Genomic DNA, 243,793 nt, shown 5'->3' with positions numbered 1-243,793 from the left:
CTTATATTGCCATTCAATTAGCATGACAGTGTTGTTCATCCCTACCCTACCCTGATAGTACATATATCCTGCCCTTTCATTAGCATATTTCAACATTTCAAACCGTGCCCGTATTCTTAAAAAAAAAGTTGTCATGCTCCAACCTCCGTGTTAAAATTGCTTTCGGGCTTGTGTTCAAATCCCGCTTGGAATAGTTACCTGGTTGAGTTTCTTCCCGAGGTTTTTCGCAACTGCAAAGCGAATATCAGGTAATCCCATGGTGAATCCTAGAATTCAACTCTATATTGCGCTAGACAACCTCACAGTTAATACAATGTCGTTAACAGATAAAACAAAATATTACCTTAGAGACGGAAAGGAAAATTAGCATCTAAAATCTCAACAAAGGAAACAAAAGTATAGCGCAATCATCATTAATTTGTTCACTTATAGTATATATTCTCAGAGTGAAGAAAATTAATTTGTGTTGATTAATTGCTAGTGTTACTTCCACTTTCAGCCGAGCATGAGGAAGTGCAGGGGCTCATCAGGTGCTTTGTTATGGCAGGTGGCAGGTCAGTTCAAGCAGTACGGCGCATTAGGATCGATCAGACGCCCCGCTCCGCGACGGCTAGCGTCTGCTCAGTCAGTTGGCCGCATGCATGGAGAAATGGTTGGGTGAGAGACGCCTCTGGCTCTTCGGCAATCATTTGCCACTTCTGCCCCGCAAGTAAGTCCTCTGTGCAATTATCTGCTATTGTTCCTTTGCCACTTAAAGTTGTGTAGTAGCCCGCACTTTCAGCAAAATTACAAATTATTCTCGTGATGTCTGACGCCGTCCTTTGTTCTTAGAGTCGATAGTTACAGTTAAAAGTAGATTTGATTAATTATTGTGTACGTTAATGTCAAAAGGTGTGTTCTTTATTGCTGGATTTAAACAGAAAATCCTAACGATTATGTACTATTGGGGAGATAACAGAATGACGTGACAACTAACAGGGGTTTACATAGAGGATCGTGATATCTTTAAAAAAAGGACATTCTAGTAACTTTCTGAAATACTTAGATACATAAAACTCTGAGTGAAAGTCATGATTACATTTCTCAAAATTCTGATTCAATTTTATTAAAATGTGTTCTCTTAAGTATCAATACAATACATTTGTTCAGTGAAAAGGTGAGATGTGATAGATCCAGTTCCAATTAAATCCAGTTTTGATTAATTATTCTGTACGTTAATTTCAGAAGGTATGTTCTTTATTGCAGCATTTAAACAGAAAATCCTAACGATTATGTAGTAGGCCTATTGGTGAGATAACAGAATGACATGACAACTAACTGAGGTTTACAAAGAGGATCGTGATATCTTAAAAAAAGAAGACATTCTGGTAACTTTCTGAAATTCTTAGACACATAAAACTCTGAGTAAAAATCATAATTACATTTCTCAAAATTCTGATTACATTTTATTAAAATATATTCTTTAAGAACCAATAAAATACATTTATTCAGTAAAAAAGTGAGATGTGATAGATCCAGTTCCAATTAAATGCAGATTCGATTAATTATTGTATACGTTAATTTAACAAGATATGTTCTTTATTGCAGCATTTAAACAGAAAGTCTTAACGATTATGTAGTAGGCCTATTGTTGAGATAACAGAATGACATGACAACTAACTGAGGTTTACAAAGAGGATCGTGATATCTTAAAAAAAAAGAAGACATTCTGGTAACCTGAAATTCTTAGACACATAAAACTCTGAGTGAAAGTCATGATTACATTTCTCAAAATTCTGATTACATTTTAATAAAATATGTTCTTTAAGAAGCAATACAATACATTTATTCAGTGAAAAAGTGAAATGTGATAGATCCAGTTTCAATTAAATGCAGATTCGATTAATTATTGCATACGTTAATTTCACAAGGTATATTCTTTACTGTAGTATTTAAACAGAAAATCCTAACGATTATGTAAGAGGCCTAATGATGAGATAACAGAATGACATGGCATCTAACTGAGGTTTACAAAGAGGATCGTGATATCTTAAAAAAAGAAAAAAAGAAGACATTCTGGTAACTTTCTGAAATATTTAGATAGGTACGTAAAACTCTGAGTGAAGTCGTGATTTCATTTCTCAAAATTCTGATTCAATTTTATTAAAATGTATTCTCTTAAGCATCAATAAAATACATTTGTTCATTGAAAAAGTGACATCTGATAGTTTCAGTTCCAAATTAAATGTAGATTTAATTAATTACTGTGCATTATTTTCGGAAAATATGTTCTTAATTGCTGCATATAAACAGAAAATCCTAACGATTATGTAGTACTAGCTAGATAACGGAATCACGTGACAACTGACAGGGGATTACAAAGAGGTTCGTGATATCTTGGAAAAAAAAAAAGACATTCCGGTAACTTTCTGAAGTTCTTAGATACCGATACATAATACTCTGATTGAAAGTCATAATTTCACTTCTCAAAATTCTGATTCAATTTTATTAAAATGTATTCTCTTAAGTATCAATAAAAGACATTTGTTCAGTGAAAAAGTGAGATCTGGTAGTTCCAGTTCCAATTAAATGTAGATTTGATTAATTACTGTGCATGTTACTTTCGTAAGGTATGTTCTTTATTGCTGGATTTAAACAGAAAATTCTAACGATTATGTACTATTGGGGAGATAACGTGAAAACTAACAGGGGTTTACAAAGAGAATCGTGATGTATTAAAAAAAAAGACATTCTAGTAACTATCTGAAATACTTAGATACATAAAACTCTGTGTGAAAGTCATGATTGTAGTTCTCAAAATTCTGGTTATATTTTATTAAAATGTATTTTCTTTAAGTAGCAATAAAATACATTTATTCAATGAAAAAGTGATACATCCAGTTACAATTAAATGCAGATTTGAATAATTAGTGTGTACCTTAATTTTATAAGTATGTTCTTTACTGTAGCATTTAAACAGAAAATCCTAACGATTAGGTAATATTAGTGAGATAACAAAATGGCATGACGACTAACTGACGTTTACAGAGAGGATCTTGATATCTTAAAAAAGGAAAAAAAAAAGACATTCTGATAACTTTCTGAAATATTTAGATAGGTACATAAGACTCTGACTGAAAGTCATGATTACATTTCTCAAAATTCTGATTCAATTTTATTACAATGTATTCTCTTAAGCATCAATAAAATACATTTGTTCAGTGAAAGTGAGATCTGAATTTGTTCAGTGAAAAAGCGAGATCTGATAGTTCCAGTTCCAATTAAATGTAGATTTGATTAATTACGTACACGTTACTTTCGGAAGGTATGTTTTTAATTGTTGCATTTAAACAGAAAATCCTAATGAATATGTAGTACTGGTGAAAAAAAAAACAAACTTTAGTAACTTTCTCAAAGACATATATAAAACTGTAAGTGAAAGTCATGATTGCATTTCTCAAAATTCTGATTCAATTTCATAAAAATATACTTTCTTAAGTATCAATAAAATACTGTACATTTGTTCAGTGAAAAAGTGAGATCTGATAGTTCCAGTCCCAATTAAATATAGATTTGATTAATTACTGTGCATGTTACTTTCGGAAGGTATGTTTTTAATTGTTGTATTGAAACAGAAAATCCTAAAGACTAGATATAGTATTTGGTGAGATAACAGAATGACGTGACAACTAACGGGTTTACAAAGAGGTTTGTGATGTCTTAAAAAATACATTCTAGTAACTTTCTCAAAGACTTAGATATACAAAACTCTGAGTGAAAGCCATGATTGCATTTCTCAAGATTCTGATTAAATTTTATTAAAGTGTATTCTCTTAAGTACCCATAAAATTACATTTGTTCAGTGAAAGTGAGATATGATAGTTGCAGTCAAATGTAGATTTGGTTAATTACTGTACATGTTACTTTCAGAAGGTATATTTTAATTGCTGCCTTTAAACAGAAAATCCTAAGGATTATGTAGTAGTGGTGAGATAAAAGAATGACGTGACAACTAACAGGGGTTTAGAAAGAAGTTTTTAGAAAGAGGTTCGTGATATTTAATAAAAACATACAAAGACACTATAACAACTTTCTGAAAGACTTAGACGTATAAAATGCTGTGTGAAAATTATGACTGCATTTCTCAAAATTCGGATTAAATGTTATTAAAATGTGCTCCCTTAAGTACCAATAAAATATATTTGTTCCATGAAAAATTGATACCTGATAGTTCCAGTTCTAGTTAAATGTAGGTTTAATTAATTATTGGGCACGTTAATTTCACAAGGTATGTTCTTTACTATAGTATTTAAACAGAAAATCCTAACGATTTGGTGAGATAACAGAATGACGTGACAACTAACAGGGGTTTACAAAGAGTCGTGACCTTTTCTAAAAAATACTCTCGTACCGGTAACTTTCAGAAAGATATAGATTAGAGGATTTCCTAGCACGCGACATTAAAAAGATTTCCTTTTTTGACGAAAGAAGTGGAAAAAAAATGGTCTAATTTTCAGAGGAAAGGTGGTTTGCAATGTGAAGAATTGATACATACCAAAAGCCTAAACTAACCTGATCTAACCTGTTACAGATTTGTATATGCAAGGCATACCAAAAGCCTAAACTAACCTGATCTAACCTGTTACAGATTTGTATATGCAAGGCATACCAAAAGCCTAAACTAATCTGATCTAGCCTGTTACAGATTTGTATATGCAAGGCATACCAAAAGCCTAAACTAACCTGATCTAACCTGTTACAGATTTGTATATGCAAGACATACCAAAAGCCTAAACTAACCTGATCTAACCTGTTACAGATTTGTATATGCAAGGCATACCAAAAGCCTAAACTAACCTGATCTAACCTGTTACAGATTTGTATATGCAAGGCATACCAAAAGCCTAAACTAACCTGATCTAACCTGTTACAGATTTGTATATGCAAGACATACCAAAAGCCTAAACTAACCTGATCTAACCTGTTACAGATTTGTATATGCAAGACATACCAAAAGCCTAAACTAATCTGATCTAGCCTGTTACAGATTTGTATATGCAAGGCATACCAAAAGCCTAAACTAACCTGATCTAGCCTGTTACAGATTTGTATATGCAAGGCATACCAAAAGCCTAAACTAACCTGATCTAACCTGTTACAGATTTGTATATGCAAGACATACCAAAAGCCTAAACTAACCTGATCTAACCTGTTACAGATTTGTATATGCAAGGCATACCAAAAGCCTAAACTAATCTGATCTAGCCTGTTACAGATTTGTATATGCAAGACATACCAAAAGCCTAAACTAACCTGATCTAACCTGTTACAGATTTGTATATGCAAGACATACCAAAAGCCTAAACTAACCTGATCTAACCTGTTACAGATTTGTATATGCAAGGCATACCAAAAGCCTAAACTAATCTGATCTAGCCTGTTACAGATTTGTATATGCAAGGCATACCAAAAGCCTAAACTAACCTGATCTAACCTGTTACAGATTTGTATATGCAAGGCATACCAAAAGCCTAAACTAACCTGATCTAGCCTGTTACAGATTTGTATATGCAAGGCATACCAAAAGCCTAAACTAACCTGATCTAACCTCTTACAGATTTGTATATGCAAGACATACCAAAAGCCTAAACTAACCTGATCTAACCTGTTACAGATTTGTATATGCAAGGCATACCAAAAGCCTAAACTAATCTGATCTAGCCTGTTACAGATTTGTATATGCAAGACATACCAAAAGCCTAAACTAACCTGATCTAACCTGTTACAGATTTGTATATGCAAGACATACCAAAAGCCTAAACTAACCTGATCTAACCTGTTACAGATTTGTATATGCAAGGCATACCAAAAGCCTAAACTAATCTGATCTAGCCTGTTACAGATTTGTATATGCAAGGCATACCAAAAGCCTAAACTAACCTGATCTAACCTGTTACAGATTTGTATATGCAAGACATACCAAAAGCCTAAACTAACCTGATCTAACCTGTTACAGATTTGTATATGCAAGGCATACCAAAAGCCTAAACTAATCTGATCTAGCCTGTTACAGATTTGTATATGCAAGACATACCAAAAGCCTAAACTAACCTGATCTAACCTGTTACAGATTTGTATATGCAAGACATACCAAAAGCCTAAACTAACCTGATCTAACCTGTTACAGATTTGTATATGCAAGGCATACCAAAAGCCTAAACTAATCTGATCTAGCCTGTTACAGATTTGTATATGCAAGGCATACCAAAAGCCTAAACTAACCTGATCTAACCTGTTACAGATTTGTATATGCAAGGCATACCAAAAGCCTAAACTAACCTGATCTAGCCTGTTACAGATTTGTATATGCAAGGCATACCAAAAGCCTAAACTAACCTGATCTAACCTCTTACAGATTTGTATATGCAAGACATACCAAAAGCCTAAACTAACCTGATCTAACCTGTTACAGATTTGTATATGCAAGGCATACCAAAAGCCTAAACTAACCTGATCTAACCTGTTACAGATTTGTATATGCAAGACATACCAAAAGCCTAAACTAACCTGATCTAACCTGTTACAGATTTGTATATGCAAGACATACCAAAAGCCTAAACTAATCTGATCTAGCCTGTTACAGATTTGTATATGCAAGGCATACCAAAAGCCTAAACTAACCTGATCTAACCTGTTACAGATTTGTATATGCAAGGCATACCAAAAGCCTAAACTAACCTGATCTAACCTGTTACAGATTTGTATATGCAAGGCATACCAAAAGCCTAAACTAATCTGATCTAGCCTGTTACAGATTTGTATATGCAAGGCATACCAAAAGCCTAAACTAACCTGATCTAACCTGTTACAGATTTGTATATGCAAGACATACCAAAAGCCTAAACTAACCTGATCTAACCTGTTACAGATTTGTATATGCAAGGCATACCAAAAGCCTAAACTAATCTGATCTAGCCTGTTACAGATTTGTATATGCAAGGCATACCAAAAGCCTAAACTAACCTGATCTAACCTGTTACAGATTTGTATATGCAAGGCATACCAAAAGCCTAAACTAACCTGATCTAGCCTGTTACAGATTTGTATATGCAAGGCATACCAAAAGCCTAAACTAACCTGATCTAACCTCTTACAGATTTGTATATGCAAGACATACCAAAAGCCTAAACTAACCTGATCTAACCTGTTACAGATTTGTATATGCAAGGCATACCAAAAGCCTAAACTAACCTGATCTAACCTGTTACAGATTTGTATATGCAAGACATACCAAAAGCCTAAACTAACCTGATCTAACCTGTTACAGATTTGTATATGCAAGACATACCAAAAGCCTAAACTAATCTGATCTAGCCTGTTACAGATTTGTATATGCAAGGCATACCAAAAGCCTAAACTAACCTGATCTAACCTGTTACAGATTTGTATATGCAAGGCATACCAAAAGCCTAAACTAACCTGATCTAACCTGTTACAGATTTGTATATGCAAGGCATACCAAAAGCCTAAACTAATCTGATCTAGCCTGTTACAGATTTGTATATGCAAGGCATACCAAAAGCCTAAACTAACCTGATCTAACCTGTTACAGATTTGTATATGCAAGGCATACCAAAAGCCTAAACTAATCTGATCTAGCCTGTTACAGATTTGTATATGCAAGGCATACCAAAAGCCTAAACTAACCTGATCTAACCTGTTACAGATTTGTATATGCAAGGCATACCAAAAGCCTAAACTAACCTGATCTAACCTGTTACAGATTTGTATATGCAAGGCATACCAAAAGCCTAAACTAATCTGATCTAGCCTGTTACAGATTTGTATATGCAAGGCATACCAAAAGCCTAAACTAACCTGATCTAACCTGTTACAGATTTGTATATGCAAGGCATACCAAAAGCCTAAACTAACCTGATCTAACCTGTTACAGATTTGTATATGCAAGGCATACCAAAAGCCTAAACTAATCTGATCTAGCCTGTTACAGATTTGTATATGCAAGGCATACCAAAAGCCTAAACTAACCTGATCTAACCTGTTACAGATTTGTATATGCAAGGCATACCAAAAGCCTAAACTAACCTGATCTAACCTGTTACAGATTTGTATATGCAAGGCATACCAAAAGCCTAAACTAATCTGATCTAGCCTGTTACAGATTTGTATATGCAAGGCATACCAAAAGCCTAAACTAATCTGATCTAGCCTGTTACAGATTTGTATATGCAAGGCATACCAAAAGCCTAAACTAACCTGATCTAACCTGTTACAGATTTGTATATGCAAGGCATACCAAAAGCCTAAACTAATCTGATCTAGCCTGTTACAGATTTGTATATGCAAGGCATACCAAAAGCCTAAACTAATCTGATCTAGCCTGTTACAGATTTGTATATGCAAGGCATACCAAAAGCCTAAACTAATCTGATCTAGCCTGTTACAGATTTGTATATGCAAGGCATACCAAAAGCCTAAACTAATCTGATCTAGCCTGTTACAGATTTGTATATGCAAGGCATACCAAAAGCCTAAACTAACCTGATCTAACCTGTTACAGATTTGTATATGCAAGGCATACCAAAAGCCTAAACTAACCTGATCTAACCTGTTACAGATTTGTATATGCAAGGCATACCAAAAGCCTAAACTAATCTGATCTAGCCTGTTACAGATTTGTATATGCAAGGCATACCAAAAGCCTAAACTAATCTGATCTAGCCTGTTACAGATTTGTATATGCAAGGCATACCGAAAGCCTAAACTAACCTGATCTAACCTGTTACAGATTTGTATATGCAAGGCATACCAAAAGCCTAAACTAATCTGATCTAGCCTGTTACAGATTTGTATATGCAAGGCATACCAAAAGCCTAAACTAACCTGATCTAACCTGTTACAGATTTGTATATGCAAGGCATACCAAAAGCCTAAACTAACCTGATCTAACCTGTTACAGATTTGTATATGCAAGGCATACCAAAAGCCTAAACTAATCTGATCTAGCCTGTTACAGATTTGTATATGCAAGGCATACCAAAAGCCTAAACTAATCTGATCTAGCCTGTTACAGATTTGTATATGCAAGGCATACCAAAAGCCTAAACTAATCTGATCTAACCTGTTACAGATTTGTATATGCAAGGCATACCAAAAGCCTAAACTAACCTGATCTAACCTGTTACAGATTTGTATATGCAAGGCATACCAAAAGCCTAAACTAATCTGATCTAGCCTGTTACAGATTTGTATATGCAAGGCATACCAAAAGCCTAAACTAACCTGATCTAACCTGTTACAGATTTGTATATGCAAGGCATACCAAAAGCCTAAACTAACCTGATCTAACCTGTTACAGATTTGTATATGCAAGGCATACCAAAAGCCTAAACTAATCTGATCTAGCCTGTTACAGATTTGTATATGCAAGGCATACCAAAAGCCTAAACTAATCTGATCTAGCCTGTTACAGATTTGTATATGCAAGACATACCAAAAGCCTAAACTAATCTGATCTAGCCTGTTACAGATTTGTATATGCAAGGCATACCAAAAGCCTAAACTAATCTGATCTAGCCTGTTACAGATTTGTATATGCAAGGCATACCAAAAGCCTAAACTAACCTGATCTAACCTGTTACAGATTTGTATATGCAAGGCATACCAAAAGCCTAAACTAATCTGATCTAGCCTGTTACAGATTTGTATATGCAAGGCATACCAAAAGCCTAAACTAACCTGATCTAACCTGTTACAGATTTGTATATGCAAAGCATACCAAAAGCCTAAACTAACCTGATGTAACCTGTTACAGATTTGTATATGCAAGGCATACCAAAAGCCTAAACTAATCTGATCTAGCCTGTTACAGATTTGTATATGCAAGGCATACCAAAAGCCTAAACTAATCTGATCTAGCCTGTTACAGATTTGTATATGCAAGGCATACCAAAAGCCTAAACTAACCTGATCTAACCTGTTACAGATTTGTATATGCAAGGCATACCAAAAGCCTAAACTAATCTGATCTAGCCTGTTACAGATTTGTATATGCAAGGCATACCAAAAGCCTAAACTAACCTGATCTAACCTGTTACAGATTTGTATATGCAAGGCATACCAAAAGCCTAAACTAATCTGATCTAGCCTGTTACAGATTTGTATATGCAAGGCATACCAAAAGCCTAAACTAACCTAATCTAACCTGTCACAAATCCTTATATTCAAAGCATACGAAAAGCATAAACAAACCTAACCTAACCTGTCACAAATCCCGCACTGTAGAACTTAAAAAAAATTCAAGTTAGAAATTTCAGTGTTGCGTGCTATAGGAAAGCCGATTTAGATATTTAGAATTTCGAGTAAAATCGAAGGTTGCATTTCTCAAAATTCTTACTAGAAATGTTATTAGAGTATCTTACCCAAGTGTCAATAAGCACATTTCAGGCCACCTGCGTAGCTCAGGCGGTAGCTAGGCATGCTAACCGTCAGCTCCATAGCGATGACTGTTGGAGTTTATTAAAGTATTGTAAGAGATGATGACATTGATCACTGTGAATATTACCCTATCCTTGGTTTTATGGCAATAATTAACATTGTTTTTTTCGTACAATATTGCATGCAAAAATGGTAGGCCTACTGTTAAATGATCGATGTTAACGTGAAAGCAAGCACGCTACAAAACAAGCAAATAGCCTTAAATCCACTTAAAAAGATGCTATCTTTTCATATGGCGTGTCGTTCGGTATAAAATTCGACCCTGTCCTTAACATAATCGGATCTTTCAATTCGTGATCGCAGCTGAGATAAATTTTCTTCGTCACTGTTTTAATGCGTGTGACTTTGTTGCTCCTCTACTTGCGTGTGACACAAAACATAAACATTAGGAGAAAGGGAGCATTAATAATAATTGAAAGCAATCAAAATTACTGTATGATTTCATAGCTCATCTTGACATCTTAAGCACTTAACGTTCCCCCATTTCAGTCAAGTTTTCATGCCACGTCCAAAACTTCCTATGAAAATCCTTCACTAATTTTTTTAAGCAGCAATGAGTTCATAAAGTGTAAAATTAAGGCAGAGAGAAGGACGTACTTTATTCTATCTTTTACATCAACAAATTTAGCTCAGTCCTTCCAGGGAGTGACACTAGATATCCCGTTATACGGTCACCCTTGTACTATTACTATCATATAATGATATTTCGGCCAGTGTATAGGAACGGTGTATACCTAACATCGTGAAGATTTTAGGGAGCTGCAGTAAGGAGCGAAATCCGGTTTCGAAATAGTAATATGCATTGCAAGAGCGGTATGTTGAAGTTTTCATGTTCGAGGAAAAGTTTGAAAAAGCGAAACGTACTTGAGCTTTTTTTTAATTTCCGAGAATTTAAAGAAAACATACCGCTCGTGTATCGTACATTATTTTGTGCGAAGATCGTTTATTACATTCCTGAAAGAGGAATTTCTAATTAGTTGCAATGAAATCTCCATCTTGGTTTCTGTTCAATGACGGCAAATTTGCAAAACAAAAATATCTATCTTCAACATTGTTGCTTTAAAATGTTTTCTGTGTTTATTCTCCAGCAGGCCGTGATATACGTCTGTATTTCTTTCCCCCCCGTCTATGATGAGTCTGGAATCTTGTTGATTTTTTCACGGCTTCCTTAATGTTACTTGCATCACGAATGCAGTAACTTTAGTGGAGTTGTAGAGTTTACTTAATTTTTGCAAATATTTAAAAACAATAATTAACAGTGCAATTTAGGTGAAATTGCAGTGGTAAGTTTCCAATTTATAATTATTACTATATTGAACGTCTCTAAAAATAATATGTTAAAAGCCTAAAGCAGTAAAATCAATATGTCACTTAGGCGGTAAGAAGAGGGAAATTGTTATGTGTGTTGGGTTGGGAATACTGAATGTGGAATTTTAGACTTTCCGCGGATTGGTTTTGTGCGGAAACCAAGCAAATATGCACGATCTCGCACAAATCACATATAACAGCTCGAGAGGATCATCATTCTGACCACACGATACCCCCGAACTGGTTGAATGATAGTTCACCTCTGCTGAGGCATGTGGACCTTAGTCCAGCAGTCGGCTGGACAGCCCGGCTCCTTCATGGGTTGTCGCGCAACGGAATCGATGTATGTAAGTTGATAAACCGATCTAATAAAGGGTTTGAATAATTATTGTTAATTACTACTTTTCCATCATTGTGAACACAGTATTTCGTCAAACATTCGTGAATACGTCCTTAACAATATTGAACAACAACGTTGAAATAAGTTCATCGTAACTGTTAACATGTCTGATTGTGAAACGAGTGGTCCTGGGTTCAAATCCTGGTCGGGACAAGTTACCTTGTTGAGGTTTTTTCCGGGGTTTTCCCTCAACTCATCAAGAGCAAATGCTGGGTAACTTTCGGCGTTGGACCCCGGACTCATTTCACTGGCATTATCATCTCCACTTCACTGAGACGTTAGATAACTATCGCAATTGATATAGCGTCGTAAAAGAGACCAATTAAAACGTGCTTAACAAGGTTGCCTCTTGCTGAGGGTATTTTCCTTAAAATAGTTAACATTAAGTTATTATTAATCAAATTTAATCCGGCTTTTACAATGAAGCATAACGATTATTCGAAATGAACAAATGATAGCTGCAATTTTTATGTAGGGAGTGGAGATGGAAACACACAAAGAACATAATATATTAACTTGGGTTTTCCGGAGGGGGAATACAGAATAGGATAATGGCTGGTATACGACTTCCCCAGCTATTTGTCAAGCAAAGTAAATCGATGTCTCAAAAATATTAGAATTAGTGACGTCAAGAGAATTACACCGTCGAATACGTCACTCCTTGCCATGCACAGAAACTTCAGAAACTTCATCCCAAGAAAATCGTGTTTTACCAATTCAAACGGTACTGCGAAAGTTTAAATTCTGGCAGGGTTAACGCAATAGACTGTAACAGGTCGCAGTGGCGGGCCATAGTGCCCCCCCACCCGTAAATTCAATTCAATTAAATTCTGGCAAACAGTCCAAGATCACAGAATACACAGATGAGGTTACTAAGAAAAGGTTCTGATAAATCCAAAGAGATTGCATATAAATCATTAGTACGTCCAGTAATGGAATATGGTGCTGCATGTTGGGATCCTTACAGATTAGAACATATTAAGACCCTGGAAAAGATTAAAAAACGGGCTCTTAAGTGTTGTCGGAAAAATTCACCATTAAAATGGGACACACTCACGGACAGGAGAACGCGAATTCGATTAAGCGCACTGTTCAAAACATACAGAGGTGAGCCTGCCTGAAGAGAAATAAAAAATAGGTTGCAGCCGCCAAATTGCTCTTCAAGGAACGACCACTCTTATAAATTGAGGGAAAGAAGACAGAGGACGGACACTGAAAAGTTTTCTTTTCTCAATCGTACTATCAGGGACTGGAATGCTTTACCTGCAGACTTACTAAAGGCTTTACCAACAACCAAAAATGTATTTGAAAATAGGCTTAAGGACCTTACTAATAGACGGTAATTATACACAGTATTTAAAGGGTGTAAATGATATGTTGTTATTGAAGTGTTGTATCAGTGAAGAATTATGTTGTGTCAGTGAAGTGTGTTGTATCAGTGAAGAAGTATGTCGTGTCAGTGAAGTGTGCTGTGTAACGTGTTCCTGTCAGTGAAGCTTTATAGTTTATAGTGGCAGTGCATAGTATTTGAACAGTGAAATGTTTTTGAAGTGTTAGTGAAATCAGGATAGAATCAGTGAAATGTGTCGTAGTTCCAGTGCAGTGAGTGAGTTGACAGCGAAATGAGTGTAATTTGAAAGGTACTTGTGCAGATATGAGCATATCATACTCGTGGGTTTTAGTTCGATCTTAGTTTTAAGATACAAATTAGATTTATTTCAAATGTTATTTTAAGTGATCGTTTCATTTAATTTAGTATATTCCCTGTTGTTGTTGTTGTTGTTATTATTATTAATTATTTTTAGTATTAATTATTAGTATTATTATTAATTGTATTTTAATTAATAAGTTTATTATTGTCATTATTGAGTGTAATTAGTTACCACTGCCACCGGGTATATACCCACTGCAGTGTGAATAAATACATACATTAGAACAATCAGCGGTTTCCCTTCTCAAAACTGTGAAATCTTTACTTCAAAATATAATTGCAAACATCCGAACATGTGAACCTCCTTTAGACTGCGCCCTTTCTGAAACTATAATCAGTTCCAATTTAACAGTGACAATTACTCCATATAACAGTTTCGCAAGTTTTTCATCGTAGGTATCTAGAATCATACTTACTTACTTACTAGCTTTTAAGGAACCCGGATGTTCATTGCCGCCCTCACATAAGCCCGCCATCGGTCCCTATCCTGAGCAAGATTAATCCAGTCCCTACTATCATATCCCACCTCTCTCAAATCCATTTTAATATTATCCTCCCATCTACGTCTCGGCCCCACCAAAGGTCTGTTTCCTCCAGGTGTCAAAGTTAACACTCTAAAAGCATTTCTGAATTCACCCATACGTGCTACATGCCCTACCAATCTCAAACGTCTGGATTTAATGTTCCTAATTATGTCAGGTTAAGAATACAATGCGTGCAGTTCTGTGTTGTGTAACTTTCTCCATTCTCCTGTAACTTCATCCGTCTTAACCCCAAATATTTCCTAAGCACCTTATTGTCGAACACCTCTGTTCCTCTCTCAAAGTGAGAGTCCTAGTTTCACAACCATAAAGAACAACTGGTAATATAACTGTTTTATAAATTCTCACTTTCATTATCCACAACCATATAAAAATACTACTTATAAAAGAACAGATATCTAAGATAAATGGTATCCAAAATACAAAATTATATATCGGGAAGAATTTATTAAGCACATTTTCCGTTTGATCGATAGCAAAGCGAATCTCCCAATAGTTAATCCAAACCTCACTTAAGTCCATGCGCCAGTTGGTATGTTGGTCGACACCAGTAACCATGCCGACACCGCAGGAGAATGCTTTGTGCATAATATGACTAGCCAAGTTAAAGTGTATAAGGCCCGGTTTCTTCAACCTTTGTTAAAATGCACCTAATATAGCGTTAATTAACTGTAAGTTAAAAGTGTGAATTGCTGTTAAAAATATTACGTTTCTTCAACTTTATATTTCACATTTTAACATTCTGTTTGTTAACTCTCTGTTAGGACCAGAGATTCTAGAGTTTAACCATAACTTATAACCAAGTATAGGCTCACTTCTGTTTTCTGAACTCTGACAATTGCGATTCTCGCTTGTTTCCCTTGTCTGATTCAGAGAGGATAGAAGTCTTTCTATTCTCTCAGGTTTGATTTCTGCTTCTTTCCTCGTCTGTATCACAATAGCGTGGAGCGGCGTATTGGTGTTGCCGTTATGAAATGGAAAACACTGGAACAAAAAGAAATCGTGGGACTAATTTCTCTTCGTTCGTAAGAAATCTTCTGCTGGGAATTATTTCGCAGTATAAACCAATTAATGAGAATAAACAAACAAACGGATCTATGTTGACATCGAAAAGTGAGGCTTGGCAGAAAATAGCCTATACCTCTGTATGAACTTCTGTTCTGTCAAATCACAGAAATCATCCCTTATGTTTATGTATTCATGGATATCATTTTCTAAATAATCAAGATATAAAAGTTCAGCATCTAACGCACCAGCCATATTGAATACTTGTTTGCTAACAGAGAGTTAAATGATTTAACTGCATGAAATTGGGCAGCCTGTTAGTACTAACAGTAGTTGAAGAAATGCTTCAACTGTTAAGTTTACAGTTAAAATGGAATAACACACTGTTATAATTTAACAAAGGTTGAAGAAACCGGGCCTCTGTTAAGCATCGATTTAGAACTAAATATGAACGTGAACTTCCAACACGGAAAACATCCGGTTCTGTCAAAACAAACTGACGAATACAAAGATAAAATCACAATGGAAAGAAAAAATACTAATATATTAATTGTCTAATATACAGTACTCGTATTTAGTGATTAAAGGAAGTAATTAAGCGGGAAGTAACTGACTGTACAGATTTCAGGAGAAACCTATCAGTAACAATTTCGAAATATATAGAAGAAAGTTAAAATATCCAGTTTACTTCATTGCACTCTATTCAGTAAGAAGAAGCTTAATAAGTTTGTTTTTGAATACTGTTAAATTCCGACAGTTTCTGGTGTCACTGGACAGGGTATTGTACAATAGCGATAGGGGGATAGTGAATAATGATGAATACGATGATGTTTTATGTGCTGATATGGCTAGTATACGGCTATAGCGGGAGATAAGGTAGGCAGTACAGGTAATAGGCATATTAAAATATATAGTATTGTTTTACTTTAATGTCCTCTGGTTGAAATTTCATTGCAATCAGAACTACACAAAACAAATAAAGTGCATCAAAAAATACATTTAAAATTTAAAACAATTTTTAGCTTATAATGAAGCAGGTAACAATCATTCTTGGAATATGTGTGGTAAGACTTTCCTGTGTTAAATTTCAACGTACCTCGTTTACATGTTTCGACCTATTTATGGGTCATCTTCAGAACTGGTCGTTGTTGGTCTTGGCGCCACTTGTTCTGTTTCGTGTGAGGGTGTGTTCGTGTGGTGTAATGTAGAGTCAAAGAGTATGTGTGTTCTGAAATTGAGTTGTGTGTTGAGAATTTCGTTGGGGTGTGTTTTCGTGTGTTTGTAAATTTCATATTGTTCTAGTGTGTTTAGTTTCTGGCTTTCTGGTTAGATGTGTAGTATTTCCATGTCTGTGTTGATGTTTGTGTGGGTGTGGTTAGCATTTGTGATGTGTTCTGCATATGTGGAGGTGTTTTGTAATTTTGTTATGGCTGTGATGTGTTCTTTGTAACGTGTTTGAAATGATCTGCCTGTCTGTCCTATGTAGTTGTTGGAGGTGTTACATTTGAATTTGTATACGCCTGTGTGGTTGTATTTCTTTGTTTGTGTTGTTTCTGTAACACCTGCAACAACTTCTACATAGGACAGACAGGCAGATCATTTCAAACACGTTACGAAGAACACATAACAGCCATAACAAAATTACAAAACACCTCCACGTATGCAGAACACATCATAAATACTAACCACACACACAGAAACATCAACACAGACATGGAAATACTATATATCCATCCAAAAAGCCAGAAACTAAACACACTAGAACAATATGAAATATACAGACACACGAAAACACACCCCAACGAAATTCTCAACACACAACTCAAGTTCAAAACACACACACTCTTTGACTCTACACTGTACCACAGGAACACACCCTCACAGGAAACAGAACAAGTGGCGCCAAGACCAACAACGACCAGTTCTGAAGATGACCCATAAATATATTTTATTTTATTGGGTTATTTTACGACGCTGTATCAACATCTAGGTTATTTAGCGTCTGAATGAGATGAAGGTGATAATGCCGGTGAAATGAATCCGGGGTTCAGCACCGAAAGTTACCCAGCATTTGCTCGTATTGGGTTGAGGGAAAACCCCGGAAAAAACCTCAACCAGGTAACTTGCCCCGACCGGAATTCGAACCCGGGCCACCAGGTTTCGCAGTCAGACGCACCCATAAATAGGTCGAAACATGTAAACGAGGTACGTTGAAATTTAACACAGGAAAGTCTTACCATACATATTCCGAAGTGATACAGTTTTAAAAGTTGTGTAATCTAGATGTATAATCATTCTTGGTTAATTCAATAGTCCTCTTATCCAGCAAAAAAAAAAATTAAAAAGCAGACACAATCATGAGGATCAAATCTATGGCAATCTCATTTCAGATAATATTTTCTAATTTTTTTATACTCCATAACTGTTTTTCCTTTAGTGTGTACACCACATTGTCATCTGAATACTGAGCATGAGAAGGACATTCCCCCAGGAAAACCGTGATGAGTACGATGAGTCTCTTACGCGAAGGGGAAATCGGAGAGATTGAGTAGATTACGATTGTAGCGTATTAGCATCTCACGTATAACGTCAAAATTAGCACCTGTACACTCATTCAGGGGACGAGACACATGTGCAAGCAGACATGAGATATACAGTACACGATCCTCTCCGAGATATTAAATAAATCACAAAAGATCGCGTGTGCGACACAGCGTCGTGCTCAAAGGGGTTGGCAAACGTATTCCTCCAAGTTGACATACATTTCAAGGCATGCAACCCTCAAGATCGAAAGCCTGTGCATTACATTAACAACGAAATGAACTGGAGTTTGTGAAATGATAGCACAGTTATTTTCTATAGATGTTATTATTCTGTTAGATATCAATTTCATTTAATTTATTAATGCATCTTACTATTTTCTTCGTCTTTCTTTGGTGAACTGCAAGAATCTTTTAACGAGGATGGAAAACTATCCATTGCCAAAAATAACAAAAGAATACAGAACCAGACGACAAAGAAGTACCGAAGGCCTGAAATGCGTTGTATTGAACAATTTCAACTGGAGACAAAACAGGCCAATTATACGTAATACTTGAGATGATGATGATGATGATGATGATGATTATGATGATGATGATGATAATTGAGGCATTGACATGGAAAAGGTCGTAACTGCCAAAAATTCGAATTTTTAGGTTCTTCATTGAGAAGGTAGTAAATAGCCATGCCAATGGCACAGAGAAGGTAGTATGTCCGTATGTAATGAAACGAAGTTGGAAACGTAGTCACTGGATGTTGTAAGTTGTATGTGCACAGCTGTTGGCGCGGAGAAGGTAGCAACTCCTTTTACAACATCAGAGTGTGTCTAGACAAATATGGGCTGATAACTGTGCAGGGCAGATAAGAATCGGATGATTCTAATGGTCCTGATTTACATTATTGCCAAGAAACATTTTGATTCAGTGGACTTGAAATTCCTGGTTTCAGAACATTCCTACATGCCATGTGATAGAGAATTTGGCATCATAGAGAAAAGAAAAAAAATATGCAAAACCATGGTTCCATAAGAGGTAAGGCCTAATAATTAAGAAGGATGAGGATTTCTTCGACTTTTCTGCAGAATGTGACAAGTTTTTGAATACAACTCCTATCAAAATCAGCACCCTCAACTGGATTAGACTCTCAAGAGCTGATTTTCCTCTAATAAAAACAAGACAGTCATTTAATGACCTTGAAATGTGGACAGAGCACAGGATTTTTAAGAAAGGACAGTCATTAACGTCAATCACTAACTTCCAGTGGTTGCAACGCCTTGAAAGAAGACCAGTCGTCCCTGATGCCAAAAAGAGGGACTTGTTATCTATGTTAGACTTCCTTGATGAAAAGTATCATGCATTTTACCGAAAAATTTGTGCATAATGTATAAATAACGTTAATTCTCAGTTTGGCTAAGGAGTGATTTCAATGTTGTATTTTCATAAAATAGGATTTCACAAATAAATCTGTGCCAGACATTTCACATTTCATATGTAACACAAACATGAGTGTATGCCTTTCATTTAAAGCAGTTTCTGTAATAATGTAAGTGAGAAAGTGTTCATATATTTGTTTTTTGCTTCCCCTGAAAAATTTTGTTTTTGGCAGTTACTACCTTTCCCGTGTCAGCGCCTCGTGATCATGATGGTGTTGGTAACAATGACTCTTTAATTGATACACATTTCATTAAATAGTTATTTATGATATAAGTTCGTAAAGGTTTTTTCTGGCCTCGTTTCACAAACTTTTCACTCGTGCAAAAAAGATAACTTTACGAATGTGTACCATACAATGTTTTTCTACGACAGCACAAATTTACATTAAATAAATATTTCAAGTTGGAGAGGTTATAAGATCACGAGTCGACCTGGTTGGCGAGTTGGTATAGCGCTGGCCTTCTATGCCCAAGTTTGCGGGTTCGATCCCGGACCAGTTCGATGGCATTTAAGTGTGCTTAAATGCGACAGGCTCATGTCAGTAGATTTAGTGGCATGTAAAAGAACTCCTGCGGGACATAACTCCGGCACATCCGGCGACGCTGATACAAACTCTGCAGTTGCTAGCGTCGTTAAATAAAAAAAAACATAACATAAAGATCACGATGTCATAGTCGTCTAAACTCAGGCCGTGTCTCAAAGCTACGGTTACAGTTACAGCATATTCCGAATCTCACTGGACATCAATGACGTCACACTGAAGCGAAATAGGAACAAAACTGCTGGAAGTTTGGTTGGCTATCATGGTGGCTGTAAAAGTTGTAGGTGCTACCTAACAAAATTTTTCCAAATTTCCATACTATCACCTCGCTCAATGAAAAAAAGAACATAATTTATTTGTTGAGCCGGTAGTAATAACTGGTCTGTTGACATGTTCGTTCATAATCCAGTAACATGTTTTTTTTACGTTGTGCTCATTGCAAACAATACAGCAGAACACACCGCCATGACACAACAGTGCACGATGTCATTCGTCTGCAAATTCCCGCCCTATACAAGAACCAATCGGATTCACTGATGGCGGCTGATGGATACTGCCACCACCTCTGCAAGCTGATGGAACCAGTGAGCGTATTCCGAATCTCACCGGTGAGCAATCCGATGGCATCACGGTGTTCCGAATTCCACCGATGACGTCATTGATGCTCCACCGGTGTCGCACCGGTGCCATCAACTTGCAGAGGTGGTGGAAGGCTCCATCTGCCGCCATCAGTGAACCTGATTGGTTCTTGTATAGGGCGGGAATTAGCAGACGAATGACATCGTGCACTGTTGTGTCATGGCGGTGTGTTCTGCTTTAGTTCTGCTGTATAGTTTGTAATGAGCACAACGTAAAAACAATATGTTAATGGCTTATGGGCGAACATGTCAACGGACCAGTTATTACTACCGGTTCAAGAAATAAGTTGTTTATGATCTCTTTTATTTGAACGAGATGGCAGTACGGAAATTTCGCAAAATTTTGCTAGCGTAGCACAGATAACCACTTACACAGTCGCCATGACAGCATCGATTCTTCCAGCAGTTTTGTTCCTTATTTTCGTTGCAACGTGACGTCATTGATGCCACCGGACCGGTGAGATTCGGAATACGCTGAGTGTAAGACCGGTGAAGCATCAGTGACGTCATCGTTGAAATTCGGAACACCGTGATGCCATCAGATTGCTTAGCGCAGAAATTCGGAATACGCTCATATACTTGACTAAATAGCTGGATGTGATGTCAGGAGTTATTATCCAAATCTACGTAGTGCATAGCAATTAAGTCCGTACTAGCTAGCAAACGAAAATGCCTGCTTGATTCAGGACTTGTACACTAAACAAACATGGATGCTTCGTCAGCAATTGGGGTTACAAAATCTGAAGATGCATTGGAAATATTATGTTGCATAACACGTGAAATTTCAACAGTGACATTGTTAGTACCGGTAACTAAACACTGCAATATTTTACGCAATTATCTCTTTCACATAACTTGTAATTAAACTGCATTAGGAAACTGCCTTCTTAATTCAGTAATGTACCGTGATATAGTTTTTTTTAGAAAAATAGCCTGTGAAGAAGGCGGTGATGCAAGCATTCATATTCAAAGATCCTAGTGTGGAGTTTACTAGTCAACGTGTAGGATAGACTTGACCTTTGAGACACAGCTTTAGAATCATAAGGAAATAAGTATCCGTGGAATGACAGATTGTTTTATTCATGATCACGATTTCATGGCCGTCTACAACGGTCATAAACAACAAAGAAGTTAAGAAAAGTTCAAAGTTGCAGCGAGTATTACAGATTTAACTTCAGAATAATACGGACTAAAATATAAATATGAATGTTAAATTTATTATTTATTTATGCTACGTGTAATATTTACTTCATGAAAGATCGAAGTAATGCATTAATTTCTTACCGAATGAAGTTTGTACATTGAGTAATGCATTTTCTTTGGTAGTGCTTAAAGTGATTGCTTACTTTTCTTCACGCACTAGTGTCCTAGAGGCTCACTTTAAGCACTGATAACATGGGTAAATGCAACGTTAAGCACTACTGTAGAAAAAATAAATTATTTCCCTATTCTAAGCTTCTCGTACTGAGTTAATTTTTGTAACCTATGTGATTTCGCCTACTAATTTAAAGAAGTGTTTCAAGCTTTCAATTTTTATGCAGAAAATCTAACTTGGACTTTCGCCACTAATAACTTAATTATGTTAGCCATCATCATTACCATTTCCTTTTAGAAGTGGGACATAGGCCACAACAAGTCTTCACCATCAATCTGTCCATTTCACACGTTCTATCCTACTCCATTTCCACATTTCAAATGCTTCTAGTCGCTTCTTTTCACTTCGTCATAATGTTCATGTTTCTACCCCATACAATGTCAAACTCCCCACAAAGCACTTCAATAGTCTTTTCCTTGGTTCTTTTTCCAAAGATCCGCAGAAGATACTCCTTTTTCTATTAAAAGCTTCCTTTACATTGCTACCCTCCTTTTGACTTCCTGGCTGCAGTTCATGTTACTTATTTACTTACTGGCTTTTAAGGAACCCGGAGGTTCATTCCCGCCCTCACATAAGCCCGCTATCGGTCCCTATCCTGAGCTAGATTAATTCATCCTCTATCATCATATTCCACCTCCCTCAAATCCATTTTAATATTATCTTCTCATCTACGTCTCGGTCTCCCTAAAGGTCTTTTTCCCTCCGGCCTCCCAACTAACACTCTATATGCATTTCTGGATTCGCCCATACGTGCTACATGCCCTGCCCATCTCAAACGTCTGGATTTAATGTTTCTAATTATGTCAGGTGAAGAATACAATGCGTGCAGTTCTGCGTTGTGCAACTTTCTCCATTCTCCTGTAACTTCATCCCTCTTAGCCCCAAATGTTTTCCTAACCACCTTATTCTCAAACACCCTTAACCTATGTTCCTCTCTTAAAGTGAGAGTCCAAGTTTCACAACCATACAGAACAACCGGTAATATAACTGTTTTATAAATTCTAACTTTCAGACTTTTTGACAGCAGACTGGATGATAAAAACTTCTCAACCGAATAATAACAGGCATTTCCCATATTTATTCTGTATTTAATTTCCTCCCGAGTATCATTTATATTTGTTACTGTTGCTCCAAGATATTTGAACTTCTCCACATCTTCGAAAGATAAATTTTCAATGTTTATATTTCCATTTAGCACAATATTCTCGTCACGAGACATAATCATATACTTTGTCTTTTCGGGATTTACTTCCAAACCTATCTCTTTACTTGCTTCCAGTAAAATTCCCGTGTTTTCCCTAATAGTTTGTGGATTAATACAACCCCAAGTATTTGAAGCTGTCGACTTGCTCTACTGCCTCATTTAGAATTCGCAAGTTTACCTTCTTTTTTCTTCTTCCTATGACCATGGTCTTCGTCTTGATTGCATTTATCTTCATCACTGCTCACAGCTGTCATTTAGCTCCAGTAGCATATCCCTTAGTATCGTCTCCTCTTCTGTTAACAACACCATATCATCAGCAAATCTTATGCACTTTATTCTTCGCCTTACTATCACTCTTCCTATGTTCTGAAAACAGTTCTTCACTAAATCCTCCAAGTAGATGTTGGAACATGGTAGGTGCTCAGATTGAAGGTGTCTTTGTTTTCGTGACTTTATGACATCACTTATATTTGAATGTTTTTTCGTTTCTAAAACGATATGATCCAGCCATAAAGAAACCAGACACGACAGAAAGCAATTTATTACTTTATCAGTTTTGCAGTGTTCTCAAGTAATATCGTGTCAGGTCCTGCGTTTCTTCTCTACATTACAGCGCTCTTACATAATAACAGATTATTCCATACAATATGCATTCATAGTGGGCCTTTTTCCAGTTTCTGTTGCCTGGATACGAATAATGTCAAAGGATGGTTTATTTTGGTACCATAGACATTTACGTTTTACCTCTTTGTCATTTATTATGACGTCGGTATTCACTTCCGTATTTAACTTTCCGCATTTATTGTTCGCCTCTGAAAATGTTCTCATTTCTTAAAGTGAATCAATAACTGAATCAACAAATACCTATTCTCTTCAGGCTTCTACGGAGAGCCTGTATAGCCTGACAGAATATGGATTTAAAATTTTAAGGAGTGCTTTCCCATTTAATTAAACTTCCGCGTTTTCTGGACTTTTTCCCACACTACGAACCTACTTTACACAACAATTTGTTTGTACATAATTATATCATCAAACATCACAGTTCGTTTAAATTATCCATGTCCATTTTCTTTAATAGCTTTGCTATAGCAGAACATGGAGTTTTGAAGATTTACACGGCGAACTTCAACTCTTGATTCTGAGATTAAATAATTCCGACAAATTGTTATATTTCATATTAGCAACATGTTAAATGAAACCCAAAAGTAATCTGATGACGGAAGCAAAATAATAACATAAATGGCTAGATAAAAAAGTAAAAGTTTGCTCCTTAGAAAAACGTTTAATAGCGATAATAAAATGGTTCTAAAATACCAATGGAATATCCCAAAAAATATCATAAAAATATGAACAAAAAATATAACAAAATAAATGTTGAACCATTACACTCTTACTAATAAAACTCTTATACAGGTGTTTGACTGCCCCATACTTACAATGAATAGCTCGTTTATAAGTCATATGTAATATTATATTCCTTAATCACTATTATATACGTCGTGTATAACAATACAACTGTTATAGAACTACATTATAATTTCATCATTGTTCTATTACGAAATATAATAGAATAACGGAGATTCTTTATTGTATCCGATAATGTGCGCTAGTGTGCCGCGATAACTATCCACAGTACAAAATTTGTAATCTATACTGGTAATTTTCGATTTTCCAAAAATAATTGGTCCAACATATATACTGGTCAAAAAAAGTTAAGCATAATTAGGCATATAACAGTTTTTATTAATTAAAATAAAATAGATAAATTATAACTGGGTTTCTTGGTTCAACAGAATAAACTTAAAAGTAGAAATACACTATTTATTAACAATGGACTCAATATGAAATGAAAAAGTTGCATTGTTTGGAAACAACGGAAAAGATCAGGGAAGTTGAAATTCGTACATCATCAAAGAAAAGGAAATGGTGCTTTCAGTACCCTGTTTAATAACGTGTTGGTCCTCCACGAACCCTGAGGCACTCTTGTATGCGACGGGGCATACTCAGTACCAATGCATCTAAGCTCTCCTGAGGCAAATTGTCCCATTCTTCCAAGGCAGCATTCCTGAGTTCTTGAATCGTTAATGGGTGATGTGGACGATTGGAAATGGCTCTCCTGAGAAAGCTCCAGGCATGCTCTAAGCAGTTCATATCCGGTGAGCATGCTGGCCAATCCATTCTTCGGATCCCATGTTCTACAAGATACCGCTGCACACTATGAGCACGATGAGGCCGAGTATTATCATCCTGTAGAGTGAACCCTTCTCCTACAGTCTCTGCAAAACCACTTACTATGGGTTGGAGGATGTTGTTCTCATACACGGCAGCAGTCATGTTTCCCTCTATTGAAACCAGTGGTGTGCGGCGGCCAAACATGACACCTGCCCAAAACAAGATTGAACCACCAAACTGTTGGTGACGTTCCACGGTCATTGAGGGATGATTTCGTTCCCCTGTTCGTCTCCATACGCGAATAGAGTTGTCAGGGTGTAGGCCCATTCTCACTTCGTCTGAGAATAAAGTTCTGGTCTATTGGTCTCGTGTCCAATTCTCATGTGCTCTAGCCCATCTTGCACGAGCACCCCTGTGATGTGGACGGAGTGCTGGAGTCTTGAGTGGTCTTCGAGCATACAACCCTATGTCATGAAGTCTATTGCGCACAGTTTGGCTACTTACAACAACACCAGTGGCTTCGCGCAGGTCATGGCGCAGAGTTGTAGCTGAGGCTATAGGGTTCCTACGTGCAGATAACCTTACATACCGGTCCTGAACTAGTGTTGTTTTGCGTGGACGGCCCTCGCGAGGTCGATCTGCTATTGACTGGGTTTCCTGGAACTTTCTCCACAGTCTCGAGACAATATTCTGATTCACATGAAGGATGTTAGCAACATCAACTTGTCTCATGTTTTGTTCCATCAAAGTGATGATTTTGATGCGGTCTGCCATTGTAAGGGCGTTCCGAGCCATTGTACTGCACTATGAAGCACTATGACGCAAAAAGGCAATGATTGAACTTTGCTCGAATTACAGGCTTTGTTTACTAGCCGTGATTTGGACGTTACCTAGTGATGCAGAATAAAACAAATGAAAGAGTTTGAATTGGTAAACATAATACGTGCCACATAAAACCAAAAGAAACATAAATATCAGGTATTATTGGGTAAACTGGAAATATGCTTAACTTTTTTTGACCGTCCTGAAACCGAAAATGGCTTTTTTGAAAATGTTTGTTTGTATGTCTGTCTGTCTGGATGTTTGTTACCTTTTCACGCGATAATGGCTAAACCGATTTATATGAAAATTGGAATATAGATTAAGTTCGTTGTAACTTAGATTTTAGGCTATATGGCATTCAAAATATTTTATTTAAAAGGGGGCTATAATGGGGCCTGAATTAAATAAATCGAAATATCTCCCTTATTATTAATGTTCATGAAAAATATTACATAACAAAGGTTTCTTTAAAAATAATTTCCGATAAGTTTTATTCTTTGAAAAAGTTTGATAGGACTGATATTTAATGAGATAAATGGTTTCAAAATTACAATAACACGCCATCTAAGGCGGTGTAATGAAATAAAAAACAAATGACTTCGTCTATAAGGGGCCTTGGACAATAACAATCGAAAGCTATAAAACATACGGTAGCTTACAGAGAATGTTTCTGTGTTTGTATGAAGTAATATCGGAAGCTAAATTAACCGATTTGTATGATTAATTATTATTTCATCATTGGAAAGTGTAGTTTCTCTAGATGGACATAATGCTATAATGTTATCACAGTAACTTGTGAGTGAATCGAGGACAGGTAAGATTAAAATAGCTTCTTATGCACAGAAAACTTGATAGGCATTCGTTTCCTGTATTTCCTAAAATAATTTTTATGACCAAATGAGTGGTCTCTGGATCAAAATGATCGCATTTTAATTTTTAATACAATTTAAATTAAGTAATATAATAAACTATTTATCCTTCTATCAAACACGAATGCTCCCTGGAGCGCACGGGTACGGCTAGTATTTAATATTCCTGATCGATTACCACACTATATTTTGATCAAAGAGTATAGCTACAGTAATATTATTTTAATTATTCTGTGTTCTTTAATTTGTTGTTCTGTGGTTGCAAGATAAGCATCATCATAAAATGACAGTCGATACGAACAGCTGTTCGAGAAGCGGCCATTTTTTCTCTATATACAACGCTTAAACAAGGAGTTGCGTGTATATAACTACTGCAAAGCAATTCCGATGTATAGTTACAGGCTGTTTATACATCCATCACTTATGCATGGTTTATTAGTAACGTTTTCTGTCCCAGCTCTGCATAAGTCTCGTATAAAAATTATGCAGGGTTTATTAGAAAGAATAAATATTGTTTTAAAGGACGATTCACACAAATTCAAGATAAGAACGATACATTTTTTCAAATGTCATATGGCCTAGGGGACCATAGTCTACTTTCGAAGAACTTCTCGTAATCTAATATTATACAATACCAACTCCTTAAACGTAGCGTACCCACAAGACTTCACCTCAGCCTATGTTTACTATTGCAGATGACAGACGAAATGGAGGGGGGGGGGGAGGTGGAGAGTGTTGGTGGAATGATAGAAGGAAATGGAAGTACCCCTAGAAAACCCTCTTTAACGTCTGCTTTGTCTACCAGAAATGCCATCACAATCTCGTCAGGGATCGAACCCGGACCGCCTGAATGAAAGACCAAAGCGCTAGCACTAGACCCACAAACGGGGCCCAGATTCGTGGTGTAGAAATAAATTTCATTAATCATCATCATCATCATCATCATCCTTCACGAATTAGACCTCTGTAGACCTGTTTCGGCCCCATCTAGCAGTCTTCTTAACGGTCTTCCTGGTCGAGATGTCCTCTAGGTTTATATTGCATCATAATTTTTGGGATTCTTGAATTTTCCATTCTTCTTACATGATCTAGCCAATTGAATTTGTATCTGCTGATTTTTTTTCTACTGACTCTACTTCTAATTGTTCTAAAATTTCTTCATTCCTTTTTCGGTCTAAGGGATAGTGACGCGAAACATACAGCCTCTCCTATCCAAATGCCATCCTCACCTTCCCGTGGTCCACCCTGTTTCTACCAACGAGGAAATGGCGACCGAGTCACAGCGGTATAACTGTTTCATCAAATGCAGAGGAAATGCTGCATTACAAGCCTGTCCAGAGGCTAAAAGTGGCAGCCCCACTACTGGACTACCTAACGATAAGGCTAGTAATCTATCTTAGGGAAAACTACATTACTTTCAAGCCTCAAACAAGCAGTATAAATTTCATTAATACCGCTAGGAATCGAACCCATGCTGCCTGGTTAAGAAGTCTCTCACTGATTCACCAAGGAGGGGAAAATATACAATAGGTCTCCAGTATGGGTGGTTAATTTTCAACGTCCAGCTATTTGCATGGTTCTTCTCATCTCATCGTATTTAATTGATATAGGCCTACTGTTTTAATTTGCAGAAATATGTAGGCAGATAATGTTGCGCATTAATTGATGTTTCAATGGGAACGGCTTGTCCCAGTAATGCAGTGGAGACGCGAGTGACGAGATCCGAGACCGGCGGTATGTGTGTACATGAAGTGACGAGTTCCGAGACCGGCGATACGTCCGAACATAAAGTGACGAGTTACAAGACCGGCGATACGTCCGAACATAAAGTGACGAGTTACATGACCGGCGATACGTCCGAACATAAAGTGACGAGTTACAAGACCGGCGATACGTCCAAACATAAAGTAACGAGTTACAAGACCGGCGATACGTCCGAACATAAAGTGACGAGTTCTAAGATCAGTGATACGTCCGTACATAAAGTGACGAGTTCTAAGATCAGTGATACGTCCGTACATAAAGTGACGAATTCAGAGACCGGCGGTATGTCCGTACATAAAGTGACGAGTTCGGAGACCAGCGATATATCCGTACATAAAGTGACGAGTTCTAAGACCAGTGGTACGTCCGTACATAAAGTAACGAGTTCTGAGACCGACGGTATGTCCGTACATAAAGTGACGAATTCAGAGACCGGAGGTATGTCCGTACATAAAGTGACGAGTTCGGAGACCAGCGATATATCCGTACATAAAATGACGAGTTCTAAGACCAGTGGTACGTCCGTACATAAAGTGAGAGTTCCGAGACCAGCGATATGCCTGTACATAAAATGACGAGTTGCAAGACCGACGCAATGTCCGTACGTAAGATTTCTGAATTTCCATAAGCGCCGAATGATAGTTAACTGTGGTACCCTGTGTTGTCTTAGGTAAAACCCCGGAACCGTGTTAATCCGACATCAAGGGAATCTCAAAATGTGTCCAGTGTATAATATTTGAATTGCCAAGGCCAAAAACCAAATCCTTGTAAGGGTAATCTGTGTAAGAAGAGTAGATATGTGTATGTATGAGGTAGATTAATGTTTTTGCTGTCCTTAACATCCCTGGTAAGGGACTGACATTCATAGTGTTTCTACTATTTGAAAACAACACATTTTTCCAGTTAATTTTCATCGTGGGCTTCATTAATGAGATGACAGTTCTGAACATCTTCTCCAAAGCAAAATACGGAATTCAATAGCGCAGTGTTGTTGCTTGACAGAAATAACTAATTGGTTCGTCATTCTAGAATGAGTACAGCACAATGACAATAGCGTAATTAATAGTAGAAAAATAAAACTGTTTGCTCAAAAATTCTTCTCTTTAATCATTAATACATACGTTTTCTTATCCATTAATTCATCCGTTTAGCTATTCACTCATCCGTCTACCCATTCATTTTATACGTTTGTTTGCTCATTCAGTCACCATCCAGATGCTCACTCGTTCATCATCCGTTTATCCATTTATTCATGTCTTTCCGTTCAATCATCCGTTTATCCACTTACCCATTAATTTATTAATATTCATTCATTCCTGCATCCGTTTGTTCACTCATTCATCCGTTTATTCAATCATTCATTCATCCGTTTACTCAATCATTCATTCGTCCGTTTACTCAATCATTCATTCATCCGTTTATTCAATCATTCATTCATCCGTTTACTCAAGCATTCATTCATCCGTTTACTCATTCATTCATCCGTTTACTCAAGCATTCATTCATCCGTTTACTCAATTCATTCATCCGTTTACTCAATCATTCATTCATCCGTTTACTCAATCATTCATTCATCCGTTTACTCATTCATTCATCCGTTTATTTAATTCATTCATCCGTTTACTCAATCATTCATTCATCCGTTTATTCAATTCAATCATCCGTTTATCCACTTACCCATTAATTTATTAATATTCATTCATTCCTGCATCCGTTTGTTCACTCATTCATCCGTTTATTCAATCATTCATTCATCCGTTTACTCAATCATTCATTCATCCGTTTACTCAATCATTCATTCATCCGTTTATTCAATTCATTCATCCGTTTACTCAATCATTCATTCATCCGTTTACTCAATCATTCATTCGTCCGTTTACTCAATCATTCATTCATCCGTTTATTCAATCATTCATTCATCCGTTTACTCAAGCATTCATTCATCCGTTTACTCATTCATTCATCCGTTTACTCATTCATTCATCCGTTTACTCAAGCATTCATTCATCCGTTTACTCAATCATTCATTCATCCGTTTACTCAATCATTCATTCATCCGTTTACTCATTCATTCATCCGTTTATTTAATTCATTCATCCGTTTACTCAATCATTCATTCATCCGTTTATTCAATTCATTCATCCGTTTACTCAATCATTCATTCATCCGTTTACTCAATCATTCATTCATCCGTTTACTCATTCATTCATCAGTTTATTCAATTCATTCATCCGTTTACTCAATCATTTATTCATCCGTTTACTCAATCATTCATTCAACCGTTTATGCATTCATTCATCCGTTTATTCAATCAATCATTCATCCATCAGTTTATAATCATTCATCTATTTAGACATTCATTCAACTATTTGTCCGTTAGTTCATCCATTCATCTGTTTTAATCATTCATTCATTCGTTTACTCATTCATCTACTCTATTTATTCAGAATTGAGACAAAAGACAATAGCTGCAAAAACTGGAGCCCCTTTTAAAGAGAAATAAATGTAAGATTCTAAAACAAATTTTACACTCTAGTAACACAACTGAAAGTCTATTATTTTGTTGTCATAGGAGCTCGAAATCAAGGCATCATGCCTAGAACTCGCATTACGGAATGCGTGCTGATTCGAGTCCCCGTGGAGGAAGAAATTTTCTCATGAGATTTCGGCCAGTGTATGGGACCAGTGCCCACTTAGCATCATGAGGCATTTGAGGAGCTATGATAGGTAGCGAAATCGACTTACGACAACCAGTTATGACGGCTGGGGATATCGTGCTAACCACACGATACCTTCGTTCTGGTTGGATGATCGTTCACCTCTGCGGAAGCAGAGGATATGAGGCCAGCAGTCGGGCTGGTCGGCCCTGGACTTATTTTTTAGGCACTAGAAACCAAAGCCTTCAAAATCAATAGGACAGCTGTTGACCGAAATCCAGAAGGCGTTGCCGTCGTGCACAGTGAATGACGCATTCAGTTCACGTAGAGCTCCAGTGACTGACATGTCCATTATCCAAATTCCCTGTGCAAACTGCGTGCATTATTTCAAGCTAGTTTTATGTAAGGACGCGTGCTCTGAAAGAAATATTGAATGAATGCAAACCTTCGTAGCGTTTTTTTTCCTGTGACAGAAGTTTTTATTTGAGATGAATAGAAGACAGAAATTAATCAGTAATATATTCTCCTACATTATCTATGACTCTCTGCCAATACTCGGGTAGTTTTTCGATTTCGCGTCTGGAGAAATCCCCTTTATAAAGCATCTTCGTTATCAAGGTTCCCTTGAAGATTGTTGGATAGAGAACGGGAAAGGTGAAATTATTAGGGCGCAACATCGGTAGGATATGGGGAATGTGGAATCACCTTCCAACCAAACTCCAAATTTTCAAGGCCTATTAAATAAGTAATTACTTTACAGCTGTCTAATAACCTTAATTTATGTCACCTAATGTAAGAATTTTAGTCCTCAGTCCATAACAATTACAATAATTATTTTGTTGTCTTAAACTTGTCTGTATTACATTCCTCAAAATAACGTTCAAGAAAATCACCATACTTAAACTTCAATCACAACTACATAACATCACCTATAAATGACTGTTATCACCAACATTAGCATGTCTTTTGTGCCGGGTAAATTTCACGGACATTAAGTACACGCGTAGATGAGTAGCGCACGTCATTGATTTCTGTATGGTATCCCTAATGAGCGTACTCACAACGAGGTCACAGGAGTGTCCTAGAGTCACACATTAGTGTATGCTCCTTTCATATGGATCGCAGTCACGAAAACCAACTCTCCGTACAGCCCTTCGTATTTATTTCTTTGTGGTTGCCATATATACTTCCAAATTAACCCTGTAGCCATCAGTATCATTGTAATCAATATTCACGTACATAAAGTTCTCTCCTGACATTTGAAGGTGTGAATTATTGCATCAGTCGTCTAGCATTCTTCTTTCCATTTCCCATGTTCCTTGTGCCATTTATTCTCACAAGTAACATTTGAGCCGTTCAGAGCAGAAGTGGTGTAAGTCAAGAATGGGTAATGAGGGTTGAAGTACACATTGTGTAAAATACGGCTCAAATTAGCAATTACTATTCACTTTATTTAAACTATTAGTAGTCAGTGGATAGCAAGAACGACATATTAATTCCTACTTTGCGCTGTATTTTACAGAATTTTTACATTAAAACTCATTACCCAATTTTGACTTACACCACTTTTCGAAATCGAAAAATCGAAAGAGAATTGGGAGGACAAATTTAAAAGGTACGCAAAACGCGTCCTTGCAAGGGGTTGGGGGTTGTACAAAATTAAATATGTGAGCTCCAAGCCTGTTGGCCACTAGTCCCACTCCGGGTTACGCTGCTCCCCTGAAGGACCTCTAGAACATTTTGAAGGGGAAGCCGAAATTGGACGTAACCTCTTAGGTACCACATACTTTTGCTCTCAACGGCTCATTTATAAGTCAATGTCTGCCGAGTTAGCTCGGTGGTAACGCGTCTGCCTCCAGACTAGCCGGCCCGGGTTCGATTCCCGGGGGGGGGGGGGTCAAATATGTTCATGTAAAATTTCTACCTCGGGACGAGGAGAGATGGCGGTACACAACTTCTAATCACTAGATTGTGCACCGATATGCCTGGGTTAAATCCCAAATCTCTCCGCAGGGAAGGCATATGTCACTGTTGATAGTGATTCGTCCGTCGGATGGCGACATTAAGCCTGGCGGCCCCCTTGGTGCTATTCGACAGGAATAGGCTACTTTCCGGCACCGGGTTTCCCCTTCTCCCTTCCTCACCATCATCATCCTCAGCCATCCCTTACACTATATTTACACGAACACTTACACAAACACTCACCCTAGTACACGACATAACTCTTCACAGACACACATCATGCATAACGTGGCCCGCCGAAGTGGTGTGCAACTTGAAAATGGGTCACAGTCCTGCCATCTATCCGCAGTATGCGGAACCCGAATCACGCAAGTGAAGTAGGTAGACATTACACACACACATTTTTAAGTCATACTCTATTGTACAGGGACATCATTTTATTTTTACTTGCATTTTTATTGTACCTGCATTTCTGAATGTACTTCACTCCCACCCCTTCACTAATGTCCTTGCTCCCGTCAGACACACAAACTTACGGCCGCTATTGCATTCAAAGTCTTCAAGCAGTGAAGTAAACACTGCAGTGTATAGTGTGTTTCATAAATATGGATGCGTTTTCTATAGAAGAAAGAACCTATATTAATAATATCGTACTAAAAAATTATATTCAAGAAACGATAAATTCAATTTCAGAGAATATGCTTCAAAATGTTTTTAATAATAAGCGTACAGAATTGAAGCCTGCATTGTAATGAACGGCAACCATTTTCAGCAACTTGTTTAAAAATTCAGATTAGCTTTTTTTGAATTGAGGTGGCTAGAAGCAAAGGAATGCTAGTGACATTTGTAATAACATGAGTTAAGTGCATCCAGTGTAAGCTAAAGTATCTAAAATTTTAGTGGCAAAGGGATATTTTAATCGCATCACACATTAAAATTTAAATAAAAATTTCACCGATTTTACGAAAGCTTAAATATTTAAACCCCATTTTCTCAAAAGTAACTTAAGTGCACTTACAGCCCTTTACTTATGACCCCCTCAATTTAAATGCACTCTCTATATTGTATGTTAACATCAATAATTAATATGCTAAATAAAGTAGACATTACATAATGAACATAGCCGCCTGAAAAGTTGAGTTTTTGAAAAAAAATGTTACTACTCTACTGTATTTTGACAAATTCCGTAAAAGTGATGATCAAACTGAAAATCGTAATATCGTATTTCCCTACAACATAAATGGATACACTACTTTTCTCTCCTCCTATACCTAGTAAAATGATTTGTTTACATATTGCACTAGTAACATCAAACTCCTGTAATGGAAGGGGGCAACAGTGTTTCCGAGTATAGCCAGGTTAATGTTAAAAATGTTGGTAAAATTAAAGTGATGTCCCTGTATAACAACAATGCGAATTTTACTATATTTTACGAATGATAATAAAGAAAAAGCAATAAACTGGTGACAGGAGAAATAGTATTTCGGTAGAGAAACTTGCCCTAACATCACCTTTGACCTCCATAAATTCCATTTGGATTAACCGCCATTTAAACTCTGTTCTTTGGCGTGAAAACCTAGTCAGTCGATTAAAGATGCACCTGTATAAACAATAATTCGATGTAAACTATAGAGTTCGCCAAAAAATGTATACACTCTTTGTCAGACTGTATCGGGATACTGATATTGTCAATTGATTTGAATTACGAGTATGTTGTAGTATGGTCTTTCTCTCAACATATGTCGGTACTTTCATCACGATAGTGAGAAAACAAAATGGCTGGAGCACGCTTGACGTTCGAGCAGCGCAAATGCATTCTGAAGTGGTTTATGAGGTTTGATAATGCCGTTGAAGTGCAGTGTCAGTGGAGGCGGGAGTAAGAAACAGAACCCCCAACCCGCCTAACAATTAAACGCATTATTGACAAGTTTAAGGCGCATGGAACGATTTGTGATATTCACAAAGGAAGATCGGGAAGACCGCGTACAGCTACAAGTCCTGCTTCGTCGGCTCTCGTGTTGGAAAGGTTTGTTACTGCTCCACAGAAGTCTGCTACGAAATGTGCACGTGAAGTGGGAATTAGCAGTACAAGTGTACGACGAATTCTGAAAGCTGCTAAGTGAAAAGTTTACATCCCACGATTACTGCACGCGATTAATGATGACGATCCTGATCGTCGAATGCAATTTTGCGAATGGTATCAGCGAATGGTAACTGAAGACAAACAATTTTTGACGAAGGTAGTGTGGTCTGATGAGGCCCAGTTTAAACTTAACAGTGAATCGGCATAATTGCGTCTACTGGGCACCAGAAAATCCTCATGTTCATGTGCATAAAGCGGTCAATCTACCAGGGGTTCATGTGTGGTGTGGACTATCATCTAAGGGCTTAGTAGGACCCTTTTTCTTTTATGGTACTGTCACTGGAGAAGTGTACCTCGAAATGTTACGCACATCAATTTTACCAGGTATACGTGCGCTTCATGGAGGTGATGATGAGGTCTTCTACCAACAGGACGGGTCGTCACCACACTAACACCTAGCCGTAGGAGCTTTCCTGGATGACAATCTGCACGGATATTGGATTGGACGAAGAGGGCACATTGAGTTCCCCCCCATGGTCGCCAGATCTAACCCCTATGGATTTTGACTTGTGGAGAACTATGAAAGATCTGTCGACGAAAGTCCCGCACTCTGGAGGACCTTCGCCATGAGATTACAGCGGCATGTGCAGCGATCTGCATTGAAATATTTACCGACGTATCTGCGGCGACCGCTCGTCGTTGCGTTATGTATCTAGCCGCCAACGACGAACATTTGAACATCTAAAGCAGGTATGCTCAAAATTGTAAAAGCACCGATTACATGGATTATGCTGCACTGCATAACACACAGTGTACGGACTGTGCTCCGCAACTACATTGCAGCACCGCCCGTGGCATAGTTTTTACGCTCTTAGAAATACGGATAATAAACTGAATTTGAAAAAGGAAAGAGTATACACTACAATATTCAGTTATTACATTATTTATTATATTTAATACAGTTATGATTAGGGAACGGAATTTGGAGCAGTAAAAGCTAGTATTGGCATCTACACAGCCATTTGTTTACCAAGTCCTCCCCTCCATGACATACTCGCAGATCTCTGCACGTCAACAACAGGTGAACGGGACAGTTGTCGCATAAGAACTTCAACATGCAGGTTGGAGTTCAGAGTAGTGAAGTGCAGGTACAATGCCGAAAGTGAAACCAACTAACTATACAAAATTGAAAGACTATATTTGTAAAAGCTCCAGTTCGAGTATCAAAATTCAGGAAACAATTTCCTAAATTGTCGCTTCCCCCATGTCCAGTTCTTAACAGCTGGGGGTCATGGTTAGAAGCTTGCAATTATTACGCACATCACCTCCAATCTGTGAAGAAAGTGGTCCAGTCTTTCGATCCCGATGACGCTGCTGCGATTCAAATACGCCAGGAACTGCTAAATATAGAACAATCGAGAAAGAAGTGACGGATATTAAGTCAAATTTGTTTATATTTACCGGATGCCATTATTCGATTAGTAAAAGTCAGGAGTAGAACTAGCTCAGCAAATAAATATTATGAGGGTTATTGTAAACTGAGTGCAGTAGAAGGTGAAGTAGGAAACGTGTTGGTGAAAAAATGAACAGAGTTTTGATTAAAAATTATGGTTACAGTATTCTTAGTCGGATTTCAGATATACTAAGAAAGACGTGTCCCAATGACGTCATTCAACATGTGAATTTAATTGACGTATCTTGTTTCAAGTACTTATTCTCCAATTGTCTCTGCAGATGTAGAGCGGAGTTTTTCCAGGTTACAAATTTCTTTCCTTGCAACAGAAAATTTGAAAATGATATTTACAGTTTATTATAACAATGCACAGCAGGAATAATTGTTTCATCAACAAAACATAGCATTAATTGAAAATGCCATTTCGTTTGGTTCTACATATTCAGAGGCGAGTTCCTACAGAAGACAATTGTCTATCAGCCATCACTATTTCTATGCGAGGATGCAGAGATTGATATTTCATTATACTATATGTCATTAAACTATAAAATTTGTTTATTCTGAAATACGTTTACAGCACGTTGCGTTTAAGTTTGTATGAAGTGAACTGTACTCGTCCATGCTCTGTGATGCAGCTCGCTTGACAGTCACTGAGTTACGAATATCTATACTATGTTTCACCATTCTTTATAATACTCCATATCCCTTTCCCTGGTTATGATATAATAATATCATACATAATAACATTTTCATATTCCACCTATTCAACATCTGCATTCTTTTCTGCAAGTAATCGGGAATCTATTTCCAACGAATTTACTGCAATACGCTAAAGATGCTCATCTGTTAATCGGGACCTATGTTTGGATTTAGTAACCTTCATTCTCGAAAATAATTGTTCGCACACATATGTCGAGGCGAAGGTAGCTAACATAGTGGCAACGAATAAGCTCATCTTGTAATATTTAGTTTTGTTCATTTTTTAAATAATTCTATGCTTGTCAAGTCATATTCTCTGCATTTAGTTCTGAATTCTACGTTACTTAGTAAATCAATTAACTCGTCCTGGAACTGCACTCTCACGGATTGTACTAAATTTATGAAAAGATTAACAAAAATACTAATATCACTCTCCATACGTCTAAAATCACTAAATCTATGTTCCGTGAATTCACATCTGAACTGCTGCAGTACAGAGACATAATTAACTATATTTTGTTCAGACACCATACATCTCTTTACAAGTTCACCATCCGTGAAGGGTTTTAGTGCCTTAGCTAATTCCCAACATACTACATAGGTTAACTTGCTCCAAAACATAGACTCTGAATTGTTCGACTCTCTTCAATGTTTGGCCTTTCATGAAGTGCTTTCAATTCTTGAAGCTGTAGTGCACGTTGCACCCCTGAAAAATTATTTCATAAAAATATCACCACAATAATAATAATAATAATAATAATAATAATAATAATAATAATAATAATAATGTTGGTACATGAAAATAGGCTATATTACAGAAAACAGCCTCTCTGTCACTTCGGCATGTTCTGGGTAGCAGAGCCTATAATGTAGTTTTATGTTGCTAAGTAGTATTCCTGACAGTACCTTACAATATAGTAATCACTAGGGAACGGAATTTGGAGTAGTAAAAGCTAGTATTGGCATCTACACAGTCATTTGTTTACAACCCTTTATACCAAGTCCTCCCCTCCATGACATACTCGCAGATCTCTGCATGTCAACAACAGGTGAACGGGACAGTTGTCGCATAAGAACTTCAACGTGAAGGTTTGCAGTTCAGAGTAGTGAAGTGCAGGTACAATGCCGAAAGTGAAACCAACTAACAATACAAAATTGAAAGACTATATTTGTAAAACCTCCAGATCAAGTATCAAAATTCAGGAAACAATTCCCTAAATTGTCGCTTCCCCCATGTCCAGTTCTTAACAGCTGGGGGTCATGGTTAGAAGCTTGCAATTATTACGCACATCACCTCCAATCTGTGAAGAAAGTGGTCCAGTCTTTCGATCCCGATGACGCGGCTGCGATTCAAATACGCCAGGAACTGCTAAATGATGAAACAATCGAGAAAGAAGTCACGGATATTAAGCCCAATTTTGGATATTTACCGGATGCCATTATTCAATTAGGAAAGTCAGGAGTGGAACTAGTTGAGCAAATAAATATTATGAGGACTATTGTAAATAAACTGAGTGCAGTAGAAGGTGAAATAGGAAAACGTGTTGGTGAAAAAATGAACAAAGTTTTGATTAAAAATGATGGGTACGATATTCTTAGTCGGATTTCAGATGTACTAACAAAGACGTGTCCCAATGACGTCATTCAACATGTGAATATAATTGACGTATCTTGTTTCAAGTACTCTCTAATTGTCTCTGCAGATGGAGAGCGGAGTTTTTCCATGTTACAAAATTTCCTTCCTTGCAACAGAGCAAAGTTGTATTTTGAAAATTTGAAAATAATATTTACAATTTATTATAACAAGGCGTAGCATTAATTGAAAATGCCATTTCGTTTAGTTCCACATTTTGTTCAACATTTAATGATACTTTATTAGGCTATATTGTAAATATTGTAGTATATTGCAAATATTGTAGTATACGGTGTATACATATTATCATATTTCATGGCATTGTAAATAAAGGTTTTAATTTAACACGCTCCTGACAGAAAAACACACATATTCAGAGGCGAGTTCCATACAGAAGACAACTATCTATCAACATCAATATGTCCACTGACACGCGAAGATGCAGAGGTTGATATTTAATTATGTATATTTGTAATGTTGTTTATTGGTATCTTGTGCGTTGCCAAGAAAAGCACATGTAGTTCAAAAAGAAATGCAGATTATGTATGTAGGTCACTATATGTCATTAAACTATTCCATTTGTTTATTCTGAAATATATTTACAGACGTTGCGTGTAAGTTTGTATGAAGTGGACTGTACTCTTCCATGCGCCGTGACGCAGCTCGCTTGGCAGTCACTGAGCTACGAATATCTATACTACGTTTCACCATTCTTTATAATACTCCAAATCCCTTTCCCTGGTAATCACTTTCCGTTTTCACCGAACGTACAACAAAAATAGTCTTCCTCCCACACTGTACGGAATGATCGTTTGCTTACAGAAGGTTTTGACTGTCATTGTCCCGCACTGTTCGTGCGTTTACTAAGTACTTGAACTGCCTTCTGCAGCCATCCGTCGAGCTTCGAATGGGGAACAGCACGCTCTACATTCGAAGGTTTTGATTACAGAACGTAATCGGGAGTCAGAGAATGAGCATACTGATCTAAAGTAACCATGTGCTTAACTGAAGACAGTACTACTGTACATGTGTGATCAGTATTTAAATGTAAAACAAACACATAATAAATAGTTTTCGTTCCTTAAAGAGTGTATGCATTTTTTTGGCTGACCCTGTATTTCAAATGTATTTTAATGAAATGAACAAAATGAGATAATCAGCAATGTAACAGTTATGGAACTTGGTGACTCCGCCAGAATTGAAGACGCAAACACCACACCGGGTCCACGCCGCGGTATCAGATATGCTACGTAGATTTTGGAGGGAGCTGGAAAATCGCTTGGAGGCCCATCGGTCACCGCCAGGATCTAGCGTCGATATCTTTGAGAGGTAAAAAGAGAAACTTATTTGGTGAGTTGTTGCATCTTCTGATACGCATCCTCATTGGATCAGAACCAATGCCACTTCAGTTTTGATGAGCCGTACACATGCACTACTTGATGAGTTGTACACGTGGATCACGTCGCTCGATGTTATACATTTGCTGCACAGTTTTCCGACATGTCACAACAGCTTTCTAGCACCGTTTGTACGAGTGAATAATCCCTGTTGCTAATGAGACTGAATCATAACATCAACACACAAATCAATAGAAAACCGATATCCGTCCCAACTTATGTGTGGCTTGAAACAAACACAAAACCTATTCCGACATTTTAACTTGATTACTTCATTTCAAACCCTGCACTGTATGCCACATATCAATCTTCACGAGTTGTTATTTATTCTTTTACTCACTATTTCATACTCATTTTATAACAAAATTTGCATATGTATTTCAAATAATTTAAAACTAGGTACACGATTTTGTCTTGCATATAGTTATACTTAAAATTTAAAAAGTTTGTGTGAAAAGCTTAAATATTTGTTAATTATTTATATTTTTCAACAAAACATATCATTCATTGATGATTTTATTAGCAGATGGTCAGTTAGCACGAGCTACCCATTTTTTTTTCAGTTATTCTCTAAAAGAAGTTATTTTAAATGTGTGATTAAAGAAGTAAAACACGCTCAAATCTATTGTAATCTATTCTCCATTATATTATGACTAATTCCCTATTTGTTATGTTACGTAATAAATAGTCGAAATGTATGACTTGAGGCTTTCCCGGCGTTTGATATAGAATAACTCTTCTCGGGTTTTCAGCCAGGTAAGTTGGAGATTAGCTTCCAAGCTTTCGACGGCTAGCTCTGCCATCTTCTTCAGAGCTAGCCGTCGAAAGCTTGGAAGCTAATCTCCAACTCACCTGGCTGAGAACCCGAGAAGAGTTATTCTAAATTGTCGAAAGTTCAAAACTGGTTTAAGTTTCAGAATTATCAGTGATTCAACATCAGTATATTCATTTATTTGTTTACTTACTTATTTACTGCTTTTCACAAATCAATTTGTTTCAACAATGAATAAGTTTGAATATGTTTCTTCGAATCGAGTGTGATGTACTTCGTCAGATCGACTTTATGACACCATCAATGCTTTCTCTGTGAAAAAAGTGCGAAGGAAATCTTTATAATTCACAAGTAAGATGCATGTATTTTGATTACAGTATTCTATTGTTTTCGTTGACCTGGTTGGCGAGTTGGTATAGCGCTGGCCTTCTATGCCCAAGGTTGCGGGTTCGATCCCGGGCCAGGTCGATGGCACTTAAGTGTGCTTAAATGCGACAGGCTCATGTCAATAGATTTACTGGCATGTAAAAGAACTCCTGCGGGACAAAATTCCGGCACATCCGGCGACGCTGATATAACCTCTGCAGTTGCGAGCGTCGTTAAATAAAACATAACATTAATCTATTGTTTTCTGAATTGTAACATTTCATACAGGGTGATTCACGGGGATTTACCGTCCTCTACGGAGCTTATTTCCGAAGACATTCTGAGCAAAAAAAGTCATATAAACATGAGTCCTATTCTCAGTATTTACAAAGTTACGTTTCGTTATTGGAACGCATTGCTGTGAACGCGTGATCTTGGTCAGCGTGCAGTCAGCAGCCAGCGCGAGCGCTACGGAAATCAAAGATAGCCGTATGCAGTTACGTAGAACGACGAGTGCCGTTCACAAGCGTGCGGCCAAGTGTACTCAAGTGGACGGCGACATTTTTTAAAAATGTGTTGCAAACTCTCCAAGACTGTAAATTAGGATGCAAAATTGAACTTATATAAGTCGGTAAAAGTAGTGTGATTTGTAATAACTGTTGTGATAAGTGCGTAAGAATAATGTAATTTTCTAGTTAAAAAATATAAAAAAATGTCCGTACGAAGCAACTAAGAAGTTCACAGCACATTTTTAGCTTCATAATAATTAATATTTGAGAAGAAAAATTTGCTCCGGCACCGGGGATCGAACTCGGGTCCTTGGTCCTACGTACCAAGCGCTCTCACCACTGAGCTACGCCGAATTCAAACCACAGCATCGGATCGAATTCTCCTCCTTCAATGTTCCCCTTTATGACCTGACTCCAAGTTAGGCATTTATGTTGACGTATATGTCCAATGTCAACTGCCATTATACTAGGAGCGCACTCAGCTGAGTGACTTATTTGGCCGGGATTCCGCAGTTAAGTGTACAGTAATCTGTACAGACATATGCACTATAATGGCAGTTGACATTGGACATATACGTCAACATATATGCCTAACTTGGAGTCAGGCCACAAAGGGGAACATTGAAGGAGGAGAATTCGATCCGGTGCTGTGGATTGAATTCGGCGTAGCTCAGTGGTCAGAGCGTTTGGTACGTAGAACCAAGGACCCGGGTTCGATCCCCGGCGCCGGAGCGAATTTTTCTCCTCAAATATTAATTGAGGCATTGACATGGGAAAGGTCGTAACTGCCAAAAATTCGAATTTTTAGGTTTTTCATTGAGAAGGTAGTAAATAGCCATGCCAATGGCACAGAGAAGGTAGTATGTCCGTATGTAATGAAACGAAGTTGGAAACGTAGTCACTAGATGTTGTAAGTTGTATGTGCACAGGTGTTGGCGCGGAGAAGGCAGTAACTCCTTTTGCAACATCAGAGTGTGTCTAGACAAATGTGGGCTGATAACTGTGCAGGGCAGAATAAGAATCGGATGATTCTAATGGTCCTGATTTACATTATTGCCAAGAAACATTTTGATTCAGTGGACTTGAAATTCCTGGTTTCAGAACATTCCTACATGCCATGTGATAGGGAATTTGGCATCATAGAGAAAAGAAAAAAAAAGATGCAAGACCATGGTTCCAGAAGAGGTAAGGTCTAATAAAGTAATAATGATGAAGGATGAGGATTTCTTCGACTTCTCTGCAGAATGTGGCAAGTTTTTGAATACAACTCCTATCAAAATCAGCACCCTCAACTGGATTAGACTCTCAAGAGCTGATTTTCCTCTAATAAAAACAAGACAGTCATTTAATGACCTAGAAATGTGGAAACAGCACAGGATTTTTAAGAAAGGACAGTCATTAACGCCAATCACTAACTTGCAGTGCTTGCAACGCCTTGAAAGAAGACCAGTCGTGCCTGATGCCGAAAAGAGAGACTTGTTATCTATGTTACACTTCCTTGATGAAAAGTATTTTACCGAAAAAGTTGTGCATAATGTATGAATAACGTTAATTCTCAGTTTGGCTAAGGAGTGATTTCAATGTTGTATTTTCATAAAATAGGATTTCACAGATAAATCTGTGCCAGACTTTTCAAATTTGATATGTAACACAAACATGAGTGCATGCTTTTCATTTAAAGCAGTTTCTGTAATAATGTAAGTGAGAAAGTGTTCATAAATTTGTTTTTTCTTCCCCTGAAAAATTTTGTTTTTGGTAGTTACTACCTTTCCCATGTCAGCGCCTCAATTGTCAATATTACAGATATTATTCTGTATGACAAATTGATAAATCTGTAATATTCATAATACTTGCCAATTAAATAAATTATACTTCTGAATGGTTCATCTCCCATTTGTATTATTCTTTTACCTCCAAACTAAAGGAAAAACGTATTTTACAAACAACTTTAAATTAGTGTACTCTGAAAATATTGAGAATAGGAACTATGTTTATATGACATTTCTTGCTCAAAATGTCTTCAGAAATAAGATCCATAAAGGACGGTAAATCCTCGTGAATCACCCTTTATAAGACTAATAATTTAAACCAAACATGACCTGTATAATAGCTGCTCATAAAGTGTTTGTGGGAGTTGGGGGGCGGCAAATTTTAGGACTGCCTAGGGGCGGCACTATACCTAAATTTGGCCCTGATATCTCTCCTTTAGCAACACAATTGCAAAAGTTACTAAAAGCTAACAATCTGAATAAGCAAATGTCACCTTGAAAAAAACATGCTGATGGATTAAAAAGAGTCTTTTCATGCTATTATGCAACTTAAATGAGAAACCGAGTTAGCGGAACGCGGCCGGTCAGATCGATGACGTGAATAATGGAACAAAAGAAGGCAGAAACGCGACAGCTGCAGTCATCAACGCCGCTGCAGGAGGACGATGAATGATTTAGCAGCTGATGATGACAGTATTCGAGCAGGACTTCGGGGTCCCAAGTTCACTGTCAGTGTTACATAATGAACTAGTTAACATGTGGGTTAAGGGGCCAGTATAACTATATAGGCTAATATTTGTTCAAGGACATTTAAGCCATTGTTTATTTATGTCTCATTTATTTATTCAAAGACTTTTATTATAAGTTTAGCCCGATATAAAGAGATGTAAAACAGCATTAAAACCACATGCAACTCACCGACGTTGATTTGAATTCTGGTAATAACGGTTATATAGATGTTTGATGTGTGTATATATTCTTTGACAGGCCAGAAAATCGACTTCCCACACTGGATACCCGGATTCAAACCGCGGCTTTCGAATGGCATTACAATAATTAAAGACGGTGTTTAGAGCAGGTGTAGCCTCATTTATATTTTCGAAGTCCCATCATTATCCCAACAATCACTGTCATTGTCATTCTATTTTAACGTACAATGAGGGACATAATAGTTAAGCGATTCCAGTATTTTCTAAGTCAAAGAATGCCACATTGCGCATGCTCCGAAACGGAGTAGCCTCTTATGAACCCCGCTACAGATCTTGAAACATTTTTGTCCGCTCAATACTTAAGTCCTTCAAAATACAGACACGGAAATAAAATGTGGGCCGGGTCTTGATAACAGTCCTCCTGAATGTAGGCAACAAACTTCGCAAAACTGTCCACAAGAAGCATACATTTAGGCGCTCTAGTTTACTGCACATGCGCAATGCGTTTTGTCTGGAACTTAGTAAAATTAGGTGGCCCATTTTTTTTTCTGGGTCTGTACACTTCGCGGCAAAAAGAATGGACCGACTCTCGGTCGTTAGAAACGTTCAGTTCTACCGCGCGGTTCACACGTGTAAACGAACTGCACTTAAAGGCCTTGCCGTGATGTTTGTTCAATGAAAGTCATCCGTCTACAATATATAGTCAACCTTACAAGGGAGTGTATGTGCGTGTGCGTGTGTGTGTGGCGTAGGGGTAATGTCTCTGCTCTCCGTATTAGCCTATATGTTGTGAATTCGCCTCCCGGTAGCGTAAAATTATTTTTTATTTTACCGGATAGTTTCAAATGTTATATTTTTTATTTTAGTAGGTTATTTTACGGCGCTTTATCAATTGCTTAGGTTATTTAGCGTCTGAATGAGATTAAGGTGATAATGCCGGTGAAATGAGTCAGGGGTTCAGCACCGAAAGTTACCCAGCATTTGCTCATATTGAGTTGAGGGAAAACCCCGGAAAAAAACCTCAACCAGGTAACTTGCCCCAACCGGGAATCGAACCCGGGCCACCTGGTTTCGCGGTCAGACGCGCTGACCGTTACTCCACAGATGTGGACAAACAAAACAAAGAAAATTAAGCTCATAGGGTGACCCGTTAACAAACAACCGCTCTCAATCAACAGAAATAAAACGTTTCCTGACTCTCCAACAGTGCGCACGGATCATATTATACAGCCCTAATTTTTTTTAATCGTATCAAAATTAAGTCTTTTACATTTCTGTCACAAATCGTCTCACTCAGCCTGTTATTTTGCATGGTGTTCAGAGATTCGTTTTTAAAAATATACATTCATATTTATGAATGCTTCAATTTCGATGTTGTTCCTTATATGACTAAAGCACTATAGGCCTATCTCATTATTTACCAATTTTCTCAAACTACTGTTAGGTCGATTATGTTGTTAAAGAATTTTCAACCATACAAAGGCAACTGAGGAAAGAAAATAATCCAATCGATAAGAACAGACATTGATTTCTGTTTGTCTTTTTTCACAGAAGTCTCGTTGCGTGATAGTTTCGGATGGGGACAGCACGCACAATCCACAGTCTGCTAAACAAAGTGTACATCTATGTCAAAAGTTAAACAGGACATCTAGGACGATTTCTTTCCAACGAAGTCAAGTATCACATCAAAACTGGACTTAATTGTGCTGTTACAAATACATTTAACTAACAATTTTTAGTGAAAAATGTTCTTAACTCCTATAACAAAAAAAAAAGGATATACTGATTCCTTTATTTTGTATAAATACATTTACAAACCTTAAAATCCCTTAACTTAAATTTATTTCTGGATTTTTTGAGAGGTGATAGAGTTCTAGACGAATAAATGTGAGATTTACATCGAGTCAGCACACTGTACGGCATCCACCTAAGAGAACGTAAATGTCACTATTGGCAACGGACATTCGTGTGGGATTGCACAGTGAAATGCCTGTTATTATTCGGTTGAGAAGCATTTGTCATCTAGTCTGTTGTCAAAAAATCTGAAAGTTATAATTTATAAAACAGTTATATTACCGGTTGTTCTGTATGGCTGTGAAACTTGGACTCTCACTTTGAGAGAAAAGAACAGAGATTAAGGATGTTTGAGAATAAAGTTCTTAGGAAAATATTTGGAGCTAAGAGGGATGAAGTTACAGGAGAATGGAGAAAGTTACACAAAGCAGAAATGCACGCATTGTATTCTTCACCTGACATAATTAGGAACATTAAATCCAGACGTTTGAGATGGACAAGGCATGTAGCACGTATGGGTGAGTCCAGAAATGCATACAGAGTGTTAGTTGGGAGATCGGAGGGAAAAAAAGACCTTTGGAGAAACCGAAACGTAGATGGGAGGATAATATTAAAATGAATTTGAGAGAGGTAGGATATGATGACAGAAACTGAATTAATGTTGCTCAGGATAGGGACTGATGGCGGGCTTATGTGAGGGCGGCAATGAACCTCCGGGTTCCTTAAAAGCCGTAAGCAAGTAGTAAGTATGGAAACAATTCTCCAATTTATATCTTTACATATTACTCGTATTTGAAGATACGAACATGGTCTGTTGGTGTTTTGTTCTCATCAGAAATTCTCTTTGGTTTGATAGGTAATCGCGATAACAAGCTGCTTTGTGGTTCTGTAACACAACGCATAATTTAGTGGAGTATCTTACACACGAACACCGCCATGAACTCAATCAATCTTGGCTTCACTTTTACTTCATCTCCCCAAGAGTTTGCACAATACACACCACTTCTGGGCGGGTATTTTACACATATTATCTTTTAATACAGGTATCGCGTGACTTCTTCGAAATGTTCTCGTGCGTTTACAAACAGAAACGTAACACCAAATGCCCACATTTACTGCATCAAAACAAATTATGAAAACCTGAAAATCTAGTTTAATTTAACTTTCCACCAATATGATATAGTTTTTTGTTACATACAACACGAGATATTCGCTTTGAGAATCTGCAAGACTATTTCATATAACTCAATTTACTGTAATCAAAAACTGCATTAAGCGGATTTTGAACAAGGACCCTCTCATATGGTCGCGTTGTCTGATATTGTTTACTATGCTCTGATTGGTCTGTTTCGGCGCAGCACCCTTAAGGCCCATTCACAATGAAACTTAAACATAACAGTAACATAAACACAGATGTTTGCGTCCAGGTTACCAAATGGGATTATTCACAATAATTCACATAAACACTGACATTAACATTGCCGTTAGACGTTACGTGATTTGCACACACAACACAATCGTGGAGCGCTGAAGTATACGACAGAATATGAGGAAATGACGTCGTTGTTATGTTTCCATGGTTACCAAGTATCTTTGTGGTTATGTTTATGTTCCCATCGTGAATGATGGTATGACTTCTTGATTTTACCGTAACGTTTACATTTTTAAGTTAACGCTTACGTTATGTTTAATTTTCATTGTGAATGAGCCTTTAAACCGTATTGTTTATGTTCCCTTCCTCTCGTTATATAACAGTCAACTTCTAGGTTACTTATCTTACTGATAACGAATTATGGTCCTACCACAGGCTAGTCAAAAGAAATTTATTATATCCATTGTTGACGTCGTAACTTCATCGAAACGAATGTTATGATCTATGTAGCTAATGGTTCAATATTACGTTACCAACATAAGCATCTACCAGTGACTTTAAAATTAGGGTCAATTAGAGAATATTTTCATGATGTTTACATACGGAAGTAAATATTATTATGATTATTTTGCCATTCCTTTTCCTCATGTCTTTCAATTTGTTAAAATATGAGTAACAAATCTTTTCAGTTAATATTAAATTATGCCAGCCCTGTCGTAGATGGAGAACCATCTGGTGGAGATTCCAGATAATACACCCGGTTTCTTGACATGCGCACTCAGAATTTGTTCCCACGAAATGACATAGTTGTTCATACTGTATCTTCTTTATACTGTTGGCCTACAGTTCACTATTTCCATTACATTCCCATAAATAGAACCTAGTTCCACTGGATTTATCAGAAACGCTACCCCACTTGACCTACAGAGTAATACGTTTGAACTTTTATAATTCTCAATAATTTGAGCAGATCAGAAATTATAAATCAGAAGTAAATATAAGATCATAAAACTTCACAAAGATGGTATCAGAAGTAAAGTCTACAATCGTCTACACGTTACTGAATGTAATTCGTTTTAATCCCGTTTCCTGATAAGGTATCAAATCCGTAACTTCTCTTATTTATTACTCCGCAATACACTCGCGAATCTGAGTGCATATGAAACCTGTGGGCTCCGCGATATTTATTGCTGAAATTAATACGATGAGGTGGTTGCTGAGTTCCGCTGCGGCGTGGTGGAGCGCACGCAAAGGCCAGGGGTTGCTAGCTCCACGGGCTATTTGCATACACTCCACTATTGCAGATATTCTGAGTGTTGCTATATTAGTAACCAGGACTGGATCATTTTCATTACAATTGCACTGGTAAGAAAATCAATGGAGATACTTGAATCTTACCCACAAGTATGTGTCTCGTATTACACTGAGGGCACAGGCGAATATCGATCGACTCGCTGTTTTTATACAAAGGCCGAGATTCGATCTCAGACATGTTCTACGACATTTGTAATGCCAATATAGCACTGTTTCCCGCTTCCTACTTCGGTCATATATTTCTTGCTTTCCACCCTCCCTTCCTTTCTTCTTCCACCTTTCCTTTTATTCTTTCTTTCTCCCCTTCTTCGTACTCTTTCTTTATTCTTTTCTGTCCTTCATCTTTATTTTTATCTCTACTTTTATTTCCTTTTTCTCCATTGCATGCTTTCTTTTGTTTTTCCTGACTTCCTTTTTTCTCTTCTTATTCCTTCCGTTTTCTTCTTACTTCCCCTACTTTTTCCTTCTTTTTTCTTCATATTATTAATTCATTTATTCATTAATTCTTTCACGCATTCATTCTTACTTCCTTTCTTGTTATGCCAATGGCGGGCATTCCCGCGGCATTGCCGCAGTGATGTCAGACCTCAGCGAAGCATCAAACTTACCCCCTACCTTCCCCTTCCCCCACTCCATTAAAATACTGCGCGTGTACGTGGCGGATTATACTGGATTGCTGTACTTCAGAGCTTCATTAGTGATACAATGTCTTTCCCAGAATCATATGAATCGAGAGGATATCACACTTACAAGAAAGGCGGTTCTTTCATTTCTCATGTTTAGGATCAGTTACAAATATTCAGGACGCAAACTTAAATATGTAGGCTATATTCTTAAAATAGATCATCTGTTATACGAGTTAAGAACACAGATTCAGTGATTTTTTAAAGGATGGAGAAAGATTTCAATATTTTTGCCACTCCTGTTCATGTTTAAATTGAAAATGTTATCCCAGAATTGCTGTTAGAGGTACTGGATTTGCAGAATGATGGCTTCTTGAAAGCAGAATGTGAAGGTCTACTGGGGGCTAAAATTTTTTAAAAGATGTCCAGTACTACATATCCACTGCTTAGACAGTTTGCTTCAAAAATAATGAGTACCGTCATTTCCCACAACTATGGTCCTGGAACATAACTATTGTCCACGATACAACTATTCAAATTTTGTAGTCCATAACGTAGTACCTCGTGTATCTATAAATTTTGCGTTTTGTATTTGATTTCAAGTCACTGCAGCTATCTGCGAACGGTCTATGTTACTTCTACAATGATCTTTGAACGGTTGTATCGTGGACCATATGTATTCATCAACCTACCAGTCCGAACAGCTGTTTTCTAAAATAAAATTTAAGTCCAACCACAGATCCCGCTGAAGCGATGCTCATCTCCTTGCGCAACTGAAAATAGCATGCACAGATATAAATCCCAATTTCGAAGAAATTGCTTTGAAAAATTAATGATTAATTAAATATCACGTGAATGGACTATTCTAATTACATACAGTAGGTAGGAGCGTAGTGGCGCAACTGTCTGTAAATCCGTCACTGCACTGTAGAGTGCAACCCCTCCCACAGTATGTAGTTGCCATTTAAATCCTGTCTTGTGGGTTGCGTTCATTTTTTCCACCACTATGTTATGTCGAGTTTTGAATTAAGTCCATATCTGCATTTTTCGGTACTTTTATTGCCCTTGTAATAGAGAATTACCGAGATGCTACATCCATGGCGGAAGGGAATTAACAGTTTTTTACTTTTCATTTTTTTGGGAGTTTCACGCATTATTTCACAATTTATAATAAAAACTTGGAAATTCCATTAATTAACAAAATTTCTCACTGCGAAAAAAAAACTTATCATCAGTATAAAAAATTTAAATCATGAAAATCTTGAAGAAAGAAGTTCAAATATTCTATTAATTTCATACTTAAATTTATTTTTAAGTAGATTATTTTACGTTCTTTATCAAACATCTTAGGTTATTTAGCGTCTGAAAGAGATGAAGGTGATAATGCCGGTGAAATGAGTCCGGGGTCCAGCACCGAAAGTTACCCAGCATTTGCTCAAATTGGGTTAAGGGAAAACCCCGGAACAAATCTCAACTGGGTAACTTGCCCCAATCGGGATTCGAACCCGGGCCACCTGGTTTCGCGGCCAGACGCATTAACCGTTACTCCACAGGTGTGGACTACTTAAATTTAACTATTACATTAAACTAACTTTAAAAATAAATAAATCTTAGCGTATAGTTATTCTCTCTTCAAGGGAGAGACGGGTGAAATTTTGGTCATTTTCAATAAAGGAAACCGCATTTTCGTTTTTTTTTCTGAAAAATGAAACGGCAATCTCTTATTTATATGTTCAGCAAGTTTCAGTGATTTCCGGAGCTTGGAAGTATATGGCCATGTTTATATGGCTATATGGCTACACTCAATTTGAATTCCACGCAAACTTTACAAAGCTGTTTTCCCGCAATTTTTTCGGGAAATTTCATCGTGTTGAAAGCGTAAAGACTCTCATAATTTTATGCTAGAAGCATGAAGTTTTTACTTCATACTTTTTATCCTTTGAAAATGTGGAAAAATGCAAATACCTTGGAGCAACAGTAACAAATATAAATGACACTTGAGAGGAATAAATACGGGAAATGCTTTTGTGCGAGATCGTGCGTATTTGCTTGTTTTCCGCACAGAACCAATACGCGGTAAGTGTGAAATACCACATTCAGTATTCCCAACGTAACACACATAACAATTTCCCTCTTCTTACCGCTTAAGCGCGACATTCATTTCACTGCTTTAGGCTTTTAACATATTATTTTTAGAGACGTTCAACATAGTAATAATTATAAATTGGAAACTTACCACTGCAATTTCACCTAAATTGCACTGTTAATTATTGTTTTTAAATATTTGCAAAAATTAAGTAAAGTCTACTACTCCACGAAACTTATTGCATTCCTGATACAAGTAACATTAAGGAAGCCGTGAAAAAATCAACAAGATTCCAGATGCCGATGTTATTACTGCAATATGTTATATAAATAATATTGTTAAAATATTAAAATGAAAAATAAATCATTACATAACTTTACCGTTTGTTTTAAGTTCGCATTTATAGACTGGGGGAAAAAAAAGACAGACGTATATCACGGCCTGCTGGAGTATAGTAAACACAGAAAACATTTTATAGCAACAAGATATTTTGGTTTTCCGAAGTTGCCGTCATTAAACAGAAACCCACATGGAGATTTCATTGCAGCTAATTATAAATTCGTCTTTCAGGTATGTAATAAACGATCTTCGCACAAAATAATGTACGATACACGAGCGGTATGTTTGTTTTATGTTCTCGAAAATTAAAAAAGCTCAACTACGTTTCGCTTTTTCAATCTTTTCCTCGACCATGAAAACGTCAACATACCGCTCTTGTAACGTATATTACTATTGTCATCCAGTCTGTTCTCTAAAAACTAAAAGTTAGAATTTATAAAATAGTTATATTACCGATTGTTATGTATGGTTGTGAAACTTGGACTCTCACTTTGAGAAAGGAACAGAGGTTAAGAGTGTTCGAGAATAAGGTGTTTAGGAAAATATTTTGGCTAAGAGCAATGAAGTTACAGGATAATGGAGAAAGTTACACAACGCAGAACTACACGCATTGTATTCTTCACCTGACATAATTAGGAACATTAAACCCAGACGTTTGAGATGGGCAGGGCATGTAGCACGTATGGGCGAATCCAGAAATACATATAGAGTGTTAGTTGGAAGATCTGAGGGGAAAAGACCTTTGGGGAGGCCAAAGCGTTGATGGGAGGATAATATTAAAATCTACTTGAGGTAGGTGGGATATGATGGTAGGGACTGGATTAATCTTGCACAGGAAAGGGACTAATGGCGGTCTTATGTGAGGACGGCAATGAACCTCCGGGTTCTCTAAAAGCCATAAGTATCAGAGATACGAGTATAGCAAAAATAGCCATAGCGTCGCCGGAATGATTAAATCAATAGAAAAAATCAGGACCCTATCGGAAATTGAATCCCTCGGTTTACAAAGCCGCTACCAATGTCTGGAAATACGTACCAGTTCTGACTGGAAAGACCAGAATACACTTCAGAGAATTTATTTATGCCTCGATAATGATAATACTTGTAGCTAATTAGTGAAATGATCCTAGAATAAACGACAGTATTTCGAAAAAAAAACTTGTCGCTATATTATCTTCCTCCACCACAATTTTTTACATATAGACTCGCTGAGGCCTGAATTCGGATCTCCGGTATGAAAAGACGACAGAGAAAGCTAGACAGATCTCAATTTGTCCAGTTTTTTCTGTATGTATAACCACAGGAGTTCACAGTGTACAGTTCAGAGCAAAATGAAACAAAAATAACAGACTTTCTTCACGCAGTTTACCCGACGAGGTCGCTCTCGGAATTCCTCCGTTTTCCCACGTTAAGGCTCATTCACAATGAAAATTAAACATAACGTAAGCGTTAACTTAAGAATATAAACGTTACGGTAAAATCAAGATCATTCACGATGGGAACATAAAATAACAGCAAACATAAATGGTAACCATGGAAACATAACAACGACGCCATTTCCTCATATTCTGTCGTATACTTCAGCGCTCCACGATTGTGTTCTGTTTGCAAATCACGTAAGCATAAGCATGAAAGTTTGGAGTTTGCAAACTTTCATGTTAACGTCTTACGGTAATGTTTATGTCAATGCTTATGTGAATCATTTGGTAGCCTGGGCGCAAACTTCTGTGTTTATTTTATATCGAATAAATCATTATTTTGTTTCAGTCAGTCACTTATCATTTATCAATGGCAGAAAAGATTCTGTTACATCAAAGGTACAATTATTGTTAAAAATCACGAATATTTTCGACTTGCATGGAAGTCATCTTCACTTGATATTTTGGCAAAACAATATTTGAAGACTAGGTGAATATTTAAATACAGTGGATTAATTTTAAAAACATTTAAATGATTTTAATCCAATAATTTAAGCACACTGCTTGTGCCTTAACATATTATATCACAATTATGATTAATGGAAAATCTTCTACTCTGTATGTTATTTTAAAACCATCTATATTATTCCACTAATTTATGTAAAGCACACTTGGTCAGATTAGTTATAAGTGTTTCACTGTATTTAAATATTCACCTAGTCTTCAAATATTGTTTTGCCAAAATATCACCTGAAGATGACTTCCATGAAAGTCGAAAATATTCGTAATTTTTAACAATTGTACCTTTGATGTAACAGAATCTTTTCTGTCATTGATAAATGAAAAGTGACTGACTGAAATAAAATAATGATTTATTCGATATAACTTCACAACACTTATCTGATATCCAACATGACTTTTAAATTCTGTGTTTATGTTATGGTTATGTTTAATTTTCATTGTGAAAGGGCCTTTAGGAAAAATCTGTCCTCCCAGTCATCATTCCATAGCATTCCCCGTTCGCCGATTGGCGACGTACGGAGAGAGCTAGCTAGGGATGAGTGGGATTGGCTACTCGAAACCTAGATTGTATACTCAGCGAACCTTGGTGTAGTCAAATGATGTGGACTGGGAATGCAAATGGAAGCAGCGCTTTCCCCCTTAGACATAATATAAGCAATTCCCTTGAGAAGTCATTGACACACAACACACGCACTCTTGTAAAGAATCAATATTAAGCGACATGAAGTCACAACAATAGTTAAAAGAGACTGTCGTAAAATATTGTATACGGATGTTGCATGAGTCGCCGACCTCTTGTGTATGAATTCATTAACGCTGGTAATGTACTATTCATTTATTCAATATATTTACATACTAATTCTGTTTAAAAATTAATTAAAAACAGTAATACATGAATAACTGTACAATCACAAAGTAATGTAATAATAATCACTCAAAGGCGTAATGGTTATAGTGATTAAACTTCATATAAAGTCTAAAGGCCCATTCACAATGAAAATTAAACATAACCGTAACATAAACACAGAAGTTTGCACCCAAGCTACCAAATGGGATCATTCACAATGATTCACATAAGCATTGACATAAACATTACCGTAAGACGTTAACATGAAAGTTTGCAAACTCCAAACTTTCATGCTTATGCTTACGTGATTTGTAAACAGAACACAATCGTGGAGCGCTGAAGTATACGACAGAATGTGAGGAAATGGCGTCGTTATGTTTCCATGGTTACCAAGTATGTTTGCGGTTATGTTTATGTTCCCATCGTGAATGATGTTATGACTTCTTGATTTTACTGTAAAGGCCCATTCACAATGAAAATTAAACATAACCGTAACATAAACACAGAAGTTTGCGCCCAGGCTACCAAATGGGGTCATTCACAATGATTCACATAAGCATTGACATAAACATTACCGTAAGACGTTAACGTGAAAGTTTGCAAACTCCAAACTTTCATGCTTATGCTTACGTGATTTGCAAACAGAACACAATCGTGGAGCGCTGAAGTATACGACAGAATATGAGGAAATGGCGTCGTTGTCATGTTTTCATGGTTACCAATTATGTTTGCTGTTATGTTTATGTTCCCATCGTGAATGATGGTATGACTTCTTGATTTTACTGTAACGTTAAGTTAACGCTTACGTTATGTTTAATTTTCATTGTGAATGAGCGTTAACGTTTATATTCTTAAGTTAACGCTTATGTTATGCTTAATTTTCATTGTGAATGAGCCTTTAATGTTAAAATACAGAATCCATGCAATAAATGGAAGGCTAAAAGAACATTTGTGCAGAGTAGAAGTATGAAGATAACATAGTTAAAATGGGTAAAAATATTGCAGCAGTCATCACGACAACCTGACATAATTAGGAACATTAAATCCAGACGTTTTAGATGGGCAGATCCTGGGTAACTTTTGGTGCTGGACCCCGGACTCATTTCACCGGCATTATCACCTTCATATCATTCAGACGCTAAGTAACCTAGATGTTGATACAGCGTCGTAAAATAATCCAATAAAAAAAAATGGGCAGGGCATGTAGCATTTTCTAGAACTCCTTCAGTGGAGCAGCGTAACCCGGAGTGAGACAAGTGGCCAACAGGCTTGGAGCTCACATATTTAGTTTCTTACAGCCCCGAACCCCTTGCAAGGACGCGTTTTGCGTACCTTTTAAATTTGTCCTTCCACTTCTCCTCTTTCAATTCAATGTTTAATTATATTTTAGTTCATGCTACAGCCATATTTTTAGGAATGCACTTCATGCATTTTGTAACAATTCGTTCAGACGAGATTTAGGAGTGTACACAGATTCATGAGAAGAAATATTTCACCAATGTCATCACTTCCGCTACAGCAAAGGTGCGTCTTGGCATCTGTTGCAATCCTCTTTCAAGTATCATTTTCTGTTTCCCTTCTCCAGTTTCGAATACCTGTTTTGTTCAAATCGTCCGTTACATAATATAACCATCTTAACTTTGGTCGTTCAGGTTCTTTTTTTTTTTTTTTTTGGCCCCGTGTCTCACTGAACACGTCTTTTGGGAACATAAATTTCGTTTAGCCTCACTTGGTGCCTCAACCATCTAATTCTTAAGGATTTTATAACCCCAACTATAATGTGATAATTTTCCGGATGAGCTTTGCTAATATGGGTTTGGACAGATTGAAAGAACTTGCCACAAAGAAGGCATTTGTCTTTCTGTGGCATACTTGATATAGTTTGCTCAAATCCTCATTTAACATAGCATTATCCAAAACTGTTTAACTTTTATCCATATGCATTTTATTCATATGAATACTTAGACCACGAGCTCCTTTAAAATTCTTATTACAAAAAGGACAAATAGACTATGGACCGATTTCTTCAACCTTTGTTAAATTATAACAGTGTGTTATTCCATTTTAACTGTAAACTTAACAGTTGAAGCATTTCTTCAACTACTGTTAGTACTAACAGGCTGTTAAAACCTATGTTAATTTGACTGCCCAATTTCATGCAGTTAAATCATTTAACTCTCTGTTAGCAAAGAAGTATTCAATAAGGCTGGTGCGTTAGATGCTGAACTTTTATATCTGGATTATTTAGAAAATGATATCCATGAATACATAAACAGAGCGGATGATTTCTGTGATTTGACAGACCAGACGTTCATATAAAGGTATAGGCCATTTTCTGCCAAGCCTCACTTTTCGCTTTCAACTTAGATCCGTTTGTTTATTTATTCTCATTAATTGGTTTATACTGCGAAATAATTTCCAGCAGAAGGTTTCTTTCTAACGAAGAGAAATTAGTCCCACGATTTCTTTTTCCATTTCGTAACAGCAATACCAATACGCCGCTCCACGCTATTGTGATACAGACGAGGAAAGAAGCAGAAATCAAACCTGAGAGAATAGAAAGACTTCTATCCTCTCTGAATCAAACAACGGGAACAAGAGAGAATCGCAATAGTCAGAGTTCAGAAAACAGAAGTGAGCCTATACTTGGTTATAGGTTATGGTTAAACTCTAGAATCTCTGGTCCTAACAGAGAGTTAACAAACAGAATGTTAAAATGTGAAATGTAAAGTTGAAGAAACGCAATATTTTTAACAGCAATTCATACTTTTAACATACAGTTAATTAACGCTATGTTAGGTGCATTTTAACAAAGGTTGAAGAAACCGGGCCTATGTATTTCACAATTACTTGAAGTTAAATTCTCCAATTATGTAGATATGTATATCTTCAATAGTCAATTATGATAAAATTCTTGCGTTACTAAGATAACATAGTTGTAAACAAAATTAATAGACTAAGCCAGGATAAAAAGAATAACTCAAAATTCTTGATAATTTACACGACACTGAACAACACTAATAGGCTATTTGCACCGATGTACCATCCAAAGAATTAAACATAGAAAACAAATCCAGATCATCTAACACACTAAAATGTCAAAAAAAATATAGTAATAATAATAATAAATCACAGAATTCTGTAATACGGTGGATATTTTTAATAAAATGCTAGAGCTAACTTCTTAAGCTCTTATTCTCACGCTCAAAATTATAGTGAAGCTTATAGTGCTATGTAGATAGTCTTCAAAGAAACGTTTCCGTCGTTCTCGATTACTTATTTCAACGGCAAAATGAAAAAAAAAATTCTATGAATATTCTAGACTATTATACTTTTACTACATCATACTACTTTTGGCCAATAAAACGGTACGGAAGGACGTGTTTCAACCAATCATGGCTGTTTATCCTACAATTTTATCGCCTCCCTAGCATTTGTTTGTTTTTATCGGAAATCTTCCCCTTCTTCTCCCCTTCAAGTATTAGGTCAAATGGCCTGTTACGATCTCACAGTTGAATTTTCAATCCAGCGCTTCTTTGGACGACCGAGAGATCTCTTCCCGTTTGGACGATAGTGGAGCATGACTTTTGGGATTCTACCTCTATGCATGCGATGCAGATGATTTACCCAGTTCTGATAATATTTTACGTGATTAATTACAGGTTCTAGTTGTAATTATTGCGTTTGTGATCCCATTTCGTATATCTCGCTGTATATCTCATAAATTTCATTTCATTAGCCGTTATTCTGCTTTCGTCTTTCTTCCTCAATGTCCATGCCTCACTGCCGTAACAAAGTACAGGTCTCGCCAAGGTCTTGTAAAGGCGAATTCGAGTATGCCTTTGTACTAAGGAAGGTTTCATAATGGTGTTAATTATCCCCATTGTTTTGGTGTATTTAGAAATTTTCTGTGAAATGTCTACTTCATCCAAAAAAGATAATGTGTATCCGAGGTATGTAAAATGATTTATCCTTTCTAATATTTTTGAATCTAAACATATTTTGCTAGACACAGGGTATTTTCCGCAGGAGGCCATAATTTTTTCTTTATTGATTTTCATATCATATTTTATCGGAAATAAGCTCCGTAAATGGCGGTAAATCTTCGTGAATCACCCTGTATATTATCAGGTGATAAACAATGAGCTGTTTAAATATGTCTTCTGAAACTTGTCTCATAAAAGCCAAAGGACTCAGTAACTGAAGCAATAACAACTGTGAAATATTGCTCCAAAATACGAAGCCTCATCAAGAACAGTTTTATCACTCAGACTTCACTTCCGGCATGTCGCTTTTGATCCCACTTCCGCGTTCTGTATACGCACGGAAGTCTTAGGTACATAATATCTTGCCACAGGTCAACGATTCAGTAAAATATGCGTAACACATACAGCTACCAAGTGACCAAATGTTATCACGCTCCGAAACATGAATTTCATCTTACTTCACTTTGTTACAGGAATATACACAGCGGGCAAAAAAAAGGCACAAAATTTAAATGGTTATATTAATGATTTCACTTGAAAGTTTATTTCACAGACAAATTTCACAGTCCTTGTAGACCGGGAAAGTACTATAATATTTAATGTTTTACCATTTATTAAATATTATTTTTTATTTTTTGTAAGGCAGTGCAAAATCGATCGTTTATGCCGAACTAAGCATTATGGTTTTACGAGTTCAGCAGGTCAAGCCGTTTGTTGTGCTGTCTTCATTTGTTTTCTTCCGTTTTGAGTTCTCATTTTGTGAATAATGGGTGGCTTAACGAACGAAGACAAGATTTTCATTAAACATTTGCACCAATATGATAATTTATCTGCCCGTCAAATTGTAAAGAACTACGCTCAGCGAGAATGGACTGTTTCAAGTGTACAACGATTGATTAGCAAGATAGGACATGATGACTCTCCTGAGAGATTATTGCGTGAAAGATCGCATTTCTCAGATTCCCTGATGGTTTCCGCTAGAGTTTCAAACGAGATCTTAATCCTATGGACTATTTTGTATGGAGTCAACTACAAAAAGCAGTTTACTACAAAACAATAATTCGTAATACTGAATATTTAAGACAACGCCTTCTTGAATGTTGGGACCGGCTTGATCAAAGACAGATATCCAGTGCTATTGGACAATGGAGAAGACGCCTACAAATGGTTGTGCGGACAAATGGCGGTCACATAGAGCATCATTTTTAATTTTTATTATTTCAAAGATTATTAATTATTATTAATTTTACTAACATTCAGTTTCTGCATTTTGAAGTAATAAATTGTCCTCAAAAACCACATTTTTCGCATCATTGTGTATTGACCTCCATAAGATTTTAATTGAGCCTCAAAAAACAAAATAAAATCCTGCTCATCTTTAAAGTCTACTCTTTCCAATAGTGTATTCATTTATAAATTAATGTTATGTATTTCCGAAAATAGAGTATTTCTAATTCTGTGCCATTTTTTTTTTTTTTTTTTTTTTTTTTTTTTTTTTTTTTTTTTTTTTGCGCACTGTGGACAAAAATCACGATCCTGTTCGCAATAGTTACAGAGTAAGAGGATGTTAAACATTAGGGAAAAAAACATTTTTTTCTAGAAAACTAAAACTTCCACCAATATGGTATTACACTTTTTGTCACATATAACATGAGCTGAAAATCCGCACGATTATTTCACTTCCAAGCTGCATAGTAAACACGCTTAATATCGATGTAGGCCTATATATTTAAATTTTGTCTATCTATACTAATAATAAATCTGTAGCCGAAATTTTTCTGGTAATTTTCGATTTTACAAAAATAATTGGTCCTAACATATATAATTAACTACCCTGAAACCGAAAATCGCTTTTTTGAAATTTTTGTCTGTCTGTCTGTCTGTCTGTATGTTTGTTACCTTTTCACGCGATAATGGCTGAACGGATTTCGATGAAAATTGGAATATATATTAAGTTCGTTGTAACTTAGATTTTAGGCTATATGGCATTCAAAATACATTATTTAAAAGGGGGGTTATAAGGGGGCCTGAATTAAATAAATCGAAATATCTCGCTTATTATTGATTTTTGTGAAAAATGTTACATAACAAAAGTTTCTTTAAAAATAATTTTCGATAAGTTTTATTCCTTGAAAAATTTTAATAGGACTGATATTTAATGAGATAAATGAGTTTTAAAATTAAAATAACTGTCATCTAAGGCCGTGTAATGAATTAAAAAACAAATGACTTCGTCTATAAGGGGCCTTGGACAGCAACAATCGAAAGCTATGAAAGATAGCCTACATAGAATGTTTCTGTGTTTGTATGAAGTAATATCGGAAGCTAAATTAACCGATTTGTATAATTAATTATTATTTCACCACTGGAAAGTGTAGTTTCTCTAGATGGACATAATGCTATAATGTTACTACATTAACTTCTGATATAATATAATATAATATAATATAATATAATATAATATAATATGTAATTTTATATAATATAATTTAAGTTATTTGAAGGGTTCAGAACCATAGTGGGCCAAGCGCCATTTACTGAATACGTAGAAAACAAGGTTTAAAATTAAGTTATTACCATAATTCAATGAAAACCTATAACAAGTAAAATAAAGTATACACATTAAATCTAAATGATGACAATGTTCATTAAACTATGGCTGCATGTAATAAAAATTAATAAACATGTTAAAGGAATTGTCATTGCACCAATGAGTGTCTCTGGACCGAAATGATCGCATTTTAAGTATTTGGATGCAATTTAAATTAAGTAACATATTAAACGATTTATCCTTCTATCAAACACGAATGTTCCCTGGATCAAATGTCCTATTTTAATTATGTAATTACTTTATATTTATTTCTAACGGGTGCAGCGGAGCGCACGGGTACGGCTAGTCATAAAATAAATTATTCATTGAGAAACTTGTCTAGAAAATGAGATCCAATCCTTGAATCCCCGGTTATCACAAAATATCCCTGGTACGACATCCAATGGAGAGCCAAGAGCAGCCAGCCAATTACAGGCCTCACGTCCACATGCCTCAGCAGAGATGTACGATCATCTAGCTAGTACGGCTGTAGTGAATGGTCAGCAGTTGATTCCCCAGCCATTACAGCTGCCTTACGGAGCAAGATTTCACTACTCATTGTAGCTCCTCAAATTCATCATGATGCTGAATGGGCACCGGTCCCATACACTGACCGAAATTTCATGAGAAATCGAACCGGCACTCATTCCGTAACGCAAGTTCAAGACCTGGCGCGGGATACACATTCCTTAAGAAAAAAGTGACCTATCCAACGTTTAGAAGGAAGTTTAAATTGTGAGGAAAATGTGAGTAATGTAAATCCGACGTATGAATTTTTTTTTCTTGGTTTACTTTTCTGCAGTTCAGTTTCTTGGATAGCCAGTATATCGCTGGCAAACGTGCAAAATCCTAAGTCCTGAGGACCAAAACTTTCAGGAATGCAATAAAACTGACTTCTGTTAAATATACTTGACGTATGAACAATAGTATACTTACTTACAAATGGCTTTTAAGGAACCCGAAGGTTCATTCCCGCCCTCACATAAGCCTGCCATCGCTCCTCATCCTGTGCAAGATTAATCCACTCTCTATCATCACCATGAACAATAGTATAATTTATAAAATTATCTCAAAATCATTTCACATAATTTTATATGAATTATACCTACTCCGTTACCTCCTGGCTTAGTTGCCTCATGAGTGATGCCTAATTGGTGTCACTTATGAGGTTCAAATCTACCTCCACACAGTTCACTAAACAACAACTTTTGTGCGAGATCGTGCGTATTTGCTTGTTTTCCGCACAGAACCAATACGCGGTAAGTGTGAAATACCACATTCAGTATTCCCAACGTAACACACATAACAATTTCCCTCGTCTTACCGCTTAAGCGCGACATTCATTTTACTGCTTTAGGCTTTTAACATATTATTTTTAGAGACGTTTAACATAGTAATAATTATAAATCGGAAACTTACCACTGCAATTTCACCTAAATTGCAATGTTAATTATTGTTTTTAAATATTTGCAAAAATTAAGTAAAGTCTACTACTCCACGAAACTTATTGCATTCCTGATACAAGTAACATTAAGGAAGTCGTGAAAAAATCAACAAGATTCCAGATGCCGATGTTATTACTGCAATATGTTATATAAATAATATTGTTAAAATATTAAAATGAAAAATAAATAATTACATAACCTTACAGTTTCTTTTAAGTTCGCATTTATAGACTGGGGGAAAAAAAAGACAGACGTATATCACGGCCTGCTGGAGTATAGTAAACACAGAAAACATTTTATAGCAAAATTGTTGAAGAAAGATATTTGGTTTTCCGAAGTTGCCGTCATTAAACAGAAACCAAGATGGAGATTTCATTGCAACTAATTAGAAATTCGTCTTTCAGGTATGTAATAAACGATCTTCGCACAAAATAATGTACGATACACGAGCGGTATGTTTGTTTTCATGTTCTCGGAAATTAAAAAAGCTCAACTACGTTTCGCTTTTTCAATCTTTTCCTCGACCATGAAAACGTCAACATACCGCTCTTGTAACGTATATTACTATTGTTCATCTGTCAAGCAAATTGAACACAGAAGAGTTTTATTGCATTCCCGACATGTTTAATGTCATGACTTACAAGGTTTTGCACTTTCGCCAGCGATATCAAATAAGTGATGCAAGTATACCTGCATTTATGATATGCACCACTTAAAATAATAAACGAATAAATCTCGAAATCGTAGAGACATCGTATCAATATTCTGTCCACAATTCAGATAAAATTAAGAATTTAAACTTTCAAGAATTCTTAACTTCCATTAACTGAGCTGATTTATTGTTGCATGGGAAATAAAAATTCCGTCACCCAGCAACACTAGATTCGTAATAAAATTATATTACAGTTTTATTCCACTACAGCGGATGGGGTGGGAAGGGCGATATTTAGGGTATACTTATCGGAATGGGGTTCAAGCACGAAATTCAAAACCCTTGTTCTCTTTTAGTAGGTCAAAACAAAATACTTCAAGGTGTAAACACTAAGCAAAATGATTTACTACTACTTGTACATCTGGGAGCTAAAGTTTCAAAATGGTAAGACACTGAAATTATTTCATTTCTAACATTCTTATAATCACGACAAATTTCTTTTTGTATAATCTAGGTTTTACAATAGCCTATTCTAAACATGTGTTTCAGAACGCTTCAGAGAATATTTCGTGGCAATCATTATTCTACCAAATGTGTAATAGTAATATACGTTACAAGAGCGGTATGTTGACGTTTTCATGGTAGAGGAAAAGATTGAAAAAGCGAAACGTAGTTGAGCTTTTTTAATTTCCGAGAACATGAAAACAAACATACCGCTCGTGTATCGTACATTATTTTGTGCGAAGATCGTTTATTACATACCTGAAAGACGAATTTCTAATTAGTTGCAATTAAATCTCCATGTTGGTTTCTGTTTAATGACGCCAACTTCGGAACACCAAAATATCTTTCTTCAACATTGTTGCTATAAAATGTTTTCTGTGTTTACTATACTCCAGCAGGCCGTGATATACGTCTGTCTTCCCACCCCCCAGTCTATAAATGCGAACTTAAAACAAACGGTAAGGTTATGTAATGATTTATTTTTCATTTTAATATTTTAACAATATTATTTATATAACATATTGCAGTAATAACATCGGCATCTGGAATCTTGTTCATTTTTTCACGGCTTCCTTAATGTTACTTGTGTCAGGAATGCAATAAGTTTCGTGGAGTAGTAGACTTTACTTAATTTTTGCAAATATTTAAAAACAATAATTAACATTGCAATTTAGGTGAAATTGCAGTGGCAACTTTCCAATTTATGATTATTACTATGTTAAACGTCTCTAAAAATAACATGTTAAAAGCCTAAAGCAGTAAAATGAATATCGCGCTTAAGCGGTAAGAAGAGGGAAATTGTTATGTGTGTTACGTTGGGAATACTGAATGTGGTATTTCACACTTACCGCGTATTGGTTCTGTGCGGAAAACAAGCAAATACGCACGATCTCGCACAAAATATATAAGTTAATGGTCTTAAGATAGTAACCATAGCAACCCTTATTCATACGCCAGGCCGCTTTCTCCTGCAACAGTTACATTTCGTCAATCTATACTTTCAGCTGTTTTCTTTAATTTTTTCTGGTTAAATTATAGACAAGAAGCTCATGTAACTCCTTCAATTTCAAACCCTCTCTGTTATCCTGAACTTTCCTAATGGCATATTCTAGAGCGAAGTTAAAAAGTAAAGGTGATAGTGCATCTCCCTGCTTTAGCCCGCAGTGAATTGGAAAAGCATCAGATAGAAACTGACCTATATGGACTCTGCTGTACGTTTCACTGAGACACATTTTAATTAATCGAACTAGTTTCTTGGGAATACCAAATTCAATAAGAATAATATATAAAATTCTCTCTTAACCGAGTCATATGCCTTTTTAAATCTATGAATAACTGATGCACTGTACCCTTATACTCCCATTTTTCCTCCAATATCTGTCTCATACAAAAAATCGGATCGATAGTCGATCTATTACGCCTGAAACCGCACTGATGATTCCCAATAATTTCATTTATATATGGAGCTAATCTTCTCAAAAGAATATTGGACAAAATTTTGTACGACATCAACAAAAGTGATATTCCTCGAAAGTTACTGCAGTTATGGCCAGTTTGTTCAAGTAATGTTCAATTTTGCTTAACGAATGTTAAATTAACAGTCTGTTTATTTTTAACGCTTTGTTAATGTATTTTCCATTTGTTCAACATAATTTTGTTTAAGATAACCAACACTTAACTATAACGTCTGTTAGCACTATTTTAACTACTCAACAGCAGTTGGTAATGATTCTACAAATGTAAGACAATTTTTGATTGGCTAAAATTAATCTTTAAATTCTATATTATAGAGTGAGTCATGGAACTTGCATAAAATGACAACCTGTTATAGTAGGCCACGCTCCATAAACAAACAGTTGACAAATGAAAGTTGTAGGTGACGTGCTGAATAATAATTACAAAGTGAGGTTATATTTCCTCATTGCTATTATGGATACGAAATACGAAAGAAATAAAATAACACTGATGTATTTAAACAGTCCAAAGTATTTTTTTAAATGTTATATTACCAGTCATATGCTAAACATTCCCTACAGAGAGACACAAAATATTAATTTCGCAACTTCTGTTCGAACAGCTGTGGAGACATCGGCCATATTTAACTAACTGTTAAATGAGTTAACTGCCCGAAATCCTACATTTAAAATTAACAAACTGTTAACAATCTGTTAAACCAAACTGGTGTTGAAAACATACAATTTTATTAATTAACAAACTGTTTAGAGTTTAACAGTCGTTAAATTTTCTAACAATAGTTGGAAAAACCGGCCATTAGTCTTGTCTCCCTTCTTAAAAATAAGTACATTGTAATAATTCTTTATAATCAATTACACAGCAACAACTTCTACAGGTCAATTTTATTTTACTATATTCATAAACTAAAGAGATATAATGAGTTGCGACGCTGATATAACCTCTGCAGTTGCGAGCGTCGTTAAATAAAACATAACATTTTATTATGAGTTATGAAACTATGTTAGTGTTTCATAATTTAATTTAAAATCTAAAACTTTGAGAGAGATCATATCCACAGTACAATCTAACCTCACTAATCAAACTTGACAAGGTAATCTTAAGGGAATCTTGCAATTGCTAGACTAACAAAACATCACAAGCCACTTATCAACGTACACAGTCTCTCCACTTGCTAAAACAGCTCTCGTCGAGATAAATTACAGTGTTCGCCAGCTACATCATGCTATGTTGGCAGTTAACACGCCCTGTCCCACTTATAACTTAGGGTTGAGGGAACCCAATAGCCCAAAGGCAACGGGTAGGCTACTAGATTACATTCTACTGTTTGTATTTCTGAGTAAGTATCTCAAACATCGAGGAATAACTGAATACAATGGTAATATTAAAATGGATTTGAGGGAGGTGAGATATGATGGTAGGGACTGGATTAAAGGGTTAAATTTTGGAAATATTAAACATTTTTTTCTCCTCCATTACTCTATCTTTTACAATAATTAAAATTACTATGTGTAAAACACAGTCCTTCTGCTTATGAAAAATATATATATATTTTTTTTTACTATTTAAAAAAAACTATTTTCAGTTTTTCTTCAAAATTCAGTTCACTGTGTAGTGATGAAGCATAATTCAAAAACTATCCAACATTTTGTGATGAAATTTTTTGCGTATATTTATGCACGTCATATCTACAATATGATGCAAGATCACTTCTCTACCTTTGATAGATTGTGTGATAAAAATAAATTCATTTGAAAAAATTGTCAAATATCAGTATCTTCTTCTAACACAAAATTAAAAAAATATATATATTATTTATTAAGGAATGTAGTTGAAAGAACATGATATTGTAAACATGAGCTTCAGCAATAAAATAAAAGAGAGAGAACATGAGAAAGTTAACAAGTTAATGAGTTATGAGGGAAACGCTTCATCACTGCATAGTAAACTGCGACCATTTTGAATTTTGAAAAAAATATATAAATAATTGTTTTGAATCGTAATTTTTTTTTTCATATAGCAGACGGGTTTTACACATACCAATTTTCATTATTGTACAAGACATAGTAATAGAGGAAAAAATGTTGAATACTTCAAAAAATTTTACTGCTGTAAGCTGTACTTAACCCTTTAATCTTGTTCAGGATAAGGACCGATGGCAGGCTTATGTGAGGGTGGCAATGAACCTTCGGGTTCCTTAAAAGTTATGAGTAAGTAAGTAATTACAACGTCTGACATGTTTGAGTGGTTTCTCTAAAATCTGTTCGCTAAGTTTAAATTGAAATTATGTGTTACTTTTAAAAACCCCTCCACTTGAAATTTCAAATTTAAAATGTGGAGAATGTGACTTTTGTAATTAAACCCCTTATTCGCGGATGATTGTATGGTATACAGGGAAATAAAAAGTCATGAAGATACTACTCTTCTCCAGAATGACCTCAATAGAATAAACGATTGGGCAATAGCCAACAAAATGAAAATAAATTCTCTAAAGAGCAAAGCCATCAGCTTTACAAGGAAAAGAAATAAAATAGTCGCATCGTATACGTTAGGGGGTGAAACCATTCCGGAAGTTAACAAATGTAAATACCTCGGAATAACATTTAGCAGCGATCTCGGCTGGGAGGAACACGTTACAGACACAGTGGGAAAGGCATGGAGAGCGTTACACTTGGTGATGAGGGTACTAAGAAAAGGTTCTCATAAATCCAAAGAGATTGTATATAAATCACTAGTACGTCCAGTAATGGAATATGGTGCTGCATGTTGGGATCCTTACAGATTAGAATATATTAAGACACTGGAAAAGATTAAAAAAACGGGCTCTTAAGTGTTGTCGGAAAAATTCACCATTAAAATGGGACACACTCACGGACAGGAGAACGCGAATTCGATTATGCGTACTGTTCAAAACATACAGAGGTGAGCCTGCCTGGAGAGAAATAAAAAATAGGTTGCAGCCGCCAAATTACTCTTCAAGGAACGACCACTCATATAAATTGAGGGAAAGAAGGCAGAGGACGGACACCGGAAAGTTTTCTTTTCTCAATCGTACTATCAGGGACTGGAATGTTTTACCTGCAGACTTACTAAAGGCTTTACCAACAACCAAAAATGCATTTAAAAATAGGCTTAAGGATCTTACTAATAGACGGTAATTATACACAGTATTTAAAGGGTATAAATGATATGTTGTTATTGAAGTGTTGTATCAGTGAAGAATTATGTTGTGTCAGTGAAGTGTGTTGTGTAAGTGAAACGTGTTCCTGTCAGTGAAGCTTTATAGTTTATAGTGGCAGTGGAAAGAATTTGAACAGTGAAATGTTTTTGAAGTGTTAGTGAAATCAGGATAGAATCAGTGAAATGTGTCGTAGTTCCAGTGCAGTGAGTGAGTTGACAGCGAAATGAGTGTAATATTGAAAGGTACTCGTGCAGATATGAACATATACTCGTGGGTTTTAGTTCGATCTGAGTTTTAAGATACAAATTAGAATATTTCAAATGTTATTTTAAGTGATCGTTTCATTTAATTTAGTATATTCCCTGTTGTTGTTGTTATTATTATTATTAGTATTAATTATTAGTATTATTATTAATTGTATTTTTAATTAATAAGTTTATTATTGTCATTATTGAGTGTAATTAGTTACCACTGCCACCGGGTATATACCCATTGCAGTGTGAATACATACATACATACATACATACATACATACATACATACATACATACATACATACATACATACATACATACATACATACATACATACATACATACATACATACATACATACATACATACATACATATTGTAGCGAGTCTTTTTCAAAGAAAAATTTAAAATTATTTGTTTCAAGAAAATAAGAATTTATTTACAAGAACAAAATACGACATATATTTTCGTTATTGGCTTTCCATGTCTGTAACATCCAATGGAGAGGGGCAAGCAACTCCAGCACATTGCACGAACCCTCCATATTTCGGTATACCGCAATGTATAAATCTCCCAAGATCTATCATTTTTTTTTACTTGAAAAAGTTTATACTGACGTGACGTTTATCAACAGTTACTCCCTAGAAACGCCCTACATCTTTAGTTGATATCTTGCTAAGAACTAGACATGAGAAGAAAGTCCAATGCCCGCCTGACCCACTGAAACGCGCTTGCACTTCCTGGTAAGAACGCGCAATAAGGGCATTAAGCTGTAAATTCAGGTTCTAATAAATTGACACGCAATTCTTTACCACAGAAGTTTCCGTGCTATGAAAAATTTGTGACCCAAAAGTATTACGAACCATTCTCCCAATTTAATTGAACTTTCAGTTTCATATAGATTATTATTAAAATTGCGATGTGGCCTAAGATTTTATGTAGATCAGGCTGCCGGCATTTCGTACGACCTAAAAACACTGCAAATCCAGTACCGGGCCTACTCTAAATTTTAACAATCTTGTCTACAAGAGTTAATACAAATTGCTACTTACTTACTTAGTTATGGTCTTTAGAGAACTCGGAGGTTCATTGCCACCCTCACATAAGCCCGCCATCGGTCCCTATTCTGAGCAAGATTAATCCAGTCTCTACAATCATATCCCACCTCGCTCAAATCTATTTTAATATTATCTTCCCATCTACGTCTCGGTCTCCTCAAAGGTATTTTTCTTTCAGGTCTTTCAACTAATAATCTACATACATTTCTGGATTCGCCCATACGTGCTACGTGCCCTGTCCATCTCAAACGTTTAGATTTAATGTTCCTAATTATGCCAGGTGAAGAATACAATGCGTGCAGTTCTGTATTGTGTAACTTTCTCCATTCTCCTGTAACTTCATCCCTCTTAACCCCAAATATTTTCCTAAGCACCTTATTCTCAAACACCCTTAATCTTTGTTCCTCTCTCAAAGTTAGAGTCCAAGTTTCACAGCCATGCAGAACAATTGGTGATATAACTGTTCTATAAATTCTATCTTTCAGCTTTTTTGAGAGCAGACTGGATGACAAAAGCTTCTCAACCAAATAATAGCACGCAAATATGATGAAAAATAATATAAAAATGCAAGACATATTCTTAAGAATCCATTTCTCTGTTAGATGAAGGCTTTCAAAAATAATTCGATTATTTCCCTTGTTAAACTCGATTTTTTTTATTTTAGTAGGTTATTTTACGACGCTTTATCAACATCTTTGGTTATTTAGCGTCTGAATGAGATGAAGGTGATAATGCCGGTGAAATGAGTCCGGGATTCAGCACGGATAGTTACTCAGATTTTGCCCAAAGTGGGTTGAGAGAAAACTTCGAAAAAAACCTCAACCAGGTAACTTGCCCCGACCGGGAATCGGACCCGGACCACCTGTTTCGCGGCCAGACGCGCTAACCGTTACTCCACAGGTGTGGACGTCAAACCCAAAATCATTTATTAATGCTAGATGATGATAATGAATTATTATTGATAAAATCGGTCGGAGCTAAAAGGAACTTAAGTCAAAATATGAAGTTTTTTAGTTATGCAACCATTTGAACAACGGATGTCATGCGCATCGAACGGTGGAAGAAGGAACTAAGTCAGACTTTTAAATGTTCTTTGGTCTTCTATAACATAAAAATATTAATATAAAAATAGATACATTTGAGCTATTAGTGGGGTATTTTTTGCTTCTCCTGAAAATTGTGAAAAGTGACTCAGTTCCTTTTAGCTCCGACTGATTTGTATAGTCTTGGACCGAAATTATTGTCAATTATTGGAACCAGGAAATAACAAACAAACACCGCTAATTGAAAAAGCTTGCAAAAGTAAATATAAGTAACTGTGAAATTATGAGTGAGAAGATAAGAAAACAACATTAAATATCAAAGTCAAGAAGTTGTAAAATTTTGAATTTTTATAAAGGAGTGATCATATCTAAACTTCTTTACGGGTCAGGGAACGATAACGAAGCATAGAGGCGGCATAATGCCCCAATAATGGTGCCACCTATTGAGAACTAGCGGAACTAGTTCAAAGTTTTTTTTCAATTTGTTATATCTTTGGTTCTGGCTTATCCTGTGGTTAGAAAGCTCGCTTACACGATCATAAAATGGTAGGTCAGATATCTTTGAACGCCAGTGTAAGTCTAGAAGAATGCTTGGATATGAAAGAGGACCATTTTCAGCATCGAATATGAGGAGATCCTGTTTTACATTGTTCAAGATGTGTTTAACAAATTTCAAGACAAACTTTAAGTAAATGGCAGTTTTATAGACAAAAGTTTGTGGCGTCTAGCGAGGGAATCACGCTGTATTATTACTTTTTGTTGTAGCCTATCCAAAGAATAAGCTGATAAAATCTGTACAAATATATTACTTCCACCCTGTATATGTTACGATACTTATGGCCGGTTTCTTCAAGTATTGTTAGAACATTTAACGAATGTTAAACTCTAAACAGATTGTTAAATATAGTTTTTTCATGTTTTCAACACTAGTTTGTCTGAAGAGATTGTTAAGTTTTTGTTAACTTTAAATGTAGGATTTTAGGCAGTTGACTCATTTGACAAATAGTTAAATATGGCCGATGACACAACAGCTGTTCAAACAGAAGTTGTGAAAATAATGTTTTATGTCTCTCTTTAAGAAATGTTTCGTGAATGACTGATAACATAACATTTAAAAGACGCTTTGGAAAGCTAATATAGGGAACATAATCTTCAAAAGTGAACTGATTATCATATTGGCTGCTTATTTTGATACTGAGCTATTACATCACAATATTGAATATATATAAAATGTGGGATCTCAACGTGACAAGAATTAGGAATGATGATTTATATAGTATGCATGATACTCAATTTGTGACAGTATAGATTTTCAAAACAAGTAGGCCTCAAAATATTACAAGAAATGTAAACCAGATTTGAAATCCTACAAACAGAAACAGACCATTTACTCTAATAAAATTCAGCATCTACTATTTACTCCTGATTCTATGATATCGGCTCTTTTCAACTAACTACAGCCAATGTCAATGTTGTTTCAAAATACACAGTCAATATTATATTATTGGAAAATGTTTCAGCAAAAATGAGAACCTATATGTTAGCATTAGTACTATAACCTTACTTTATAATAAAATTATTTTGTGCGAGATCGTACGTATTTGCTTGTTTTCCGCTCAGAACCAATACGCGGTAAGTGTGAAATACCACATTCAGTATTCCCAACGTAACACACATAACAATTTCCCTCTTCTTACCGCTTAAGCGCGACATTCATTTTACTGCTTTAGACTTTTAACATATTATTTTTAGAGACGTTTAACACAGTAATAATTATAAATTGGAAACTTACCACTGCAATTTCACCTAAATTGCAATGTTAATTATTGTTTTTAAATATTTGCAAAAATTAAGTAAAGTCTATTACTCCACTAAACTTATTGCATTCCTGATACAAGTAACATTAAGGAAGCCGTGAAAAAATTCAACGAGATTCCAGATGCCGATGTTATTACTGCAATATGTTATATAAATAACATTGTTAAAATATTAAAATGAAAAATAAATCATTACATAACCTTACCGTTTGTTTTAAGTTCGCATTTATAGACTGGGGGAAAAAAACAGACGTATATCACGGCTTGCTGGAGTATAGTAAACACAGAAAACATTTTATAGCAACAATGTTGAAAAAAGATATTTTGGGTTTCCGAAGTTGGCGTCATTAAACAGAAACCAACATGGAGATTTCATTGCAACTAATTAGAAATTCGTCTTTCAGGTATGTAATAAACGATCTTCGCACAAAATAATGTACGATACACGAGCGGTATGTTTGTTTTCATGTTCTCGGAAATTAAAAAAGCTCAACTACGTTTCGCATTTTCAATCTTTTCCTCGAACATGAAAACGTCAACATACCGCTCTTGTAACGTATATTACTATTTCAATAGTAGTCTCCTACAACTTTCATTTGTCTTTCTTTATCGATCATGGCCTACTGTACGAGGTTATGATTTTATACACGTTTCATGACTTACTCTACAATACAGAATTTACCAAGTGTTATTGAGTGGTTAAAATAGTGTTAACGAATGTTATAGTTAAGTGTTGGTTGTTTTAAACAAAATGATGTTGAAGAAATGGAAAATACATTAACAAAACGTTAAAAATAAAGACGCTGTTAATTTAACACTAGTTAAGAGAAATTAAACATTTCTTGGAGAAACTGACCATTACGCTATCATAAAGATCTGTTTCTAAATTAAGAAAAAGACACAAAGCACGGGTACACGTATTGAACATGTTCCAGGTCCCGAGCGCCCTCTCGCCTCATGGAGCGCTATGAGAAGCTGGGCAAGCTCGGCGAGGGAAGCTACGGCATGGTGTTCAAGTGCAGGAACCGGGACACGGGGCAGATCGTCGCCATCAAGAAGTTCGTCGAGTCCGAAGACGACCCCCTCATCCGCAAGATCGCCCTCCGAGAGATCCGACTTCTGAAGGCAAGTGTCCCATTACCAACATTACCATTAGTATTACCATTACTATTACTACAGTGTACGGTACAATCACCGTGTCGCAGACTACGGTTCATTTTTACTTTCTAAACTATAAAGTAGGTATCTGCATAGTGCAAATATTTTGTTTTGGTATTTTCGCCGAAAAACACGTCTTCAATATCCCCTCATACAGAAAAAATGGTTTTGCGCTTGTATACAACGATTTCTGTAAACAATTGATCCCATTCTGTTCATTTCCAGTAACTATGAGTCAATTTAACGGAAAATTGTGTGAATAAATTACAATAAGTTTAGTACAATAATAAATTCACCTTCATTTTGTATTTAAAAGTACAATGGCGCTCAACTGAATCACGAGATAATTTTATTTGTAATTTTTACATTATAAATAAACATATAAATGAAACAGGAGAGTTAATATCGCCTGAAAAACATTTTCTTCTTCTTCTTCATTGGCATTTCCCCACTTACGAGTATGTTCGAAGCTTCCACAACAACCGGTCTTCTCAGTCCCCCATTTTTTGTAAATTTCGTTCTAAAAAATTATGCGAATAAATTATAATAAGTTTAGTAAAATAATCAATGAATCTTCATTTTGTAATCAAACGTACAATGGCGCTCAACTTGAATCACAAGATGATTTTCTTTGTAATATTTTATATTATAAATGGCAAACTGATAAATGAAACAGACTAGTTAAGTTAGTATCGTCTGAGAAACATTTTTATTCTTCTTAATTGACATTTTACCCCTTACGGGTATGTTTTATGCTTCCACTCAACCTGTCTTCCCAGTTCCCTATTTGTAAATTTCGTTCTGGAAAATTATGCAAATAAATTACAATAAGTTTAGTAAAATAATCAATAAACCTTTATTTTGTAATCAAATGCACAATGGAGCTCAACTTCAAGAATCACGAGATGATTTTCTTTATAATATTTTATATTATAAACAACAAAATATGAGATGATTTTTTTGTATTTTTTTATATTATAAATAACAAATCACGAGATGATATTCTTTGTAATTTTTTACATTATAAATAACAAATCACGAGATGATATTCTTTGTAATTTTTTTATATTATAAATAACAAATCACGAGATGATATTCTTTGTAATTTTTTATATTATAAATAACAAATCACGAGATGATATTCTTTGTAATTTTTTATATTATAAATAACAAATCACGAGATGATATTCTTTGTAATTTTTATATTATAAATAACAAATCACGAGATGATATTCTTTGTAATTTTTTATATTATAAATAACAAATCACGAGATGATATTCTTTGTAATTTTTTATATTATAAATAACAAATCACGAGATGATATTCTTTGTAATTTTTATATTATAAATAACAAATCACGAGATGATATTCTTTGTAATTTTTTATATTATAAATAACAAATCACGAGATGATATTCTTTGTAATTTTTTATATAATAAATAACAAATCACGAGTTGATACTCTTTGTAATTTTTTATATTATAAATAACAAACAGATAAATGAAACAGACGAGTTAGTATTGCCTGAGAAACATTTTTCTTTTTCTACTTCTTTCTCTTTATTGATATTTTACCCCATAGCAACCGGTCTTCCCAGTCCCCTATTTGTAATTTTCGTTCTGGAGAATTATGCGAAGAAATTACAATAAGTTTAGTAAAATAATCAATTAATCTTTATTTTGTAATCAAACTTTCAATGGCGCTCAACTTCAAGAATCACGAGATGATTATCTTCGCATTTTTTTATATTATAACAAACAGATAAATAAAAATTGTTCTTCTTCATTGGTATTTACCCTCTTTTATGCTTCCACAGCAACCGGTCTTCCCAGTTCCCTATTTGTAAATTTCGTTCATTCCGAACATGATAAAGGAAAAAATTGGGTTTTACTATTATGCAACGCGTAAAATGAACGCAAATATCCAGAGCTGCAGATGCATCTTAGTAAACATCAGTAGCACGCACTACCGCAACACACAAAACAAGGGCCTTCTTTTGCCAAATCAACAAACTCGTCGTTATCTAAGATAACCAATGCGTCCAGGAACCCACAAAATATGGATTTTATTATACCTTTCCGGATATCGATGCGTCCTATCTCTTTAATGTTTTTTTTTACCGTCTGGATTATTGCTTCCTGTCTCATACACTATCTTACAGCACTACTCAATGATAAGCTTGCAGCAAAACTTGCGAATGCCAAGTCTCTGTAAAATGAAGACTGGTGTCAAATATTATTTCTTCAAAATAACTCATTAAAATGGTTTCTAATGCCTTAAATAATTAATATTATACATTATTCTTTTCTTGTCCTTCCTTTTGGCGTTTTGTTCTTATAAGTGACTGCCAGTCGTGTTCTTTGCATTGTATTTATATTCCATGGTATTCGTACATCGCTTCACAGCTGGAATATGGAACATGTAAAAAAATCTTACTAACACTACAAAGTCTTAATTATAGTCACAGTCTAGTTGAAATGTATACAGAAGAGTTTTACAATATACTAGTACAACACAAGGGGTTAGTATCGATAGTTAATACAAAACAGAAATATTCATGCAGTGTTGTTGAATGTCATAAATTCAGCTACAGAATAGAAGGCGTGAGAAATTAGATACCGGTACTTCTTTAATTTGGCCCTAAATAATCTTATGTTTTCAGTTTGATTTTTATATCGATAGGGAGGCTATTAAAAATGTTTACTGCCATATAACGCACTCCTTTTTGATAGCACGATAGACTTGCCGATGGAGTATGAAAGTCATTTTTGACGAGTATTTATGCTAGGAACTGTTGCATTAGTTACAAAGTTTTCACGATTACATACGAGGAAGTTTATTAATGAAAAATATACTGACGAACCATGGGCATTATTTGTAGTTTTCTGAAAATGATCCTACACGATTCCCTGGATTTGGCACCTATCATTATTTTAATTACTCTTTATGTAGTAGCAATATACTGTTGCTATCTGTGGAATTTCCCCAGAATATTATTCCATAACTCATTACCGAGTGGTAGTATGCAAAGTATATTGTTTTTAAGGTATTGATATTTACTTTCTCTTGTATAGATCTAATAGTAAAACATACTGAATTTATTTTGGGGGTAGTTTGGGTCTTGCAGTCACTTCTGCCTCTTGATAGAGAGATGCATAGTGAGTCAGTTGCAATATTTCTAGGTCCGATGACAGGTCTGTCGCGGAAATTGGGTAGATGACATATGGAATTAAGTGACGATGGGTTACAGTATGATGAGGGAAGGGGGTCAAGTTCTTTTACAACAGCTATTATCCAAAAATTCGCTCGGAGAAACTCGGGAAACTCTTGCCTAATAATACAAGTTACATTCAACACGATACATGTGAAAATATAAATTTCAGCGTTACTTCACTATCGTCAAAAGAATATCGTTCAATTTTATTATTTAATATTGAACAATTGACAGACGTAATATAATAAGTAAAAATTATGCATGCTACTAGTGTTGTATATATTTTAATCAGATATGTTCCACAACAGAAACGTTTGGTAATCTCTTCTCTGCACGAAATCGTCTAGCCGAAAGATTTTCTCCGAAAGTAAAAGACATACGTTCAATCTAAGCCACGAATAGAAAACAAGCAACACAGCATGTATAGTTGCATGCCTGTTTTTCATTGGAGGTCAAGGCTGTGGGACATTTCCGTGACTTCTCATCCCTTAGGTTTGGAGTAAATTCATCCACTATTTCAATTAAAATGATACATACATTCCGCTTCGCAAAAGAACAGGCGTTGTTTTCAATATCTATGTATTCTTCTTCCTGTGTTTCGCCCCGAACTTTATCACTTCACTCCAACATCACTGTTAACATGTTGGTTTTTTCCAGTACTGCCAAATGTGGTCCACTTAGAATTTTATTAATTCTGTTAATCTAATAAAACTGAATTCTCATTTCGAGGGCGTATTCATTACTCATTGTGATAGAATGGCGAGAAAGATTAGTAAAAAGAATTCGAAGTTGAGTAAACTGGAATTTTTGCTGAAGGATGGATAGAACGGAGAATTTTTCTCTGTTCTATCCATCCTTCATCATGTGGTAACGCAGAATTACTGCACGGAAATACCATATTTACTTCGGTGCATCATAATAATATGATATGTGATTTAAGACGGTGCTCATTCCGTCGGATCCCGGCCACTTAGTCACTCGTAATGAGTGCACCTCTGTACATACTGTTGGACATTGTGCCACTGTTACATATTCTATGACACAGTACATGAGGGTAGGCCACCAAAGAGAAAACTGAGAGACAGAACTGAAACTGAGGGGATTCGACCCGACATCGAAGCTGGAATCCGGTGTGGCTTAATGGATAAAGCGTCAGCACGTAGAGTCCCGGTACCGGAGAGAATTTTTCTCTGTTCTATCCATCCTTCATCATGTGATAACGCAGAAATCCTGCACGGAAATATCATAAACTTCCGTATATTACTCTTTCGAATTCTGCACACTTCAACACCAAATTACCTTTCGTCTCGTTTCTCTTATCTATACTCTAACCATGACGTAAATACCAGATCACTTATCTGTGGCACGCTAAGTATACCTCTTCATAGAACATCTTGTTATTCATCATCTTTTACAATATCCACCTCGCGTCAATGGAATTCCTTGTCACAAAGTATTAGGGGCTGCAAGACAATAAACACCTTTAAGAACAGCTTAAAAGATAACCTTATTAGCATTTCACTCCAATCATACTGATTTAAACTATCACTGACTACATTGTTACTTTTTTCTTTAGACATCATCCTGATTGTGCTGTATTTTAATTGTCTCGTAATAATCTCTTTCTATTATCTAATATTATTTGAAATATATTAACATTCTATGTATTTTAGTTTAATTCTGCTACACAGTTTATTTCAGTGTTTAATTAATAGTTCATAGTATTTTGTTGTTTAATTTGTAAATAACTTTTGTATACATGTAACTCTCATCTAAATCAAATTGTTCATGCATATGTATATACACTTTTTGCTGGTTGAGTGGAAGAGAAGGCCTTACGGCCTTAACTCTGCCAGCTAAAATAAATCATTATTATTATTATTATTATTATTATTATTATTATTATTATTATATCATAATAATATGGAATTTTTGCGTTATTACATTTTTTAAGCATTCTAAAGTTTTGTATATTCTGTCGAAGTAAATTATATTCAATTAAACATTAACACATTCAATTAAACAGTAACATACAGCGACTCAGTGCCAGTTCTTTAAACTTTCATTCCGACAACCCGGGTTCGATCCCTGCCCTAACGTGATGGAATTTGTGGTGAATAAAGCAGACATAGGTGATTTTCTCGGGATACTCAGTTTCCCCCTTTCATTTCACCAACACTCTCCATCTCTTCAATCTTTACTCCGGGCCCTAGGATGGGACGGCTCACCTGTCAGCGTAGGATTCACGAATATCATTCAATTGCTAGCTGGCGGACTTGAAAAATCATTACAATATAGGGTGCACATGCAACGATATGAATCAAAGTGCATGGACCCAGCACTTATAACCAAAGCAACATGTATACATACCTAATACATACATGGTCGGTTTGATCAACAGAATGTTAAAAATTCCCTAACACGTTGTTACAAAACAACTGTTAAAAAAACTTAACAATACGTTAAGAACCTTGAGTTTCACCAAACTTTATATAAAATGTTGCTATCACTCATGACTCGCGAGAATTACGAACAGAACAGATCTAGAAGGCGGTGTCTGAATCATAATATTTTTTAACGCACTCCGATGTGCTTTTGTCTGGATTCCATTTATTGTATTCCATAGATCTTACATTAGCAATGAAGCTTTAAGATGTGGAACAAGTCAAAATTTTACAATATTACAATTACAATTACAATTTTTACAGTCTTATAATTTTGTAATTTTCTACAATATTTTACAATTTTCTACAAAGATTACCTGGCATTTGCCTTATGGTTGGGGAAAACAGAAGTAACTGAAAAAAAAATGAGCGTGAAATGAACATGAAGAGAGTTATATGCATATTTCTATTGGTATTGTATTCTAACCTCCTTTGTACTGTATTTATTCACCAACTTTCCTGACGACGGTTTTGGACAGTCTGTATCTCCGCAAAAATTCTTCTTCTTCCAACTTTAACGTAATCATTTCGTCGCACAGCACCTCCCCTGACAGAAACATCATTCAAGAGATCCAAATACAGCAATTCTGAGCTAAAAACATTGTTTCCAGTCGCAATTTTATACTGATAACAGTTGTTAAAAGTTTAACAAACAGCAGAGCTGATATTAATTTAACTTCTATTAATTTAACTTCTATTCTATTATTGTTAAGATTAAAATTCGTTGATGCAACAGAATTCTTGATAAATCCAATGTTAACGCAGACTTATGTTTCAACATCCGTTGATGAAACTAGGTAAGAGTCATTAAAATACATATGTACATATCTGCCTGTCTTACATAAGGCATGTGCGCTCTGAGAAATGACACAGTACCGGCCTGTAGTCGCGTTACGCGTTCTCCCCAATCTACCCCCTTGAGTTCTTTCTTCATTTTTTAATTTCCGGATTTATTTTTTTTTTCTTCATTTTTCTTTCTTTCTCCATTTCTTGACTTCCATATTCTCTTTTCCATTATGTTTCCTTCCTTTCTAGATTTTTTATTGCTCTTTTTCTTCTTGTCTTTTTCAATTTCTCCTTTCTGTTTCCATTTCTTGATCGCTGTATTTCTTCGTTCTTTTTTTCACTACCCTTCATTCTCTATTTCCTCAGTTCTCTATTTCTTTTTTGGTGTTTCCTTTGTTACTAAATTTCTTGACTGCTCTCTTTCGTCTTTTCTCACTCATTTTCGCTTTCTTTCTACATTTCGTGATCTCTATTTTTTTTCTTTTTTGGCATTGCCCTTGTTACTTCATTTCCTCATTTCTCTATTCATTCTTTTCCTTTTTAGTGTTTACTTTCTTTCTCCATTTCTTGATTGCTCTATTTTTCTTCTTTCCTCTTTTCATTTTTGCACTCTTTCTACATTTCCTGATTTCTCTAATTATTTTTTTAATCTTTACTTTCTACCTATATATCTTGATTTCTTTATTTCTTATTTTGTTTGTTTTTGCTTACGTTTATTTTATTTATTTCCTTTTCAATTATGTATTTCCTTTTCATACTTTGGTTGAGTGGAAGAGAAGGCCTAACGGCTTTAGCTCTGCCAGAAATAAAACTTTATTATTATTATTATTATTATTATTATTATTATTATTATTATTATTTATGGAGTAGTTTGAATGGCAAAGTATTTCAGAAACTCCGGGCAAAAATTGAGCATGAAACAAGAAGAAAGCCACCGGCGTAGCTCGGTCGGTTAAGGCGCTTGCCTGCAGATCCGGAGTTGCGCTCGGGCGCGGGTTCGGTTCCCGCTTGGGCTGATTACCTGGTTGGGTTTTTTCCGAGGTTTTCCCCAACCATAAGGCAAATGTCAGGTAATCTATGGCGAATCCTCGGCCTCATCTCGCCAAATATCTCGCGATCACCAAATACATCGACGCTAAATAACCTCGTAGTTGATACAGCGTCGTTAAACAACCAAATAAAAAAAATAAAATAAAAAAAAAAAGAAGAATTTCAGTTGATGAACTTAAACGAGTGACAACATATTCTCGCGATATCAAGCTTATATACGACACTTTCATCATCTACTGTAAGGTTTCAATGGGATCTGAAAAGGAAAGGTTATGGAATGCACTTCACTATTCCATACAACCCGGGACACAAATTATAAACCAATACAAACTTCACGCAGACAATCGAAGGAGGTCAGTGGGTCGAAGCTATATGCTTTTGATAAATTTATAATGACAAAACAAACTGAAATTTTTAATAATTTCATGCACTTTTCTTTGTTGTACTTTCAAAGCGTAGGTAACAAAAGCAGCCACCAATAGTCGAGTCAGCAGATCGATATAGAGCTCCGTGCTTTATCTGCACGTGGTCACGCTAGGCATTAAGGCACTGGCCGCAATTCGGTCTGCCTAACCCGCTATTAAACAAAGATAGCGGGGCGCAAAGTGAGTACTGTACTTGTATACAAACACGGGAGTAGTAATCAAAACTGGAACTTGGCTCATTCAATTATCATTCTTGTGGAGGTTATAAAACCAAAATCAGATGATCTCTAGTCAAATTATCAACATGATGCAAGAGAACAAAAGACAACACAAACAAGAAAGGAGGGACATGTACATCCAGTTGCCAAGTAAAGGAGATACATTTCCACATTCTACTGAGTTTCTGCTTACAAAGTTTACTTGTTTATACCTAAGATTTATGAGCCACATAGACAGAACAGGGTAATATTACTGAATGTCAGTGTATTAACATTGTACACCATCACTTTTACTATATGATGAATGGATAGAACAAAGAAAAATTCTCTCCGGCACCGGGAATCGAACTCGGGTTTTCAGCTCTACATACTGACGCTTTATCCACTAAGCCACACCGGATTCCAGTTCCTATGCCGGATCGAATCCCCTCAGTTTAAGTTCTACCTCTCAGTTTTTCCTTTGGTGGCCTACTCTCATGTACTGTGTCACACAATATGTGACAGTGGCACAATGTTCAAATAATAATAATAATACTTACTTACTTACTTACAAATGGCTTTTAAGGAACCCGAAGGTTCATTGCCGCCCTCACATAAGCCCGCCAGCGGTCCCTATCCTATGCAAGATTAATCCAGTCTCTATCATCATACCCCACATCCCTCAAATCCATTTTAATATTATCCTCCCATCTACGTCTCGGCCTCCCTAAAGGTCTTTTTCCCTCCGGTCTCCCAACTAACACTCTATATGCATTTCTGGATTCGCCCATACGTGCTGCATGGCCTGCCCATCTCAAACGTCTCGATTTTATGTTCCTAATTATGTCAGGTGAAGAATACAATGCGTGCAGTTCTGTGTTGTGTAACTTTCTCCATTCTCCTGTAACTTCATCCCTCTTAGCCCCAAATATTTTCCTTAGCACCTTATTCTCAAACACCCTGAACCTATGTTCCTCTCTCAGAGTGAGAGTCCAAGTTTCACAACCATACAGAAGAACCGGTAATATAACTGTTTTATAAATTCTAACTTTCAGATTTTTGGACAGCAGACTGGATGATAAGAGCTTCTCAACCGAATAATAACACGCATTTCCCATATTTATTCCGCGTTTAATTTCCTCCCGAGTGTCATTTATATTTGTTACTGTTGCTCCAAGATATTTGAATTTTTCCACCTCTTCGAAGGATAAATCTACAATTTTTATATTTCCATTTCGTACAATATTCTGGTCACGAGACATAATCATATACTTTGTCTTTTCGGGATTTACTTCCAAACCGATCGCTCTACTTGCTTCAAGTAAAATTTCCGTGTTTTCCCTAATCGTTTGTGTATTTTCTCCTAACATATTCACGTCATCCGCATAGACAAGAAGCTGATGTAACCCGTTCAATTCCAAACCCTGCCTGTTATCCTGAACTTTCCTAATGGCATATTCTAGAGCGAAGTTAAAAAGTAAAGGAATAATAATAATAATAATAATAATAATAATAATAATGACAGTAATACGTATAGTAAATACAAAAACTACTATGATATTGTTTTCATTCCCTGAATTTCAAAGTATGTCATACTAGTGTTTAATCAGCATAAATGTTATTCATGTAATAGAACTACTTTCACTACATTTCAAAACTCACGATTAACTTTAAAACTTTAAGCAATGGAAACATTTCGAAAACAAATTTGAAATCACCGCGATGATTTCTGTGAGAATCCGTAGTTCTAACAAAAAAAAGTTTAGTCACTCTGCATACGCAAGTCCGTCAGGAGAAAATACTCCTTTGTTTAACTCGCCATAACGCGGAAACTAGTGAAGATTTTGAATAGCAACCACTTTTAAAACTAATTTTCATTCTTTCTAAACATTTCACTCGCTTTGACCCCACACCTAAAATGAAAAATAAAAAAGTTTGCCGCTTACTAACTTTTGAGGGTGTCAATGTCTATTTTGAACAGATCATTTCAAAGTTAGCATTTTTTTCTCGTTTTCCAAAAAAGACTGATTTTGATTTTTTTTTCTATGCTTTCCTTAGACATTTATCTATGAATCCTAAAAATTACAGCGCGATTGATTGACTATCATAGCAGCTACGACATGATAATATTTAAAGTTTGGGCAAATAGCGTCCTCAACAGCTACTGACTATTCTACACTGATCGCCCCCACCAGCTATGGCTGCTTTTTCTGCACCATGGTGCATATTCTTATACACTCCTTACCCGATACCCATTTCAACGAGTGTTGACTACCACTGCTCTATAATATCAACAAGGCAAAAGTGACTCAGAAATATGGAATTACTTTACAAAACTGAACAGACCACATGACATCTGTGGCATTGATCTCATTGCAAAAATTTATTTTGGTAGTATCAGACTATGTAAATCCCGAAAAGACTAAGTATATGATTATGTCTCGTGATCAGAATATTGTACCAAATGGAACTATAAAAGTTGGAGATTTATCCTTCGAAGACATGGAAAAATTCAAATATCTTGAAACAACAGTAACAAATGTAAATGACACTCGGGAGGAAATTAAATTCAGAATAAATATGGGAAATGCCTGTTATTATTCAGTTGAGAAGCTTTTGTCATCTAGTCTGCTGTCAAAAAATCTGAAAGTTAGAATTTATAAAACAGTTATATTACCGGTAGTTCTGTATGGCTGTGAAACTTGGACTCTCACTTTGAGAGCGGAACAGAGTTTGAGAGTTTTTGAGAATAAGGTTCTTAGGAAAATATTTGGGGCTAAGAGGGATGAAGTTACAGGAGAATGGAGAAAGTTACACAACGCAGAACTGCACGCATTGTATGTATTCTTCACCTGACATAATTAGGAACATTAAATCCAGACGTTTGAGATGGCAGGGCATGTAGCACGTATGGACGAATCCAGAAATGCATATAGAGTGTTAGTTGGGAGGCCAGAGGGGAAAAGACCTTTGGGGAGGCCGAGACGTAGATGTGAAGATAATATTAAAATGGATTTGAGGGAGGTGGGATATGATGGTAGAGACTGGATTAATCTTGCTCAGGATAGGGACCAATGGCGGGCCTATGTGAGGGCGGCAATGAACCTCCGGGTTCCTTAAAAGCCAGTAAGTAAGTAAATAAGTATCATACTATGACATTGCAGAAATTCAAGGTGACCGCTATCTCAAGAAATGCTGGAAACCAATCAAACTTTTAAGCTTACCGCAAAGGAAAAAAAAATGGAGACAAAGAGCAACTTAACAAGGGCACATTTTACTTAAGTCGTCTGCAAATAAGTGAGGCCAGAGAGGCCAAGGTAGGCCGGCCATGAATATTTGAAGCTGTTTTCGGTCGGCGGGGAAGACCAGTGTGTTAACAGGCACACCCCACATGTCAACGTCGAGGGTCGGTATCGAACGGTCCGCAGTCCGATCACATAGCAACCGCGGACTTATTTATACCATTCCGCCTACCAGGCAGACCTCATGGCTCAGCACTCCATCGATTTGTTACACGTAAACACGCGTGGAGTGACCACCACGACACGGGCAGGCGCACCTTCGCCATGCAAATTGAGAGGCTCGACGACGTCACTGCGCCTCAGAGCTTCCTCCTTAACAAATGAAACACGTCATAAAATATTCTCTCAAAACATGGGAAATAAAAACTCAAGGAACAGATGGATAATGCGAACCCTACAGCAGCGTCGACTAACGACCAGGCCGTACCCGACAAACAAAAGAGAATCGAACTGCTGCTAGAAGAATTCGTGACTGCGTTCTTTAAAAATTCACTGCACTAGTGAAGTGCAAGATTTACAGAGTATAACGGTGGATTTTTTAATGCACTAAAAGAAAATGCACGTTTTCAAAGATGTCATTACTAGGGACTGTATACTAGAGTTGGGTCGATTCGTGAACGAATCGTTCATTCGAACGACTAATAATAAAGAATCGTAAGAATCGATTCGTGGTATCAACGAATCGTCGTTCAAAAGAATAGTAACGAATTGACATGGTATCGTAACCCACGATTCTATTTACTTGTTTGATGTAACCTGTCAACGGACATTTCCGAACAGTGCCGAATGCTTCCGAGCGAGAGTGAAATCAAAATACCAACTCGTTGCAAAATACTGCATTTGTTAAGTATGGAAAATAATGAACACAAACCTGAAATTTGCATAGTTAAATAGAGATGTAATGCAAAAAATGAACTTCATATTAAGGTTCAGTTGATAAATTATAATTTAGAAACACTATCTTGGGTAATTTTGTAGACTAATGCAGGTCATGCTGAATGGTTCCAGCCAATGAGAAAGAGACAATCCAATGTCTCGCCTCTTATGCCATCTATGCGAGAGATGTAGAACATTTTTGTTCTACGCGTGGTTTGCAAAGGAAAGTGCCCTGCGAGTCGTTCTTTGACGATTCAAAAGAATAGTTGGAATCGCAGACTGAGAAGAACCGTGAACGAATCGTTAGAATCGATTCGTAATGTATGATTGAATCGTTAGAATCGACTTCTGAAAAAGAATCGTATTGCCCAACTCTACTGTATACTGGCTCAGGGAGTACGGAAACAAGGTTAGTTGTTCATAGACTACATTGACGTGACGTCATGTTTGGCGCGTGACACAGGTACTATCAAGGAATACTTGCATCTTGTTTGTGATGTAGTTGACGTTCTATTCATGATTCAAAACTAGACCCCACAGGCTGTTCAGGCGAGGGAAGGGGCTGTTTGTTTCCAAATCGACTGTACGGCACTGGGAAGGGTTCTTTCTCGTGAGGTGAACATCATTTCAAAAAATTATCCAAAATAGTTGATTTTTTCATAGACTCGTTACTTATGAAATACCCTGTATTTCTATAGACTTTTTATTGTATATTTCCTTGTTCTTTCTCTTATTTGCTGTCTTGACTTGTTTTTGTTTATATTCTACTCTATATTTCTTGAGTTTTTCTGTCAATATGTATTGTCTTTGTACATCGTTATTTTTCCCGTAAATTACCGGGTTTAAGCCTATTTATAGTTCATAATAAATATTAATTCATTCATATTATTAGTGAACATCGATTTTATTCTGTTATTTAAGGACGCTGTATCAACTACTAGCTTATTAAATTTAGAGTCGATGGAATTGGTGATAGAGAGATGGTATTTAACGAGATGAGGCCGAGAATTCGCCATAGATTACCTGACATTCGCTTTGCAGTTGAGGAAAACTTAAACTCAATCAAGTAATCAGCCCTAGCGAGTATCGAACCACGTCAGAGCGCAGCTCCAGATCAGCAGACAAACGCGTCTACCTCCTCAACTACGCCGGTAGTAGTGTACGCTAATAATTATGTTATTAGTTACCATTATTCCTACCAATTGATTCACAGAGCTCAAAATGTGAGTTTACTGGAAATTTGATGATACTGGTACAAAATTTGCAATCCTCTTTTCTATGACTAATTGTGTGATGTAATTAATTAAGTTGATATGTAATTAATTAAGATGATATGTAATTAAGTTGATATGTAAATAAATTAACGTGATATGTAATTAATTAAGATGATATGTAATTAAGTTGATATGTAATTAATTAAGGTGATATGTAGTTACTTAAATTGGTAATAGTTGGGTGAAATAGGTTACGTTTACTTTTGCTTATTATAGGCGTTATTATAGAATAGTTTTTATTTATAGTCCTAGGTTTATAGTTGGAAGTAAATTTACGTTTATTTTATTTTTTGCTGTAATTACTGCATTATTGTAGCGGTATTATTGTATATTATATATCACTGACACCGGGTGTATACCCAATTGTAGTGTTACTACATACATACATACATACATACATACATACATACATACATTGCATACATGCATACATCCATTACATACACACATACATACATTACATTACAAACATACATACATTACATACATATATGCATATATCCATTACATACATACATACATACATACATACATACATACATACATACATACATACATACATACATACATTACATACATACATGGATATATCCATTACATACATACATACATTTCATACATGCATACATCTATAACATGCATACATCCATTACATACATACATACATCCATTACATACATACATCCCGGTCAGCGCGTCTGGCTGCGAAACCAGGTGGCCCGGGTTCGAATCCCGGTCGGGGCAAGTTACCTGGTTGAGGTTTTTTCCGGGGTTTTCCCTCAACCCAATACGAGCAAATGCTGGGTAACTTTCGGTGCTGGACTCCGGACTCATTTCACCGGCATTATCACCTTCATATCATTCAGACGCTAAATAACCTAGATGTTGATACAGCGTCGTAAAATAACCCAATAAAAAATTACATACATCCATTACATGCATACATACATGCATACATACATGCATACATACATACATACATACATACATACATACATACATACATACATACATACAGTCCACACCTGTGGAGTAACGGTCAGCGCGTCTGGCCGCGAAACCAGGTGGCCCGGGTTCGAATCCCGGTCGGGGCAAGTTACCTGGTTGAGGTTTTTTCCGGAGTTTTCCCTCAACCCAATACGAGCAAATGCTGGATAACTTTCGGTGGTGGACCCCGGCCTCATTTCACCGGAATTATCACCTTCATATCATTCAGACGCTAAATAACCTAGATGTTGATACAGCGTCGTAAAATAACCCAATAAAATAAAAAATACATACATACATACATACATACATACATACATACATACATACATACATACATACATACATACCCCGATTTTAAAATCCGTGTTCCCACAACACGCTAACGAATATTGTTATTTCGACCCCCGGACAAGCGAGTCGTGCTGCAGCGTGCTATTCGCACAGGGCGGCCCTTTTTCTTTAATCACGAGTACAGGAAATTATTCGTGCAGTGGAGTGGGTCCCGTGAGCCTGCTTTATAAGCAACTTGGCCATGCGTCCTTATTATGAGGCAAGGCTTTCGTGATAGCCTAATTATTATTTATTTCCATAACCCATGCTTTGCCTCAAAGTCTAACGAAACAGCGATTGAGGTAGACTAAACTCACAAAACTCGAAACTAATTATCTTGTCTCATTCAGCAAGTTCTGACTGCCATAGACCATCGAGATACTTTGCGTTGTAACATGTTACAGTATTAATTTCTTACTATATTTAACGACAGTTTAATCTTCAGACGTTATTCAGCTCTGGAAAGACAAAAAAAAAAAAAAAAGACTGTGATTTGTAAAACAGCCACTGACTTGGAGGGAGGTGATCGTAACTTATTATAAGTTGTTATAGAAACAATTTCTGGGGCAAATGAGACAAGTTCTTTATCTAACGGTAACGTATGTGTATAATTAAAAAAAAAACTGACAGAAAATTTAAGCAAATCTCAATACTGTAATTACGTAAAAGTCCATATTCGAATTAAAGTAAAGTACAATAATTATGTAGGCCTACTTTCTTTGAATTGAATTGAATTGAATTGAATTGAATTGAATTGAATTGAATTGAATTGAAAGAGAGGGGAAATGGGAGGAGAAATTTAAAAGGCAAGTTACTCGAAAACACGTCCATGCAATGGGTGTGGAGCTGACATGATGTGCACAGGAAGACACACATCTTAAATCGATGTCATTGTCATTCACTGATGATGGAGAGGCAGTGTCCCCGAAACATGTTTGATTAAAGAAGTTTAATAAGAACATTGTGTTCATACAACTGTTACAATTATTTATTACATGTTAAACATATTTTGAGAATTTTAAATTAATGAACATTGTTAAGTAGTGATCGCACTACGTATTTATTGATATAATGGTCACTTAATTTATGAACTTCAAAATAAATTCTGGAACATTTTTCATACGAAAAATCTGTCTGCTATCTTAGCACTTAAGAGGACAGGACATTCTCTTACAATTCTATTACCATAGTCCTAGTTCTTAATAACATTACTAGATTAGTGTACTCTACTCCTTGTCCTCATTAATGGTAAACGACATTTATGATCATTTTCAGCCATAATTTGATCAAAAATACACAAATTTGTTAAAGCTACAATAATATCTTGTTAAAAAAGGTTGCATTTCGTAATAAAATTATTTTAAAATAAACAACTAGAACACAATTATTTATTATTTTAACTGGAAAATGCAGAATTTATCCTAAAAATATACAGTAAAAGCTTAAGATATGTAAAATAATTCCTGAAAAAAGTACACCTAAATAAATGTAAATAATATTTTAAAAAAATATGAATGCAGCTCCTAAAAATATTATTTAATGAATAAACCTCTGAAAAAATTATTGCTTACTGTATACATTAAATTATTTTTAAATTGTTTTATTTTGTGGCAAAGTTTCGTTTAATTATACTTAGTAGTATTAAAATTGGTATTCCGAAGAAACTAGTTCGATTAATTAAAATGTGTCTCTGAAAAGTACAGCAGAGTCCGTATAAGCAGTTTCTATCGGATGATTTCCCAATTCACTGCGGACTAAAGCAAGGAGATGCACTATCACCTTTACTTTTTAACTTCACTCTAGAATATGCCATTAGGAAAGATCAGGATAACAGAGAGGGTTTGTAATTGAATCAGCTTCTTGTCTATGCGGAGACCTGAATATGTCAGGAGAAAATCCACAAACGATTACGGAAAACACGGAAATTTTACTTGAAGCAAGTAAAGAGATAGGTTTGGAAGTAAATCCCGGAAAGACAAAGTATATGATCATGCCTCGTGACCAGAATAGTGTACGAAATGGAAATATAAAAATTTGAAATTTATCCTTTGAAGAGATGGAAAAATTTAAATATCTCTGAGCAACAGTAACAAATATAAATGACACTCGGGAGGAAATTAAACGCAGAATGAATATGGGAGCTGCGTGTTATTATTCGGTTGAGACGCTTTTGTCATCCAGTCTCCTGTCAAAAAATCTGAAAGTTAGAATTTATAAAACAGTTATATTACCGGTTCTTCTGTATGGTTGTGAAACTTGAACTCTCACTTTGAGAGTGGAACAGAGACTAAGGGTGTTTGTGAATAAGGTGCTTAGGAAAATATTTGGGGCTAAGAGGGATGAAGTAATAGGAGAATGGAGAAAGTTACACAACACAGAACTGCACGCATTGTATTCTTCACCTGACATAATTAGGAACATTAAAACCAGACATTTGAGATTGGCAGGTCATGTAGCACGCATGGGCGAATCCAGAAATGCATATGGAGTGTTAGTTGGGGGGGCGGAGCGAAAAAGACCTTTGGGGAGGCCGAGACATAGATGGGAGGATAATATTAAAATGGATTTGAAGGAGGTGGGATATGATGATAGAGACTGGATTAATCTTTTACAGGATAGGGACCGATGGCGGGTTTATGTGAGGGAGGCAATGAACCTCCGGGTTCCTTAAAAGCCATAAGTAAGTTAAGTATTAAAAATACAAAGGTTTAAAATATTCTAATTTATACGTATCCTGACCTCCCAGCGTCCTTAACATTATTCGTATACCTTAGTATTCATCTCGAGTTGAAATGTCCTTTTCACTTTCTCATGACACTGAACAAGATAGAATGATTCAAGAAGCGGAATTTATTATTTCTAAGAATGGAAAGTTTTTGCTTCTTGTATTCGTCTATTCTCAGTTGATTATGCAAACAGCTCGCTTCCTTGAAAACAGTTTAGCAACATTCTTATAAGGTTGTGCTGTATTCCATTTAAGTTACGTTTCACGTGAGCTGCAAGTCACTTTCTGAAATGATATGATAGGTTGATTCTTGTTCTTCTCATCACAAAGTCAGCAAATTGATTTTGTTTCAAGTGGAAATAAATAATCCAGACAGTCACAATGTTGCCCACTCAAAATTTAAAAATATGAAACATGAATTTCCTCAGCAGATCAATTTTATGTCCATTATTGTTTCTAGTTGTCAAAAAAACTGAAAGTAAGAATTTATAAAACAGTTATATTACCGGTTGTTCTGAATGGCTGTGAAACTTGGACTCTCACTTTGAGAGAGGAACAGAGTTTGAGGGTTTTTGAGAATAAGGTTCTTAGGAAAATATTTGGAGCTGAGAGGGATGAAGTTACAGGAGAATGGAGAAAGTTACACAACACAGAACGGCACGCATTGTATTCTTCACGTAACATAATTAGGAACATTCAATCAGACGTTTGAGATGGGCAGGGCATGTAGCACGTATGGGCGAATCCAGAAATGCATATAGAGTGTTAGTTGGGAGACCGGAGGGAAAAAGACCTTTAGGGAGGCCGAGACGTAGATGGGAGGATAATATTAAAATGGATTTGAGGGAGGTGAGATATGATGATAGAGACTGGATTAATCTTGCTCAGGATAGGGACCAATGGCGGGCTTATGTGAGGGCGGCAATGAACCTCCGGGTTCCTTAAAAGCCAGTAAGTAAGTAAGTATTGTTTCTAGTTCATATTAATGATTTAGCCTCAACCAGTAATTTATCTCAGGTAATATTATTTACAGATGATACAAGTGTTATTATCTCAAGTAAACAGTATGATTACTTTATAAACACTTCTAATACAGCATTAAATCTAATTCTGGACCACGAGGGTTCAGAATACAAAAGAATTGTGCAACAATTACATAGTTTTAACAATTATAATAATAAATTAGATATATGAAACTTTCAGTTTCTGAAACAAGATATAGGATAAAGGTTGGTAATATTGTGATACTAATAACATTATGATAGTTCTTTTTGAGAACTTTTTACAATTTTACTGAGCGAGAGGAAGATCAGTTTTTTACGTCAACGTATTAGGGGAATGTTCGTGGACAAGTTTGTGCACAAAACCGGTCCTTCTATCGGTCAGTAAAATTGTAAAAAAAATTCTCTAAAAGTACTCTCATAATATTATTAGTATCACAATATTACCAACCTTTACCCTACAAATTTTGTAACATCTCCTCTGGCTCCAAACAGTAAACCGTATATTTTCCAATTATGTAAAGGGATGTTATATTTTGTTCGTAGGTAGGGGAGACAGTCTTCGTAAATTTCTATTTTGTGCTTAGGTAGGGGAGACAGTCTTCGTGAATTTCTATTTTGTGCTTAGGTAGGTGAGACAGTCTTCGTAAATTTCTATTTTGTGCTTAGGTAGGGGAGACAGTCTTCGTAAATTTCTATTTTGTACTTAGATAGGGGAGACAGTCTTCGTAAATTTCTATTTTGTGCTTAGGTAGGGGAGACAGTCTTCGTAAATTTCTATCTTGTGCTTAGATAGGGGAGACAGTCTTCGTAAATTTCTATTTTGTGCTTAGGTAGGGGAGACAGTCCTTGTAAATTTCTATTTTCTGCTTAGGTAGGGGAGACAGTCTTCGTAAATTTCTGTTTTGTGCTTAGGTAAGGGAGACAGTCTTCGTAAATTTCTATTTTGTGCTTAGGTAGGGGAGACAGTCTTCGTAAATTTCTTTCTTCTCATGATCTATTTCTTCGGCTTGCACTGTTTTTTTAAATCCCATAGTTGGATTAAGAACATAGGCTTTCCGATGTTCTGTATCAAAATGATATTGTGCAAAAAAGTGTTTTTCATTTTTTTTTTTTGTATAGCCTGTATATAATATTATCTGTGAGCATTAATTTTTGTATTTCTGTATTATAATGAAACTACAACCGAGCACGCAATTTGCTGATACGAGTGTTCCTGATTTTTTATACTTTGTATTGAATTTAGTATAAATTTATTTATTTATATATATATTTATTTATTTATTTATTTATTTAAATTTAATTACACAGAATACAGAATATAATTACAAACAAGAGAAATACAAATAAAATAATACAATCAATATAAAAAATAAATATCAAAGATCAAACAGTTTTGTACTTTAAGGTCTTTTCTTCACTAAGGAATTTTTTCCCCAGTCCTCAGGACATGGACTATGTAAAGTTAATTAAAAATTCATAAATTTACACTTACTCCAAGGTTATGTTGGTCGATTCTCCTGAGGTACATAAGAAGATATTATATAAAAAATTGTGAAAGTACAATTTAAAACTAAAATTTCAAATTACCCTCATGCAAATAGATGAATCAACGAAGTTCAAAGTATTAACCTGCAGGAATCACACGATGTCAGTTTTCTTTCCGTGACTTACTCATTGATTTTTCGCTCGTAATTACTCTCATGAATAAAGTCGACTTCATTCAGGAAATAACTCATTACAAGTTCGCTGTCTCCTAGTTCCCCGTATTCCTTCAGACAAGCGTAGAAAGGCGTTTTGAAATCCACCGCAAAGGCTTCCTTGAAAATTATAATTTTTCAAGATTTTCCTCTTCGTTGTCCAAGAGAATTTAGAATACTTTTCCCCAAGGTGACCGCAACTGCTTCCTTTCATGTCCCTCTCATGACTCATACTGCAGTTGTATTTCTAATTTAAAGAATAGTTTCATCACAAATTATAGCTAAATCTTGCTTGCCATCTGTGATCTCTAATTATCACTAAATGAAGTAAGTACAGAAGATTTTAAAATATTCCTTTCTTAGACAAAAAGAAAATGTACTTTAAGGGGAGTTGGTCATTATCGCATGCAAAATAATGGTAAAAATAGCCTATCTTCTAGCAGTCATAAATATAATAGTCTACTATTTATCAGTGGTCTTTCATTTTTGTTAGCTATGTGTGTATACATATTAAGCTTTAAAATGAAAAAGAATGGTGACTCTAGAGTAACTCTGTATCCTTAAATTAATTTTTTTTAATTAAGCACAATTTTTTTTTTATAAATTCACTACATGTCATTCATTCATTCATTCATTTATTTTATTCCATAGATCTTACATGAGCAATGAAGCTTTAAGATGTGGAACATGTCAACATTTTACAATATTACAATTACAATTTTTACAAATTTTTATAGTTTTACAATTTAGTAATTTTCTACAATTTTTACAATTTTGTACAATTTTTTTACATTTTTTTTACATTTTGGCGAGTTGTAGTGAGATGAGATGAGGTCCGAGGATTCGCCAAAATATTACCCGGCATTTGTCTGTGATTAGGTACACTCTATTCACTTATTATAACACATATTGAATTGAAAATTTGACCACTTACTGCTAATAGATACTAAAACATACCCTACTAAAATTATTCATATATCTGTAATATTATGGGCATAGGGCTTATAGTAATCATCACCGTCAGTAAATTTTAAAAAAATTGGAGATTAGTATAAGCCCTATGCCCATAATATTACAGATATTTTAATAATTTTAGTAGGGTATGTTTTAGTATCTGTTAGCAGTAAGTGGCCAAAATTTTAATTCAATGTGTGCTATGATAAGTGAATAGAGTGTACCTAATCACAGATATGTAGTGAATTTATATAAAACATATGTTTAAATTCAAAAATTAATTTAAGGGTAAGATTTACACTAGATTAACCATTCTTTTATCATTTTAAAGTTTAATGTGTATGTATATATATATATATATATATATATATATCACTAAAAAATGAAATAGCTGCGATAAATAGTATTACATTTATGACTGCTTGAAGATAGGCTATTTTTACCATTACTTTGCATGCGATAACGTCCAGTTCCCCTTAAAATAATGAACTGTTATTTTTCAGAACCTCAAGCACCCGAACTTGGTGAACCTTCTGGAAGTATTCCGACGGAAGCGGAAGTTGCACCTAGTGTTCGAGTTCTGCGATCACACGGTGCTTGCAGAACTAGAGAAGTTCCCTCAGGGCTGCCCAGAACTGCTGACCAGGCAGATCACGTGGCAGACCTTGCAAGGGGTGGCGTATTGCCATCAGCACAATTGCATCCACCGGGACGTGAAGCCGGAAAACATCCTACTCACCGCTCAGGGCGTCGTGAAGCTCTGCGACTTCGGATTCGCGCGGATGCTGAGTTAGTTCAAGTTACAACATTGCCTTTCTTTCTACTTTTTAATCGGATTTATTTATAGACTGCATGTCTTATAGCGACTACTGAATAAAATTAAATACAATGAAACTATTATAGCTCTACACTAATGGACAACATAAAGTATATTAATAACAAAGTCCTCCATCCGCTCTGATTTTCGCTTGCTGCATTTCGTAATCATCCAGTGTAATTGATTACATTTTTAAATAGATTAAAAATGGCATAATTCTTCTCAGGTTCTCAGACACGTAATTCAGCGAATATGGATTACAAAGAATGGATACTGAGCGAATTTTCCTGTGTTTTGTTTCTCTGTGCGCGGGCCTTTAGTTTCACTTTCAAGCGCTAGAGGTTAGTGTAATCGAGCACACGCTAAGATAATAATTGAGCATAGAGTTGGGACACAGTCTACTATATACAGTCGCGAAGCTTGAGGTGATTTTTTGCAAATCTCGTGATAAAGCGCTCCAAGCGGTTAGCAACTAGAAACAATAGACTGTCCACGGTCGACTTTGGACTGTGTTGTATTTCCATCGAGTGCTAGCTCGTTTCGTATTTCACATTGATGCTTGTGAAATGTTCGTAATTGGTTGTAATGAAAATGTTAATGGCTAAAATACAATAATTGGAATAATAATATTTTACTAGAGACGTAGAAAAATTAAGTTTGTTTTAACGAAATTTATTGATCAGGTTTTATTTTCAATTCTGGTGGGATTGTTATTGCTTAGGCCTACTTTTTTTTTCAAAGGATATATTTTTAATTATAGCTGTTAATTTTGTTGTTATTTTTATTTGTTACTTTACTAGAGACGTAGAAAAAGTCTGTTACAATAAAATTTATTGATCACGTTTTATTTCCAATTCTGGTGTGATTATTATTGCTTAACCTCATCCCACTTTAACTACGTAAGCCTACACTACAAGTACCGGTACATGTAAGTTACTCCATTAATTCATATTTCCATTATTATTGTTGTAAAGGGAAATGCAAATTAATATTTATTGGTTTCATAGTTAATTATCGCTATAATCTTGAATGAGTGAAGCGGTTATAGTAAATTTCAGTTCGTTTTGCACAAACAAAAATAATATTAACCTATTTCTTGCAGGTATCTTCGAGTTTATGGTGAAATTTAATATACTTCATTAAGATAATAAATTAACTTTATGCATTTAATATTTCAATAATGGAAGGAAGATGTTAATTTTTCCAAAAGAACACAACGAAAGTGTAACATATTTTGTCGTCTACTAGGAGAGAGATCTGCGATGATGAGGCGATAGTAGCGATCCTAGTGGTGGGCAACTACCCATGTTTGCATTTTTAGTACATATTGAGCTTCGCGGCTGTATATAGTAGACTGTGGTTGGGACATCGCCTACCTTATTGCATAATCCAGTAACGCTTTGCTTCAAATAAATTGAAGTTAACAGCTTTTCCTTATTTCTCAGTGACAAACTAATTGTAATAACAGTTTTTTTTTATATTTTATATAATATATATTATAAAATTATGTATCAAATTCGTTTAATATTTGCATACAATATAATCTACGTATATGGTTTTACTTCTCATAGGAGTTTTGTTTTCCCATTTTCACTGCTATCAGATCATTACATATTTTAATTGTTGTTGGGGTCAACGTCTCAACTCTCATTTATAAAGGAACTCTAAGAGTCTAGACATTATAGTTAATGACGGATTTATTATTTCATCGGTCCAATTTATTTTGAGTACATAATGTACCTAGATGTATTAATTGTATGTGTTATATTTCCGCTGTGTCGACTGCTAGCTGGTGTGATGTCATTGAAATCAGTCCTGCTACATCAAAGGCACCGACGCGAAGTGTCCTTACCGTATAATTATCTATACGCTGGGTAAGTTGGATAGTGGTTTCCAAGCTTTCGATGACAAGCTCTACCATCTTCTTCAGGGATTGAAGTGCAGTGGAACCCTGTCTAGCCAGTATATAAGCGGTCAGTAGGGCTCCTGTTGCGGGCCAATCAGGAGCTAGTTCCTATTTCCTACCGCCTGCCGTGTTCTAGTTGGTCGAAGCGTGTTGATTACAGATTTTCATGCTGTACTCAGCTGTAGGCCCTCGTCTTTTCTGAGCCCCTGAAGAAGATGGCAGAGCTATTCATCGAAAACTTAGAAGCAACTATCCAACTCACCTGGCTGAGAACCCGAGAAGAATTATTATTCCATATCCAACGACAAGAAAGCCTCAAATCCTAGATAGACTAAAAATATTTATAAATAAACAATTAACAAAACTGCATCTATTCTCATATAATGTGGATCCTTGTAACTCTCTGTAGTTATAAATACACCGTGTCCATTCGCAATTAGATAAAAAAAAACTTAGGAATCTAACTGTTGCTAAACGAGGAAAACTTAAGGCCCTCTCCCACTTACAAGCAAACGTTATGATGGGGGCAGATAGAAAAGTTTTTTTTTTCTTCCACCATGTTAATAATGTCAAAAGAAGTGCTTATACAAATTTTGGCCACTCGACTGCAATTACGAGGCCGTCCAGAAATGATTTTCCCTGGGGCCGTTTACAGAAAAAAAGCACAATTGCTTGGAAATATTTATTGAAACAGATAGAGCAATTGTTGCGCTATTTGTCAACATATCCCTCATTGGAATTGAGCCATTTGTCATACCATGGGATCAATTTTTGTGTCGTAGAAGTCAGCCGCCTCAGATCGGAACCAGCGTTTAACTGCGTCTGCACCTCTCTCTGTCGATCCCATGATATGAGAAATGTCTCAACTCCGATGGAAAATATGTTGAAAAATAGCTCAACAATTGCTGTGTCTTTCAATAAATTTGTCCAATGAAATTGTGTTTTTTTTTCTGTTAATGACACCTGGCGTACTTATTTTTACAGTCCTCATAATTGCGGTCGAGTGGCCAAAATTTGTGTAAGCACTTCTTTTGACATTGTTAACATTGTGGAAGAACAAAATTTAACTTTTTTATCTGCTCCCATCAGAACGTTTGCTTGTTAGCGGAATCGAACAGAATTTATCTTCACAATGTATTTAAATGGAAGTTAGCAGAAAGCGGCGCGTCGAATCGAACAGAACTCATGAGCTAGAATATTTATTCCACTGACGGAACAGAATTTCTTGTTTCGGCTATGATCGTATGTTCTAAGCCTTCGTGAAAAAACAAATGAGTCATATCATTCTATTTTTTATTTACGCAGTTTCTTTATTGAAAGTTATTGCTGAAATAGTATGTAGGCCTATACAGAAAATTACAATTCAATAATATGAACAAAGAAAAAATAATAAAGCTTGTTCAAAATTATCCGCTATTTTATGACAAAACACAGAAGTACTACCATAATAATTCTGTGGCCGGGAGGAAAAAGGTCTTAAGTCAATTTTTTGTGAAAATGAGATTTTTATATATTCTGAAAGCGGAAACAATTCTCTACAATCTGGTAAACGGTTAAATTCAAATAAGACTCCTGATTGGATTTATAGAGCGTTACCAAATGTCCTAAGTACTTTTTGAATCGAGCACACACAGAATAAAGGATTTATTATATTTAATACTTTATTCCTTACAAATCATCACATGTTTACTTTCCATGCTTCCCTATTAAAAAGGTCAAACTTGTATTTTAGCCATTTTATCACATACTGATGCCCTTTCCTTTTAAAACTTTAAGCACCAGGGTAAACAGTCCTATAATTGCTGAAGATCTATTTTGAATTCCTAATAATTTACATTTCTAATTTATTTTGACATGAAAAAGGTCTTATGTTTAATAATCCCTTCTACTCAGTTTGGGTTCTAGTCTTAAAAGGGCTTAAGTGCGGCTATTTTTGAAATAATCAAGAAAATTGTAAAATGAGCAACATTACCTATTTTAGAAGAAATATAAACAAATAATATCCAGGAAAAACCTCTTAATTAAAAAATCCTATAATTGGCACCAATTTCAATCTTTCTACTGCTTTCCTGAAAAGTATAACACTTTTACTTAAGACCTTTTTCCTCCCGGCCACAGAATTATTCCCGTGATAATGCTTGAAGCGAAATAAGTAAATTACCAGTAACGGAAACATTAGGTAAAAGTTAAAATCCAAAGCAGCGCTAAAAAAAACGGAATTTTGCTTCACCTCTGAGAATATAATCAAATAAAGTGAAAATTCTCCATATATCCAGTATTTGCATTCCTTGTTTTAAATATTTATTTCTTCTCTTTCTGCCTCTTCACATAACTGTGCTAAAGCCATTACGCGATCCATTTTAATCTGTACATGCTTCGATTCGGTTCGATTCCACTAGATGTGTGCGTCGGCAGATGTTTCGTTTCTATTCGGTTCGATTCCTCTAAGTGGGGGCGGGCCTTTACGCTACAGCTAGAAATAATGTTTCATCTCCATGACATCGATTGTTTTAATGTGTTTGTAGACTGGAGAACTTAGCACAGTCTACTATATACAGTCACGAAGCTTGAGTTTTGAGGGTGCTAGAAACAATAGACTGTGACGGTACTATTTTGCATTGCTTGTAATGAGGCGATATTAGCGATTCTAGTGGTGAGCAACTACCTAATGTTTGCATATTTACTACGTATTGAGCTTCGCGACTGTATATACTAGAACTTAGTGTGACTTTTATCACAACGTACACTGCTATTCTGTCTATTCTGAAGTAGCTTCTATTATACTCGTATCTTATGAAATTATCGATCTTCAGGTCCCGGGGAGAACTACACGGACTACGTAGCTACGCGATGGTACCGTGCGCCAGAACTTCTTGTTGGCGATACCCAGTATGGCCCGCCGGTTGACGTTTGGGCTATTGGTGAGTATATAAAAAATGCTAATATAAAAGCGACGAAACCTCTGTCAGTAATTCAATTACTATGATATTCAAAACACAATTCAGGATTCTGATATATCGTAAATTACTTCAGCATGTTTTGCTATTAGATCTGTGCAAAAGATAGTAAATATCAATACCTTAAAAACAATATACTTTGCATACTTTCACTTGGTAATGAGTTTTGGAATTATTCTGGAGAAATTCCATAGATAGTAACAATATATTTCTATTACAAAAAACAAAGAGTAATTAGAATAATAGTAGATCCCAAATTTAGGGAATCTTGTAGGACTATTTAAAAAAAACTACAAATAATACCCATAGCTTGTCAGTATATCTTTTCATTAATTATCTTCCTCTTATGTAATCGTGAGAACTTTGTAACTAATTCGACAATTCATAGCATAAATACACGTCAAAAAATGACTTTCATACTCCATCGGCAAGTCTATCGTGCTAGCAAAAAGGAGTGCGTTATATGGCAATAAAAATTTTTAATAGCCTCCCTATCGATATAAAAAATGAAACTCAAAACATAAAATTATTTAGGGCCAAATTGAAGAAGTACCTAATTTCTAACGCCTTCTATTCTGTAGGTGAATTCATGACATTCAATAACACTTCATGAAATTGATACTAAAACTTTGTGTTGTACTAGTAGACTATATTGTAAATCTCGTCTGTATATATTGCAACTAGACTGTGACTATAAATTAAGACTTTATAATAGTATTAAGTTTTTTGACTTGTTCCATATTCTAGCTGTGGCATGTATGAATACCATGGAATGTTAATAAATACAATACAATACAACTATTATTTAATACTGTTCCATCTATTTTTTATTAAATTAGAATAACTTGCAGAAATAATTGAAAGCCTCCCTGTATTTTAATAATTCAAAGGAGTATAATGAATAATACCTCGTTATTAATGAATATTAATATTACTAAACAGATGGCATGAAACCGGACCAAGTCATTTTTATCTACAAACACCATGATGTCGGTGTGCCAGTAAGACGAAACTTTCCAAGATTTTTCTTGACGCAAACTTCGTTGATTTGTTGAATGTTGACAATGAAATTAATTCCTTGCAGGGTGTGTGTTCGCTGAACTGGTCCAGGGTCAAGCTCTCTGGCCCGGCAAGTCGGATGTGGACCAATTGTACCTCATCAGAAGAAGCCTAGGTGAGCTATCAACATCTGACCAAGTAGTTCGTCATTATCATTGTCATTATCACTACCACCACCATAACCAAGGACCTATTCCACCATTAAACTTTGCAGTTTGCACTTTTCATCGCAGTTTCTGTTCCATTATCTCTTTCTCTTTCTCTGGTTCGCAAAGTGAAAAGTGAAAATTAGCGTAAACTTTTCAAACATATAGGCCTAACTTTTATTCCGCTATTACAATATTTTAAAAAATGCAAAGTTATATTGCGATTTTTATAAAGAACTAAGTCTCTTTCCCATTAAAATTAAATTCAATATATTTAGTATATTTTTCCTTTAGATTAAAAATAATTTAGAGAAGAAATGTGATAAGAAAAGAAAAGTTGCTATAAGTGATTGGTGATGAAGAACCCCCCTCCCCCGAAAAAATAACATGTAATAAAAACAGGATAAATTTCCATAATCAAAGGTTGTCTCAATTTCGTGAATGTTTTAAAATTACGCCATCAGATTATGTTTTTGAAAGAATTCGGTCTATTCTAGAACCAAAAACAAGAAGTAGTTTATTTTTTCATCTAAATAACAATAAATTACTCATATCGTCATTGGCTAGGAAATTGACCTCAACAACATAGAGTTACAGGGCCATATTCATAGACATTCTTAGCGTGGGCTTCCGGTGGATGATTAACGAACTAACGTTTTTCGAATTCATAAACCAGTGTCAGCGATATGATATGAATCCTGTACAAGTAATCAGTCGATAGCCGGGGCTAGTTTAGCACGCTCGTAGAGCAGACTAGCGAAATGTCTATGCATAGCACCCTAAATGATTACCTACTGATATTCAAAGACTTTGCAGATTGAAATGAAAAGAAAGGTAAGGTAAATAAAGAGGATAAGTCCACTTTCTACTAAACAAATCTTTTTTAGATCTTTCGAACAATAGAAACGTAAGCGTTCCGATACATTTATCAGTTTGAGAATTATTTCTAAAAATTTGGACTAAAATAATTAGAATACAAATGCTATTGGGTCCTTTACGTTTAAAATTGTTCTCCTCAAAAATGATTAAAAGTGGACTTATACCCTTTACTCCCCTTACTCTTTAAGTGCAAAGCAGTCTCTAATTCACGGAGGAACAGAAAGACTTTTCACTTTTCAGTTTCTGAAAGGTAAAAAGTTCAGTAGTAACACTAGTAGTAGTAGTAGTAGTAGTAGTAGTAGTAGTAGTAGTAGTAGTAGTAGTAGTAGTAGTAGTAGTAGTAGTAGTAGTAGTAGTAGTAGTAGTAGTAGTAGTAGTAGTAGTAGTAGTAGTAGTAGCAGTAGCAGTAGCAGTAGCAGTAGTAATAACAGCAGTAGTAGTAGTAATAGTAGTAGTAGTAGCTTAGTAATAGCAACAGTAATGTTGATTTCGTCAGTACTTTATTTTTCGCTGTTTGACTTTTTGCTAATTTTGTATTTGTCTCTACTAGGAGACTTAATCCCGAGGCATATGAACATATTCAAATCGAATGAGTTCTTCTACGGCGTAACGTTGCCCCAGCCCGATGTACTGGAGCCTCTGGAGAGCAAGCTGCCAAGGCAGAATAACCCCAACGTCATGGATTTCCTCAAGGTAACAATGGCATTACGAAATAAAATAAGTTTTATTGTCTAATTGTACGTACCACGAATAATAATAATAATAATAATAATAATAATAATATCATCGACGCATTTACACACAAAACTTGCAGTTGTCTCTCCTAATACAGTCTACCCCGATTTTTTTCTCAGAATCAATAGGGTTTAATTACGATGTCATCAGTATCGTGTAATAATATTACTTACTAGCCGTACCCGTGCGCTCCGCTGCACCCATTAGAAATAAATATAAAGTAATTACATAATTAAAATAGGACATTTGATCCAGGGAACAGTTCGTGTTTGATATAAGGATAAATCGTTTATTATGTTACTTAATTTAAATTGTATTTGCATAATTAAAATGCGATCATTTTGATCCAGAGACCACTCATTTGGTCATAAAAATTATTTTAGGAAATACAGGAAACGAATGTACAGAATAGCCTATCAAGTTTTCTCTGCATAAGAAGCTATTTTAATCTTACCTGTCCTCGATTCACTCAGAAGTTACTGTAATAACATTATATCATTATGTCCATCTAGAGAAACTGCACTTTCCAATGGTGAAATAATAATTAATTATACAAATCGGTTAATTTAGCTTCCGATATTACTTCATACAAACACAAACATTCTCTGTAGGCTATCTTTCATAACTTTCGATTGTTGCTGTCCAAGGCCCCTTATAGACGAAGTCATTTGTTTTTTAATTCATTACACGGCGTTAGATGGCAGTTATTTTAATTTTAAAACTCATTTATCTCATTAAATATCAGTCCTATCAAAATTTTTCATGGAATAAAACTTATCGTAAATTATTTTTAAAGAAACTTTTGTTATGTAACATTTTTCACAAAAATCAATAATAAGCGAGATATTTCGATTTATTTAATTCAGGCCCCCTTATAACCCCCTTTTAAATAATTTATTTTGAATGCCATATAGCCTAAAATCTAAGTTACAACGAACTTAATGTATATTCTAATTTTCATCGAAATCCGTTTAGCCATTATCGCGTGAAAAGGTAACAAACATACAGACAGACAGACAAACAAAAATTTCAAAAAAGCGATTTTCGGTTTCAGGGTGATTAATTATATATGTTAGGACCAATTATTTTTGGAAAATCGAAAATTACCAGAAAAATTTCGGCTACAGATTTATTATTAGTATAGATTGTTTAAAATTATTTTTGTAGGCTTTAGAGATGACTTGTTTTCGTACAAAATAGTAGGCCTATGTAACTTAAGAGGTTAGGTACACCTTACATAGTAAAATTTTGGAAACATTCAACATTTTTTTCTTCCATTACTATATCTTGTACAATAATGAAAATTAGTATGTGTAAAACGCTGTCCTTCTGCTATATGAAAAAAATATTTACTTCCCCCCCCCCCAAAATTTAGTTCACTGTGCAGTGATGAAGCTTTTCCCAAATAACTCAAAAACTATCCAACATTCTGTGATGAAATTTTTTGTGTGTGTTTATGCATGTTATATGTACAATATGATGCAAGATCACTTCTCTACCTTTGATAGTTTGTCTGATAAAAAATAAATTCATTTAAAAAATGGTCAAATATCAGTATTTTCTTCTAATACAAAATTTAAAAAAATATTATTTATTAAGGAATGTAGTTGTAAGAGCATGATATTGTAAACACGAGTTTCAGCAATAGAATAAAAGAGAGAGAACATGAAAAAGTTAACAAGTTTATGAGTTATGAGGCAAACGCTTCATCACTGCACAGTGAACTACCACCATTATGAATTTTGAAAAAAAAATATATATATATATTTTTTTACGTAAATATATTTTTTCCATATAGCAGGACAGTGTTTTACACATACCAATTTTCATTATTATACAGGATACAGTAATGGAGGAAAAAAATGTTGAATATTTCCAAACATTTTACAGCTGTAAGCTGTACCTAACCACTTAAGGTTACTTTTTTGGTACAATTAATTTGAAATAAGTGTACAATTTCATTTGAATCCATCTATTTTCACACAAAAATGCATCACAGACTACAAGAGAAAATTATTATGAACAATAAGAAACATAAAATTAAAGAAAAATATACGTTAATAAATATTATATCTCTAGCTTCATAAATATTCTTCTGGAAAACTTGTCATCTCTACTTTTCATCTCTAGTTTCATAAATAATTTTGTTGATATCATGCATTATTTGTTACAGAAATGTGTCGACAAGGATCCTGCTCGCCGGTGGTCTTGTGAACAACTGTTAAGGCATCCCTACTTCGACAATTTCCACTTCAAAATACCGGAATCAGAGTTAGAAGAATTCGAAAAGCTCCGCAGGTTACGAGACAGGTCTAGGGTAAGTGCACAATCAGGCTGATTCCGACAATTATCAAATAAACGCCATGTCTCACCTCTTACATCGCCTTTTACAGAGAAAACGTTCTGTTTTCCAGAATTCCAGTTACAGCAACGGGTCAATGATGCTGCCTCAACTGCCAAGCAACGCTGGAAGTCCGGACTTTCGGACATCCTTCAGCCAACCCAGAGGAAATCAGACTTTTGATCATCTTCCTACCATTTAGTAACAGAATGTGTGATAAACCTGAAATTCTATGCGTTCTGTTTTGAGTTCGTTAAGTCCTAGATCCTCCTTTAAGACTGGGAACGAATTGACTCTTAATTATGCGCTTTGGGAACACGATGGGGGACCAGAAGATATGTCTCAGTGCCTACGACATTTAGAAATGTATAGTAAATTGTACTGGAATGTTCTAATTAAACATATTTTAATTGTTTTCTCTATAAATATACATCTTCGTTCAGTGTACACTCGAAGTTCGACGAACAAGAAAGAAGAAGAAGAAAGTTGTTCCACAAGTTACAATGAGAATAGCATGAACATCAAACTCAGTTTACTTTTGAAAAATTGTGGTAATTTCAAAATGAATCCTTTCGTTAACAATACAATGTCATTAATTGACATAAATAATGGATTGGTGCGTAAGTTCATAGCATTTTTCTGTACTTTCATTCATCTGCTATCCATGTTTCCATAGCAACCAAGTATTTATTTACGCTAAGAACTTATGCATCAATCCAATACTAAAGTAATAAATTCACAAAGCAAACTTGGAGAGTTGAAACAAAACAATGCTCAGAATCGGGTTTGTTTTGTTTGCTTCACCACATCCAATCGGCATAACTTATTAATGTTGTTATATTAAAGCTGGGTTTACATTAACCATGTGAAATAATCAACTTACTTGAATTCATTCGACATGAGCACGAAATGAGCGTCTAAACCCAATAATTCATCCCAGCTGTTCATTTTGAGCTGAATCATATGCGAGATAAAACACGTTTAACTTCTTGCGTTCAACTGTTGTGTTTCAAGTTGGCTATAAGAAGATAGTCAAAGGAACAATCTGTTCAAGTTGTTAGTGTTTATAAAAAGTGTGAATGTTTATGGAACTCACGGTGTAAATAAAACAAAATGTCCGAAAAGCCCGCACCACAGGACTAATAACAGTATGTGAGAAACATCGTTTCAAATTATATTATGTCCGAGAAACGATTTTTTACAGGAATTACTAAAAAACTGAATTACTTGTAAACCGGACAAGTTTAAAAAAAATGATATTACAGTGCTTAAGATGTATCTACAGAAACTTTAAAAAATGAAATCATTTCTTATTTATGTTTCACGACATTAAAGGGAATGTTTTGAATATAATACGTTTTGATCCATACATGATAGATAATTTCATTATCAGAAACTATAATAAGACAAATCCATTCAATAATGCATCATTATTATCAGCAATAAACACAAATATTACCTATTAATATCAGGTGACAGTTAACACTTTTATAATTTTCTTATATAGAATGTTCAAAAATATTTTCAGCTGTCAAAATCTTAGGTTCGTGGAAATCTCAACTTTCTTCAAATTCTACTTAACTCTCTTTCTTTCCTAGCCACTCACAAGCCACCACACCAGTGTTGCATGCGTCAAGTGGGTGTAGAAATGAGAGAAAAATGTTAAGACTAGAATAAAAACAATCCGAATTAGGCTACTACATAATTATTTATGTCTGAATTACGAAAAGCAGAGAAAGCTAAGAAGTCGAGTGCATCAATTGATCTGTACGCACCAACTTTTGCATGTTTTAAAGATGCTGGCAGTTCTCTACGAAACAATGTTTCCCTCCACCCAGTTTTTTCCAGAAGTCACAATCAACAGGAAATGTAAACAGCCAAGGCAATATGGATATTAGTGATGCATCTTGACCCAACTGAAGTAGCAGAAAATGAAGGAAGAACATTAATCTAGTCTAGCCATCAACATAGTAAACTGGAAGGACTGAGAATATAATCGATACAATATCCACTTCACACATTCCTCCAAATCGCTTCAAGAAATGACCGAGATACAACAATAAAAAAATTTGAAACACTCCTAATGAAGCAATGAAAGACGACGTCGACATTTTTGGAAAGCATGTAGCAAGTCAGTTGCGAAATATGTACTGAGGGCAATTTATTTCCAACCGAAATTAATACCGGTACTCTCATTTCTGGAGCAAAAATCCAGAATGTTAAAGAAAGGAAAAATTAAAAATAACTGTCATTTACATCTCTCAACTTCAAACTTATCACAAAGACGATTCTACCTCTTCATTTTGGACAAATACTCCCTTTCATTAGGCGATTCAGCACGTGAGGAATTATCTGCAGAATTACATGCAACAGGAGACATTATTTCTCAGATATTTGATTATTTTTTGGTACAGATGCATTATAGGGGCCAATCTCCTTATTGGTTGAATGGTATGAATGTTACTATCGATATGTATTGTTGTTACAATCGATATAAAATATGTTGCCAACTTCTAAATTAACAGTCAGCTTTATATTGTTGACTTGTAGCCTACTTCAAAATGAAAATAATGATAGTAACAGTAAAATATATTTTCCCTGGACCAAAAATATAATACAAACTGACTAAAATCACATCTAGTAATAAACTATTTAAATCATTTTTTTAATTTGGTAGCATTTAATGCTTATCGAATATCGAATACTAAAAACGATAATCGAGCCATTATTTCCGCTGACCTTTTTTTGCGTATAATGTGTGATGGGTGGCCCCTATAATGCATCTGTTCCTATTTTTTTTTTAGTTATATACATGTGAAACGTTCGAAATCTTAGATCATAACATCTACAATCTCGATTAAACATGTAAACATCTTCATATCAAATGAATTCTAGTGAGTTGATTCAGCTCATATTTATTTCTCAGTCTTACAAAGCGAATTCAGTTTGCAAATGAGAAAATGGTCAAAAACAGCAACCAGTTTGTCCATCTTATTCTTCCACATCTCCAAGTATTATGAATTATTCAACAGTTCATCTGTTATGGATATAACTACAATAATCAGTAAGTTAAAGAAAGAATAGGTACTAAACAATTTATCTCCTCTGCTGATTAAGATTTGTTTTTCCTTCTCCCATATAGGCTAGTTTAAAAAGAGATTTTCGGAGAGCAGAATTCTATTACTTAATTTTGTGGCTAGTCTGGAAACCCAGGTCATTTTATATATTTTATTGACTATCCTCTTTCTCTTTTGTTTTCCGTTGCTACGGATATTCATCCATTCTTTCAATAAAGCTATTTTAGTATTGAGTTAAATCACAGTCTAGTATATACAGTCACGAAGCTTGAGTTGTTGAGAGTACTAGGAACAATAGACTGTGCTGGTACTATTTCGCATTGTCTGTGATGAGGCGATAGTAGCGATCCTAGTGGTTAGCAACTATCTATGGACGCATATTCCCTACGTATTGACTTTCGTGACTGTATATACTAGACTGTGCTTAAATTTATTAAAAACTCATTGCGTACGCACTTCAAGTGGAACAATTTTAAACGCATAATGATGTAAAATTTAATCGTTCAGATATTAATATTCGTATTATGTATCCTACAGATTAAGCTTGAAACAAAACGTTTACCTACAATATGGCTACAAAATATCTGAGAGATCAGAAAGCTGGTATTAAAAGTACTAAAGTAGACTAAATCAGCTATCATTTGTCACAAATATTATTTGAAATGAAAATGAAATTATATGAACATTAGAAACTGACGACCCAATACATTACTCCCTGGCTTAGTTGCCTCATGAGTGGTGTGTATTATTAGCGTCACTTATGAGATTCTAACCAGTGTTCAGACATTTGAGTAAACAACAGTAAACACAAATATTGGTACATTAGTTGTATCCATCACAGACAAACTGTTTTATCTCGAAATGCCAACACAGGAACAAAGAGAAGTAATATTCCAGGTTTGGAAATGATAACGTATGTAAATATAATGTCTAATATGTTATGTATATATCTGTTGTGTAATTGTGTATGTAAATACTGTCCTTCATATTGTCAACCAAATCAGCGGCTCCCAACTTACACATTTCTTTCAAACACGTCCTTTCTGTAAAGAACAGATTCAATTCTTGCAACATTATAAAAACATTTGTCCTTCTTTAAACTCAGAAATGATAATCCTGTCTCAGTTGAATACTTTTCTTTGACCCTTACACGCCTATACACGATAATATTTTAAGAAATATGACGTATATGATGATGGTATAATAATCTGAATTTCAGGTGTGATTCTTTTCCCATTGTTTAGTTCCTAAGATCGTGTCTTCATGTCAACTGTAAGATAATATGTTCTCCCCCCCCTCGCTATTATTTATACTCGCTTTAACATCTCTGGTCATATCGCGAGTTAATCTTTGGTTGAAATCCGAAGGCCTGTGTACTATTGTACTTTGTGAACTAGATGGCGACTGTATATATGTTACTGATTTGTTATGAATATGATTTCGGTGATGAATGAGGCCGGTGATTTTCAGGGATGTTGTGGCCCGAATTTCCTGGCATTTGCCTTACGGTTGAGGAAAAACCCTGAGGTGGTCTATATAATGTTATACGCTAGAAATTCTGTGCTAAATTTCGTTACATCAACCATCTTAAATACAGAAGGATTTCTTTTCGTAAATAAAATTCGTCAGCGTTGGATATGGAATAACTCTTTTCGGGTTCTCAGCGAGGTGAGTTGGATTGTTGCTTCCAAAGCTTTCAATGGCTAGCTCTGCCGTCTTAATCCGAGAAGAGTTATTCGACAGATAAGTTTCATTGACAAATGGATGATAGGAGATAAAACGGGGACTAATAAATATAACATAAAATTACAGATGGGAATAGAAGGAATAAAATGTCATTATTGGTAAGTACAACTCTACAAAGTTTACATGTAACTTATAGAAAAGTACTTCAGAAGCATTAATTATTTTATAAATAAATAGTTAACAGTAATAAGAATGACATTTCATCATTTCCGATCGATATATACACATCCAATGAAATTCTCCTTAAACACTGTTTTCTATGGTTTGTTACAAATGCTTATTTTAATACTAAAGATCATAATATATGATATTCAAAAGTCAGAAATTTTTTTTTAATCGCGATACTTTGTTAAAATAATATTTTTGTATAAAAACAGGAGCAACACTTCACAAAAGTATAGGATTTATTTATGAAAATTATTCATGCAACATACAGATATAACTGTGAATTTATTCTTCAATAATAATAAAGAAGAAAATCCTGCGAAATTTCCTATTCTTTCTTAATAACACAATAACTCTGGTAAGACGAATTTGCATTTGAAGAGAATTTATTATTACGAGGTATAATATTTCACGGAGGAAAAAATAAATAAACAATCCATACAAGAATAGATTTGATGCTTAGCAACCGGAACGAAATAATTGGAAGACATCATGACAAGCTTAATAAATTCTTCTATGAATTAAAACTATGTTTTATGCAATTCTAGCATTAAAACACGCTTATTATGACGCTATAAATCGCGCACAATTGGCCTAATTCTGGCACTGATGCCAGAAGAGGTTACCTAGCAACTAGTATTCCATGACGTCATCACCGCCTTCACAACACAATTTTATACAACGTACCTGTAAGAAAAGCTTCAAAACAACAACAAAATAAAATTGTCTTAGGAACGGTTACTTAGCAACCATGCAACATATTACATCATATCCAGTACTCATGTCTCTACTGCATCATAACATTACATTTTGTAAATTTATGTTATTTTTTTTTTACATATTTTAGTGCTAGAATAGCATGAAACGGTGTATGTAACACGTGTATAATCTTCATTATAAACACTCGTGAAAATTAGCGCACTCGTGCCATAATTACCAAGATTATACACTATATAGTTACATAAATTACTATTATGTTTACTTAAATCTTACTTGAAATAAAGTTTCAGAGATTTCATGTGTTCTGGCTTTTGAATAAAATATTTTCATTCCATATCGAGATTATAACGATCTCAGTGAATTGTGTAAACAAATTATAATTGATATTTTCATTACATTACCACTATATTATTATTATTATTATTATTATTATTATTATTATTATTATTATTATTATTTTTACAATCATCTCAAAATAACTGTTCCATATATTTATAATAAATGTTGCAAATTATTGAAATATCTGTCATAATTTGTTGGGAACCTCTGATACAAATAATCAAAATAAACGTAACAACTATAACAATAAGCGATTGATTGTATGTCTCATAATTTATTGCTTAAGTACCTCTCCATTCGTTTTAGGATTTCTGTTAAATACAGTAGCGTGCAAATTAATCCGAACACGACATATTTTTACATTTTCTGTCATTGTTGGCCTCACAGCTGCTCATACCGCTTTAATTGACATCTGTAGTACGTGTAATTCCATTGTTGAAGGTCTGTCATTATTTTTTTTATAATATATAACATTTTGCTTGCCGTTTTGTACTTATAAGCATTTCAATTGTGTTGAAGACTTAATACTGCAATCCTGTGTACATTCTGTCGTCTTCACAAATGGATACAACTCCACGAAAACGGTCTAAAATTATAACATTAGCAGAGCATTCTTCTATGACACAGAGGAAAATTGCTGCAGAATGTCACATCGGTTTGGCTACTGTTAATTCGATCATAAAACGATACAGGGAGACTGGATACATCACACCCCAGAAAAAAGGAAACTGTGGCCGGAAAAGGAAGACTTCACCTGCAGATGATCGTTTAATTGTCAGGCAAAGTAAATTAAATCCTAGACTAACTGCTGTCGACTTAACCCGCGAGTTAATGGCTACCACTGGGGCGAATATTCACGTCACAACAGTGCGGCGTAGGCTTTTGGAAGCTGGACGAAGGGCTCGTAAGCCTATTAAGAAGCAACTGCGAATCCCTGTTATGTGCAAAAAACCCTTAATGTGGGCAAAATTACATCAACACTGGACAGTGAATGACTGGAAGAATGTACTTTTTTCCGATGAGTCTCATTTCGAGGTCCACGGCCACCGTGTTTCTTACGTACGGAAAGGATCCGAAAAAGTAACAGCAGCTCATCTCCAACAAGCACCCATATACCCCCCTAAAGTAATGTTTTGGGGTTGTTTTACACATGAAGGGCCTGGAGCATTAATACCTATCAAGGGAATGATGAATTCTGACAAATATATTGACTTATTGGAAACCATAATCGTACCCCAGCTGCAAAAATCATTTCCGGGTGGCAGAGGTGTGTTCCAACAAGACCTGGTACCATGCCATAGGTCCCGAAAAACTACAGAATTCTTCAACAAGAAGAATATTCAGGTACTCCCCTGGCCTGGCAACTCACCCGAAATCAACCCCATTGAGAACTTGTGGTCAATTTGCAAAAGAAGAATGCAAAAAATGGATTGTTCTACAAAGGAGAAGATGATTTCTGCCCTCATTGGTGTATGGTTTTGCGATGAAGAAATGAAGAATATTTGTGGGAAATTAGTGGAATCCATGCCAAATCGTCTCAGAGCTGTTATTAGGAACAAGGGAGGCCACATAGATTACTGAGGTATGTCTTAGATGTTTTTTTTATCCCGTTTGAGAACTTTTGTGTAAGTAATTACGTTGTTCGGATTAATTTGCACGCTACTGTAAGAGCTAATGTATATCAGAATATACTTTTCAAATGACTGCTAATAATGAACAAAGACCCAGAATTGTAAGGACAACGAGCCTGCAGAGCTTCAATTCTTCGACTGCATAGGTTTCTTCTATCATTCTCATTGCTCTACAGTATTCATAACGTCATCCTATACAGTAGCCTATTAATAAACAAACCCTGAAATTTTAAGGAAATGCTAATAAATAAAACAAACATGCAAGAATACTGGGATATGAAGAATTCCTGAAAAAGGGTTGCCAGTTGCGAGACCTGGCATATGAGCTGTGCGATAGGGGAAAGAATAAGCTATCAGAGAGTTTCTTTCAGAATGGTTAATATTATACGAATCTAACAACCGAAAGTTTATCTCAGACTAAAATCTATCTTCCCCCTCCATAGCCACGATACGTAAGGTCACAGGACAGGCAAATCCTCGACCTCAATCTCGCCAAATATTACCTCGCTATCACCAATCCCATCGACATTAAATAACCGAATAGTTGATACAGCGTCGTTAAATAACCTACTAAAAAATGTGTAAAAATCTGGTAATGTTATGCTCTTGTAATGGTATCTCGGGCTTGCCAAGAAATGACAGATGTCACCGTTCATACACGATAACATGACCGTAGCTCTAAAGGCTGGTTCACAATAAACCGGGAACGGAAACGACAGCGAGAACGAGAACGGAAATATTATTAAAATAAATGTATTTAAATGCGAGCATTCGCAATTAACTACTGTGAATGGTCACATTTAAATACATTTATTTTAACATTATATCCGTTCTCGTTCTCGTTGTCGTGTCCGTCCCCGGTTTATTGTGAACCAGCCTTAAAGCGGGAGTGTTCGAAAACGGTACTGACTTTCGTATATGGGACTATATTTTCTACTTTTCATTACGATTTTTTCTATATTTTCTACTTTCCACTACGATTTTTTCTGTATTTTCTACTTTCCATTACAATTTTTTTCTATATTTTCTACTTTCCATTACGTTTTTTTCTATATTTTCTACTTTCCATTGCGATTTTTTCTATATTTTCTGCTTTCCACTATGATTTTTTCTATATTTTCTACTTTCCATTATGATTTTTTTTCTATATTTTCTACTTTCCATTACGATTTTTTTCTATATTTTCCACTTTCCATTACGATTTTTTCTATATCTTCTACTTTCCATTACGATTTTTTTCTATATTTTCTACTTCCCATTACGATTTTTTCTATATTTTCTACTTTCCACTACGATTTTTCCTATATTTTCTACTTTCCATTACAATTTTTTCTAAGTCCTGCATGAGCAGATAAAACAAGGCGACCTCCTTAACCCTTACTGATAAGACAATTATTACAGTGGCTATTCCTCCATGAAGGATATGAGGATGATCGTACAGTTTAATTTCGTGCCTCTGAGGATAGAAAACATTTTAATTACAGATTTTGATTTTCAGTGCGTCCCGACGTAATAATTTCCTTTAAGCTTCCACTTTCTGTCGTGAGTTGTTGCCACTGCACAGCACAGAAATAATTTCCGAGGAACCATCCAAATATCTTACAGCAAACGGTTTTTTCTAGCTGTGAAGTTATGGGAGAGGGGAGAGTGCAGAGGAAGGGGTATGGCTTGAGTTTAACCGTGTTTGAGGATATGACCGCACATCCTAATACTACGACCCTGCTTTCTGGGTGATGGAGACCCTCTCAGAGACTGCAATAGGAAGTATACAAGTACCCTTGTAGCCTTCTTAAATTCAGTTCATTGGTCATTTTAAAAGAATAGAATAAATTAAATAATAAATAATTTAAAATGATATAATATAAAAAATAAAACGAATAAAATACAAAATTACATACAAATAAATAAAATATCCTATAATAAACGCAAGAATTAACAGGACTTTCAAATGACAGGACAGCCGAAAGAATATATCTGAAGTTGTATTTGATCATTTAGAAGAATTTAACTGTAGCAAGAAATCAATTGTGCAAACTTACGACGGATCATCGGTAAATATCGGGCAGTACAATGGCTTAGGAGCCATCTTTGTAACTAAAAAGGGGAGGAGAATCGAACTTCACTACAAATAAATTGCCAGTTCCAGAATGGTAAGTCAAAGACTAACATAGCCCTACTTGTATTGATTTTGCCTGCTCTATTATTATTATTATTATTATTATTATTATTATTATTATTATTATTATTATTATTAGTTTCTGTCTTGGTCATCAGTCGTCAATCTCATACCCTACATAGAAAAAATATCACGAGTCGCCACTGGGGTAGTAAAATGATTTGTTATGCATGAGTGGACCACTGAAGCGAGATCTCATAATGATAAGAATCGGCATCTAGAGATTCATATAAACCAACAGCATATTTGAGTACCTATGTCACCCTTAGGTATAGATTATTTATTTATTTATTTATTTATTTATTTATTTATTTATTTACTTATTTATTTACTCTTTATTTATTTTTTATTCATTTATTTATTTCATAGTGAGGCCTACTCTGCAGACCCACGACCTCTATATCTTCGGACATATTTTCGTCTGATCCAAAGAGTTTGTAATACTTATATTACAAACTCTTTGGTCTGATCACAGTAAGAAGGGATACTGTGATCTGACATTCCATAAAGGTGCGTACACACTTAGCGAACGAACAACGAACGAATGATGAAGCAAAACTTCGTTGTTCGTTCGCTGTTTGAAGCGACGTACAAATCATCAGCAAATTGTCAGAAAACATTCACATTCGTTGATTATCCGCTATAAAGGCAGACGAAAATATAATTATAGCAAGTGCAGGCCTGTTTCATAAACACAGTAATAATATTAATTAATAGTATTGCAGTCATGAAAACAATTTTATTAACCGACTAAATTCTGTTTCATAAACGTTTTGCACGAGTCATAAAATACGTACAGTAGCCAGATGATTTGAGGTTAAGGCTGACAAACATAACCAAGTTGGTCTGCACTCTACAGCTATTTATATTATTCTCTCTGTTAACAGTTGTTGAATGAAATAAGTTTTGAAGTACTATCTTTAATAGCAACAACAGAGTAAATCGTAATATGTGTGAAGGTTTGGGAGACAATTTATTTCAGATAAAATTGTAAATCACTGCAACTCGAAGTTATTGTTTCTGTTATTTGATTCAGTTGATTTACGAGTAAAAGAAACAATATGATAAATCTAAAATATTGTGAACAGATATTTATCATTCCTAATTGTTCACGTCTCTGCTGTTGTAAAGTTTGCAATTCCAAAAACAGTGTATCAGTGACAGAAGCGTGTGTGTGCGCGCGCGTGTGTAAAACTTGGACCTCGTTATCTAAAGAAGTACCATATGAAAATGTTAAGCAGTGAAAACTTTTGATGACAATATTGTACCAGCCTTAAGGACAGTGTTAACGACAGGGTTAGTGGACCCTGCAAAGCGTCTTATGTAAGATATTTCAAGTTCCGTTATAATTCGGAATACTGCGCAAGTACTTATATAAAAATACTTAAAAATTATTGGTGCAAGCGTAAATAAATACACATAAAAATTACTCTTTTACCAAAAATAAATAAGTAATGCAATAACGACATAAGTACTTACGCGGTGAAGTCGTTCCTAGAAAATATAGTGTTTGAGTTTGAAGGTGTGGATGTTGTAGAAGATTAATGTTATGACGAAATTAATAAAAATACTGAAATTGTCTTAATGGGTTTTTATTGCTGATTATGTTGTAAGTAGTATTTTCAAGAAGTTACCTGACTATACAAAGTGCAAATACATATGTTCTAATTAGAGATTGTGATGTGGAATTGTGGATACGGTACCTATAAATCTCGTAAGTTAATTTTAGTTTATGCCCTCAATAGGGCTGGTTTAAAGTAGTCCACATATTTTGTAATAGATCTACTTGATATATGTCTGCAAACGATTTTGGCTCACCAAGATCTTCACAATGTTAATTAGTGAAGAGTATATAGATTCAGGTTTCACAAGTATACACTGAAAAAACATTTCAATAGGTACAGAAAATATTAATATTACTGTATTTTGTGATGTAGATGTCCCATAGGCATATATTTCTGAACAATTATTATAATTTAAAAAATGACGAGAAAGGAGGGAAAAACGTTAAGTTCAATCATTCAAATAACATAAAATAATGTAAAATATACAGTAATTACTTTCTAACAGTTCTATACTGTAATTGAATTTAATTTAGGTTTCATCCTTTCAAATTGTTCCTCTTTTACAATTAGATAAGATAGTTTTCAATTTCAGCCTGGTCCACCTACATTGGCGCCTATGACAGTTTGTAAGTATGGAGAGGAACTTTGTTAGTCATTTATTTTGTCTCTTATGCTTCTTAAAATGGGGAAAAGACGTGAAAATAACTTCAAGGAACAGAGTTTTTTGCGAAAAGTTCTCGAATTGAAAGGTCAACTATTTCATTATATACGTAACTTTCTTGCATATGGTTGTAGGATATTCGTTGTCTAAAGACGTATTCCTACGGAAATGATGATGACGACCGGTACTACCGAAATCCAAAGCCAGAGCACTTTTTTATTTAGAAATATACCACTGAGTGAATCCACAAAAATGAGAATGGACTTTTATGCAATCTTCAATACTGCACGAGAACGAAACCACGTGCGTTTGCAAGCATACCAATATTGTAAATTAATATGTTGCATTTTATATTCATAGCAATTCATACTAAAAGTGCCTAGTTTCCTATAACATCGTACCTAAACCGTGTATGTCGATTACTGAAAGATTGTAAACAAACTCTATAATATATTGACTGTTAACAAATATTTTAATATAATGTTTTACCTTCCCCTGACTGCAGAGAAGAAATTTTACGTGTCAATATGGCTGTAGTTCTTAGTTTTGTTTACATTGATTGGTCTGTGGTCTGAAATGAAATCCTTGTGACTAAATTTACTTCATGTTATTTATGGTAAATTAACAAACAGAAATCATGTCTAATAAAGCCGGTGGCTTTTTCCACCGAAATGCCGTTACGATAGTTATGGTACCAGCTATAATATTCATACATTGGGGATGGAGCAAGCTTCAAGATGTAGAAACTTTGGTAAAAAAGGAAGAGAAAAAGGATTTGCCAATTGTTACTGTAAGTCTGAGATTCCCAAAGTCTGTAATAAATTGTTAAAAGTTTTATGGCTTGAATATATGTGTAATGTCCATCTTGTTAATGTGTTAAACTAAAGATATTACATTTCGTAATAAGGTTATAGACTTGATTTATAGGTATGAAAAATATACATATCAGGAAGTTCTTCACATTAGTGGACGACTTTCACAGAGCGTTGATTGTCACTTTATTATCGTTTTTGAGCCTCATGGATCGATATGATGGGAACAGCATTTAAGAATGGTATTAAACTGAACTAACCTAACCTCAAATCACAAACAGTAGGCTATAGATTCGATAAACTCGACTGCTAACATGCAGTTTTCTACAAACTATTAAGAGTACAAATTTCCCAAATTCTTTTTTTCATTGACAGTATATAAGTAGGCCTACAGTCCAATAGAGAATGTAGGCCTTTTCAGACCTTTGAAGATTTTTAGAGTACCGATAGGGCTACCGGTATACCGGATGATTTTATGGCTTTGTTGTAGACTTTTGGGGATGACAGAGGAGATTATTATCAACAAATTTCATATAAGAACCCAACACTCTGGAAACATTTCGTTTAGTAATAATTACAGAAAGTGATGCTTGTTGTCAGAATGCTTCCTCTAACCACAGTTTTTTAGTGTAAGATATCATGGTAAATCATTGTCTTGGTAGGCTTTAATGTTGCCATGGTGATGTTTGTAAACAGTACAAAGTTTATATGAATGCAGAACTGTGTTTATAAAGTAAACTCGAACTCAGGGCCCGTCTCGCTGCAATCTCAGACAGTTTAAACAATTTTTACGAGTACTGGTAGGTATTTGAATTATGATATACTTTAAGTAGTATGTTCGGTATACATACATTTATTGAAAGTTTAGGGCCTGTAATGAAATTGCTTAATGTATGCTTTGATGGGTTATTATTATGCAATGTTATTGACCGATTAGTACACACATCACGTTTCATAATCACCAAACAAAACATTTCCGGACACGAAACTATTCATAATGATCCATTTCTCACACCCCCCCCCCCCTCTTATTGACGCCTGAATGGCTTTACAAAGACAACATCCAATTATCATATAGACTACAGGGTGTTTCGAGTGATGGTCAAAAATTTAGGGATGAAAAGTAAAAATGAAAAGAAGCAAAAAAGTTCCAGTAAACATAGGTCTGCAAATTAACCGTTTATGAGATAATACCATTTTTTGCTGGTTGGGGTCGTCAGTGAATCAAGCATCTGGATACCGTAAAGTGGCAACATTCATGTTTTGTATGTATGCTGCACTCTCCCCATTCCATTTCCTTCTAAGTGTGAGACTATATCTGAAAGACGATATGGTGAATGGTGGATAGGTAGAGGAGGACCTGTACCTAGATCACTGGATTTCAATCCTTTGGATTTTTGTGTTTGCAAAAAGCCTAGTTTAGACTACACAACAGACAACACCACATCTGAAGAATTGCAGCGTCAGATTGTAGATGCTTTCCAGCAAATTAAGTATACCCATGATTGTTCCAGTGTATTCTGGGTCTTTGCGGAGAAGACTAGACAGATGCATTCAAGTGCATGGTCAGCATTTTGAACATCTGCTGTAAAATTCTTCAGCTATCATGTTCAGCTGTACCAGTACTACCTTGTTATCTACAAACTTTACTGTTGTTCAAACAAAAAAAAAAGTTTCTTTTGTGTATGTTTAATCACGTTTCTGTGATGTTGAAGTCAAAATTATGAATTTTACTGTCTCGTGATTGATAAATTAAATAACATTGAATTGGTACTTAGTATTCAGTGGGCCCCAACCAGCACAAAATGACATTATCTTGTAAACAATTAATTTGCGGAGCCATGTTTGCTGGAACTTTTTTGTTTCTCTTCGTTTTTACTTTTCATCTCTGAATTTTTTACTATCACCCTGTATATGGATGTACAATAGTTCTATCCCTATCACATTAATATATTTATTGTGTTTATATTGCAGGGTTTTCAGGTCTTGCAAGAGAAACTGCGTTCACTGGGGGCAAAAAAAGAGTCTCCGGAGGAGTAGTGCTTACGGACTTTGGTTTGATAGTGTAAGAAGTATAAAAGTTATTATTAACAACAATTGACAATTAAGGAAGGACAAGGAGGCCTAATTGTCCATTTTATTCAGTATGCGAGTTGTTGAAGATCGTGCTGATGTAACATTTCAACAAGTATGAGTGTGTGTGGAACAAGTTGAATGGTTCCTACTACTTGTAACTAGATGTGGTAAGTGGTAACTCTCAAAACCACATTCAGCATGTGCATTCTTCTGGCAACACAGCACCAAACTAATTAGCATGGCAGTGTTCTGTTAAGTGCAGTCCTTCCAAATCCAATATCAATCGGTCATTGTTAAAAGGCACTAAATTATTTCTTTCAGTAAATTATTGCGATAAAGAAAACTGTTCTACTACCTTAATAATTTAAAGTTATGTTTCTGTTGTCTTTACAGATCACTCACCAAGGTAATACTAAGCTAGAAAGTATAATTGGTTTGTTTCATCCTCTGTTAAATCCAGAAAAAAACTTAAGAAATCCATCAAAATGTCCATTTCGTCAAGAATTGACTTTGTGTCTTTTAACATTGACCGATTCACATAGGAAATATTTTCGCCAAATCGCCTTGTTACCCAAAAATAAAAATTACATCTCTGAAAAGTACCTAAGCTTATATTACTTCATGAACCAACATACATAAAATGGATGTATGATCAAAATTAGCTTCAATGCTGTTTTCTAGTTTAGTAAAGTAGTCAAACTATGTGTCACTGTGTAGATATGTTGATATTGATATTTATTTATCAGCCAACTTTACAAATTCATAATTATGATGGACCTATGTGTAGATATGTTACAAAGTGTTCTGATGCACAGATAATAAAATATTTTATAAAAATATATATCCAATATTGAAGATTGTAGAAAGAAAACTTCCACTGTTATAAATGTGATTTGTTGTTCATTCAATTGTAAGTTTTTGTAATGTACATAAATTATGAAATGCATTAATAAATAATTATAATGGTGCTTATTAACACCCAGAATTCTTTATGCCACTTCTCCTACACAGTTGAAGTATTACTATGGTTCTGTTACTTTTGATCTCATATTAATTAATATGAAATTTTTGAACAAGTGGAAATATATTAATGTGTTCAGAATTTCTGGTACATTTACTAGTATTAGTCATGCAGTAAACTCCCTCGCCTACTCATAAAACATTCAGTACCAGAAATATATTTAAAAAATATAATTAATTAAATTTGAAGCGTCCACTGCAAGAATGATGGATGTCATTTGGAATACATTTTACAGGAGAAGCAATTGAAAGTTTGAAATGCTTAGCGCTCAAAGCTTAACTGTGATTTTCCGATCATTACTGGACAATGACTATCAGTGTTAATGCCATATAACTCTCTATGTACATTCTATATTCTTAAGCTATGCATTGACAATCTTGGTTCATTTTCGACAGGAAAGTGACATCCATCATTCTTGCAGTGGACTCATTTATTTTAAAATAATGTGAACACAAAGTAGGCATTAACTGTTTGTTTGTTTAGTCAACTGTCTGAACCTCACAAGCGATACCAACAAGGCACCACTAAGATTTATCAATTATATAAAAACATTACAAAAAGTGAACAAAATTGCATTACTCATAACACAAGATTACAGTCCATCCATAACACTCCCACTGGGCATATGTTACTGGTAAATGAATTTTTATAAAAGTTTCTTATTCTCCTTCAAGAAATTGGAGTAAAAAAAAAAAACCTAAGTTCTTATTCGAAATTAACTTTGGTAAATAACAACGCCTTCAATTTTGTTTTATCCAATACCCATATTTTGTTCACTCTGCAAAAACTCTTTCTACAGAAGCATTGCTTCCAGTCAGGGGTAAACTAAATTCTACAATTTTAGCAATGTTTCTAAATGACACTAAATTGTTGATAGGAGAAATGCTAAACATTTCTACCCATTTCATATGAACTTCTTTCTCCTCTCTATTCCAGTGAGTGACTTTGTCTGCACTAGCAAATGCTTCACATAAACGAATTGACTGAACATCGTTTTGTCAACAATGTTGGCATCGCTAGAAATGTTTGTAATATCTATACGCATTTCAACATAATTCCATTTTGGGCATTGTTCGGCAAGATTCTGTTTAGTATTTTCTATCAAAATGGGACTAATAGGCGTCCCAACAGTTCTTGTCTAAAAAATGGGACTGTCACATTCAAAACAGGACGTCTGGCCAAATTAAATATATTCATTAAGTTCAATAATAATTATGGAAGAGCTATTCATCAGACTTCCAAGTCCTATCCTATCGAGTGTCTTGTCTGATTCGGGTATTAGCAAAAAATTCAGACACCCTCATTGACAACTTGTCTCACAGGTTATATTAAACTGTAGAAACTTCTATAGTCCCATCGCTCTTATTTCCGGCAACCAATCGCGTCACAGGTCGGCTACATTTAAACGTGTACGTCTTGTGATTCGCTGATGATGACGTTATGCATTTCCTAAGGCTCGATAAATACTTAATATAATCGCCCGCCATTTTGGCTCTTTCAATGGCGTTCGCTGAAAGCACACGAGGACGTTATTTGCCACTCAATTATTTGCTGAATTACAGTGCGTTTGATTTATTATCATAGAAGCTACGACATGATAATGTTTAACGATATTGGTAAATAAATTCCTCGTCTTGTAGCTCGGCAACGAAAGAACAAAAATGGCGAACGATACTACCTACCTAGACTTTATAGAGCCTTCACTTCCTAAGACGTAAGTAAAGAGGAGGAGTCACGCCGGGAATAACAGCGTCGCGACTATAGTAATGGTATGTTCGGATCAATGATTGACATATAGTTAGTCCACTCTTTCATGTTGCTCTTAATTAAATATATTTCGACAAATAAAGAATCCTGAGAGTAAATTTTCCTTCAGGATTATTTTTTGAGTAACAAATACAAGAATAGTTACTAATGATATTGTTTGAAATTTTTTTTCTCACTATTTGTGAACTTTTAATATTTACGAAGTTTTATTACTATTACTATTGCAGGATTGATGAAATTGGCGATGACATCTCAGAAGGTTTCAATAGCTCTGCAACCATTAGATAGTTCTGAGTTCATCTCTACACTTCGTTCATTCAAAGGCCTGTTGCTGTCTTGTGTCGGGCCAGAAGGTGGAATTAAAATACTCATTTCAGGAGGTGGCTACACAACCTATACTTCATCATCAACTAGATTACTCAATAACATCACGATCTCAAACCCGATATGTCTCTTTATAAGCCAGATAATGAAGTCGCAAATGAATGCATACCACGATCACGGTCTATACACAGGCATCTTAATTACTTCTTTGTTGGAAAGCATTTTATCACATCAAATAGGATTGCCTGTTTCTGCGATCAGTAATGTATTTGAAAATTTAAAAGACATTCTCACTAATTTGTTTGAAATGAACTGTATTAAACTGCAAGTAGATTTCAGCACAGTTCAGCAACTTTTACCATTGGTTCAGTCAATCATTTCATCGAAACCGGCATGTGGGTTAACAAAAACTGCCATACAAAATTTACAACTGAACATTGTGAAAGGATTTCTTCAAACTTTTGACAAAACGATGGGAGATGTACTTGTGGAATGCACTGAATCATCTGAAATAGAAAGCCGTGTTGTTCCAGGTGTACTCTACCACATTAACTACGACGACATATCTAAGATCTTGAATGAGAAGAGTAACAAAGAAGGTACAATGTCTTTGATGCTATTTAACATAATGTTAACAGGTGAAGACGATAAGAAAACTTCAGAAAACAGAAGTATTCGCTTGGAAGGTAATAAAAGAAATGAGACTTTTATGGTCGAGGCACTGAGTCTGTTCCAGCAAATCGAAAAACTGAATGTTGATATTGTGGCCTGTCAAAAAGTGGTACACCCTAGTTTGTGTCTCTATCTACAAAGGAGAGGAATATTGTTATTAGATCGTATGGGTACTGTATTAACACAAGCTGTGGAGAAACTGACTGGAGCTACACCTATCTCAAGTATCAGGCACTGTCCACAAGATACTGATGGTTTGCGGAAGATGTGTGGTGCAGTTGATTCAATTAAACTAGAAAGATGTGGACAAAGAAATTACGTCCTCTTTGAGAAAGCAGGCAGTAAAGTAGCAACATTGATTGTTCCGGCCCCCAATGAAGAGGCAGCTACAGAGCTAAAGGTAAAGAAATAGTCTCATTTTCTATTTTCGATAGATGTATGATTTCGAACTAGGGGATGCCAGTAGAAACCTCTTTGTGGGAAGTCCTGACCTTTATGTATTACAAACAAATTTCTATGATTATTATTTATTCCATGTTGAATCTTTCGTACACTACTTTTAACACTCAAATATAAATAATTGATTAAATGGCCGACTTACTAGTGTTAATTGTGTAAGCATGTGCGGCTTACAGCTGTTTCGGTGTTTCTTCACACCATCCTCAGAGCCTACTAGATCTCGGCGTCATCTCGAACTTCGCTGCCTGTTGTGTGGGTGCGTTCGATTGTTGAAAAGTGTTGAAATGTGGTGTCAAATAGTGTGTGTGTTCTGAAATTGATCTGTGTGTTGAGAATTTGATCAGGGTGTGTTTTGGTGAGTCTGTATATTTCATATTGTTCTAGTGTGTTGAGTTTTTGGGTTGTATGTGTAGGATTTCCAACCACAAACAAATAAATGCAACCACACAGGCATATACAAACTCACATGCAATAGTTGCGACAGTTTCTACATAGGACAAACAGGCAGATTATTCCAAACTCGATATAAACCACCAAAAAAATACTGGTGGTAGAGCATAAATAATTATGTAACTTATAAGACCTCAAAAAAGTTGATAAAAAAATTGTAATTTGTTGCAGAGAAATCAGATAAAAAAATCTTTTACAAATGACAACCTAACATTGATCTCTCTATACAACAAAATAATAATTAGGCAATAACAGATTGCTAAAATTACATTTTAGGAAAGTAAGATCTAACTCTAAAAACTGACAAAAGTACTTCACAAGAAGTTCGGTTCATTTTCAGGAGGAGACATAACTGCAATGTGGTAAAATATATTGTGAATTTAATGCTGCAGGTCGTGATCAAGCAGTCATTGAGCGCTTTGCGTTCTTTAATGATGCATCCAGCTCTGACACCGGGTGCAGGATGTTTGGAAATGTCACTTGCTGTCAGACTACAGCACCAGGTAGTGTCATATCTTATGTCGTAATAAAAATAAACAGTATGCATTAATAATGCACAAAACTTTCGTATTATCTTCATCTGTACAAATACTTGCAACTTCACAGTAACTTATTCCATGAACACAAAGTATAACAATAGACAGTTAAGCTGTATAGTAAATCCTACTTTAGCGTTGCTATAAACACAGTTTGAGACAGGCAGCAAATAAAACACAAATGTTGCTTTTAATTAGTAAATTAATACAGTGTTTTTACTAAGTAATATTTAACTTACTTACTTACAAATGGCTTTTAAGGAACCCGAAGGTTCATTGCCGCCCTCACATAAGCCCGCCATTGGTCCCTATCCTGAGCAAGATTAATCCAGTCTCTACCATCATATCTCACCTCCCTCAAATCCATTTTAATATTATCCTCCCATCTACGTCTCGGCCTCCCCAAAGGTCTTTTTCCCTCCGGTCTCCCAACTAACACTCTATATGCATTTCTGGATTCGCCCATACGTGCTACATGCCCTGCCCATCTCAAACGTATGGATTTAATGTTCCTAATTATGTCAGGTGAAGAATACAATGCGTGCAGTTCTGCGTTGTGTAACTTTCTCCATTCTCCTGTAACTTCATCCCGCTTAGCCCCAAATATTTTCCTAAGCACCTTATTCTCAAACACCCTTAACCTATGTTCCTCTCTCAGAGTGAGAGTCCAAGTTTCACAACCATATAGAACAATCAGTAATATAACTGTTTTATAAATTCTAACTTTCAGATTTTTTGACAGCAGACTAGATGATAAAAACTTCTCAACCGAATAATAACACGCATTTCCCATATTTATTCTGCGTTTAATTTCCTCCCGAGTGGCATTTATATTTGTTACTGTTGCTCCAAGATATTTGAATTTTTCCACCCCTTCGAAGGATAAATCTCCAATTTTTATATTTCCATTTCGTACAATATTCTGGTCACGAGACATAACCATATACTTTGTCTTTTCGGGATTTACTTCCAAACCGATCGCTTTACTTGCTTCTGGTAAAATTCCCGTGTTTTCCCTAATCGTTTGTGGATTTTCTCCTAACATATTCACGTCATCCGCATAGACAAGAAGCTGATGTAACCCGTTCAATTCCAAACCCTGCCTGTTATCCTGAACTTTCCTAATGGCATATTCTAAAGCGAAGTTAAAAAGTAAAGGTGATAGTGCATCTCCCTGCTTTAGCCCGCAGACTTAAAAGAAAAATGTTGAAGTCAAATTGAAAAGTAACTTAATTAATTGAAGCGTTGGCTGGAACAACATTGTAAGTTACAAAATTTTCATTCGGCATGTTTCTGTGTAATAATGTTGTATGTCATGTTACCTTGCTATACTCTTTGGCTTGCAACTGTCCATCAATGCAGTACATGAAATTTGTCCACTCAAAAGTTTGCTACCCTATAAGAACAACGTTGTACGTGTACCCATTTTTGCAGCTCCTGAAAATTTTACCAAATGTAACTTACAACGTTGTTCGAGCCGACGCTTCAATTAATTATGGTTTATTTAACGATGCTCGCAACTGCAGAGATTATATCAGTGTTGCCGATGTGCCAGAATTTTATCCTGCAGGAGTTCTTTTACATGTCAGTAAATCCACTGATATGAGCCTGTCACATTTAAGCATAGGCCTACTTAAATGCCATCGTCCTGGGCCGGGATCGAACCCAAAAGTAACTTAACCAGTTGATCATTTTTTCTTTTGCTAAGAAAATTTTAAATTATGGTTTATTTAATGACATTCGCAACTGCAGAAGTTATATCAGCATCACTGGTGTGCCGGAATTTTGTCCCGCAGGAGTTCTTTTACATGCCAGTAAATCTACTGACATGAGCCTGTCGCATTTAAGCACACTTAAATGTCATCGACCTGGGCCAGGATCGAACCCACAACCTCGAGCACAAAAGGCCAGCGCTATACCGACTACGCTACCGAGGCCTACTTTTGCCAAGAATGATTAAGTGGTTATCAATAGCATTAACTTAGATTTTATCATAAAAATGAGCAAATTAAACTGTTTTGCTTTTAGTGTCTGCAGTGTATAAGGATTCCCTTTTTTAAATCACCTCTGTCCTAATTATTATTTAAAGTTATGAATAAATGTCTTAATGATCTTAAGTATCTACTCCAAGAGAACTCTTCCAAAAATATTTTGTCCTGAGGATGTAACGGGAATCGTATACTGGCCTCTCAGGTGAACGGAGTTGAGCTGATTGAATTACAGTTGAATCTCAATACATATTTCATCATTTTCTATTACCATTCATAATGAGATTCAATATCGCATTATTGGCAGATCGTTCAAGTTATTGCGTGCTGTGATTTCAATATTTCAATCCCCTTGCAGTCATAAAACACATGTGATAATGACATAACATTGAAATAATAATAATAATAATAATAATAATAATGTTAAACACATATTGTGTGTAATTTTCAATTTATTATAAGCTCATAATTTTCCTAAGGTTTTGAAAGAAATTTTTATAGGCTTATTTATACATACTAGGTTCAAAAAGTTCCCGGAATTTGCTAGCATCATAGAAACAACGTACCTTAAACACTATTCTACAGCATTCCCTTCAAAATAGTTGCCTTCCGCAACAACACACTTTTGCCAACGCGTGTAGAGTTCCTGGAAGCAGGCCTGGAAGCCATTTTGTGAAACCCGTCTTAGTGCTCTCGTCGCGTTTGCGATAACCTCTTCAGCATTGAATCTCCGTCCTTTCAGATGACTTTTCAGACGGGGAAACAGAAAGTAATCAGGTGGTGAGAGATCAGGAGAGTATGGTGAGTGATCCAAAGCAGTTATGTTGTGCCTGGCAAGAAAATTCTTTACAATAATTGCGCGATGAGCAGGTGCATTGTCATGCATAAGGAACCAGTTGTTTTCTACCCACTTTTCTGGACGTTTCCTTCTCACTGCGTCCCAGAGGCGACGGAGGGTTTCTACGTACAATTCTTTCGTTACAATACGACCTTCTGGAATGAACTCATGGTGCATGAGACCCTGAGAGTCGAAGAAAACTTCCAAAATAACTTTGCTTTAAGTGTGCTTAAATGCGACAGGCTCATGTCAGTAGATTTACTGGCATATGAAAGAACTCCTGCGTGACAAAATTCCGGCACATCCGGCGATGCTGATATAACCTCTGCAGTTGCGAGCGTCGTTAAATAAAACATAACATTTAAAATAACTTTGCCTTTGGAAGTGTCCCTAGGAAATTTTTGCTTCCGAGGAGATGTTTTCGATTTCCACTCAGATGACTATCGTTTAGGGACTGGGTCGTACAAGTAGCACCAGTTTCATTTTGTTTAAGAAATCACCATCTTCATCAGCCATACTGATCATGTCCCCAGCAAAACACAGAACTTGATGTTTGTACTTTGCTCTGTGGACATAATTACAAAATGCGACGAACAAACAAAACACTATGATAAACAAATGCCTACAACTCAAAACCAATAATTGCCATTATCAACAAACTTTAAGGAAATGACATCATGAATGTTACCAACAAAACAAATGTATAATATCCCTTGTTATATATTAATACGAAAAATGGTAGTAAAATTCCGGGAACTTTTTGAACCTAGTAGTACAATGTCAAGTGTGTAAATTAGTTCTTGGTCTTTCTCACATCATGGTATTATTTCAGGCAATGGGTGACAGTGACAAATACGACTGCACAGTGAGTCAGCTTTCTTCATGCATATCCTGGCTACAAAAGGCCCTTCTTGCAGCTGCAGGCTTGACTGCTGGTTTCTCACTTTTGACAGTGGACTCAGTATTTGGACATCTGTGGAAGGTGGATAAAGAGAGGTGTTGTTGTGGTCTGGTTTTTGCAAATATGGTGTGTGAAAAAAGTGGAAGATGGACAGAAGTGTCTAATAATCAAGGAGCGCTATTCCTTCAGAATACTACATTTTTATCATCTTTGTCTTCAGATCCTCTCACTCTGATAGAGAATGTTGTTGTTGATTTACATAGAAGCAAACAGAATGCTGTAATGGTATCTGTAGAGAGTTGTTTGAACCTACTGGGGATAGGTATGATTGTATATAAATCTGATAATGAATAAATGCCTTATGGAAGAAAATTCTGTCAAGTGCCTTGTCTAATTCTAGATGTTAGCTTAAATGCCATGATTTCCTAAAGTACGGTTTCCAGAAACATCAGAAGAAAATATAGCTCACTAAGTATTGATTTTAAAAATTGGGCTTTGGTGTATATTATCCATTGTGCTTATCCATGTTATCTTTGAACAGATTAAAACAATACATTTAAATCAACTATTTATTTATTTATTAAAACAGTAAAATCTTAAAGAAATTAATATCTAATTATATATACCATAATAATAAAGAGGATATGAACGTGAAAAGAAGCAATATTAGATTATAAAATTCCTCTTTAGAAAATATGCCCACAACATAATAGAATCTCAGGGTGATAAAAACGCATCTAACGCTATATATAACTAAAATGCTCTCTCAATTAATATCACTCAATAAAAGAATTGTATTCCAATGGATACCATCCCATTGTGGAATCCTGGGAAACAAGAATGCGGATGCTTTAGCAAAGAAGGGCAGCACTGCTACTTACAGACCTGTTACTAAATCTACGTATTACCCTGTGAAAAGATTTATTAAATCTACATACTTAGACTTCAACAAACAAAATTTGATAACACAATCCCAAGGGAAAAAATGGAACTCTCTGCATCATAATCCACAGTTAATTCCCGATTTACCGCGAAAATCGTCTGTAGCTGCATTTAGATTGGCAACAGGCCATGATTGTTTGGCCAAACACCTGCATAGAATTGGAATATATCAGTCCCCTAACTGCCCATTGTGCAACTCAAACCAAGAAATGGATTCGGAACACCTCAAAATCTGTGCTTCAGTGGCTGGTCATGATAATATCTTTGAAAAATATTGGAGTGCAAGAGGTCAAATGACTTTATTGTCAAACGCTTGGCATTAGAAAACAACAACATATATACCATAATAGTAATAAAGAGGATATGAAAGTGAAAAGAAGCAATATTAGATTATAAAATTCCTCTTTAGGAAATATGCCCATGACATAATAGAATCTCAGGTTGATAAAAACGCATCTAACGCATGCTTAAATGGTATTACATTTATATAAACAGAAATAGTTACACACAGAATAATAAATTTTATAGGAGAAAGTTCGTCCAAAAGGCTGGACTCGGGAAGAGTACCCAAAACGCTCATTGCATTTCCACGTTGAATTTCAATACTTAAACGTTAAACGTTGACGCAAATAAGTAGTGCAACGACGATCACCAGTAATGGAGATCAAAATTTTGCCGATTTGAGATACCAAAATTTTAACGTGATGACTCCAAGGACCGAAGGTCTCCACAGCAAAGGGGACAAAGATATAATTGTCTAAAAGATGAGCATATTTATTGACCTTCTTCACGGCTAATTCAGCAGCAGATGCTGTGCGTCTGGAGATATTTGGCAAGTGAGATGGAGCTAGATACTATTATTGAAAAATAATGTGCTTAAAGAATAAATTGAACAAAATGAATTAAAAATGCATTCTTCACAAAATAGGTTTACCTGAGAATACACTGTTATAAATCAGAGTCAGTCATACAATACTTTTCTGAAGAATGGATTTCTTGTAACAATTATTTGTTGTGAAGCATTAAGTCATGAAATGTAACACAATTCTCACTGAAAAATGATTTCACAATAAGCATAGATTTTACTGTCTTTATACGCAACTTGTTTTTCCCATGAGTCTACAGTGAATTGTCCACACCTGTGGAGTAACGGTCAGCACGTCTGGCCGCGAAACCAGGTGGCCCGGGTTCGAATCCCAGTCGGGGCAAGTTACCTGGTTGAGGTTTTTTCCGGGGTTTTCCCCCAACCCAATACGAGCAAATGCTGGGTAACTTTCGGTGCTGGACCCCAGACTCATTTCACCGGCATTATTACCTTCATTTCATTCAGACGCTAAATAACCTGAGATGTTGATACAGCATCGTAAAATAACCCAATAAAATAAAATAAAAAATACAGTGAATTCATGTCGGAGAACAGGATTCCAACATTTCCATTTGTACCAATGATACACATAATGAACACTGTCACCGTTTTAAATCTGGGAGATTTTCTCCAACACTTTTGAACACGTCCACCCAGAGATCATCTTAAAGTTTTGATTTAAGAATTTCCTTCAATTCACTATCATCATTGGAATTCAGAACATTTTTACAATCATGATCTGATCTAACAAGTAAGATTCAATAATAATTTATCTGGTAGCAGTTTGCTTCATATATGAACTATTTCAGGAACAATTGTATACATTCAGTGTATACAACTGTGACGGAGACTGATATTTATGATAAGATAGCAACTGATATTCACAGTTTTGTTTCTTCAGTCATAATATTTTAATACAGGACAAAAACATATCCCAAAGACCTCTTTTGGGACAACGGGATGTGTGAGAACCCTATCCTAAAAATATTTCTCATGTTTAAAATTATCCAAGCATATCATCATTAGGGAGCACATTTTATGTGCTAAAAAATTTTAATATATTTATTTTTTATGTGCTAAAAAGTACGAAAATATTTCCTAAAAATAAAAAATTTTTTTTTTAATATGACAAAAATACCTTAGTAAGCTTGAAAAAAAAAAAATTACTAGGTACTCACTATCCACAATTATTGAGTGCTAGTAGTTGGCCGAGAATTGCAGTGAACAACAAAGGTCATCTCCAAATTCTCCATCACAAATGCATGCCGATTATCTCTGGACAACGACTTATACTGTGAAAACGATCTTTCCACATCACAGGACGTCAGACGTGCATATTTAAAGAGAGGAATATCACAAACACAAACACCGTCAATTTCACCTACAGGCACATCCTCCAATACTTGAGCAACTTTACACATTTTTTTATATCCCCTGTTTTTCCCAAACCATTCTGGAATTTGTCCCTTAGTACTTGCACTTCTGAACCTGGTAACAAATCTAGTTTAATTTCCACGGCACGCACCTCCCTGTTTCAGACAACAGGTTTTTGGATGTTTCGAGTTTTTTTTATGGTGTCACACAAAAAGCTTAAATTTGCTAATAGGAAAGCCAAATCGTTTTTTAAACAACCATCTTTCAGTATATCTTGAAGGATATCAATTGACGAAGCCCGATAACAGGGAATCACAACAAGATATATTGCCTTACTTGATAGGCATGAGCGAGAGATTTGTTTAAATTAAATAATATTTATACAGGAGCTTTTATCTGTTGTGTTCCACAAACAAAGCATGGAATGAAATCATCTTCAGCAACAATAAACATTCCTAATTATGTGTTGCAAGATCTCTCCTTGTCCATAGCAGTTCTCAGAACTTGAGGCGATACTATACAACATAATGGATCATGGATACACCACACAGCGCTTAGGAACACGAAGCAATCAAGAATAAAAAGATAACGTACTTCTGAGTGATATAATTGATTTAGTTTTAAAATACCTAAAAGTTCTTGTGAAAAAATTTTTTAAATAAAAAAACTCCAAGATTTATGTGTTTATAACAGATTTCCTGAAAATATGTATGTATACATTTTTTTTGTGAAAATATGTGTTTTTATGTGAAATAAAATTCGGGTTTTAAACTTGAAACTTCATGTTCGAAATTTTTAACTTTGTTAATTGTGTTTTATCACACGCAAAAAGAATATTTAATTACATAGGAATCTGCTCCTTAATCATTATCATCCTCCATACAGGTTTCAGGCCTGGCCTGCTACGATCTCATAATAAGGAGAAATTGTTTCCAACACTTTTTGGGATGTCACAGAGGTCTCTTCCCAAGGGGTTGATAGTGAAGCATAGCTTTTGGGATTCTATCCAAGTGTATCTATTATCATAAAAGTCTCTATTTTTTAGTCCTTAGTCTCTCGTGTCTTCTTCAAAAAATAGATGGCAACCCTAATAAATCCACCGACGTCAAATTATAAAAAATGAACATACACTGTTTTTTCGTTTCACCTGCTCCCCACGTTGAGACACAGGACGTTAGAACAGGACCTGAAACAAAAGAAGCAAATAAAAATACAAAAATTAATTGAAATATATGATCGATTAATTTAATATACAGATGCTATACTTACTATGATTTTCTCTTTTTCCTTGAAATTTCTTCTTAACTTGAACTAATATCTTCATTCTAATAATTCACTTCATTCACTTGCAAATTCTTGTCAAATCAATTTTTCAGAGAAACAAGTGCACAGGTGGTTCTGATGACTTCAGAAGTGAAAATCGTTGAATTTATAAGGGATTTTTTGTGGAGATGCAGCTGATCGTATATACAAGGTGTATAAGCAGAATACGAAGAGAACTACCTCAGCGCTAGTTTAGCCCAACATAATACAATGCAATTTTTGCCCAATAACTACTTAAAATCTATTATGAAATTGAATCGATGTTCAATAGGCGAAAAAGGAAATATTCACGGTTTCAGTTCCCTCATTTATGTAACTTATAAAATATAAACCGAAATTTTCAATCAAAACAGTACTTTATCAAAATGTATATTTCATATTTTGTATGCAAATAATATAATAAAATTTTCGCAAGATATCAGTGTCAAATATGTGATGAAATTCAAATTGATGTCAAATAAACAAAACAGGAAATATTTAAATGAAATCTCCATACTCAAAAGCAATGTTTTTCAAAATGCACACATGTGCAGACACATGATGTAATGAAATTTTCACGACGTATGAGTTTCAAATCTGTGATGAAGTCCAATTCGATGTTCAACAGGCAAAAATAAAAATACAGATATAATGAATTATTAATTTATCTCACTGATGTGAAAAAACGTGAGTGTCTTCTGTCAGTCAAAAGCAACATTTTATCTAAATGTATACTTAATGTGCAAACATATAATTCAATTATCTCGAGTTCCAAATCGATTTCCAATAAACGATACAGGAAACATTCAAACCAAGTCTCTATTCAGACAAAACCAATGTTTTTTTCAGAATGCACACATGTGCAAACATATGATATAATGAAATTTTCACGATATATTAAGTTAATTACAAATCTGTGATGAAATCCAGTTCGATGTTCAACAGACGAAAAAGAAAAAATGTAAGTACAATGAATTATTCATTTCTATCACTGATGTGAAAAACGTGAAGCAGTCTTCTGTCAGTCGAAAGCAACATTTTATCAAAACATATACTTAATGTGCAAACATATAATTCACGAGTTTCAAATCAATAATTAAATTCAAATCAATTTCCAATAAACGAAACAGAAAATATTCGAAGGAAGTCTCAAAAGCAATGATTTTTCTGAATGTATATTTCTCAAAGTTTCATGTGCAGACACACGATATAATGAAATTTTCACGAGACGTCAGTTTCAAATCTGTGATGAAATCCAAATGAATGTTCAATAGACGAAAAATAAAATATTCAGCCATTCAGTCTTCTTAAGGATGAAAACTTGAAAGTAAACTAAAAGCAATATAAATCAGTTCAAAACATATTTCAGGTCTCAAGGAAACCTAACAGTTCTCTAAGAAGCTTAGCAGTTCTCTAAAAGAATTTGTAACAATTACAATTATTCTGTTCAGCATGTTATCTAGTCATAACTGCACATTTTCTCCAACTAGTCGAGTCTCTGAGAGAGAGTTTCAAATGAATTTAGAGTGAATATGCTACTTCTGTTATGCTAAATTTGTCAACTAATTTGCTACGTTGTTATCCTATTCTGAAAGAGAAAATACATACAAATAACTCAAGTAAGATTACTCAAGCTGTGCTGAAAAAAATAAAAACTCAATTGTATTCACAATGTGCTACAAAAAAAAATAAAACTGATACTATCTATTCGAATTAACGTCCATTCTGCCAGTAAAGGCAAATGTGGACACAAAACTAAAATATAAAATTATAGCACTGCCCTTTCTGATGCGATGCTCCAATAATCACGGTCCATTGAACTGCAGACTGCTAATCCACGTGATGTATTTCTTGAATTCACAGAAATTTCTCGCACATGCACACACACGATTGAACTGAATACGTTTTCACGAGTATGAGAACTTAAATCTGCCTGCCTTTCCTACCTATATAACTTCAGCCCTCAGTCTATCTATAAATAATTTACTGTATGCCTTACATTGCAGCGTTTATGATCCAAGAATGAATTTTTTATTTTATTTTAGTAGGTTATTTTACGATGCTTTATCAACATCTTTGGTTATTTAGCGTCTAAATGAGATGAAGGTGATAATGCCGGTGAAATGAGTCTGGGGTCCAGCACCGAAAGTTACCCAGCATTTGCTCATATTGGGTTGAGGGAAAACCCCGGAAAAAACCCCAACCAAATAACTTGCCCCAACCGGGAATCGAACCCGGGCCACCTGGTTTCGCGGCCAGACGCACTGACCATTACTCCACAGGTGTGGACTCCGAGAATGAAATATCAGTATCAAGTTTAATAACAGGAAATTCACATACTGATAATATTTAAATACTCACGTCCTGATTTTCAAGGAATACAGGTATATTTGTTACGCTTTTAAAAGTATAGATATTTCGCACAGAAAAAATATTTCATATTCATCTCTTTTATATTTTATTCAAAGATTCCCAAATTTTGTTACCGGTAATGAAGGTGAACATGGAAAATAAAAATATATATTCTTGACGGTGATGATTGGTATAAGCACTATGCCCATAATATTGCAGATACATTAATAATTTTAGTATCTATTAGCAGTAAATGGCTAAAACTTCAATTTAATGTGTGCTATATAAGTGAATAGAGTGTGCCTAATCACAGGCACATAGTGAATTTATAAAGAAATTATGTTTAAATTCAAAAAATATTTTAAGGTGAAATATTTATTCTAGAGTAACCATTCTTCTTGTATTTTAGAGCTTAATGTGTATACACACATCACTGAAAAATGAAAGAGCTCTGATAAATACTACTATATTTATGGCTACTTGAAGATAGACTATTTTTATTATTATTTTGCATGCGATAACAAGGAACTCTCCTTAACAAATAATTTAAATATTTTAAATGGGCCGAAGCCCACCATAGGAATTGTCCCCACCTCCCTCAAACATGTCACGGCCCTCCCACTTGGCCAATATTTCATATATAAATCCTACAAGGGTAGCTGCCCTTCAGTAAGGGTTGCCAAAAGACACAGCATACTAAACAAATAAAATAAAAATAAACATTTGCGTTATCACTATTTACGATTTTTATTTTCAAATGGAAGCTACCATTGGGAAAGTATTTGTATTCAATAATTATTGGTAATCAAATAGAATATAAGGAAATTCAGGTGTACAGGTGATTACGTAAAATCTGAACAGAATGAATGTTTAATTTCTAAAATTTAAATACAGTGTTACATAACACAGAACTGCACGCATTGTAGTCTTCAACTAACATAATTACTAATTACGAATATTAAATCCAGACGTTTGAGATGGGTAGGGCATGTAGCATATATGGGTGAATCCAGAAATGCATAGAGAGTATTAGTTGGGAGACCTGAGGGAAAAAGACCTTTGGGGATACCGAGACGTAGATGGGAGGATAATATTAAAATGGATTTGAGGGAGATGGGATATGATGGTAGGGACTGGATTAATTTTGCTCAGGATAAGGACCAATGGCGGGTTTATGTAAGGGAGGCAATGAACCTCTGGATTCCCTATAAACCATTTGTAAGTAAGTATAATTAAAATACAGTACTAAGATAATAAGCTAAGGAAATTTTATTACAATGTCCCACAAAGAAAGAAATAACCCTTCAATATTAGCCCACTTCTTAAAAGTTGTTGAAAACGTAAGTTACTACATCAGTAATATATGATTTAAAAGAATTCTGCTTTCATGTACAAAAAGGTTTTGTAAATATTTTATATTCTCCTCTCCCAAAAAAAGATATAGAAATAGGGTTATGCCCTCTCACTCAAGCAGTGTCCGTCCCCCCTATGGGCAGCCTTGATGGCTATCTTTTTCGTAATAAAATTATTAACTGTATCTTTTGCATTGCAGTAGAATCCTTCACCAACGACTGAATTCTACTAATATCACTTCTATACTGATCCAGACTCTCTTGGCTAAGATTAAAAATGCTTTAAATATAATTAAGCTTCCTGTATTGTAGCAGACTCCCTAAGAGTTAACCCAATCATCTGCAAACTTCATCTATTAAAGGTTTAACTATTTCTTTGATAGACTTTCTCTAATGTTGTTAAATTATTTATAGTGTTTATGTAAGTACTGAGTTTTTTTTTTTATGGAGGAGGGACCCGAAGCCTTACTCTGCAGTCTGAGGCATATTGTGCTTACCACTCCTGTTCTGTGAATTATATTTATAGCCGAACTGTATGAATACAGCACACTCCATCATGAACTTAATCTGGGCTGTGGTAATGATGACAATAATATGTGAATAAATTATGGCAAAATGAGTCCGAGGTCCAATGCCGGAAGTTACTTACTTATGTATGTATGTATGTATGTATGTATGTATGTATGTATGTATGTATGTATTTATTCACACTGCAATGGGTATATACCAGGTGGCAGTGGTAACTAATTACACTCAATAATGACAACAATAAACTTATTAATTAAAAATACAGTTAATAATAATACCAATAATTAATACTAACAATAATTAATAATAATAATAATAATAATAATAATAATAATAATAATAATAATAATAATAATAGGGAATATCCTAAATTAAATGAAGCACGATCACTTAACATAACATTTAAAATAAATCTAATATGTATCTTAAATCTAAGTTCAAACTAAAACCCACGAGTATGATACTTACTGGCTTTTAAGGAACCCGGAGGTTCATTGCCGCCCTCACATAAGCCCTCCATTGGCCCCTATCCTGAGCAAGATTAATCCAGTCTCTATCATCATATCCCACCTCCCTCAAATCCATTTTAATATTATCCTCCCATCTACGTCTCGGCCTCCCCAAAGGTCTTTTTCCCTTCAGCCTCCCAACTAACACTCTATATGCATTTTTGGATTCGCCCATACGTGCTACATGTCCTGTCCATCTCAAACGTCTGGATTTAATGTTCCTAATTATGTCAGGTGAAGAATACAATGTGTGCAGTTCTGCATTGTGTAACTTCATCCCTTTTAGCCCCAAATATTTTCCTAAGAACTTTTATGTGGCAAAGTTGACTAACCTAACTCCATTGTCATTACTAGTTACATGTAGGCTCTCTTTTCCAATAGTTGGTTTAAAAATATTCCCCCGTCCTACTTTAGCGTTGAAATCCCACAACAAAATTTTCATGGTATATCTAGATAACTGATCAAAACTGTGTTCCAATTCCTCATAGAAGCTATCCTTTATATTGACGTCTTTCTCTTCTGTAGGGACATGAGCATTTATAACTACGATATCGCACCATCTACCCTTAAGTACTAAATACGATAACCTGTCACTGATAAATTCGACCTTTTTTACTGCTGATTTTATTCTTTTATGAACAAAGAATCCTGTTCCTAATTGGTGATTATTGTTTCCTTCCCCATAATACAACAAGTAATCTTCTATTTTGTGATATGCCATTCTCGTCTGACCTAACCTCTTGTACTCCCACGAATTCTATTCTATACTTAGTGTTTGGTTTCGTAACAAGCTGTTTTTTACGGTGATAGGTTGTTAGCCCTTCGCCCAACCCCCAAGCTGGAGGACCACCCCTTATCGGCTGTCCACGACTGCTTATTCAATATATTAACAGCTACCCTCCATATCTGGAGGCTGTCTCCTCTATCCGCAACCTGAGGACGCGCCATGCCGTGGTGATAGGGATCCACAATACATGACAATGCCGGAGGTTACCCAGCAAATTTACTTCAGTTGATTGAGGAAAACCCCCGAAAAAACCCTAACCACGTAACTTGCCCAACGAGGATTTGAACTCGAGCTCACTTGTTTCACGGTCAGACATGTTAACCATTACTCCATAGTGTTGGACAAGTATTGAGTTAGTTTAGTTAATTAAAACCGTAATTACGCAAGGTATTAAAGGACCAGTTATAGTGTCAACTGTAAACAACGGTAATGTATAGTGAAACCACTTTACTCAGTGATGTAGTTGGAAAAAAAATATTTACAAGAACTCGCCTTACTAATTTAGCAATTGTCAAATGGACTCCTACTAAGTATCATGTTTCAAACATGCATAATTTTTTTATTTTCGGAAATGGTGTTGCGATCCAACTAAACCACGTATTATAGACATATGCCTTCTTGTTTCCTACATTTTTTTTAGAGGTTAATATCTATTTCCTAACAAAATATCTTCGAAGTCGTCTGCTTTCACAGACAGGCCCTTCTATTTCGCGATTTCGCATTTGTAATGGGATTTTCAGTTACTGTAATAACATAAATGGAATGAACGGCTAATTAATACACGTAACACGATCACAATCTGAGTTCTCAATATCAGACAACAGTACCGGTAACAAATTCTGAATTTTGCAAAGAGATTCCTACTTTAACCTAAAATTTACTTACTTTTCCCGCCCCGAAACTGTTCTTTCAAAATTTATAAAACATATTTGCATTTAATTTGTGAACTAGCCTACACGCACATAAACAACTCATTCACTGAAAACGCGGTGACCATTTTATAATAGCCTGAAGATCCTCGTTCGATCCTCGACATTACAGTACCAGATTAAGAGGAAGTGTATGATTTTCTCTCGCAAGCTCCAAGAATAATATGGTTGCCTTAAAATATACCACGACAGGTACCGATAGGCCTATACCCTTTTTTCTATTCGCCAAATCGTAATTAATCGTACCACCTCGCCGATAATGAGCTTAAATGCTGTAAATGAAAATATTGGTATCTTCTGTATGCTTTCCTATAAATAACTCATAAAATAGACTACATTAACATCGCAGTAATTGCACTGAATTACGATTTTCAGTTTACGTCAGCAAATCCTGAAATAAATTATCAATATTAAAATAGTATAAGTTAAGTCCAGGAATAAGACTTAATGGTATTACATAATACAAATATGTATACGTAGCATTTTCTCCACGTATATAGGAGTTCTTAACATCAAATAAACAATATTTTCAAAGTTATTTGCTGCATTTCAAATGTTTCGGAAAGTCTCTCATGCTCTACCGACTGAGCTAGTCGGGCATTAAATATTACGGAGAGAAATTCAGATTTTGTTAGACTAGCCTATTTCCGTATTAAACGTCTGAAATATTATTGGATATAGGCCTAATTATAATTAATCCTTGCGACTTCATCATACAATATTAAGTTATAAAAGGTAAAGTCATCCCCATTATAAGCCATCAAGGTTTACAGGGTAATGGGGGGTTAAAAAGCTTCCACCTGTACAACAATCAGCATTTAATGGCAATAGGGATGCCAGTCACTTTTACCCCCATAGAAATACCCCTGGTAATCATTAATGTTAGAGGCTAAGTAACCCCAGGGCCATAGTCATTAGATCAGGAATCGAACTCGCGATCTTCCAGCATGTAGTGTGACGCAAATTTTAAGCTTTGAACTGAGAATGGAGACGAAGGTATCTCAATTTATATACCGGTATACATTATTTCTTGTATTGTATAAGTTTTATTATTATCTCATAAATAGTTATATTAATAAACGTAACTTGCTACATTAATGGAATACGATTTATTTATGCAAATTAAACATTTATTTTAGAATGTTCTGATTATGTACAAAATTTTACCTGCATGAAAGAATAGACAATAAGGTAGGACGTACATAGCCAATCTTCGACATCTCCTACACCACACGGGACTGACGTATTATAGGCACTTACGGTAAATTCAATGACGAAATATCATCAGACTAAATAAATAAACATTGTAATATCTTAATTGCGAATACAAAACTTCGCATATTATATTAATGTGTAAATTCTTAAGAATAAGAATTTAGAAGTATGGTACTGGTACGTATGGATATTTTAAAATGCACATAAAAATATGTTTACACTGACAAAAGTGAATGCGCTATTTCCAACAGAAAAATAATCAGTTATTATAATAAACATGACGTGTAAAGTTTCATATACTTAAAAAAAAAATATATAATTACGATTAATTTAATTAATTAATTTGTTTTATGTAATTTCAGCAAATACACTTACCGAACTATTTGCCTTGGCGTATTAATTTTAAACAGTTATTCTCCATTCTTTTAGCGGGAAAACTTGAAATCAGAAATTAAAAACACAATACAGTAGAATTTTTATTAGCCATAGCAATGAAAGGGGTGCACTGAACAGTAATCATAATCTGTACCACAAAACATTTTCATAAATTAAGTGCATAATACTTACACCTTGAGTATAAATGACTTCCCTGAAAACAAACCTTATAGGTGCTCGATATGGGCTCCCCTTGTAACCCTGCAGACATCAAGCCGGTAGTCCAATTAGTCCCACACATGGCTAAGTGTATCCATATCGATTGCAGCGGTGGCGTTGATGATGCGAGAGCGTAACTCTGGCAGATTTTCAGGTAATGGAGGTACAAAAACAGAGTCTTTAACATACCCCCACAGGTAGAGTGTGTGTGTGTTATGGTTTATTTAACGACGCTCGCAATTGCAGAGGTTATATCAGCGTCGCCGGGTGTGCCGGAATTTTGTCCCGCAGGAGTTCTTTTACATGCCAGTAAATCTACTGACATGAGCCTGTCGCATTTAAGCACACTTAAATGCCATCGACCTGGCCCGGGATCGAACCCGCAACCTTGGGCATAGAAGGCCAGCGCTATACCAACTCGCCAACCAGGTCGACCCCACAGGTACAAGTCACACGGTGTTAAGTCGGGGGAACGTGGAGGCCAGAACAAGAGCTGCATATCGTCTCTCCCTGCGCGACCAATCCGTTTGGCATTCGGTCTTCAGGAATGCCCGGACTTCGTTGTGGAAGTGAAGTGGAGAGACGACATGCAACTCTTATCCTGGCCTCCACGTTCCCCTGACTTAACACCGTGTGATTTCTATCTGTGAGGGTATGTTAAAGACTCTGTTTTTGTACCTCCATTACCGGAAAGTCTGCCAGAGCTACGCTTCTGCATCATCAACGCCATCACTGCAATCGATATGTCATGTGTGGGATGAATTGAACTACCGGCTTCATGTCTGCAGGGCATATCGAGCACCTATAAGATACGTTTAAAAATTTGGAGAGTTTAACCATACACTCGTATATTTAAAAATTTTCTACATTCAATCGTTTGTCCATAAATAATTTTCGTAATCGGGGAAGTCATTTATACTCACGCTGTAGTTTCGTAATTTAAAGGTCTTGCCATACTGCAGCCACAGCGTCTTCATACCACACTACAATATTATGCTGGTAATAACTAGCATAATGAAGTACAATAAACATAGCCCTTTATCCGTGTTTTTTTATTAAATCGCGCACTCTTGTAACGCCAATCTCGTATTGCAATGCGAGAGGAGTTCTTTTCTTCTTTCACAAACCGCTCAATTATTTGCTCTTTTTTTCAGTACTTAGCACAATACATTTTCTTTTGACAACTGTGAAAAACATTTTGCATAGAAGTTATACAGTACGGCCACCCGAACACTAGATCAGTGGTCATTATTGAATGGTGTATGGGTTTGCAATTGTGTGGAAGTTCTTGGGATCATTTCTTTGAAAGCAGGTTCTAACTACTGTATTTTACCCTCCTAAATAATAATAATAATAATAATAATAATGTTATTCAATGGGCAGATGAAACAATGAGTGGCCACCGGCGTAGCTCAGTCGGCTAAGGTGCTTGTCTGCCGATCCGGAGTTGCGCTCAGGCAAGGGTTCGATTCCCGCTTGGATTGATTACTTGATTGGGTTTTTTCCGAGGTTTTCCCCAACTGTAAGGAAAATGTCAGGTAGTCTATGACGAATTCTTGGTCTCATCTCGCCATCATCAATCCCACTGACGCTAATTAACCTCACCAGTTGATTCACCATTGTTAAAAAAAAAAGGGAGTGGAATAAATGTTTAAGATTCCTTTCAGAGGTGTATGTTAAAATCTTGAGATAATGGAGTGGATGAATGGCTTGGACCAAAGTGATTAGGGGAAGATGTTGATGTTGTTCGATGTTTCACATATTTCCTCCTCTTGTAGGACACTGTTGAAAAGACGACGTCTGATTTTGAACTGTGATGATCAACCCACAACAGAGGTCGGAAGATGGGGATAGTGTATGGAGAGGGGTGTGGAGAGAGAGAGAGAGATAAGCTATACCTTGCACGTTTCTAAAAAAAATCACTTCGATGGCAACTGCGAGCTAAATCGAGGTAACTAATCGAGCTTCCAAAAAAGTAAGAAAGAAAAAACATAACACAGCTTTTGATCGAAATTGACATATTTATGCTTTGAAGCAATACAGTCTGATCCGTTTGGGAACACATAAAATAAAATGACTATAAAATTTATAACGAAGGTGCTGTAGAGTTTATTTCAATTCCAATGTGATACTGAAGTACGGGAGTTTTGTATTATTGTTATCGCATAAGAAACAAAAGAAGTTACTCAGCAACAACCAAACAAAATGCTTCTTGAATAGATGGGCATTTTCTGACGAAGCAACTTTCCATGTCAGTGGACGAGTGAATACCCTTAATGCAATAATATCGGAACATGAAAATAAGCATGTCTCATATGAACTGGAATAAGCTAGTCCTAAAGTTAATGTTTGGTGCATGGTAAGTCACTATAATCTCTATGGGCCATTTATCCTCACAACGGAAACAGTTTCATCAGGACCATACCTGGACATTTTGAAAAACTTCTTCGAACTACAACTGCAACAGGAAAACAATATGAGTATCGTGTTTCAACAGGATGGTGCACCACCTCATTGGGCAACAGACGTCCATAATTATCTGGATGACACATCTGTTAACAACTGGTGTGATCAAGGAGGGCCAATTATGTGGCCTTCAAATTCCCCAGACCTGACACGACCCAGTTTCTTTCTCTGGAGTTTCGTGAAGAATGATGTGTATGTACAGCAATCCATGGATATTCATGATCTCAGAGCAAAGATTTTCTCAATTTTTTGAGAAAGTTACCCCTGAGATGTTAGACCACATATGGGAGAAATTAGTCTCAAGATATGAACTGTGTCATGTTCATAATGGTGGGCACATTGAGGTCTAATTTGGACAAAAACTCCCATTCTTCTAGAATGCATGTACAAATTATTTAACAATAAATAGCAACAGTTCTCATTTTATCACGATTTTATCTTTTATCTTTCCAGTTCCTCAAGGTTCCGTTTTGGGACCACTCCTATCCTTGATTATGGTGAATGATCTTCCAAAAAATGTTAGTTGTGAATCTGTATTATTTGCAGATGACAAAACTCTTTATTCATCACATACTGATATAAAAATTTTGAATTCAATAATGAAAAAATCATATAATAGCCTACTGCAGTAAATTTATTTTGAGTGAATGGTTTGTCTAAATTTAAATAAGTAAAAATACATCAAACGTCAAAGCTCAGTCACAGGTAAAATTGTTAGGACTTGTATTGGATTCTAAACTAGCATGGGATGAACATATTAATTTGTTAAATATTAGGCTATCAAGAGTAATTTATTTATTAAGACATTTAAAACCTTTAATACCAAAATTCTACCTCATAAATTATTATTACGCCTTTTCCAATAGTATATTTATATTTCGAGAAATAGCAAGATTCTCATTAAAAAAAAAAAAAAAAGCTTTACGCATTTTAACAGGCTCTGCATATGACGCTCATTGTAGAACACTGTTTATTCAAGAAAAAATTGTAACTGTCAAATTGATATATAGTCCAATGTCTAATGAAAATTAAGAAAAACCTTAATACTTATCACCCTAAAACAGAAGTTCACCATTATAATAAAAGGTACAATTATTGTCTTTCAGAACCTAGAGTTAGTTTACCGTTAGTTGCCTGATGGTACTTGGAAGTACCGTGATTTATTTTGCTTGGTGGAAGAATTACTGCCAGAAATTACGTGCAACCTGATAAATAAAATCCATCAAGGAGACTGATGGTACTTAGAAGCATCACCTTTGGACGGGGGGGGATTTTTGGAAGCAATATTGTATGTTGAGTATCCTGCGAAATGAGAATGCGGATGCTTTAGCAAAGAAGGGCAGCACTGCTACTTACAGACCTGTTACTAAATCTACGTATTACTCTGTAGATTTATTAAATCTACATACTTAGACTTCAACAAACAAAATTTGATAACTCAATCCCAAGGGAAAAAATGGAACTCTCTGCATCAAAATCCACAGTTAATTCCCGATTTACCACGAAAATCGTCTGTAGCTGCATTTAGATTGGCAACAGGCCATGATTGTTTGGCCAAACACCTGTATAGAATTGGAATATATCAGTCCCCTAACTGCCCATTGTGCAACTCAAACCAAGAAATGGATTCGGAACATCTCAAAATCTGTGCTTCAGTGGCTGGTCATGATAATATCTTTGAAAAATATTGGAGTGCAAGAGGTCAAATGACTTCATTGTCAAACGCCTGGCATTAGAAAACAACAACAACATGTTCAGAATTCATATTCAAATAACATTCAGTACAGAAAACGGATTTATTTTAATTTTTTCTTATATCAGGCAATTAAGGGTTAAGTTCAAAAAATTGTTCACCTTCTATTGCTATAACAATGTTTAATAAGTTACCACAAAAGGCACATGATACAATTTAAATCTGTTTTGTATAATTGGTTAATCAACCATTCATTCTATAGTATTAGTGAATTTCTTGGCACTACTGAAAATGTATTCTAAATTTCTAAGCTGCATTGCTCTGTATTATTACGATCATTATTAGTATTATTATTATTATTATTATTATTACTACTACTAGTATTGTTATTTCATTAGTATGTTTGTATTCATATGTTTTTATATTATGTCAAATATTGCTTTATATCTCTTGTAATTTAGAACATTTTATGTCTATTGAAAGAAACTGTTGCTCATGACATTAATAAACGATTGACTGATTGATTGAAATGGATCATCCCATATTTTTAAAACTTAGCATAGCAAAGCTTACCTTTCCGGTGGATCCACAGCCTAAGAAGTGTCACTCAGGCTTAGGACTGTAAAACAACAAAAGAACTGCAGATCTTATTGGTTGGTGTATAATGCTCCATTATTTGGAAATTAAGCCATTGCAATCTTGCAACACAGTAGTGCTGAACAATGTTACTTGCTTGTCGAAGAGGTTCACAGGACAAGAAGTGGTCCTTTTTACATAACACTCAATTCAATGTATCTACACAAAATTCAATCTTGACCAGGCAACTGCGCTGAATGAAGGGAAAGGAAGAGGCAGAAATTTGCAAATAATACTACATAAGTCTTTTAATAGCTGGGCACCAACAGTTTTAATTTATGAAATTTCACATAAGAAATTTAGGACTTACAAAAATATAAAATTCACTCTTAAACCAAACAATGACATCACTCTACTCTAGCATGTGTTCATTCGCCACTGCACACTCAGAGACAGCGATCCTCTGCAGAGATACGTATACCTCTGAGCTCTTGGTGCCCGATGACTCATTTCTGTCTGAACTCAATCTCGACTTCCTCCAGAAATTTTCGTTTGATAGTTGCAATGCCTCTGGGGCACGAGTTTGGGATACCTGCTACAATCAGCATGTCTAGCTGAGAGTCTGAATTAAATTTTGTTGTCAGAATGTCAGAGTTAGCAAGAATGACGTCAGTTCAAGTAAAATACAAAACAAATTTTTAAACAAAATGCTGAACCACCACTTCCAACGTGTTCATCCATCAATGTCCCCAGAGGCAGATACAACTGGGGTGGAGCTCACCTCTGAGTTCTGAGTACCTGGCAACTCATTTCTCTCTGTGCTCTGTCTCGATTTCCTCCGCACATTGTCTGATGGCTGCAATGGTTTTGGGGCAGGAGCATGAGATACCTAAAATAGAACACAACATGCTAAGTTAGTTTCTTCTATTGTAACTCTTTACAATGCCTAAAGCTATAGGTACTCTCAACACCACTTCAAACTGCTGCAAATATTTTGGTCAGAGATTAAAAAAAAAAAGTCTAACAGTCTTTGTCTTTCATGGTAAATTCTTGATCATATTGTTGTGCCTTATGCTGTGGATTCTCAAGAATTTCTGCAGAGACATCTGTTGTCTCAACTACGACATTTGTGTCTAAGGTAAGGGAACTTGTCAGGTGAGGAACAGCAGAATCCCTTTCCATTACTGGTGGTCAGTTTTTCCAATGTTTGGAATTCCCAACACAGCCTGAGTTCCAATCCTCTTTTCCCAACCATATTTTCCAACTCCATTTGTTCCAATCAACGCTTTCCAAGGAAGTGAAATAGGGAGAGGAGTACATCAAGGATTCTCTTTATCACTTACCCTGTTCAACATCTACTTGGAAGATTTAGTAAAGAACTTTTCAGAAAATGGGAGGAGTGATGGTAGGAGGAAGAAGAATAAAGTGCATAAGATTTGTTGATGATATGGCGTTGTTAGCAGAAGAGGAGACGATACTAAGGGATATGCTACTGGAGCTAAATGACAGCTGTAAGCAGTATGGAATGAAGATAAATGCAAACAAGACGAAGACCACGGTCATAGGAAGAAAAGTAAAGAAGGTAAACTAGCGAATTCTAAATGAGGCAGTAGAGCAAGTGGACAGATTTAAATACTTGGGGTGTACTATAAGCAGTAACATGAGCTGCTGCCAAGAATTCAAAAGGAGGATAGCAATGGCAAAGAAAGCTTTTAATAGAAAAAAAGAGCATATCTAACCAGTTAAAGAACATGGCCTGTTGCCAGTCTGTAGCTGCATTTAGATTGGCAACAGGCCATGATTGTTTGGCCAAACACCTGCATAAAATTGGATTCGGAACACCTCAAAATCTGTGCTTCAGTGGCTGGCCATGATAATATCTTTGAAAAATATTGGAGTGCAAGAGGTCAAATGACTTTATTGTCAAACGTCTGGCATTAGAAAACAACAACAATAACTCAGTTAAAAAGGAATTTTGCCTACTGGGCTCTATTCATTATTGATACAAAATTTCACAGAACTGAATGGACATGGCACTCACAAGTGGACATTTCTTGCAGTATGCCAAGGTAGATCTAAAAAAATTTGCCATGAAAGTGGTAACAATCACTGGAGAGAAGGCAGAACTGTGATAAAGAAAATGATAATCTACACGTACAAATCATCTTTGTTCATCACGCATTTCCTTGGGATTCCTAGATGTCAATTTGGTCCTCCATACACAATGTGATTTTTAAAACATTTGACAACACACCACTCACCTGGCTGGACACCTGTGATGCCGGTTGCTGAGTTGCTTGGATCCCAGGCGTACCATACAGCTTGGGGTTCACAGTTACGGAATGTGTGCAGTTGTAAGTTTTGAAAATGCCCACCAAGCGGTCAGCCAGCTCGAACATGTTGGAGCGAAGGGAGATGATGATAAACTGTGCATTCTTCGTTCTTTCCTGGATGGAAACCTCAGAGTTATTCATCTTATTTCAAACATCAAAACATTTATTTAAGCATCTTCAGTGTCAGGGGGGAGGGGTCGACGAATTTCTATAATTGCGTGGAACGTTTATGCTGTTCGTGACTTATTGTGGCTCAAATGCTAGCACATGGTCTTCCATCTAGGCAGTCCGGGTTCGAATCCCAGCCAGATCATGATGAAATTTGTGATGGATAAAGCAGACATTGCTGAGAGTTTTTCCTTGGGTTACTCCCGTTTTCCTCTATCATTCCACCAACACTCTCCATCTTCCTCTTATTTCATCTATCATCTATAATAGTATAAACAAGGTAGAGCAGTGGTTGCTAAACCGTCGATCGCAATCTACCGAGTAGATCGTGAGGGTCTTTGAAGTTGATTGTGACACGAAACATATATGAATATAAATAGACGACGTTATTTGATTTTTTGGGTGACTAGATTTTACTATTTGGCTGAAGCAATGAGAAGAGTTTAGCGAATACTGTCATAAGGAGAGTGGAGACTATATCTCCTGACGTGATTTCACAACTGAAAAGGGGCTTATAAAACTGTTACTTCTCACTTCATCTTGATGAACGCACAACTAGCAATATTCGTAAGAATGATTCAAATCCAAACAATCATACAACCACCAACCACTTAAACATTCCAAGCGATTATAGGAATTTTATGCAGAAATCTCTTGTTATCGTTTTTTTTTTTTTTAAAAACTGAAGCAGTTTTCGTGTTACTTTCAACAACTAGCATTTCACAGTATTTATTCGTTCCATAATAGCACTTTAATACATAACAAATTGCTTCTTACCTTAATATAATGGCCAACAATTGAAACGTTTTTGAAGTCGAGCGCAGCATCAATTTCGTCCATCACGTAGAGAGGAGTGGGCTTGTAGTAGTGCAAAGCAAACACTAATGCCAGGGAAGACAAGGTCTTCTCCCCACCCGACAGGTTAGAGATGATTTTCCACGTTTTCTTTGGAGGTCGAACACTGAAAAGTAAAACACCTTTCTATAAATTTCAACACAGCCTTTTTCATAATTTCCCACTTATCATACGTGTCTGAAATTTTGCGGTCATTCTTTAAATTGTCTCTTTGAAAGTCATTTTTTAAAATGCCCTTTTAACTTTTCTTTCTTTGCGAGCTCTTAAAACAGACTCAATCAATCGCAGTTTTGACTTAATTCTGGCCACAGTATCATGTTCAGTGTACAAATCATAAATGTGTTATGCAGTTTTCTACATTCCAGTTTTTCATACGAGTCCATAAAACGAGTTATCAAAAGGAAAATAAACAGCAATCACAACACTAATTCTCCAAGTGAACATAAAAATTGAAGATGGAACAATTTACTACAAGATTTATGATACAGCTACATCTACATCGAATCGGCTTATTGGACACACGTACACGGACACAAACAAATATTTTTCCTATTTCTAATTGTTTACTTTGTAAAGAAGATAACACCACAGTCTAGTATATGAGCTATTCCATCTCAAACCGACCGAAATATAGAGAAAATTGACCTTACAATTTCTAAATACAATGAAACTTTTTTTGTATGTAGAGAACTGTGATACAATGCTTTGTGCAAAGTTTGAGGCATCAGAACTTCATAGTGTTTAAATTTAAAATATTTAAATTTATCGTATTTTCATAAAATTAGCAACTTTAAACTGTTGTAGCTCCGAAACCCTTTCACCCAATGATCAAAATCATGGTTTATTTTGATGCTGAGAAATTAAAGTTTATATTGACATATAAACAGATTTTCTTACTTTTTATGAAAATGGAGAAATTTAGATTTCTCCTCATTAAGACGCCTTTGCCTAGGAAAAAATTTTTTTTTTTAATATTTAGTTAGATTCCGTGTTGAAAGTACAAATAAACACATATTTTTTACTGATGGCACATTGATAAGAAAGTATTGAAAATATCAAATGAAAATAAATAGTACGCGTGTGAACTAACCAGCTGACTGTGAGACGGGAGCTAGCCGAGACAAGCAAGGCCAGGAGACAAACACGTGATGTGTCGTCTAGCAGCGCATGGCTGGGCTAGCTTTATCACAAGTTTTCATAAACACAGGAGTAAAATGACGCCCAACGCTCGCTTATCTTCAGCTCTCGGCCAGTGCGTGCGGTACTGCATCGTTCAAGTCTAGGCGTGTGAAAATAATCTATTTAATACCCTCGAAACTTATTGCCGTACCACTAAGCAAACAATGCCGAATCCCTCTTAATAATGCCAGGTTTTTCCCTCAATATTTTTTTTACATTTTTACAAATTGTCAAAAAGCCTAAAAGTAAGTAAAATCAGATTATCTGTCTCTCTGTGTACAATAAAAACAAGGATTACTTCTTAACATAACCTACCAAATGTCAGCTTCAAAATGAGCTCACGTTCAATGTTCTGCAGTAAATGGTTCCAGAGTTCTGAGCGCTGAAAGAGGCTTGTTTTTATAAAATACGCTAAATTTGTCGCTCAATAATACGAAAACCGTTTGACTTTCGATAGTATATTTTTGAAAATGCACTCTCCTCAGCACCTTGTATAAATAGGGAAAAAATTAGAGTATAAAAAAATGCGAGGATTTTTACTGATCGATTTCATATGGAGTAGCCTGTATACATAGTCACGAAGCTTGAGTTGTGAGGGTGCTAGGAACAATAGATTGTGTTGTACTATTTCGCTTTGTCTGTAATGAGGCGATATTAGCGATCCTAGTGGTTAGCAACTATCTATGGATGCATATTTACTAAGTATTGAGCTTCGTGACTGTATATACTAGACTGTGATAACACTATAATGAGTATGACACACCTCAAGAATTGTAAAAATTTAACAGCTATAGATCTCTCATTACGATTCTGGGAAGCAAGAAGGCAAATGGAAGAACTCCAATATGCCAAGCATTAGCAACCAACCAACTATAAATGGAAGAAATCGGACAGAAAGTGAAAATAATAAGGGATGTCGAGGCTAATCCTCAAATAACACTATTGCAAATGGCAGAAAGCACAGTTTGCCAACTGCTTCATTATGGGGAATGATTAAGAAGATAAAAAAATGTTCAAAGCCGAGTTTCAGTGTGGTTCAGGTTCAACCTAACAGAAAAACATGTGTGCCTCACCATTTGAAGGTTGAAAAAACAGTATAATTAGATTTATAGTAAATAATAATTTTAGGCCTAATTAAATGATTATAATGTTTGGCATACAAAACACGTTAGTACTAGTTATATTAGCCTCTCCTTCACATTTTATGTAAACCCCCTTTTAAGGAAATCCCCTATTTAAGGGGAGAGGATGGTATTTTTAAAAACTTTTTTCCTATTTAGTGTAAAATATTAATTTTTTGTATGTAGAGAGCTCATAGCTGTGGCAAACCAACCAAATAAAAATATTTTGAAAAAAAAAAAAAATTATTTGGAGGCTCAAATTTGAAAAAAAATATACCCAATGCAGGACTGTATTAAAACCGATATATCTAAACCGTTTTTAAAGATAGATTCAAACAGTTTTTTGCAATGTATTTGCAAAAGCATGTTCTACAAACTGTCTGTAACAGAATTTTGATATTAGTTCCTACGTTTGTAAAATAAACAATTAAAATTTAATAACAATTTTCTGATTTACTTTCTTGCAAACGGACGGATTTTTAAAATTAAATTAATTAACAAAATTATGTTACAGAGAAAAGTTTCCTAATAGTCTAAAGAATGTGTGTTCTAAATTTCATGCATGTATCTTTAATAGTTCAGAAATTATATTCATTTTTGTCTGGCAATGTAGCAAAAAAAAAATGAAGTTACTGGAAATCGATAAAAGTGGACGTGCGATTTAAAAATCCATAGTGTAGGAAGTTTAAAAATGACGTCTCAACATCCGATAAGGGCACAAATACCCACAAAATGTTATGCAATGCATTCCACACATAACAAAGGGTATTTTAAAGAAAAAATTTTTTTTTTTTTTTTGAAAATTTAATTTACCGGAAACAACAATAAAAGTTGGCGAGTGATTTAAAAATCCATAACGCAGGAAGTTTAAAAATGGCGACTCAACATCCGATAAGGGCACACATACCCACAAAATGTTATGTTATGCATTCCACACATATCACAGAGTATTTTAAAGATTTTTTTTTTTTAAATTACTCATTTTTCACCAAAAAATACCATCCTCTCCCCTTAAGGAAAAGAAAAGTAACTGCTCAGAGATTGGTTAAAAAGGATTCTACCGTAGTCTTCAAATGTTATTTGAGTTACACGTTTTTCTCACACATTTCTTCCATCATATCCCCATAAAAACGAATAAATTAAATTTTACTGTATTTAGAATGAAACAATTGGTAAAATGGAGTTTCAAGAAGTCTAAATGTGAACATTTGCTTTTCGTCAGGATGAAGTCATGTTATGCCAAGCTTCATAAAGAGCCAGCATGTCTGAATTGGTACCTGAAGTTGATTCCCTCGCTGAATGGGTCCAGTGAGTCCACGAGCTCCAGCTCTGCATCTCCACCGAGTGTTATCATTTGGTACATCTCCTTTAATTTGGACGTGATAGTGGAGAAGCCACGCATGAATTCATCGAAGCGGTTCTTGCGCACCATGTCGTAGTTCTTCCTCATCTCGTTTCGTTTCTCTGTGCTCTTCTCCAGCTCTGACACTCGTTGCAGGTACATGGTCTCCTGCACAGAATACATGGAGCTTCAGACTTTGAGAGCAGTTCTTAATACACTGAGGTTTATTTCTGTCAATTTTATTGAGAAATTTATATTTTTCATTTTTAACATTAATGTTCTGGGTTGCCCTTTAAACTTTTCAACTCAATTTTTTCCGTCTGCATTTTTCTTACACACTGCTCCTGTTTTTTTTTCTCTGTGTTAGGGTGGGAGGGGAACATCCCATGCACAGCGACCTGAAGTCTATTGTGCGCCCCTGGGATGAATTGCATGCCCACCGACCTAGCTGCTGATGCCCTGATGACCAGTCCTGCCATCCTTCCAAACCCGTGTAGCATTCTATACCAACAGCCCCCCCACATTTTCCTCCTTAAATGGTCTGAGTTGTAGACCCCCTCTCTCATCTCAACAGTCTGAGGTATAAGCCTCCTCTCCCATCGGGAGGGGAGTGGGTTCCACAGCTGGCCACCAACTACGACAACTTGACATATCCACGGAGACCGGCCGAGAGAGTCAGCAGCTTCGGAGGGCCACTGCAGGCGAGATCTGAAAACTAAGTAGGACAACCAGAAATGAAGAGGAAAGTGGCGAGAATGAATGGGGTTCCATACGCCTGATAAAGTTACCTGATATTCGTTCATAGGAGTGAGGGAAAAACCTCACCCAGGCAACTTGTCCTGAATGGGGAATCAAAATGTTATGGCTTATTTAACGACATTCGCAACCGCAGAGGTTATATCAGCGTCGCCGGATGTGCCGGAATTTTGTCCCACAGGAGTTCTTTTACATGCCAGTAAATCTACTGACATGAGCCTGTCGCATTTAAGCACACTTGCCATCGACCTGGCCCGGGATCAAACACGCAACCTTGGGCATAGAAGGCCAGTGCTATACCAACTTGCCAACAAACTCCAGCCCGCTGGGTTCGGGAGCGAAGACACTATCACAAGACCACAGCGGTGGACTGCTCCTGCTACTCTGAAAATGCTGCTATTTCTCCGAATTTTATATATTGTGTGCATGATTTTTTTTTGTAGATCTTCTTAAAAATATGCTTAACGAAACTTACTATCAGGAATTTTCCTAAAGCTAAAGATTTTTGGAGGAAGTATTTTTTTTCTGCCAGCCATCATAATTTTCACTGGCAGAAAAAAATACTTCCCCCAAAAATCTTTAGGTTTAAGAAAATTCCTGATAGTAAGTTTCATACCACAAAAGAAGTAAATTAATATCATCAGTACCAGTTGCAGAAGACACAACCCTGCAGTATATATTGACTACACCCCAACTCTGGCTACTAGCAACAGGCATCTATAATGAACACCGATCAAAATACCCCTCATTTCTCGTGAAAAACAACAACTGAATAGACTACAGTGGACTATAGTGGCCTTTATGTTGTCAGCAAACAGCTGGATACATTAAGAAGATTGATTGATAATTTTCACCTCTTTTTATATTTCACTATATAAAATAACACCATGTTTTCAGTATGACTGTTCCTAGCAGCTAAATCTACAAGTAAGCCATAATGCGTATTACGAATGCAAACTTGGAGGAATTCTCTACCTACTGAACATTTCTGCTGTGTCTGTCATCGTTATTGTACTATCGACTTCCGAAACTCTGGAGAGACTTATGAATCACCCCATATAAAGTCATGGGCAATACAGGAGAATAAAAGATCAACCACAATATCCAACAAAGTACTTTTGCGTAATTTTGCTCTGTCTTACCTTCTGCCTGTACTCCTTGATGGCAGAGATGTTTGGTTTATTGGCTCTCAGCTTGTCCTCTAGCAGACTCACTTTGTACTGCAGGTCCTTAACATCGACCTCTACAAGTTCTTCTTTTGTCAGTTGCTTCAACTCTCCCACACTCTCCTCGCCAGGAATCTCCTGTAGTTGTAAGTTGTTCAGCTGCAGCAAAGAAACAATCGTCTTAATTCACGTCTTGCAATTAAAATTTATTACAGTATTCTGATGAAAATACTTCAAACTGGTTATCCTGCTTTGCTTTCGATTCTGAACATTCCAAGCTTAAACAGCTCCCAGATTAAGTTCAACCCTAGCCATCGTAATTTTCACTTCTTTTTATATTTCACTATATAAAATAACACCCTATTTAAGAAACTGCATGTTAAATTGAAAAATGGTTTATACAAACATTGTTTATTTCTGTACGAGGAATGAGACTAAAAAATACAAACTGTGGGCTTCCCTACAAACACATTAGAGTAACCTTCAAATGACCCTAAAAGCATCTCCAAATACAACATAAATAATGCAATTTGCTTTTCCTCTTAAAGTCAAATTTATTAAATTTTATTAAAATAATTTATTTCTAAAATCCTTCGTTTTTTAGATCTTTCGCATTATCAACTTAAATGGTCCACTCGGTATACACTAACACAATCTATTCATTTAGTATATTATTCATCTTGCAATAATGCTATTGGGTTGGTAATACCGCGTGTCCATGAATTATCTTTACAAGTTCAGATGTAAATAACTAAATAATAAAATGAGGTATATAAGTTGTTTTTTTTTTTTCATGTGAAAGAGAAACTCTCAAAGTTTTGTTTTTACCACCTCAATGCACTTCTATGTGTGCCCCCCTGTCGTCCTCGGGATATCAAGGAGATAATCAATTTCCTGCCATGTCCGCTGTAGTACCTCCACAGTAACTGATGCGATGGCGTCTTGAATTCTTTGTCGTAGGACTTGAATATTGGGAACTGCATCTGGTACACAATATATCCTTTGCATAATCCCACGAAAAGAAATCCAAGGAGGTTATGTCGGGTGATCGTGGTGGCCAAGGGAGTGGGCCATCCCTTCCAATCTATCGCTTAGGAAAATGGTTATCTAAGGATGTGTGTATCTCCAGAGTCCAGTGAGGTGGTGCACTATCCTGTTGGAAAAAGATACCTGGTTGGAGATGCTCTAGTTGCGGGAAAACAAATTCCTCTAGCATATCCAGGCAAGTATTGATGTTAACAGTCTCTTCAGCGAAGAAAAAGGGACCAATGATTTTATTGTGCATAAAACCGCACCACACATTAACCTTTGGACTATGGCGACTGATTTCTCGAATCTTGCGAGGTTTTTCAAACCCCAAACCCGACAGGATGGATTGGGAGGGATGGCCTACTCCCTTGGCCATCACGATCACCCGACATAACCTCCTTGGATTTCTTTTCGTGGGATTATGCAAAGGATATATTGTGTACCAGATGCAGTTCCCAATATTCAAGTCCTATGATAAACAATTCAAAATGCCATTGCATTAGTTACTGTGGAGGTACTACAGCGGACATGGCAGGAAATCGATTATAGCCTTGATATCCTAAAGGCGACAAGAGGGGCATACATAGAAGTGCATTGAGGTCGTAAAAACAAAACTTTGAGAGATTCTAGATAATTTATGGACATGTGTACTATTTTTTAGCACATAACTTTCACAGTGGGTGATAGCAGTAAAATTTCACCTGTTTTCTTAGAGCAGGAATCTTGGACTTCACATCATTGATGTCTTTATTGACGTGTTCAATCTTCTGATCAACCTCCAACTTTGCAGCTTTCAATTTGTTTTCTTCCTTCTGGATTACAGTCAATTCCTCCTTCAGTGTTGCCAGTTCTTCCTCCTTGGTCATTTGAGTTTCCTGAGACACACATCATCACAACATTGTCTTGGGTATGTCAGTTCGCTTTTCTTTTCTTTCAAATCTTTATTGTAAAATCCAGAAATGATTTATTTGCTGCTAAAATATTCTGGACATGTAAACCAAGAGGAAAAGACGGAGGCAAGAAAATGGGGAAAAAGTAACTAGGGAAAGAAGAGAATATAACAAAGAGGATGGTAAGAGAAGAAAACAAACTGCGTATCCTATAATGATATCCAAAATTATGACTTCCACAATTATCTTTTTTTATTATTATTATTATTAAAACAAAGCAATGAACACCATGTAAACCTTTATAGCAGGCCTGCGCAAGGTTTGCGCTCTCCGAGCCGGCTCACACCTCATGAGCGGAATGCAGATATTAGCTGCGCTCTGTATAAGGGTGGACTGGAAGAAGGGGTGATCTTGTACAAAATATACACAGAAGAAAGTACTATTACGAATGCTTATGAAATGAATTCCCGTTCAGTGTTTGCAAAACTATCTTGGACTATTATTAATTAATATAGAAATATTTATTTTACAGAAATAATAGAAATTCTATAGCTACTTAAACGTATAATATCATTTTGTTATATTTTTATTTATCAGTACATCAAAACGAGGTTTTATGCTGTTGGCAGATGAAAGGAACATTAGCCTACTGATCGTAATGAAACATCAGTTACAGATGTTCGATGTCTGCCTTTATTAAAGTTGATTATAGAAAACAGTTGCTCAAAAATATAAATGCTGAGTCAAGCATAGCAATCATTTTCACAGCCAGCCTGTGTAGTCGTGGATAGTATTGCTAATGTTTAGTCTTGTAAAACTAAACCAGGCTAGTAGTATTATTCAAACGATCTTTAGCCCTTAGGTCACACTGAAGATCAATAAGTTCGAGCTGTAAATCGTTAAATGTTAAATGTTACGTTCCGTCTTTTAGATTCCTCCATACTATACTGTAGCAGTAGGTAAGCAACGTGAAACAGTTACTGAGAATAGGCCTACACACTGCACTCCACTAGATAGCTGAGTGGTCGTTTCCCTCTCCTCTACCTATAGCAAGTCTATGTCATTCTGACGTATCTTCCTCTCAGTTTCGGCGAGCGGTAAACACTGCTCTCCCGCTCCGAAGGAGTTTGTGCAGGTATGCTTTATAGTATATGGCAAGATATAATATCAAAACAAATTTGCCACAATGAAAATGCGAACTTACCGCAATTACTTTCAGTTCATCGACTATGACCTTCCCCTCCTTCTGCTCAATGTTATCCAACTCCTTCTGCATAGCCAGCATCTTTTTCTCGCATTCCTCTATCTCCTGCTCCATATTCGCAGTTCTCTCACTGCTCTTCTTTGCATTTCTGTATAATCAACATAAAACTGATTAAAATTACAAAGAAAATTGTTAGAATTCATTCTGAACAAACTAACATTTTACCATACTATTTTTGCCCTAATGCCCGAATGATTTAGTAAACAGAAAAACCTATTCTGTAAAACACGAATTTTCTCATTCTGCAAAGCATAAAAAGCTAGTAATGTGATCCTACGACAAAGAGGTTTTGGGATTTTCATCATAAAAACATACGTTTTTAGCACATGAATATTGAAAAAATGGTTTCTGGAACACAGTTTGTCTGTGAAGAGAAATTTCTTTTGAACTAATGAATAGGTTTTATTAATACTCTAATACTCAATATGGACTCTAATTCAGTGTACTGAAAAAAACTAACGCAACATTATTTTTTTTCTTTCTCTTATTATTAGCTTTCATTGCTTCTTTATTTGTAATTTTTTTTATTCTGTAAATTGCCATTGTTTGTTTGTTTACTTGTTTACTTTCTTTTCTTACTCTGTTATCTTTCATCATTCATACTGTTTTGTTTGCTTTGTCTAATGGCAGCCTCTAATTTGAGGAAGCACAATAAAATAAAAACAAGTCAATTCAATTGAACTTGGAATGAAGCACATGAAATATATCAACAGCCCAGATCAAAAGGAAAATAACTCAAAATTTAAAATGTTGAGAAACCTGAAATTTAAAGCTTCATATTGCAGTGAAAAATCCAATTAATACACTCTAATTTGAAACTTACAGTATATATTATAAAACATCACTGACAAAATTTGGAGTAATTTTAACGATTATTATAAAACATCACTGACAAAATTTGGAGTAATTTTAATGATTATTATAAAACATCACTGACAAAATTTGGAGTAATTTTAACGATTATTGTAAAACATCACTGACAAAATTTGGAGTAATTTTAACGAATATTATAAAACATCACTGACAAAATTTGGAGTACTTTTAACGATTATTGTAAAAATCACTGACAAAATTTGGAGTAATTTTAACGAATATTATAAAACATCACTGACAAAATTTGGAGTAATTTTAACGATTATTATAAAACATCACTGACAAAATTTGGAGTAATTTTAACGATTATTATAAAACATCACTGACAAAATTTGGAGTTTATTTTAACGATTATTATAAAACATCACTGACAAAATTTGGAGTAATTTTAACGATTATTGTAAAACATCACTGACAAAATTTGGAGTAATTTTAACGATTATTGTAAAACATCACTGACAAAATTTGGAGTAATTTTAACGATTATTGTAAAACATCACTGACAAAATTTGGAGTAATTTTAACGAATATTATAAAACTTCACTGACAAAATTTAGAGTAATTTTAACGATTATTATAAAACATCACTGACAAAATTTGGAGTAATTTTAACGATTATTATAAAACATCACTGACAAAATTTTGAGTACTTTTAACGATTATTGTAAAACATCACTGACAAAATTTGGAGTAATTTTAACGAATATTATAAAACATCACTGACAAAATTTGGAGTAATTTTAACGATTATTATAAAACATCACTGACAAAATTTGGAGTAATTTTAACGATTATTATAAAACATCACTGACAAAATTTGGAGTTTATTTTAACGATTATTATAAAACATCACTGACAAAATTTGGAGTAATTTTAACGATTATTGTAAAACATCACTGACAAAATTTGGAGTAATTTTAACGATTATTATAAAACATCACTGACAAAATTTGGAGTAATTTTAACGATTATTGTAAAACATCACTGACAAAATTTGGAGTAATTTTAACGATTATTGTAAAACATCACTGACAAAATTTGGAGTAATTTTAACGATTATTATAAAACATCACTGACAAAATTTGGAGTAATTTTAACGATTATTATAAAACATCACTGACAAAATTTGGAGTTTATTTTAACGATTATTATAAAACATCACTGACAAAATTTGGAGTAATTTTAACGATTATTGTAAAACATCACTGACAAAATTTGGAGTAATTTTAACGATTATTATAAAACATCACTGACAAAATTTGGAGTAATTTTAACGATTATTGTAAAACATCACTGACAAAATTTGGAGTAATTTTAACGATTATTGTAAAACATCACTGACAAAATTTGGAGTAATTTTAACGAATATTATAAAACATCACTGACAAAATTTGGAGTAATTTTAACGATTATTATAAAACATCACTGACAAAATTTGGAGTAATTTTAACGATTATTGTAAAACATCACTGACAAAATTTGGAGTAATTTTAACGATTATTGTAAAACATCACTGACAAAATTTGGAGTAATTTTAACGAATATTATAAAACATCACTGACAAAATTTGGAGTAATTTTAACGATTATTATAAAACATCACTGACAAAATTTGGAGTAATTTTAACGATTATTGTAAAACATCACTGACAAAATTTGGAGTAATTTTAACGATTATTATAAAACATCACTGACAAAATTTGGAGTAATTTTAACGATTATTATAAAACATCACTGACAAAATTTGGAGTTTATTTTAACGATTATTATAAAACATCACTGACAAAATTTGGAGTAATTTTAACGATTATTGTAAAACATCACTGACAAAATTTGGAGTAATTTTAACGATTATTATAAAACATCACTGACAAAATTTGGAGTAATTTTAACGATTATTGTAAAACATCACTGACAAAATTTGGAGTAATTTTAACGATTATTGTAAAACATCACTGACAAAATTTGGAGTAATTTTAACGATTATTATAAAACATCACTGACAAAATTTGGAGTAATTTTAACGATTATTGTAAAACATCACTGACAAAATTTGGAGTAATTTTAACGATTATTATAAAACATCACTGACAAAATTTGGAGTAATTTTAACGATTATTATAAAACATCACTGACAAAATTTGGAGTAATTTTAACGATTATTATAAAACATCACTGACAAAATTTGGAGTAATTTTAACGATTATTATAAAACATCACTTACAAAATTTGGAGTAATTTTAACGATTATTATAAAACATCACTGACAAATTTTGGAGTAATTTTGACGATCCTTTAGTTTTTCAAAGCAACATAAAGTTGTTTCCCTTTTGAACTGGGTCATCAATATAGTATAATTAAAACAATGAGCAACTTATAGCATTTGAAGGCATCAAAAGATTTCCCTTGCAACATCCCTTCCTCTCTCTTTGCTAGTAAAATGTTACTGCTTTCTCATCCCTTCACTTACTGCATTGTCTATCCAAGCCAAGAACCGTACTAGACCAAAACAATATGATGTCACTGAATGATGTCCAAGGCTGAAGTTATCGGAGATTGGAGAAAGTTACACAACACAGAACTACACGCATTGCATTCTTCACATAATTAGGAGCATTAAATCCAGAGTTTGAGATGAGCAGGGCATGTAGCATGTATGGGTGTATTCAGAAATGAGTATCAGTTGGGAGACCTGAGGGAAAAAGACCTTTGGGGAGGCCGAAACATAGATGGGAGGATAATATTAAAATGGATTTGAGGAAGGTGGGATGTGATGCTAGGGAATGGATTAATTTTGCTCAGGATAAGGACTGATGATGAGCTTGTGTGAGGGCTTACTTTGTAAGGAAGTATTTTGGTAGTTCAGTGCAACCAATTAGCTCAAGATGAACTATAAAGAAGAATATCATTCACAACATTATAAAAGAATTCATTTGTTGAGAAATGCATAAAACGTATTAGAAGATATGTGTGTCTGATATAATTTTCACAACCCACAATAATGAGGCATCCATAAGAAGCAAGATGAGTCACAGCAGTAATGAAAATCAAGTGACATTACAGAAACTAACCTTTGAGAAGTCTTGATGGCGACCTTGAGTCTGGTTATCTCCTGTCTTATTTTATCCAGGTTCTTCGACACATCATCCACCTTTTTCTGGGCAGCCTTCATACGTCCACCAGTGATGGCCATTATCTGTTTGTGCAATTTCTGCACTTTTGAATCGATTTCACCAGCTTTCTCGCATGCAGTGTCGTATGCTACAAACAAAAGTATTTTACGAGACCTTAAAGCAAGAAGGAAGTATAATGATTACAATTAATGCACGAAATTCTTCAAATTCAATTTTGAGAATTGCGGACATATTTACAGAGTCTAAAAATAAGTAAGAGTGACTTGTGGCGCAACAGCCCATGAAGGGCCAGGGCCAACCAGCCGAGACTAGTGGCCTGAAGTTCACATGCCCTGGCATAGAAAAAATAAATTATGGTTTATTTAACGACGCTCACAACTGCAGAGGTTATATCACCATCACCGGTGTAAGGGAAAAAAATGGAACTCTCTGCATCATAATCCACAGTTAATTCCCGATTTACCATTTAGATTGGCAACAGGCCAAACACCTGCATAGAATTGGAATATATCAGTCCCCTAACTGCCCATTGTGCAACTGAAACCAAGAAATGGATTCGGAACACCTCAAAATCTGTGTTTCAGTGGCTGACCATAATAATATCTTTGAAAAATATTGGAGTGCAAGAGGTCAAATGACATTATTGTCAAATGCGTGGCATTAGAAAACAACAACAACATATTTTTTACTTAAACGTGTTTTGCTTGTAAACTAAAGATATTGTCAAAAAATCGAGTACAAGTAACTCTCACTCATAAGCAGATGGGGCACAATGAATGCCAGAGGTCATCTTGCAAGTCACGTAACAGTGAAGGCATTCACGAAGGACCGCAACTCACCGTTCTCTTCAAGGATGCACAGTTGCTTTTTAATGCAACATTCTAAGTATGTTCTTAGGCTGAGATTACGTTTCGTTATAAGTTCGTGGAAGTTTGGCAAATATAAGCTCGATGCATCTCATTATAATCAACATTAGAATGAAAGAATGTAAGATGGCGTTGATTTAACATTGTCAAGGTCTAGCTTCTACAAACACAAAGATACCTAAGTTGAATGTCATCTAATCACAAATCAGAAGCATGTGCCGTGCTTCATTTTCTTTACCTCTTCTTTTGTTATAAAAATGATTGTTGTTTGTATCTATTTAATAAAATAATATTAATTTTAAATTACATCATATGAGGGACATCTTTTGATTGAATATGTCGGGTACCATGAATATATTTTCAATAAAATCACCCTGATTGTAAGAATTTACGCAAAAAGGAAGTTGCCTTGGAAGAAATATTAAATGTTTTGCAATGTAAGTATTTCTGAAATTAACTTCTATTTCTTACGCTTTTCCATATTGCTCTAAGCGAAAAATATATAATGATAATTTGAGTTGGGCAACACGATTCTTTTTCAGAAGTCGATTCCAACGATTCAATCACACATTACGAATCGATTCTAACGATTCGTTCACGATTCTTCTCAGTCTGCGATTCCAACTATTCTTTTGAATCGTCGCAAGACGCTTTCCTTTGCAAACCACGCGTAGAACAAAAACGTTCTACATCTCTCGCATAGATGGCATAAGAGGCGAGAACCATTCAGTATGACCTCCGTTAGTCTACAAAATTACCAAAGATAATGTCTCTAAATTATAATTTATCAACTGAACCTTATTATGAAGTACATTTTTTGCATTACATCTCTATTTAACTATGCAAATTTCAGGTTTGTGTTCATTATTTTCCATACTTAACAAATGCAGTACATATTTTGATTTCACTTTCGCTCGGGAGCATTCGACACAGTTCGGAAATGTCCGTTGACAGGTTACATCAAACAACTAATAGAATTGTGGGTTACGATACCATGCCGATTCCTTACTATTCTTTCGAACGACGATTCGTTACGATTCTTTTGAACAATTCGTTGATACCACGAATCGATTCTTACGATTCTTTATTATTAGTCATTCGAATGAACGATTCGTTCACGAATCGACCCAACTCTAATGATAATGATGAAGCAATAATATTATAACCACACTAGCTGGACCAGTGTGAATTATGGATATATTATTTCTGTAGGAAATCCCCTTTTACTTCAGGTTCAAATAAAATAACGTATCTACAATAATGTAAGTAAATTAAAATCATCATCATCATCATCATCCATAGCGCTACAGCCCGGATCGGGCATCGGCTTCCTTAAGAATTCTTCTCCATCGGTCTCGATCTTTAGCTACCGTCCACCAGTTCTTCACTCCAAGCCTCTTAATGTCGTCCATAACACAGTCCATCCATCGTAGCTTTGGCCTTCCAACTCTTCTTCATCCAGCAATCCCATATTCCATAACCTTCCTAGGTATTTCACACTGGCAAAAACGTATTATGGCGAACGCCAGTAGGGGAAGTTATCCCCACCCGCACTGCTCGGCACCTCGCTTGCATGCTCTCTTTCTCTACTGTCTCTCTCTCTACTATCTGTCCCGCTTCGATGGATCACTGCCTACCACATTGTAAGACGCATTAGACAATACGCATTAGACAACTGTCCACAACCACAATGCAATACGCATTAGACAACTGTCCACAACATGTACTGACACAACACAACACAATGTAATGTGGTTTTCATTAAACAACACTCACCTGTTAACTTAGTCTTTTTTTCCCACAGGTTGGACACTCGTAATGACTAGCAAGTAGTCTATGCTCCTCACAGTACCTTACCATATCTGCCTTCAAATTCTCCCTGGACATTTTCAGGAAGAAGTAGACGTCTTCGGTACGGATCATCACTACACGTGGTTACATCTGTACACGAAGTTGGACACGGACACAATGAAGCTCCGCGCGTTAACACTTATGCCACCCCCGTAGTCAACCCCTACCAAGCGACATTCACAAGCCCACCAGTTTCTACCCACGCTATTCGGTCATTGTCCCCTTCTACAATACGTTATGGCAGTTCCCTTAAACATAAATAGATTCATTTTCCCTTCTACCCCCAACTCGCCTCGGTAGCCGAGAGGTCTAAAGCGTGAACAAAAAGCGTGCGTTTAGGTTTAGTTACGAACTTTCTCGGATCGAATCTCCCCTCCTGCAAAGTCGTAAGAAAAAAAAAAAAAAAAAAAAAAAGAGAAAAGAGAGAGACATGAAGCAAGGAACAGAGAAGGAGAGGCTGGAGAGAGAGAGAGAGAGAGAGAGAGAGAGAGAGAGACTGACAGGACGAAGTTCCTCTTTTGCTTCGTAGATGTCGTTACTCTTTTTGTTCCACTTTCCTACACTAGATGTCACCCCACCCTAAACCCCTATTTCCACTCTTTCCAGCTAGGGTGTGTGGTGAGCTTGTAGGGGAAAAGTGGAAAGGGGACGTGGGCAGAGCTTTGCGTTCGCCGTATTACGTTTTTCCCTTCACATTCATCCATTCTAAGTAAATTAAAATAGAGATAAAAAATAAGCTGCTCTCAGGATCATATACTAACTGCCATAATACAGGCATGTCATTTTGCAACATTCTATTGCAACATGATTTTCTAATATTTTATGATGGCTCTAACAAAGTTACCCTAAATTCTATGTTTATTATAAACAATTGGACTGTCAGGAGTATGCATTTCAATACTCAATATGGCCAGCAGTGTGTTATAGTTGTCACGAACATCGATCATAATACACAACCTCCAAACGTTCGGTAGAAGTTCAATGTATGGATGAAAGCAACGAAAATGAATGTTGGTCATAATCCCAGCCTTATTAGACTGAAAATGTAATTGGAGGTGCAATGTAATTATTTAAGTTGTGTCATGTAATTAATTGAGTTGATATATAATTAATTAAGATGATATGTAATTTAGTTGATATGTAAATAAATTAAGGTGATATGTAATTAATTAAGATATGTAATTAAGTTGATATGTAATTAATTAATGTGATATTTAATTAATTAAGATGATATGTAATTAAGTTGGTATGTAATTAATTAAGATGATATGTAATTTAGTTGATATGTAAATAAATTAAGGTGATGTGTAATTAATTAAGTTGATATGTAATTAATTAAGATGATATGTAATTAATTAAGATATGTAAATAAATTAAGGTGATATGTAATTAATTAAGATGATATGTAATTTAGGTGATATGTAAATAAATTAAGGTGATATGTAATTAAGATGATATGTAATTAATTAAGATGATATGTAATTAAGTTGGTATGTAATTAATTAATGTAATATTTAATTAATTAAGATGATATGTAATTAAGATGATATGTAATTAAGTTGATATGTAATTAAGATGATATGTAATTTAGTTGATATGTAAATAAATTAAGGTGATATGTAATTAATTAAGACGATATGTAATTAAGTTGGTATGTAATTAATTAAGGTGATATGTAATTAAGTTGATATGTAATTAATTAAGATGATACGTAATTTAGTTGATATGTAAATAAATTAAGGTGATATGTAATTAATTAAGATGATATGTAATTTGGTTGATATGTAAATAAATTAAGGTGATATGTAATTAAGATGATATGTAATTAATTAAGATATGTAATTAAGTTGGTATGTAATTAATTAATGTGATATGTAATTTAGTTGATATGTAAATAAATTAAGGTGATATGTAATTAAGATGATATGTAATTAATTAAGACGATATGTAATTAATTAAGGTGATATGTAATTAAGTTGATATGTAATTAATTAAGATGATATGTAATTTAGTTGATATGTAAATAAATTAAGGTGATATGTAATTAATTAAGATGATATGTAATTAATTAAGGTGATATGTAATTAATTAAGGTGATATGTAATTAAGTTGATATGTAATTAATTAAGATGATATGTAATTTAGTTGATATGTAAATAAATTAAGGTGATATGCAATTAATTAAGATGATATGTAATTAAGTTGGTATGTAATTAATTAAGGTGATATGTAATTACTTAAATTGGTAATAGTTGGGTGAAATAAAAGTACTTATAAGTTAGATTTACTTTGCTTATCGTAGGCATTATTATAGAATAGTTTTTATTTATAGTCCTAGGTTTATTGCATCTACTATTTATAGATTTACGTTTATTTTATTTTATTTCATTTACGTGTATTTTATTTTATTTCAAGTAATTGTAATTATTGTCTATTATATATCACTTCCACCGGGTGTATACCCAATTGTAGTGTTAATAAATACATACATACATACCCTTATACTTTCTATGGGCAGATAAATTGTTATATCTGCTGTGGAGATCAGTGTGCGCAATTTGAGGAGAGATGTTAACATAAGCTCCTTGTAAGAGTACACAAGTTGAGAGTCCTTATTAATGTAGAAATGTCACTGTCTCGCAGCTCCTTCGTCATATCATCTTAGAATTCGTTTGTTTTATGAATTTTGGTGTCAAGACTACGTAGATGATGGACATACCTGCTTTTGTCTTGGTGACAACACCCTCCAGCTTCTTGACTTTGACAGGATCTGGGGTTGCTGCCTTCACCTTCTCCTCCTGCTGTGACAGCTGCTTTTTCAAGGTGGGAAGTTGCTCTGCAGAAAACTAAAACCCCCATGAGAACATCAGAAGCATATTTACAGAGCTATGATATTCTTATTGAATTTGGTATGCCCAAGAAACTACTTCGATTAATTAAAATGTGTCTCAGTGAAATGTACAGCAGAGTTCGTATAGGTCAGTTTCTGTCAGATGCGTTTCCAATTCACTGTGGGCTAAAGCAGGGAGATGCACTATCACCTTTACTTTTTAACTTTGCTGTAGAGTATGCCAGTAAGAAAGTCCAGGATAACAGAGAGGGTTTGGAATTGAACGGGTTACATCAGCTTCTTGTCTATGCGGATGACGTGAATATATTAGGAGAAAATCCACAAACGATTAGGGAAAACACAGGAATTTTACTGGAAGCAAGTAAAGAGATAGGTTTGGAAGTAAATCCCGAAAAGACAAAGTATATGATTATGTCTCGTGACCAGAATATTGTACAAAATGGAAATATAAAAATTGGAAATTTATGTTTTGAAGAGGTGGAGAAGTTCAAATATCTTGGAGCAACAGCGACAAATATAAATGATACTCGGGAGGAAATTAAGCAGAGAATAAATATGTGAAATGCCTGTTATTATTCGATTGAGAAACTTTTATCATCCAGTCTGCTGTCAAAAAATCTGTAAGTTAGAATTTATAAAAGTTATATTACCGGTTGTTCTTTATGGTTGTGAATCTTGGACTCTCACTTTGAGAGGAACATAGGTTAAGGGTGTTTGAGAATAAGGTGCTTAGGAAAATATTTGGGACTAAGAGGGATGAAGTTACAGGAGAATGGAGAAAGTTACACAACACAGAACAGCACGCATTGTATTCTTCACCTGACATAATTAGGAACAGACATTTGAGATGGGCAGGGCATGTAGCACATATGGGCTAATCCAGAAATGCAAATAGATTGTTAGTTGGGAGGCCGGAGGGAAAAAGACCTTTAGGGAGGCCGAGACGTAGATGGGAAGATAATATTAAAATGGATTTGAGGGAGGTGGGATATGATGATAGAGAATGGACTAATCTTGCTCAGATAGGGACCAATTGCGGGCTTATGTGAGGGCGGAAATGAACCTCCGGGTTCCTTAAAAGCCAGTAAGTAAGTAAGTATGAAGGGAATAGGTGAAGAAATTAAAAAGTTTAAATGAATTGAAGGCTGCGAGAAGTGAAATGGAAGTGAAAGTGAAGTAAAACATTCAAACTAAGTGCGAAAATAGATTTGTCTTTCATGTTTTATCATGTGGAAAGCAAGACTGTTTAGCTGTGCAAAATAAAAATCTGTGTGTCACGTATGCTCAGTGCTTAGGTCTGTTACACACAATAAGAATAGTAATTTATAGTATGAGAGGGTAAAAAAAAAAGATGTTATTGAAGTTTAGTGTTCAATGCAAAGCTGAGGCTGATAATTTCCACAAGCGCAAGAAATCTGTTTACTCTAGTATGGTATACATTATTCAATCCATTACTGATATCTAAATTTAATTTTAAATTGTATGCCTTTTCTTTGTAATGTGTTGTTAGTGAAGGTGTTATAAATCAATGAATGTATGTGGAGTTCCATCCTTCATGGCTAAAGAGTTCAGCACTACCTTTATCTCCATATTGAATTTGTTGAGGTCCATCCTCATGGTCTGCAGCTGCTGAGTCAGCAAGGCCACGCGATCCTCAAGAGCCACCTGCTGGCTGTGCAACTGGCGGGCACGAGACTCTAGGCTCTTCAGCTTATTCTCCATCTGGTCTAGTTTCTTGGGTGTTGCACCAGTAGAGCTCACCATAACACTCTGCCCCATTCTACCTCTCAACACCTCCCTACCGCCACCGGTCATTGTGCCTGGAGACCAACACACAAATAACGAATGACTGTCCCAGATACAGCTCACAGAAATTTTCTGAACTTTTTTGTTGTTGTGAAAAGTACACACAAAATAAGAAGACATGTTCCGAACTCTCCACAGACACTGGAGTTCTTGGATTTGGAGGGAGGGCGAAAGTGGCCAATTTTTTTTAATTTTGGGCACGTCCAAAATGACATACTTGTCATCAGTAAGCTTGTGGCAGTCACCTGCTAGCCTTGCATTCAAGGTTTGCTTGTTCAAACCTGGCTGAGAATGGTGGATTTTAATGGGCAATAAAATCCCTAGCATGGCTTACAGATCTGTGTCTAAGATTTAAGCTAAGGCCACACAGAACATTACACTATGGGCTATTCCATCTCAAATCGACCGAAATATAGAGAAAATTGACCTTGCAAATTTTAAATACAATGAAACTTTTTCTGTCAGTTGACAACTGCGATACAATGCTTTGTGCAAAGTTTGAGGCATCAGAACTTCATAGTGTTTAAATTTAAAATATTTAAATTTATCGTATTTTTATAAAATTAGCAACTTTAAACTGTTGTAGCTCCGAAACCCTTTCACCCAATGATCAAAATCATGGTTTATTTTGATGCTGAGAAATTAAAGTTTATATTGACATATAAACAAATTTTCTTACTTTTTATGGAAATGGAGAAATTTAGATTTTTCTTCATTAAGTCGCCTTTGACCACGAAAAAATATTTTAAAATATATGGTTAGATTCCGCATTGGAAGTACAAATAAACACATATTTTTTACTGGTGCACCGTTGATAAGAAAGTATTGAAAATATCAAATAAAGAAAATAAATAGTACGCGCATGAAGTAACCAGCTGACTGTGAGGCGGGATTTAGCTGAGGGAAGCAAGGCCAGGAGACAAACACGTGGTTTCGTCTAGTAGCGCATAGCTGGGCTGGCTTTATCACAAGTTTTCATAAACACAGGAGTAAAATGACGCCCAACGCTCGCTTATCTTCATCTTTCGGCCAGTGCGTGCGGTACTGCGCCGTTCAAGTCTAGGTGTGTGAAAATAATTTATTTAATACCCTCGAAACTTATTGCCGAGCCACTAAGTAAACAATGCCGAATCCCTCTTAATAATGCAAGGTTTTTTCTCAATATTTTTTTACATTTTTACAAATGAGCAAAAAGCCTAAAATCAGATTATCTGTCTCTCTGTGTACAATAAAAATAAGGATTACTTCTTAACATAACCTACCAAATGTCAGCTTCAAAATGAACTCCCGTTCAATGTTCTGCAGTAAATGGTTCCAGAGTCCTGAACGCTGAAAGAGGCTTATTTTTATAAAATACGCTGAATTTGTCGCTCAATAGTACGAAAACCGTTTAACTTTCGATAGTATATTTTTGAAAATGCACTGTCCTCAGCACCTTGTATAAATAGGGAAAAAATTAGAATATTAAAAAAATGCGAGGTTTTTTACTGATCAATTTCATATGGAATAGTCCCTATGTATGTTTTGATTCTTTGTGGACTTGTTTGCTACATCTAGTGGTCACACTGAAAGCTATCTTTTTAAAAAACTCTTCAATCTGGTATGAAATTATAGCAAGAAATTTTTGTATTTAACGCATTTTTTAAAATACAATTTTGTAGCAATTATTTTTAGAAACAGTGTTTATTAACTAAAATCTGTTTTGTTATTGCTTGCTGATTACTGCTGGCAACTTGTCGCAGATGTTTCCAAGCTTATCTTATTGGCATAAGTCGTCCAGGAAGAAGTTTTGAAAAGTGAGAAATTTTTCTATATTTTAGCTTACTTTGTTACATAAAATACTAGAAAAATGAATTTGGTTGTTTTGGATAATGTATCATTTGGTCAAGAAGTATGAACTGATTTTAGCAATATCATTGCAAAAACATCTCTAAAAACAAAGTATGAATACACAATGATACTCGAAAAATTGAACACGTCCTCACAAAAAACTGTTAGGTGATAGAGAAAACGGATTTTTGAATTGAAATCAGCATAGCTAATTAACTAAAATAGCATATTTTCATTTTTGTGACTGACAAAAAGTTGAAATTTTTTGTACAGTGTTATTAATAAAACACCTTTGGGTGCACACCCAAGCTTATGTTTCCATCAACCCTGTTTCATCACAAGATGAATCACATAACATTGTCTTCCCAGCCATTCTCAGTCCAACATTACTCCAAGATATTCACGTCACAATTTCATCAGTCCTGAACAGCTTATGGAACTGAAAATGGTAAATAAATAAAGAACTAACTAATCCCTCTTATATAATGCAACGCTTAACAATGTTTCTGGCTGCAGAGGTTATTTTGTATCACTGAGAGGAAGTAAAATTATATTTCACTTTTACCACTAAGATATCTCAGTTGGATGTTTATATGGAACAAAGCAATCATAATGACTAACCTGACAGCTCTATAAGCTGCCCATCCAGTGTAACAACTCTGTACCTCTGTCGTCCATAAGCTATTCTAGTAGCTTGCTCCAATTCATTTGCTACCAGAGTGTCCCGCAAAGCAAAGTAGAAGGCTGGTCGTACACGCTCATCCTCAACACGGATCAGGTCAAATAACCGTGGCACTCCCTCAGGTCTATCAACATGGAAGAATTCAAATTTCAAATTTATTCACAATTTAACATTTGAAATGATACATATGAAATAGATACCCAAAATGAGCATATGCTCGTGCTCAGGTACAGTCCAGTAGTCTACATAAATTTAACAGAGATCAATGATAATTTTGATGATAGAAATAATAGAAGTAATAATAATAATAATGATAATAATAATAATAATAATAATAATAATAATAATAATAATAGTAATAAAACAAAAATATTTACAATAATAAAATAAATACTAGGACGGATAAAATAAAATATAAAACCACTTAGTGAGAGTTAACACAACTTAAATAAGCATATAATAACCAGGAAAAAAATGAACTCGAAAATCAACAGAAAAGTTCGTTGCATCGCAGACAACAGCAACTGCCATATTGTATTATGTATTATTGGTAGTAGGGGGGAGCCGAACGTCTATGTAACTGCCGTTCTCTTCGAATCTTCTCATAAAATCATGGGAAGTTAATGCTGAAAAACAAAATGTCTACGAGTCAAACTGTTTATTATTACCAGGATAAATACAAATAATACTGAAATATATTAATCAAGTTTCAGTTATAGATCTTCCCTTTTGTGCAAGAGGTATATCAAAATATTTTTTGAATGGCGGGAAAATATAAATTTCAAGAACTCTCTAGTGACAGAGATAGTGACAAGCACAATCAAGTGTATCTGTGGCGATGCTAAAAAATCATTTATTGGAGATATACACTGTTATTAATTAAGAAAATGATCTATTTATATTAATTACAATGTTTTAGAAGAAATTAAGTCTCAGTAAAATGTGCACTACACTGAAAATGCTATTCCAATATTACGACATCAGTATTGTTATAGCAAAGCAAATGTGACAATGGCGTTGTTTTGGAGTTCGTATTGACACAGCCTCAAAGATTACACAACTTAAGGCTTCCTTTTGATAAGATGATTCCTAATATTGAATGAATAATACGAGTGCAGCTCCTGAGGCTGAAAGCAAAAGAGCAAAGAACGCAACAATTTGAACAGGTGGAAGATTTTTCAATTTCCTTCTCATATCACTATTAAGATATACAATATAGGGTAACTCACGGACTGATGGGTATTCTGAACTTCTCGCATAAGTGTTCCTGCTTCTCCAGAGCAATGAAGGTGGCCCGTCCAATGTCATTCTTCTTGAGGAACTCTATGCACTGCTTCCCTGTATTCACAGTGTCCACAACTATATTGTCCAGAGGGCCACACGCTGTGGATACAGCCACGTCGTACTTCTTGTCTATAGCTCCCAAATCGCCCTGCATGGAAACAAATGCTGCTTTTACTTCACTTAATGTTACTTATACATATCGGCTTTCATTTCAAAACTTCCTACTCTAAATAACTATTTATTTCAATTAAATTTAGCTTACATATTGAGGGGGAAGTTTAAAACCAGTATTAATTTCATTTTAGGTTTCACCCCCTTTCCTCCCCCCCCCCCCCGCCTATAGAAATTTCAAATGGCATCCCTGTATTACTTACTTAATGGCTTTTAAGGAACCCGCAGGTTCATTGCCGCCCTCACATAAGCTCGCCATTGGTCCCTATCCTGAACAAGATTAATCCAGTCTCTATCATCATATCCCACCTCCCTCATATCTATTTTAATATTATCTTCCCATCTACGTCTCGGCCTCACCAAAGGTCTTTTTCCTGCCGGCCTCCCAACTAACACTCTATATGCATTTCTGGATTCGCCCATATGTGCTACATGCCCTGCCCATCTCAAACGTCTGGATTTAATGTTCCTAACTATGTCAGGTGAAGAATACAATGTGTGCAGTTCTGTGTTGTGTAACTTTCTCCATTCTCCTGTAACTTCATCCCTCTTAGCCCCAAAAATTTTCCTAAGCACCTTCTTCTCAAACACCCTTAACCTCTGTTCCTCTCTCAAAGTGAGAGTCCAAGTTTCACAACCATAAAAAACAACCGGTAATATAACTGTTTTATAAATTCTAACTTTCAGATTTTTTGACAGCAGACTGGATGATAAAAGCTTCTCAACCGAATAATAACAGGCATTTCCCATATTTATTCTGTGTTTAATTTCCTCCAGAGTATCATTTATATTTGTTACTGTTGCTCCAAGATATTTGAACTTCTCCACCTCTTCAAAAGATAAATTTCCAATTTTTATATTTCCACTTCGTACAATATTCTGGTCACGAGACACAATCATATACTTTGTCTTTTCGGGATTTACTTCCAAACCTATCTCTTTATTTGCTTCCAGTAAAATTCCCGTGTTTTCCCTAATCGTTTGTGGATTTTCTCCTAACATATTCACGTCATCCGCATAGACAAGCTGCTGTTGTAACCCGTTCAATCCATCCCTATATTAAGATACTTAAATTTGAAAAAGTATTCAATTAATTGTTTATATACATCTCATTAATTTGTTCTCACATCTTTTGTTTTCCATCGTCGCCTGGCAACATAGATTGTTGTTAGTGTCCGTTGCAGAATGAAAACACAGTTTAGACTAATTTTTTCCTGCTTAATGGTGCTTCATCAAAGGAAAGGTGTAATAAAACTTTAGTTACATTTAACATGTAGAATCACCTCTTAAATTTTGGTGCATTGGTCCCCTTCCACCCTGTGTAAGTGTTGAAAGAGTGTAGCATAAAAAGCATAAAATTACGTATTAATGGTTAGGAACAGTTTAAATCCTAATTTAACCTTTTACTATGCACATTAACACAGTTCGCATATTCGTGGTTCTCCATAAAATCGTGCCTCTACATATCTGAGAATAGCTACGTGATCCTCTGACATACTCACTAGCCTGCCAAAAATACCAGGCAAGTGCCCCAGTCTCTTCTGCTCCATGAGGGAGTCAAGCACACGCCCACGGGAGCGAGTGGCCTGCATGGAAGACCGTGTCTCCTCCACTTGCGCCCTCTGCGCGCGCAGTTCTGCAGACACGGCTGTCTCCTCTTCTTTCACTTTCGCCAGCTCCATCTGAGCATCCAGTAGCTGCTTCTCTGCTTCAGGAATTCCAGTCTTGAGTGCTTCAATCTCACTGTGGGCAAGCAACACCACAACTTCATATGTCTGCCAGAAAAATCGAAATAAATCTCTAGGGAATTAATTATTTTTATTTTAAATATAGGTTTTTCTTACTTAATATAAGCTCATTAGGCCTTTTAACTTTATTATATTTAGTATTATTAATAACAGGTTTATCATAAATTCTCGTTTTTCCTGACATGTCCTCTTTTATTTTTAAGTTGAAGTGTTCAACAGATTTTACGAAAAATGAAGAAATACCCTCTTTTTTGGTTCCAGAGGAAAACTTTCATTTAGAAACACTTGTTGGATATATAGTAATGCAAATGAATACTTTCGCAAGTGGATGGCTCAATTTCAACAGTACAAACCATTGAAATGCATACAACTATGAGGTCGACCTGGTTGGCAAGTTGGTATAGCGCTGGCCTTCTATGGCCCAAGGTTGCGGGTTCGATCCCGGGCCAGGTCGATGGCATTTAAGTGTGCTTAAATGTGACAGGCTCATGTCAGTAGATTTACTGGCATGTAAAAGAACTCCTGCGGGACAAAATTCCGGCACATCCGGCGACGCTGATATAACCACTGCAGTTGCGAGCGTCGTTAAATAAAACATAACATTTAACATTTAACATACAACTATGAAGAATGTCTACATGGGAAGATGCTAAATGATCAGTTGGACGGCATTTAGCTGAAGTTGGAAACAAATAAATACGGATTGGCAGAACATTTCAAAGATTCCCTTCCAAAATTCAGTAAAGTTCAGTTGCTTGATGAATGATATGAGTTAAAACAAGTGTACAAAGACTTATCTTTTGAAACAGTGAGCAAAAATATATAAATTGCACAATGGCCGTCAAAAGCTTATCTTAAACAGAATTCATTTGAACATTTTTGGCTACATAGAGACATCTTTAGACCTAATAACCTTTATGAGTTTTATGAATACATTGATGAAATATAATTAGAAAGAGAACTGGGTGCAAGTATGTGTAAATACAAATGAATGATATTAGACAATGATCAAATATTATAAATAGGTTGACAGTTAAAACATATGGTTTAAAATTTGCATATATAAAATTGTCAAGTTATAAAATAACGTAAAACATATTCAATTCAAGAGTACAAACATAATGTCATGTATGTGATTACATACTAAGAAAAGCATAAAGGGTACAATACATTCATATCAGTACATGACTAATCTTACATGCCTGAGGATTCCACTACCAGTACACCAATATGAAATATAATGAACGCCACACGCTGACATGAATAATAAGAGGAACATTCCAGTTATGAAAACATTGTACCCTTTATGTTTATCTTACTATGTAACCTCATATATGATATTATGTTTGTACTCTTGAATTGAATATGTTTTACGTTATTTTATAACATGACAATTTTATAACTTACGTAAATTTTAAATCGTATGTTTTAACTGTCAACCTATTTATAATATTTGATTGTTGTCTAATATCATTCATTTGTATTTATACATACGTGCACACAGGTCTTTTTCTAATTATATTTCATCAATGTATTCATAAAGCTCATTAAGGTTATTAGAACTGAAGATGGCTCTATGTAGTCGAAAACATTCATCATGTATGTAGTTGAAACAAAATTCTGTTTAAGATAAGCTTTTGACGGCCATTGTGTAATTTATATATTTAGATATCGGCTTATTGGAACACTCAACATGTCATTTATATCCTGAGCAAAAAGGTTATAAGTCAGCCTCAGGATTTCAAGGGGCCTCTAAATATTCCATGCTTATTTGCAAGGCTGCATAAGTGATTAAACGTAAGTACGAAAGGAAATCGTTTCAGAATGACTGATAGCACCCTTGTCTCGTGTAACACTCCTTTCTGAGTTTCTCTCATGGATGGTGTGGAGTACTTACTCTTTACGCCCTGCTACAGTACTGGATGCAGTGTCATAGTTCTTCTTGATCTGCTCCAGTTTCGTGCGTTCCTTCTGCTCACTGCTCACATAAATCTCCAACTCTGCTTTGGCAATGTCATACTGCGTAAAACAATAAAAACTGAAGTTAAGTGTTGGTAATAGTAATATACGTTACAAGAGCGGTATGTTGACGTTTTCATGGTCGAGGAAAAGATTGAAAAAGCGAAACGTAGTTGAGCTTTTTTAATTTCCGAGAACATGAAAACAAACATACCGCTCGTGTATCGTAAAATATTTTTTGCGAAGATCGTTTATTACATACCTGAAAGACGAATTTCTAATTAGTTGCAATGAAATCTCCATGTTGGTTTCTGTTTAATGACGGCAACTTCGGAAAACCAAAATATCTTTCTTCAACATTGTTGCTATAAAATGTTTTCTGTGTTTTCTATACTCCAGCAGGCCGTGATATACGTCTGTCTTTTTTTTCCCCCAGTCTATAAATGCGAACTTAAAACAAACGGTAAGGTTATGTAATGATTTATTTTTCATTTTAATATTTTAACAATATTATTTATATAACATATTGCAGTAATAACATCCGCATCTGGAATCTTGTTGATTTTTTCACGGCTTCCTTAATGTTACTTGTATCAGGAATGCAATAACTTTCGTGGAGTAGTAGACTTTACTTAATTTTTGCAAATATTTAAAAACAATAATTAAGATTGCAATTTAGGTGAAATTGCACTGGTAAGTTTCCAATTTATAATTATTACTATGTTAAAAGTGTCTAAAAATAATATGTTAAAAGCCTAAAGCAGTAAAATGAATGTCGCACTTAAGCGGTAAGAAGAGGGAAATTGTTATGTGTGTTACGTTGGGAATACTGAATGTGGTATTTCACACTTACCGCGTATTGGGTCTGTGCGGAAAACAAGCAAATACGCACGATCTCGCACAAAATATTAATAAGCAATCAATGCCCCAAAATATATCAAAATGTTCACAATGTTATTTTTTCAGAAATGAAAGGTAGAATGCACAGAGTTTCCTTTGGAAAAAAGTAGATGCTAATTTTGAAAAAATAGATGCTAATTTTGATGAAAATAGATTCTTAAAATTCAGGTTCCTAATCACAGGTAGCCTATGTATGTTATCGAAACGAACTTATTTATAGGGTTCACTATTATCCACAGTGTCACATGTCTGTCGTAGATTTTGGAACGTATTCCCCGCAGATATGTGGGGGATTACTGTACAATTAATGAATACTATGCAGATTTTATTACATACTAAAACAAACACAAAAACAATTTGTTACACAATTAATACTGATCATGTACTGTACTTTCATATTATGTAGCACCGTCATGAGCCTTTCTGAATAGCGGACATTTTCATGTTCTCCATAGGTGTCCATTACAGAGAAGTTTTACTCTATTAGAGTCGACGGCAATTTGGAAGGCAGTAGTCTGCTAGCGTTTGCATCGAGAGAGACAGATAGAGAGGGCAAGGCAGCGTACAACATTGCCACATCGTACTTCACGTGCACGTGCGATACAAATAGCGCAGTAGAGAATTTAAATTATCAAAAGACAACAATGAACTTAGCCGTTGATTACTGTAAGCATGACACCAAACAAACCCTCTTTCCTTCACTAACAATATTCTTTGCACGGTTCTCAATCCCACACCACATCCTTCTGCAGTCATTTCTTGCAAGTTGGCAACGTTGCAGCCAGCATCAAAATGGCCGGCAGCCTTCTGCTTGTCAACGTTTTTAAAATAATGATACAACTTAAACAATATTTTCCGCACCTGCCTGTGCAATACTTGTCTTTTTACAGTATTTTCTTCCATTTACAGTAGAACTTGGTTATAACGACATCCAAGGGACCTTGAAAATTATGTTGTTATAAACGAGTGTCGTCGTAACCGAGATTCATATTATCAGTCTAGTGAGGTGGAAAATGAAAAATAATAAACATAATTAGGCTCATTTTATATTTATGCATTCACTTTTAAGCATACCATGAAGAAATAAAATACATGTACAATTATAAATACAGTATTCTGTATTAAAACAGTTTGTTCATTACTCACCAAACTTCTTTACTGAGGAGTGAAGTAATCAGTCATTTTACTCTGTTGTCTCCTACTTGCCCAATATACACTTTCTAAATTAAATTCTATGTTCATTATTTCAGTTGCAATTTCACTGCTCCTTCTCCTAGCTTCATACTCCCTCCTCTAGCTTCATAGAAATGTATGGCTTCTAAAGTGTCACTCACTTCTTTTAGTGGTCATACTGCGTTAAAATGCGTGCACTTAGTGAAAACTTCCTGTCGAAACTGCAGGTACCTTTAATACTGCATGAATTCGGGCAGGTTACAATGGGATGGGGAATCTGCCTGCATTCCAGAGGTCTATGATAGAAGGGAACAGTAAAGGATTTGCCAGATATCAGCAAAATATTTCTTAAAATACTTTGGTTCTTAGAAAATTGTATTCCAAACTGAGGTTGAAAATGACGTTATATGCGAGGTAGAAGCATATGCGTTTGTCGTATTAAGCAAGGTAGAAAAGCATATGTCTTATGGGGAATTAGTTGGGACCACAGAATATTTGACGTTATAGGCGAGGTGTCGCACAAAACGAGGTCACTATAACCAAGTTCTACTGTTTGACTATAATTATTTATTTACTGTGCCACCTTTGCTTATCTTAAAAGTTAATAATTTACATTAACGTTTTCGATACATTTGTATCATCTTCAGATGTAGAGTGTTAAATGTACATTTATGATGAAAACCTTGCCTTATGGTATGGAACTTATTATGATTTTCGGATGTTGCTAAAGTGAATTGCTCTAACTTAACCTAATTTGGTCTATAATACACATGTTACATTAAGTTAAAATCATTTACAGTCCATATAGTACAATTTAAAAGATTTAAAATTATTTAAAAGTGATATAAAACTATAAATATAATCAGAAGAATGTAAAACGTTATAGGACACTTTAAAACACTGTAAGCACTTGTTGGCTGTGTTTGCCAGTTTTTAACATCGTTAGATGGGGCTGCTTCTGTTGATCTTGATTTTAACAACGAACTAAAACGGAGTACTGTTTATATCACTAACATGTCTATAATTATTAACAATGTGTATTATTAAAGAATTTCATTCGATTTTGGTCAATAGATTGATGTGAAAAATCATAGATATATGTTGCTATGTGTCGGTGGTTTGATGTTATTGGTACAAGATGGATGTTATCGAGTCCATGAGTTTAATACAGCCTTGCGTGTGATTTGAATATCATCAAATCACACACTACATCTGAAGATGATACAAATGTATCGAAAACGTTGATGTAAATTATTAACTTTTAAGGTAAGCAAAGGTGGCACAGTAAATAAATAATTATAGTAAAATATTAATAGCTTATCGGCATACCACAATATGAAATTGAAGTTCTACTGTATTTATCTTACACACACATACTGTCTTCGCGCTACGAGTTGGCGCGGGGAGTAGATAGGCGGGACGGGGGAACTTTACGCTACACTCTGACCTGAAAACTTCGTCCACTTACTTGGCTACACGGGAACGGAGTCAGACATAAAAGATTCCGCATCTTCCGTGCTGTCGCTATGACTATCATTATCACATTTTTCAAAATTGCTGGAGTATGATCTGTCCATGATAATCGTCTGTTTATGTTCCAGCCGTGTATATTAATTCGAATCTCTCAACAAAGCCATTAGCCCCACCGCCCCCATCCTGATGAACAACAATGAGTGTTCTGGACACATTTACGGTAGTCAAAACTCCCATAACATTTTTATCGTGCCGGAACTTGGGAAACGTTAAATTGGTAGGCCTATCTATCCGCATTTCGTCCAGATACAAAATCGGTTTTTCCACTTTCCTAAGCTTTCTTACTTGCTGTAGATATCTTCACGTATTGTAATTTACAGTGTTTTCCTCAATTTTTTTTGCTGCACACTTCTTTCACCTGAAATCCTTTTTCTTCAGTATTCGTCTTAATGTTGTCTTTCATTTCAAATCAATTTTCTCTTGTAAAAGGTTAGACGTTTGTTGCAGCTTGGTACTATTTTTTTACTTGTTATTTAACGACACTGTAATAACTACTAGCTTCTTCAGTGTCGATTGAATTGATGATGGCGAGATGTATTTGGCGAAATGAAACCAAGGATTCGCCATAGATTACCTGACATTCGCCTTCCGCTTGGGAAAACCTCGGAAAAAAATCCCAACCAGGTAGTCAGCGCAAACGGGAATCGAAATCACTCCCGAGCACAACTGCAGATCAGCAGGCAAACACGCTACCTCCTGAGCTACGCCGGTGGCCCTCTTTCTTTTTCAAATAAAAATTCTCAATTATATCTTTTTTGTCAATTTCCCGTCGAAGTCATCTACATTTGCGTTTCTGTAGTCTGGACGTTTACATTTTTTTTCTCCCTCAGGTGTCGACAACGCACTTTCTTCTGTGCAGTCTTTCATTTCATTCCTTATACGCTGTATTGTTCTTGTAGATAGATTAGAGTACTTTTCTACCTTTGCTGTAGGTTTCGTAAGAGGAATGGAAAGGCACTGTTGTTGTTTATCTTCATCACAGAATTATTTTGCACATCTAATAATATTCCTTTCTTCGCTATAGATTGTCAATCCTTGTTTCCTCTTTGTCGACATATTTACAATAAACAAAAAACTGCTATAAACCTAAATAATAGTATACAATAACATAAATTCTATTAACTATATTATTATCAACACTATTAACACGAAAAGCAAAGGATAACTAAAGCAATACAAGATTTGTGGTATACTGAAAACAATTATCGTGTTGAAACTAATAAAACACTACAGTAAAAACCCCACTATTATTTTCACAAAGTCGCAAAGATTCATAGACACGAGCAGTAGATGTTTGTGAAACAGGAATATTGCAGTGAACAGCACGGTGCGCATGCGTGACTGTTTCCTCTCTGCCCCGTCTAAGTACTTCAGCCGCCTTCTCCTGGCGTGACAACAGTAGTAAATGTTAGTTTTACTTATTCAGTGTATTGAAACACTCACACGTGAACAAACGAACTCGGGAAGTACTTGTTACAGACTGATTCCGATTGGTTCTACTCTACAAGTTTATGACGCCACATGCCAGAAATGTTACAGTGCATATAGCAGCCGTCTAGCCTAATGAACATTAACTGCGTCTGCACTAGAGCAGAACTGACTCACAGCAGACTTGGTCTCATCAACGGTCTTCTTGAGGTCGATGAGCTGTGTCTGCAGCTGATCCTTGCTGTCCTGCAGCTCCTGCGTCTCTGCCCTCAGCCCGGCCATTGCCTTCTCCATGGCTGCCTTCTCCTTCTCAAGATCAGCACTCAGCTTCTTATCTCGTCCAGTGAGCTCCACAATCTCCTTCTCGTTCCTTTCAGGCACAAGCTCCAGCTCGTTTAGCTGCAAACAGTTAAAAGAAATTGCTTACATGTACAACAAATGACATTAACAGACTTGCATAATTTTCCATGTATAGTCCGGATCAGCTTACTTCATACTCTAAAGGTACTGCGACGTGCAACCCGAAAAGTAGCGGCTGCCGAACCTGCTACCCACTACTTTTTCCATGCTGCACGCAGCTTAAAAGTAGCGACATGTGAACAGGGTTCTCAGGGTTGCAGCCGCAGCATTTTTGATATCGGTTTTGTTGAAACTTTTGCTGCGGCTGCAACCAGTGTTGCCACCCAAATGTGCTAATGATACTTTTATTGTTTGGATATATTTTAATGTTAAACGTGATGAAAATAAATTATTTGTAACAGTTATTAAATACACAACACAGTCTGAGCTAATTGCTGACGATATAATTCATTTTTTAAATTTTCCGTAGCGTAGTTCCAAACAGGAGGGTTGCCAACATTGATTACGTGAATATACTGTTGGTTATCATTTAAGTATATAGGAGTTTTTAAAAGCTTTATAGTAAAAATAATGTCAATTTCTGAATACTAGATACGACAGAAAAGCAAATAATAGATAAGGAAGCTTTCGCATGAGTTTCTTAATAATGCGAACATAACCACAAAATGTATATTGAGAAGTCAACACGGAGATGGAAACCTGCAGCATGACTGCGGCTGCAAAAAGTAGTGCCTTGTGTGTGAACAGACTCGCAACCTCCAGTTGCAACTTTTGCAGCACTTGGGTTGCGCAGCATGAAAAGTAGCGTGGAGCATGCTACTTTTGGCTTACGTGTGAACACGACATGCAACTTTTGCAGCTGCAGTACAAAAGTCGCGCTGCAAAAGTAGTGATGTGTGACCGTACCTTAAGGCTGAAACCTAACCATTTTTCCCCCATTACTACATATGCTAGTGGACTGTGGTGATTTTCTAGTTTGCAGGTTGAATTTTCTTTTGCCAACTTCGTTTCGAAATTCGATACTAACAATACTACAAATGGTAGTGATTTTGTAACTGGTATGTTGGCAGCTGAGACAAATATCGACAATATTTGTCGGTACTGGAGTTCCATGAAATTAAAATTGTACTAGATTTCTGAGCCGGTTACTGGAAGCTAGTGAAATTTGAAGATACTAATAATTAATTAATATCAGTAAAGGTAAAGGTATCCCCGTATCATGCCATGAAGGCATTTGGGGGGCATGGAGGTAGAGCCCCATGCTTTCCATGACCTTGGCACTAGAATGAGGTGGTGTGGTCGGCACCACGCTCTGACCGCCTTTTACCCCCGGGAAAGACCCGGTACTCAGTGACCCGGTACTGAGTGAACCTTGGGGCCGTTCTGAAAGTTTGGCAACGAGAAAAAATCCTGTCAGCATCTGGGATCGAACCCTGGACCTTCCAGTCCGTAGCCAGCTGCTCTACCAACTGAGCTACCCGGCTGCCAATTAATATCAGTATTAATATTAATATATATGTTATTTTATGTGCTGTGTTGTGGTTATAATTCAAGACTATAGTCAGGTAAGTTTTCGGAGTTAGTACTAATAATTTCATGTGGTCAAACAAAATAAATTTTTAGGTTAGGTCTTGTGAGCCAATTGTTTAGTCAAACCAATGAATTTCGTATTTGCCAGACAAAATACTTGACATGTTGATCCCTTTCCCATATAGGTTGCCTATGAAAATATGTTACAAAGTATTGAATTATTTAGAATAATCTTCCAACATTAAGTACGGTTAAGTACTTAAGTCATTTAGTACGTAGGATCATGTGATATCTGGTAACAGTTGGCAACACTGACAAGACGGCAATATTTGCTGTTTAGGAACTGTTCTTATGTGACCCTCACTATACTCAACTACAGTGATACAGGGCCAAAGCACGATGTTGCAATTAACAGCATTCCCCTTCCTTCATCCCGCTGACAGACAGGCAGATAAATGTGGAAGGAAAGTTAGGCAAGATATCCATGTGGCAACATCGTGTCCACTTTGTGTGTAGCACCAGAAAGGAGAGTGACATATCATCATACCTTTGATAAAATCTGTGACAGAGAAGAAAGAAAATGGCGGACATTAAGTACACATGGTCTGTGAAAACAACAAAACTATTAATATCACATTATGAGTCACATGAAATGTTTCATCATCCATTATTACATATTTACTGTAGTATATATAGTCCCGCGCCGTGGCATCGCGGTCTAAGGCATCCCGCCCAGGACTCGCGTTACGGAATATGTGCTGGTTCGAGTCCTCATGGGGGAAGAAATTTTCTCATCAAATTTCGGCCAGTGTATGGGACTGGTGCCCACCCAGCATCGTGATGCACTTGGGGAGCTACGATAAGTAGTGAAAATCCAGTTTCGAAAACCAGCTATAACGGCTGGGGGGATCATCGTGCTAACCACACGATACCTCCATTCTGGTTGGATGATCGTCCACCTCTGCTTCGGCATGTGGACGTGAGGCCAGCAGCTGGCTGGTCGGTTTTAGCCCTTCATGGGATGTAGCTCCACGGATTAAATTTTTTTAATTTTTATTATATATATATATATACAGTGAAACTTGTGTAATTCGAACGTTTTTAATTAGAATTATTCTTTATTTCGAAGTTTTCCTTTGTCCCCTTGAATTTTCTATGGAAACAGTGCATAAACATCGTCTTTTATTCGAACATAATTTTGTTTAATTCGAAGAAAAAATCCAGAATGGACATGAGTTTTACAGTGAAATGTGGCAAAGGCGGAACGAGCCAGTACTGGAACAAATTGACCTGACCATAGGGGTTGGAGGCTGGAACCGGGAATGCATTGTATCTCCTTTTCGGAGAAAGTGGTCCCAGTGCGGGTTGACAACCCTTGGAGTGTCATTCACCTCGAAAGTACAGTTACCGTACTCAGTTAAAACGGTCACTGTGCATTGCTTTTCACAAACCCCGAACCCCGATCTTTCACTTCCGAGAGCTAAGAAGATTCATTGAGGGACACCAAAATGTGCATGGTTCTCTGTTTGATGCATTAAATAAACTGGAGGACTTTACAGTAAAACAGCAAATCAATAAAAAGAAGCAGACTAAAATCACATCCTACTTAACAAAGGCCTAGTAAGGTATGTTTTTTTAACTACTGTATGTGTTGTGCATAAATGTTTACTGATTACTGTACCGTCCTGTATTTATGTAATAGGCCTATCATTATACAGCACTATATTTTCTTGTATTATAATACCCTGTTGTCTTTAAATGTTATAGTAATACATAGTACATACAGTACACCTGTAGTTTGCCTTCTAAAGTACCATTTTTTTAATTCGAATTTTTCCATAATTCGAATTTTTTCTTATGCCCTTCAGATTCGAATTACACAAGTTTCACTGTATATATATATATATATATACTGGGTGTTCAGTTCAAAGTGTGTCATGGCTCGCTGTATGTCGTCATGTGGCTAGCCGATGAGCCTAGAAAATCAATATTCCTACATCTCCGCAAAGGCGTATAACCTATATGCAAGAGAAGTTGCCTACCAAGTACGGCGTTCATTCTGAAGAGTACTTACCGATACGTACGGTAACGCCTGCAGTGGCAGGAATGTGAACTGTTTGGAAACACGTACTGAGGTGAGTTTTTTTTCTTACTGTCGGGATATGGGGAGAGGGTTAAGACGATTACTTACGTACAGTATTTGTTGACATTAACTTAGACGGTCAACATGGACACGGAGCATTTGATTTGTATTGTGGAATGTTGCCGTACGCAACCGATAACAAATACCCTGGGTACGGCTTGCCCGCGCAAAACACAGTTCGAAAGAGGTTATGGTAGCACACAGACCGTACAGACCGCCATCTGTTGCTACGACGTTCAAGTTATACCGTACACGTTCTTAAGTTCAGATTGAACGCCTTGATTAATAGGCAACTTCTCTGACATAAAAGCTGAAACTCGCTTCAAATCGCTGACTCACCAACAGTGACGTCATGACACATTTTGAAATGAACACCCAGTATATATATAGGGTTTCACATCTTCACACTGAAGTTCTCTCAGTAGAGTTTAATGGATTCCTTTTGTATCTTTTCTCCCTACCCAAATCATTGACTTAGAGTTTAAACCTGCTAGCTAACAAAAAAGGAAATTTTATAGGGAAAACAAAAAACTGTCCACACTTGTGGAGTAACAGTTAGTGCATCTGGCTGCGAAACCAGTGGCCTGGGTTCGATTCCCATTCGAGACAAGTTACCTGGTTGAGGTTTTCTCCAGGGTTTTCCCTCAACCCAATATGAGCAAATGCTGGGTAACTTTCGGTGCTGGACCCTGGACTCATTTCATTGAGATTATCACTTTCATCTCATTCAGATATTAAATAACCTGAGATGTTGATACAGCGTCGAAAATAACCTACTAAAAAAAAAACTGAGTATAAATTAACTCTGAAACCTCACCATCTGTACTCTAGATTTGGTCCTACAGTTTCAGAGTTTATTTATACTCAGTTTTTTGTTTCCCCTGTAAAATTTTCTTTCTGTTAACAGGTTTATACTCTAAGCCGACAAAATATGTTTTTTCTTTGATTTCTTCTTTAGTATTAATCAAATAATCATTACTGCATTTACAATTGCAACAAACATAGAACTGTTGTGGATCCATTATTTTTTTTTTAGTACGTTATTTTACAACGCTTTATCAACATCTTTGGTTATTTAACATCTGAATGAGATGAAGGTGATAATGCCGGTGAAATGAGTCCGGGGTCCAGCAACAAAAGTTACCCAGCATTTACTCATATTGGGTTGAGGGAAAACACCGGAAAAAAACCTCAACCAGGTAACTTGCCCCGACCGGGAATCGAACCCAGGCCACCTGGTTTCGTGGCCAGGCGCTGACCGTTACTCCACAGGTGTGGACGGATCCATTATTAGAACAGTGATGAAAGACGTGATAAAAGCTTTGACGTCATATAATATACTCAAAATCTTACATTTGATCAAAAATTTTATCATATTCTGTGGCACAGAAATTTGATAGTGTAATATAGGCCTCACCCTTCCCTGTATCATTAATGTACCTTCAAAATTGTATTAATACAAACAAACTAATAGTTAGTAATATAACAGCTTCAATGGCGTAAGACTAAGATATTTTTGCTTATACTTTGCTAGTACATGCCCTGAGGCTTACAGATTTCTCTGTCTCTCTCTCTCTCTCTTAGAAGTTCCTCGTATTTTCCCAGAGTTAAATGCTCCAAATGTCCCGTATTTGCACTCTGAAAACCTGGCAACTCTATGATGAAGTGACAATATGACAGATAAACTGCAACTCTTCTGATCTATAGCCATACATCGTACCAACTAAGATAATTTATGTCATAGTTTCGAAACGTAGATCACATTTTCATTTTTTAATCTATACTTTTTACTATTGCGATATTGTGACAACTCGTCGTACCTTCTTTTTCTCTTCAACAAGGAGCTCCTTTGTCTTCTTCCTCTTCTTATTGGTCTGTGTCATGTCTGCCTTGATTCCAACATGGCACTGGTTGATTTTGTTGAACTGCTCTGTTAGTGACTCTTTCCTATTCACCAAATCCTCCAAACTTCTACAAAAGTCACAAGACACATTCAGTATGAGGGATTAACCTAAAATTCTCCAATTCCATAAAATTCTCACGTGTATCTACAAATAAGCTTGCTCGTCAATAATACTGAGTGAAGTTTTACATCAACATACGTAAAGTACACATGTTACATACAACACAAATACCTAATCATTTAAAGCAGTGGTTCCCAACCTTTGGAGTGTCATGAACCCCTTGAAGTGCATATTTAATTTTGGTAGACCCTAAAATGTTTTGTATAATTAAGGCTGGTAATAGTATTTCACTCATTGAATCCTTATTAAATTGACAGTGATAGTAAATCTCAGTTTTAGTTTTTGAATATGATCTAAAAATATGAAAATACACAATTATTTTACGTTATATCATATCTATCATATGACTCGGTTAAGAGAGAAGTTTTATATAATATTCTTATTGAATTTGGTATTCCCAAGAAACTAGTTCGATTAATTAAAATGTGTCTTAGTGAAACTTACAGCAGAGTCCGTATAGGCCAGTTTCTATCTGATGCTTTTCCAATTCACTGCGGGCTAAAGCAGGGAGATGCACTTTTACTTTTTAACTTCGCTCTAAAACATGCTATTAGGAAAGTTCAGGATAACAGAGAGGGTTTGGAATCGAATGGGTTACATCAGCTTCTTGTCTATGCGGATGACGTGAATATGTTAGGAGAAAATCCACAAATGATTAGGGAAAACGCGGAAATTCTAGTTGAAGCAAGTAAAGCGATAGGGTTGGAAGTAAATCCCGAAAAGACTAAGTATATGATTATGTCTCGTGACCAGAATATTGTACGAAATGGAACTATAAAAATTGGAGATTTATCCTTCGAAGAGGTGGAAAAATTCAAATATCTTGGAGCAACAGTAACAAATATAAATGACACTGAAGAGGAAATTAAACACAGAATAAATATGGGAAATGCCTGTCATCATTCGGTTGAGAAGCTTTTGTCATCTAGTCTTCTGTCAAAGAATCTGAAAGTTAGAATTTATAAAACAGTTATATTACCGGTTGTTCTGTATGGTTGTGAAACTTGGACTCTCACTTTGAGAGAGGAACATAGGTTAAGGGTGTTTGAGAATAAGGTTCTTAGGAAAGTATTTGGGGCTAAGAGGGATGAAGTTACAGGAGAATGGAGAAAGTTACACAACACAGAACTGCACGCATTGTATTCTTCACCTGACATAATTAGGAACATAAAATCCAGACGTTTGAGATGGGCAGGACATGTAGCACGTATGGGTGAATCCAGAAATGCATATAGAGTGTTAGTTGGGAGGCCGGAGGGAAAAAGACCTTAGGGGAGACCGAGACGTAGATGGGAAGATAATATTAAAATGGATTTGAGGGAGGTGGGATATGATGGTAGAGACTGGATTAATCTTGCTCAGGATAGGGACCAATGGCGGGCTTATGTGAGGGCGGCAATGAACCTGCGGGTTCCTTAAAAGCCAGTAAGTATATCATGTCTATGCTGTGACAAATGAAGTCAGTTTTTTAGACTTTCTCTTGAGTCCTGAAAGTATAATATACTATATTATACTATGATATAAGATGTATAGTGAAACCTCTCATTTACGGACATCAAAGGAATGTAACAATCTGTCCGCATCTGGGAGTTGTCCTTTATTGCATTATGTATCCCTTCACGCTTTAAATGAAATGTATTACTGTAGTTTAATTCTAAATACAGTATATTGTACTACAGTAAATTCTTTGCACCTTTGAACTACAGTAGATAAGACCAAAAAAAGGAAAATACAGTACTGTGCCATGCAATTTTATTCTAGTTCTACAGTTATGCACTACTGTAGTTTACAGTTTTCAACTTAACTTTTATGTTCAGGTGCCATGTCTCTCGAAACAGAACAACTGATTCCACGATTGTGGAAACCTTGGACCCACAAATGCGTTAAATTTAATGATTTTGTTTATCCACCCACTTCCAGCTAACAAGGGGTAGCCGGCTGGGCTAGTGATAGGGTACTAGACCCTTATTGTCTTCTTTCATGTTAAGGAATTTCTGTACAGTTCTCAAAACTAAATTTTCCATTTTTGTAACACATTAGGTCTTGAAATCCAAGTTCTGTCCACAGTCAGGAGGTAAAGCAAGCTTTAGGACTGTGAATTTTTTTTTTTAAGTAGGTTATTTTACGACGCTTTATCAACATTTTGGTTATTTAGCGTCTGAATGAGATGAAGGTGATAATGCTGGTGAAATAAGTCTGGAGTCCAGCACCGAAATTTACCCAGCATCTGCTCAAATTGGGTTGAGGGAAAACCCCAGAAAAAACCTCAACCAGGTAACTTGTCCCGACCGGGAATCGAACCACAGACTGTGAAGTAGCTGTCTGTGTCCATGTTTGAGAGTGTCCGTAAACGAGAGTTAAATTTATCATTATTTCTACATTATTTCAGTTTGGACATAAAAATCTGTCCATATATGAGAAGTGTCCATATCTTGGGGGTGTCCGTAAAGGAGAGGTTTCACTGTATATGCAGAAACCCAAAATGTACTATGATATACCTGCATTTGTGCCCTAACTGTAACCTGCAGAATTTTTTTAGCACTCTCATGCCTGTGGCTTTTTTTTTAAGCGTAGAATTATATTAATCTTCAAAAATAAAACAACAATTTTCCCAGAACTCAGAAGGATAAGATTTTGAGTTGATGTCTTTCCTGTGAAAAATTAAACCAGTTTTTATACTTTCCATGGTCATCAGCGGAATGATTGAATTGGCTTTGTGAAGTCTGGCTCAATTGTAGAAACTCCAAGATGCAAACCTATCTCAACACTAAGTTTAATTCTATATTTCTTCTTCAGGAAGACGAGAGTACAAAATGTACTCCCACACAATATGCTGTTGCAAATTACAACAAGTATTGTATTGCAATTTGGGAAACATTGAGATATATGGGTGATGCATGCAACTGAGATTGCACGAGGGACATTGTAGGAAACACGATTTTCACGAAGAAACTGGAATCATTAGATAATTCTAACAATTCCTCTTCTTTTTTGACAGGTAAACCGTACTTTTTGGGGACATACGTGTATAATTTTTCATGTGTCATTTCATCTTATGCAAGATGAAAATTTTTACAGCCTATTTTGAATAGGCTGTCATTTCGTGTTATTATTTTCAAATAATACTAATAAATCTGTAGCCGAAATTTTTCTGGTAATTTTCGATTTTCCAAAAATAATTGGTCCTAACGTATATAATTAACCACCCTGAAACCGAAAATCACTTTTTTGAAATTTTTGTTTGTATGTCTGTCTGTCTGTATGTTTGTTACCTTTTCACGCGATAATGGCTGAACCGATTTCGATGAAAATTGGAATATAATTAACTTCGTTGTAACTTAGATTTTAGGCTATATGGCATTCAAAATACGTTATTTAAAAGGGGGGTTATAAGGGGGCCTGAATTAAATAAATCGAAATATCTCGCTTATTATTGATTTTTTGTGAAAAATGTTACTTAACAAAAGTGTCTTTAAAAATAATTTGCGATACGTTTTATTCCTTGAACAATTTTGATAGGACTGATATTTAATGAGATAAATGAGTTTTAAAATTAAAATAACTGCCATCTAAGGCCGCATAATGAAATAAAAAACAAATGTCTTCGTCTATAAGGGGCCTTGGACAGCAACAATCGAAAGCTATGAAAGATAGCCTACAGAGAATGTTTCTGTGTTTGTATGAAGTAATATCGGAAGCTAAATTAACCGATTTGTATAATTAATTATTATTTCACCATTGGAAAGTGTAGTTTCTCTAGATGGACATATTGCCATAATGTTATTACAGTAACTTCTGATATAATATAATGTAATGTAATGTAAAGTAAAGTAATATAATATAATATAATATAACATAATATAATATAATATAACATATGTAATGTAATATTATATAATATAATTTAAGTTATTTGAAGGGTTCAGTACCATAGTGGGCCAAATGCCATTTACTGAATACGTAGAAAACAACGGTTAAAATTAAGTTATTACCATAATTCAATGGAAACCTATAACAAGTAAAATAAAGTATACACATTAAATCTAAATGATGTCAATGTTCATTAAACTATGGTTGCATGTAATAAAAATTAGAAACATGTTAAAGGAATTGTCATTGCACCAATGAGTGGTCTCTGGACTAAAATGATCGCATTTTAATTATTTGGATGCAATTTAAATTAAGTAACATATTAAACGATTTATCCTTCTATCAAACACGAATGTTCCCTGGATCAAATGTCCTATTTTAATTATGTAATTAATTTATATTTATTTCTAACGGGTGCAGCGGAGCGCTCGGGTACGGCTAGTTTTCAAATAAAGATGCATTAATTTTAGTAAAAAAAAAAAGATAAGGGAATCTTGGTTCCAGGTTTAATGCTAAATTAATATGTAGATGACGCTCATTAAGGCTGGTTCACAATCAACCGGGAACAAGAACCAAAATGAAAACGAGAAGCAGAGGACGTGAATAAACCGAGAACGTAGACGACTATGCATATCGATATGCATGTCAATTACGATATGTAAAGTCGATATTACGCATTCTGATGTTATTTGTGTATAATTGACCAATGGTGTTCTCTCATGAGTACAAGGCAGCCAACATAAACACAGGTTAACGAACTTCGAAATTTCAACTGAAACATTTCAATAGGTATGGTACTATAAACATGCACATGCATCGTTATTATCAAAACCTATTTTAAGTCTACCATAACATAAAATAATTAGAGAAGAAACATTCGTAATAGAACAAAAATGAACACAACAGTAGTTATTGAATTGAAGCAAGAATATGTAGTGTGCAATACAACCAATACAGTAATAAAACATGATTCACTTACGATCGGTGTTCAAAGATGCAGCTATTGAAAGCCACGTATTCTCCTTCATTTTCTCATCTTTATACAAGGCGTGCCGCTTATCGTAAACGTGAGGATTTTCCTCAACACTCAATATTAGAATCTCATCAAATAAAACTTGCTCCATGATGCACAGCACAGAACAAAATAATGCATAGGTTATGCCACGGTCTTCTTGCTACAAAATATTCGACGACAAAATAGTTTTCAGATGGCAATAGAATGAATCTAGTGGGCTGTGATCGGAAATGTGTACGCCAAAATTGAAACTTGGCCAACTCTCCGTTCCCGATCCTGGGCTCCAGCAAGCCTTTTGTTAATTGTGAATCCTCACATTTAAATGTACACATTTTAACAATTTTACCGTTTTTGTTTTCGTTCCGATTCTCGTTTCCGGTTTATTGTGAACCAGCCTTAAGTCTTACTTTTTCAGTTTGCTATACGGGAAAGTTTCATGAATTTCTAGTTCCTTCATCAACATGTCTGCAACAGCTCCAATAACCTGCAGAGCCAGATCCGCCATTTTTAAAATGATCCGTTCAGCAATATGAGTGTGCTTGTATGAGCTGGCTCATACAAGTGTACTCGTATCATGTCAATGTGGCTTTAAAGACACGATTTTATTAAACTGCTCTGTTAATTTTCATAGATTGGAAGCTCTTACTTGGTACAGTCCTTGATGGCTTTACTCTTCTCTTCCCTTCGCTCACCGATCTCTTTCAGCTCTTGTCTTAGGCCACTACTGCTGTCTTCAATTGCTTGTCTTTTTCCTTCCAGCTCTTCTCTTCGAACCTCATTTTCATGTCTGTAATAACGATAACAAAATAATCAGTACACGTGTATCTATGTAATAATTTGTTTATACCTTATACCACAGATTCTCGGCAGCCAGGTAGCTCAATTGGTAGAGCAACTGGCCATGAACTGAAAGATCCTGGGTTCAATACTGGATAGTAGTGGGATTTTTCTCATTTACAAAATTTCCAGAGACCCAGGATTCAATCATCCTGCTTTAAAATTAAGTATCACTCAGCCTCCATACGTCCCAGGCGCCTTCATGGGATGTATAGAGGATACTTTTACCTTTATCACAGATTCTACTATTCACTGATATCAACAAGACTGTTATACTTAACATGAAACATTTTGGATAACATACATTGTAACAGTGATGGGCACTATCGAATGTTTTTCACTATAAAATACATGCCAGTAGCTGAAATTTACTAGCGAATGAATTAATGTTCAGTAAAGTTACAGTATTGACATAAATTAAGGCACATATTTGTGTCATTACACCATGCATTTGACTTTTATTTTAGTTTTATTAAAGTTAAAGAATTTTACTAATGGCAATATGATAACTAATTGCGGTTCGTTACAGACATTTGTAGGTTACAGTTTTCATTTCTGATTTTATTTAAGCCAAATGTTCTCTTTATAAGAGAATGACTCACAATACAGAGTTGATTCCAAAACTGAGAATCACGGTACATACATGTATCTCTGGCAGAGGACGTTACGGGTCTGTGCCATCTCGTTCTCCACCTTCAAATACACGACAGCCTCTTTCATTGGGCCCTCCAAGTCGTCTTTCTCCTTCTCCACGATCTTCACACGATTTAACTTTTCACTTCGTTCCTCATTCAACTGCTCCACACGTACCATTAGCTTCTCTAGAGGTTCCTGATTGAGAACAACACCATACAGTAAACAAATGCAGTCTAAAAAATAATTCCCAGACATTTTTGATACACTCCATAATTTTTGAAACAGTTAATCAGTTCAAATATCTTGGTGTTTTGATAGACAATTCTAATGACAGAAAATATGAAATACTTAACAGACTACATAATGCAAACAAAACTTTTTATGTTGTTCACAAATTATTATCTTCCCGTTTTTTAACCAGAAATTCAAATCATTTTGTACAAAACATTAACCCAACTGGTACCATTTATTATATGGATTGGAAACATGGAGATTAACTAAACAGGAGAAACACTAATTAATGGTTTTTGAAAACAAAGTGTTTAGGAAAATTTTTGGTCCAATTTTTGACCCAATTGAAAATAGTTGGAAAATTGGACAAAATAATAATATTCACAAACTTTATAATCAACCGTCAATTTTAGATGTACTACGGACCAGAATATTAAATTGGGCAGGACATGTTATACATTAGATTAGATTAGATTAGATTAGATTATTATACAAATACTATGGACATAGTCATAATAAAACAAACAGAGTGAATAAAATTATATTAAAAACATAAGTTATTAACGGAGGACTCAATACTATAAAAGGGATGATTAAACATCCAGCAATTTAAAACATTATTAAAAGTATTATACTTAACAGTGTGTGCAGACTTATGTAATCTATTAAACATAGATACTGCCATGGACATAAATTGTTTTTTAGTTGTTTCCAGTCTAACATTAGATTCAGTCAAGTGAAAATTGTATCTTGTATTGCAATTATGATGATCAGATCTGTGATAATAATTTGCTAAATTTTTCTTTACCTTCAGCAAAGAAGTGAAGATGTACAGATTAATAACAGTCAGAATAGCCTCATTTATGAATAGTGGCTTACAGTGCGCATCATAAGCAGAACCAGTTAAAATATGTAAGGCTTTTTTTTTTTTTTTTTTTTTTTTTTTGTAGAAGGAGAACATTAGATACACTAGAACTATTTCCCCACACAGAAATACCATAGGTTATTATACTATTGAAAAAGGCAAAATAAGCACTTCTTACACATGTTTTAGGCACCAGATTTCAATTTGCTTAATAAATAAATAACCCTTGAGAGCTTAGTACAAACAATCAACATGTGGGGCCCAGGATAATTTGGGATCCAGTACAATTCCTAAAAGTTTAGCAGATGGCTGAGAGTTGTAAATTGTGGAATCACTTAATGTAAGCAACACATGTTGTGTCTTAGTCTGAATTAAATAAAATCCATTAGCCTCAAACCAGGCAGCTGCTTCGTTAAAGGAATTGTCCATAACAAACTTTATATCAATTATGTCATCATTAGTATGATACAAAGTAGTATCATCAGCAAATACAATCGAGTTACTACATATGGTTGATTCCAGCCGTGCAAAATGAATATACATATATGAACACCTTTAACAACAAGGGGCCACTGGGAAGACCTCGAAATAGATGGAAAGATTAAATTCAGAAGGAATGCATAGAAATGGGAATTACCAACTGGGAGGAACTAGCAAAACACAGAACAGAGTGGAAGCGTTTTGTGAAATCTACATGGAGTCGACATAATGTCCTTTGATTCTTTGATTGACTGATCTTTTTCGAAATACCTCAAATTTTACCTTTTCTTTTAATCTATATTTTTTTTTAGTTCAAATTTTCATATGAAGAAGAGCACATGACAGACAATAACTAGTAAAAAAAAATTATGTTTCTATGTTTTATAGTTTCAGCACCAAGCGTATCAAACAGAGAAAAATTGACTTAAATTTCTAAGTCAACAATTTCTACTATTTTTAACATTCACGAAAACATTAAAAAAAAAACATTACTTCCCGATGGAATTCAAAGTTGAAATTACAGAACATTAATTTTGAAATGCCATTCTTCATTTTCACAACTAACATCCCACACATATAGGCCTAGTTTCACATACAATATCCATGCAACTAACCTTGTACCTGGTGGTACCAATGATGTCTTCCAAGAACTCCAGCATGCCTGACTCGTGCTCGCTGGGGGCTTTGGGCTTCATCATGGCAATCTGCTCCACCTCGCCCTGCAGGATCAGGAAGCGATTGTGATCCAGGTCAATCCCATGACCTCTCAGTAGTTTGGCCACTGCCTTGAACTGCACACGACGTTTGTTAACGGTGTAAAATGATGTGTTGTCCTTGAATGCCGTTCTAGCTATCACGAACTTGGAGTTTGGAACCACCTCGAAGTCATCACCACCAGACTTAAGAAACAAAGAATTAGGTCTAAATGAAAACCTGAAGAACACACACCTTCCTATACAGGGTGATTCATGACTAATGATCCACGCTTTACAAATCAGTTCTATGGATCATTTTGAGCATAAAACAACATAAATGAACATGGGTCCGATTATCAACCGTTAAAGAGTTACACCTGATTGAATCCTATGAAAGTAGCAGTGGTTCTCAGCAGAAAAAAGTGTTCTTCACTTAAAATGCGCAGAAATATTAATTAAAAATACTGTATTAATCATAAAATATGAATGACAATAGGGAGGAAATTAAACGCAGAATAAATATGGGTAATGTTTGTTATTATTCGGTTGAGAACCTTTTATCATCCAATCTGCTCTCAAATAAACTACAAGTTAGAATTTATAAAACAGTTATATATTACCAGTTGTTCTGTTGGTTGTGAAACTTGGACTTTCACTTTGAGAGAGGAACAGAGATTAAGGGTCTTTGAGAATAAGGTGCTTAGGAAAATATTTGGGGCTAAGAGAGATGAAGTTACAGGAGAATGGAGAAAGTTATACATTATACAATGCAGAACTGTACACATTCTATTCTTCACCTGACATAATTAGGAACATTAAATCCAGACGTCTGAGATGGGCAGGGCATGTAGCATGTATGGGCGAATCCAGAAATGCATATAGAGTGTTAGTTGGGAGACCGGAGGGAAAAAGACCTTTGGGGAGGCCGAGACGTAGATGGGAGGATAATATTGAAATGGATTTGAGGAAGGTGGGATATGATGATAGAGACTGGATTAATCTTGCTCAGGATAGGGACCGATGGCGGGCTTATGTGAGGGCAGCAATGAACCTGCGGGTTCCTTAAAAGCCAGTAAGTAAGTAAGTATTAATTATAAAATAAACATACCTCAGTTTAGAAGCAAATTTTCAAATATTACTTCTGAAAAAAATGGCATATATTATAATGTTGTTGTTGTTTTCTAATGCCAAGCGTTTGACAATGAAGTCTGTGCTTCAATGGCTGACCATGATAATATCTTTGAAAAATATTGGAGTGCAAGAGGTCAAATGCGTGTTAACATCGACCTATTTACAACACTGGATGTCCGACACTACAGACACTACATAGAAACAAAGGTACGTGTCAAAAATCTCAATTTGTCTATGCTGTATATCCGATAAAAGATTTTTATTTTCGTTTTTGGAAACTCACCTATTTAAATTAATGTGAAGTCAGCACTTGATAGGTTGCAAGAGTTTCTCTATACGTTGCCTTATGATTGACAGGCCAACACGTAAATCATCTTCTGGTGGTTGTTATTATTATTATTATTATTATTATTATTATTGTTATTAATAAAAACAAATAAGTGTGTCGCGATATCGTGGACGTTCAGTAATGTGTGTCGTCAGTCAAAAAAGGTTGGGAATCACTGGATTAGCTAATTGATCAACTTACTTTGTCTATAATCTGTTGGAAATGCACAGCAACAGTACAACTCTGGATGTTCTGATGCTGTGCTGAATTGTGTAACAGCACTGAAATCTTCTTTGAACGGATCTTGCTTGCTCGATAACCAAACACAAACAACATGGAATCGATCACGTTACTCTTGCCACTGCCATTGGGGCCGATAATTGATGTGAAGCACTGAAAAAAAAAGAACACATGTAAATGCAAAGGAAATACATAAGAATTCTAATTTAGTAACAATCAACCTGCCTGTACAAAACAGAGATTTAAAAATATTTCTTTAATCACATGTTCTATTTTCGTTGTCATTATGATTCACTTCATTTCATTTATTGTATTACATAAGTAGATCTTACATTGCCACTAAAGCTTTAAGATGTGGAACAAGTCATGAGTTACACAATTTTTTGGCAAGATGAAGTGAGGCTAAGGATTCGCCATAGATTACCTGACATTCACCTTGCGGTTGCGGAAAACCTCAGAAAAACCCAACCAGGTAATCAGCACAAGCGGGGATCGAACCCGCACCCGACAGACAAGCGCCTTAACCGACTGAGCCACGCCGGTGGCTGATTTAGGTCTTAGAAAAGTAAGAGAACAATCTACCGAACGACCAAATGTCAAATTAAATACGTAGGTTTACCTTATGAAATGGACCAAGAACTTGCTTGCCAGCATAACTTTTAAAGTTCTCGTTTTCTATGTGAGTAATTATAAGTCGTGGCCCTGTGTTTTCACTTGAACACACAGGTTTCGGTGGTGGAGGTATATAAATATCTTCTATCTTCAAACCCTCTTCATCCTCTGATACATCTTCTTCTTCACGTATTTCCGATACATCCAGAGGTCCATTTGTTTCCATTTGAACATTATTTTGTCTCCCTTCTTCTTCGTCATCATTAACACTCTTTCTTTTCGGTGGCATTTTAAACTACTAATATTGACATAGTAATATATTCGTTTAGGTTAGGTTTGATGTGTTATGGAATATAAACAGATTACTTACAGTTATTTTCTTAACAATTTCACTCACATAATTCGTATAACTTGAACCTGATTTTATATTAAACTATAACCATTTATTTTACGAACTACTATAATGCACCTCTTATAATTAAAATTTTTCATCCACAATCAATTTCCCTATAAACAAAATTGGCGGGATTAACATAAAAGTTCATTGCATCTGCATGTCAAAGTTCGAAACGTTGCTTTTGAAACGAGAAACAATTGAAAGTTGAAACGGACGAGTGTACTTACCATAAGATGGCTCTACAATCGATTTCTGGCAGCTTATTGGCCGGTCTGTCTATTTTCGTACATTGACACAGTAATGCCAACATGGCGACCTTGTTGTTATATGCGTGAAGAAACGTTTTTATAGTACTTAGTTTTGATAAGAATTTGGTTTCGTAGTCTTAATGACAAATATAGTGATTTTCATGGCACAAATCTTAAACATATTTATGAATATTTTCGATGATTAAATCGCATAAAACAAACTTATTTTTATGTTATTTTTATTGCATTATTGCTTTGCCGCTTTTTTCCTCTCCTAAGATTCCTTCCTGTCTTGCTGACGTGCTATACAAATCTGAAAATAGAAAGTAAACAAGACTCATGAATCCTTGATACCACAACTGGCAGAGGAGTGGCGGGCGCCTGAATCTGACAGTATATTTTGCTGCAGGCCACTTCTTGTTACTAGCAAATATTCTCTAATAGTAGACGGTGGGAAGGTATAGAAAGGGCCGGGCTTGCGCCACGTAAAGCGCAGTACCAGGAGCGATTTAACAATGCGGCACCAAATAACGCAACAATGTTTGCTTATTTTCAGAGTATGTTTGTAAATTCAGTACGTACTCAGGTCAGTATGACCGGAAATAATGTTCGACAATAAAACCTTTTCCTCTTTTAATAATAATACATATAAGGAGCACTCGAAAGAGTATTAAGTATGACTTTTATATATGTTGATCTTGTATCACACATTAGTCACTGTAGTCTGTTATGGATTTTGTTCTTTTTCCACACATTATAATGTGATAGCGTTCGCACTTTCGGTCGCACAGTGAGCAAATGCAGTCGTCGTCTGGATGGTGGAATCTTTGCGTCCTACATATCTTGTGGTGGAAGCCGTGGATAGCGAGTCTGGTTACCACGTGTCTTTGGTCCTGGCACGTCTCTGTCCACTTCCGGTCCGTCATTGCGGTTGTACAATAGAAGTCCGGGTCGATGTCTTCTTGCTTCCTACGCCGTGTCTCCAGGTGTGCTTGATATGGGCCTGTTGATGGTAGCATTAGTTCCAGCCTGAGGTCCTCTATGAAGAAACTCTCTTTGGCCAGCACGTAGACGATCCTAGTAGAGGACTGCTTTCCTACTCCTAGGACTCTCTTCAGGAACCTTGCCTTCACATTTTCTAACTTTGCAAGGTCGTTGTTCGTCAGTTTCTCCCATATTAATTCTATTCCATAGGAGGCAATCGGTGTTGTGAGAATCATAATTGCAGCATCAATCCCAACACTGAATATACAATATGTCAAACTAATAAACTATCATATAAAAACAAATAAATAGGCATACTTGGTTGTTGGGAAAACATGGTTAGAAGATGGGCGATAATTTCAGTATTGTTTGTTTCGCCGCATACTGTACTAATAATTTATAAATCTTCTCACCATTCGTGAGCTGCCACAAGGGACAAAGAGTACTTAATCATATAAATGTTTACAAGTTCATTGAACCATTGATTTTGTTTTAACAACGAAACTCCTACAAATACATAGTTGCAAATACATTTTGAGATTAGTGGAAATATACCTAGTTTTAGTTTTTATGTGTTGGGTACCGGTACTATACAGTATCTTTATTCTTTAGGATCTTTGGAAGTTAATTTATTATAGATACAGTATGATTTAAACTCTGCATCGTGCATTTCTTCTGAATAATACAGAGTGTAATATGATATTACTTTTCCAGACTTTATGAATAATTCGAAGTCAATTTCATAATCTAGGAAAAATGTAACAAAATTAAAATTTTAGGACCTACATAGGCTAATTAGTTGAAATGCATAAAACGAATAAAAATCAGTTGTATTGCAAATTGAATTCATCAAATGTGTAGTCAACGTTAAGACACAAACGCAGTATTATCACCTGTTCTGGATTCCTGATGAGAGAATCTGGTAACCCTGAGAGCGACACTGTGTAAGCGTTTCAAAATTTAAGCCACTATGATCACAGTACTATCACAGTCTACTATATACAGTCACGAAGCTTGAGTTTTGAGGGTGCTAGAAACAATAGACTGTGACGGTACTATTTTGCATTGCCTGTAATGAGGCGATATTAGCGATCCTAGTGGTGAGCAACTATCTAATGTTTGCATATTTACTACGTATTGAGCTTCGCGACTGTATATACTAGACTGTGGTACTATGATGTTATTAGTAGTCACAAGTATTTTAATATTAAACTAAAAAATTAATATATTATTACTAGTAAATATTATTATTATTATTATTATTATTATTATTATTATTATTATTATTATTATTATTATTATTATTATTATTATTAACAGGGAATTCATAGAATCCTTATAATTGCGTCAAAAGTGGCTGTTCAAGCCACTAGTAATATCTTGAATGTACATTATAGGGACTAATATTACAATGACATTCTAACTTCATTTATTTTACCAATAATGATATGTTGCGGGTTGCATCGGCCTGCTGCACAAAGAATGATATGTTGCAGGTTGCATCGGCGCACTCCCTCTAAAAAGCAAGAGACGCGTGGAGTGTTAAAGAAATGATAACGGACATTTTTGCCGAATACATAGATGTCCAATTAATGCAGAAAACTAAAATTACTGTATATTCCTCAATTTTATTAAAATATTAATAAGATATCTTAATATATACTGAAATATTAAGAATGTGTAACATAAAAAAATGACAATATTAAAAACGTATTGGTGTTATATTGCACTTAGGTTTAAAAGTAAACCCCGAAAAAACAGAGTATGTGATTATGTCTCGTGACCAGAACATAGTTATTTACTTATGACTTTTAGAGAACCAGGAGGCTCATTGACGTCCACACATAAGCCCGCCATCGGCACCTATTATGAGCAAGATTAATCCAGTCTCTACCATCACAACTCACCTCCCTCAAATCCATTTTTATATTATCCTCCAATCTAAATCTCGGCCTCTCCAAAGATCTTTTTCCCTCTGGCTCCCCATGATACTAGGCTATATGCATTTCTGGATTCACCCATACGTGCTACATGCCTTGTCCTTCTCAAACGTCTGGATTTAATAATCCTAATTTTATTATGTCAGGTGAAGAATACAATGCGTCCAGTTCTGCGTTGTGTAACTCTTTCCATTCTCCTATAACTTCATCTCCCTTAGCCAAAAACAATAAACAGTTTGATGGTCACAGAGATGAATTATATAAGGCGTTCGACAAAAATTTCAAGAAGAGAGGAAATAAAAAATACTACGATAAGAGAGAAAATGGATGTTACAAAAGATATTGTTAAATGATATAAGAAATGCAGCTAAGGTGGTAGGACATGTTATGAGAAGAGAAAATAGATTAAATAGAGAAACCCTAATTCGGAAACCGGAAGGAAGAAGGAAGAGAAGTAGACCACAACCGACATGGACAGAGGAAATGAAGAAGAATATGCAGAAAATAAACGTGCTAGATGAAAACAGGCTAGCCCGAGAGAACTCGAGAAAGAGGATAAACTTTTTGTTGAGGAAACCTGTGCTACCACAGAAAATTCCTTTATAAAAATGTATCATTGTTTAACTTAAAAAAGACCCACGGGTCTCAAAAATTGATCGCCTAGTTCATGGCTCTGGTCTTGGCCAAGAAAGATTCGGAACCCCTAATGTAAAATACGATAATAAGTGTGACCTTATTTTAAGTTCTACTGAACTTATTGTGGCAATAAATGCTCTCGGGCGTGGGTTCGATTCCTGCTTGGTTGGGTTTTTTCCGAGGTTTTTCACAACCGTAAGGTGAATGTCAGGTAATCTATGGCGAATCATCGGCCTCATCTCGCGAAATACTACCTCGCTATCACCAATCTAATCGACGCTAAATAACCGAGTAGTTGATACAGCATCGTTAAATAACTAAATAAAACAAATAAAAAATATTAGCACCTTAGCCTTTGGAAGTGTACATGTCTATATCAAGATAAGCCATTCCATGTTTACTATTTTGATCCACTGTAAAATACCAAGTTTTATTATACCCTATTTATATCGTATTTTTGGTCCAGGGAAAATACTTATCTTTTAGGAAAATACTCGTCTTTTATTCACAGATTTATAGTAGCCTACTACTTTTGGTCCAGGGAAAATACTCGTTTTTAACGCAAAAAAGCCTAAGAATCTCTTAGAATAATTGTACCACATTAACCTATAGGCTAAACGGAGTTTTACGCATTCATGTTTATACAACCACGAATTCAAAAATAGTAATTCTGCTTTTAAATACATTATGCATTAAATATTGATAGAAAATTAATAGATTGGTGACTGCTACTGAACTTTTTGTTTGTAATATTATACGCAGTCGTTTGAGTTAATGAAACAAAAGAGAGAGATTTAAAGAAAAATAAATCGTCCGGCTTTAATTACGGATGACCACGAGCATCCGGAAATTAATAGAAAATATAATAAATTAAAGATTAACATTGTTATGAAAATAAAATGTAATAATTAAGCACCGTTGACTATGAATTATAAAATAAAATCTTAGAAGATGACCTTATAATTAAACTTATAAATAGAAGATTTTATTTAAAATTAGCATATCCTTAATTAAGACCTGAGTGGTGTAAATGAAATTGTAGATATATATTTATATTATTTTCTATTGTTGTAACGTGTCCTCGATTCCACTATAAGTTAATATTACGCCGTTTTTATATATTTATTTTCAAATAAAGCGCGCTTTATTGACCTGCTTTTAAGCGTGGCAGATAAAAAAATTTGAGACCAGAAAAGCTAAAAATATTTTCACGTGGATGCAGTGTACACGAATTGGTAGTGCATTCTTGCTCCGGTAGTTGGCACGAGTGGACGAGATCGGCAGCATGGCTACAAATTCTGTGCTTCTCCGGTCAGGGCAACGAATGCCCCTTTTGGGTCTTGGTACATGGCAGGTAAGAAGTGTATATTTCTTTACGTTACATAAAATTAATGCTCTGCGATTTGTTCCTATCTTGTAGGCTGCGCTGCTGAATGTTGTCTGAAGTATTGATCATCTGTGCAGTGCAGTGGGGGTTGGATCGGCAATAGCTTAAAACTTGCGACTATGACATTGACACTTACGAGCGATATTAATATTGCCTGCAACAAAAATGAATATTTGAATTGAAATATACTACTAAATTATTATACAGCTTTGTTAAGAATAAAATAATTAGTGTTACAATTACTAATCAATTCGCTTATTATGTCATTGTCATTTGCAACGTACAAAATTATTTTACAAATAACAGTCTGCTTTTATTATGTAGTCTATGCGAGAGAACAGATCGCAATGAGGATTGACACAATAATCTACTAATTTTATTGTAGTATAAATGTTAAAATTACAAATTTACATAGGCTACTTTTAAATGATTTGTGTATATTTTCATTGTTGGAAACAATAGTGGGGATGTACTTTTAAAGGCTTGAAGTGAAATATTATTAGCACATTATCCCAAGTTCGGTAACGACCGAAATGTCTCATTTTCACGAATTTATCTTGCATTTTCTTTATCTCGGATTGTCTTATATCTTCATTATACGAAACTAATTAGGTGCATAATCATACGTAGAATGTGTGATGTCAAAAATCCTGATAGCGTCGTATCGAAAATTTATGAGTCCACCCGCAGTCATTTTGTGGGATACCTTGACCCATTATTGCCAGACACATCCATTTTGTTCTCTGAAGAAACCATATCCGGATTTTTAGGGTAGCATAACATTAACAAAGGCACAGGTGTCCTACTTTAAATTACCTATTTACCTAAAAGTTATTTTTTCCTAAGTAAAATCAGAATAAAACAATGAGTGTCATCATAAATATGACACACACTTTTTTTTTTTTTTTTTTTGCTATACGCTTTACACGTGTCATAAAATCCAGTTCCCTTATCATGTTGAAAATAATATTAATATTACCATTTATAAGTTAGTTAATTTTCTTTACCATGATTCAAAACGCGAAATCATTTAAAACGCAAACAATTTAAGAGATAAACTTTTGTTTTCTGTATTACATAAAAAAGCATTCTCTATAATGCCGGATATAGACATTTTATTTTATTTGAAGAGTTCGCGGGAAAAACGACGAATGTCACAGTTTTCTTAAGGTTGATGTCATTATCTAATTCAATGGATCACTGTGAAATTCAATGCTGTTCTTATGAAAAATGGTAAAAAGGAGAATTATCACCACGATTACAGTAATCCTTTCCTTTATTTTCTATAGAAACAGCACCACATCCCGCAGTTATAGACTCAATTAGATCATTATCTAATCCTTAACAGAAATGTGACATTCATCGTTTTTCCTGCGAACTTTTCATTTGTAAATCATTCAGTTTGAGAAGAATAATTTTATGTATACATACAGGCTGTCCCAGAAACAACTTTCATATTATTCGAATAGGCAATCTAAATCACTCCGTCAGGGATGGATGAACTTGTCGGATTAACGACTTTTAATACTTAAAAGAAGATAAATCTTAATAATTGAATACAACTTTAATCGCCCCTGATACTCCTTGAAACTTTATACAATATAACACATGAGCCTGTGAGAATATTATATTACAACTTGAAAAAAATAGATGGCGTTTCTAGGACACGCTTTGTACAGTACGTGTGTGTGTGTATATATATATATATATATATATATATATATATATATATATATATATATATATACTTACTTACTTACTGGCTTTTAAGGAACCAAGAGGTTCATTGCCGCCCTCACATAAGTCCGCCATTGGTCCCTATCCTAAGCAAGATTAATCCAGTCTCTATCATCATATCCCACCTCCCTCAAATCCATTTTAATATTATCTTCCCATCTACGTCTCGGCCTCCCCAAAGGTCTTCTACCCTTTGGCCTCCCAACTAACACTCTATATGTACTTCTGGATTCGCCCATACGTGCTACATGCCCTGCCCATCTCAAACGTCTGGATTTAATGTTCCTAATTATGTCAGGTGAAGGATATAATGCGCGCAGTTCTGTGTTGTGTAACTTTCTCCAGTCTCCTGTAACTTCATCCCTTTTAGCCCCAAATATTTTCCTAAGAACCTTATTCTCAAAAACCCTCAATCTCTGTTCCTCTCTCAAAGTGAGAGTCCAAGTTTCACAGCCATACCAGAACAACCGGTAATAGCTATAACTGTTTTATAAATTCTAACTTTCAGATTTTTTGACAGCAGACTAGATGACAAAAGCTTCTCAACCGAATAATAACAGGCATTTCCCATATTTATTCTGCGTTTAATTTCCTCCCGAGTGTCATTTATATTTGTTACTGTTGCTCCAAGATATTTGAATTTTTCCACCTCTTCGAAGGATAAATCTCCAACTTTTATTTTTCCATTTCGTACAATATTCTGATCACGAGACATAATCATATACTTAGTCTTTTCGGGATTTACTTCCAACCCTATTTCTTTACTTGGTTCAAGAAGAATTTCCGCGTTTTTCCTAATCGTTTGTGGATTTTCTCCTAACATATTCACGTCATCCGCACAGACAAGAAGCTGATGTAACCCGTTTAATTCCAAACCCTCTCTGTTATCCTGAACTTTCCTAATGGCATATTCTAGAGCGAAGTTAAAAAGTAAAGGTGATATATATATATATATATATATATATATATAAATGTGTATGTATATATATACATACACATTTGGAACCGTTTGAGATAGGAAATGCACGTACCTCACCTGGCACTTCATAATCATCCTATCATAATATCATCGGGGCGCGTAACTCCGCCTTCCAGGCTCCTCAACACAGAACTGGGTTACAAATAAGCCATTGCCAGGAGAGACCAGAAATGTCAAATGACAACGTGGTGGCAGTGGTAAAAAAATATTGTTATTATCAAACTCGAAGACCTACTCTTTCACCCCATGTATGGTGCAAGAAATTGAAGGGTTGTTCTCAAAACGCGTTCAGTTCATTTTTATGAAAGAACTGGCCTAATATTTTATCCACCGATCTACGGACTGAGGGAATTTTCACGTGATATGCACAATAACACAAACTTCTAGACAAGAATTGGCGTTGTTTTGGAAGAAAACAAGCTTAAGGGGAGAGGATGGTAATTTCGATGAAAAATGACTAAATTTTCAAAAAAAACATATTCTTTAAAATACTCTGTGATATGTGTGGATCGCCATTTTTAAACTTCCTGCGTTATGGAGTTTTAAATCACTCGCCCACTTTTATTGTTGTTTCCGGTAAATTAAATTTTCAATTTTTTTTTCTTTAAAATACCCTTTGATATGTGTGGAATGCATTGCATAGGCCTAACATTTTGTGGGTATTTGTGCCCTTATTGGATGTTGAGACGTCACTTTTAAACTTCCTGCGCTATTGATTTTTAAATCACACGTCCGCTTTTATTGGTTTCCAGTAACTTCATCTTTTTTTTGCTACATTGCCTGACAAAATGGATATAATTTCTGAACTATTAAAAGATACTTGCATGGAATTTAGAACACACATTCTTTAGACTATTAGGAAACTTTTCTCTGTAACAGAATTTTGTTAATTGATTTCATTTTAAAAATGCGTCCGTTTGTTTGCAAGAAAGGAAATCAGAAAATTGTTACTAAATTTTAATCGTTTATTTTACAAACGTAGGGACTAATATCAAAATTCTGTTACAGACAGTTTGTAGAACATAATTTTGCAAATACATTGCAAAAACTGTTTGAATCTATCTTTAAAAACTGTTTAGATATATCGGTTTTAGTACAATCCTGCATTGGGTATATTTTTTTCAAATTTGGGCCCCCAAATAATTTTTTTTTTTTCAAAATATTTTTATTTGGTTGAGTTGCCACAGCTATGAGCTCTCTACATGCAAAAAATTAATAATTTACACCAAATAGGAAAAAAGTTAAAAAAAATACCATCCTCTCCCCTAAATATATGGTAGAATTCTAAAAAATTCACACATATGTATAAATCATAAAAATGAGCAAGTTTTGGGATCACACTTTTAAATCATGCAACCTTAAACTCCGATATTCTTTTTTGTACACCCGGTATTTGTTTTAGTAATAGGCCTATTAGTCCGCGCTCTGCTCACTGCAGTACCGTATCGAATATATTCAACAGTCGAAGGAAAAATCATGGCCCGAGACTAAAGAATCCAGGGCAGAAAGAGATGGAAACAGTACATTGAAATTCAGAGACGCATAAAGGCAACTGACAACCTGGCTTAGTGGATAAAGCATCAGCACGTAGAACTGAAAACCCGGGTTCAAATCCCGGCGCCGGAAAGAGTTTTTCTCCGTTCCATCACTCTGCATGGAAATATCATATGTACTTCGGTACATTATAATAATATATATGATATGCGTAAATCACTTCGTGATTTAAGACGGCGCTTATTCCGTCGGATCCCGGCCACCTAGTCACTCATAACGAGTGCACCTCAGCACATGTGTGGACTTCGGTCCTACGTTCATAGACATCTATGACGTAGTGCAGAGGGCGGCCACTAGAGGGAACCCAAGAGTTGGAGCTTAATCTGAGACGATTCTGTCCGACGCCGGGGTGGTATCTGGTGTGGCTTAGTGGATAAAGCATCAGCACGTAGAGCTGAAAACCCGGGTTCAAATCCCGGCGCCGGAGGGTTTTTCTCCGTTCCATCACTCTTACATCCTACAGTGTATTGCTAAATTAGAGTAAACGAGGGGACCAAAAAGTTTATTTGACGAAGCTGTTCTCTTCCTGATTAATGCATACTTACATACCTATTCCAGTGATCGGATTTGACTACCCTTATCAGTTATCCAGTGTTGCCAGATCTGAAGCGTCAACTTATTGTACAAGGTGTCGGATTAAAGCCGTTCATTTTCGTTTAGGCAGCCCAAATACCAGTCCAGACATGTGGGAGGTATTTCATGGTTTCGCAGGAGGAATCAGTGATGCATGTAACGTCCACTGACATCGTCACGTGAATGTTAGTTTTCGTTTGATGATAATTTTATGTTGAACATATTCAGTCAATCTCTTATGTTAATTATTGATTTTTCTTTCGGCTTTCCAATGTTTGTTATTGTCGCATTTTTCATTGGATAGTATTTTATCGAGTCATTTGCTCTTCTCACATTATTTCTTAATAGGTAGGCCTAATTTATCTCCAATCCCTCAAATTAATTTGTTTTGTTTCATTCGGAATAAATAACGGACATAAGAAGGTACCTGTAGAGAACAGTCAGCGTAGAGTTTTAACACAATTTGATAATAATAATTAGAAGAAATAATGTACCGGTACTCTAATACAATAAAATATTGACTTACTGAAATTTTATTTCATAAATGTTAGCTTCACCAAAACGTTTGAACGGAGCCGCCATTTTCAGTTGACTGTCTATGTTGTAAACAAAAGATGATCGCAAAGCATGTTTTATAGTAACTTAAAGAATTTGCAGTTTAAAATGTTGGCAAACAAAGAAACAAATGGTAGGAAGTTGATAAAAACAGGAGAAAGTACCGGTATATAAACATTAGAAAAAATAAAGTACTCTAATACAATAAAATAGATATTAATTAACTTACTAAAATTCTATTTCACTAATGTGACCTTCACCAAAATATTTGAACAGAGCCGCCATTTTCAGTCGACTATCTATGCAGGAAACAAATTACGATCGCAAAGCATGTTTTATAGTACCGTAAAGAATTTGCAGTTTGAAATGTATGTATGTATTTATTTACACTGCAAGTGGGCAAGCACCCGGTGGCAGTGGTATATACAATATTAACAATACACAGTTAAAATGATAAGCAATACACAATAAAATTTACAATACATAATAAAATTTACAACACATATACAATTTTATACACAATACAATAAGAATACACAATACAATTTAACACAATAATAATAAAACATAAAATAAAACACCTAATTTTACAACACAACCTACATGATTATGTATAGGTCCTACATAATTTTCAATAGTCTTTCACTTTACTCTCATCTCATTCCCTGTAGTGGCACTATGACGCATTTCACTGACACTTTAGCACACATTTCACTGACACTCTGTAACACATTTCACTGACACTATAGAACACATTTCATTGACGCTATAAATTATCACTGATCGGAACTGTTCACTGCACTGTAAAACCATAACTTCACTGACTCACCTCGCTTCACTGATACAACAGTTCAAATAAGTCAAATAATTGCATTCTTATGCATACTGTACTTATAAACAGAACTACATTTAAACTAAACATTTCTAGTCTAAGGCCCTCTTACACGCTATTTTTAAATAATTTACAATCCAAACCAAGGAAGTAAACTCGTCAGGCTAGATAAATACATGCCACCTTAAAAAATTAAATGTTGAATGTCACCTTAATTTTAATTTTCACTTTATACACAACTCTTTAAATTATTCTTGAATCTCCTTAAGGAAGGACAGCCCTCAAAGACCGCTGCAGGTAGGTCATTCCAATCATTTATAGTTCTATTTAAAAATGAAAATTTACCTACATCCGTTTTCTGTTTCCTACATTTGATTTTAAAATCATGATCGTTCCTACCATAGTACGTTGGCTTTTCTAACCGAGCCGTTATGTCTACCCATGCTTTCTGACCTAGATGTGCTCTATACAATGATGTTATTCTAGTTTTCCTACGTCTGTTTTCCAAAGTTTCCCATTTAAGTTCTTTTATCGTATCGTTCCCATCTTCTCTTTTACCTTTAACAAATTTAGCTGCCCTATACTGGATTCTTTCTAAGGAATTTATCTGATATATTCTATAGGGATCCCAACATGTAGTTCCGTATTCCATTAACGGTCGCACTAATGTTAGATATGCTATTTCCCTCGATTTGGGGCTAGCCTTTCTCAAGATTCTCATAATAAAGTGAAGTGCCCTCCATGCTTTGCCTGTAACATTATCAACATGCTCTCCCCAAGAAAGTTTGGAGTTTAAATACACTCCTAGGTATTTACAACATTGTTCTTGCGGAATTACAACACCACTGAATTCGTAATTAAGAGTAGTTTCCTCTCGGGTTTTACAAAATGTTATAGATTTACTTTTAGAACCATTTATTTTCATCCTATGCTTTAACGCCCAGTTGTAAATTTTATTCAAGTCTGTTTGAATAGCATCTACATCTGAATTATTTCTAATCTTTCTATAGATAATGCAGTCGTCTGCAAATAGCCTCACATTTGATGTAATATCCTGGCATAGGTCATTTACGTATATTATAAAGAGTAATGGACCCAGAACGCTGCCCTGTGGCACCCCTGAACTTATATTTCCAATTTCCGATATTTCATGACCTACTCTAACTCTCTGGGTTCTACCTTTTAAGAATTCTTGGATCCATAGCACCACTCTTTTATCTATTCCTAGCCTAGCTGGAGTATCGATATCGAACAACTGAACTTACTGTTAATGGGAAATAAATGGAGAGCAGTTCCTCCTATTGTAGCCTGAACCACCGGACTTCCTCGAAAAAAAGAAACAAATGCTAGGGTAGTGATAAACAAATGCTAGGGAAGCGATAAAACTAAACAAATGCTAGGGAAGCAATAAAATTAAATAAATGCTAGGGAAGCGTTAAAATTGTGCGATAAGCAGCCATGATTGGTTGAAACACATCCTTTCCTACAGTTTTATTGGTCAATAGTAGTATGACGTAGTAAAAGTGTAACAGTTTCTATAATCTATGAAATTACTTATAATTATACTTAAATTATAATCATTATTATTATCTGTGAATATACTTATTGTATTCTTCACCTGACAATTAGGAACATTAAATCGAGACGTTTGAGATGGGCAGGGCATGTAGCACGTATGGGCGAATCCAGAAATGCATATAGAGTGTTGGTTGGGAGGCCGGAGGGAAAAAGACCTTTAGGGAGGCCGGGGCGTAGATGGGAAGATAATATTAAAATGGATTTGAGGGAGGTGGGATATGATGTTAGAGAATGGATTAATCTTGCTCAGGATAGGGACCAATGGCGGGCTTATGTGAGGGCGGCAATGAACCTCCGGGTTCCTTAAAAGCCAGTAAGTAAGTAAGTGAAAATACTTATACTAATAAAGATTATAATCAAATGCACAATGTATGTTTTCTCGTAGGAGCATCGATTTTGCAAGGTCTAGAAATAAAACATTTTTAAAACTTACATGAATGCTTCATTATTGCTCCAATCTCTTCCGATATGTTGTTCCTGTAATTTGGGTGTTTTAGATTAAATAATTCCTCATAAATTTTAACTATTGTGACAAGTGTTCCGTCATCCATTTCAGCTGTCAGTTTGCCAGTGAGAAATCTTGTAGGCCTACTTGAAGCAGAATATGTGGACCCACGATTTTTGTGATATCGTTACCTAACTAGAATTCAACTAAGACATCATCAGCACGCGCCGAAAGAGTTGCTCTGCCGAGGAATCCGTCCGCATTTTCCGAGAGGCGATTCTTGCTGTGCGGATCAGTGAACGCACATCTATTTAAAATAATGCAAATAATATGAAAATGCGATCCGTGAGGCGCGTATCGGTGAACGCTTTCCTTTATAGTTACGTGCAAGTTCGCGGCTCAGATTAAGTGTGCAAGCCTCCTTAATTGGAATAGATTTAAACCACTGATAGAAGAAAACGAAATTATTTTCTTCTACGTAAGACGGTTTCAAGTAGCCTATGGAAGTTCACTACAAGTATGTAGCACAAACTGTATGTTCTAGGCACTGAACTTGTTTTTGTTAATTAAAGGCTAAGGCGGAGGAAGTTGAGAAAGCAGTGGAAGCCGCTCTAGAAGAGGGGTATCGTCTGATTGACACTGCCTTCAATTACAACAATGAAGAAGCCATTGGACGAGCGCTGAAACGTTATGTAGACGCAGGGGAATGCAAGAGAGAAGACTTATTCATTACGACCAAGGTATAGTACAATAAAACTTGCAATTAAAGTGTAAAGGTTACTTAAATGTCAGATATGCTGCAGATAGCCAGAGATCTTCCTGTCCTTCTTTTCTGAGGCGAATTTTAAATACAGATCGTTTCGATGCCATTTAGCACAACAGCTAATACTTTGGCTATGAGTTTGTATGAAGTCAAAATAGGGCTCGAATTTGTATGACATATCTTATTGGAACGTTGTAAACCATATTTATCAAAAAGACAAGTTTGAACTTAATTTTAGGTTGTGGCGAAAGTGAAACTGCTAGGCACTTGTATTTTACAATTTTTTATGTTCTGATTATATATTCATGAATGTTTACGTTTTTATTTTATTTTACGTCATATTTTTTTGTGTTGGTGAAACTAGCGCTGAGATAGTTCCTGTGATTTCGAAAGTGAAAATCGTTGAATTTATAAGTGATTTTTCTGGAGATGCAGTTGAGCGTATATACATGGCATAACAAACACTTAAACGAACCAAACCTAATCTGTCACAGATTCGTATATTTTTTTTTAGATTATTTTACGACGCTGTATCAATATCTCAGGTTATTTAGCATCTGAATGAGATGAAGGTGATAATGCCGATGAAATGAGTCCGGGGTTCAGCACCGATAGTTACCCAGCATTTACTCATATTGGATTGAGGGAAAACCCGGAAAAACCTCAATCAGGATTCGAACCTGGGACACCTGGTTTCGCGGCCAGACGCACTAACCGTCACTGCACAGGTGTGGACAGATTCGTATATGCAAACTATATAGGCTAAGCGGAGTACGAAGGAAACTACCTCAGCGCTGGTTTAGCCTTTGTGGTTATAATAATTTTATAGCAGATATAGAAAATTAGTTTTCATGAACTTCATAAAAGAAATAAGAGGAACTTTACTCAAATTGGCTACTAATCAAGTCATTAAGTAACAAAGTTGCATATTGTAAAGCCATTTCGAGCAAGATCATTTTACATTTTTTTAAGCTGTTATTTTTTAGTTACAAATTATGTAATTTCAAGTATATATACAATGAAAATGAAACAACCACGCAAATTGAAGGGAACAATAGAACACATTGAAACGAATAAAAACGTAAAATACGTTTTGTGATTAGACTTAAATGCATGACTAATTATAATCTTTTCGCTGTAAGAAAAGTCCTAATGTAAACAATAGCACGTGACTGAAGTGAGGCTTCATTGGCCGCTGTTTGGCGCCATAGATTCTCAGTACATGTTCCCGCCCACTGTTGTACATTCTGTTTCATGTTAAACATTTCCCGTTACTCATCAAGTAGGCCTAACCTCACTACTATGCATTCGTTTGCTTAGGAAACATTTGCTTTATAATTGCTATAATTAAAACTCGCTTAACTTATTATACTGTATGCATTTAAGACTATTTGTTTATCTCCGTTTTTGAAAGGGTTTCCACTCTCATGTTTAATAACCACACACACCAAGGATGCAGAAGTCATACTATAGTATCACGTGCTTACGTGAACAACTACGAGCTCAAGTGATGCCAGCTTGTTACAAGAACAGACTACTTCGGTATTACTGGTGGTATTCATCCGCGTTCATAGTACCCATACTTAACAAAATATAAAAGTAGCTTTTCTTTTACATAGCGTTTTACATATGAGTGAAGTTATATGTTTCATCGTATTAACAACTAGAATTCAATTTTTATTTTCAAATAATACAAGATTATGGTTTCCAAATACGAACTATATTTTCCTGCGTCATCTGAGTGCTTCGATTGGGAGCCAATCACGGGTATGACAGCAACGTGCTTATGTTTACATTAGGATTTTTCTTACAGCGAAAACAGTATTAAGTTTAGATTGCACGGCGCTTCTTCCGACGGCCTTCACATGCTTTGTCATCGAACAACAGATGACAGCGTCTTGCCATCCTAACGGCAAACACCAGCCAGCTCTTCCTCTTCCCGTTCCGTGATCACTTGATCAAATCTCAGTCCCCCTCGCGTATGTGGTACCTAAGAGGTTACGTCCAATTTCGGCTTCCCCTTCAAAATTTTCTAGAGCTCCTTCAGTGGAGCAGCGTAACCCGGAGTGAGACTAATGGCCAACAGGCTAGGAGCTCACATATTTAGTTTTGTACAGCCCCCAACCCCTTGCAAGGACGCGTTTTGCGTAGGGGAGACTGTTGTACCTTTAGCATAGTGTACCTTTGAACATTTTTTGTTTTTTAATTTTTACTGCTACCTAGAGGACTCAAAATGAAGTAGATTGTAGAGAAAGCCGCTAAGTAGCTCTGGTCGTAGTTTTGGTTTGATTTATTGCAAAGTGTGAGTTCCGTAGACAAAAGAAGTTTTTTGGTACCAAACGTAAACATTTCGCTCATTGCTATATGTTTTCTAACACAAAACCAGATTGTATTTGTTAATATCTTTCAAGTACGGTGTGTTCCCTATCATCTGGTGAGTAATAACATATTTTAATTTCCATGATTTATTAGAATCTCTAGTTTTGGGAGCCATATTTGTTTAAACGTGCACCCTCTTGTACCTTTGAACACAAAACATCTTGTACCATGGAACATGTTCCAAATTACACGATACTATCGGTTTTTGTTTTATTTTAAGGTCATGTCACGAAGTAACTCTGGAATTAAAGAGGTCCCCAATTGATTCGGATGCCTTGAAGAAAGCTGTTGAAATAGTTATTGCTTCTCCAGGAAATAAAATCTAAATCAGAGAAGCCTGCTCTGGTTTATGATTGCAAATGCATTTTAAATATGATTGTCAGTTTTTACAGCTATATTCCCACCTATATTCCATGTGTTCCAACTTACAAGAGTGTATGTTCCAAGGTACATGATCCTGTTGTACCTTCGAACACATTACATATCCCTTCATTTTATTTTTTTCCATCCTTAATAGATCTGTAAAACAGGAAAATACATACAAGAAGTTGTAAAGGAATCTTCAATAATTATTTCAAGCATTTTTTCATTTAAAAAATTTCATTTCCCAAAATTTAAAAAAATAAAATGTGAAAAGTGTTTAAAGGTACAACAGTCTCCCCTACCTTTTAAAATTTTTCCTCCCAATTCTCTTTCGATTTTTCGATTTTTTTCGATATAAATAGAGTGGAAGGGAAATAATGACGCAAATTGAAGGGAACAACAGAACATATTGAAACGAATAAAAACGTAAAATACGTTTTGTTATTACGCCTAAATGCACGATTAATTGGAAAATTAAGTTTCAAGTTTTAGACGTCTGACAACATTACCGCTGACCTCTGTAGCCCACGATTACGACAGCCTGAAAAAGAAAGTGTGTAAAAACGTGTAAATGCGAAACGTATAAAATAAGTTTTAATGTATATAATATAATAAAAAAGATTCAAACAATAAACTAAATGAAAACAGATATGCAGCTGAAGACTACTTAAAAAGAAATGGCAAAGCGTATACTTGCAACTAGTTCGGGATAAAGTTCGAAATATGCATTAGTTTAATCAAGTTAGTTATACATTTATAAGTTTTGGTGACATATTCATAGTTGCTTGTATGTATAAAATTTCAAAATATTTTTGAGTTCACTTGTAACCTCAACCTTATTATTGTGTTAAAAGACTACGGTATTTATTTCCTCAGCTGCCACATGTTGGAAATCGTGCTTCAGACGTTGAGAAGTACCTGACTACGTCACTAAAACGACTGCAGCTTGATTATGTGGACATGTACTTAATCCACGTGCCATTTGGATTCGTACCTGATAGTTCAGGAGAAAATCCAGCCAAAAATGAAGATGGATCTTTTGTTCTTGATGAAACAAACCATGACGCTGTATGGAAGGTAATTTTATTTTAATAAATTATTCACATTCAAATTATATGTTACAGTGGCATGGCAGAGTCAACATTTGTCTCTCTTCATTAGGCACCCACATGCCGCTATTGTGACATGTAGGCCAGTAAGTCAGTGACAAGGCTGACAAACTTCGTATTTCGTGACTTAAGGGGTTTCTGAAAAAAAAAAAAAAACCGATTCAATTACGATCATAAAAAAATAATTGATTAAATGGTGATCTTACTCGTGTTGTGTAAGCATGTGCGGCTTACAGCTGTTCCGGTGTTTCTTCACACCATCCTCAGAGCCTACTAGATCTCGGCGTCATCTCGAACTTCGCTGCCTGTTGTGTGGGTGCGTTCGATTGTTGAAAAGTGTTGAAATGTGGTGTCAAATAGTGTGTGTGTTCTGAAATTGATCTATGTGTTGAGAATTTGATCAGGATTGTTTCAACAATCGAACGCACCCACACAACAGGCAGCGAAGTTCGAGATGACGCCGAGATCTAGTAGGCTCTGAGGATGGTATGAAGAAACACCGAAACAGCTGTAAGCCGCACATGCTTACACAATTAACACGAGTAAGATCGCCATTTAATCAATTATTATTTATATTCAAGTGTTAAAAGTAGTGTACGAAAGATTCAACATGGAACATAAAAAAAATTGAATTTTCTTAATTTTTCAGCATTACCTATTTCATCTTTAACATACTTTGGAACGCCAGTGAACGTAACTATCAGAAAATGGATTCAGTAGTCATCTGTTAATGCCGCAATTGTTTTGACTTTCTTCCGGAAAATGCTAAAAAAATGTTGTTTAAAATTCCGTAGATTTAATTCCATGTTCCAAAAAACAAACGGTATCTTTAATACACTAGAATGAATCAAATTTCATTCTTTCAAGTGATGTAGTTAAGGAATTATGTACATATGTATGTACAGCATGTATTTATGTATGTAGTAGGTTATTTTACGACGCTATATCAAATCTCAGGTTATTTAGCGTCTGAATGAAGTGAAGGTGATAATGTTGGTGAAATGAGTCCGGGGTCCAGCACCGAAAGTTGCCCAGCACTTGCTCATATTGGGTTGAGGGAAAACCCCGGAAAAAACTTCAACCAGGTAACTTGTCCCGACCGGGATTCGAACCCTGGCTACTTGGTTTCGCGGCCAGACGCGCTAGCCATTACTCCACAGGTGTGGATTGTATGTGTGTATATGTTGTTGTTTTTTAATGCCAGGCATTTGACAATAAAGTCATTTGACCTCTTGCACTCCAATATTTTTCAAAGATATAATCATGGCCAGCCACTGAAGCACAGATTTTGAGGTGTTCCGAATCCATTTCTTGGTTTGAGTTGCACAATGGATAGTTAGGGGACTGATATATTCCAATTCTATGCAGGTGTTTGGCCAAACAATCGTGGCCTGTTGCCAATCTAAATGCAGCTACAGACGATTTTCGTGGTAAATCGGGAATTAACTGTGGATTTTGATGCAGAGAGTTCCATTTTTTCCCTTGAGATTGTGTTATCAAATTTTGTTTGTTGAAGTCTAAGTATGTAGATTTAATAAATCTTTTCACAGAGTAAAACGTAGATTTAGTAACAGGTCTGTAAATAGCAGTGCTGCCTTTCTTTGCTAAAGCATCCGCATTCTCGTTTCTCAGGATTCCACAATGGGATGGTATCCATTGGAATATATATTATACTACTAGGTTCAAAAAGTTCCCGGAATTTTACTACCATTTTTCGTATTAATATATAACTAGGGATATTATACATTTGTTTTGTTGGTAACATTCATGATGTCATTTCCTTAAAGTTTGCTGATAATGGCAATTATTGGTTTTGAGTTGTAGGCAATTGTTTATCATAGTGTTTTGTTTGTTCGTCGCATTTTGTAATTATGTCCACAGAGCAAAGTACAAACATCAAGTTCTGTGTTTTGCTGGGGACATGATCAGTATGGCTGATGAAGATGGTGATTTCTCAAACAAAATGAAACTGGTGCTACTTGTACGACCCAGTCCCTAAACGACAGTCATCTGAGTGGAAATCGAAAACATCTCCTCGGAAGCAAAAATTTCCTAGGGACACTTCCAAAGGCAAAGTTATTTTAAATGTTATGTTTTATTTAACGACGCTCGCAACTGCAGAGGTTATATCAGCATCGCCGGATGTGCCGGAATTTTGTCCCGCAGGAGTTCTTTCACATGCCAGTAAATCTACTGACATGAGCCTGTCGCATTTAAGCACACTTAAAGCAAAGTTATGTTGGAAGTTTTCTTCGACTCTCAGGGTCTCATGCACCATGAGTTCATTCCAGAAGGTCGTACTGTAACGAAAGAATTGTACGTAGAAACCCTCCGTCGCCTCTGGGACGCAGTGAGAAGGAAACGTCCAGAAAAGTGGGTAGAAAACAACTGGTTCCTTATGCATGGCAATGCACCTGCTCATCGCGCAATTATTGTAAAGAATTTTCTTGCCAGGCACAACATAACTGCTTTGGATCACCCACCATACTCTCCTGATCTCTCACCACCTGATTACTTTCTGTTTCCCCGTCTGAAAAGTCATCTGAAAGGACGGAGATTCAATGCTGAAGAGGTTATCGCAAACGCGACGAGAGCACTAAGACGGGTTTCACAAAATGGCTTCCAGGCCTGCTTCCAGGAACTCTACACGCGTTGGCAAAAGTGTGTTGTTGCGGAAGGCAACTATTTTGAAGGGAATGCTGTAGAATAGTGTTTAAGGTACGTTGTTTCTATGATGCTAGCAAATTCCGGGAACTTTTTGAACCTAGTATGTATTAAATTACAAATAAGTCTAGAGCATAATACATAATTTTTCTAACTATAGGCAATGGAAAAACAAGTAGAAGCAGGCCACGCTCGTAATATTGGTGTGTCTAATTTCAACATGTCACAACTTGAAAGATTGGTGGCTAAGAGTAAGATCCCACCAGCCACACTGCAAGTGGAGCTGCACGCCTATTTACAGCAACCGCAACTGAGAGCATGTTGTGCGAAACTAGGGATTCCTCTCACAGCGTATTCACCTCTGGGGTCACCAGGTGCAAGACTTCATTTCCAAGAGAAATACAATTTCCAGTACCCGTAAGTTTCAGTATATTTTCAGGCATTATACAGTGACATCAAAAATTTTTTCCTTACATTTTTATTGTACCTTGTTTTTTGACTATACCATGCAGGCTTTGCTTAATCGTAAGTTTTAGTTGCCATGGTAATATTTTACACTGCATAGGTATAATCAGGACATAGCTAAAAGTGAAAGGAAAAAGTTTTTGATGTCACTTTATTTTTTACATGCATGTGCGACCTAAGGCAGCAGGGATTAAAAAAATTAACTTTATTTGAAGCTAGATTCTGATTTAATTTTTTTTATAAGTTTTCGGTATCAATGAACAAACGAATAGAACTTCATAAGTAATATGTATTGTACACAGGCTGATTCTATGACTTTATTACGAGCTTTTAGGGATGATAGAGGAGACAATTCTGAACAACTTCCACATAGGAACCTATGTCTGGAAACGTTTACATCAGAGTGCTGCATTGGAGTTAAATCTCTCGCTTGAACTCGGTCGAGTGTCGCACCCTCGAGTGAGATACGATCGGTCGTGATACGCTCGTAATAAATAGAAGCACAGTACAAGGTCATCTCACCGACATGTCTTATCTTGTATGGAAGGCGACAGATAAGATACACATATGTTTTGCTCACACGGTAAAAATAAGGCTTTATTTTCTGCGTTTATGACAAACGTTTAATGGAACAGTCAATGGAACGTACCAAAACAGGAACATGAAGTTATAAATAAAATAGTATGAAAAACTTCGATATACAGTTATTATTGCTAATTAATAATTATTCAATATTTGATTACCACATATATAATATGATAGATCCATTCATAGTGTTCCGCCTATATACTGCGACAATGTAGAAACGTTTTACAAAATATTATTGATGTAGCAGTAGATTAATAACAATATTAGTACAGAGATAACGTCACAGAAAATATAACAAAACGAATAATCATGCAGCACAACTGTTACAGACGCAAAGATTGATACACTAATTATTAGAGATTATTATTATTATTACTAGAAAACTTGATACGGTTCTTGCATTATCGTGATTGTGTTCTCCGTTTATAATAATTACATTTACATCCAATAACTTCTATCAGATGTGGCAAAAACAAAATCACTCCTGTGTGGGGGGGGGGGGAAATTACCTACAATATTTATATTAAATTTTAAAGCAAGTTTTGTAGTTGTACTATGGAGAGATTAGTTAAACACTGCAAAGTTTTGAAATGATAAACATCTATGATGTTACTACACAGTTCATCACTGTAACAAGAACGAATGTCTAACGCTCGGCTTATACCGTTCGAGGATTTATCGCTCGTGACAATTTTACCCATCATGCATGTGCGCTACCTATCGGATTATGCTATGAACTACTTGGCGCTCGAGCGAAAACGTCCGATGCAGACCTCTGGTTTACATACAGGGTGATTCACGAGGATTTACCGTCCCTTACAGAGCTTATTTCCTACGACATTCGAGCAAAAAAAGTTACATAAACATTTGTCCTAATCTCAGTATTTTCAGAGTTACACTAATTTGAATTTGTTTGTAAAATACCATTATTCTTTAGTTTTAAGGGTAAAAGAATGTTACAGATCAAGAATGAACTATTCAGGAGTATCATTCCTTTAATTAATATTCTGAAGCTAAAAATGTGTTGTGAATTCCATAGTTGCTTCGTACAGAATTTTTTTTATTATACTTTGACTCTGTATACAACATTTATGTTCATGCTCATGATATTTAATATTTGTATCTTGTTGAATCAGCAATTTAATGTTAAGTTGTATTTAACAGCTATATGTTTTACATTTCTTCATGGTTTCATGTTATAATCATTCCTAAAATTCTTATGTATGGCTCGATATATATATATATATATATATATATATATATATATATATATATATATATATATATATATATATATTCGATTTTTAACTACAAAATTACATTTTCTTACGCATTTATCACAATTGTTACAAATCACGTCACTCTTGTAAATTCTTTAAGACTGTACATTAGGATGCATAATTAAACTGTAAAGAATCAAGTTCCTAAAGTCGTATGATTTGTCACAATTTTTGTGTTAAGTGCGTAAGAATAATGTCAATTTTAGTTAAAATTGAAAAACAAAATCTGTACAAAGCAATTAACAACACACTTTGCTGATCTGAGCTGATTCGGACTTTCCTTTACTTGAGCAAAAGCATGTAAAATGCGAGTGAGAATTTACCACTTTGCACTTGTAGACTTCGCTCTTAATGCAACTCCACGTACAGTAATCCAATGTAGTAATGTCGGGTGACCTCGGTGGCCAAGAAATGACTACCGCGACCGATCCAACGCCCAGGATGTGTTTCATTGATCCTACTACAACCTAATGTCGTTTTGGTTGTGTCCGCATATGAATGCTGATGAAGGACATGAGACTGACGCCCTTGATTTTCAAACAGCTGTATGTCAGATTCTGTTATGAACAGGGCATATGTTTATAGAAACTTTTCTGTTCAGAATCAGCAATATTATCACTCCTCACACCATGTACCTTTCTTCCTGACTCACCCTGTATAATCATGACTTAGATATTGTACTTGTAGTCTGAGGATGCCATATGGCGAAAATATTCACTAATTTAATAAAACAAATAATATAAGGTAATATGTTATTCGGCTAATGTTATTCACACAGGTAAGCCATATTGACGAAAATTAATATTGAATTAGGGTCACTTAAATTTTTATATAGCTGTATTAGATGCTAAGAGAATTATTGCTGATAAGATGTTCATTTTATTTCACCAGTATGTAAAATATTAATTTTAGGTTTGAAAGTTATTTTTAATTCATCAAATAAGAATGAATGTATTAAAACTGAGAATATATATTCTTTTGTTGCAGCTGGCAGTTACTGTATGTTAAAGATATCTACAAATAGATTATCTAATACTGTACCTACTGTTTTTTTCCAAGGGAATATAAGGAACCTGATCTACTGGAACAGCCTGTGGTGAAAACAATTGCAAGTGCTCATGACAAATCTCCAGCACAGGTGCTGCTTAGACATCTTGTACAGCAAGGAATTATTGTAATCCCCAAGAGTGCCAATCCAAAACGAATTAAAGAAAATGCACAGGTGACTAACAAGAGTGCCATTTTATGTTGTCTTAATATTTATGCTACAATAATTTGTTAAATTAAACACCATTATGATTTGTTTCTGTTATTAATGTCACAGAACTTTTACAGATTTTATACGCACTAATAACCTAGAATTATAAAAATCCGCATCAGATTACATACTGACAGAGTAACACTAAACATCACCAGGGCTTGCATAACAAGTTCCTTTCATACCACTTTTAACAAAACAGAGTTTGAGTCTGATTGAAACATTTCTGTTCGTATTATTAATATTTTTTTTATTACATATTATTGTCAACCATTAATCAAAGAAGTCACCAGCATAGCCCAGTCGGCTGAGGTGCTTGCCTGTTGATCCAGAGTTGCACACGGACTGATTACCTTGTTGGGTTTTTTACGAGGTTTTCCCCAAACATAAGGCAAATGTCAGGTAATCTATGGCGAATCTTCGGGCTCATCTCGCTGTCACTAATTACATCGACGGTAAATAACCTAGTAGTTGATACAGCGTCGTTAAATAACAGAGTAAAAAAATAATCAAAGAACTAGAATGACTGTATTTTCAGTTGGAAAATCAAGTTCAATCTAGTGGAAATTGTGGTGAATAATGACGGTATTGTAGCAGTTTTATGAAGGTATTCCAGTTTCCCGTCATTCCACTATTTATCTTTTTATAACCATCCATAAAATTAAATAGATGAGAAAAGTAGCACTCACCTACAAAATTCTGGTGTAGTATCTAATGATGACCGATGCAAACATCATTCTTTCTCTGAGTATAGTATTTGTGGGCTTGGTCAAATATAACTAAAGATATTATTATTATTACTTTTTTATTTTAACTAATGGTCGGTATTTAACTGTTCGTCATTCATCCGTAGGAAGCCAGTTGTGTAGACCAATTTACTGACAAGAGTCGATTTTTCATTATCATTATAAGGCACTGAAGATTCAGTTTTTTTGTTTTTACTAATGGCGGATACTTGACCGTTTGTTATTCATCCATATGAAGCCAGTTGTGTAGAACAATTTTCCGACAGAGTTGTTGCTCAGAGTACACTATAGGAGGTTGGTCTTTGCTACACATGCAATCAGATGATGATGATGATTTATTGGGATGCCACAGGGGAACCGGAGCTCCTGGAGAAAAACTATGTGTAACCTAGTCTACAGGCTTTTTTTTTTCTCTTGTACGGAGGAGGGACCCGAAAGCATACAATGCAGCCTAAGGCTTATTGTGCTTTACCACTCCTATTTTGTGAACGGTTCAGTAGCCGAACGGCTGCACTCTTGTACAAGCACAGCACACAGCACCGTGAACTTAACCCAAGCTATTGTATGGATGATGATATGTGAATTAATGATAGCAAAATGAGTCCGAGGTCCAACGCTGAAAGTTACCCAGCAATTCTGCTTCACTTGGTTGAGAGAAAATCCCGGAAAAAACACCAACCAGATTTTTTTTTTTTGTTTCAGAGGATCCTTAATTATTTATTGTGGTTATAGACATACTTTGAAGGCTACCTTTTTTTTTTGCCAAAATTCTACATTTCATTACTAAACCAACATGTCTTGGAACCCACTGAAATTATGAGTACCGTAAATGGGGGTTACTTTGAACACAGAGGAAATTTTGAACATTTTTTCAGAAAATCATACTTAGGTTTCTATATGCTGCTCTTGTTACAGATGGAGGTAAATTTGGTATGAGAATGATTTTATAATAATTTGTCTTCATCTAGAACAAGTGCAGCATGTAGAAACCTAAATATGATTTTCTGAAAAAATGTTCAAAGTTTCCTCTGTGTACAAAGTAACCCCAGTTTACGGTAGGGATTGAAATATATTCCTGCAGTTTATGTTCTGGATGTCCTCAATGCTCTGAAATGAAACATCCACTAACAACAAAAGATGGCATTTATTGACCCCATCTACGGTATTACATCATGAAGTCGAACTTTACTAAAGGCTTGAACATAAGGCATCTCTATCAATTCACAGGAATGTTTATTTTGCAGATATTCGATTTTCAATTGACTCCCGAAGAAATGTTACAACTAAATGGCTTGGATATTGGAGAAAATGGAAGAATTATAAATTTTCTGTTCTGGAAAGGGTAAGTGTCTTTTAAAAAATATGAGGAACTTGTATCTTATTTTGATATCATATAAATACAGACTCTTATCATATCCTACTATTTATTTACAGGGTTGAGAAGCATCCAGAATATCCTTTTACACTACAAGAATAAATTTAAACGAATACCTAATATCAATTACAGTATTATAAAAGCTAAACGACCACAATTTTTAGGAGATTATTGAATTTAGCATATCCGAAGTTGCAAACGCTTTTTTTGTTGTTATATTCAAATATCAGATTAAAACAGTTGAATTATTACAGTGTTGTGTTCCTAATCACAGCTGGAAAAAAAAAAGGCAATTTTATGAAGTTGTTTGGAAAGCATATTTTGGGATCATATTGGAGATGTACATAAATATTGTTAATGAATACCCTTGCTAAGTAACAAAGACAAATTAATATTTACATGTATGGTGTGATAAAATATGTTAATATAAAAAGTCAATATTTTCATAAAGACTGTAGGCTATTTTAAAACTATTTAAATATATTGTTGAGACTGATTGTAGTTCCTCTTCACAAAATACTCAACAGATATAATAAAACTGCCGAGAGTCAGAGATGGACAATTTCTTTATCTTACGTGAAATGTTTCCAAACAGAGGGGTGGTGAATGTGTGTAAAAGAGAACAGAATTTTAATTCATAAATAGTAGTATAGGTTGTTTTGTACAGTTACCATACTAACAGGTGCTTATTATGATTTTTATAAATTGAATTCATACAAGTGTGTGTAAGCAGCATGTGGGTGGTTAGCTACCAATGCTTCCATATAATTATGGTCATTTAGGTCTTGCTGAATTCTGCTAGTCTGCCAGTATGGAATTCTGAGGTGAAGGCATCTCATACCATGCTAAGAACTGTCATCCTTAAAAATCTATTAGCTTGGATATGTTTGAACCCAGAACCTCTAATCTAAATTGCAGCATGGTGATAACCGAACTGAGAGAATGTTCATTTTAAAATATCTGTATAAGAAATCTTAAGCTTTATAGGTGCATTGTCCTCGCATCCAACTTTGACTAATTTACGGTAATAACAGACATAAGGAATGGGGTATGCAATATGTGGAGTCAATAAATTGTAAGAAAACAAACTTATAATTCAACACACTTACATGTGCGATTGTGAAGTTGTGTTTTTTTTTTTCGCAGGACAATAATTCACATAGACATTTTTAATGTATATCAAAGTTAAGAATTCTCCAATGTGTATTTCATTCTTAAGCAGCTTATAAGACTTAAGTATTTTGAGAGAGAGCTTTGAAATAAAATTAAATTTATTCTCTCATTTAATTTAACCAAATTAAATTTTTATAATTAAGATAGATCGCACAAGTTGTGCATGGTGTTGTTAACACAGTTTGTTCGTTGGGCGAACTGTCACATCGCACTTTCACAAAAGTTCACAATGGATGTTACTCTGTTTTTACATGTGGTTACGTGGTATCAGCTGCATTGTTCGTCGCACAGGTTGCACACACAAGTTTCATCTGGGTCATGGAAGTACTCGTTTTTGCACAGTTTATTGTGGTACCCATGTACCGCCATCGAGTTCACAAAGTGCCGAAGATCCTGGTTGGTGTCTGTCCATGTACTATTTATCATGGTCTCTGTTGAGTAGAAATCTGTCCAGATTTCTTTCCTCTTCCTCACTCTGTCCTGCAGTAGTTTTTCCCAGGCGTCTGTGGATGGTAGTCCACACTTTATCCGCAGGTCTTCAATGAAGAATGTCTCCTTGGCAAGTTTGTAGGCTAGCCTGGATTTTGTGTGTTTCGAGATTCCCGGGGTAGTTTTCAAGAAAACTTCCAGTACCCTTAGGTTCACCAGGCTCAGTTTCTCCTAAACGATGTCCAGTCCATATGTGGCGATGAGCGCTATTTCGTGTCCAATAGTATCATGGCGGTTTCCAGCGAGAGCCTCTTGATTGTTTTGATGTCGAATATGGCTTTTGTGGCCGCCGTTGCTCTCGACTTCATGTGAACTCTGTAGAATCTTGCTGTGGTCTGCATGGTCAGTCCTAGATACTTGAATGTATTAACAGACATGAGGGACTTCGCTCCTAGGTACACCCTGTATCCTGCTGCCTCTCTACCTCCTTTTCGGAACGCCACTTTCACAGTTTTCTCTGTGTTAATTGTCAGCTTGTTGTCCTTTGCCCATCAGTCCAGATGGTTGGGTGGCTTTTTGTACTTCCTGCAGGGATCATGATCCGATCGTGAAATTAAATTTTTGTGGTATAATTTTCATTATATTTTAAATTTTCCTCAAATGGTGTGCAAAGAGCTAAGAATTTTTAAGGAATAAATGTGGTGAGTCTGAAAGGTTTGGGAACAATTGACTGAGATGTTATGTGTAGCCAAATGGACTGAAAATGAAGTGTTGCAGAATTTGAGACTAAAACAGTTCACAAAATAACTACCACAATATATAAATCAACTATTAAGTTGATATAAAATTCCTTTTCAAACTGCTATGTCCACTTCACTCTTGGTTAGTTTATAGGTTTAGAAGAGGAACTGACTAAATATATATCGCACAAAATTTACATGAATTAAAATTAAACCCCAAATAAGAAATTAAGTAAGTTACGCACATATCTTATGTCAGAAAACAATAAGGCTCTGTCAATAAGAGCCAGTGATCTGAAATATAACAGGGATAGATCAATCCAATAAACTACGGTAGAACTTGGTTATAACGACATTCAAGAGACATTAAACATTATGTTGTTATAAACGAGTGTCGTAGTAACCGAGATTAGTATTATCAGTCTAGTGAGGTGGAAAATGAAAAATAACAAACTTAATTAGACTTATTTTAGACTTATGTATTCACCTTTAAGTCTACCATGAACATTATAAAGTGCACATACAATTATAAATACAGTATTCTGTATTAAAACAGTTTGTTCCGTACTCACTAAACTTCTTTACTTAGGAGTCAAGTAATCAGTCATTTTACTCTGTTGTCTCCTACTTGCAGAATACACACTTTCTAAATTACGTTCTGCGAGTATGTTCATAATTTCAATCACAATTTCACTGCTCCCTCCTCTAGCTTCGATCCATTCCGTTCAAATGCAGCAACAATTTTATCCTTGCTCTTCCAAATCATTTGAATTGTGGAATTAACCAGGCCAAACTCACGACACATGTAAGCTTTTTTAATTCATTCTCAATTTGATGAATCACTTTAACTTATTCTTCCAATGTTAAAACTCTTCTTTTAGTGGCCATACTGCGTTAAAATGCGCCCATTTAGTGAAAACTTCCTATCGAAATTGATCGCACGCAGCTACCGTTAATACCACATGAATTCGGGTGGGTTACAATGGGGTGGGGGATCTGCCTGCATTTCAGGGGTCTATGACAGAAGGGGACAGTTAAGAATTTGCCAGGTTACCAGATTTCAACAAAATATATCTTAAAATATAAAATCGTATTCCAAACTGAGGTTGAAAATGACGTTATATGCGAGGCAGACGCATATACGTTTGTCGTATTAAGCAAGGTAGGAAAGCATATGTCTTATGGGGAATTAGTTGGGACCACAGAATATTTGACGTTATAGGCGAGGCGTCGCACAAAACCAAGTTCTACTGTATAAATAATGTTAACAACTTGTATAAGATGCTAATATAATGTCATTATATCAAATGTTGAAATGGGTTATGATGTGTATTGTAAAGACTGTTAATGAAAGATGGTGCTATCTGGCCAGCAATGTGTACTGGTTCTTTGAAAGTATATTGCCTTGAAACAATTATTGTGTTTTTGTATAATACTGCAAATTGGAAATTGTCATGGATAGGTTTCTCTTTTTGTTCAAAGCATAAAAATTTCTATGTTATAATTTCATATTTATACATTGATTATTACAATAGGTACAGTGCAAATTAATTTTGACAGAAGCGTAAGTTTACCTCTGTGGACCATCTCTTATATTCAAAACTCCTTGTACAGATTTTATGAAGTCATTTTATTTCTACTTCATAGTCATGATGTAAAATAGAATTACATTTTTGTATAACATTAAGGGGAGAGGATGGTATTTTTAAAAACTTTTTTCCTATTTGGTGTAAAATATTAATTTTTTGTATGTAGAGAACTCATAGCTGTAGCAACTCAACCAAAAATAAATATTTTGAAAAAAGAAATTATTTGGGGGCCCAGATTTGAAAAAAATGTACCCAATGCAGGATTTTACTAAAACCGATACATCTGAACCATTTTTAAAGGTAGATTCATCCAGTTTTTTGCAATGTACTTGCAAAAGCATGCTCTACAAACTGTCTGTAACAGAATTTTGTTATTAGTCACTACGTTTGTAAAATAAACAATTAAAATTTAATAACACTTTTCTGAATTCCTTTCTTGCAAACAAACGGACGTAGTTTTAAAATGAAATCAATTAACAAAATTCTGTTACAGAGAAAAGTTTCCTAATAATCTAAAGAATGTGTGTTCTAAATTTCATGGAATTTTCTTTAATAGTTCAGAAATTATATCCATTTTTATCTGGCAATGTAGCAAAAAATGAAGTTACCATAAACCGATAAAAGGGGAAGAGTTATTTAAAAATCCATACCGCAGGAAGTCTAAAAATGGCGTCTCAACATCCGATACGGCCACAAATACCCACGAAATGTTATGCAATGCATTCCACACACATCAAAAAGTATTTTAAAGGTTTTTTTTTTTCGTTTCTTTGAAAATTCAATTTACCAGAAACAACAATAAAAGTGGGCGAGTGATTTAAAATCCATAATGCAGGAAGTTTAAAAATGGCGTCTCAACATCTGATAAGGGCACAAATACCCACAAAATATTATGCTTTGCATTACACACATATCACAGAGTATTTTAAAGATTTTTTTTTTTAATTTACTCATTTTTCACCAAAAAATACCATCCTCTCCCCTTAAATAATGGAAGGGGACACAAAATATTATTTGTGTTAGACTGTGATATATTCTCTCGTCACAAACTGCAACTAATCTTGAAACAAGTAACACATTTGATATGAAATCTCTGATCACACTGTAAGTTTATAATATTATTGAATGGTATATTATAATGTTGGCATATCTTCCCAAAATATGTATAAAGATTGAAATATTTACCTGAAAGTTTTCTATATATACGAAATAGCATAATATCAATCAATGGTCACTGTAAACGTACCACAATTGCAAGTAATAGCTCTGCACTGTAAGTTCTAGGGATCAACAAACCTTTAGATTAAGTTATCTATAAAATTCAGACTACTGTAACATGCAACTATCATTATCTTATAAAAAATTAAATCCTGCTGTATTTTTGGGAATTTAATATGATGCTCTGAGTGACAAGGGCATAAACAACATAAAGAAACTCTTGACCCTATATTGCAAGTAACTTCGCCTCTCTTTCAGGAAAACAGAAGAGTTATAGAGAAGAACCATATAACTAGACTTGTAATGTGTGGTAAATTTTAGTGGTGAGGTGTGATTTGCAGATCTGTGATTTTGTCACTTACCACTAAGTCTTTAGGCATTAATTAATTAACTTGGCTTCTAGTATGTGTTTACGACATCTTTGCCTGGAAAGTCAAACATAGTATCTATATTGCTAGAATTACTACATTCTCATTATTATGAAACATTTACTTATTACGTAGTTTTTATAATAATTAAATCACTCTGCGCCAACTATATTTTGATATTAATGGGTTGGAAATCTGTATAAAATGAGTCATCTGCCTTGCTATTTCATAGACATGCTTTGTATTTTGCAATATATCTGTTAGATGGGTCAGCTGTTCAGATTATAATTGGATTATAATCATTATTTCATTACAATGGCATAATATATTTTATGCTCGACCATGCCGAAATATAGTAATTATACACCTGGTAGCAGTCCTTTAATGCATGTCATTAAAGTACACCTACTCATTAAAGTACAGGTGTTTTCAGCCAATGACAACTCAGCTTACAGGTGTTCAGCCAATGACAAGTCAGCTTTGTACCGTTATAAAACCGCAAGTATTGATTATTCTCGGATATGCAATCGAAAGAGAATTAGCGAAAAGTCACGGAAGCTGGAATCCAATACTGTCGCAGAAGGTTATGTTCTGTTACTATAATAATTAGCGTTAATTGTAAATAACATTCAAATAAATTCAATTTGTCATCTCGTTTTTCAATGTCGAATTCAATAATCAAGGTTATACCAAGTTTAACGGGATTAGCTACATCAAGGTCAATGACATTATTGTTCCTTGGAAAAAATCAATACTTTCGCGTCTGCGCACATCTCACAATTCACGACCTAGAACAAGGTCACTTCCGATCTTGTCAGATACAAATAAAATGTATACATCTGAATAATTTCTAGTTAGAAATATGGTCGAGCATAAAAAGTCGTATGAAACTCGCCTATAATGGTAATTAAAAAGCTCGTATGAAAATTATGAAACTCGCGCTTGTTTCATAAACATCCATACTCACTTCTTAATTACTATCATTATAGGCTCGTTGCATAATGTACTATTGGTGGTCATGTAAATTTCAAGATTAAATTAGGGGCAAAAGATAAAGTTTAAAAATTCTGAAAAAAAAAAAAATTGTGGTTCACCATTACCACCAAAGACAAGTTTTAAGACATCATGCTGTTCAAAATTTTTATTTTTTCGCCCCACCCTAGTGTACATCACACATGAAAAGTTAACTTAATTTAATTTAAAATAATCCTGCTTAGCTATTACATATGCAAATTGAAATAATGTATAAATTTATAATAGGTACTGTCTTTCAGTAACTTAGGGTGCTATTCATAGACATTTCGCTAGTCCGCGCTATGAGCGTGCTAAACTAGCCCTGGCTATCGACTGGTTACTTGTACGGGATTCATATCATACCATATCGCTAACACTGGTTTATGAATACGAAAAACTTTAGTTCGCTGATCATCCGCAGGAAGCCTGCGCTAAGACTGTCTATGAATACGGCCCTTACTGTTGTAATGCTCTAAGACTGATGACATGTTATTCTGTGATCAGGAATGCATACTGAGGTTCTAAACGGAAACACAGATGCATTTATAAACCTAGACAATGTAGTAAGCTATTTGTAAGCAGCTATAAGAGTAGCGTACAATCAATGTGCCTTCCAAAGATTAAATCTTATATAAAATAAGTTTCCGTTATTGTACTTATATTAGCAGCAGATCGAATTTTCAAACTAGATTTGAAGGCGATGAAATATCATTATAAAAAATACTGATGTAAGGGCTAAATATTATTTTTCAGCTTCAAACACACACATATACATGTACAGTGAGGGACATGACTGTTGAGCAGGCGAAAATGTTTCAAGATTTGTAGCACAGATCATAAGAAGCTGCAATTTTAATTCCTTCTCAGCTTAGATAATACTTAAACAGAAAAGCGAAGCGAATATCTCGTCATCATATGACCGAAAACTTTCAGCTCGGAGCATGCGCAGTGTGACATTTTTTGACCTAGAAAATACTCGAACTGCTCAACTACTGTATTATGTCCTTAATTGTAAACATGTTGAATGCTTATGATAAAAAGAGAGAGGAAAGTAAGCTTGTAGGATTTGGTGTGCATTACCACAAGATAGCAAATCACCCTCGATCAAAACATAGAAATACATTTTAATTAGTCAAGAAGAAAATGCGTAATGATGCGTAAAATATTAATTTATTAGTGTGAGTCAAAAGATAACACAAATATGGTTCATTTTGCAACCAATCAGCAAGATAAAATTATCACATATACCTTCAGCTAATAAAGCAGTATTCTTAGAAACATTCAGTATCAACACAAATGCTCTATCATCAGTAAGTACTCTTAATGATTGTTTTTAATCACGAAATTGTGATCAGTGGCAGTTTCTCTATATTCATTAATAAGCATACCCTACATTTCTTTATGAGCATTAAGTAATATATTACCTTACACATTTACATCTTTAAAATATTAATAATTTTACTACAAGTGTTTCTTTTAACGTGGAACGTTTAAGTGAACACCTATTTGGGAAAAATGTCCTCTATGATTGATGACAGAACATGATGGCCTTCCCTCATACCACTCCATTACACAGTCATCAATGATGATTACATTCGCGATTTTATGCTATAAGAAGGGAGTGTTGCCAACAGTGGAAATGCTTACAAAAATAATGCAGAAGTGAGTTTTATGAACTTCTCTCCAGGAAAGAAGGCTGTTACGTTTTGTTGCAAAGTAAACTAGGCTATTTCTATAATACTCCATGTGCATCCTGCTGCTTAGCAACCCTCAACATATCACTACTGGAAAATGAAGTTTGTACATCATATTTATGCATTATATTCATTCAGCTTAAGCAGCAAATGCTTTATTTATTTTTTACATTGGTTATGTTAAGTTCAAGTTCTTTGTTTTATGATACGCTATGATTGTCATTAAGTGGTGAACTATAATTATTTGAAATCACACAACCATCAACAACTTAAAACGTTCCACACAATTAGAGATTCTATGATTCCCCTACCAACTTTTTAACTTTAAGTATAATTTCAATGACAATGATACTTTTACAATGGAAATCACAAGAATTTTGAAATGTTCAATTGCAGGCAATGTATTAACTTTAATTACTAATTTGTGTCCATCTTAAAAAAAACATACAGCCTTAAGGGTTGCTTAATTATTTCTCGAAACAGTGAACTTACTGGCATGAAAAATATACTTCTGTACATTAAAAATTGTGTAAATATATCATTATACCCAATATTCCTCAATGTTGTATTAAAAATCTGTTTTTGATTTCATAATGCTTTGATATTAATTGAACAAGCATGCAAATTAGGTTATTTAAAGGTGTGAAAGTGAAGACCAGAGTGTGTAATATTCCACAATCAGTTTTCACATAGATATATGAGAAGTATATAAAAAAAAGTTTCCGGAAATCAGCAAGAGAATCTATGTGTACGAAGTACAGATTGAGTCTAATCACTACTTTCGAATTCATACATTTCCCTCCCTCAAGGAAAATTGAAATCTAAATGGGAGAGGGAAGAAAAAAGTTATAAGACAAAATGAATCTTTTTAAAAGTAAAGGTCGGAAAAAGAACGACACTCTCAGCAACATTCTTTTTTCTTTTTGTATGTGTGCAAGCAAAGGTAGTATGTTTAAATATATCTTTCAGGAATTACGCCGTACAACCTACATTACAATTTACATTATCTTATTTATTTCTCCAAACAGAATCATATGCTAACTGAAAGTCAATAGATATTGCCAAGGTATCTTCTTTCTTGTTAAAACTATCTTTTATTTCTTGGCCGAGGCGTATGGCTTGTTCATTGGTAGAGTGTAGTTCAGCGGCGTATACTGGTTAAAGGGTTTGGGCTACTGCTGACCCTATTATTACACAAAATATATCTACAATTACTTTAATTTTAATTACTATGATAAAACTAATAATACAAAATTATTACATTATGTTATATTATAAACTTTTTCTTTTGTAATCTCCTTGGGCTACCGTAGCCTGCAAAATACGCCCCTGGTGTAGTTGTCGAAAGCCGGCTTGTCTTGGTGATAAAAGATTTTGGGATTCTAAATACCAAGGTAATCTGTAGGAGATCATGGACTCCATGGTTTTTGCTATCATGCTTAATAGTGCTATTGGTCGATAACTATTAACATCATTAGGAGGTTTCCCTTTTTTGTGAATTGGTACAATGATTGCTTTTTTCCAAGCTGGAGGAATTGAGGTGTTCCATGATAAATCGAAAATGGATAAAAGTACAGACTTGGCTTTTTCCCCCAGATGTTTAAAAAATTCTGAATGAATGTTGTCAGGACCAGGAGATTTCTTGGTTTTTAAATTTTGTATAGCTATAGTTATTTCTTTGGGAATAAAATTTTGATGAAATTTTTCAGTCCCCTAACTGCCCATTGTGCAACTCAAACCAAGAAATGGATTCGGAACACCTCAAAATCTGTGCTTCAGTGGCTGACCATGATAATATTTTTGAAAAATATTGGAGTGCAAGAGGTCAAATGACTTTATTATCAAACGCCTGGCGTTAGAAAACAACAAAATGATCTTATTTACATAAGTTAATATATTTCTCTGAACTTCAGCCAATAATATTAAAGTGGAGCATATATAAAATATATGCATATAGCTGTGAACATTTTACAATTTTAATACTGAAACATCAAAGTTATGACTTTACGCGACGCTGTTATTCCGGCATGACTCCTCCTCTTTGCTTATGTCTTAGGAAGTGAAGGCTCTATAAAGTCTAGGTAGGTAGTATCGTTCGCCATTTTTGTTCTTTCGTTGCCGAGCTACCATACGAGGAATCTATTTGCCGCACCGTTAAACATTATCATGTCGTAGCTCCTATGATAATAAATCAAACACACTGTAATTCAGCAAATAATTGAGTGACAAATAACGTCTTCTTGTGCTTTCTGCGAACACCAACGAAAGAGCCAAAATGGCGGGCGATTATATTAAGTATTTATCGAGCCTTAAGAAATGAATAACATCTTCATCAGCAAATCACAAGACGCACATGTTTAAATGTAGCTGACCTGCAATGCAATTGGCTGCCAGAAATTAGAGCGATGGGACTATAATTTCTTCACATCAGATTTCATGGAACTGCTGTTATATCTGTGGTGTTTGGTCAGAACATGGTAACTCCAAAAATGGCCTTTTTTAGCTGAAGGCGCAACCCTATTTAAAAAACAGTTCTCTTTCATTTGGTATAGCCGTGATATCTCCATCTAATCTTATGTTATTTTCATTTGAATTTGTAGGTAAACTAGAATTACGATTTGTATAAGAAAAGTGAGAAAAAAATGCTGCTGCTGCTGCTGCTGCTACAAATCAAGTGCTGGAGCATATATGAAAATTCTTTTTCCTTGTCTGAAAATAGCATTTATTTAAAGTATTATTACCAAGTAAACATTCTTTCATAAACCACATATTTTGTGCACGAGTCAGCATGAAAATTCTATTAAATTCTTTGCAGGTTAATTATATTTTTTGAAGGAATTCAATATTTTGACGCATTATTATATTTAATAATTAAATATGCTTCTTCCCACAAGTGGTTGAAGTTTATTGGAGTTGATACCTATTCTGATTTGTATGATCCTCCAATGCGATCAACTTACAAACATTAAATAATGATAAGTGCAATATATCGCACCGTCATGTAAAAAAGTTCATACAGTATCATTTATTACCACATTATTAACACAGTTTGTTAAAATTCTTCCCAAAAGAACATACTCGAGACAAATCTCACCAATATGTTTCTGAAGTGCTCTATTTTCAAAATTCTTTTAACTGACTGAAAATATTATGACAAAGATATCACAGAAATTAAATATAAGAATAAATGCTACAGATTAGTTTAGGTTACTATTTATTTCCTTACAATTACATTAACATTATTTTAGATTTCACACCACTTATAAACAGGAATGCATTCTACAAGAGTGAATATTTAAACAATTTTAAGTCCTACAAGGGTAAAAAATTCTAACAATTGAAGGGGTAAGAATGATATAGCCCTAAGCCACAAAAACAAAACTTTACACGAGAGCATATTAAAAGTTGAGAATCCAATGCTATCAGGTGAAGTATCATAATTTCCTCAGCATGTATTTCTGTTATTTGTCGAGTTAATTTTATAATATTTTACTAGTAGCTTCCCCATATGTGCAAGATATATTTTTTTTTATCCAATGCCACCAGGTTGTCTTTTCGGCATTTCTGGTCTTCTCTCCTGGCCGTGGCTTAGTTGTAGCCCACTTCTGAGGTTGGGGTGCCTGGAAGGCGGAGTTACATTACCCCGATGATGTGATAGGATGATTATGATAATGTGGTGCCAGGAGAGGTCTTAAATCTAAACTTAACCTAAATTCCAGACCATGGACGAACACAGGAATAATCCCCTTTAAGGAAAAATTCCTGTGCTCTAACCAGGAATCGAACCCGGGACCTCATGAACTATAGCCAGAAGCTCTGACCACTAGACCATGAACTCGCACAAAAAACTGTTTTTGGTAAAAGTGTGGCTTTGGACTATCTCTCTCTTGCCACTTCAATTACTACATCTCAATCTTATAATTTCTTACATAAGAAATAGGACTTCAAACAAATACTAAAATGAAATGTTATGTCACAGAAATTTTTAACACCAGAGATAATTTTTATAGGTGAAAAATGTCTATAAATATCTGTGTAAAGCAGAATACGTCTTCCTATATCATTGTTTTAAGAGATACGTCTGTGATCCTGTGACAGACGTATCAGGACTTATCAACCAGAATAAACCATCTACATATTTACTTTAACTTAGAAATTCCACGTGTATTTAGTCTCGTGGGGTCCAAGGATCCAACATACAATCTCGAAAATAGTAAAAGAATATCCACTACACAACATATACTCTTTCTGGTGGCAGCGATGCTGGGATAGAAATTAGAAAAGAAACGACACATTTTTACTCTTCAACTATCACCAACATTGGACCATCGACGTGATTTAACTTGGCAGTCCAGGTTTAGCGACACTTGGGCAACTTCTTCCGCTGGCTGGCAGCAGGCAGAGACCTGATCATCCTGCACATCACTCCCACTCCTCTGAATGGCGGCTCAACTTTCACGTGGCATCTAGCTACAGACCAATCCCCTTGATTTAATAATAATAATAATCCGTGGCGCTACAGCCCGTGAAGGGCCCAGACCGACCAGCCGGCTGCTGGCCTCATGCCCACATGCCGAAGCAGAGGTGGACGACCATCCAACCAGAATGGAGGTATCGTGTGGTTAGCACGATGATCCCCCCCAGCCGTTATAGCTGGCATTCGCAACCGGATTTTGCTACCTATCGTAGCTCCCCAAGTGCATCACGATGCTGGGTGGGCACCGGCCCCATACACTGACCGAAATTTCATGAGAAAATTTCTTCCCCCATGAGGACTCGAACCAGCGCGCATTCCGTAACGCAAGTCCTAGGCAGGATGCCTTAGACCACGACGCCACGGCGCGGGACAATTCCCTTGATTTACTTCCATTTATTCTGGTAAGTCCTAACCACAACCTAATCTTATGGCAGACAGTGATAACGAAACTGATCATGATAATTACTTATCGATAGGACAAGCAATAAAATTCGTCACCACAAAATTTACAGGAAATGGCCGAATTTATAGAAAGTGCTTTCTCAGTTATCCATCTAGAGGAACATGAAATATACTCAAAATTTGTAAAATCTACAACAGGAGGAGATGCAAAACTCAAAATTTTGCATTGAAGAATAGTAGAATGGAAAGGAGCAAATCGTAAAACAGTGAACGCTAAGCTCCGCCCACGACCCCTTTCCACTTTTCTCCTACAAGCTCCCGACACATTCTAGCAGGAAAGAGTGGAAATAGGGGTTTAGGGTGGGGGTGACATCTAGCAAAGGAAAGTGGAACAAAAAGTGAATGTGGCATCTACAAAGCAAAAAAGGAACTTCGTCCTGCCACTCTGTGTCCCTCTCTCTCCAGCCTCTCCTTCTCTGTTCCTCGCTTCACGTCTCTCTCTTTTTTTTTTCTTATGACTTTGCGGAGGGTAGGATTTGATCCGAGTATCTTCCTAATGAAACGCACGCACACTTTTTGGTCATGCTTTAGACCTCTCGGCTACCGAGACGAGTTGGTGGTAGAAGGGAAAATGAGTCTATTTATGTTCAAGGGAACTGCCGTAACGTATTGCAGAAATACAATTGGTGCAAGGATTCATGGTGGGAGACAATGATGGAGTGGCGCAGGGGACAATGACCGAATAGCGTGGGTAGAAAGTGGTGGGCTTGTGAATTTAGCTTGGTAGGGATTGACTGCAGGGGTGGCATAAGTGTTAACGCGTGCTGTTAGAGCTTCATTGTGTCCGTGTCCAGCTTTGTGTACAGACGTAACCACGTGTAGTGATGAGCCGTACAGAAGATGTGTACTTCTTCCTCAAATTGTGCAGGGAGAATTTGAAGGCGGATACTATAAGGTACTGTGAGGAGCATGGATTATAGCAGACGAGGCTCTGGTGACTATTGTGTTACTTCGAGGACAGTGTAAAGTTAACAGGTGAGTGTTGTTTTATGAAAAACCCACATTACATATGGCTGTTGTCTAATGCGCCCTAATTTGATTGTATTGTGTATTAGTACGTGTTAGTTCGAGGAAAAAACGTGTTGTGTTGTAAAATATGAAATAAGTGCAAGGCGGTAGGCAGTGATCCACCGAAGCGGGACAGATAGTAGAGAGAGAGAGCAGGCGAGCGAGGTGCTGAGCGGCGAGGGTGGGGATAACTTCCCCTACTGGCATTAGCTGTTTCACGATTTATCCATGGGAAGAATTAAAACAATTTTTTAATTAAAGAATTTTGCTCTACGGGGGTAAATTCCTTAATCTGTATTTCTGTTTTATGTATATTATAGTTGCTTAATTTATCTTTTTAATGTACATAAATAAATTGTTCTTTAAAAAGAAAATCCTTGAAGATTACTATTTACCCATAGTACGACATACAATTTATTTTTATGCCCATAAATTATTTACAAGCAAAGAATATGTCAATGAGGGCGTAAAGCAACAGGATTCACACATTGATAAAATGGGAACTGATCTGCACACAGCAACAGTAAGAAAAATGGAAGATTGGTCATAAGAAAAACATAGTGAGGGAGCACAGATTCTAAATGAATTAATTAAATCTTGCTATGTACATGATCTAGCAGATAACGTGGTTAAAATGATAGTCTGCACTAAAGGTGAGAAGAAATGCCTCACTCAGTTAACAGAAACTGTTACTGAAGAAGAGAGTTCAATATAGTTGAGATAAAATTGTAAGGAGAGAGAGACATGATTTAACCACAGGATTGTCATGCGAGCTGTACAGGTTACACAAGCTTTGATAACAGAGTCACAAAGCAAGAGATAAAGAAGGAACGCAGGGTGAATGCATTAGAAAAGATCCAGTGCTTTCGATGTCAGCTATGGGGGCATATCACAAAACATTGTGGGAGAAAGCCTAAATGTGGATATTGCCTACGGAGCCAAAACTCCCAGATTTGTAAGGCACACTGTACTCCTGAATCGAATAGGAGTAATGCCAGGAAGGCGATTTTCAAAGGACTCCTGAAGGGAATAGGAGTAATGCCAGGAAGGCGCATTTTGAAAGGACTCCTGAAGGGAATAGGAGTAATGCCAGGAAGGCGCATTTTGAAAGGACTCCTGAAGGGAATAGGAGTAATGCCAGGAAGGCGCATTTTGAAAGGACTCCTGAAGGGAATACAAGTAATGCCAGGAAGGCGCATTTTCAAAGGACTCCTGAAAGGAATAGGAGTAATGCCAGGAAGGCGCATTTTGAAAGGACTCCTGAAGGGAATAGGAGTAATGCCAGGAAGGCGCATTTTCAAAGGACTCCTGAAGGGAATAGGAGTAATGCCAGGAAGGCGCATTTTCAAAGGACTCCTGAAGGGAATAGGAGTAATGCCAGGAAGGCGCATTTTCAAAGGACTCCTGAAGGGAATAGGAGTAATGCCAGGAAGGCGCATTTTCAAAGGACTCCTGAAGGGAATAGGATAATGCCAGGAAGGCGCATTTTGTAAGGACTCCTGAAGGGAATAGGAGTAATGCCAGGAAGGCGCATTTTCAAAGGACTCCTGAAGG

At 35.4% G+C, this 243,793-nt stretch overlaps 4 protein-coding genes across 5 annotated transcripts; 3 read left to right on the top strand and 1 right to left on the bottom strand.

The window, feature by feature from the left end:
* Positions 1–565: 565 nt before the first annotated feature.
* LOC138693296 (cyclin-dependent kinase-like 1) lies at positions 566–112,924 on the top strand. 2 transcript variants are annotated; one of them, XM_069817160.1, is made up of 9 exons: positions 639–709; positions 40,506–40,638; positions 74,305–74,494; positions 96,300–96,585; positions 101,333–101,440; positions 102,561–102,650; positions 104,111–104,253; positions 106,469–106,612; positions 106,710–112,924. In XM_069817160.1, exons 2-9 carry the CDS (start codon positions 40,553–40,555, stop codon positions 106,836–106,838), a joined length of 1,176 nt encoding a protein of 391 aa, XP_069673261.1. In that variant the 5' UTR covers positions 639–709; positions 40,506–40,552; the 3' UTR covers positions 106,839–112,924. The 2 variants fall into 2 exon arrangements, with proteins under 2 accessions (XP_069673262.1, XP_069673261.1); XM_069817161.1 differs by lacking the exon at positions 40,506–40,638 and having other exon boundaries at positions 566–709.
* An 8,639-nt stretch (positions 112,925–121,563) lies between these two features.
* Positions 121,564–130,932, top strand: LOC138693040 (molecular chaperone MKKS-like). Its single transcript, XM_069816580.1, has 4 exons — positions 121,564–121,771; positions 124,620–125,788; positions 126,690–126,800; positions 130,492–130,932. Exons 2-4 carry the CDS (start codon positions 124,625–124,627, stop codon positions 130,912–130,914), a joined length of 1,698 nt encoding a protein of 565 aa, XP_069672681.1. The 5' UTR covers positions 121,564–121,771; positions 124,620–124,624; the 3' UTR covers positions 130,915–130,932.
* Positions 130,933–148,631: 17,699 nt separating this feature from the next.
* Positions 148,632–201,859, bottom strand: glu (structural maintenance of chromosomes 4-like protein gluon). The gene is made up of 21 exons (XM_069816364.1): positions 201,240–201,859; positions 200,582–200,773; positions 198,841–199,125; positions 196,658–196,845; positions 195,824–195,964; positions 190,089–190,239; positions 184,413–184,634; positions 179,140–179,261; positions 176,997–177,237; positions 175,269–175,471; positions 173,979–174,163; positions 171,300–171,541; positions 169,590–169,716; positions 164,091–164,280; positions 160,088–160,235; positions 158,695–158,868; positions 156,941–157,123; positions 154,978–155,210; positions 151,323–151,506; positions 150,306–150,491; positions 148,632–148,933 (listed from the first exon to the last, which is right to left on the bottom strand). Exons 1-21 carry the CDS (start codon positions 201,519–201,521, stop codon positions 148,778–148,780), a joined length of 4,035 nt encoding a protein of 1,344 aa, XP_069672465.1. The 5' UTR covers positions 201,522–201,859; the 3' UTR covers positions 148,632–148,777.
* Positions 201,860–206,654: 4,795 nt separating this feature from the next.
* On the top strand, positions 206,655–229,208 carry LOC138692955 (aldo-keto reductase family 1 member A1-like). The gene is made up of 7 exons (XM_069816366.1): positions 206,655–206,791; positions 215,650–215,817; positions 219,459–219,659; positions 222,516–222,772; positions 225,748–225,910; positions 227,937–228,034; positions 228,127–229,208. Exons 1-7 carry the CDS (start codon positions 206,723–206,725, stop codon positions 228,167–228,169), a joined length of 999 nt encoding a protein of 332 aa, XP_069672467.1. The 5' UTR covers positions 206,655–206,722; the 3' UTR covers positions 228,170–229,208.
* Positions 229,209–243,793: the final 14,585 nt, after the last annotated feature.

Source organism: Periplaneta americana, chromosome 17 (assembly GCF_040183065.1).
Source record: "Periplaneta americana isolate PAMFEO1 chromosome 17, P.americana_PAMFEO1_priV1, whole genome shotgun sequence".
NCBI lineage: Eukaryota > Metazoa > Arthropoda > Insecta > Blattodea > Blattidae > Periplaneta > Periplaneta americana.
Note: the sequence above shows the minus strand (reverse complement) of the source record. Positions and strands in the feature narration are given on the sequence as shown.

What these genes read in the sequence shown, in the direction of transcription:
- LOC138692955 (XM_069816366.1), top strand. Translation starts at nt 206,723, where the DNA reads ATGGCTACAAATTCTGTGCTTCTCCGGTCAGGGCAACGAATGCCCCTT. An exon ending in AAATACAATTTCCAGTACCC is followed by an intron (nt 222,773 to 225,747) that starts GTAAGTTTCAGT and finishes TTTTTTTCCAAG; the next exon opens with GGAATATAAGGAACCTGATC. An exon ending in GAATTAAAGAAAATGCACAG is followed by an intron (nt 225,911 to 227,936) that starts GTGACTAACAAG and finishes TTTATTTTGCAG; the next exon opens with ATATTCGATTTTCAATTGAC.
- glu (XM_069816364.1), bottom strand. Translation starts at nt 201,521, where the DNA reads ATGCCACCGAAAAGAAAGAGTGTTAATGATGACGAAGAAGAAGGGAGA. An exon ending in GCCATCAAGACTTCTCAAAG is followed by an intron (nt 160,236 to 164,090) that starts GTTAGTTTCTGT and finishes TTGATTATACAG; the next exon opens with AAATGCAAAGAAGAGCAGTG. An exon ending in ATGAACTGAAAGTAATTGCG is followed by an intron (nt 158,869 to 160,087) that starts GTAAGTTCGCAT and finishes TGTGTGTCTCAG; the next exon opens with GAAACTCAAATGACCAAGGA.
- LOC138693296 (XM_069817160.1), top strand. Translation starts at nt 40,553, where the DNA reads ATGCTACGTAGATTTTGGAGGGAGCTGGAAAATCGCTTGGAGGCCCAT. An exon ending in CGGATTCGCGCGGATGCTGA is followed by an intron (nt 96,586 to 101,332) that starts GTTAGTTCAAGT and finishes ATCGATCTTCAG; the next exon opens with GTCCCGGGGAGAACTACACG. An exon ending in GGTTGACGTTTGGGCTATTG is followed by an intron (nt 101,441 to 102,560) that starts GTGAGTATATAA and finishes AATTCCTTGCAG; the next exon opens with GGTGTGTGTTCGCTGAACTG.
- LOC138693040 (XM_069816580.1), top strand. Translation starts at nt 124,625, where the DNA reads ATGAAATTGGCGATGACATCTCAGAAGGTTTCAATAGCTCTGCAACCA. An exon ending in AGGCAGCTACAGAGCTAAAG is followed by an intron (nt 125,789 to 126,689) that starts GTAAAGAAATAG and finishes TTAATGCTGCAG; the next exon opens with GTCGTGATCAAGCAGTCATT. An exon ending in CTGTCAGACTACAGCACCAG is followed by an intron (nt 126,801 to 130,491) that starts GTAGTGTCATAT and finishes GTATTATTTCAG; the next exon opens with GCAATGGGTGACAGTGACAA.